The sequence below is a fragment of the Trifolium pratense genome, linkage group LG6 (assembly GCF_020283565.1).
Source record: "Trifolium pratense cultivar HEN17-A07 linkage group LG6, ARS_RC_1.1, whole genome shotgun sequence".
Taxonomy (NCBI): domain Eukaryota; kingdom Viridiplantae; phylum Streptophyta; class Magnoliopsida; order Fabales; family Fabaceae; genus Trifolium; species Trifolium pratense.
This window is the reverse complement of record NC_060064.1, coordinates 26,675,903-26,958,698: the sequence shown is the minus strand read 5'-3', so window position 1 is coordinate 26,958,698 and position 282,796 is coordinate 26,675,903. Positions and strand designations below refer to the sequence as shown.

Here is a 282,796-nt window from a genome sequence, read left to right as displayed (position 1 = left end):
TTGTATATTAGGCAAATTTTAAAAGAATCAATAAATTTTAATAAAAGAAATTATATTTTTTTGGGAATCCAAATTTTTAAACAAAAAAAAAGCCTTACATTTTTTTCACGTATATGTTTCTAATCACAAATAAAAACCATTATCACCATTGATGGGAAAAGAAGCAGATGAAGGTAACGAAAAAAAAATTTGCCGTAAAAAGTTGTATTGAATCAAAAGTTTGTAAAAAAGATGTAGAATTTGTTAAAATATTTTTTTGCAAAAAAACATATTTGATAGAAGAAGAAGAAGAAGAAGAAGAACTGATATAATGATGATGAAAGTAAAAAATCTTGGAGAGTTTGAAAAAGTCTCAAGTCTTTTGGTGAGATTCTTGAACAAATGAACAAAAAGAAAAGAAGAAGGAGTGCAGTGATGATGAACTATGAAAAAATAAAGAAAAAAAAATTTGATACAATGATGATGAAAATAAAAAGTCTTGGAGATTTCAAAAAAGTCTCAAGGCTTTTGGTGAGATTGTTGAAAAAGTCTATCAAGTGTATTTTCAACTAAAAAGTCTCTCAAAATCCATTCCATAGAAGAATCCATCAAAATCGGTAAACTTTTGAATACCAGTAGACATTTTAAAAGTAGTACCAAATCTCAATTGAATACCAACGGATTTTATTGCCCTGAAAAAAAAAATCATGTTTGTCTTAATTGAATACCACAAGATTTATTTAACTTTTGTAAAAGTCTTGATTGAATACCTCAAGATTTTTTTGTCATAAAAAAGTCTTTTAAAATCTCATGAAATCTCAATCCAATACACCCTCCTAAGACGTACAAACGAAATACAATAGAAATTATTAATTTAATTCCAGTAAAATATACATTTATATAGTACATTGTTAGATTATTTTATTTGATTGTTTAACTTAAGCTCGATTTTACCGTGTTAAATTTTGAGCTCATGGTTTATAAGGTCATATGACAAAAAAAGACTTGGCATAAGTTTATTTTTCTGTCAAAATAAGCTCGTATGACATTAGACTTGTTTGCCAATATTTTTTACTCATAAATTCACAGATTACTTTTACTAGCTTATTTTGATAAACTAACTTAATTAACTTATATCTTAAAGCTTATAGATTAACAATTGTTTTCTCCCAATTCTACGGCCGTCATATTCCTTGAAAAAAAATTAAATATTAATTAAAACATATATTTTTATGTCATTTAATATTTATATTTAGATTGACCGCTAATTTTAGCCAAATGCATCCATGAGTATTTTAAGTGTTGCATTTGTAACGATTTTTTTTTTAAAAATTTTTTAGATAACAAATAGTTTTTTAACTAATAAATCGCCTTTAAGTTTCTAATTTCTTGCACCATTATCCTTCTTCTGGTTATCATCCCTATCAGTTGCGTCTCAATTGTATGGGCCTCATGATTTACATCAGATTAAACCTCAAATTTATCATTGTCAATAACAAAATTAAAGAATTAGAAACTTAAAAGACTTATTTATAAACTGAAAAACTTAAAGAACCTAAACGCGAAATTTAAAGGACCCGTGAATATATTTGACTCTAATTTTATCCTCCTCTATAAACTAACCTTATAAACTATTTACTCTAATATTATCATCCGTTTGCTATTTTTTACCAAGCTGAACTTAAATACAATAACTCTATTTGGCAATGCCGAAATTTAAACATATAACATATAACTTATAAGTTCATATTGAAGAAAAAATTTGTTTGTGAACATTTTATCCTCAAAATTTTATAGCTTATTTTGATAAGCTAAGTTATAAGCTAAATTACTCCCTTTGTCCTAAAATATAAGAAAAAATTAATCAACAAAAGTTGATATTTTTGGTGTAAATTTTAGTCTAGATACATAAGTTTTTGTTGACTCAGTTTTACTTATATTTTGAGAAGTCCTTATTATCTATTATCTTTTATGTTGTCTATTATAAACTATAGGCATTAGCTATGCCTATAACTATTGTTTTTAGCCCATTTGTCTATAAAGCTTATACAATGTGAGATTTTTTTTTTGTTAGACAAGACTCCGTTTTGGTCCTACTTATTTTCTATTTTTTTTCTTAAAAGTAATAAAGAAGTAAAAATTTGTGTTTGAACAATTTTCTCCTTAATTTTTTTTTTGTCAAGATTTTCTCCTTAATTCTACTTCTTTACTTTATTTTTCTAATTTTTTTAAGGAGAAATATGACCAAATACAATTTTTTACTTCTCTATTTTTTGTAAGGAGAAGTAAAAAAGTTGGAAAATAAGTAGGGTCAAACGAGGCCTAATACTCCCCCGGCTATAAATATAAGCAAAAATGAATTTTTTAGATTCATTAAATAACCGATATATTTGAATTATAATACATATCAGATATATCTGTTATGCAATAAATATAAAAAATTGCACTTTTATTTATATTTGTTTGTGGCCAGAAGAAGTAGACACACATGAATTCAAAAAAAAAAAAGTAAAAAATAAAATAATTAATTAATATTAACGAATGTGACTAAATTATTTATGGTTTGCAATTTTTTTCTCATTTGTGTTGTTCGCCCAAATAAATTTAATTTGGGATTGTGGTGTTTGCTCATACCTATGTATGTGTCTCCTGACTTAGCTTCTTCGAATTTTTTTTCAAAGTGCACCTGTCATTAGTCAAATACACCAAAATATCCTACCTGGGAAAAAATTAACCGAAATGCCCTACTGCTTTTCTGTGAGTGGAACGCGCCATCCATAGGTTAGTGACCCTAGGAAGGACGCGCCATCCCCACATTAGTGTCCTAATGAAGGACGCGCCATCCACAGCTCAGCGTCCTGAGTTTGTTTTTTTTTTTTTCATTTTCGTTTTTGAAGGTAAGTGGGTAGGGTTTTGGAAGGGTTTTGAGGGTTAAGGGTTAGGAGGGTTTTGAGGGTTAAGGGTTAGATGGGGTTTTGAGGGTTTAGGGTTTTTTTTTTTTTTAAAAGAAATTATTGAAAAAAATTATACAAAAATTATATTAATTAATATAAACACACTACAACAATTTTTTTTTTTTTTGACATTTTGTATTTTTAGGGTTTTTAAGGGTTTTAGTTTTTTTTTTTATTATATATATTATGTTTCTATTTTACTTGTTTATCAACAAAACAAAATCGTGCAATAATAATATTTAATATTATTTTTTACAATATTTTTTACAATACAATATTTTTTATTGTATTGTAAAAAATAATATTAAATATTATTATTGCACGATTTTGTTTTGTTGATAAACAAGTAAAATAGAAACATAATATATATAATAAAAAAAAAAACTAAAACCCTTAAAAACCCTAAAAATACAAAATGTCAAAAAAAAAAAAAATTTGTTGTAGTGTGTTTATATTAATTAATATAATTTTTGTATAATTTTTTTCAATAATTTCTTTAAAAAAAAAAAAACCCTAAACCCTAACCCTCAAAACCCTATCTAACCCTTAACCCTCAAAACCCTCATAACCCTTAACCCTCAAAACCCTTATAACCCTTCCAAAACCCTTCCAAAAACCTTCAAAAACGAAAATGAAAAAAAGAAAAAAACAAACTCAGGACGCTAATATGTGGATGGCGCGTCCTTCATTAGGACACTAATGTGGGGATGGCGCGTCCTTCATTGGGACACCAGGCTCTGGATGGCGCGTCCCACTCACAGAAAAGAACCAGGGCATTTCGGTTAATTTTTTCCCAGGTAGGATATTTTGGTGTATTTGACTAATGACAGGTGCACTTTGAAAAAAAATTCTAGCTTCTTCTCTTGGATCCGTCTCTCTCCGTTGCTGGACAGCTGTGTCGGTGCATAACAGAAACCGATAAAATAGGATCATATACTCTTTCTCTGTGACGCATCAATAATAGTACAAATAAATAACTTTGGGAAACTTTGTATTTCTCCTTTTTTTTTCCACATAAAGTTCATCAGAATCTAAGCACTACTATGCTGCTGAAAGTTCGTAGATTTATTTACCACACGCACATGGTCCTTTTTTTTACACTCAAACGGCTAGTTTTTTCTTTTACAGTAATTTGTACTGCCCCAAACGTACGATATTTAGACTTTTCAGACTCACTATTCTTTTTTGTTTTTTCACCCTCCTTCTTCTTCGAAACTCACCCCACAAATGCTCATACTTTGCAACTATTCGCTAGTAGTACTAATCTTCAACAAATCAGTAATTTACAGAATAAAATATAGGACCAATTTTTTATTTATAGGAAATAAATTCATACAGTAGTATGTATCATATAGATCAGTTAGATGGATACATAAATTAAGCTATTAAAATTTCAAGGGCAACGTTTTATAATAATTTTAGTAGAGTATTTGACGAATTTTAAAATTTTAGGATATTTAATATTTCACTCAATCATTCTTTTTGACGGGACAAGTAAAAAGAGTTAACTATTCCCTCAAAATATAGTCGTTGGTTGGTTTAAGTGTTCAACACATTAATGATATATATATTTCCACTTTATTAAACCACCATTGTCTGTCTCATCTCATCTTCTCATACACACAACCCACCCATTTCCAGGATCCATCCATCTCCTTGTCACCTTCCTCTTTTCCCTTATCTATCACCAACATTCAAAATAGTACTAACTTACTAACTACAAACATAGTAGCAAACAAACCAAACTAAAAAAATATCCCACATTTCATGGATCCAACTTCATAATCACATCTTCTAAAAAACTGAAAACAAAAATCACTTCAGCTTTTTCATTCTACTCAACAAGTAAAAATGTCTTTGTTTTCTCTCTTCCTTCTATTCTCCATTTTACTCAACACCATTTCAAGTAAGCAAAAAAAAAAAAAAAAATTCACTTCTCATTTTCATCTTTCTTTCTTTCTCTTATACTAATCTCTCTTTTTTTTTTTTTTTACAGATGCTTCAGCTTTTTCATCTCAACCAGGAATCTGCTACGGACAACTAGGAAACAATCTACCAAAACCCTCAAAGTCAATTTCTCTAATCAAATCCCTAAACGCAAAACGCATCAAAATCTACGACACAAATCCACAAATCCTAACAGCCTTAAAAAACACAAACCTTCAAGTCTCAATCATGTTACCAAACGAACTTATCACAAACATCTCAACAAACCAAACACTCTCAGACCAATGGATCAAATCCAACGTTTTACCTTATTACCCTCAAACGTTAATTCGTTATCTTCTCATAGGTAACGAAATCATTTCATCAACACCAAATTCCACGTGGCTTCATCTTGTACCTGCGATGAGAAGAATCAAACATTCTTTGAAAAAATTCAGAATCAAGAAAATTAAAGTTGGTACTTCTTCTGCTATGGATGTTCTAGAAACTTCTTTTCCACCTTCAAACGCTGCGTTTCGTAAAGATATAGCTGTTCAAGTTATTAAACCCATGCTTCGGTTTTTGAACAGAACCGGTTCATTTTTCTTTTTAGATGTTTACCCGTTTTTCCCTTGGAGCTCTGACCCAGTTAATATTAACTTAGATTATGCTTTGTTTCGAGCTAGTAATGTTACTGTTAAGGATCCGGGTTCGGGTTTGGTTTATACTAATTTGTTTGATCAGATGGTGGATGCGGTTTATTTTGCGATGGAGAAACTCGGGTTTCCGGATATTCGGATTTTTATTGCAGAAACGGGTTGGCCTAATGGTGGTGATGTTGATCAAATTGGTGCTAATGTTTTTAATGCTGCTACTTATAATAGAAATTTTATTAAAAAAGTTATTGAAAAACCAGGGACTCCGGCTCGACCCGGTTTGATTCTCCCGAGTTTTTTATTTGCTTTGTTTAATGAGAATATAAAACCGGGTCCGGGCACAGAGCGGCATTTTGGGTTGTTGTATCCAAACGGGTCGTGGGTTTATGAGATTGATCTTTCGGGGAAGACACCGGAGTCCGAGTTTAAGGCTCTTCCACCGCCGGAGAATAATGAACCGTATAAGGGGAAAATTTGGTGTGTGGCAGCGCGCGGAAGTAATGTGACGGCGTTGGGGGAGGCATTGTCGTATGCGTGTTCACAGGGGAACCGGACTTGTGATCCGATCCAAACCGGGAAAAAATGCTTTAAACCCGATTCGGTTTTTTGGCATGCTAGCTATGCGTTTAGTTCTTATTGGGCACAGTTTAAGAAGATTGGGGGAACTTGTTACTTTAATGGGCTTGCTACTCAAACTGCAAAGGATCCAAGTAAGTGTATTTTCTTATACTAAATAAATAACTTGGTCAGTTTAATCTTTTAGTTATGAAATCTTGTTAAATTAAATGCTAATTGTATAACCATTAAAATTAGAATGAAGTATTTGAATTTACGATGAAACCATTGAATATATTTTTTGCCATGCACAATTGGACCGTTTACCATATTTTCAGTTAGCACACGATTATTCCAATCTTGGATTTCATTTTCATATTCAAGAAGCCAAAAATCAACCTTTTGTTCGTATGCAGACATATTTTGACTCTGATATGCAGACATATTTTATGGTATTTCGGGTAGAATTTGTTTGATTCCAAATTGGAGTTTCACTCTATCTGTTTGGTGGTACTCAACTATCTCAAAATACATGAGATAAGTGGTTGCCGACCAACAACGAGTGTCTCATCTATACTCCCTCCGGTCTCATAAGAATAAGAAGTGGGTTAAGTGAGAAATGAAGTTGTATGATGTGGTATTTATAGAGGTGGCGAGTAAGAGGAAGAGTAATGATGTTTGGTTGTGTTGGTTGAAAAAGGTATCGAGTTTTATGGAATTTTTTTTCAAACTACACCTGTCAAAATCGAAATACACCATAACACCCTACCTGAGAAAAAATTCACCGAAATGCCCTACTGCTTTATTGTGAGTGGGACGCGCCATTGGCGTCTTAGTGTCCCAGGAAGGACGCTGAGTTGTTTTTTTTTTTTTTTTTCCTTTGCGTTTTTGAAGGAGAGGGGTAGGCTTTTGGATGGGTTAAGGGTTAGAAGGGTTTTGAGGGTTAAAGGTTAGATGGGGTTTTGAGGGTTAGGGTTAGGGTTTAGGGTTTTTTTTTTAAAAAGAAATTATTGAAAAAAATTATACAAAAATTATATTAATTAATATAAACACACTACAACAAATTTTTTTTTTTTGTTGACATTTTGTATTTTTAGGGTTTTTTAGGGTTTTAGGTTTTTTTTTTTAGATTATATATATTATGTTTCTATTTTACTTGTTTTTCAACAAAACAAAAATTAGAAGTAAATAGAAAACAAAAGATTTTGAGGAAAAACCGTGCAATAATAATATTTAATATTACTTTTTATAATACAATACAAAAATTGCAAATTAATTGGAATTAAAAATTAATTATCACGAGCACGGCCACCACCACCACCACCACCAACGTCATCGTCACCGTCACCTAAATGACCTCCAGTACCGCATGTAGGAGCATGACGAACACGACCACCTCTTCGAAGTTCTCCTTGATGTTGTTCTGCATCGTCTTGTTGATATTGAAAAGATGTAGTAGGATTACTCGAACTTGAGGCATTGAAAAATGAAGATGTAGATGAGTCGTTGAACAAGGAACTAAATGGCACACCAGAAAGGTCGTTAAAAATATTAGGATTATCAGGAGTTAACAACTCATTAATCCATGACGAACCCGCAGAGTTTTGAGTGTCGCAGGTATTATGTTGGGGTGAAGTGTATAGGTTGTCGTGGAAATTTTGTTGGGCCGATGTGTGGAAATTTGGGTCATAAGATGAGTAGAAGTTTTGTTGGTTGTAGAAATTTGTTGTTGGTGAGATGTAGGTTTGATGGTCATAGATTGAGAATTGGGGAGGGGTATAATCTAGGTATGGGGCCGGTTGATTTTGTGTTGTGGTTTGCATGGGTGTTTGGTCAGGGTCAGGGATAAATTCACGGGTTGAGGTAGATAGATTGTTTAGTGTGGGTGGGGGTTTGAAGAAGAACAGATTGAAGGTATTATAATACCACTCAAAATAAGAATTTGGAAGTTTATCTGCAGGTGTGCCAGTTACTCCTTAGTGTGACGATTATTCCAATCGTCGATGAAACTTTCATATTCAACAACCCATCTATCTTTTGCTCCTCCACGCCTAGTTTGCTTGTGATATTTTGACATGTCTTCTGCTGGGCGTAATCTAGTTTGTTTGATTCCAAATTGGAGTTTAACTCGGTCGATTTGGTGGTACTCCAAAATTTTAAAACATATATAAGATACGTGGTTGCAGACCAACAATGAGTGTCCTCCTCTATAGCATTAAGTGCTATGCTTGATAAGGTCTCCAAATAAACTGCAAGTATAAAAAATGATTAAGATATTTGAAAGTGCATTATGAAAGAAAAATAAGAAGTATGATGGATAAAAAAATGAATTGTTACGTCGTCTCTGGTCATGTCATCGAGCCTACTCCTCATTGCAACTATATCGTGTGCTGGATTTCCGCCATATTTTGTGCCACGAGATAGTACTTGAAAAGAATTTATTAACATGATTAGTAAGATATAATTTAAGCAGCAATGTTTATTAATTCCAAAATAATATAGTTTATACTTACCCAAGTGGATAAGGACCATCACCTACTTCAAGTATTCTTATACGGGAGAAACACTTAATTCGAAATCGTGCCCATGCTTGAAGTAGGAAGCCACACCTAGATATTGAGTTCGTCTTCTTCGTCTTGGTACTTGTGTCTGCCGCGACACACAATCCTCTATATAATGTTGCCAAGCATGCCGATCCCCAACTATACTTGCTAACTGTATCTGGATCACTTAACATTGGTAAGTACTTAACACTGACACGACTACCAGTTGTATCAGGCATTAAAAAACATCCAATGAACATCGGAAGATAAATCCTAAAATATTGAAGTCGTTCTTCAAGCTTTGTTTCAAATGGCATAACACGAATCTTCCCTTTTAACCATGTGAGATTGATGTTATTCCCATCTCGAGGAACGTCGTTTTCATCTTGAATTCCAATCAAGTGGCCGTATTCCTGAAGTATGTTACTTGATGTGCTTCCGGTAACGGCCTCGCCATTTATTTTTAAACTTAGTAACATCGAAACGTCTTCCAATGTTATAGTGCATTCACCGGAAGGAAGATGAAAAGTATGTGTCTCGGGTCTCCACCTTTCAACCAAAGCGGTGCAAAGGTGTTGGTCTGATGCACAATGCTTGATTTTGACGATTTCACCAAAACCAGCGTCTTCTAATTTTGGTGAAATCGTCAAAATCAAGCATTGTGCATCAGACCAACACCTTTGCACCGCTTTGGTTGAAAGGTGGAGACCCGAGACACATACTTTTCATCTTCCTTCCGGTGAATGCACTATAACATTGGAAGACGTTTCGATGTTACTAAGTTTAAAAATAAATGGCGAGGCCGTTACCGGAAGCACATCAAGTAACATACTTCAGGAATACGGTCACTTGATTGGAATTCAAGATGAAAACGACGTTCCTCGAGATGGGAATAGCATCAATCTCACATGGTTAAAAGGGAAGATTCGTGTTATGCCATTTGAAACAACGCTTGAAGAACGACTTCAATATTTTAGGATTTATCTTCTGATGTTCATTGGATGTTTTTTAATGCCTGATACAACTGGTTGTCGTGTTAGTGTTAAGTACTTACCAATGTTAAGTGATCCAGATACAGTTAGCAAGTATAACTGGAGATCGGCATGCTTGACAACATTATATAGAGGATTGTGTATCGCGACAGACACAAGTACCAAGACGAAGAAGACGAACTCAATATCTGGGTGCGGCTTCCTACTTCAAACATGGGCACGATTTCGAATTAAGTGTTTCTCCCGTATAAACTATATTATTTTGGAATTACTAAACATAGCTGCTTAAATTATATCTTACTAATCATGTTAATAAATTCTTTTCAGAATACTATCTCGTGGCACAAAATATGACGGAAATCCAGCACACGATATAACATGGCTGCTCGATGACATCACCAGAGAGAGACGACGTAACAATTCATTTTTTTATCCATCATACTTCTTATTTTTCTTTCATAATGCACTTTCAAATATCTTAATCATTTTTTATACTTGCAGTTTATTTGAAGGTCTTATCAAGACATAACACTTAATGCTATAGAGGAGGACACTCATTGTTGGTCTGCAACCACATACCTTATATGTTTTGAAATTTTGGAGTACCACCAAACCGACCGAGTTAAACTCCAGTTTGGAATCAAACAAACTAGATTGCGCCCAGCAGAAAACATGTCAAAATATCACAAACAAACTAGGTGTGGAGGAACAAAAGATAGATGGGATGTTGAATATGAAAGTTTCATCGACGATTGGAATAATCGTCACACTAAGGTGGTAACTGGCACACATGCAGATAAACATCGAAATTCTTATTTTGAGTGGTATTATAATTACCTTCAATCCGTTCTTCTTCAAACCCCCACCCTCACTAAACAATCCATCTACCTCAACCCGTGAATTTACCCCTGACCCTGACCAAACACAACACAAAATCAATCGGCCCCATACCTAGATTATACCCCTCCCCAATTCCCAATCTATGACCATCAAACCTACATCTCACCAACAACAACAAATTTCTACAACCAACAAAACTTCTACCCATCTTATGACCCAAATTTCCACACACCGCCCCAACAAAATTTCCACACACCCCAACAAAATTTCGTCATGGATAATTAGTTGTTAACTCCTGATAATCCTAATATTTTTAACGACCTTTCTGGTGTGCCATTTAGTTCCTTGTTCAACGACTCATCTACATCTTCATTTTTCAATGCCTCAAGTTCGAGTAATCCTACTGCATCTTTTCAATATCAACAAGACGATGCAGAACAACATCAAGGAGAACTTCGAAGAGGTGGTCGTGTTCGTCATGCTCCTACATGCGGTACTGGAGGTCATTTAGGTGACGGTGACGATGACGTTGGTGGTGGTGGTGGTCGTGGTGGTGCTCGTGATAATTAGTTTTTAATTTCAATTAATTTGCAATTTTTGTATTGTATTATAAAAAATAATATTATTATTGCGGTTTTTCCTCAAAATCTTTTGTTTTCTATTTACTTCTAATCTTTGTTTTGTTGAAAAACAAGTAAAATAGAAACATAATATATATAATCAATAAAAAAAACCTAAAACCCTAAAAATACAAAATGTCAAAAAAAAAAAAAATTGTTGTAGTGTGTTTATATTAATTAATATAATTTTTGTATAATTTTTTTCAATAATTTCTTTTAAAAAAAAAAACTAAACCCTAACCCTCAAAACCCCATCTAACCCTTAACCCTCAAAACCCTTCTAACCTTTAACCCTTCCAAAATCCTACCCCTCTCCTTCAAAAACGCAAAGGAAAAAAAAAAGCCAACTTGGGATGCTGCCTTGGGGATGGCGCATCGTTGAAAAAAAATTCAAGTTTTATGAGTTGGTTGAAAAGAGTAGTAAATTTTTCTGCCCTTTTCAACCAATTCATAAAACTTTACTACATTTTTCAACGAACTCAACTAACATCATTGGTCTTACTCACTATCTCTATACTTAACACACCATACAAATTCATATTCATTTCATACTCAACTTACTTCTTATGAGGCCAGAGGGAGTATATAGTAGGACACACATTCTTGGTTAGCAACCGCTTATCTCATATGTTTTGAGATAGTGAAGTACCACCAAACAGATAGAGTGAAACTCCAATTTGGATTCAAACAAACTCTACGCGTAATACTTTAAAATATATATCTGCATACCACATAGGTGTGAACAAAAGGTTGTTTTTTTGCATATTGAACATGAAAATGAAATCTAAAATTGGAATAATTGTCACACAAAAGTGCTAAATAGTAATATGGTAAACGGTACATTTGTGAGTGGCGAAAAATATATTCAGTGGTTTCGTCATAAATTCAACCCGTACCAATCAAACCTACGTCTCAGCAACAACCAACCATATCCACGACACCGAACCAATTCAACAATCCCAAATCCAACCACACTTCATCCAAACCAATCAATAGTGGGTTAATGACATGCTATTTACTGATGATATAAATAACATGTCATATGCTAACTTTGTAAACACCACTTCCGGTCATTCATTTTCTGAAGTTTTCAGATAAAAAAATGTTAAAGTAATATTTAATTTTTATTTAAGGCCATTGCTTTGCTTTGTGTTTTTATTTTGTTTTGTGAACTTTCGTAGGTTATGGATCTTGCAAATTTCCAAGTGTGACACTTTGAAGAAGGAATCAAATCATGAAAATGGAGCTCCAATCTTAATCATTCATTAATTGACATTTCTATGACAGGAAATTTGTATTTGAGATACTTATTTATATTGTAGTTTGATGTTGCTTTCATTTCCTCAATATGGGTTCCCTCTGGTAAGTGTGGTCATATTGAACCCACAAAGGAGAAACTTAAATTGATGAATGATTTTAAATACTCGCATAGCAAATGTAGCCATTGTTTGACATCGTGATGCTAGAATAGAGTCATGAAGTACAATATTTTTCTTACAGTCATGAAGTATAATATTTTTATTAATATTATTTTTGAGGCAGATGAGTTTGAACGTTGGGGATAATTTTATTATATCAATGTTCGAATTCTAAAATGTGAAATTCTGTTTGAATTCTAAAACTCGAGCAGAATTTTTTATAGAATTTTGTACGGCGAAGGGAGGTCGCAAGAGTGGCGAAGGGAGGGGGTCGCAAGAGTGGCAAGCCCTTCAAGAACTTTTTTGAAGCATCGATAAAAGAAAATAACTTTTTGAAGCACATAATGAATAATTGTGGCTTTGTGTTGGGTAAAGTTGCCTTACTCTATACCCGAAAAAAGAGAACATTGCTTTATTCCAAAATAAATCAATTTTAAGGTAAGAGAGTAATGACTAATAACAATTTTATGACAAAATTCTCGACAACGTCATAAGGTTTGGATGGAGCAAAAATCATGTTGCAGTTGTGATATAAATTTAAGGGTCATGATTCATTCTTGCTTTTCTTTTCTTGTTAAAAAGCATTTTTCTTTCTTTTGTCATCCATCAGCTCGTTCCTTTCTACTAGTATCCAACCTTTCTCAATAAACTCAATTGAAATTTGAGCACAATTCTTAACAGTGAACATTCTATGTTGAACAAAATTCCAAAACCCATGAAACTTGTATAATTGCTCACCTATACCAATATCATATTTCCATTACCAAATAGAAGCACCCTACATTTACTTTCATAATCTAAGATAAGCTGTCAAGAATGAAGATAGTCAGATTCCATGTTGCCATGGTGATTGGTGAATATTAGCATATACCGATTTGTGGAAAAACTGTCAGCTAAACTCAATTCAGAAAATGGTGCTTTTCATGTTAGGTCTGACCTACTATGGAGGTTTCACTGGTTCAAATATTTAAGCAACCATGGCTGCACCTAAATTAAGCAGGGAAAAATTCCAGAAAACACTAATTTTCTCGTAAAATAGAGTAGTACATATTTATGCAAACTAATCTCAGAAGCATGAATACTACTTTTATTACAGCTGGAGGAAAAATGAGGGATAATGTTTTATAGCAGCTAAAAATGATAACAATACTAGCAAAATTTGCAGTATCTTTAACTAACAAAATGAAATTTTCTAAATTTCATATACTTAAGATATTTTTTTAATACTAGATGAAAAATCTCTTTAATAAACACAATATAATACTTCATTCCATAACGACATTTGCGCCAAGGGCTTTCAATTTCTCTATTATCTGCTCCCCTTCTTCCTTTGAAACACCTTTCTTTATAATAGAAGGCGTTTTTTCCACTAAATCCTTTGCCTCCTTCAAACCTAAATCAGTAAAACCTCGAACCTCCTTGATGACTTTAATTTTGGAAGCTGCTTCATACGACAACAGTTTCAATTCAAATACAGTTTTTTCCGGCTTTTGTTCCTCCTTGGCTGCTGTTGTTGCTTTTGTTCCCATTCCAGCCAAATTTACAGATCCTGGTTTCATATATCCCACATTAGGCAATTCCTTTATCCCCATTTTTTTCATCAGAATGAGACCCAATTCTGCACCTTCAGCTAGCGTTAAAGACGACACTTCATCAACAAGCCTGAAAACTCTCTCCGATGGAGGGCCACGATGGTCATTAGGATCAAATGTTGCTGGATCAAAATCAGTTGGGAGACTTCTTTGATCAATTTCAACTTCCTCTATATCCTCTTCTTCCTCTTTCCTTGCAGCTTGACCTAGGTTTCTTGTAAATACATTTAATTTCATAGAATTAAGCCCTACATTGCTAGCATAAAGAGGCTGTCTATACAACAAACCATTGGGTAAACAATTCCTCACTCTTGAAAGCAAGCTCATTATTGGCGTGTGCGGTTTCTATTTCTCACTCTCACGATGGTAAATCAGCACTGTATGACACACATTGCGATTTCCAAACTCCTACTCCGATACATAAATATACTGAAAGCAGAATGAAAAAAATTTGATTAAACATTATTATTATTATTATTATTATTATTATCCAAAGCTTATTTATTTTTATTGTTTTGAATCGGCAAAATTTTATGAAAAGCTCCCTCCATTGCACAAGAAATGCTAAGGAGAGAAATAAAGATACAAACACTGCACTAACAGGAATGCAAGAAAAGAACACAGACACATAAGGGACAAACAACAATACAACCCGCACCTAATATGCCACAACACCCCTCAAAACCAAGCATCACACTCAATCCACAAAACCTGAAAACCAATGACACCAACCCCAATTAAACAATGTGTGTTCCAACCAAGTCACAAAACACCCCACCAACAATGGATCCCCAAACTCAAATAAAGAAAAACCAGATACCTACAAAAAAAAAAAAAAAAAACCGATACACAACAGAGAAAGCTCCCACAGAAACACACACTAAATCAACAATTATCCATAGCTTATTGGATCATTGTTTATCTCACACAAATCAAATTGTGCAACTGTCCGAACAAATTGCATTGCATATTGCTTGAAGTACATTACTAAATCTTAAAGACAGATAGACCCAATGCTACACATATTCTTAAGTTATGGATGATTTCATAGAAGAGAACAATGCTCGAAGATTTATAAACCACTGAAAGTCAATAAAAAGAGGCCAAGTACAAAAGGCTTCAATAGGTGGAGCCCAGAGACGATATATATATACACGAAGTCTTACCCCCATAGACAGAGAGTCCATTTCCACAAAGCAAATAGCGTAACAAATATGCAAATATAAGAATGATGAGCTGACAGGAAAAAATACGAAACCACAAATCACAAGACAAACAAACTCCTTAAGACACAACTGGCAAATGGGCATGGCAACGGGCCAAGTCAACGGTGTATTTCGCCTTCCTCCTTCTCGACTTAAGTCCATAACTCCCGAAACTAACACCAATCCTATCCACATCCCCACCACTCCGCACTACAAATGCGATTGCATAATTCAGAGGTCGGCAAAAATTGCACGGCACTCAGCCAGCCCTACTCCATACTAATCATTTTTCAATGCTCATACTAACTTAATCAATATACATTGAACCTAATCAAAACTAAGAAACTAAAAATGAAATCATATTACAAACTTGCAAATTCATAGAAAAATAAGAACAAATTAAACTTCATTGCATAACAAAACATCAAGAAAATTGATTTTTGCATGATATGGTGTTTCGGAAAAATTGCATATTGCGGAAATATGATTCAAAATTTAGCTAGATACACTATTAACTAATTAACTAAACAAAAAAAAAAAAAAACTCAAAGAAGTACAAGACAATGAAAATTGCGTGAATGAGTGGATGCAGAGAGAAAAAGGAAACCTGAAAAAGATGTTAGATGGTGAGGAAGATGCAGTTCGGCGGCGACCTGAGACGGTGAGATGTGGCGGCGGGAGGTGGAGATTTCGAAAATGAGTTGCTTACATCAGATGATGGAGATCGGAAGTGTAACTGAAAACCTAATTTTTTAGCGAAATGACAAATGTTTTGTTTGATACTAATTTCTTTTTACTGTAATTATTATTGAAAAAAAAGAGATAAAAACCAAGCATGTAATACAATTTTTTATTTTTTTTATGAAAATATTTATTTCCTTAATATAGAGAAGAAATTTTGAGTTGTGTCATTAATCATTTTTAGTATTTTTTTTAAGGTAAATTATAACATGGATCACTTTATGGTCCGTGGTGGACCAATCACGAATAACATTATAACGAATACGAATTTTATAAAATTCACCGTTGAATTGAAAGTTTAGATCATATAGATCATCCATAGAAAAATTGAAAATCATTTGATATGGTATTGAGACATATTAAGATTAACAGTTTATTAAATAACGTAAATCTTGATGGATCTCAATAACACGTTAAATAATATTTTTTTTTTTTAAAAAAAAATTATGGATGATAGATCACTTGTCCACGGTGAACCACTTGTGAATGTAGTCAACCGTAGCATTAGTTTTTTTTAAGGAATTATTTTTAGTATTTGTTAGCCATAAAAAAAGTGGCACTTATTCTACTCCTTAATAATTTGAATGTATTTGCCCAATAACTAAGAGCACAGATATTGCTTCGCTTTTAATGTTTCTTCCCAAACATTGTTTGTAAGAGTCATGTGGATAGGTATGTATATACCCCCAATTAACTTGTAAAGGAATTTAATTTTACATGCATAGTTTGTTATTTTTGGTTGATTGTATATACCCCAAATTATCAAGGGATAAATTAGAAAAAACCCATAAATATATATATATATATATATATATATATATATATATATATATATATATATATATATATATATATATATTTTGACAAATAAAAATATATGTTATTAACCATTTTTTTGTTAAATATTTTTTTTAAAGGCTTGAGGGATTTGTCACCAATTTATTTTTGTTGTAAATCAGGTATCCCTGCGAGCAACTGCAAAGCCTAATCTCTCGAGTCTTGTGGGACTCAAATATATGGCAAACTCTCTCTAAGAGTTTTAAGACAGCTTGCAGTCTCAAGTTGGGGATCAAACCTAAAACCTTGATTAAGCTAGAAGAGACTCATGCCATTTTATCTAAGCGTGCTCTTGGGTTTGTCACCGATTTCAAATACCCCTTTATTTATTGTTTTAGAAAATCTATGTTTTTCATAGTTGTATTCTTGTGATTGAATGTGTTCAAGACCTATATTTTAGCACCGACACTTCAGATCGAAGGTTTTTTTGTCTTTAGTAAGTGTTTGTATGTTTGTGTCACACACTCACATATGAACATAGTCCCAAATCGTGTCTGGGTCGATGCTACTCTAATTTCTTGTGTGACAAACAACAAAACCCTTTGGTGTTCTCAATGAATAACAACAATAGAGACTCTTTTTGATCTATTAGTGACAAGATTTAAGAACCCAACACAAATTCCATATGGGTCCAAGTACTTTAAAGTTATAGTATAGTTAAATACTTAATAAGCAATCACATAACATGAACTAAGCCAATAGATGCTCAATAATATTTTATGTTTAATTAATTCTAATTTCATTGCATATGTGACTAGGGATGGCAATGGGCGCCCACGGGTGCGGGTTTGAGTGATACCAAACCCACACCCGAAATCAACACCCAAACCCAAACCCAAACCCAAATCTGTTCGGGTGGCAAAACCACACCCACGCCCACACCCATTGGGTTCGGGTTTTTTACACCCAAACCCAAACCCACAACACATTTTGTACTACTTTGCAAATTTAAGCAAAACAAGGTAAATTTAAGCAAAAACAATGGAATTTAAACATATTGTCAATCACTTAGCAAAAACATAGGTTTAAAATTACAAGGGAATTTAAAATTACAAAATAGTCTTTCAAGAAATTAAATTATAACTAAACCAAAATTAAGTTCTTCCAACTTTCAAGCAAAATTCAAACACAATTTTGGTTTGTGGTTTGTGAAAAACCTAATTTTACTTTTACACTTATATATATATGTGGGGGTATTAAGGTAATTTTAACATGTTTCGGGTGGGTGTATGGGTTTCGGGTGTGGGTTTGAGTGATACCAAACCCACACCCATATTTTCGGGTGTCACCCAAACCCAAACCCAAACCCAGTCAATTCGGGTTTCGCCCGTTGACTTGGGTTTGGGTTCGGGTGGGTCTCACGGGTTTGGGTTTTTCTGCCATCCCTATATGTGACTATGCAAGTCCAATAGGATTGAAAATCCAACAAATTTAACTTTGTATTGAAGCTACACATATCTGCTGACTTCATATTTGAGTGAGAGTGTGAGACAAAGATTGTGCAGAATTTTCTTCTAAACTGTTAAAGGTCAATGATAGTGACTGTAACAAAAGGAAAACAACCTTTGATTCGATCGATCCTAAATAGGTTTACGTGACACAACCGTCCTAACATGACTTACGATAGAATTTTGTGTCATCGTTTAATCCATGTAGCTGATTCCACCTGAAGAAAAGATTTTGAAAACTTTGCACATGGATAAAAAAATCATGCATTGAATGGAAATGCATCATACTACATATACTTGTATATATTCATCGACTAAATTTTTCTGAATATCAGGAGGATTGCAGAACTAGAAGAAGAAAAATGTCGAATTGCTATACAAGATGTAATGTATCTTCTGATTATATTCCAGTTTAATGTCTATGATGCCTCTTTGGGAACTTTGGGATGCCATAATGGAAATTTTAAATATGCTAACTTTTGTGAATACAATAAACATTGAAGCTGAGAGTTCGCGAACGATTATCATTATGAAAGATTGGTTCGCAAAAATGTATGTTGCCTGCATATATTATATGGCTACTTCTTGAAATCAGTTTCATTGAGATACCAACAATTAAAATGCCTATTTTCGTCTTAACATGATCTTCATATTGATCATGGAATTAGCATTTCAGCACTTCGCGGATTGAAAGATTATGTGAAGAGCTTTAAACGACCAAAGTTAGTATTGGTAGAAATAAAATTTGATACTTTTCATTATCCATTTGAAAGAAAACTGTTTGTATTATTACTATAGAAAAGGAACCTCAAAGAACAAGGGGAGAAGAATTTTAGTCACATTAATTGTTACTCAAATTCTTGTCATTTTAAGAACAACTCCATGACCAGGTACTATAACCAAACGAAAGGCCGCTGAATGGCAGTAACTTGATGAAAGAGAGAAACAAAACTTTGACAGAATGAGAGACAAAATAACCTTCAATTCTACCAGGGCTAAATGCTGTCCGGCACAGACCCGGGCACCTATTCCAAATGGCATATAAGCTTGTGGAATCTTGCAGGCTCCAAGCACGCCATTCGCAAATCTTTCTGGATTGAACTTGTGGGCATCGGCGCCCCAAAGATCAATGTCATGCTGCAATATTGAGATTGGAATCTGAATATTCATTCCTTTTGGAACTTCGATACCTTTCATGTTTATATTTTGTAAAGCTGTTCTGACAACAAATGCTGATGGTGGATAAAGCCTCAAAGTCTCTTGAATCACCATGGTTAACTGCAAATGCAACATTTTAATAGCTTTAGTGTGGATCGTTACTTAATGCATAAGAAATTTTCTTGCCAGTGGACGCCTAAGGTCAAGATTATTAGTCTGAAGTGCGCAATGTATACTATTACACGGAAACATGTAGCTTTAGTGTAAAACATACCGTTTTCATGCTTCTAAGCATACTTGCATCTGGAATACCATTTCTGCAAACTTCAAGCACCTCTGCACGAGCACGATCTTGCCAATCTTGGTATGTAGCTAACAACATTAAGCACCAAGATGCTGTAATTGCAGTAGTTTCATGTCCAGCAAAAAATATATTTTTGCAGTTATCTATAATGAACCTGTCTCGTGCAACTGAATTTGGTAAGAGGCCATCACTTCCCTCACAATTGTTTGCACCGTCGAGTATCATTTGCAAGAGATCTTGCTCACGACCTTCTTCTTGGCGTTGTTTTACAAGCTTTGATATATTTGAGTTAATCTCTTTCTCTAATCTCCATATCTGTCTATTGTTTTTGTTTGGCAAGTATCTAAAACAGATTATGATACCATTTTCCACATTAGTATCATCACTAACAAGAACAAGAAAATAATGAAGTACACTATATTGCTGACAATTCATGAGTACGTACGAAAGTCCTTCGATGATGATGCATACCTAAATCCCGGAATTCCAGCATATATCTTGGAGAGGACCTTTTGAAGATCTCTAAGCTTTGTGAATATTTCTTTTCCTTGAACATAATTGCTCCCAAAACAAGCTCTAGAAATTATGTCAGCTGACAAGCTTCGCAGATCTTCATCGATTTTAATCTCTGAAATTATTCCATCTCTTTCTATTATACTCTCCCATGATCTTAGCATTATATTTGTGGAATCAACTATCTGATCAACCATTGCCTTCATCATGATTTACATAAAAAGAAAATTATTAGAAAATTATTTCAATCAACATTTGTAAACAGTGTTTTATGCAAAGTCCAATATGCTATAGTGCTGCTAACGCTGATATTGCGGCTATTTGACAACACTTTGTAATAAATAGTGTATCGCAGAACAATGACTTACCTTCACCTTGTCTAGGTACAATTCAGGCGCGATTATCTTCCTCTGATGAGCCCAAATAGGTCCACTTGAGGATAATATACCTTGGCCTAGGAGTGGTCCCATATCTTTGGAAAGATAAGAAGGCTTTCCTAGATCCAATGAGGTGTTTAGGAGGATTTCCTTCACCATCTCCATATCTGCCACCATTAACCATTGTATACTCCCAGAAGAAAATAAGTATATTGGACCTGCATGTATTCCAAGTAAAATCAAAGTTCTGAAATTCAAAATAATATAATTAAAATCATATTCACCTTTTAGTGTATGATTCTAGGAGACTAACCAATATTAGTACCATTTCTAGCAAAGGATTAATTTTTCTTGCTTTTTTGGTATTTATTTCTTATATATTTGATTATTGTAAGTCCAAACTTGTTGCGTAAACAAGTGGTCGATCTCAAGTGGTTAATGAGATCCAGTTAAGTATGAATGGTTTGAGAGAACCCGAGTACGAATCCTGATTGGAACAATCCTTAATCAGACTTTGCTTACTTCTTGACTAAACTGTGAATTACCGGAGTCCTTTGAAAACCGGAGGGTTAAAAAAAGGTGTAAAATTGTCACTGTTTGAAATTGAAAATGCCACAATTTAACATAACAAACAAAAACTCTGTGGCAAACAAACTATAAACTAACCATTTCTCAGTTTGGCAGAATCTGATTAAGTGTCTTTCTAAACAACATTTCTACAACTTTACCAATTACAAAATAAACCAAAATTAAACATGGAAAATAAAAAATTGTGATGATGACGAATGATTGTTTTATCAAAACAAATAACTATGAGAGAGTAGAAATTAGCTGACCATATTGATTTGTCCACTTATGAATATGAGGGAACAAAGTTGAAGTCCAGTTATGAGATATAGAAACACAGACATCTTTTTGCTTGGCTTGTGATTCTTGTTGTTGGAGTAAAAGGGTCTTGATTTCTTGGATATTACCAAAGTAGAAGTGAGGAGAAGGACCGTGAATACCCTGCTTATGAAGTTTTGATCTTAGTGATCTTGGTTTCAAAACCAAAACATGCAAAAAATGGATCAATCCAAACAAAACTGCTCCTAGAGCCACCACAACTTCAACAACTATGCTCATTTTCCACCACTTGCTTCTTCAACTCCCTATTGTTGCTTTACTTTCTTCTTTGATTTGTATCAGAAAACTGAAAACGTTTCAAGCTCCAACTTTACTGATTAGTGTTATGCTTAATTTATTAAAAATAACTAATCTTAAATTGTTTTTTTTTAATATAATATAATAACACGTGCCTTTTCCACTCCTTATTCTTGTTTAATTAATTTAATTAGAATGTTTTTTAAAAAAAAGTTGTGTTTTATAATAAATTGTATTAAAAATGATAATTTTTTTAGATGTGTTGAATTATTCTTTAATTATAAAAGTAACTTTTGAAATATTTTTAATTTTTTTTTTCTCTATTCAAGTGAATCTATAATATAGATAGATAGATAAAAATTGTTTTAATCACAGACAATGTGTCATGCTTATCAAAAAAAAAAAAGACAATGTGTCATTCAGGTGTATTTAAAAATTAATAGAAGTGCAGTCGATTAGTGTATTATATTAAAAATTTGTTTTATTAATCTTATTTTTTCTGAGTTTGATTTATATATCTTCAAATTAGTGTAATTTTTATTTTAATGTATTTTTTGTTTTTATGAAAATATAGTGGATCATTTTAATACATTCGCTATATCTCTATCTTTATCTTAATTATTATACTTCAATCTCATTATTATTTTATATGAAAAAATGGTTGATATTTGTCTTGACCTTTAATTTATAAGAATAAGATGACATGTTAATTAATCGTAAATTATTTTAAAGTATTAATTTTTTTATACTTTAAAGAGACTTTTTATATTAGACTAAATATTCAAAGAGCTTTCGAAACAACTTTGTCGTGCATGTGTAGTGTAAATAGCATTTTATAGGGTTATTAAATATATTTTTAATCCTCTAAATATATTTCAAATTGAAGTCAAAACACTATTAAAATGAAAGATGTAATCTACATATTAAAATCGCAATATTACCAAAACATTTCATTGTCATTCTGCTTGAATAAATTTGTCATATCGCTGATCAAACAAAACGATGAGATTATGAGTTCGCTAAGCATGCGAAAGGATACTGCACTAAAAATGAATATTGACTGTAGTCTGGCAAGTGGATCAGTCTGTCGTCGAGTAATAATTCACACTCTAGCTAGGTGTCTAGAATGAGTTCGTATCCATAGGGATCGTGCCAAAGCTATTAGTTCGGTTTAGGAATTGATGCTATAAAAGTAAATTAAAATAAAAGACTTTGCATTCGCTTTGTTTGTTTGAAAGAGTTTTGAACTGTTGAAAATAAATAGCAATTAAAGTAAAGAGTAATTGGAAGTAAAAGTTTGAGTTTGAGATGAGAACAATGGTTAAGTACTTTTCGAATTCCTCCCCTATTCATGCTTGGTAACTGGCGCTATATCTGCTCACTATTTAGTTAATAATTGGTGATTAATTTCTATTAAGATAAGTTCAGTGCTACCCTTCCTTATATCTATTGCTCTTTGATTAAGGTTTAGTCAACCGTTGGTAAGTTTCTCCCTTGTTTTTATAGTATCTCTACCCTTAAGTTCAACGTTTAACAAGTTATGTTTTTATAGTATCTCTACCCTCGAGTTCAACGTTTAACAAGTTGTCACGTGTTCACTTACCTTGATTGATTAATCCTAATCATGCAAAATTTAACTATCTGTAATTCTTAATCACAAACCTACTCCAGATACTGAATTTAATGGTCTCGTATTAGTTGGTTATATTATCTCTTTGATTCGGAGTCTTAGATGTGTCACGGGATCCACAATTACAATCAAAATATGCACACGTTCATATATGAAAGTGTATAAATAAACAGAGATAATAACAGATAATAACTGAATAGCAATTGTAAATAGTCTTGTTCGAACCAAATTACATAATATTGACATTAAAAATGTAGTTGTATTTACATTAAAAATTAAAATTTTATTTTATAATTTGTTTATTGAATAAAATAATGTGATATACAATTTTTTAAATTTTAATAATAGATTGACTTATAATATTGACAAATAATATACTTATAAAATTCATATTTTTGATGCTTCAAAAAAAAAAAATTCATATTTTTGAATAAAAAAATATTATACTATTTAGAGATGTGATTTTTGAAAGATAATAATTATCTTAAAAATAACAAACTTAAAAAGCGATTTAATAATATTTGGATAAACAACGAAAATAGCTAATACTAAAAAAAAAATGATAAACAAAAAGGAATATTGTTACCCAAAGTAAGGAATATTGTTAGGCAAATTTTTTTTTTTAAAAAAAAACCATAAACTAATTAAAGGGAAATTTATTAGGTATATCCGGCACAAATAAAAAGAAAACCAAACAAACCTTTCCGCAGTTATTTCCTGCAATTTACTGATGTACCCGCAAAGATATCTTCTTAAATACACAAAGCGAATACAACTATCTATATTCCTAAGCGAAACTAGTAACCTTGGCACAATCCCTGTGGAGAACGATAACTTATTACTTTATTACTTGGTAGCGATTCTGTGCACTTGCAGAACCAACGTCAGACGTTTTCTTATATCAGGGATTAGAGAGAGTAAAATACAGACATTATAAGTTAAAAGTTCTGTTTGGTAACAATTTTTTAAAAAAGTTTATAGTTTATTTTACTAGCTTATAGCTTATTTTTCAAACGCTATTTCAAGTAGCTTATAAGCTTATCATTTTTTCTTCCAATTTTATCCGTATCATCTTATTACTTGATAAAACTAAATAATTCAACATATTTTTTTGTCATTTTATATTATAAGCTACTTTAACCGCTAATTTTATCAAACATTACAAATTCAATTAGCTAGTTTAGGGATGACAAAAATATCCACACCCGCACAAATATGGAGCGGATACGGATATCATATTTATTTAATGGAGTGGACACGGATATCCTACTATCCGCGCCCATAAATATCCATTGACATCCCTAAACTAGCTTATTCACCGTAAATTCATCTACTATAAATTAACTTATCAAGTACTCTGCTAAGTTGATCATGATTCATTTCCGGTATATTTGTGTTCATTGCAGCCAAATGGAAGATCTGCAACAAATTGGATTTTCGAAAATCGAAACTATAGATTGCATAGATTATGCTCTGCACGGAATCAGAAGTGAGTGAGTGTTTTATTGGCTATCCTTGCGGTAATGGAATCAATTTTGTGACCTGTGACACGTTATGTTAATTAATTGATTGTTCAATTCAACCACACACACACGCAACTCTTTAGAAAATGTCTATATAAATGAATACCCTATCCCTCTCGTATTGCATCTAGTCTTAATTAGTATAGTATAGCGTACCTTTCAAATCAATATGGCTTTTTCTTCTTCTTCCACTACCAAAATGTCCCTGAAACTTCTCATAGATACAAAGAATGACAAAGTTCTCTTTGCTGAAGCTTCAAAAGCTGTCATAGATTTTCTGTTCAACTTGCTATGCTTGCCAATCGGTACAGTAGTTAAGCTCCTAACCACAAATGGCATGGTTGGTAGCTTAGGAAATCTGTATCAGAGTGTTGAAAATCTCAACCAAAATTACATTCAACCAAACCAAACTAAAGATGTTCTGTTAAACCCAACAGCTCAAAGCTCTTCAACTCATGAAATCGATGGCTTCCTTACCCACAAGTACAACAGTGACAGTCACAGTAACAGTGACAGTGACGATGATGACGATGACGACGATGAAGGGACTAAGTTATACATGTGCCCAACTAAATGTTGTTTTCAGGTGGCATATGATATAACTAGATGTAGTCGTTGCTCTAAGTATATGAACCATGAAGTACGTTATGTTGGAAATAGAAAGGTTGCTGATGAGAAGAAAGCTTGGAATGTTAAGAGTGGTTTTGTGAAAGATGTTATAACTTTTATGGTGATGGATGATTTGGTTATTCAACCCATGTCAACAATTTCTAGCATCACACTGTTGAACAAATTCAATGTCAAAGAAATTGGTACCTTACAAGAAAAGGTGGTTGAGTTGGGCATGGATGAGGTATATTAAACCCCCTAACTTCTTTTTTTAATTTGATTTCTTTAATTATTTACATGTCTTATTGTATTTTTGTAACAGGGTATCAAGTTGCTAAAGGCTTCTCTGCAATCCAAGCGTGTTTTGACTAGTGTTTTTCTCAAGAAGAAATATTGATATGCAAGGAATAACAAGAAGGATCTTTCATTTATCATTTATTAATCTAGTTTATTTTGGAAAGGTTTTATGAATCTACTAGTTGTTTTGAGAACATGGGATTTTGGCTTCTTGTCTTTCTAGTATATTAGTACTGTTTAAAATTTTGCATGCAATGCTTTCTACTTTGTTCTGAATGATCAATCCCATGAACTATATCAAACTATTGTACTATTGTCTACTCTTAAAGCAGACTTAATTATACTAACTAGAGTTTCATCAACATAATGCCTTTGAATTTAAGTTAAGTTCACAATAACTAGAGTTTTAGTATTTGTTTTTGTTACCAAAATAAGTAGCTTCATTTTAAGACTATGGTGTTTACTCACAACTTTCCCTCTTTGATCAATATTTTCTAGTTTTTGAATCCATTTAAGAATTTGATTGTGCCCATTGATTGTATGCCGATAGGAATGAGAGAAAAGGTCGGTCTCTCTCCTGTGAGAGACTCCAAAGTGGGTTGGACTATTTTTAAGGGCTAGAATTTCCCTATTTCGACGTCAGATTGGCTTAGCTTGGTCTTTCTGTGTACCTAGAGTCGGTTATATATATTGGTTTCAAATCTTTGATGTGAAACTAATATGTCTATCTCAAATACCATGTAATTAATTATGGGGATCAAATATTGTCCTTCAATACCAATTAAATCACACTCAAATAATTGAAAAAGAAATCTTTTGCTTCATTAATTCCAATTACTTTGTTCTCCCACATTCTTATTTCTAATCTCTTCACAAAAAATTGCAAGAACTAACATGGCACAATAACATGTTCTTACAATTAATTTTATGAAGAATTTTTCTTACAATTTCATCGATGTTTGTATTTACTTATCGTCAGATCATATACTACATCGTTACATAGCACATCGTCAATTTATAGTTAAAAATTATGATATGGGAACCAAAATATAATGTTTTAAAATAAGGGGGGGTCAAATCTATCTATCTATCTATAAAATAATAAAAATAGAAAGACTAAAACTACAACTAAATCTAATTAATATTGTTATTTTATTTTAGGGTTGGAGTTGAACTGTCGACTCCCTAACACTTCGCTCGCTAACTCTCCAAGGCTGTCTCCCATGGGCATGTTATTATTATGACTCTATGAGCATATATGAATTTTTATTAGTTGATATTCGAATAGTTTAAATATATATTATAAAGAGTCTCGCTAACCAATAGCGTCTCAGGATACTCTTTAAGTATCGGTTGGAAGAGTTGAGATTGAACACTTTATAAGTGTGATGACTCATTAACTCAATGCTTTAAAGTTTTGGATGAAGATGTGGTGTTAGAGTCTCTTGTAAGGTTGTTCAATGTGTCAATCCGGCCAATCCAGTGAGGCTCTGCCATGAAAAACTTCACTGTCATTGTCAAAACGGACAAACAGAGAATAAACATTATGTAAAATTTGTTACAACATATAAATTTCACTCTCAATCACTCTGACCCCAATACACCCACCCTTAATTTTTCTAAGTAATATGAGACTTTTCTAATATATTCTCCTGAACCGTTTTTCCTTCATTAGCAATGTAAAACTTACATTGTAATCAATTCCAACTGGTTCTCCCTCACGTCCCAACATTTAGTATAAGTGTATATATATATATGTATGATGTCGTCATAGAACTAACATCATTATGAATAAAAAATACGCATATGAAGTAGAGTTGCTTCAAAGCATATAAAACAGATCTAACAAAGATTGGTGACCAAAGCTTAGTCATATATTTAGTAGTATAGTACTATATATTTTATAACAATTTGCGTGTTCCATCCTTCCAAGTTTCTAACTTAATTGATCAGTGTACATGTAAGCAACATTTTTAATCAACAATTTGCTTTTTCATAGAAACTTCTCTAACCAATTAATTGCCTTCTAAGAGTAATAGAGTATACTTGTTATATAAACTATTCATACAAATATGACTTTGAATCTTTCTAAGTCTTAGCAAATTATTATAACCTTTCTTGTAATTTTATGTGTATGTCACAAAACTTTGTTTATATGCATTTTTGTTCCAAACTCAAACCATTAATGTTCCAATGTTGGTTCTTCTTTTGAAACCAATTACATTTGTTGTGATAACATTATGGAGTTTATTAACTCGTTTAATCTTCAACACTATTGCTTACACAATTGTTCTCTTAATTCAAGGCTTAAGAACTTCTGGTGAAGGCTCACTTGGAATATTTCAACAACTTGCTGACATCATAAGGACATGTTTTGAATTCATTCTTCAGATATTAATTGATTCAATAAGTTCCATAGTTTCTTTAGTTTTTGATGTTCTTAAAGATACCATCACAGGATCAGTTTCTGCTACAGGATCAATTGCAGCAGATTTAGCTGAGAAATTGAAAAGTTCATTTGAAGAATCATTGAAACAGGTGCCAGAGCTAATTCAGGAAATCTCAGATATGATGTCAAATATGGTAATAGAATTGTGGAACAATTATAAGGAAGCTGTTGAATATGTTACAGGAAATGCTTGATTTTAGTGGCTATATTAATATGATATCATATTATTTTTTAATTTCAGTAACATTGACATTAGGGAGGTTAGCTAGCTAGTTTGATGAAATATATCCTTTAATTTGTTTATATCTATATTTACTTTCTTTTATCTCTTGTTTTTATTTGGCTTAGTGCATTTTGAATTTTCATTTGGAAAACTCTAAATCATGATTCATGATAATCATATCTTCTGGAATATCTGGAATATGAGTTTTACTCAATATACCCTCCAGGCGTGTTAGATTTGGGCTTGATGCATGAATATATATTGTGATGACTCAGATTAATTGGCGCTAATTTTATATTAGTTTTTATTTATTTTTTATTTTTTTTTATATCAAGTCTAATTCATCCTTGAATAAAAAAAGAAGTCTAATTCATCCTTATAAATCTGATCCGTAAGGCGAGAAAAACCACAATTTATAAACTCGTTTCAGGCTTGATCTCATATTTGAGTTTTTCTCAATACTAGATTAAGGGTATTTAATAAAAATTCATAAATCATTAATCTTGGTGGGTCTCAATAACACATCAAATGATTTTATTTTTTTTTTAAAATTTGTATGTATAATCTATATGATAGAAAATTTCAATCCAACAGTTATAGAGTTATTGACAAGCGGTACATCGTGCACCATTTGTCCAACTCTTTCATTTTAGAAAAAGTCATAAATGTATTATATAAATGAGACATGAAAAAGACATATATGAAAGTGATGTGACAATGTAGATTGTAGAGTGATATAATTGGATCTAAGTGTCTGATGTGGCTAAATGAAAGATTTTCATGGGTTTAAGTAGATTAGAGTTATCCTAAAAACACATTATTCAAGATTTAAGCTAAATTGCACTTTTGACTTTAATTTTCACAAACTTGCGATTTGACCATTAACTTTTAAAATAAATTTTTGGCACATAACTTTCACAAACTTGCGATTTTAACCCCTTAACTTTAATCTTTTTGCAAAAGGATGACCCTCCATTGATTTTGACCAAGTTAACGTTCATGTGGCATGTTAAAAGAAATATTTTTTTATATAATAGGAGTATTTATTTACTCTCTTTTTCAACTAGTTAAAAGAAATAGTCAAACAAAATGATTTTTGAGCCTTTATTATAGTTTTCCATGCTTTTAAATTTTTTCGATTCAAAAGATTATTAGGTTTTGACTTAAAATATTATTAACAATTTTAGACAATAATTTACTTTTTTATTGACCGAAAGGTTGACTTAATTTACTAACAACATTTTTTATTTGGCTGAAGTATTTTGTTATTTTTATTAGACATGAAAGTTTGAAATACAAAATGAGACTCCTCTTATTATAATAATAATAATAATAATAATAATAATAATAATAATAATAATAACTTTCTTATCTTGCATTAATTATTTTTTTACATAAGCAAATTGTTAGTATAGTACAATGTTATGTTAATTTTTCTTCTTGTCAGGACATCCTGGACCTCCAAACTCCTTAACTCTTAGCTCAACTATCTTAACTAGTTAAGCTACCCATCCCACCCTTATCTTGCATTAATTTGAAATTGCAGTTTCTTTTTATTTTAAATATTGCTATATACTTTAATAATTTGGAAACAGTTGGCTGAGTTGACCAACAAAATTAATAAAAGAATTTTTTTAATAAACTTTGACAATATATTGTTTCATTCTATAATAATTCCCATACATATATTTAATATATAAACATAATATAATAGTTAAAATAACTTGAACAAAAATAATATATAGTTAAAATAATCTTAAGTCACATTATTGCTCTTGCTGACCATAATAAATAATAGTTTATATTTTACTTAAAAGGTTGCTTCCTAGTTTGACCCTAAGAAATTAGTCAAAAAAATTTTTTACTCTTAAAAAATAACCTTTTTCTTCCATGTTATTTCCTTATATAGATAATTCATTAGTAGTTCATCCAACAATAAATACCCCTCTCTAGAAATTATGAAACCACACAAGTTTTATTTTTTTTCAACTTAAAAGTTACAATTATGTGGTTTTAAAAATGTCTGAGCGAATTTTCATTGAAAATGTTGAGGATAGAAAATTGAAGCATAAAATGGAGGAGAAGTCAGAGCCAAGATTTGAGAAGGAACCAAAGGCAATACCAGCATCCTCTCAATCTGATGTTGAGGCTATAGTTACTCCAAGACTTGACATTTGCACCAAGTCCACTTCCGCGCCATTGGAGATTGGTGAACATTCAAATTCATCCCAGAATGCTACAGGTGAACTTTCATCCCAAAATACTACAGGTGAACCTTCATATAAGAATGCTACTGATGAACCTTTACCTGAGCAAGAAGTGAGGGAAATCCCTTGTCATTATTGCGACAAGAAATTCTCCTCTCCTCAAGCATTTGGAGGTCACCAAAACGCTCATAAGCGTGAACGTTACTTCAAAAAAATTGAAGAACAAAGGAGAGAGGATGAAATAAATTCAATCATAGGATTTAGATCTAGTAATCAAATATACCCTTATTCATTTTCAAGCCCTATTAACTATCAAAGGTATTCTTATTTTCATAATGCTAATTTCCCCCACCTAATTAGCCCTAGTATGAACAATACCATGACTTCTTGGGCTAGTGGTTCTCCTTCTAGTGGCTATGGTGGGTTGTATATGCCAAATACAACCCCTACAATACCCCAATTTGTGATGCAAATGCCAAATTCATCCTTCACAACACCACAATTTGGGATCCCTAATTTTTGGGATGGAAATCAAAATGCTTCATTGCCAATTCCACAAAGATCAAACACTTTCGGTTTGGGGCTTTTTTCTCAAGCAAATCAAACCCCTTCAATTGTTGAAGGTGCGGAAAGAAATGTCAATGCTCAACTTGGTTCTCAAACTCTTCAACTGTTACCTCGTGATCCTATTAGAGAAGGGCCAAATCAAGCAAATCTCAATACGTCTTTATCATCAGCTCAATCAACCACAGAGGAAGTTAACTTGGATCTCACCCTTTAAAATTATTTTCTAGCTAATAAAAATATATTAGGCACATTATGTTTTGGTGGTCATTCTATAGTTTAATATCCTTTTTATTATTTTGTTGTTTTGGTTTTTCATTTATTGTTTTATGCATATCATTTTGTATTTACATCATATGTTGATGTAGTGTTATAACTTTATCATCTTTTATGTACTTCATTGTTTCATCAAAGAATCAAATCTATGTCTCTTTTATTACTATTAAGTACTTATTATTCAAGTGACTAGATTATTGTTGTCTTAATTTCCGTCTTGATTTTTCACATCCAAACATGTGCAAGCGGATTTTGTAAAATAAGAACAAAATTTTACCACTAAATACACTAGCTAATTTCGAGTGCAAGATCAATTGCTTGTTTTAATTATAAAATACAAAATATATTTTTTCATCCATACTTATGGCGTTCTCTTTGACTTTTGTGGAAAATAGTAATTAAAAAAAAAAAAAACAGAAATAACTGTGGAGAATTTTATTTCCCATAAAAAACTCTGGAGAATTTTATTCAAATTTTTATGGTGACTACTTCTCTACCCTCACATAAATTGAGGGTATATGCCCTATGCTGACATGATCAATCAAATTCAGCCATATATGTGTCCAAGTCAAACATAAATAATTTTTTACCAAAATATAATTTTGACTACTTTAATTTTCAAATAATTATACTTTAGGTTACTACTTTTCATTAATTATATTTTAGGCTACACATATTCTTATCATTTACTAAAAAACACTTTTCACAAATCCTATTCATCTTTTCTTAAGATCAAATTTTTTCGTCGGCGCTTCGCTTGTCGCCGCCGCTTCACTTGTCGTCGTCGCTTCGATTTAATTCTTTGAGGGATTTGTAATTGCTATTTGAATTGTTAAATTGACAAATAGTGATTAAAACATACAAGAGAATAAAAAATAAAATCAATGTTATCTAGATGAACCGATTCTGGAACAAACGTAGTCGAAACAAAATTCTGAAAGACAATTGTGAAGAGACCGATGATGGAGAAGTGATTCCGGAGCCTAAGGAAGTGGCGATCTTCAAGGATCACAAGTGAAGCAGCGACGACGACAAGTGAAGCAGCGGCGACAAGCGAAGCGCTGGCGAAAAAATTTGATCTTACGAAAAAAAGAAAAGATGAATCCGTAAGAAAAGATGAATAATATTTTCGAAAAGTGTTTTTTTAGTAAAGGATAAGAATATGTGTAAGCTAAAATATAATTAGTAAAAAGTAGTTACCTAAAATATAATTATTTGAAAATTAAAGTATTCAAAATTATTTTTGGTAAAAAATTATTTGTGTTTGACTTGGACATATATGTCTGAATTTAATTGGTGTCATGTCAGCATAGGACACTTACCCTCCATTTATGTGAGGGTTAATTAGAAAAAAATGTTTATTATTTCATTTCTTTCCATAAATAGTTTTTTTAATGTTATTAATGTCATTAATATATAAATTTATATTTAGGATCTAATAATAATTTTTTAAAATTTATTAAAAAAAAATTAAAAATTTATGAGCCACTTTCATCTTCTCTTGTATTGTATCACCTTAATCTTGACGTAGTCTTTTGGATAATTTCTAATCACTAGTCCCACACCCGTGCGATGCACAGGTGTTATGTGGTATTTTATATTATAATGTTGAAAAATTATTTGTATAAATTGTAACAATAAGTATTATAAAATGAAAATTATAATAATAATAATAATAATAATAATAATAATATAAAAGTGATGTACTTATCACTTCCTCCAACCAATATATATACCTATATGTATATATAGAGAATGAGTACGGATCATCAAAATTGAATGAAATATATTTATTTTTTTGGTGGGGTGTGCCAGCCAATGCAATAATGCAACGCATAGGCGACACACTAAAATTGAATGAAATATGATAATGATAATGGTTATTATATATTTCAATCTCATAACCTAACTTTTGCATAACCTTCACTCTTCTCTAAAATTATAATGTAATTAAGTCAATAATGTATATCTTCGTATTTTTTTTGTGTGACTAAATTATAAACTCTTTGTTGTTTCTATGAAAACGGTCGACATTTAAATGGGATAAATATTGAAAGAGAATCCAACCATGTTCATCTTCATTGTCACTAAGAAATGTTATAATAATGTAGAAAAATGTAACATCACAACATCAATTTTTGGATAATTGGAGAGGTATAATTCAATAATAATGTAGAAAATTGTAACATCTTGTGACATCAATTTTTGGATAATTGGAGAAGCATAATTCTTTATTATTTATTATGAGACTGATATAATATAAAAAAAAATAGAGATGAGAATGATATAATAATGATTATATTGAAAAAATATATAAGGAAGTGATGTGGAAACAAAAAAAATAGAGATGAAAATGATATAATATAAGGAAGTGATGTGGCATTATTGTGTGATTTAATTGGATGTAAATGAGTGATGTGGATTAGGGTTAAGATGGATAGTAGGAGAACTATCTAGAAATTATATATATAGATAGAATTCCCTTTGTCTCCAACTTCCAACTAGCACAACGATGTCCAACACTTCCTACGTGTGTGTGTGTGTGTAATGCTTCATATGAGCAAGAAAATTCTAAGAAAATTCCAACTCCCCCCATCTTCTAAGATAAAAGCTCGAAGCATATACTCAAAGTGAATGATGAAACACAAGAAATGTGTTCATCGTTTTTAACATTTTATTTATCAAAAACAGTTTAGTTAACAATATTAACTTAGGTTCTTTATCAAAATATTTAACTTCAATTTCAAACACAAATTAGAGTTCAAGTTAAATCATAAAATTGACACACAATATTATACTAGTAGAGTTTTTACCTTTCGTGGAAATCGAACCACATACCATAGAGTTCAAGTACGTGTTCAATCCATTACTGGGTCAGGTTTTATGTCCCCCAAATTTTAATTCGCTTATATTTTTTTCTTATATATTATTATGAGACTATGGTAGACGATGAAGTCTTTGGGCTGCCTTAATATGTATTGCTAAAGTTCGTTTGATACCCACTATTCTCTTAACTTATCTAAAAAAATAAAAATAAAAAATCTATATCAAACTCACTAGCAACGACTTTTTAGATGTAAAAAACTAAACGATTTAAAAGAAATTCATCAGCATAGAGCTTGGGAAGCTCGGATCCAGTCAAGATCCGAACAACAAGGAGCACTCCACTACTAGTCTAGTCATTTTTTCCTATTAGTTGCATTTTGGCATATTTCTAATTTCTGGAATTTTAGCTCCGATTAAAAAACAGGCAAAGAAGGCCTCCTTCCTGAGGGATCGAGTCATCAGTGAGATACCATTATAGAAGAGCTAGAATTCTAATCATCTATTTTATTTTTTAGTCTTTAATAGTTTTAATAAGATTCGTTGTACTTCTAGCCACTAGGCTACCTAACCAGAAAAACAAAAACTAAGGTTCGTTGTACTTATTGTATAAGATCAATAAAATTAATTAATCAATTGATAAATTGTTTTATTTTAAAATTTCTACTAATTTTTATATTTGGAGTAGTTAAATATATATTTTAGAAAAGTTAAACATAGAAATATACCTACTCATTAAAAAAAATACTAAATATATTTTTTAGACTAGGATTCGTTTGAATTTGTTTTATTTTGAGTTTATGAAAATAACTTATGAAAATAAATAAACTTTTAAGCTAATTTATAAGATTACTAACAAAAATTATATTTTTATAAGTTGTTTTTTTTTATAAACTATCTTGAAAAACTTATAATAATATAATTTTTTTATTTATTTACATAAACTAATTCGCATAAACTAAAAAATAAGTCAATTCAAACAGACCCTAACAATTTTAAAAAAAAATAAAAAATTGATCCCAACAATTTTTGACACAAACTAAAACGAGTATATTTAGCTTACCAAAAAAAAAGAGTATATTTATTAAAAAAAATCTATGCGACAAAACCTTTTGCGGCAAAGCCTATGCGTACTACGATGCCACTACTTGTCTTGTTTCTAACCATACATTTATTTATGCTAACTACGTTTCAACTTTCTTCATTTTCTTCTAATTCTTTCAACACTCTACACTCACATTCTCAACACTCTTGCTTTGGAGATGGAGAAGAAACTCATGCATGCTATTCAGTACATTGCCTATGGTGGAGGATCCAATGCCTTAAAGGTTCTTTCATCAACTTCATTTTATTATTCTATAATTCTATCACATATAATAATCTTCATTTCTGTTTTAACTTAATTAATTATGTCTATGTGATTTGGGTGGATTATTTGATATTGAATGACTTCATGGACCATACTTCAGTGAAATTCTATGTGATTAGATTTATAATTTTGATGATTACATTACATTTTGTTCTTATCTTAGATAGATAATAATACAAGGTCTACTTATAAACTCATGTTTAGGCCATATACAATGTGAGACTCTTAACACACCGTCCTCACACCCAACAACATGAATATAGCAAGTGGGTGGCCTGATAGTAGAAACCTCACAGCAGGTGCCCCAACGAAACTTGACTCTGATACCATCTTAGAATTTGGTTGGGCATAACTCAACCTTTCAAAACCGGCTGTCTCTACTTATAAACTCGTGTTTAGGCCATCTAACAATCGATGTGAGACTTTTAACCATATTTATAACTACTTTTTAGATATGCAAAAATTTAGATCAGGGGAGGCACACCGTACACCTGATTTTGTTCTTATGTTCACAATTGGTGCGAGCAGAAGGTCTAACCATCTGTGCCAACAACAATTAGTTATGTTTATAACTAGTGATCAAAGTTTTAAATTGTGATCGCGTAGTGTCATTAATAATGTTAAAGTTACAGTCATCTAAGCCAGATGACCAAAACTATGATGGCAGAGGCACTAATAACTTTGACGTCGGCACATCACAGCTATAATTGCGACTGTGGACAATTTTTAAAACCTCGCTGGTGATACTATTAGTTATAAGATGAATCTCCTCCACCCAAAATATACCTTCCCTTCTTTTATCTTTTATTGAGTAGGAGTTTTCTTAGAATAGATAAGACTATGAACCTTCACAGATTCAGTTTCATAGCCCATGTGCCATATGAATCTAATATCCGTTCACCCTACATGTATCTTGACAATTTATTTTAATCAGTGTTGTTAAATAGCTGCTATAGCGATATAGCATAACGTCTATAGCATCATATAATTTAAACAAACTGTTGTTTTCCGCAATCCACAATTGATAACACTAGTTTTAATACGATGTAGGAAATAACTTCCGGCACTGTGCTTAGAATTTAGAAGCATCAAATGCCATGGAAATGTTAGTAGATATCTGAAGTTATTTATAATTTTGACTTATATTGCAGCATGTTGAAGTTCCGGTACCAAGTCCTAGTAAAGACGAGGTATTGATAAAATTGGAAGCAGCTAGTATAAATCCATTTGATTGGAAAGTACAGAAACGCATGTTGTGGCCAATTTTGCCTCCCAAGTTCCCATATATACCTTGTAACTTCCTTTCCTTCTTTCTCAATCTCTACAATCTACATACTAATTTTTATGTTTGACATGAATCTGTCGAATATCTGTTTCTTTTATAATGTATTTATCATTTGTTTGCAAAGACTTGCGTCGCTTAAAATACCGACTATCACTGAAGTATGGTCAATCAATGTTGTCAAATAATGGTTACAGCTTATTGGAATTTGAACATATCACTATTGTTCCACAATATGCCATTTAGTACAAAGTGTTGTCAAATAAGTTCAAAGTTTGGCTGTATCTTGTTTATTCCATACTTCGACGAGCATGATGATGAAGATACTACGTTTTGTAATAGGTACTGATATAGCAGGAGAGGTCACGGAGGTTGGTAAAGGTGTTAAAAAGTTCAAACCAGGCGACAAAGTTGTAGGCTTAGTCAGCCCCTTTGTAAGTAGTTAGCATACACTATTCAGTCATTTTCATTAATGAATCATTTCTTTGAGTACTTTACTGATAAAGAGATTCTCCTGAAATTTTAAGTGTTGTTGGATTTGAGTAAACTTTTTCTGTTTTTGGTTTCTATTTTCAGTCATAGTTACACAAGTATCACCCTGGTTTCATGTTGTTACCTGTTTTAAGATATATGATCTAGTTTCCTTCAAGTATTTTGAAACAGAAAAAATGTTTTAGGCCCTGTTTGGATATAAGTGCCTATAGCATAAATGCTTATGTATAAACTATTTCTATAACAAAAGATAAAATAAATTCAAATTATTTTAATCTAAGCTATAAGCTATTTTCTTAAGCTATCATGATGTATTTTCTTAAGCTATTATGAAGTTATTTTTAGTTTAAATCTATTCATTCCATCTTACACCACTAACTACTGTGTCAGCTCAGTATTAACAGTTTGATCTTGTAACCTCAAAGAATGAAGTTTAAATTATCTCAGAGACAGTTGTAAAATAGTTATTAGTGTCAATTTAATAAATAATAATTTTTCGTTCCGAAATTCTTATAATATGGTATTTATCACATGTTAATATAAACCGAACATTTTTTGAGTGATGAAATTTTATTGATAGAGTGGCGGAGGACTAGCCGAGTTTGCTGTTGTTAAGGAGAGTATCGCTGCTTCAATACCACCAGAAATCTCAGCAGCCGATTGTGCCGGCTTACCAGTCGCTGGACTAACAGCACTTCAAGCACTCTCAAAATCCATAGGGATCAAACTCGACGGAAGCGGCGAGCGAAAAAACATTTTGATCACCGCTGCATCAGGCGGTGTAGGCCACTATGCAGTTCAATTAGCAAAGCTAGGTAACACTCATGTGACAGCCACATGCGGCGCTAGAAACATCGAATTCGTCAAAAGTTTAGGAGCCGATGAGGTAATTGACTATAAGACACCAGATGGTGCTGCATTAAAGAGTCCATCCGGTAAGCAATACGACGGAGTGGTTCATTGTGCAGCGGAATGTCCATGGTCAATTTTTGAGCCTAATTTAAGTATGAATGGTAAAGTTGTAGATATAACTCCTAGCTCAAGTTCAATGATGACATTTGCACTTAAGAAAATTACTTGTTCCAAAAAACAACTTGTGCCTTTGCTTTTAATTCCAAAGGGTAAGGATCTTGAATATCTTGTTGATTTGGTTAAGCAAGGAAAGCTTAGAACAGTTATAGATTCTAAATATCCTTTAACTAAGGCTGAAGATGGTTGGGCTAAGAGTATTGATGGTCATGCAACTGGGAAGATTATTTTTGAGTTCTAATTATGCATTATAGTGCTTTATATGTATACACTACATTATAATGTGAATTGATAGAGTAATGTAATGTTGTGCAGTTTGTGTCCCTCTACATTTTTTTATATATAGATAGTGTATTTAATGTGTTCATTTTATAAATAAATGTTTCTAAAGTTCCCTTCTTTATATAGATATCATTAGTTTATTAAATGTTTGTTAGATTATGTGGTGAAGAATTTAGGTAGTATACATAAGGTTCTGGGTTCGATTCTCTGCTCCTTTGTAAACCAAAAAAATGTTTGTCAGATTGATTACTTATTTGAAGATGATAATATGAAATAAGTCTTTTAAGTAGTCTTACAAATCATTGTAGATTTTCAATAATGTAATATACATCTCGTCTTGATCTAGCGTATTTCAATAACTATCATATATGAGAAGAGAATCAATCCGTTTAAAGAACCATATTATTCGAACAATAAACAATGACGAATATATCCTTTCAAAAGGAAAAAATGATGAAAACAAACTACGACAAAAATATTCAAATTTTCATTTATTAAGACTAAACATGGAATTAAATTTTCTTGTTGAAGTTTATTAAAAATTTATCTATTCATTATCTTCTCGTTTAAGTAGACTTTTAAGTTATTACTAACCTAGTAAAAAAGACTACCACATCAAGCTATTATGTTTGATCCAGTGATGAAAAGAAACTATGACAAAAATATTCAAATTTTCATTTATTAAGACTAAACATGCATGGAATTAAATTTTCTCGTTGAAGTTTATTAAAAATTTATCTATTCATTATCTTCTCGTTTAAGTAGACTTTTCAGCTATTGCTAACCTAGTAAAAATGACTACCACATCAAGCTATTATGTTTGATCCAGTGATGAGGGGTTTGAGTAATATACATGTCTGAGTTCGATCTAAAAAAAACTACCGCATCCAAGGTTAGACAAAGTAGTGTGCGAGTCTAATATGGGAATATGCTGTAAAATGAACAAGTCCTGGATGCCCTGTTTGCTCAAACAATCCTAAAGTCTTACGAGCAAAGCGTAAATCCCTCCTCGCCATTGAAACCACGTAACACACAAGCGCTATCACACACGCAATGAAGACAACGAGGAGAATCTCCTCGACATTCGAGCTAGAACCTAAAGTCATTGCTCTTATGCTTAGGAGCAACGACTTGGAGGACTACTGTTCTGGATTGGACCTAGGATTAGGCCCAAATCCGCATCTGCTCAGACTACAAGAGGACGGCCCAACAAGACATGGCCTTCTCATCCACGTCATTATAGGACGTGGCCTCCTTGATACATAGGCATAACATGTGTCCCTCCTATCCAGAGTCCGTGCTCCTCAAAGCATATACTTCCCTTGAAACGTGGAACAGCTCACCCAGGATGAGGGCAGAATAATTAACTGTCTTTCCCTCCAACCACGGAGCAATCCTGACAGTTGTTCTTAATTGGCTGCTCCGCACGGCCCATTAGGGGGACTTTTGGCCCAGCGCTAGGGGCAACTATATAAGCTCTCCTATATAGGAGAGCCAGACATTCTATTTCTTTCTCTCTAACTCGTACCTCATTCTCAAAACTGACTTGGCATCAGAGTGTATACAGGTACAACCCCCTCCTCTTCGGTGGGTCGACTGCTTGGGTCATGCTAAACAGTGCCCCTGGGGCACTAGTTAAGCATACTAAAAAAGGAAACAAATGATAAAGTTAATAATGAGAGAGAATAACTTTTCACATCATTAAAATATTGAATGCACAATTTACGAGATAAAACTTATATATTTGTATCCTTAACTAGTGCCACGAGCACTGTTTAGCATTTTCCATAAACTTATGGTTTGTTAATAGTTAAGATGAATTTGACTAAAATAATAGTTAAGATGAATCAATTCTTGTGTAAAAAAATTAAAAAATAATCAAATTCAACAAGTTACCCACTCACTCAGATAGAAAGATTCCTCATTTCTTCTTACTTAACTTCAAAAGTTCACTCCAAAACCCTTGAATTCCAAAAACACAACGCAACACATCATCATCATGGGTGGTGGTTCTATTACACATGAAGATTCTTGTTTGGATCAAGATTTTCCCTTTCTTTCCTCCCCACTCGCTCCCAGGTAGTGTGATTGATCATGATCAGTGGCTATTTATTGTGTTCTTGTTTCAATTGCCTCACTTTTTGTTCGGTTGTTACCAATGATGTACAAGATTGAAGTATCATGATTCATAATGCTATGATAGTTTCTTTTATGGACTTTTCCTAAAGTTTTTTTTTTTTGTTTGTTTGTGTTAACCCTCGGGTTACCGGGGGAAGGGCCCCCCTAAATTCGGAATTAGACTGTGAGTTGGGTAAAGTCCAACAAAAAATTGTTCTTCCCCTAAATATGTTTTTATGTATTATTACAAGTTTGTCAAGATAGTTTGTGATAAAACAGCTTATAAAAATACAATTTTAGTTAGTTAAAACTTATGAATTAACCTAAAAGCTTATTTATTTGTATAAACTGTTTTGTATAAGCTAAAAAAATAAGCCAATCCAAGCAGACCCTAAATAGAAAATAATCATGTTGATATATTGCATGCCATTTTGGCTCTAAATAGAAAATATTTGAAATTTGATTTTGCAGGTGTAGTTAAGGTTTGATGGTTGTGGTTGAATCCTTTATTTCTTAATCCTGTTGTATCATTTATTTGGTTGAGAATATCATTCTGAGAGTTACTTGATGATGGTTATGTTGTTTCTAATGTTTCAGGGATACCTTGAGCTTGCAGAATAAAGACAATAGAGTGAATGAGAAAAATGGATTAGATTTTGGAGAAGTTAGTGAAGAAAGTACAGAGACTTCTTCTACTGCTGATTTTGTTATCTGTGAAAGGAAGAGACTTAGTATCTACCAAGAAATCCTGCAAAGTTACGATGAATTGAAGATTGATAGTAAGAGTTTGAAAGAGGCGAAAGAAAAAATCTTGAGGTGTTGATTTGAACTCAAATTTCAATTATTTTTATCTGCAAATCTGAATGAAGTTTATTGTGATTGACTGATCGTGGTTTGATTGTAACACAGGTACAGACCTGGAACATGGACTGAGAAGGTCAGGGGCTTAAATTTATGTGATTATGATGTACCAGAGACAACGTGCCTTATATTGGTTGGTCCAAGTGGATCGGGGAAAAGTAGTCTCATAAATAGAATCTCTAAGGTGTTCGATGATGACAAATTCGCACCTGAAAGAGCACAAATATCATGTATGCTTTCAGTCCATCGATATATCTTCTTTACATCAGGATAAATATCTGTACATTGACTTATGAAATTTCAATTACATTTATCTTTTGATGCCAGATAATTCACTTATAGGGGATGGAACTTACTTCCTCCGCGAATTTATGATTCCAAGAGAGTCAAATTCTATCTGTCTGTATGATACACGTAGTTTGTCGGATAATTCACATGAGAATAATAAAATGCTGAAAAATTGGATGACAAAAGGTCTTCGTCATGGAGAGATTGTTGTCAGGTTTGAATATAATTTAAGTACTTAGATTACCAATATTCTCATATGTTAATATTTGCGTCATGTTTTACAAATTCTCTATCAGTAGTCGAGATACTCAAAGACTGAGTAAGAGTTTGAAGTGTAAAGGTGGTAAGAAAGGATTCTTTTCCGGTAAGAGCAGAAAAGTTAATTTTGTTATATGTGTCCTTAATGGTCTTTCGGTTCTGAATGTGATGGGGAATGCTCGCGGTGATTTTGAGGCACAGTATATTGAAGCAATTGTTTCTACTTTCAATTGCCCATACCTGTCATTTAAAGGTATTTTCCAGACAAGCTTATGTGTTTTCCTCTTACAATAACCCTTTTAGAGTTATTTATTTCATTGTACCTAACCTGGGTTCATCGTAGTAGCCAATCTGATAGTTCATTTCTATTGCTTGCAGATGACAAACCTGTACTTGTTTTAACTCATGGCGATCTCCTATCACTCTCTGACCGTGGTCGTGTTCGAGCATATTTGGGGGAGTTATTGGGAATTCCACCAACAAAGCAAATTTTTGACATCCCAGGTAGCCTTTCAACTCTTTCCATCGTCCCTTTCATTGAATAGTCTTTGATATCATTACATTATATAAGTTTAACAATTGCTTAAGTATCCTGCAGACTGTGATGACCTAGTGACTGAATCTGCGATAATTGGAATGTTAAGATATACTCTTGAGCATGCTGACAGAAATTTTCCTCAGAAAAGCAATGTTATGAATAAGGTTTGTGCTATTTCTCCAAATTTATAGCTACAAGCTGTTAACAAGAGCTGTTTTAAGTTGATATGACTTACTGAAATAGGGTTAAAGTTTATATAGCATAGCTACAAGTAGTAAACAAAATTATTATTCATTAAATATGGTGAAAGAGTAAAATTTGCTTATATTTTGAACCATCAAACATTGTCTTGATTTTTTATTCCTTAAGCAGTGACTTAAGGCACATTTTAACAAAACCTAATTGAGTTTGCAAACTGTTGGTGCTTGCAGGTTCATAAAATATCTCTATCACTATTCATGATTTTGCTTATACTAGGAATAGGATTTGGCATTGGCTTGGAACAAAAAAAGTTCATGCACCAGTACCATGCCCCTCAAGCTCAAGCACCTCAACCGCAAACTTGTAGTAGAATAGTTCAAGACATGCCTCCAAATGTGGATGTTCCTAAAAAGGACCCCAAGATAGAGCGTCGAAATCTGAAAGTTCCTAAAAAGGATCACAAGATAGAGCGTCCAAAACTGAAAGTACCTGAAAAGGAAGCCAACATAGAGTGGCATAAAATTCGGCACATATGGTAGCTATGAATATTGCTGATATGACTTGTAAATACTCTGTTATGGAGCTAAGTGAAAGGAGTTGAAATTAGGAGTGCCTGGTTAACATTGAATTGACAACACTAAGCATGTGGTATCTATCATTTTTGTTCCTCGCAATGGTAATTCTGTACATGGTTGAAATCCAAAGTAGAAAGTCTTTGTAAAAAAATGCTAGCAGTGCACTATTTACCAATTAACTTTTCATTATTAGGTAAGTTCTAGAGGAATTTTACTTAATGACACTTTTTAGGGGTGCCCATACTTCAGAGGTTTTTACTATTTCATGTATAGTTTTTTAAATTAATAATAAGGGAAAAAATTGTTTTATTTTTGTAATTAAGATACCCGTAAATGTAGCTCGGTTGATAGCTATCAGAAACATTATTGTAGGGATAGGGATCGAAGTTCGTACTCCGGATCCCCCACTTTTCCACACTTCAAATGTATGAGTCTAGCCAGTAGGATACTTGACAAAAAATAACCGAGTTTATGAGAGGGTGATGGTGGATTGTGGAACTCTTATCAGAAAAGAAAAAACATTCCACTACTTGCATACCCTAGTACTACTGAAGCATTAGCATGCAAAACAAGATGCTATGAACCTTCATATAAATAAAGTAATCAGAATACATAACAATCATTCTAACCTTAACATCAACAAAACTTTCAGAGTAAACTTAAACAACATTTTACTACCAAAGTTGGCCAGAATTTCTCAAGGGATGTAAAAGAGAATTTCTGGCTATAATTCCATGAAATCTGAGACAAAATTGAGCAACTTCAAAATTTCAAAATACAAACAACAATTGGAGCTAGTGCTAAATTATTTCAAATGAGTTCAAACAAGAATCAATGCTCTGAAGATGTTGGACTTGGAATACCCTGCAAGAAGGAAGCCCTATGTGAACAACACCATGAAATGGTGTTCACATGGGACCAAAATGTTAAGTTCAGCACAGAGCATACTTTTTCGTTGTTCGTGTCAACTTCCTTATTTGCAGTTAAAGAATCTATCCCACCATTGAGAAAACCATTCAATTTCATGTCGAAGTTGCTGTACTGGAAGTTCATTAACCACTTCACAAATCTACTTGGAGTCCCTCTAAGCTCCTTCCTCAGTGGATCTTCTCCCAAAGATTTGATAATTGAAGCAACTACAGTGACCATTGCAGGGTTGAGGTTGACGGTTCCGATTTTGGAGGAAACTTTGGCCGATTGAGAAGGACACCAGGACAAGTCAGATGATCCTCTAAAGTGGATTTTTTCCATACTGGTACCTCTAAATTTGAGGAGACTAAAGAAATCAGCCCATTCGTGTGCATTTTTGTTTTAAAAGACTCCGGAACCAGCAGAAACGAGTATCTTAACCAATCCTTGGTGGTTTCAGTCGAGAAAGACTGATTCTATGTCTGGAAAGTGGATGTGTGTGCACTGAATTATGACGGCAACACCTGCTGGCTTTATTCCATGATGCAAAGCAGAGCAAACTTCATTTGCGAGACGCTGAGGCTCTTGGAGTCGTTTTGCAAATACATCAGCAACACGAGAGAGTTTGCTTAAACCGACAACTCTTTCACCAGAGGGAACATAACCTACGTGACACTTGACCTGGAATGGAAGCATGCATGACTCAATATTTATTTGGCGGATTGCATGAAGTGTTTCCCTACAAGAGTTAGACTTCGCGATCAGGGTGTACATTGCCCGGCAGAATGTCTTTTTTGCTCGGATAATTATGAAAATAGCTTGTACATTTTTTTCATTTGCTCTCGGACTGTACAGATTTGGCGTGCCTGCGATTTCGGGAATTTTATTTCAGCTGCTACGCACAGAACAGCTGATGCATCAGCTGCAGTTTTTGATATGTTGCAGCACATGAGTACAAACGGATCAGTCAGCGGCCTGGCGGTTTTAATATGGAGTATCTGGAAGCATAGGAACTCCGAGTTATGGGATGATATTTCATAGACCAACATGCAATTAATTAATCGAGCAAAGTACTTGTTGGAGTGCTGGACAGCAGCCAATTCTGTGAATCCTCGAGTTGCTAATTCTTTAACAGTTCCAAATCACACAGTGGCTACTGTCATAGTTGGTCCGAGCCAGAATAGTTTGACAAAGCTAGATCGGGGTCGGTTCAAATGTAATGTTGGTGCCTCTTTTTCGTCGCAGCAAAATCGTGTTGGCATAGGTATTTGGATCGGTGATGACGATGGGCAGTTTGTGCTTGCTAAGACATCTTGGTTCTCACTACTTTGCAGTATTGATATAAGGGAAACGCTTCGCCTTCTCAACGGGTTGTATTGGATTCATGACTTGCAACTGGGACCGATGGACTTGCTCTTGATTCCAAACGTGTTTTTGATCATTTTCATATTGTAACAAGCACGATATCACTGAATTCAGCGATATAGGTAATGATTGTAGACTTCTCTTTAATTCTCATTTTAAAAACTCCCGTGTTGAGTTTACTAGAAGACAAGACATGGTATTTTAGCAAACGTAGTTTCATCTTTAGCTAATTTCCACATTTTCATTGAGATGGTAACATGTATTCAAATTATTTACCATTATGAATGAAATGTTACTTATGAACTACTTTCAGTCAAAAAAAGAAAGAAAGTGCAGGCTAGCAAATTTTGTTGTCCATTCATTAAGATTTATGTCATTTAAATTTTAAACTCGCAAATATATGGTGCTCGAATATAATTTTTGGAGAAAGTGTGGTGCCCCATTTTGTTCGGTATTCACAATATTTTCCTCTTTCGAAATGCTCAAAACAGAATTTGTAACTCAAACGATGGGGGAACTTCGTTGTCGATTGTCATCTATACTGAATTTGATAATGGAAATGATGACACAAGGCGCCGTAGAGGATACACACTATAAAATCTTGAATTTGTGAATCAAACCATCTCAAAATACTAAACCATCTTATATGAATTCCACTATTCGTTTTAAATGAAATTCATTAACCAGTCGAACTAGATCGTTTGGTTGTTCAATGTTCACGTTTCTTATGAAAAACACACAGAAATTATCAAGTTGTTTTGTTAACCAATTTTATAAAGAAATTACCAAATAAAAAATGGAATGTGTGCCATTATCTTATAAAGATAAAATAGTAAAATATTTATTTTCATATATCAAAATTAATTTTCAAAACACATAATAACAACGTCTCAAATTATCAAAAATAACTATTTATTCATTTTGGAATTTTTAAAATGATATAATATAAAAATGCTTGCGATTTTCAAAAACTTACGATCTTGCCCGTAATTTTATCCCATTTTGTAAAAGGCTTGCCCTCACTGATTTTCACAAAGTCAACGTACACGTGGACAAAACGTTGACTTGCAGACATGGCATATGAGTCACTGTTCCACATGTGCATTGACTTGGTCAAAATCAATAAGGTCAATCTTTTGCAAAATAGACTAAAGTTAAAGGTCAAAAATGTTATTATGAAAATTATCGACCAAAATCGCAAATTTATGGAAGTTAGATACAAAAGTGAGAGCCTATAAAAATAAACTTATGGTTTGTCTTGTGTAAAAATATAAAAACAAAAAATCAATTCTACAATTTACAAGTGAAACAATTTCTCACAATTGGATTATATATAAGATACATGAGAGTATGAGACTTGTTAATTCAACAAGTTACCACTCACTAAGATAAAAAGATTACTTAGCTTAAAAGTTATCTTCAGTTCACTCCATAACCATTGAGTATAACATTGAGTTATCTTCAGTTACAAGTGAAAAGTATGATATGATCGTAGATAATTAAGAATTTTGAAACTAATTTTTTGTAGTATAACCAGGGACGGATTCAATGGGTGGCAAGGGTGGGCTTTGGCCCCTCCCTCCCACCCCTAATTTTGTATATACTATATATTTAAAGTTGTTTTACACATAATTATTATTAATAGACTATAATTTCTATGTATAATCATAGTGTAAATTAATTCTGATAAATAAATCAATGTAAAATAGTTTTATATCAGTATAATTTGATCCCTATTTATATAAATTACAATTAAATTTTATGTAATATTTATTAAAAAAATGGTCAGCCCCCCGTTTGGTTAGTTTCTGGATCCGTCCCTGAGTATAACATGAAATTAGCTTTTGCATATGAAATTTTTCATAAGCTCTTTGATTGAACTTCTTTATGAACACCTTTTTGTTTATAAAGAAAAGGAAAAACTAAATAGAAAATAATCATGTTGACATATTGCATTCCCATTTTAGCTCTAAATAGAAAATATTTGAAATTTAACTGGATCTTGGTTTTGCAGGCGTAGTTAAGGTTTGATGGTTGAATCCTTTATTTCTTGATCCTGTTGTATCATATATTTTGTTGAGAATATCATTCTGACAATGACTTGATGATGGTTATGTTATTTCTAATCTTTCAGGGATACCTTGAGCTTGCAGAATAAAGACAATAGAGTGAATGAAAAAAATGGATTAGATTTTGGAGAAGTTAGTGAAGAAAGAACAGAAACTTCTTCTTCTGCTGATTTTGTTGTCAGTGAAAGGAAGAGACTTATCTTACAAGAAATCCTGCAAAGTTATTGTTGGAACATGATGAAGGAATAAGAGGAAACTTGGTATTGAAGTAAACACATTTGTTAGAACCATGTGTAGTGTGAATTGAAAAAAGGCTCTTTGAGTCCCACATTGGAAAAATCACACCACTTGGTAGTGTTTATATACCACAAGGTGGCAATCCAAGGGTGTGCCCTTGGGGTACCCACTTTTGTAAGAAAGGGAGACCACACACAATGTCGAATATCACGCGCGCCGCCGCCGTCCGGCCGGCTCGGTTCGGTTCGGGCCGGGCTTGGGTGATATATTAATTTTTTAATACTAAGAAAAAAGAAATATTTTGAATTTAATTTCTTTTAGTGTGTCCCTAAATTCGCACATGTTAAATGTGCTAAGACCAAGTCTGAACAGATTTTTATCTGTTAAACGGTCAAAGCCTGCGTGTCCTATTTTTTAGCCACGTTTTGAAATGTTAAACGGTCAAAAATGAGGTGTCCCACGTTTCCTATTTTTGTGCCACGGTTTTGAACTTGGACTGAGCAACTTCAGCTCCTGAAATCTCTCTGATTCCAGCCCCCTCATTGCCTATAAATACCACTTCTCATTCTTCAGTTTTTTCACACTTTTCTTTTCTCTGCATTCTGAGAAACTGCTTTCTTTCTTCTCTATTTTTTCTTTCTTCGTTAAATTATTGTTGTTTCAATATTTGAACGGTTGTAAACCGTAGGATTGATATTCGCATATCAATTAGAGTGGTTCGAAATTTTCGACCATACTTGGTGTTATTCTGGCCGATACTACAGTGCAGTAGTTTATCGGTATTTTCTTTGAAAACGGCTGTTTTATCCTGGGGACTTCGCGGTTGATATACTACAGTGCACTATTTCGAGTAGTTCCGCGAAACGTCTTAAAGAAAGCGACCTAGTACGCGACTCAGCCAATAATTTGTTTCGTTGCCAATTTTGAAAATTCGTTTTTCTGTTTTTTATAAAGTCAGTAAACCGTTTTACAACAGTTATGATGAATTGAAGATTGATATTAACAGTTTGAAAGAGGCGAAAGAAAAAATCTTGAGGTTTTGATTGGAACTCAAATTTCAATTATTTTTATCTGCAAATCTGAATGAAGTTTATCGTGATTGTGGTTTGATTGTAACACAGGTACAGGCCTGGAACATGGACTGAGAAGGCCGGGGGCTTAAAGTTACGTGATTATCATGTACCAAAGACAACATGCCTCATATTGGTTGGTCCAAGTGGATCGGGGAAAAGTAGTCTCATAAATAGAATCTCTAAGGTGTTCGATGACGACAAATTCGCACCTGAAAGAGCAGCACAAGTATCATGTATGTATGCATTTTAGCACTTTAAATTTGATATCGACTTGAATATCGAAGAAGTAGGACTTCTGTTCATCGATATGTCTTCTTTACATCAGGATAACCATCTGTACATTGACTTATGAAATTTCGATTACATTTATCTTTTGATGCCAGATAGTTCACTTATAGGGGATGGAGCTTGCTTCCTCCGTGGGTTTATGATTCCAAGAGACTCAAATTCTATTTGTCTGTATGATACACTTAGTTTGTCGGATAATTCACATGAGAATAGTAAAATGCTGAAAAATTGGATGACAAAAGGTGTTCGTCATGGAGAGCTTGTTGTCAGGTTTGAATATAATTTAAGTACATAACATTACCAATAATCTCATATGTTAATATTTACGTCAAGTTTTATAAATTCTCTATCAGGAGTAGAGATACTCAGAGACTGAGTAAAGGTTTGAAGTGTAAAGGTGGCAAGAAAGGATGCTTTCCGAGTAAGAGCAGAAAAGTTAATTTTGTTGTATGTGTCCTTAATGGTCTTTCGGTTTTGAATGTGATGGGGAATGCTCGTGGTGATTTTGAGGCATGGTAGATTGAGGAAATTGTTTCTACTTTCAATTGCCCATACCTGTCATTTGAAGGTATTTTCCGGACAAGCTTATGTGTTATCCTTGTAGAGTTATTTATTTCATTGTACATGGGTTCATAATAGTCGCCAATCTGATAGTTCATTTTGATTGCTTACAGATGACAAACCTGTACTTGTTTTAACTCATGGCGATCTCCTATCACTCTCTGACCGTGCTCGCGTTCGTGCATATTTGGGGGAGTTATTGGGAATTCCACCAACAAAGCAAATTTTTGACATCCCAAGTAGCCTTCCAGCTTTGTTACCATCTATTTCATTGAATATTCGTTGATATCATCAAATTAATATATAAATTTAACAGTTGCTTAATTATCCTGCAGACTGTGATGACCTAGTTACTGAATCTGCCATAATTGGAATGTTAAGATATTCTCTTGAGCATGCTGACCGAAATTTTCCTCAGAGAAGCAATGTTATTAGTGAGGTTTGTGCTATTTCTCCAAATTTATAGCTACAAGCTGATAGCAAAGCTGTTTTAAGTTTATATGACTGACTGAAATAGGGTGAAAGTTTATATAGCATAGCTACAAGTAGATAACAAACAAGTATTTTTTGCTTATAATCAAGACTTTCAATCAAACATTGTCTCGATTTTTTATTTCTTAAGCAGTGACTAAAGGCACATTTTAACAAAATCACATTTTAACAAAATTTATACGAAGTACATTACTTATCTTTTTAGGAGTATCTTCAGAGGTTTTTACCATTTCATGTATTGTTTTTTAAATTAATAATAAAGGAAAAACTTATTTTATTTTTGTAATTAAGATATTCGTAAATGTAGCTCAGTTAATAACTATCAGAAACATTATTGTAGGGACCAAGTTCAAACTCTCGATCCCCATTTTTCCACACTTCAAATGTGTGAGTCTAGCCAGTAGAATGCTTGACAAAAAAAATAAACGAGTTTATAAGAGGGTAATGGTGGATTGTGGAACTCCTCTGTCACTAGGGTCAACTAACAGTAGCTATTACTGTAAATATCTGATTGATGCCAAATGGCTCCAAGAACTTTACTCATCCTGGTTAACTTGACTAATATACATTTTGATACCATTTACATAATAACCATGATTAGTTCAAAGCAGCTATTAGGTCTATTTGTGATATCCATTTCACAAGAATGTGTATAAATATATCTAAATTGATTATTGTAAAAAAAATATCATTGGAAATAGATTTCATTCTTGGTGCTTTCTCCAATTAAACCCAAATTGTCTTCAATAAAATGACATGTGAATCTTATCAGGAAAGAAAAAACATTCCACTACTAGCATACCCTAGTACTGAAGCATTTGCATGCAAAATAAGATGCTGTGAACCTTCATATAAATAAAGTAATCAGAATACATAACAATCATTCTAACCTCAACATCAACAAAACTTTCAGAGTAAACTTAAACAACATTTTACTGCCAAAGTTGGCCAGTATGTAAATCCTACTTTTCTCAAGGGATGTAATGTAAAAGACAATTTCTGGCTATAATTCTATGAAATCTGAAACAAAATTGAGCAACTTCAAAATTTCAAAATACAAACAACTGGAGCTAGTGCTAAATTATTTCAAATGAATTCAAACAAGAATCAAAGCTCTGAAGATGTTGGACTTGGAATACCCTGCAAGAAGGAAGCCCTTGTGGCAAGGTTGGTCGAAAATTGTCCTAAAACAGCAATAGTGGCAGTACTACTTCCAAACTTCTCAATACCTCTAGAAATCATACATGTGTGACTTGCTTCTACAACTACTATCACATCTCCACCGATCAGCGGTGAAATTGTCTCAGCTATCTGTCTAGTAAGCCTCTCCTGAACTTGAAGCTTGAAACCGTAAAAATGTACTATCGATTGTAAAAGAGATTTTCCGATAGGACTAAATCCATCTGATAGGATGTAACCTATGTGAACAACACCATGGAATGGAAGTAAATGGTGTTCACATTGTGACCAAAATTGTAAATTCAGCTCAGAGCATATTTTTTTAGTGTTCTTGTCAACCTCCTTATTCGCGGTTAAAGAATCTATCCCACCATTGAGAACACCATTCAATTTCATGTCGAAGTTGCTGTTCTGAAAGTTCATTAACCACTTCACAAATCTACTTGGGGTACCTCTAAGCTCCTTCCTCAATGGATCTTCTCCCAAAGATTTGATAATTGAAGCAACTGCAGTGACCATTGCAGGGTTGACGGTTCCGATTTTGGAGGAAACTTTGGCCGATTGAGAAGGACACCAGGACAAGTCAGATGATCCTCTAAAGTGGATTTTTTCCATACTGATACCTCTAAATTTGAGGAGACTAAAGAAATCAGCCCATTCGTCTGCATTTTTGTTTTCAAAAACTCCGGAACCAGCGGAAACAACTATCTTAACCAATCCTTGGTGGTTTGAGTCGAGAAAGACTGATTCTATGTCTGGAAAGTGAATGTGTGTACATTGAAATATGACGGCAACACCTGCTGGCTTTATTCCATGATGCAAAGCAGAACAAACTTCATTTGCGAGACGCTGAGGCTCTTGGAGTCGTTTTGCAAATACATCAGCAACACGAGAGAGTTTGCTTAAACCGACAACTCTTTCACCAGAGGGAACATAACCCACATGACACTTGACCTGGAATGGAAGCATGCATGACTCGCAATAGGAAAACAGGTCAAGATCTCTGACAATCACAAGTCCACCTGCACCACCAGCATGACCAACTCTATTATCTAGTCCAGCTTCAGGGAATAAAGCACCTTGAACAATGTCCTTCACCTTTTGCCTGTAACCTGGAAGAAGAGAGATCTCCTTATGATTAGTAACGGAAGTATTGCAAAAATAGTATATTATGATTTTCAATTTAACAAAGTGCCAACAGGACATATTAGAGTTGGGAATGTATGGAGACAGGTAAAGAACAAAGCAAGGAACAAAAACAGAGAACAAAATAAATTCTGATTACGGCAGCAAATTGCAAGATATCATAGAAGTTTGTTACCAGTGTGTCAATCATAGAAAATAGCAGTTTGTTCAAATTCCACTAAGCAATAGTGTTATAGCGCCACAATTTGACAACATTTTGTACTTAATAATGTATTGCAGAACAATATTTTGAGCAAATTCCACTACACTAGTATAAACATACACACATGTGACAATTGTAATGTGGTGCAAAAGCCACTCTGCAGCAACATCACACGAGCACAGAAAAAGAAATGCAAAAGCTGACCAAATTGAAGATAACTAACTATATGACCAGATATTGGATCATCAAAACAGATTGATAAATGAACAAAATCATGATTTGGTGTGAAATAAAATATCTCGGCGGTAATTGTCAACAAAAAGAAGAATGACTAAATGCAAAATTCAATATGCTTGCAAACTGAAGAACTCCCTTTAACCATAACTCAACTCTTTAGAACCTGAATATCGGATAATTCACATCTGTCGGTTCTCTCTCTACACTTTCATAGTCTTAGTTTTACCTGGTGGGATTTTCCTTTGAATTTTAGTTGTGAATTTTCAATGCGTAATAGGCATGGCCTACCGCGATTTGTTGGTGGAATTGTCAAAATCACGGTGAGCCACCGTGATTTTGGCAAAAACTACACTTTAAAGCTTCAACAAAATCATGGTGCTGCTGTATAAACCTAAAGAACTTCAAACATCTCCAAGTTAAGACCCATTTTATTACTGGTCTGCCATACTCTACCCAAAACTTTCATTTGTCCTAAAGCTGAAAAGTGGATAGTTTCTGTCATAAATGTTTCTTCTATCGCCAGCTCAAAAGTTTTATTCATAAATGTTTCTTTTATAGATAAATAACAAAATGGTCATCTAACAATAGACAAATAAATAAACTCAAGGACAAACAAATATAGTAAAAGATCCAGCTAAGCAATATGAATATGACCGTAGATTAGATCCAAACTTTGATATCAGGACAAACAAAAATCTACTACTCATAAAGCACTGTAAAGCCAAATTTGAACAAATATATAGCTCATCTAAACTTTAAAGTAAATACTATCATGTAAATTGGACACCAAAAACACAAATGCATATATGATATATTGCATGTTTGTATTCACTTTTGGCCAAAAGTGATTTTGAAGACTTATAAAGTCCAGAGTTCGGCCGTGAGGTAAGTACAGTCCGGTCAATAATTGTTCTGAATTTAACTTGGGTTGTCTCGAACGATTCATCCTGGGACTCATTAACCACTTGAGTCAAATGCCTTGGTTGCCAAAAGTGATTATGAAGACTTATAAAATCAATTTTGATATACAACTAACCCTATTTTTCATTAAAAAAAAAATTTAAAAACTTGAAAGATGTCAATGGGAGTGACGACTTTCATTAAAATATGGAAAAAAAATCAAAGTTGTGGCTGCCATCCACGACTTTGCTTATAAGCTGAGAAAAAAAAAATAGAGTGGGGTGTAAGTCGTACATGACAACGACGACTTACACCCTTTTGGTAAATTTTGAAAAAACTGCACTAGTTTGGTAATATCATGTAAAAAATACACCCTTTTGGTAAAAAAGTCCTTTGGGGGTGAGTTAGACTCTAGAGTTGATTCTAACTTGAAGCTATAATTTGTAGCTTTTGCCTCCAAACGTGATTTTATACTCAAATCTATATTTAAACTCACTATCAATGAATCTATCCAAGCATAAATCATTTTACCTTAAACTGACTTTTAACTAAATTCAATTTTACAAAATCAATTCAATCAAAATCAATAATTTTAATTACAGTGAAATCAAACACATACTCAAGAGCTAAGTTACTACTAACTATCTTTCAACAATTTATATATTTTAAGAATAAGAAACACTTTTTGTTACCTCTTGTTCCTTCACGAAGGGCTTTGGCAACACGAAGTGGTGTCTTTCTAATACCTTCTCTATTAATATCTTCACCAAGACCCATCAACAAAACCTTAACAGCATCTTCAATAACAGCACCATCTTTTCCATTTTCACCACAACAAATATTCATTCCATTTTCGAGCTCAACATTGAAATGCCCATCATCTAAACAGCCCATTGAAATACAACAAATCCCAAAAAAAAATAAAAAATCAGACTTTTACAATAATATCTAAAAAACAGGGTGACATGCACCCCAAGATAGGATTTTGAAGACAACCCAAGTTTGAAAAACAGAAATCACGTGTGAAAATGAAAAAGGGTCATAGAGATCGGTGTTGGAAAATTGGAGATGATGAAGAATAACGCAGAGAGAGAGAGAGAGAGAGAGAGAGAGAGAGAGAGAGAGAGAGGCCAAAGAAAAAGGAATGAAGAATTAAAAAGGAAACAAAAAAAAAGGGTTGGTGTAGTGCGGTGGGTGGGTTGGTGTCGTTGGACCTGGTTGGCTTTGATTTGTGTGGATCTTACGTTGCTGTTGTAATTACAAAGATGTTCCAATCAGGAATATTATTTTATTGTTCCGTTTAAAACATTGCACCTAATATATCCTCCCTCCACGAGTAAATGTTAATTTTTCAGATTTATCGAATAATTTATGTATTTGAATTATAATGTAGATTAGATATATCACTTTTTCAATGAATTTAAGAGAAATAGTCATTTTGGTTCTTCAATGTGTAACTCGCTGTCATTCTGGTCCTCACTGAGATTTACTCCTGGAGTCAACGGATTATTTAAATATTAATTTGGCATATTATATTAAATATTAATTTGGCTGAAAATTCCTTTCTTTAACTTTTTATCCTTTTTTGTAAAAAAAAAAAACTTTCTACCCTTTTATTTCATCAACCAAAAGAATTTATCATTTTATTACTCTATGGAGATATTTTGACTAAACTTTTTTTTTGTCTTAAAAAACTTTTACATATTATTATTATTTTTGTCAAAAAAATATTTTATTATTAACACTGATGGTGTTGCAACCTTAGTCACTTCATCATGTGGTGGTATTTTCAGAAACTATTTGGCAGATTTGGTTTGTGTTTTGCTCAAAACACTAGTCAAGGATCGGCATTTCACGCAGAGCTCTGTGGTGTAATGTCTGCAATTGAAATTGCACACAGGTTTCATTGACATCAATTATGGATAGAAACAGATTCATCTCTTGTGGTGAAAGCTTTCAAGAACGATGCTTTGATCCCTTGGAAGCTTAGGAATAGATGGTCAAACTGTAACTGTCTTCTTAAGAATATGAATGTTATTGTATCACATATTTTTCGTGAAGGAAATACATGTGCTGATAATTTAGCAATGATAGGTTTAAATTTGGAAAACCTTACTATTTGGTTTGATTTGCCTACTGAGATTATAGATAGTTTCTTTAGAAACAAGTTTGGTTTACCTAACTATAGGTTTACCAATTTGTAAGGAGGTTTTGGTTATTGTCCCCCTCCTTGTTTTTTGTGTTCTCCTTTTCTTTCTTTATCTATTTTGAGGTTTGTATATAAAATTTCATCTATTATTTATATGTTTATAAGTTTCTCTTTCATGATCTTTCTCCTAAGTGACAATCTCTCCTTAATCTATGTAATAGGTGGCACTCTTATGGTTGGACATTTCCTATGTGGCAAATGCTTAAGAGTTCTTTCTTATGAATTCTTTCACAAGACAAATTAGCATTTAATGCACTTAGAATTTGAATTAGAATGTTCTATTACCTATAAATATATAACATTCATGTCAAATTTTTATTCTAAATAATTGTATACAGTAAAAAATAAATTTCTTTTTCTGAATAATTGTATAGTATTATTGTCAAAAAAAAAAAAATTAAATGTATAGTAATATTTAATTGTATGATATTTTGAATTTTTTTTGGTACAAATTGTATATGATATTTTGAATTAGTTGTCAATTGCATAATAATTAATACATGTTTTTCGGATGAAAGACACATTATAAAGGTCATAATTTTATTCTAAATAATTGTATATAATAAAAATTATTATTTCTATTTTAATAGTCATAATAATACTTTCTGTAGGAAAAAAAATAGTAATCATAATAATAATAATAATTTTATATACACATTTTTTTTTCTTCTGATAGTAATAATAATTTGTCAGTGGAATAATATTAATTTAATTTAATACTAAATTGATGGACATTCTTGATGAATTCTGTCATCATATGTCAAGGTGCAGATTGATACAGGTTTTTTTTTATGATTGATTTCTGCCATCACACATTGAACTTCAAATAAGCCCTAAATTGATGGACATTATATTTCCATTCACTTCAATCTTCATGGTTGACCTCATTAATATTTCCCATGATTTTTGATTCTGAATACCTGCACCATATTAAATCAAATATTCAATCAATGACACCATAAATAGTTGATTTCTAATTCTGGCAAATACTTTTGAAATTAAATTTTAGCGCCAAAAAAATAATTCAATTTCAGATCTTTTTGAGACATGACCAATTGTGCCGCCTTAGACACCCAATTCTTTTAACCCTAATATCATCAAATGCACGATTTTTCCGTAATCGAATTTAATGCCTTATTTCTTGCCATACTATTGAGTTTCTCTCTCATGATCAAATTCTTATGTGTCAAAAAAAATATCCTACATATCAATTAACCAGCTATTTATGTTTTACGTGTCATTTAACCAGACGTTTTATGTTTTTTATTTAAATATATTTAGTAGTTTTCTTTAGTCATCAATGCTCAATTATAACTATAATTATATATAGAAATTTCTTATTCTTATAAATTAATTTGAACAACATTCAATGTTGAGATTCTTTGTTCGTTTGAAAAATATCAACAATGCTTTTCAATTCTTATTTTTTAACTGTATTATTTGATTAGTAAAAAAAAAACTGGATTATTATTTGAGTGCATTTAACTGTATTCTTATTTTTTAATTTCTTCTTTGATCAATAATTTTTTTGACGGATTTGTTCAAGTTTTCTTATGTTTCTTTTTTGACTGATTTTTTATGTTTCTTTTTTATTATTTAGATTATTTTATTTTGATGTTTATCATTTTTTTTTATTAATCCGGTTTTTGTTTTCGACAGGGATTCAATTGAAAGACGGGAAGAAATGCATCATATTCTCACAAAATGAAAGTTGGAATATCAATAAAAATGTATATATGAGCTAAAATGTGGCCTATATGTTTAATTGTTGGATATACTAAGAAATTGATCAAATGATGTATTTTCTCAATAGTGTTAAGTTTATCTTTATCTTATCTTTTTTTCTATTGTAAATTTTCTTTTATGTTTTAGTTTTGAACAAGGTGATCTATATTATATTGGATTTTGTTTTTGAAAATTGCAACGGATTGAGTAATTAGGTGTTCATATGTTATATTACAAACATTTTAATTACACATAATTTACAATTTTGTAGGAGACTAAATGTGTAAAAAATCATCATTCTTGTGTTGTGAACAATGTAATGGGTTAAGTGATGGTGGAAGTGCAATCTCTTTGAGATAGTTGTTATTGGTGAATTTATTTGTGGTGTCAAATATGGATTAATCTCGCCATTTTAGGGTAGATTGAAATTCTGCCATTTATTGTTTATAAAAAAAATTATGGCATTTATTTATTGTTGAAATAGATACTGAGTTCTGAAGATTCTATAGATTTCTTTTATTCCCACATGTGAGAATATTTTTCCACACGGGGACGTGGGAGTAAATTCCCAGAAGAAAGCGAAGGTCTACAATAGAGAGATGACGATTAAGAATAGATGCATAATACCCGTTAGATTAATTTTGCATAGTAATTTTCTTTTCTTTTTTTGCAAAAATAAAAGAACTTGCAGAGACTGATGAAACAGAAAAAAAATAACATGTAGTTTAAGTGGAATATCATTTTCCATTCCGCCATTCCTCTTTAAAATTTCTAAAATTGATAACAATATTTTTCATATTTAAATAAATTATTACATTAAATGTAAAATTAATTTTACAAATGATTAAAAAATCACAAAATATTTTTTCTGACTCAATAATTAAAAAATAACAAAATATTAAAAGTTTAATTATTCATATTTTTCATTGAGCATTAACCCGTGCGAATGCACGGGTAAGTTATACTAGTATACATAATATTGACTCCAAGACGACTTGTAAAAGTTACTCCAAATTTTGACCTTTAATTTTAATATTAATTAATGGCTAAGATTGACTCATCATAATTGAAGAGAATGAAGATTATCAAAAGATACTTCAAATATAAGAGAATGAATAAAGCATCATTTTAAGCACATTTAATTGAAATAACAATTTGATAGTTGGTCAACCGGCATTTATTTATGTATTTTAAGCAAAACATAAACGATAGATCAATCTAATTGTTGGTCAACACATCATAAAAATAAATAAACAAAATTATACGTCAGGTCATAAATAATAATAAATAGATACTATAAATTTGTGCGTTTTAAAATTTGAAAGGAGTATTTAGAATTCTATAAATTAAGATTGTTATAAGGCTTCTAGGTATTGTGCATCTAGCTATGGCATATCCAAATCAAATTACCCTAAAATTCACAACACTGTTAATTTCAATACTTGCATTTGTGACTAGAGAGACTATAGCAAATTATCCTATACATATTTCAATTACCAATAATTTAAGTCCAAATCCCACAAGTTTGACCGTTCATTGTAAATCCAAAGATGACGATCTTGGATTTCACACACTCACACATTTAGGAAAGTACACGTTTACATTCAGGAAATCAGCATTTCCTATCTTTTCATCAACGTTATTCTTCTGCAGCTTTACATGGTCAGCAAGTCCATATCGTCATTATCTTGACATTTACAATCAAAAGCATATGGATTGCACACAATGTGACTGGTATATAAATAACACTGGTGGATGTTATTGGGAATCTGCAACAGACGGTACTCTATGTTTTCCCTGGAAAAGTATTGAATTAAATCAATTAATGGATGGAAACAGTACATCCAAGATGTAACTGTCATGTATTTTCTTGCAATTGAAATAAAAACATCATGGTATTCTACTCATTATGAACATTAATTTCCTTTCAAATGCTTGATGTTCAAATTTTTTCATGTGTTAGTTTTATGGATTTCAAATCAGTGTACTGAATAAGAATAGTTCAAAATCAAGTTGTTAAGTTTTACGTTGTTTAATTTCTAGATCGGAGTTATTTTATTCTTCCTTCAACGCTTTCGCATAATTTCTTTATGTATTGTGATTTTTCTGGGCTTTATGAACGATTGTTCTAACCATGGGATGAAATATTGGTCTTGAACAACGATGTTGGTGTTGTTGCTTCAATTTTGAGATTGTAGGATTGTTGTTGTTGGGGTTTAGATGAAGATTTGGGTTTGGATGATGAAGATGAGTTTGATGATGATGAAGGATGAAGATGAGTTTAAGAAGAAGATGAATGAGTTTAACCCTATGCAAAATAAATTACATATAAATATAATCCTAGAATATAGGAGTCTTCTTCGTGACACAACTTCTGCCTCTGTGATGGGCCGCAAATGCACGATTTTATCGATCTCACAAGATCTTGTGAACATATGAAGTATATATTTTTTGGATAAATTATTTTTTTAAATGGAATGCTTAAAGAGTGTTCCGGGCACTGTTTAGCATTTTTCATATTTACATGTTTAGTTAGAAAAGTTGTAAATTGTTGGAAAGAGATTTGGTTTGGTTTTAAGAAAGATATATAAAATACAATATCCTAGGACTAAATATTTTATCACAAAAATAAAATTCCAAATATAATCTTTTTGATTTGCTATGGAAATTCAATTTAAAAACAAATTTCAAAGTGAGGTAACTAATTTTGCAAATTTCCTCTCTCATGACAATTAATAAAACATATTCTGACCAAGATGATTGAACCAACAACAAGAAAATATTCTAATAAACTTAAATAAAAGCATAATTTATTTATTAGAAATATTATCAAAACCCATGCATTGCATGTCATAAATTACCTCATCGTTGAACCATTGTTTGTCCTTTAAGTAATTTTGTTAAAATAGGAGATATTAGGACAAGTAGACACCTAGAAAATGGACCAAGTAATCAAGAGGAAAAATAGATATTTAGGCATTAGTCAAAACCAATTGCGAAAGATTTCATAAAAATTAGAAGCTATAAGATTTCATGAAAATTCACTTCTCAAAAACCAATGGCAAAGAGAATTAGTTGCTCTCAAATTTCTTCAATAACTAATTTTTTTTCCATTAGCTTGACTATAAACCAAAATTTCAACTTTTTGCCTCATAAGAAAGGCACAAATTGAAAGCCATCCTCCTATAGATTTGGTCACTTCTTGTCTTACAAGCATAGTTCAAATGAACATTTAAAAAAGAAAACTTTTCTCTGACCTCTCACAAAGTTTTTCAGCCTCCCCCTTCCCTTCAATTCAAATCTCCAGATTCCGATCTAACTCTAGGGGTGGTGGTGCGACGAGATCCGACTCCGCACCACCTGTCCAGCCCATCACCATACCTCCTCCGGTCGTTTCTTCCTCCTTTTCGGTTTTGCGCGGAACAAGTATATCTTCTTTCGTCTCAGTTTTTGCACAAAAATGGTGGTTTGCCGTCGTTTTTGAAGGTATGGGCACATGAACAGTAGGGAGGTGGTGATTTGTTGTGTCGGATCCGACTTGGTGGTGACTGGTTTGGTTTGTCTCGGGGGTTTTTATTTTCGTTTTTTGGATATGTTTTCTTTGTGTCTGTTAGTTTTGGAGATGGTGAGGGTGATGGTGGTACCGCCGCTTCTTGGGGTTTGGGTGGCCGATTTAGGTTTTGGTTTTTGGTCTGGTTGTTGGCTGTATCACTGCTTATTTGTGTTGCTGCTGTTTTCGTTTTTCGTTTTTTGGGATCTTTGTTCCTGGTGTTTGATGTTTTGAAGGAGGCGAGGGTGATGACGGTGCTGCCGGTTCTCGGTGTTTTGGTTTGGCCGGATTTGGGTTTTGGTCTTGTAAGGTTGACGAGGTGCTACTGTGGCGGTGTGATGCTGTTGTGGTGGTGTTGGATCTGGCATTGCCGGAGTGTGATTGATGTCGTGTGTGATTGATTTTCTTTGATATTGGATTCTCTGGCCGTTTTCAAATCTGTTGAGATTTGCGCAGGACTCTTTTTGAGTCACTGATGGTTTTCAAATCTGTTCAGATTTGCAGATTTACAGGTCTCTATGTATCTGATTGACTCCTATCGCGTCGGTGTTGATCGTTTGGAGGCGGTCTGCGTACTGAGACTCATCTGCCTAGGTTCTCTTTCTACCGGTGTCACATCAGTTTTTGACTCGAGAGTTTTTTTTTGGATTATGATGGACCGATCATTTTTGCTTCGAGATCGGGTGTTAGTTGTCTAGTGCCTAGTGGCATCTCTTTGAGTCAGGTTGTTGTCTTCTCTGGTGGTCATGAAGCTGAGGAGTGCATTTCTATGAATGGGATTCGAATTAGACTTCTATTAGGTGGTGTCTGTTTTAGTATTTTTCATTGGTGTTCCGCTTATATACGACGCTTTTGCTTTGTAGCCCCTCTTATACGGGTCCCTATTCTTCTTGTCGGGGATCTGATTATTATTAATAATATATTTTGCCGTTCAAAAAAAAAGTTCAAATGAACATTTTTATTGTTTTTTCATCATTTCTTTCACAAATTCTGATTACATGAAAGGTCGACCATCTTTTGAGATAATAATCGGGCGAGAGGTATCCTTTAGAGTCTGAGTAGTTGCATTCTTTTATTTGGACGTTGGGGCATCAACCATGGGCAGAGCCAAGGCCCAGCAAGTCTGGACAATTGTGCGCTCGGGCTTTGGCCAAAAAATTTGGTCTATTTAGGGGTTAGTTTACGGCAAAGCTGAGATTTTTAGGAGTTTATTTAAGGCAAAACTGGTATTTTTGTTCAAAACTAAGATTTTTACGAGTTAGTTTAAAACAAAACTGAGATTTTTTGTTGGACTATTTCTATATTATGTCACATGTGAAATTTATCCTAAACTCTAATTTTTCTAGCTCCGCCACTTGCATCAACCATCTTTTGGGATGAATAACCGAGTGATGCTTATATATCCTTATTAGTTCGAGTGTTGCCATTTACCAACACATGTATTATTTTTTCTTTTTCTATATTATATATATGGTGGCTTCTAGGGTGAGGATCAGTTAAGTCCCTCACTAGTGTACTATTCAAATCGACCATTAAATTAAATTAGGTTACATAATAACAATTCTCAATATCACACAAGATTATTATTAGTCATTTTAACTCCAACCTCCTTGTCCACGGCCTTCTTCCAATTGTTTCCTTGTCATGGTGGTTCTCCACCACCATATTCTACCGTCTAAAACATCTATTGTTGTCCCTTTTCCAACATACAACCGTCAAACACAAGTCTACAGTTTAATAAATCATCAACAATAAACACAGTGCTACTTTTCTAGATTTTGTTCATATTAAGACTCATGATTACTACTTTTAATCTCTCTTTGTAACTCCAAATTTAGTGGGGTTTAATTCTGTGGAAAGCTAACTCGATTACGGTCATTTCAGTATCTGTTTAGTGAATTATTGATCCAAATTGAGTTGTGTGTGAAGTTTTGAAGTTGTGACTTGAAAGCAGATTTTGTGCAGTATTTTAGGGGACATACCTTCACTAAAACGATAATTAATCTCTCTTCGTAACTACAAATTTAGTGGAGTTTGATTCTGTGGAAATCTAACTCTATTACGGTCATTTCGGTATCAGTTTGGTGAATTATTAATCCAAATTGAGTTCTGTGCAAAACTTTGAAGTTGAGACTCGAAAACAGAATTTTAGGAGGGGGGGCAAAATCCAAAATATTATAAAACAGTGGGGTAAAAGTCCACATTTTAAAATAGGGAGAGTAAAATTCCGATTTAATCAAACAAAAGAGGTAAAACTACATTTAAGCCTTAAAAATATCAACCATTGTATAGAATCTAATCTAAGTATTAAACATTCACCATGAAAGATATGAAATCCTCATTCTTACTAATTGAACTAAACAAACATCTATAAAGAATTTATCATATTACATTTATAATTAAACTTTATGGAATTTTTTTTTAATCCAAAATTTTAAATCTAAACTTTGTTTAAACTACTTGACCTTTGAAACAACCCTACCTTTGCCACCAGAATTTTTAGATTCTTTTTTCTTGGATTGTTCAAGAAACCATTTAGGTGCTTTTTGATATTTTTGGTTATAGTGGTAATCATAGAAAAGTTCTTCACCAGCTTTAAGGTCATCCTTGGCAAATATGCCTATTCGATTGTCTCCTCCAACAAATATACCCTATACAAAAAGCAAATCATTTGTCAATTCAATAATTGAGATCAAAATGTTACTTCCTTCATCCTATATTATAAATCATTTTAGAAAAAAATATTATATCAATTTATATGTCATTTTATAATATTATGATAATATACATTTATTATTATAATAATAATAATAAAAACTTTAAGATATTAAATTTATGGGTCCTATCAAAGTCTCATTTATATGTTGTTTAATTTCAACTTTTATATAATTTGAGACCTTAATACACACTTGACATATCACAATCTCTTTAAAGTGTGAAATTCTCTGCATTAGTGATTCAACACCAGGAATCTCTCTCCCCCGAACATGTTAAATTGAGCTTAAATACTACAGCCGGGATATGAGAGAGTCTCACTGAATTGAATCATTAAATATATATTAACTAAAAGCAACTATACCACTATTAGATGATGAGAGACGGTCTTACAGGCTTCATGTCTATTAGATTATAGCTCACTAATTCAATTTTGTTTTTGGAAAAAAGAAATCTTTTTGTCAATTGTTGTAATTAAAAAGATAGTAAATAGTAATTTAAAAAATATATAATATTTCATGTGCCAAAACCTTAAATAACGTGTATAATACTAGTATATAGAGGTAATACGGTTTCATGTATATATCTTAAGAATAAAGTTTGTAGACTGACCCTTGGATAACAATTGGGATTTGGTGAGTGGTTTGCAAATTTTAACTTGTTTCCCATCCGATAAGCATCAATACAATACTGAAAAGAAAAAAAAAACAAAAATAGATGTGAATGAGAAGTTAGATTAATGAAACTTAATAGAAAGATAATAAAACAATAAGCACAATAGAGGTTTATCAATAAAACAAAAAAGAGCACAATAGACCTAACATAGCAAGTTTAAAATCTAACATCACCCCAACACACTTGTGAATTAATAAAAGGTCGATCCGTCTCATGAGTTTAGCTCAGTTAGTAAGGGATATGACATTTTATATGTAAGGATCGTGGTTCTGAACCCTGAACACCTTATTTATCCACCTTAGGGCTTAAGACGACTGTCTTTGTGTCTTTATCCTTAATAGGACCATATTAAGAGAAAATGTAATGGATATGAGACACTTGCCTTATCATCCAAGTCAAAAAGGTAAGAGAAGCCTGCATGCTCATACAATATACCACGTTTTTCTGCTTCTGTATGAGAGATTAATTCACCTGTGTATTCTCCTAAATATTCATCTTTTTTGACAGGATTCTGAAATAATTAAAAATTAGTGATGAAAAACACTTTAAATGAAGAGTAATATCAGCACACTCTCAACCACACTATTATCAATACGGCCGTTCAAAAAAAAATCTCAAAAAAAAAAATCATCACTTTTTTAAACAAAATTCCGTTAAAAAAAAAACTTTTTTAAACATAATAATCAATTAAAATGTATTATAAACAACTATAAAATAAATAAAAAAAATATAAATAACTATAAACATCTCAACCTTTATGAAGGCTCCCCATCCAGCAACTTCAGACCCGCCTAAAAGAATCTGAGAAATGATGATAATATTATAAGACAATCATGCATTCATTAATTAAATATAAATAATTTAAAGAGCAAATGAATATTTATATATTACCTTTTGTTTTTTACCCAAAAATATTTTCATATTTTCACATTTACCATTTTTTTGATGTGGTGGCTCCTCTGATGAACCATCGCCACACCTGTATGCATGATGTTATATAGAATAATTATTAGTTTATTGCGGATAATAATTTAGTTGATTGAATTTGTTGTATTTAATAAAATTAGTTATTGAATTAGTTTATAAATATGAAAAAATATAACTAAAAATATATATATTTAATTAATATTTAATTTCATATAAACTTATAAGATAAAAACTATAAACTCAAAATATGACATTTTCAACCGAAACATACTAATTTTTTTTATTAGATTAGTGAGTAGAATTTCAACCATAATAAGTAAGGAAAAAAATGAAGTAAATTACCTAACCCTACAATTTATACAGACATCAGGGTCACATTCACGACCTTCTGCAAAACATGGACATTGTCCACTTCTACATTGACCTATATAACAAAGACATCCTTTGTACCGATGTTTGCATTGCTTTGAACACCTGCATAAAGGAAAGGTAATTAATTAATAGTAACATAACATTTGATGAAAAATATCATGTGAGTATAACTCAGTTAATAGAGACTGTTGAATATGTAATTTGTGTTGTCGGAGTTTGTTTGAAGTCCAACGTTCTTAGGTTCCTGAGCTGTTGAGTGTATAATATGTGAAGACAAACTCACCATATGAGTTTGCTTTTTGGGATGAGATCCAAATATATTTAACAGGGACGACATTATATTATATATGCAGAAGTCGGAATTCAAATCGCAGATACACCCATATAATATATTTTTTTATTAATAGAAAAATAAGACATGCAATTAAATAAAAATAGACATACCCACAGTATTTTTCACAAGTTCCTTTAGGTCCATTAACATAACAAGGACATTCTTTTCCACACATTCCTTGACACTCACAAGGTATATAATGCTTAAGGATAACGGGTTCGTCGTCTTCTTCCTTAGCAATATTAATATTTCTTCTCCTATGAAAAAATCTCTTGCTTTTTCCTTTTCTCTTAGATCGCCTTGAACTTGATGGCATCTCATGGTCCTACAAAAAACAAGTCTTAATTAAAATAACAATTTGATGCTACATGGATATATGGGTTTGGATTTCCCGTTGTTACAGCATCATGTTGTAACATATCGAAACCGTCCGATCAACAATTGACGGTTGAAATTGCTTATACTTAATTTTATTATATCAAATTTGAACCGTTTGGTCTATCATCAACGACTGAGATCGATTATGACGGTAAATTGTGTATTCCTGCTACCGCAGGCTATCCGGGTCCTATAGAGTACTATGACATAAAAGTTGTGCAAGTTGTAAAAAATGAAAACTAATTGTAACAAAATCAATTGGAATAAATACTAAACAAAAAAAAAAAACCAATTGAATACTATATATAATTAAAAACAACATAGAAGATAAGGAAAATAATTCTTATAATGCTCACCTTGAACCTTTCAGATATGTAGGTACCTATTTCCATGCAAGTCTTGAATCCACAAAGTAAGTTCCGAAATATAAGACAACTGCAATCATGAGAGTTTCAAAATTAATATCATTCTAGAATTTTTCAACATGAATTAATGCCTTCAAAAATAATACTAGCAAAGCAACAAACTAAGTGGACCCAGATTGCATGCAGCCGAAAAAGATCTGACTGTTCTATATCATGACCGGAAGTTTCAGATTGAAAGAATATTTGATCAGACTGCATAACTAATGTTCGTTCTTAATCGGATGACCAGATTTCTTCTGACTATATGACTGCATACAGTTTTGCAATCCAAATCCGAACTAAGTACTACTAAGTGCAACGTGAAAATCAATAAATAACGGTACCTGTTTTTTCCAAACATTTCAATTCCCTTCAAACATAATTCTTTTTCCAAAGGTTTCCAATCTGAGCTATCATCTTGTTCTGGCTCTTCCATTGAGTTGGATAATCTCATCAATTCTATTTTATCTGTGATTGTTTTTGAGCTAGAGGATGCAAATACCTCATCTGCAGTTTCCATTGTTTTAATTTCTTTACCTAGCAAAGACTCTGGAGTTGAATTTGTGTTGGCATCCTTTAACTGCAAATAATGAATATATAATCATTCATCTAAAAAAATTGGGAAAACATGCATCTAAAATGCGGTCAAGATTGGTGCGGTCAATATGCAATCAGCTCATTAGTACCCTCCGATTAAAATCGGACGGTTCAGATCTTAATACAGATGTTTTGGTTCGTCTTACATGTAGAAACATTGAACATAATTTAGAGGTTATAACTGTTACTAGAATTAAAACATTTAAATAGAATATCGAAGAAATTAAGAAAAATAATACCTCAAGGTAACAATGTTCACCACATGGTTGCCTTTCATTTTCCGGTTCATTCCATATTGGTTGTTTTTCAGTCTACGAAATAAATCATTATATATTAATTTACTAATGCAAACACAATAATTAAGAAATAAATGTCGAAGGATTTAACTTACCGGATAAAATAACCGTTGTGGACATTCATGGAACGGACAGTCATAGATCTGTTGCATCGAATTAGAAAAACATAAATACCCAAAATATTTGATACAAAAATTTCATAAAATCCCATTTTTTATACAACTGCAGCACATAGTTAATCACATATAAAAACATGGTTAATTTAAACCGCATTAAAAATAATGGTTAATTATGTAGTTAAATTAACTACATTTTAACCGTGAATTGAATTAACCATCTACTCAACATAATTAATCATATTTTTGAACTAAAGATAGTTTTTTAGTATTTACCAAGCAACGACGACAAAACAAGTGATCCAAAGTATTTATAGCTTCACTCAAACTTTTGTCCAAACATATGCCACTACTAGATCCACTTTCTGTAGAATGCATGCTCTTTTCCTTGAGATATTTATACCTCTCCTGCATCCAAATAATTGCTCAAAATACAAATGTCAATATGCAACTTTGTAAAAGGTTTAAGGTATGAATCATTGAGGTTAATTTAGTATAACATGTTAATACAATTTGTTAATATTGTTGTTGTTTAGAAAACTTAATACTATTGTGGAGTGGATGGATAGCTCAATTAATCTGAATTGATGGTTAAAAGAAGTATGAGGTCTCGGATTCAATTTCAGACTGAAGAAATAATATTAATCTTACAAATTAACAACTCATGTAGTTAAACTGAATCTTGATATTACTACTAAGTGTATGAGATGAGATCCCATATGCAATTAGATTTCCTATTGTTATAGCAGAACATTGTAACAGATATGGATTATTCTATTTTAAATCGATAGTCAAGATTGTTTTATAACATGAAACTGAGTTTGTAATCTGAACTATCTAATATCAAGTTACTTGTTTTTAATTGAAAAGATATATTAAAATATATTAAATCACCAAACCCACTTGACTATCGAAGGGACGAGAGACTTAGAAACAGGCCCCACCAACCAAAGACAACGAGACCCAACACCAACACATCACCAACCTCTCTATTGGGTCCAGCATAAGATAGATTGCATCTCCCACAGATAGAAGGAGCAGGGAGTACTAGAATTTCTAGCTGGATATTACTTTTAAGATGAAAGTTTCACCTTTTTCACTAAAGGGTCGACATAATTAGTTCCCCTCGCAAAGAATAAATCTTTTCGAGAGTTCCAAATAGTCTACACAATAGTATGCCAAAATAATAATCACCCTAACTTATTCTTCCTACCCACTCTTAGGGATTCATATCGATCTGTTGTAGTTATTTATAACACAGTTCCCACTGTTTTAAATCACAGCCATTGATTTTAGATTGGACGGCTGAAATTAAATTATCTTCAATTGATCTCAACCACTGATTTAGATTGGACGGGTAGTAACACAGTTACTGCACTGATTAAATTCCCACTCCTAGACCCAAAGCTACATGTAAAATACTATCAATATTATGGAAAGACACATACTAGAAAGTAGAAACCCAACCTCAAAAAAAAGTTATACCAAATAGGAGAGATAAGGTCACAAATCATAAAATAAATAGTCAAGATTCACTACTACTTGAAACTATATCAAACAACAGGGAATCTAAGTCCATCCCCCATTGAACTAGACCATATTAATTAGAGACCCTTTAAAATACATATTTATGGGGAAACTTATTTTTCAATAAGTATTAAGGTTAATAATTATCATGGAAACATTCATATATGTTTGTAAGTTGTAACTTATTAAATTTTACCTGAATCTCTGAATAGGTACCCCCAATACAATTTTGAACAATACTCAAGACCTCTTCAGATAAATCATGCTCCTCAAATGCCATCCTAATATATTCAATAGTCAAATAGTAATTCTAGTAAATGAAAAGATTAAAAGTAAAGTGGAAAAATAATGATTCATATAACTTATAATAACAAATAAATATAACTTCTAAATGTAATTTCATTTTGATATATTTACCTTATAATTTGGTCTTCACCGTGAGAAAATTCATGTTTAACTTCTTTATTCTCTTTGACCTCTTCATCAGGATCACTGCATATCAATGCTTCACCATGTTGATCATAGTATATGTTTTTTCTTGCAGAAAATGCTTGATCTTTGGTCATTATCTTATTTCTGTTTCATATAAAAGATTTTAATAAAGCAATAAATAGGCTATGAAAATTACACATGGATATGGATCAATATATTTGACATTAACTGTAATAAAAAAAATATATACTTGAAAGTGGAATACAATTGAAGAATAAATGTGTAATTTCAATTTCAAAAATATTGTACATTAAAGGATTTATATATCTTTAAAATGTGAAAGTAAGACACACCTAACCAAATGTGACCAGAATGTAAAATGAGGTATCTTTTCTTCTTTTTGTAGCGTGATACTTCCTTCAAATTGTATACCTTGATTGAAAATTTCTTCATTCATTTTTGAATCTTTAGAAAAATCTTTAAATGTATACAACGGTTGGTTAATTCTTAACGAAAACATTTGAACAGTATCATCCTTAGCCTTTCTTGACGCTATTGTCATGATCTTCGAAAGTTGAAGTTGGAGATTCTCTCCATTTATCCTAAGTTTATCCTGAGAAAATATTGAAGATTAAATCAAAGTTAAACAATCAGGTTCCAGAAATAAATTTAAACAAGAAATAATAAAGTCATTCGACAAAAATACTACTACTAAGGTAAAAAAAAAAACAACAACAAAAAATAAGGCGCAAAACTGGAAAAACACCATTATATATAAAACCCTAACAACCGATTTGAAACACAAATTAATTTTAATTGATTGTTCTCCGCTTTGAAGTTATACAGCTAAATGTCAAAAAATAAAGATGAACTCGACCAATAATTCAATTAAAACAAGTTAGCTTAGCATTAATCACCTAAATATTACTAGTAGATCAACTTGATTTCCCTTAATTTACATCGAAAATAATTTCTAACAAACATAATAACACAAAAGTTAGAGTACTTCAAATAATCGGCCACCAAATTGAACTTACTTGTATTGATTCAATTCGATCCATTTGGATTTTTTCTTTTAACAAATGGATTTTCTTCATCAAGATATGAATCTGATGCTCGTCAATTGCCTGATGCTCGTCGATTGTCTGATGTTCGCCAATTGCTTGATGCTCGCCAATTTCCTGATGCTCACCCATTTCTGTCAACTCTTGTTTCTATCAACATAATGTATAAAATATATATATCAGTGATACGTAATAAAAACAAAACAAAATACATGCATTTACGCCATAATTGGATGAAAGAATAATTTTGTAAAATCACTTCTCGAACAATGCACAATCATCTGACAGAAATTTCTTTTAAAAAATTGCAATCATATATAGATGCATAAAAAATTGAAATTAAAAACTTAGAAGAAAAGGAATTAATGAAAGCAAGAGAAAATATGAGAACGGAATCGAAAACACACCTTTGGTATAGAGGAAAATGTTGTGATCCTAGAAGCCGATGATGAATCGAGAGGATCCCTGAAATAATTTGACGGAATCAGAAGAGTTTGTATATGAATATATTATAGTGAGTATAGGGCGAAGTAAGTGCAAATCGTATGGATATTGGTTGTTCGTCTCAATTAATTGCATAGTTTTTTTTTTGTAGATTTCGATACAAAGGTTTTGTAAGTGTGTCGCTTAAATAAGAGAAAATAATCTTGATATTGTGCAATGACATAACCCAATGTTAATAAATAAATAAAAATTTAGTAAAATAAAATAAAATTAATGACTATATTTTAGTTGCAAAAGAGAACATTGTACCTTTCATTTCCAAACAAATGTGAAAGGCAAAGAGCTATACTACTTTAACTACTTGGAATTATATGGATACCGGTTCTTTTAAACCCTCCGCTATTTCTTGCATGTCCTGCAAATTTATCAAAAAGCCCCACACGAGTCTAGAGTTCAAACCATGTTTCAAGCTTTAGGATTCGAACATTGCATCAAAAAAATTTCCTCCACTCCAAACCCTCCAAAAAACTCTCATTTTGCTGAAATATTGTTTCCAACGCACAATTAAAGCATCAAGGGACTCCACGCACAATTTCTCATTTGATTTCTTATTGGTACCGCTCAAACTTTTGAGTTTGAACCATGTAAACATGTAGTTTGAACTCTAGGACTCGAACTTGCATTTTACTGAAGTTGTTTTGTTTTCTCCGATGAAGTGCAAGCATTCTACAACTAGAAAATAGTGATCAAGACTCTATCTCCCACAGTTCACATTGCTAAGCAAAACTTCAGATTGTTTCGGAAAAAAAAATGTAAAAATTCAGATTCATCAATCTATGCTGTAAAGATAACTTTTTGTTTACAGTTCAATACGTTTTACATTATTCGAATATATGTTTTATGCAATCTGATAATTGCAACTCGTGTGTACGCACAGGTCAAATGTCTAGTTACATACAATGTCCCTTATATTTTGAACTTATGGTTCTTAAAGATATTTTAAAATAGAAAATGACCTTGTGAATATTAAAAAAAGGCAGGATCAAGGGGAAAATTTAGATTAGTAGAATATAAAAACTAAAAAAGTAGCATTCTAAGCACTTTTCTTACATAAATTTTAAAATTTATCTAAAACATGTATGCAAGTCACTGGTTATATTAAATTTTTTTTCTTTAATTTCTATCAGACAAATATTTGAGAGAATTTTCAGTATTGAACAAATTTAGGGTATAAGCTCATAATCAAAGTTGTTCATAATAAAAAAGAACCAAAGCATCCTTTGAAAGTAAAAGCTCATAATCTCCATATTCTCATTAGTGATTCAACAACAAAAAGTAAACTAATAAGTTGAATTTTGAGGCACTCATGTTTGTTTTCTCTTATTTTTCTCCGGACTAGTATCAATTAGATCACCGTCTCGCTCGAGTAGGACCATAAGCTTCTACTTTCGACCAACAGATATACAAATGAGCTTCTAACTAGATAAACAATTTAACTAGACCTTGTTTTCCTCATCAAGAATCACTTCTTTCTTTTTTCTTCATTCATTTGCCTCTTAATAATACACTTGGCTGACCTCAATAGCCAATATTATGTGTACATGCTATTGGTAACGATTACAAAGCGTTTTAATGTATAACATACCAGTGAACATATAATTATTTTTTCTTCTTTCAGATCAGCTACTGTGTTAAATAACTTCATTCCAGTTCCACATATTAAACATCCACACTTTTACGGGCTCAAGATCATAGCTTCTGGAGAGCAGCATTGATTCTCTCATCGGTGAACATTCTGTTGTTTTCATAAAAATCAAGTATCTCCATTGATATGTTTTTAATCTGTTGAAGAAGCAGAAAAAAATAACCTTAGACATACAATTTGCTTTCTTTATCAAACAAATGAATAAAAACTAGTGCACCATATGCAGAAGATATGCAATGAAATGATTGTAGCCCGGTGGGATAGCGAAAGTCGACAATGCATGTTAGATCTCTACCATGACTATGTATTTATTATAGCACGCAAGGTAGCACAAATTACTATACTGATAGCTAAGTTTCCAGATAATCTCACTGCAAATTCTTAAATCAAAACATCAATGTACCATTCTACAAATATCAATTCAAGTGGAGCAGATAGTCCACAAGAGAAATGTGACACCCGATACATGCATCTTGTTGCAAATATGCTCCCAACCATGTTGGGAGGATTGCAAGTCACCTCGTGTGATCGCACGATCCCGTGATCTTTGAAGTCCCGTCTGTATGACGATGCACATGGGATCGGGAGTTGGTGGATTGCTGGAAAAGCGATAGGATTACACAGGAATCGCAAGTTGAATTGCCGTAAAATTTTCCTCTAATATGGGCCGGGTTTTCAGCAACAAAAGAAAAACTAATTTTTTTAGTATGGCATACACTCCGACTAATTTTTGGAAAAAAAACCTAGTTTTAAATAAAAAATGGAAAACTGAAACGTTTCCCATCTTCCTGGCATGATTGTTTTGTTCAGAGGCAACAATCTTTCTTCTTCTTTGAGTGATTCCTCTCTGCCGCTGCTAGAGGATGCCGCGCCGTTCTTCCCTTTGCGATGCAGCTTCCTCCCTCTTCCCTTTGTTACTATGTTTCTTGCAATTGTGTGCGGTTCCTCTATTTGTTGCGAGTCCATCCCCTGTTTCTTCCCTTCGTGGTTCCTCTGTTTGCTTTCATCCTCAGTTTGATTGTGTTAATGGCTCCTCTATTTTGAGTTATTTATGAACTTATAAATTATGAATTTATGGTTATGAACTTATGAATTCTGGTTATGAACTTAGTTTAATATTAAGATTTAGAGGCTATTTTCCTTATCTATGATAATTTTTATGCATAGTGTATATAACTATGTATATAAGTATATGTTTCCCTATTAGTAGGATCTTACAATCCGTCCTACGATCCTCGGTTTACGTTCTTTCAACCCCCTCTCGATTTTACGTAAACTATTGTTTTTTAAAACATTTCTTCCAACTCCTCAAGAACTAAAAATATGGGTGGCCATGGCCGGCCCGAATTATGCGTCTGTTTGGGTTGACTTATTAAAGATTATATACTCGGCATATAAGTTGGTTACATCTTATTTGTTTAAGCTCTCCAGGATAATTTATAAAAACAGATCATAACTTATATAAAAACAATGTTTAAAATAACTTTGAATGTTTCAAAAGCTAATTTCTTCGCTATGGTAAAGGTCGAGTAAAATGGGACTAATGTTTGTGTGCTTCTTTCATGAGGTATATTGCAGCTGTGCTACTTGACAAATTACTCTGTGATCCCACAATGATGGTATATAATGACGGACAATATTTTGTTGAGTGTACTTCAGATCAAATGTGGGTTTGGCAGCAGAATTAACCTTTTTATTGGATAAAAAATGAAAATAAACTAATTTTGCATTCTTCATTTCACTAAATGGGGGACTAAGCATGAATGGAATTTTTGTAGAGACTAAACTTGATAAGAGATTATTATATAGGGACTAAATATATATTTACCAAATAGAATACTCACCACATTCATATCAACACGAAGTTCTTCATACCAGACAGTGGTGTCTTTCTCCCTGAGTACACTAGCAATGTATATGCAAGCTAAAGCAATCTGATGTGGTGGATGTACAAGCATTAGGTCCATCTTGTATGTGTCATTGACAAGCCCCCTGTCGCCATAGACATTCATGTTTGGTTATTTTCATAATTGTATTCAACAAAATCAATAGGGTTAAATATGTTATTCGTCTCTACAAAATTTTGTTTTTTGTTTTTTGTAGGAACTAAAAACATATTTAACCCAAATAATTAATATACTGGGAGTTACAGTGTCAAACAGCATTAGCAAGATGCCACCTAACAGAAAATCATGATTAGAATAGTGATGTAAATAAAATGGAGCTTCTGGTTAAAGAAATGCATTATCGACTGCAACAATAAAGTTGGAACAATTCTGACAATTATTTTATGACAATGATATTTAAGCTCCTTTGAATGAAACATTTATGCATTAACAGGTAAACAAATAATTAGTAGTAGTCTAAGCTTTGAACCATCTCCATCTACTTTTTCCTAGGGTGAGGGTCCGTTAGAATTAGACAGTGCGGGCCCAAATAGGCAATTAGCTGATCAATTGCCCCAAGTCCATTATTTAGGGAATGATGTTATGAAAATATAGGAAAGGGGAGGGAAGGAATATGACGTGGCAGAGAGTGAAGGACAAGAGTGAGGGCTGAACAAAGTGTGTGACACATTCTGTTATAAGAGGACGGGAAGAGAGAGAGGGTATCGTTGATCATTATTCGATTAGAATGTTAGAGGTTAGGCAGATCTCTCCTCTAAGGAGCTTTGCTCTGAGAATACAAGGATTCTTCTGAAATAGTTTATTTTTTAAATAAATAATACTATATTTCTGTTCTTTCTTAACTTGGGTTCCTATCAATTGGTCAAAGATGCCGGATTTCCGACAGAGAGGCGGTGTTTAAGGTGGAAGAATTGAACAACTGGTTCACAAAGTGCTGCCAGAACTTGTGGGGGAAGAGAAGACACCAATGGATGGATCAATACGGGAGAGAAGTTTTATGAGGAGCAGAAAATCAATTCCTCTGATAAGTTATAGTGGCCAATGGCCATTCATAAGGATGGAAGGCTTAGTCATGTTGTGGTTTCAATCTTGGTGTCGTAGACCTAGGTTGAGATTGGGAATCATATTCCTTGGCTCTAATCTTGGTGCCAGAAAGCTAGCATTGTGCACCACTATTTAATGACAGTGCTGAATTAGAGAAAATGCAGGGCTTTTTTCAGTTAACCTAGCAGCCTCGACACACTGTTTTTTGGCACCAAAAATAAAAGAGGCTGCATAAAACGAATTAAGATCCTCTATATTTTTACTCTCCATTTTTTGCCATTACTTGGTGGGTCCAATTATTTAACATATATTCTAAAACTCTTTAAAACTATAGTAATGGAGAGGGAAAATGGAGAGGATCTTAACTAGCACAAAACTGAGTATTTGACACACAGGAAGTTCTTCAGAACCACACATAGCTTGGTCATTATACTTTAAGTTGTGGAACTTCTAATAATACAATGGAAGCACTCACCGGGTAACGATGCAAATTGGGAGGATGAGGTCTATTTCGAAAGTCAATTTTCTAAGTCCAGATTTGCGGACAAGTCTAGGAAATGTTAGGACCCGGATGCGAGTGTGGGCCCAAATATGAAATTGGCTAATCAGTTGCCTAAGTCCATTAAGCAGGGAATGATGTTATGAAATACAGGAAATAGGAGGGAAAGATGGGACGTGCCTGAGAATGAAGGCTGAACAAAGTGTGACACATTCTGTTATAGATGGTTTATAAATTATAAGCAAAAGTATAATTTAACAGCATGAAGATTGTGTAATGTCTCAAGAATCAACGTGACGAACTATCTTGATGTATTCAAAAAGGGTAATGCTTGAGTATACATGAGTTGTTATAACCATTTGAGATACACCAAAAACTTAACTCTAAAAGCATTCAAATGAGAAAGTTGCCTACATACATACTAGTCTAGAAAATCTAAACAAACATGAGAGCATATATTGTATATTTTCCCCTTTTCCTTTGAAGAAAATAATTCATTAAGAGAAAAAAGAAGTGCAAGGTCATGGTGTTGGTTTCTGATCCTTTAACGAAAAGATGATTTATATTTGTTTCCTTTCAATAAATAAGGGATAAGGGATAATTATAATGCCGGGCATATATTTCAGATTATATATGGTCAATTAGAAAAGTGAAATTATATATGGTCAACACGGACTCTTACCAAGTTAGTTGAGTCATGCTTAGATCATTCAGACCTGCATCCTGAAGCAACCTGGAGAATTATAATCATAGTAAGTGTGAAATTATAAACAAATGTAATCTTAATGAAAAAATGAAGGACCATTTGGGATATTAACATTATTTGATTTGATATAGATAGGAGCTAATTAGCTAAAATGTTTATTATTGGTATTCGTTTGACTTGCAAAGTTTGGAAACAATTTCACAAATTTAGGCATCTTATAATTGTAGGAAAACATGAAAGTAATGATCCAAATAGGGTTCCTGTTCCCCTTTGTGTAGTACATTTGTTGTATCATGTCATTCTTTCACGGACATTAAATTTGTATATGACATAACACAATGCCACACTAAAACTGTGAGAAACAACACAAACTAAAAAAGGTAACTAAGAGGGTAGCGCTTAGGAAATTTGAATCTAAAGTTCGATGCTTAAAAATACAAAGTTTATCTATACCATCAGGCTCTTCTAGAGCTAACCCATGTTTTAAATTCTGAAGCATAGGTACTCCAAAATTAATGCCACACCGTACCCAGTGCCGTACCCGATACTCGTGGGTGCTTTTTCTATTATGTTGTATATTATTTTGGCAAAAGGCATGGCATCCCTTCGTAAGGTGCTATGGGAGGCTCCTAACTCAAGGTATCACCTGCTCACCATATAAGGTCTTCTTTGTTGCCAATAAATCTTGGTGGTATTATGTATAGTGTCCTGTAATGCATATTCCTAGTTGTAACATATTCTTTGATATTGATTTGGCTTGATATTTAAAATCTGATGAGTTTGTCGACCATAATAGTTTATGGAAAATGCTAAATGCTACAAATGAAATTTCGTGATAAAAATACGAATGAGTTACACCATATGAGTGGACATCACTGTGTCTCTCTCTTCACTTATCTTAAATAGAACTAAATCCTAAATGAGTTGTCCATAAGAATTATAGCTACATAGATACTGTATGTCTGGCAAGGTCAACGTAAAAGGGTATTTGTGCAATTTGTCATTACCCGGAGAGGGAACGGTAGGGGTGGAAAACAACCAAGTAATAGTTCAATGCTTCTAAAATCTTCATCTCCATTTCAAGTATGTCCTTGATTTCATACCTATACTTATCATCAGCGTCTGCATACGAAATTGTGCTTTCAGAACAAAAAGGAAATAAATGTACTAGCAAGAGACAACTTTAAAAACAAATAATCCGCATTTAAGATCAGAAGTTAACAAGAGGCAAAATAAGACATATTTAAAGGCTAACGGACAACTTACATAATTTCTTAATGTAAAATACAAGTAGCCTAGCTTGCACTGTGCTTTCTTCTGCTTTTGATGCAAGGTACAAGCAGGCTGGAGCTACAAGGCGTGGATCATATTCTGTCATACTCTTCCTGTGAACAAAAAGAAAATGAAGATAGCTCTTGTATGAGATGATATTAGCTAAGTATACTTTATTTATTAAGCACATACTATTTCCAAGGTCAGATGAAGATAGCATTATTATGAATTAGAGAACAGCCAGGACATCCAAACAAGACGAGCTTATAGATTCAATTTGTAAGAGCCAACAATGAGAACAGCTTCAAAAAAACATAAGGACCGTTTACTTTATAACAAAATTTTCAATTTTTATTTTAAATTTTTACTTTCAATACGGGATGATATTGTCTTCTGCCATTTCTATAGAAGCACGAGAAGAAAAACAATTTATGAACTTTAAACTTGCAACAATACTGACTCAATTCGTAAATACAACAAAAAATATGCAACCTATCTTCCATCTAAAAACTAAAACAAGAAGTTCTTATGATCTCAGGAATATTCCCTCCACGACAGACTAGCAAATTCATAACGCGTACCTTGAGTAAACACGCCTCATGTATGTAACTGCAGTAGCAACAACCCTGAAAGATTGATCAACATATTAGTTGGTGTCACAACAATTAAAGTAATAGACAAGAGATTATCTTAAAGTTTTGGCAAGATGATGAAAAACATATATCGCTTTTTTACCAGAAAAGTTTAGATCGAAAACTCATCTATTTTACCCGTTCATATATATGCTTATCTATGGGGGACGGAAGGATTTCTTAAGTTCCTCAACCATTATTAATGAGGATATGAATGTTATAGTTCGCTTTCAAATTTGAACAATTGCCATTTAAATCTAATGAGTTCCAACTCCAATTTCAAAATTGATCAAACCTAGTCAGATTGTGAAACTCGACATGCATTGCAAAAATCAAATCAATATAATATCCAAACGTTACATAAAAAACCAACTTCCAATGAACATAGATAAAAGCTTGAATTTTACAAATAACTTCATTCATATTCTGTTTCTCGAAAGGCTTTAGGTCTCAAAGATTGCAATTCAGGCATTGCAGGCTACACACATATTAAGCCAGAAAAATCAAACCAATATATGAACCTTTCTCTAGTAACCAAATGTATATTTTGTAACACCCCCCACCCCCCCACCCCCCCCCATTAAGATGTAATAGATTACAAAGAAGAAGGAATAGAGTTGCACATAAAGTTCAAACCTCTGCCTCACTTTTACTTGTTGAGCCAATTTCAAAATATCTGCACAAGAGAGAAAATAAAAAGTGGGAACTCAGTAAAGTTAAAAATAAGAATCACTTGTATGGAAAATGAAAGATGTCAATTCAATTACTAATTTCCCTAGTGATTTTCTTTTATAAAGGTTTGAATTTTTATAATAGTCTAGACACAAGAATCAGCAAAGAAAATCCTTAGAAACACTTTAAGACCTGAGACAACATAATCAGCATAAGAGCCAATTCAGTCCGTAATCACAACTGGACGGGCACATCTATCCGTAATAGGAAAAGAAAATACAGTTTACAAATGATACGTGGCGCATTTCGGGCAATATTGATCTTGGACGAGGAGTATTGGAAGGTTTTAAATTGGCTTGGAATTGTGGTTTTAGACGTGTCAAGCTCCATGTAGATTCAAGTGTGGTGGTTAACTCCCTGAATAAAAAAATGGCATGGAGTATTTGAAGCTCAAAGAATTATTCAACATATTACTCGCCTAATTGAGATGGATTGATTGGAAGGTTAAAGTTTTATCCCTTGTACCGCGAGGCAAATAAATGTGCAGACCCTCTGACAAAAATGGGATGCGATGGAGATGGTTCCTTGATCATTTACGAGCTTTCTCCGGCACAAGTCAGTCATTTGTTGTTAGCCGACATTGTAGGGTTGTCTACTCCTACGACGATGAAGTCATTCCTTAACCGTTTCTATAAATTTTAAACAATCACTTAATTCAAAAACATAAATCAAACCCTCCTAAACATGTCTCTCCCAAATTAGATATATATCGAAGAAACGCATATATAGATTTAAAAAGAGAGCATACAATTGGACATATGCATCTTGATAAGCTTAAAATCCTCAAGTGTGACACCCTTTTCTTTGTCAAGTGGATTCACCATATCCACTTCTTCTTGATCCAAAAGATGCTTACTGCAAAATTCACACAATACCGATAATAAGAATCCAAAATTAGAACAAAAAGTTAACACAAAAAAAAAAAAAAATCAAAATATATGAAACATACTAATGTGATGATGCCCAGAAATTTGCAGCCATGATGAATTCTTCAGAGATCAGAGAAACAAATCACTGTCAACAATAAGCAAATCATATCAAAGTGGAATACAATTAATTATATTGATTTTGTTTTTGACTAATAAACATTGATCTAAACTAAATTAAATGTTTCATCTTTTTATGAATAATTAGCACTATCAAACAAAAAAAAACATAAATTTCGCAAAACAGAAGATAAATATTCGAAACAATTCAATAACAGATCAAACTATGGAAAACACAAGAGTGAAGGCAGCAAAATTTTACAAAAGAAGAATTAGGTGAAAGAAAAACCCGAATTTAAATCTTCATTAAACATGAAAAGTGTAAGAAATTAACGCGAACTATGCAATATAGTGTGAATGAAAAGAAAAGAAAAGAAAACGTAAACTGGGAGAGAGAGAGAGAGAGAGAGAGAGAGAGAGAGAGAGAGAGAGAGAGAGAGAGAGAGAGAGAGAGAGAGAGAGCATACAGAGAGAGAGAGCATACAGAGAGAACGAAACAGAAGAACTAGTTCGTGTTTCTGGGAAATCTATTGTTCTATAAATATTTTTTAAAATAAATTATGATATTATTGAATTTTATTCATATAAGTTTTTTTTTTTTTTTTGACAAGTTCATATAAGTGTTTAAAAAATATATTAGAGACTAAATTGAGATCTTATATATATATAAAAATAAAAAATAAAAAAAAATAAAAAAAAAAAAAACTAAATTGAGAATAATTAGACAAAGTTAAGAACCGGTAGTAAGAGCACTATTATCGATTGAACTCATATTAGTTTTTTAAATTGGTACCATTTCATTTTTTATATTATTTTACATTTTTCAATTATTTGAACAATTCAACTACATTTCTTAAATATTCATACGACTTACAAAAACTCTCAAATAGGTCCCACTTATTCTATTTATAATTCAAAAAGCAAGTAGTATTTCACTTGTTTGATAAAGAAAAAAACAAAAACAAGCACACGTGGAACATTTATTTTAATAGAGTTGGAGAACATTTTAAAATATTGATAAAGTTGTGGATCTATTTGATAGTATTTTACGAGGACATAGATTAATTTTGTGATTTTCTCTTTAATTATTATTACCCATATTAGGGTTGAGCATCAATTGATTTTTGGCCGAAAATCACCAAACTAATAAAAAAAAATGCAACCACTTAATTTGGGTCAAATTCTAATCGTCTATATCTATGGTTTCTTTCGGTGTTGGGTCGTATTGTTGGGATAAAACCACAAACACAACGGAACAATTTAACAATGCAATCTCTCCCAAATAAATACCAAATGCAACGTAAGAAAATAAAATACACTAAACAACACAACACAATTTTAGCATGGAAAAACCTCCGTTAACTAGGATTAAAAAACCCAGTGACCGGTAGGCCACTTAATATCTCCACTATAATCAACAATTGGTACATACAAGGTTCTCTCTAACACTAGTTAGAGGCACACATAAATATCATCAAGAACTACAATCAATCTTTGAATACAACAAGAATCAAGAGAGACAAACAACCCAAAAAGACAAAAAAATCGTACCTCACAAGTGGACTTGACAGACTAACTTAGAAAGCTCAAAATCCGATCTCCAACGTTCAAAATGTACTCCTATGAGTGAGGAACATAGTGTCAAGAACTCAGTACCACCCAACTGTTGAATTGTGAAAAAACTCCAATTTCGTTGGACTGGTTGGAGCTAGAAACAGACTGGGATAATAACTTTATTCCTCGTATTTTCTTTTCTCACATTATATTAACTTTATTCCTCTTTGTTGGATAATAACAAAGACATGCACATATGAGTCACTAACCACATTCATTTGGGACACTCCAAATAGGAGGGATAGCCCAACAAACTCGCCCGACCGACTAGTTGGAGGGAAACACCAATTCGGCTTCCATACGACAAAACTAAAACTTTCCTCTAGGCAACACTTTCGTCAACATATTTGAACAATTGTCATTGGTGTGAATCTTCTCAAGCTCCATCAACTTGAAATCTAATGCATCATGAATCCAATAATATGCTTCGACCTCGAGTGAAAGGAAAAATTCTTCTATAAGTGAATGAGAGTTTATTATCACAAAGAAGAATGTTATAGTCACACCCCTCAAACACACTCTCCTAACTTATTGAAGTCACGCCTCCTTACTTTTTAATATTTTATCTGCTTACAGGTTATAGAGATTTAACAACAACACTTACTCTCTATTTTTTTAAGGATTTTTTTACCTCTTCATCTTCTCCGAAATGTTATGTTCTCGGCTGATCTTCCATGGGTTCCAAGCCTCAAACTGCAAATCGCCACTATCTTTGTTGTGTATGCTTCCTTGAAGCTTCTCTCTATGCTTTTTGTTCTTCCTAAAAATAAAAAAGAAGTTTTTTTATGAACGGTAAAAGATATGTGTATATAGATAAATAAAAAAGAAGTTAGATTTGAGTATTGTGATTATTAACTTTTACAAACAAATTTGGATTTTTTTTTACAAGTTTTTCTAAACTAGGCAATATGCAATACCAATATATATTTTTAAGTTCTTGTTTAATTTTTAAACTTGACAGTATGCAGTACCAAGCCAACATAGACTTCTTGCATCCCAAAGTTAGCTTCGAATTCGACGAGCCACACAAATATCTCATCGCCCACTTCATGGCCTCCCAACGATTGGTTAAAATTAGTTTTTTAACATTTAAGAGCACATGTTAACATTTTTCTTTAATTTAAGAATAAACTATGAGATTGATTCTTGTCTTTGTAACTCATTTTTAAACAACGACTTATATAACGATAAATAAAACAATTGTTAATTGAAAAATATTTGACAAAGGCAAAGACTATTTTTTCATAATATAATGAGGTACCGACTACTCTAAGAGTATGTTTGGATTTAAGGAATATAATGTAATTGAATAAAGTGGAGTATAATGGAGTGAAATGAAGCAAAATGAAATAAATATGACATTCTATTGTTTGGATAGTTTATGATGGAGGGACAAAACATTTACATTTCATCCCTTACCTTCCGAATTGGATGAAACAAAGTTGAAGGTAAAGTGGTGGTATGAGATGAAATCTATTTCATTTTATTGTTATTTTTATAATCCAAACAATGAAACATTAATTTATTTCATCCATTCTCATTTCATTCCTTCAATCCAAAAATAGCACAAGAGTGTATTTGATTTGAGGGAAAGAAAGAGTGAAGAAAGAAAAACACGTAAATCAATGTATGAATTTAAACTAATTTTAGTCCAAATTCATTAATTGGTTTCCATATTTCTTTCTTTGCTATTTTTCCCTCAAATCAAACATACCTTTAAAATATTTATCATTAATTTATTTGAAAATGAGTTACAAAAATCAATTCGGTGGATTACTCATTAATTGGAACAACTGAGAAATAAAAGTGAGAGACCTAATATATATTGCGAAGAAATGCAAAAGTTTGCTCACTCTTTTATTTTTTTCCACTTCTACCCAATATAGATTAGAAGTTTTGTAATTTAGGGCACTTTAGTAATTTTAAATATGACCCACACTTCTTTCTTTTCTATTTAGTTTCTTTTTCTCTCGTACCGAATAATACCATAAATCTACTTTATTTCTTACATACTAGCGGACCAGGCGCGAAAACGCGTCTTTCTGTGTCTAACTTATGTCCAAAAAAAAAGATACGACTTATATTATAATTAATTTATTAATAAAATTTTTTTATTGCTATTAAAAAAATTAAGTATATTATTGCTATTAAACATTTTTTATTTTTTTGGTATTACAAGCTTTAATTTATGCATATTATTGGGAGGAAAGAAAAAGTGGATATAAAATAATAATATTATAATAAAATATATTATTATATTGACCGATATATAAAACCCGCTCGAATTCTATTCATTTTCTATTCATATTCTTTCTCTCTCTAAATCACATCGTGCAGTGTTCTCTTCTTTCTCACTCCTCTCTGTAAGATCCACGAACCCTAGCAAACCCCTCCCGCAGAGAGGAGACTCTTCCTCTACCTGCTCCCTTCACCTACTCCTTCTTCTCAGGTAAATCTCGTAACTACCCTCAATCGTTTCTACTTCTCTTCGCGATTTCCATTTCCATTTCCATTTCCGTTTTTGGTAAAATTTTTGTTCTTTACTTTATTACTCAAATCAATGCTTTATACTTGTTGTTCTTGAGTTTATAGATTTTCTTCAAGTTAGGGTTTTTTTTTTTATGGAATGTGAAATTTCACTTTGTTACCTTCATAGTTTTTGGATCAAATAGTGTATATAGAAGTAGGAAACTTTGATAATATTTTTTGAGAAACACTAATAATAATTTGAGAAAATGGCACTGTTAAATGTAATTGTAAATGTCAGTGCTGTGTTGGTGTCGGACACGCAATGTAATTGTAAATGTCAGTGTTGTGTTGGTGTTGGACACTGATGTGTGTCTGACACTGTGACTGACACCAGGAAATGCCTAATCTGAGGAGTGTATGTGCTTCATAGGTTACTCTGATCATGAGAAAAAAGAAAAGTAATTATGTAAGTTAAGCTTGAGTTTTGTCATTTAATGATTTAACCTAAAGTATTGATAATGTGAATTTGGTGTTTTCATTTGGCAGTTGTGTTGTTAGCTTTTTGAAATCATTGTAATGGCAGCTTCAGAGCAGCAAGTTCCAACCCAAGCTCCGGCACCTGATGTTGTATGTATATCTACTACTACATTTTTATTGTGTTTGTGTCTGATACTTGGTTTATGTTGATCTTTACATAGCTGATTGTTTTTGGTGTGACGTTGGTTTAGGTTGGTCATGCTTTTGTTGATCAGTACTACCATATGTTGCATGAAAGCCCTCAGCTTGTGCATAGGTTTTACCAAGAGATCAGTAAGCTTGGTCGTCCTGAACCAGATGGTATAATGGGCATCACAACCACAATGAATGTGAGTTCTCTCTTACCCTCTCTCTATATCTATATATCTATCTATCCATGTATCTGTTGTCCTGTTGTACACCCTTTGTACCCGTTTCATGTGTGCATTTTCTCATGTATACTTGTATTCATATTTCTGAGTCTGATAGGTTTATATAATATTTCAATTGACATTGATGTATTGCATTGGTACCATTGTGCAAAATTCTTGGTTCTTACTCCAGTCCTTCTATGTATTAGTGTGATTTCTTGTTTACTTCATCCCCCCAAAATTTCCTGTCCACCTAATAACATGATCCTCCAAATTCCATTTGGTAGCTCAGATACTAATAAATGTAAACACAATAATAGTAGTTGAACATGAAAACAATGAGCTCAATATATAATATATCTCTAAATTTTGAATTTTAATGTATCCTATTTAATTTCAACAAGCAGGAAATTGACAAGAAGATACTGTCATTGGGTTATGACGAACTAAGTGCAGAGATTATATCTGTGGATGCACAAGAGTCCTATGGTGGGGGAGTCATTGTCTTGGTCACTGGGTTTATGATAGGAAAGGATGACATTAAGCAGAAATTTACTCAATGTTTCTTCCTTGCTCCTCAAGAGAAAGGCTACTTTGTTTTGAATGATGTTTTCCGCTATGTTGAGGAAAATGAAATCAAAGGATCTGATCATGATATTGAATTTTCTGCCTCTCCTGACAAAGGTAATATGACACATAAGGTGTGATTCAATTAAGATTTTTTTGTTCCCTTTAGCTGTTCACTTAAGTTGCCTATTTCCTCAACCTTATTTCAGTCTCAGATCCTCCTGTGCTGGAGACTCAAGTTTCAGAGCAAATATCTGTGAGTTATGAGGATGGTGATGGGGAAGAAGTCAATCCAGAAAATGAGCAAGTGGCTGTTGAAGAAAAGGAAGCTCCTGTTCCTGAGGTTCTTGATGAAATTCCTGATGATTCACAGAAGGTTGCTGGGTTGCCATCCCAAACTGAAGAACTACCAAAGAAGTCATATGCCTCTATTGTAAGTCTCCAATAAAAAAATACCCTCTTTTTTTCTGGCCCTTTCTAGACTCTTCCTGAGTTACCATTGCAAAAGCCTTTTTTATATTCTGGACTTTGACTTTATTAAACTGGTTGAATTGCTGAAAGTTGACTAGAATGATACTTTTATTGTCATTTTATCTACAAGAGTAATAATTGCTTATGTTACTTTCTTTTTTTCCTTTGTAACTGGTGAATCTAGGTTAAGGTCATGAAAGAGGGGGCACCACCGTCGCCCAAAGTGACAGCTGCTTCTGTGAAACCTGCCAGTAAGATTCAAGAACAGCAGAGTACTGCTGCACCGCCACTACTCAGCTTGTCAGAAAGAAATAATTCTATTATAAATACTAATGGAGGTGGAAACAATCAAGAAACTGAAGGTCTGATGCACCATATCCTATTATTTTAGTAGTTCAAATTTCATAGAATTTGTCATAGGGAGTATTGACATGTTTAGTTGGTTGTTTTGACAGCAGAAGGTTATTCGATTTATGTGAAAGGTTTGCCTGGAAATGCTACACCTGCCCTTCTTGAGAATGAGTTCAAGAAATTTGGTCCTATTAAGAGTGGTGGTATCCAAGTTAGGATGCAAAAGGTATTTCACTTTGTAATTGCCTGCCTTTTCTTAATGCTGGCATCTTATCTTCAACAAATGGCTTTCTATTTATTAACACCTTTTTTGCATATGTATGGGTTTATCAGGGATTTTCCTTTGGCTTTGTGGAATTCGAAGTGGCAAGTGCTGTGCAAAGTGCGCTTGAGGTATTTATCAGTTGGAACTTATCTTCAGGAATTCCATATTCAAATCATGATTTGCATAAACAATTTCTAACCCAAAATCAAAATCATTAAGTTCTTCGGTGTGTTATGCCAATCAGACAAACATATTTTGTTCCCTTGTACTTATTCTTTCTCATGGTTACATTCTCTCAATAGTGTAATTTTTTATTTGCATAAAAATCCACTGGCACACGTTCCCCTCTAATTGCTCTATATATTTTTATTATTTATTTTGTATCTTTATTTGGTAATCAATACTTTTTTATCTGCATTTCAGGTTTCACCAATTCTTATCAATGGCCGACATGTCGTCGTAGAGGAAAAGAGATCAACTAACAGAGGCAAGTACTTTTTAGTATTGGTTCAATTCACATCAAGGTTCCAAATGTATGTTTCTGCACATCATAACTATGAAATTTATGGGGTTTGTCTATGCATAACATGTTTGTGTATGCATGCCATGATTTGTAAAGAGATTTCTCTTGCTCATTGGGCTCAATTCAAGCATTAATTGAAACATTACCTTCAACCAATTGGGGTCCATCATGTTTCATTATGGGGATAACATAAATAAAACGTGTTTCAAGCGGTTGTGTTAAGCGTTCATTTTCCTTTTGCTCAATGACTAGCCATGAATTTGAAGTGTCAAAGATAATGATTTGGCTGCTTTTATATGGTTATTCATATTATTTCTATTGCACACAATATCTGGTGTGTATTTCCAAACTTTTGATGTAAAAGTGTGGGCTTCTATTTAGTGTTGCTGATTATATTGCATGTTGAAGTCAGCTGTTTGTGCTCTCTCTTCAGGTTACAGGGGGCGGTTCTCATCTGAAAGAGCACCCAGTTTCAGGGGTGACGCAAGAGGCCGTGGAAATTATGGAAATAGCCGAAGTTTTGGCCGTGGAGAATTCAACGGTCGTGGAGACAACAACGGTCGTGGAGACAACAATGGTCGTGGAGACTTCAATGGCCGTGGTAACTTCAACGGTCGTGGAGACTTTAATGGCAGAGGGGAATATGGATATAGGAATGGCAACCGAGGAGGGTTTTCAAGCCGTGGAGGTGATGGGTATCAGAGAAACGATTATATGGGAACCAATGGTGGCCGCATGAATCGTACTGGCGGGTCCTCTGTTAATTCAGCACCCAAACCTGCTCCTCGTGTTCCTGCCTCTGCTTGAGGAAGCTATGCATCAAAGAGTCAGACTGATTGATAGTATTACAATTTGAAGTAACTGAAGCAATTGGAATTAGATAGAATTAAATAGCAAACCTTTTTTAGATGAGTTAATTTTTTTGGTCATTTTTCTGATATTGGAGGTCTTGGGAAAAGGTAGTTTCTGATTTCTGTTCATTATATAATGAATCTAGCCTAGTTTTTGTGCTTCCCCAGTTTTATGAAAATATATATACTTGGGGTATCATTTTTTGATATATTCTAGTATTTGGTAGTTGTGACTGGAGATGTATGCTACCACCATTACTTTCAGGGAAATGATTAAAACTTGGTAGTGTTAAATCTGATATTTTTTTTACCTTTTAGTTCACTGACTGAAGTATGTCAAAAACAAGTTCAGTAACTCCAACTCTACAAATAACTGTACTACAATTTAATAACTTTTGTTCTCAGTTCTCAGTCATTCGTCTAGTGTATCCGAATTAGAGTTAATGAACATGCCATCTTCTGTTTAGTGTTTAATGACTATTGACTAGAACCCTAAATCTAGTAATTTTCAAGTTTGAAGCATTAGGTTTTTGAATTTCTCAAAGTAGAGCTTGTGTAAAGTGGTAGTGGTTGACTTTTCCTTGTGCAAATTGGCAATTAACGATTTTTTTTATTTTATTGTTTTTACAATGATATTTTTTTTATTTTTAAAATCAACTGTTAGTCTGTTTACAACAGAAAATTCTACTCTATAGTTGTTACCCGTAATTGTGAACTTGATAAAAAAATGCCTGCTTAACGGTCTATTTAGTCAGTTGTATTTGTTGAGCTTTAAGATCTATTACATTACGCAAAGTGTTTGTTATCTTCAAAACAATGTTTCTTCATACGCAAAGGATGCTCAAATTCAATTAAATGGTAAAGGTTATCTATAACTTGTGTCATACAATACTGGTTGGTTCCAACAAAATCTTTTGTGCATACATAGAAGGTGGATAATTGATATGCTTGTCCATATTTCTATAGTTAAACTTAACCTTCATATGGCAAAATGGCTATACATTGTTTTTTGTTTTTTTTTTTTTTTTTTTTTTTTTTTTTTTTTTTATGAAAAAATGGTGATACATTGTTATAAGATAAAAAAAAGTTTTTTAAATACATTTTTGAGAATAATTCGTAATTGTAAAAACAATCAATTTCCTCTATAGTATCTCTAGCAGTAAGTTGAAGATACGTTGAGTTTATTCCACCATATATCCAACTATCCATCCTGTATTGGTCAATAATCTCGTCTAATATTCAAAGTAAATGGGTTATTTGATTTCTTTCTACACACACTCCACTCAACGTGATATAAAATAGAGATTTGGTCATAATGCATTATGTCTTTGTATCCAAAACAAGATTTCTATTGGAAGGGAAGGCTGCAGTCTATAATACTTCATTATTCAGCTAAGTGTTTATCTGCCTAAACTTGTCTGAATGCAAGTGACTACTACTACAAGCACACCAATCTATGGAATGTGCCAAACTTGACTCTGTCTGAATGTATAATTTGATAATAGTACTCAAAATTAAGTTCAAGATTCAGCTGATAAGGTTGAATAGTTTGTACTTCAAAAAAAAAAAAAGTTTGAATAGTTTGGTTAAGAAGTAGTGGTACTACTTTAAATAAAGGAATTTTTGTTATACTCAATTTTCAACCATTTTATGATTAATAACAGATGGGGGCGGTTGTGGTTTATTCTTTGGACTTATTAATCCTACATGTTTAAAGATCCTTAAACAATTTGGTTGATTGTGTTTTAGCAATTCATTTGGTGTCATGTTTTGTAATATTTTTACTTTTTCCTCAAAACAACGATATTCATTCATTCAAATTCATAAGAAATACATCAATCGAAATCATTACAAATTCAACTTCGCTAAAAATTAATAAGGATAAAACTGCAAACAGGAAACAGACTACAACATTCGAGTTAATAGCATAAAACGGCCTAATGTCTAAGACAAAGCCTACAATTGATATGACAAACTTCAAATGTCCGGAATAATCATGCATCAAGATCTGCAACGTTGATGATACTAAAGTCATTGAATCTACACGAGTTTGGATCGAAACAAACCTGTAAATCTGAATAAAAAAACAAACACCGTACCAAGACGGGACGAACACCGTACTAAGACGGGATAAACAAAACAAAGACTCCGCACTAAGACTGGATTAAAACCAACCAAAAAATTTGGTGCCGGCGGCAGAGGGAGAGAAAGAAGAATTAGTATTTTTAAGTTTAATTTGGCTTAAGTATGTATTCACACGGTTTGATGTAATGTGTTAAAAGAGTCTGAACTTGTTTTATTTATCAAACTCTATTTACTGTCTACTCGTATTTATGAAAGATAGATACAAGCGATAGATTATTGAGACTCATTTTAATAAGTAGACCACGCTAATAAATCCCGCTAGTTTTACCGTTAGTCGAGTTGGCAACCTCACTATCCTCCCCTTCCAACAAATGGCTCCCACTTACATGTGACTATTTTAGACAAATCTAATTCTAGTACCACTTACTATAATGAAATTGTGCCTGCAAAAGTCAAAGAAAATATTATGAGGAAGAAATTGATTTTTGATTGTTAAGTTTTATATATTGACTTGGTAGTGTCTCTTTAGTTTATGAACTCTTTATCTGTATTGCAGTCCAATATGTGGCAAAAGAATGCCCCCAACACTAGTTTCAAATTGGTTTATCAATCTCTACTTATTCAAAATCTTATAACCAAAATATTTAACTCAAGTCGTTAATGAACTCCTCCTAGGACAAATCGTTCACGAGAACCCAAATTTAATTTCTGGTAGAAACAATGTTTGGCCAGACTTACTTACCTAGTTGCCCAACTCCCCTTTCCTCCTAGGAACCAAAGGTTTAAGATAAAAAAAAAATCTTATGAATGAAAATATTTAATGCCAAAAAGAAAATGGAGAGAAATAAATGGCTGAAGCCAACTTTGAAAGGTACAAAACAACCTTAAATTAAGTAAGTATTGTTCAAGATCAATGACATATTCGACATAACATTATTGCTTAACCGTTAATGATATGAATAAATAACAGGAATACATGTTCTAATTACTATACTAAAGTATTATACAATTAGAGAAAGAAGCAAGAATTTTTCTTGCAAAACTAGAACCTCAGCTAAACGTATAGGTATCATATATAAAAAATAACCATGAAATAACTGCTGCAGAGGCACATGACACATCATCATCAACACCAAGTAGAAGAAATTTAACCATTTAAATACCAAAATTGCAGGCTTGAACAAACTCTAATTCATAGTCAACATACTTTGACCAAAGTGGCTTGAATTGTGTCATTGCAATATCAAGCCATGGTTTCATGTTACCATTGAAATGCACCACTGCTGCATTGTTTATCTCGTCCATGCTGATACTTGGGTTATAACCAAGTCCCAAAACATGCCATGATTTATCCAGTGGCTTTGTTGTTGAGTAATATGTGATTAGACCAGGTGGCAATGTTCCTAGTTTCCATAGTGTCCGATTCTCGTTCTGCAACAGCACAAACATATCATGTTATACAACGTAGATACATATTTTTAAGAGTAATGATTTATATTCTAGATTTTGAAGATAAATTTGATGAGAATGAGACTATAATGGTAGATATTGAAATAAATTTGATGAGAATATGAGACTATAACATACATAGACAATGATTTATATCGTAGATTTTGAAGATAATAAAGCCTCTAGACCCAATGCTAGTGATGGTTGATTAACATGCATTTATTTTAAAGTATCAACCAATATTGTGAAAGTTGTGATAAAATACTGATAATGTGACCACGAAAAACCTTGACATCAAAGCCGCATAGTAGTCGCATAAGTGTTGTCAATCATGAACTGCGGAAAATAACAGTTTGTTCAAATTCTGTTACCCTACAGTACTATAGATACTATTTGAGACAACACTTTATACTAAATTGCGTATTGCAGAACGATAGCAGGTTGTTCAAATTTCGCTATGGTATAGTGCTATAGCCACTATTGACAGTCCAGGAATCAATTAGTGTCAAATTGTGTCATTAAGTCATTAACAATCTAAAACCTAGAATTATATTTACAGTACTACTAATACTACATGCTGTTGAAGAATGCAGAAAAGTTGTGGTAAATAATACACGAATAATATAAATATGAGCTTAAAGGTCTTACCAGATTCTGCCAATAATGATACTCTTCTGTGCATTTTTCCCTTCTCCAAGCATCCAAATCAAAGAAATTCATTCCATAAGCCCATGCACAAGCCTTTGGATTAAATCTAGCTTTGATCAAAGGATGCGAGAAATTCATGTACTGCGCATATCTATGGAATGACCCAAAACATGTTTCTACAGCACCGTTCACCTTGCCATCCATATCAATCTTCCATAACCCAGTAAGATCCTTCTGAACTACTATGTCATCATCTAAAAATAAAACCTTATGCAACTTTGGATACATTTCTGGCAAGTAGAATCTTAAATGATTCAATATCGACAAATATTTGGGATTCCTGAACTTCATATTTGTTGTGTCCTTTGTAGCATTCTCTAGCTTGTTCTCAAAGTAAAATCTCTGTAGGTTAGCAGACTCGAGCTGTCGAAGGACTGGGACATAAGAAGAATTCAGGAATTTGTAATCCTCAACTGCCTTAACTTCAACGTGCGCGCCATTATAATCCTTCAACTTGAACATCACTTGCATAGCTCCCAGATTCATCTTGTCGGTCACAACATGAAACACATGCTTCCATGGTTCCTTTGCGTTCTTTGTTGCTGAATTTACCACAACAGATGCAGCCACAACATTGTCCGAGAACAATGCATAGTGGTAAAGATTAGGATCTTCAACTTCAGGAGGAGTAGGTTTCCCCTCATCTATATACTTCTCCGGATGAGCAATCCGCTCTTCCATCAGCCTCATTGATAGACAATGCAAGCTCTTTGGAATAGACTTGGCGGCAATCAAACTCGAGAAAGCACCCTGCTTCTTCGCCTTCGTTAACTGTTCATTCACAGCAAAGATCGTATCCTTCAACTTCTGAATCTTGAGCTGGTTATCAAAGGACTCCTTGGCTTCACCGATCACCTGGCGCGTGGTTTTAATGCGCTCCTTCACTTCCTTCTCCAATTGGCGAACTATTGATTCATCAACAGGGACTGCATCATTGCTGAAAAGAGTCCTGTATTGAGGTTTACCCATCAAATCCGAGAAGTTTCGTGATAATTCCGCGAAAATCCTAACAAGCTTTGAGCTCTCAAGCTTGAGCTTTCGTGCATAAGAAGCATACAAAAGAGCCAAAGACTTATGATCATCAGCTTGCTTACGGATCTGATCCAACCGAGGCTTGAGGGGATCGGTTTTCAACGCCAAAACAGATCTCCTTATTGATTCAAATCCATGAGCACCACCACCATCAGAATCCTAGTACAAAAACCATAACAACAGATTAACAAAGCTTCATCATATCTTTTACCTTCCCTATAAAATCTATACATTAAAATTACAAACATTTTCCTTTCCAAGACTAGAAAAACAAAATAAAATAAAACAAATTTCACCATATTCGTTTACCAAGAAAATCAGCAAACATCATGCCTACTTAAAAAACACAGCAGCAAATTAACCTAGCTCAATCAAATCTATGTACTATCCAAGAAAAAGAAATACAAAATTTTCCATAGAAAATTAACACACATCAAACCCTCAATGGTAGAAAAAAGGATCAGATCCCGACCCACTTGAACCTAGATAGTAAGATCCAATACTAACCGCAACCCACTAATTTTTTCCTCAAATTAAACTAACCCAGAAACAAAAAAGACAAAAATTAACAAACTTTACAAAAAAAAAAAAATCACAACCACAATAAAATCTGTTTCTTTCCCGGGAAAAAAAATCACATAAACAAAACGAAAAAGGGGTTTGAGAAATTAACAAAAGCTTACCAAGTGGTTTTGTTGATGAGATGAAGCTGTGAAGAGAAAAGAGAGAGTGAAGAAAATGCAGAGAGCGATGAGTGTGAAGGAGAAGCTAAAGGTTCGGATCCTGGAGCGAGGAAAACGAGGATTAACCATTTTTGTTGATTCAGAAGAAGCAACAACACTACTTACTCATTCACACTATAAATCTCAGAATCATGTATATGAAATTAACAGATTTTGTTTCTCTCTCTCGCATACACTGTGTGTTCTTTCTCGAGTGGAGAGAGAGAGGAAAATTTATAGATGTGTGTGTGTGTGTGTGTGTGTGTTTTTCTTAGCTTGATTATTTAAGTGTGTATGTATGGGAAATTAATTGTGCATATTTATTGGTTTTTGGAATATAAGTATTTTAAATTTGATGTGAGCCTTGTAGACACATGACATGACATTACACATAAAAGAGTTTTTTTTGTTTTTTTTTTTAATTCAGAATTTTTCATTTATTTTCAGAATAAATAAATAAAAATTGTCAAAATAAATAAATAAATATTATTTGTTAAAAAAAATCGTCAAAATAAAATAAATACTCCATTCGTTCCAAAATGTAAGTCACGTTAGCATTTTTAAGCATAACATTTGTGAATGTTGTAAAAAATTATAATATTTTTCCTCTTTTACCCTTCACATAACATTTAAAACTTTCTAAAATAAAAAAATTAATAATAATTTCTCTTTTCTCTCATTAATATGCGTAAAAGCATGACATGAGAAAGTTAAAACAAAATATGGAGATAATAAAAAGGGTAATTTAGGAAGATCAACAATAATTATACATTAATATTGTAAAACGATTTATATTTTGATACAATTTTTTTTTTCAAAGTGACTTACATTTTGGAATGGATGGAGTAATGTATAAATAATATTTTTTGCCCTGACAAGCTCAATTGATAGGAATATTGCATTCTATAAAACATGGTTGGAATTCAAATTCGGGATCTTTCACTAAGATCAATGCATGAAAGAGCAAAAGATTCTACATCATAGAGTCATGCCCAAGGAGATGATACTCTCCGTTCTTTAATCGACATCCACTGTCTTAACTGACATGACATCAAAGAAAACTACCACTTCACTTTTAAAAGGAAGGTTTGCCTTACGGATATTTGTTTGCTTTCTTCATCTCAAGAGGTAAATTTATAATTATTAAACTACTTGACAATTTCTTTTTATCATAATATTCAAAAATATCCTTTTGGACAAAAATTTATTTGAAAATAAAAGATCAAAATTGCATAATAAAAAAATAGAGACTAAAATTGCGAATTTCATGAAATAGAGAGATGTATTTAATTTTTTTTTATACTTTTGATAATTAAGAGAAAGTGATTTTATTTGCATTTTTATTTGTTGTTGTCCAAAGCATTTCACTCTGTAATTTTATTTTTTTATTTTTTATATGAATAAATAAAGATAAAATTAAATGTGGCTGTTTCCTGAGTAGCCCTTTTGTTGAGGAGTCATTTTACAACCTAGAGATACTTGGTTCAAAATTTGGCATTAGAAAAAAAAAAGTGAATATTTTAGTCAAAAAATTTAAATGTGAGTATCATATATTATAATCTGCCGACAATCCATTGAAGTTTACCTGCAATCTCCGGTACTGAGGACTCCACTTACCGTCACACTGTTTCTTTCATTTCCGCGTTATTGCTTTCTCCGGTTACCCGTCAACTCCCAAAATGCGTGTTATTTTCTTACGTCTTTCATGAGTTGTTTAATAGCCTGGTTTAAATGCGTGCCAGCAACCAAATAATACGTGTTAATCTAGTATTTAAGGTTAATTAATTAATTAATTTAGTAGTATAGATTTAAGTTTTGAGTATAAATTATAAAAATATTCAATGTTCTAAAAATTGAATATTATGGATCAATTAATTTGATGGAGAATTCGTCGGAACAACTTTAAAAACTCAAAGGTTTATAGAGTTGGAAAATAAAAATAAAACCCATTATAATTACCAATCATTAGTTGATTCAATGATGATTGACGTTGAATTTAGTAGGAAGGACCACAGTTCGATCCCCGTAATTACGATCGGGATGGGGCTAAAAATCCCGAACCAGATCAATCTAGTGGTGAAATAAAAAAATACCGATTATAATTTGGTTTCGATTTTACTTTGCCAGAATTTTTTTTGTCGCATTTTATTTTACCCAACAAAAGAATCTAACTCCCCCCTTCTTTAGTCCAATGAAGACTGCTCTTTAGTTGTAAATTAATTTAATGTATTTCTCATTTGGTAAAAATTTATGTATTTTTACTTTATTAGTTTAAACTTTAAATGAATTACTTTTAAATGAGGCGGTGACCTTTCTTACCGCTCACACTACGTGATGACTTTTTATATGATAAGTTATGATTCCCTCAATACCGTACCATTTGAGATTGTTTTCCATCTTGTTTCTTTGAGCTAAGGTCTAGTTCCCATGTAATTATTTTATTTTCATATTTTAATAATATGAGTTTCGGGTAAAAGACAGGGACATTGCGGGGTGCCAATATAGTTAGGAATACTTGATGTGTTCTCTTTTAGTATTGTAGCCAGTGTTCTTGTAGTTTGTGATGTAATTCGACTACTTATTTAACCTCTATATTTTGCACATCTTATGCTAATGTAGAGTGTTTTATTATTTAATATATTTGGTCCCTTTATTTATTAAAAAAAAAGAAGCAAGATTTAATCATGTGTAGCCAAACTTGAGATCAACTAAAGCATATATCATTGCTAATTTGCTAGCTGGAAATGCCACTAAATTTACCTTCTATCAATATTTTGATGCTCAAACCATTCAATGTCAATATTAATCCACCAAAAGTTCATGTAATTAGAGAAGTTATATGGATGCATCCTCTTCATTTCAGGACTAAATGCAACATGGATGTTGAAACTCTAGGTTTCCCATGTCAAGTTACCTGTGTTGGTGTATTTAGAATAGCCATGCATGCTTTGTTTATAGGCTGGTTTACTTTGAATATTGGTCAGGCTACTGCATTTCAAGCTGAATTGCTTGATATTATGCAGGCTATTGAGATAACTCATAAAAATGATTGGTGAAATTTATGGTTAGAAACTGATTCCTTGATGGCTTACAAATCTCCTTCAATGATTCTTTGATAATTTAGAATTAGATGGTCGAACTGTATCGCTTTATCGAAAGATATGAATTTTAGTATGTCTCATATTTATAGAGAAGTTGGTAATAACTTGGTTGACAAGTTAGCTTCTATGTATTTTGCTTTTACTGGTTTTACTTGGTTTAAAGTCATTAATAGGCCAGAGATCTATCATCATAATATGCTAAACCTTCCTTGTTACATATTCTCTTTTACTTGAAGGATTTGGTGTTCAAGATGACAGTGACACATGTTATGTCCATATATTATGTCAAACATCTTTATGTCAACTTTGATCCATTTTCAGACAATCCTTTGATTTTAAATCAACCTCAATTGAAACATTATTGTTTTGGTTAAAATTGGGGGAGGAGGGATAATGATGGTGACTGGTTGAGATATTGAAGCTTTGTGTTGGTTCATCAGTGCAGCAGAGACAATTTGGTCTTGTTTTTTTTTAGAATCAAATTTGGCCTTATTTTATGGTGCAAAGAATTTTACAATTTGAGAGTTAGGATTTATGTTTGGTTCATGCTGAGGGAGATTTTTTTAGATAGCTTCTCTTTAGGCTCCCCATGTTTCTTTTCCCCCTCGTATTTCCAATTTTGCCCTTGAAAAAAAATTCGCAATGCAAAAACCGAAGTTTTTCTAGTTCAAATTCAGGAAAAATTCGGGAAACAGAAACCGAAGTTTTTTTTCAAAGCAAAAAAAATTCGGTAAACAGAAATCGAAGTTTTTTTCTAAGGGCAAAATTGTAAATCATATGGAGGAATAAAAAACACAGGGCCTAAAGAGAAGCTATTATTTTTTTATTGCCTAAATTCAACACTGCTGCGATGTGTAAGGTAATGGTTTTTTGGTTTGGTAAAATGCTGGGCTTGTTTGTACTGGGCCGAACCGAACCCAATCCAATTCTTTTTTTTTTGTCATTCATGACCCATTTGAAGGAAGGGATAATTCAAAAATTTAAAAAACTTCATTGTGAAGCAACATTTTTTATTTGAATATGTGTCTGTTGATCTTGTTTGCAAGAGTGGTAATGAAGTGCATGCAAAAATATATTTTGAGTGACCTCTTAAGTAGGTTTGCCACTGAGTTTTATACTAAAATAATAGAAAGAAATTGCAGCCACTTGACAATTAGAGACGTAGACACAATTAACCGAACTTCGTTATTTGTTTGCATTTTTTGTATCATTATTCTTTTTAACTGAGATTATTGTCACAACAAAACTCCCAGTCCTACTAAAGAACATGTGTCATGTGAGATAGCACACATGAATGGTCCTGAAATAATTATAAAAAAAAAGCATGCAAGTTATAATGATCTTTCTTTTAATAGTGCAAATGCTAAAGTACATCTAATCATGCACCAGAGACATAGTTGCTGTAACTTGTAAGATTCCTCTGGTAGCTTGAAACATAGTTCTCTTCCCTGCAGATTTTTACACTATGTTTGATGAAGCTATGAATCATGAATGTGTTATTTCACCCCAAATTATGATTCAATTGTACGCGCGGTTATCAATATTGGTCTTTGATTTAAGATTAAATAGTTAAAATTATGCCGAAATCTGTAATTTCATAACAATTACGATCGAAAATTCAAATCCTACAAAACAGGTCGTAAGATAAAACAACTAAATAGTCAACACTTATAAACACAATTTTAGATCATATCTCATTCAAACTTCTCAATAGAAGCATCATTATATAATTGACATGCAAAATATTTACTTCTCATCATCAAACAAATGCACAATTTCTACATCTAATCATAAGTCACAAAATATTAAAAAAAAAACAATAATTCAGTGATTCTTCTTCTTTCCATTCTTGCCTACATTATGCAACCATCCTATACCTTTCAAAGCTTTAGAGAATTTCACAAGATTAGGCCTTCCCATACCTAAATTCATCTTCCCAGTTGAAAATTTCAAAGCTTGTAAACAACATAACTTAGTCCCAATCTCATCATCTATCTCTTCATCTACCTCATCCTCACTATAATACTCAACTTCACTTTTCTTCCCTTTTTTACCCTTCTTCATACCCTTGTTTGAGTCTTTCTCATATGTTTCCCAAAGCATATCCATTCCTTCACTTCCATCACCATTATTATGTCTTTCCTCAAAAAGCTTACAAGCCAATGTCCTCCTCCACTCTTTTTCCACTCTCATTGATCCAAAACTTCCAAGATTATTAGAACTAAATTCTTCATTATTTCCTATAATACCCTTTGGAGTACTATACTCCCAATTACTTTGTGGACTCCCAAAATCTAGTCTTTGAGATTTCACTTTCACCTTAACTACTTCATCAAAAACATGTTCTTCATCACTTTTAGTACTTCTCACTTTATTACCCTTCACTTTGGATCCACTTCTCATGGACCATAATGTTTCTTTGCTTTCTTCAACTTTATTGAATTTAGAAGAATCCAATATAGGCTTGACTATTTCTTTTTCTTCTTTTTCACAAGACACATTTTCTAACTCTGCATATTCTTGAAACAATGTTACTAAACTCTTAACATCTATCACTTTTTCTTCCTTGGTGAATTCAACAACTTTTTCTACTTTTTCTACTTTCTCAACTTGGTTTTCAATTTCTTCAACCAAGTTCACTTTTTTCTCTTCTTCCATTGGACTAAAAACTTCACTTGTTTCTTCAACTGAAAACTCTTCATCTACTTCTTCAAAGACAAAATCTTCTTCTAATTTTGGTTCATGAACTTCAAAGATTGAAGCTTGGAACATAACCAAATATGCTTCCAACTCATCAAGTAAACCAATATCTTCATCTTTGTCATCACCTTCAAACCATGCTAGAAAATTTTGCAAAATAGAAAGAAAAAAACATAATTTAGACTCAGAAAGATCAGAACTAGTACTTTTGCTACTACCCTTTTGATGAACAAGGTTAGGAGTGAAAGTGAGAAGAGCAACAAGGAGAAGAAGAGTAGTAGTGATGAACAAAGGTGAAAGAAAAGAGAGAAGTTTAAGGATATATGGAGAGAAGAAAAGGAAGTAGGAAAAGTATAAAGGGTGAGAATATATGGAGAAACAAAGATTGAAGAAGATGATGAAGATGTTACTTGAGAATTCATTGTTCTTGTTTGAAGTGTTTGAGAAAGATAACTCACTCATGTTTTTTGTTTTTTGTTTGTGTTTGTGACAAAGTAAAGAGAAATAGAAGAAATGGTTTGGTTTAGTAGAAAAGTAGCACTAAGAATGGATTTTGTGATGATTTTTGTTTTTTGCTTTTGGAAAGAGAAGAAAGTGTATGAGTGAGGCGTGAATATAGGGAATAGATTGGGGAGAGAGAGTGATATATATAAGTTATAACTTATAAGTGAGAAATAACACTTGTATTGATCTTTGATGAAAAAAGAAGCTTTGGAAACTTTTCTACCTTTCTTTCTTGTCTATAACAACCAACAACCATGTTACCCACCACTTTTTTGTTGTTCAATCACCACAATAACAGCTAGGAAGATTTATTACATATTCACTTGGATATAGCATATGGTACATTGGGTTTTATTAAAGTGTGGGTGGTTAATCCCGCATCGAAAATTAATAAACTAAATTTTTGATATTTAAGAAGTGTCTCATATATATCTAATGAATTGAAGTTTTGGGAGAGATGCGGTGTCCTGTCTTTGGTTGATCTAGAATCATCGGTTTCTTGTTGATCTCTTTGCCCTCCCTTAGACTTCCCAATAAATGATATCATAGCTCGTTCAGGTTTAGTGGAGGAGCAAAAGTGGATCCTGACCTATTAGATGGTGGTGCGTGTTCTAGTAGTTCTCATAGAGGTGTAGTCAAGATGCGTGTTTCATCGGTTCCAACGGAGAGATTGTTATGTTCAAGTCTAAGTGATTATTGTTATGTTCAAGTCTATGTGATTAGTCTAAATGTTGAATAGGTTGCAATGAATTTATGAGTGACACATTTCATCTTGCAAGTCTCTTTATAATAATTAATTAATAATTAATTTATAACGAGTGACGTGACACCTTTCATCTGTTCTGATTCTAACAAATCTGATTGACTCGGACGATGAGGTTTGAAGCAGTTACGGTGGTGACAGGTTCTTGGAGTGGTGGTTAGCAGTGACGAATGTGTCTGCAAAACATGTTAGCACTCAAACGTTTAAGTCAGTATATGATTAAGGTAGAGTGAAAGTGGTTGAATCGTACCTTGGCACGAAAGCTTTCGAGCTTAAATAGAAGGAACAGTTTGTAACCATCAATCTAACGATTCTACACGGATGGAATGATTTCACTGTGGCATGAACAAGATCCTTCGTTGTGTTTGTTGTGTTACGTAAGTAACCTTGGAAAATTGAGGTGATTATATTAGACATTGACTCAATTCGAAACAAGTACTCTACTTTTTGTCTTAATTATCCCATAAAAATTCGAATTAATGTGAACTTTATTAGATACAAATTCACTAAGGTAAAACTACTCTCATGGTTAAATTACTGACAGGACAAGTTAAATTTGAGGACAAGGGACTATTTAGAATTGCACAATGGAAGCTACTGATTGCTACTCAATTATTCATGCCCCCCTCCTTACTTACAAGGACCATATGGTCTGTGGTTACACTTTTACTTTATAGATAAAAAGGTCTTCATACACATTGTTTGTTTTTCTTTAAATGTCGACCAGTAACTTTTTTTTTTTTTTTTACATTTCCCCTTTGACATGGAGTATGGATCAATCATTGTACTCTAGCAAAAAACAAAACAATAGGATTCTTTTTCTTTATTTTTTTTCTGGGACAAAAAACAGTAAGATTCTTTTATTGTTTATATAGAAATGGTAATAGATGATGGTGCAGCTGACGTGATACAGAAATGGGGGCACTTCATTATGCCAACCAGATTGGCTATGTATTAGTGTATAAAGTTGGTGTTAATTTTGACTAGCTAGGTCAAAACGAATTTGGTGTTATTTTTGTCCAACTCGGAAATGTGGATTTAAATGTGCTTATAGTGGGTTAAATTCATAGATAATGTCTAATTCAGATTTATTTTATTTATTTATGTTTTCTTTTTAATAATGATTGTGCAAAAGAAAACATGCATAATTACTAGAATCTTAAAGTAAAACAAAAACCCTAGAAGGTTCAATCCATCCAAAGTGGTTGTTGGTTATGGTTACAGAGACAAATGGTGGCAACGGAAGTTACAGCAACGTATACTCTCATATACATGTGTGATGTGATCGTGATTTTGGGTTGAAATTGATGGAAATAAAATCGATCTCGAATTCATGAATTCAAAATATAGGGTCTGTTTGGTAAAATTAAGTTATAAGTTAGCTGATAGCTGAAAAACTAGTTTATAGCTGAAAAATTGGTTAATTTAAATTGGAGTGTTTGATAAAATTTGTTTTTCAAGTGACTGATCAATATAAAATGACATAAAAATACATGTATGTTTAATTTTATTTTTAAAATTAATATTTATAAACATTTTTAAGTATAATTTATTTTAAATATTTAATTTATTTAAAATTAAAGTTTGAAAATTATAATTGTGATATATGAATTTAATTGAAATTTTTTAACTAAAATTGTTTAACTTTATTATCAGATTTTTTTTAATGGAAAATTATATCGTTTTATTTAAAATAGTAAATATGTAAAAAAAGAAATAAATATTAATATGCTACTGACTCAAAAAAAAAATATTAATATGCTATAAAAGGATTCCGTTGAAAATAAAATTCAACAAGACCAAATGCAGTTACTAGACCAAGTGCAGTTACCATTCCTAAACGTGGGTAATTAACTTTTTTGAAAAAAAATAAAAATTATTAAAACTAGTATAATAAGGGTAAAATTGGAATAAAATGTAAAATGCTATAAGCTTAAATTCTACTTAAAATAGCATCTCAAAAAACGCTATAAACTAATTAGAGAAATTTGTTACCAAACACGTCTAACAAGCTTATAAGCTAGTCCAATAAATTATAAGCTAGTTTATTGGCCTTAACAAACACACCCATAGTGTAGTCAAGTAGTCCGATCTTTATAGAACTGTTTATATGTAATTTCAGAATTTTACATTAAACAAAATAAAAAAATAGCTAAATTGTTGACTCCACTAACTATTTTAAGTTTTGTCTATCTTAAAGTTTAAAAACACAAAAATATATTTACGTTTAGCTTTCTCGCTCGAACTGAAACTCTAAATTGAATCATAGGTCGCAGTTGTAAGGTTGCCTTTGTTTCCATTGTATTAGTTGAAGTTTTTTTTTTTTTTTTTAATTTCGTATTTGCGACTTTCGAACACATGATTTAGTGGTCTTCTGCAATTTTTTATAGAAGGTGGATAGTTATTACATAAGATTCACTCAAATAAGTTATTACACACCCTCTTAAATTCATCTTGCCGTAAAATCATAACAAGCTCATCTTATATATATATATATATGAATCACATACTCATATTACATCTGAAATGATGCAATGTATCACCAAATTAAACAGAACAAACACCCAATTCATAAAACTCAATTAATTAAGAAGCAAAAACAATAATAGAGAGGATCGAAAATGTAATGATGCAACCATATTAGCAAATGTCAACCTCGATCCACCAGATAAAAATTATTATTGCCTTTAAAAAAGTTTTATTAACCGACACAACAGAAACATAAAAGCACAATTTGGAAAAAGGAGGACCAACGCACTATCATGTAATTCATTAACTAACCCCTTCTAATCACAATAATTTTTTGGGCGGTGTTAATTTATATACAATGAATATGTTCAAGGGTATGCACACTACTTTACCAATTTTATTGAGGGGCAGACTGCTTTTCGACCGAGATTAATTACCGTTAATATTTAACATTAATAGTATTTCTCTGGTCGTCCTAATTATAAGAGAACTTTTACTTTTTAGATATATTGGAATGCTAATGTATCTAAACTATAATATAGTTCAAAAACATTAATATTTCAATGAACTTAAAAAGTAGAAGTTCTCTTATAATTAGGACCGGAGGAAGTAGTATTTACCTGTTATCTTAATACCTTTGTTGAAAAACATGGGTGGCTGAAGATAAAGACAATAGAGAGATTCAGACAAAAGTACATTGTGATATACTTCCTCGTCCCAATTTGATTGACACAGTTGACTATTTCACGCATGCCTATGTATAATGTTGGCTATTAATATTTTTAATTGTATAATAGTAAAAATTATAAAAATTTGATATATTACCCTTTCCATTCCAAACCTCTATGTACAAAGTTGTTCGGTTGATTAGCCAAGTAGGTTAGGGTAATAATTGAGGAATTCCTTCAAAGAAACCTAATCATCTATTTAGGGAGGAACTTTTTGTTAAACATCGATCTCACACCATATGTAAAATTACTTGAACATAAATTTATAAGTAGACACAATTTTCATTTTCATTTTAAAATTATGAGAATTAGTTTTACATAATGTTGCTCTCTCTAAAGAGTGAGTTAAAACAAATTTTGTAAATGCTTTAAAAATAAGTACATATAATATTTCTATTTTCTTTTTTGTCTAGTATATTATTTCTATTTAGAAGTATAGACTTGCACCACTTTCTTTGGTTATTAGTTTAATTATTTATTGAACTTTGCTCTTCATAGGGCCCCACATTATTTTCAAGCTCTCAAAAATCTAATATCTAATTATACATTTCAAAATGTTTTGAAAGATAATTTTTGAACACACGAGATTTTAGAAGATAATAACTTTCAAAAATGATACTAAGGTAACTTCTAAAATGAGTGAGTTTCAATTTATGCCCGCTTGCATGTTTGTACTTTTACTTCTTCAACACTCAATCTCTCAAAATCTCACAATTTTTCACGTTTTTAGCCTCAAATCAAAATTGCATCATTCATAAAATTTTTTTACACTTATTTGATATCAAAGAATAGGTAATGTTTGTTTTTAGAAGATTATATTTTGATTTAGCATTTTTTTAATATACTATAAATTATGCAGGTACATTGGAATAGTCATTTTTTCTCAATATGCAAAAAAAATATTTCGAAAAGTATCTTCCAAAATGTTTCAAAATTAAACATGTATCGAAAGTTTTCTTTCGAAACCCTTTGAAATTTACAGAACATGCAATCCTTATTTAATTAATTTTTTTTCGTATTCTAACAATTTTCAAATAACTAGTACATATCCACGACTACACAAACATTACCTAATTATATAATCAAACACGATAAAATATATGCGATAATAGTCTCTAAAGTATATGAAAATCTGTCGATATGATAGACACTAAATTGACAAGATTTTTTTTATACTTATTATATTGGGTTTGGTTGGAAATTGGAATCGGAAGCTATGTTATTAGTTCATGTTTTGAACTTTGCTTGGGTTCGATCATGGTGGATGTTGATGAGGTGTGGAAGTTGATGAAGATAACATTAATAATTTGGCAGCTCTAAAGATCAAAATCACTATGGTTCAAAGAAGATGATGCTAACACAAAATTATTTCATGCACGTGTCATAAATGAGGTGGTGGATTTGGAGAAGCGTTGTGATCTTCAAATTTGACTTTAAAAAATGGAAAATATTATTCCAACACAATTTTCAAATAAAAATACATTTTTTTTTGTATTTTAATATTATTTGCATGCATTAATTTCCGTGCATGTGAGTGGTAAAAAAATGTGTCAATTATGTCTCCCCAAATTTTATGTTTAGACAACACTCCTCTTAAAAGAAGATACAATTAATTATATTCTCCACGTATTCAGGTTTAATGAAAAATAGATTGCTTGGATAGTTTGTGTTTTTTTGGGAAGCTTATGTGTTAGTAAACAAATATCTTTCTTATTTTTCATTTTTTAAATAGTTTAGTATCTAGAATTTCATTTTTTTAAGGTGAATAAATATATCAATTGTCAGTTGGTTCAGTAGTGATTGACGCTAAACTTGGTAGGAAGGACCACAGTTCGATCCCCCGTAACTGTGATCAGGAGGGGGATGAAAACACTTGATGCCAAAACAACTGACCCCTGAACCAGATTAAACTGGTGATGAAAAACCAAAAAAATATAAATATTAGGGTTCGAACTCTAGTTCTACATATTACATGCAATGTCCTATCAACTGAGCTATCCATATTACATGCAATGTTCTTACCAACTGATGCTTACGGAGAAGTAATACAAACAAAAAGTGGAAAAAAATATTTATTAAGGAATGAGGAAGAATTAAGGAATAAATTAAACTACCAAGAAATAAAACACTAATAAAAAAGTAAATTAAACAAACAATATAAAGTGGAAGAAGTAAGTGTTGGAGATTGGAGTATTTATTATATTAAAATATTATTGAACAATATTGTTTGAATAATCAAAACCAAAAGACTTTAAATATTGTTTTGGAATGTTTTCTTCTTATCTGAAACAAATCAAAGAAGAAAGCTAAGCAACGATAGGTAGTGGAAGAGGTTAATTAGTGTTGGAGAGAATGAGCATAGTTGTTGAAGTTGTGGTGGCTCTTGGAGCAGTTTTGATTGTATTGATCCATTTTTTGCATGTTTTAGTTTTGAGACCAAAATCACTAAGATCAAAGCTTCATAAGCAAGGGATTCATGGCCCTACTCCTCACTTCTACTTTGGTAATACCCTACAAATGAAGACCCTTGTACTTCAACAACAAGAATCACAAGCCAAACACAAACAACAAGAAGATGAAGATGTTTGTGTTTCTATATCTCATAACTGGACTTCAACTTTGTTCCCTCATATTCACAAGTGGAGAAATCAATATGGTCAACTACTTTCTCCTTTCTTATAGGTTTTGTTTAGAAAACAATCATTCATCACCATTGTCATTTCTATTTTTTATGTTCCATGTTTGGTTTTGATTTAAATTTTACTATGATTTTAATACATGCAGGTCCCATATACTTGTTTTCTATTGGGAGTATACAAAGGTTAATGGTAACAGATATGGAGATGGTGAAGGAAATTATCCTAAACACCTCTTTGAATCTAGGAAAGCCTTCTTATCTTTCCAAAGATATGAGGCCACTCCTAGGCCAAGGTATGGTATCATCAAGTGGTCTCATTTGGGCTCATCAAAGGAAGATAATTGCTCCTGAATTGTACCTAGACAAGGTTAAGGTAAGTGTATAATACAATGCTATACAATGCTAAGATCTTTCGAAATCATGTTGATTAAGAATTAAAATAGCATTATGGTAATTTTCTTTTTATGTAAATCATTTTGAAGGCAATGGTTGATCAAATAGTTGATTCCACAAATATAATGATAAGATCTTGGGAGAGTAGAATAGAAAGAGATGGAGTAGTTTCCGAGATTAAAGTTGATGAAGATTTGCGAAGTTTGTCGGCTGATATAATTGCTAGAGCTTGTTTTGGGAGCAATTATGTCCAAGGAAAAGAAATATTCACAAAGCTTAGAGATCTTCTAAAACTACTCTCAAAGATATATGTTGGAATTCCAGGCTTTAGGTATGCATGATCATCGAAGGACTTTCGTACCTTTGTTGTATATTATTATTTTCTTGTTCTTGTTAGTGATGATACTAAGGTGGAAAATGGTATCATAATCTGTTTTAGATACTTGCCAAACAAAAGCAATAGCCAGATATGGAGATTAGAGAAAGAGATTAACTCGAACATATCAAAGCTCGTAAAACAACGCCAAGAAGAAGGTCGTGAGCAAGATCTCTTGCAAATGATACTCGAGGGTGCAAAGAACTGTGATGGAAATGATGGCCTCTTATCAAATTCAATCTCACGAGACAGGTTCATTATAGATAACTGCAAAACTATATTCTTTGCTGGACATGATACTACTTCAATTACAGCTTCATGGTGCTTAATGTTATTAGCTACATACCAAGATTGGCAAGATCGTGTTCGTGCAGAGGTGCTTGAAGTTTGTGGAAATGGTAATCCAGACGCAAGTAAACTTCGAAATATGAAAACGGTATGATTTACACTAAAGCTACATGTTTCCAAGAAGCATGAATGGTATGACATATATTGAATTTCGCATTGTCTATGCGTTTAATAAAGATCGTCTATAAAATGTTGCATTTGCAGTTAACGATGGTGATTCAGGAGACTTTGAGGCTTTATTCACCGATAGTATTTGTTGAAAGAACCGCATTCCAAGATATTAACATAAAAGGTATCAAAGTTCCAAAAGGAATGAATATGCAGATTCCAATTCCAATTTTGCAGCATGACATTGATCTTTGGGGTCCCGATGCCCACAAGTTCAATCCAGAAAGATTTGCGAATGGCGTGCTTGGAGCCTGCAAGATTCCACAAGCTTATATGCCATTTGGAATAGGCGCTCGTGTCTGTCCCGGACAGCATTTATCCATGATAGAATTGAAGGTGATTTTGTCTCTCATTCTGTCAAAGTTTCGATTGTCTCTTTCATCAAGTTACTGTCATTCACCAGCCTTTCGGTTGCTTATAGAACCTGGTCAGGGAGTTGTTCTAAACACGACTAGAATTTAAGTAACAATGTAACTGAAATACTTCTCCCCTTGTTCTTGTGAAAGTGGTTATTATAGTAATAATACTGTTAATTAGATTATGGCTTCGAGCTTTAGTTAGTTAATGTGAGATAGTAGAGTTAGTTGTATTTGTAATAGGTATTTAGAGTCTGTTACAGCTTGTAACTGACTTGGTCATGTTTGTATCATACATATAAATACACTTTTATAAATACACTTGTATATTATTCATTCCTAAAATATGTTCTCAATTTACTATCACTGCAACTTGTTCATTCTTAAGCACAACTGACTGAGTATGTGCCGAAGGCAAGAAAAAAATGCCGGACATTTCATTTGTAAGTTCAACTAAATTGGAAAGCCTGTCAGCATAGAGAACGTTGGCGTGTGCTGCTGAAGTGTTTCTCTACCCTTATATCATAGTCACCTGGTTCGCAATTGTCTTTGGTATGTGGTACAGATTGGGGTATGCGGTAAGGTACAAAACTTCGAAGAAGTTTCAGAAGCTTAGAGAGGTAAACTACACTAAATAAGCGTACAACAGATTCTCAAAGAACAGGTGTAGGCAAAGTATTACACTGCTTCACCGGTGGGTTAACGTTTTTTAAAGTGATAACAGATAAGCACAGTCCAATGCGAAGAAGTAGTTTAATATTTATTTAGTTAATATTTTTATTACTAGTTTTACTGGTACACAATTTGCTGCAAATTCTGGACAAATTTGCAGATACCATTTTGTAAAAGTACTGAGAACCGGCACACATGAATCGGGTTTGCAGTTCCCAAGGTAATCAGCGAATTATGTGACTATGCCATGAAACATGGTTTGGTTTAGAGTTTCCAAATGAAAATTCAAAAATGCTAGCTAACTAAATAAAGGATATATCATTATATATTCAAGATAATTACACACGAGAGACCTAAGAGACGCAACATTGTTATGCATCACTCTTTAAACTTTTTTCAGAAGATCCACAGCTTCTGATGCTAGGATATATTTCATCAAACAAGCTAGCTAGCTAACCTCCCTAATATGTCAATGTTACTGAAAATAATATGATATCATATAGCCACTAAAATCAAGCATTTCCTGTAACATATTCAACAGCTTCCATGCAATTGTTCCACAATTCTGTTACCATATTTGACATCATTTCTGAAAGTTCACCAAATAGCTCCGGCACCTGTTCGAATGATTCTTCAAATGAAGTCTTCAATTTCTCTGCAAGTCCTGCAGCAATAGATCCTGTAGCAGAAACTGATCCTGTGATTATGTCTTTAAGAACATCAAAAGCTAAAGAAACTATGGAACTCATTGAATCAATTATTATCTGAAGGATGAATTCAAAACATGTCCTTATGATGTCAGCAAGTTGTTGAAATATTCCAAGTGAGCCTTCACCAGAAGTTCTTAAGCCTTGAATTAAGAGAACAATTGTGTAAGCAATAGTGTTGAAGATTAAACGAGTTAATAAACTCCATAATGTTATCACAACAAATGTAATTGGTTTCAAAAGAAGAACCAACATTGGAACAATAAAAATGGTTTGAGTTTGGTGAAGTTAACTTAATTAGTTAGTAAAAAATGCATATAAACAAAGTTTTATGAGATGACATACACATAAAAGAAAGCTTATAATTTGCTAAGACTTAGAAAACTTCAAAGTCATATTTGTATGAATAGTTTATATAACAAGTAAATACTTGGAAGTTAGAAGGCAATTAATTGGTCTGAGAAGTTTCTTTTTGAACAAGCAAATTGATTGTTGCTTACATGTACACAAATCAATTAAGTTAGAAACTTGCAAGATGGAACACGCAAATTGTAATAAAATATATATGTACTATTTTTCTTTATTCATAAAATATATGTACTATACTAATAAATACCGACTAAGCTTTCGTCATCAATCTTGAAAGAGGTTGTATATTTTGTGTGTCATTATTAGGAAGGTCAATTTTATCGGGAGATTTATGCGAGGATTATCCCGTTTGGAGATTTGAAGACGGAGAATTTTTTTTTTCAAGATAAGGGAAAAAATCCCCCCAAAAAAATTTGAAGATGGAGATGAGATTTTATCTCCCGTCCAGCAGCAAACTCTGTCTTCAAATATTTTATTAAAATAACATTTATATATGCCTATTTATTATATTTATATTTTCAAAGATATGTGTATAAATATTATTTATATGTGATATTTATTGTTGTCACAAGACTCACAATAATATCGTAATTTTTTATTTCTTTTATGATTAAAGTTTAATATTTTACTAACAGTATTTTCAAAGAATACTTATTTATATATTATTAATGTTTAAATTTATCCACATTTAACTATATAAAAAAAATCATTGACATTTGACTATATAAACTATTCTATTAGCAAAGTAATTAATGTAGGAAAAAAATCTACCAAAAAAAATGTATGAAAGAAATAATATTTTTATTTATATATAGTAAAAAAAACAATAACAAATTATTTCTTGAAAAGCATAAAATTGAATTATTGAATGTAGAATTTTTTTTTCTTTTTTCTGACAGAAACTACTAAGAAATAAAATATCATAAGTAAAATAATATTTTTGTTTCTGATACAAATCAAAAAAGAAAGTGAATCACCACCAACAAGGAGTGTAGTGTTGGAGAGAATGAGCATAGCTGTTGAAGTTGTGGTGGCTCTTGGAGCAGTTTTGTTTGGATTGATTCATTTTTTGAATGTTTTGGTTTTGAGACCAAAATCACTAAGATCAAAGCTTCATAAGCAGGGTATTCATGGCCCTACTCCTCACTTCTACTTTGGTAATATCCAAGAAATGAAGACCCTTTTGCTCCAACAACAAGAATCACAAGCCAAACAAAAACAAGAAAAAGAAGATGAAGATGTTTGTGTTTCTATATCTCATAATTGGACTTCAACTTTGTTCCCTCATATTCACAAATGGAGAAAACAATATGGTCAACTACTTTCTTCTCTCTCATACTTATTTGTTTTGACTTTTGAGAATACATTCATTCATCATCACTATATGTTTATGTTTCATGTTTGGTTTTGATTAAATTTTAAGAAGCTGGGAAGAAAAAAAAACCTGCCCTTTAAATCACTTTCATGAGATTTTTTTTTATGTAAGTGGTGAAGTTGTATAAATGTCCTGTAGATAGACACGTGATAAGATTCTGCTAATTAAATTGTGAAACGGTTTGGTTATAGTTGTTTATGTTCTTAAGAGATTGTTTGTCACAGAATTTTGGTTTGGTTTGTTAACTTGTAGCATTTTCAATGAAAGGAATCAAGTTCACAACGTTTCCGAGGTATTGTCTGATTTGGGCTTGTGTGAGCCCTCACAGTTTTGTCCTTTGTAAAAGTCATCTAGTTGGGTTGAAGAGTGTGGTTGTTGTTTATAAACTAACCTTAGCTTTGCTTCCCAAATAGTGTGGGAGTTTTTGGTGTAATGGAACGGTAGCCCTCCCGTCTAGCCTAAGGGGCTAAAGGGACTGTCAGCCCTCAAATGTGCCATTAGTTTGGTACCAAACTCTATGGCCGCTCGTCATTCTGAGGTGAGCACCTTCACCCTTTAGACTCGACGATTGTGGGCTGTGTTTGGTACCAAGTATTTGGTCCATAAGACTGAGCTCTTGTCACGTAGATATAGTTGAGTGATCCTGTCACAAGTTTATACTAGCAATAATCAAATACATAAGAAATAAATACTAAGGCACCAAAAGAAAAAGCAAGAAAAATTAATCCTTTGCAGGAATTACTAATATGGATTAGTCTTCTATAGTAGGATCTTAATGCTGTTAGTTTTTAATTTCAAGACTATGATTTTGATTAGATAAATAATGCAGGTCCTACATACTTGTTTTCTTCTGGGAGTGTACAACGGTTAATGGTGACAGATATGGAGTTGGTGAAGGAAATTCTCCTAAACACCTCTTTGAATCTAGGAAAACCTTCTTATCTTTCCAAAGATATGGGTCCACTCCTAGGCCAAGGTATAGTATCATCAAGTGGGCCTATTTGGGTTCATCAGAGGAAGATAATCGCGCCTGAATTGTACCCTGACAAGGTCAAGGTAAGTCTACAATACCCCACAATAAATACTTTGCTCAGAAAAAACTTTGTTCAGAAGCTAATGATTACTGATAAGCATGTATGCAACATTCAATGTTGTCAAATAGCAGCTATAGTAGATATCGCTATAACGTAGTGCAATTGTTCTGCAATATGCTATTTAGTACAAATTGTTATCAAATAGCGAGCTATAGCATAGTGAAATTTGCTCAAAACGCTTGATCTGTAACGGACAATACCGATGGTATTGCTGTCACATATAACTAACTGCTTATAAATGTTGTTTTAAACAGCACTCTAATAATTTTGTTTCTTTGCAAATCATTTTGAAGGCAATGATTGATCAAATAGTTGACTCCACATATATAATGGTAAGATCTTTGGAGAGTAGAATAGAAAGAGACGGAGTAGTCTCAGAGATTAAAATCGATGAAGATCTGCGAAGCTTGTCTGCTGACATAATTGCTAGAGTTTCTTTTGGGAGCAATTATGTCCAAGGGAAAGAAATATTCACAAAGATTGGAGATCTTCTAAAACTCCTCTCCAAAATATATATTGGAATTCCGGGCTTTAGGTACGTGCGTGATCATTGAAAGGATTTCATATTCATGTTATAGTGAATTGGTTTTCCGCTTTAAAATTTTCTTTTCGGTTTAATCTATGTGATGTACATAAACCATTATTTTTCTTGTTCTTGTTAGTGATGATACTAATGTGGAAAATGGTACCATAATCTGTTTCAGATACTTGCCAAACGAAAACAATAGACAGATATGGAGATTAGAAAAAGAGATTAACTCAAATATATCAAAGCTTGTAAAACAGCGCCAAGAAGGAGGTCGTGAGCAAGATCTCTTGCAAATGATACTTGAGGGTGCAAAGAATTGTGAGGGCAGTGACAGCTTCTTATCAAGTTCAATCTCACAAGACAGGTTCATTATAGATAACTGCAAAACTATATTCTTTGCTGGACATGATACTACTTCAATTACAGCATCGTGGTGCTTAATGTTGTTAGCTACATACCAAGATTGGCAAGATTGTGCTCGTGCAGAGGTGCTTGAAGTTTGCGGAAATGGTATTCCAGATGCAAGTATGCTTAGAAGCATGAAAACGGTATGTTTTACACTTAAGCTACATGTTTCCGTGAAATATATTAAATCCATTGCACACTTCAGATTAACCATCTTGACCTTAGACATCGACTGGCAAGAAAATTTCTTATGCATTAAGTAACGATATTCTATAAAAATGTTGCATTTGCAGTTAACCATGGTGATTCAAGAGACTTTGAGGCTTTATCCGCCAGCAGTATTTGTCACCAGAACAGCTTTACAAGATATTAACATAAAAGGTATCGAAGTTCCAAAAGGAATAAATATTCAGATTCCAATCTCAATATTGCAGCATGACACTGATATTTGGGGACCTGATGCCCTCGAGTTCAAACCAGAAAGATTTGCAAATGGCGTGATTGAATCCTGCAAGATTCCACAAGCTTATATGCCATTTGGAATAGGCTCCCGTGTCTGTCCCGGACAGCATTTATCCATGATAGAATTGAAGGTGTTTTTGTCTCTCATTCTGTCAAAGTTTCGCTTCTCTCTTTCATCTAGTTATGTTCATTCACCGGCCTTTCGGTTGCTTATAGCGCCTGGCAAGGGAGTTGTTCTCAATATGACAAGAATTTAAGCAAGGATGTAACTAAAATGCTTCTCACCTTGTTCTTTGATGCTCTACTTATTATAGGGCTTAGAAAGGTTGTTATAGGAATAAGACAGAGTTTTGTTTAAAATGGATAATGAGAACATAAGCAATGCTATTTTTACTTAGGTCTTATGAACCATTTGCTTTCTCATTTTAAAGTGTGTTTTTATCATATTGATTATGCTCTTAAGTCCTTACTCTTACACAGCAATACCTGCTTATTATATTCCTTGTGGCCTTAATAGCATAGTTATGCATACGCAACAATCCAGGCCTACTTCTTAGTTTCCCTCATGTGCTTTCTTAAATTACAGAATGATGAAAAGGAAGATAGAGGAGATATATTCCTTTTTGATATATTAACCCTACGGTTCTTAGGGGAAGGGGCCTTGGTAATCCAGATTTCGGCCGCGAGGTTAAGAAAGTCTAGTTAAGAATTGTTCCTATCAAGAATCGAACTCAGATTCTCCCGAAATATTCTTCTAAACTTACTATATATCATAGTTATTGTCTACCATCATTCTTTAAATAATATGTTCCTTGGACACTATTATAAATTATTCCTGTCTCATGTTCACATGTTCAGTTAATTTAGCATATACATATTTGAATAGTAGGTAGTGACACCAAACAATACAAATTTATTCAATCATTTACTTTTTCTCGATTATTTAATGGACGGAGTAGAGGACAAAGTGTTGAGAATGAGATGGGTCAAGAAGGAATAGAGAAAATTGGATCTCTGAAGTAAATTTGTTCACACATTCACACATTTTGATCTCTATATTTGTATCCTTAACTAGTGCCCCGGGGGCACTATTTAGCATTTTCCAAATTATTTTTACATTTCCGTTGTATATTCTATTTGCTCTAAAAAAATTCATAATTTATTGATATCACATATGACAGTGTCTAGTTCTGGCACAATAAGCTCGCAAAGGCTAGTTAACGTTAAGCTGGTTCTTAATAATCACTACAGCGCTTCTGCACGCCTTCTTGTCAATCACCAGCACACAAAGATTATCACTACATGACACCCTCTTCTTCAAATTGAAATTTTCATATTACCACTAAAAATGTTAACCAGTTAATATTATCAGATAACATGTCTCCATGATAATGAAAATATTTTAAATAAGTACCTTCATTACATGTGTTCTATAGTCAAAACATTTTCATCACAGGATCGTCTTAAACATAACCAAAATTAAACCATTACAATATAGAAAACAACCAAAAACATCTTCCATTTCATAGTACTAGTAAAATAACAAACTGCTATGCTATTTCATTCTGCAGCTGAATGGAGCATTGCAGTCATCACTCTGTCATAACAGGCTTGTTCTCGTTCGCTTTGAATCTCTGTTCTTTTGGCTTCTGCTCCTCGTTTTTCCTGACATACAAGACATTAGTTTGATTAAAACCCAACAACATAATCTCAAATATCAACACGAACTTAATAACAGTGACCATATATTTAACCGGATGATCCATTATGCAAGGGGAAACAAGTAGCAAAATAACATCGTTAAACAATTTAGCAGAAACTAAAGCAATCTATATATTTTCAACAAGAGCTTAGTAAAGTCATCATAAACATACAAATAAAAATCTAGACTAAACCTTTAGTCGTACAATGGAGAGGCTAAGGACTTCTCAATATAAGAATATATGTGAGTCACATTAACAACAAAACATTCAATTTATGCAGGCAAAACAACAATAGGACACAGAGAGACATCACAAACAGTCTACAAACAAGAAAACTAAACAGCTTTATTACATCCTAACATGGCACCAAATACAGAACTTATTTCATAATAATATCCATGTCCATGATTACAAGCTTACAACTCCGTTTTGACACTGGAATTGAATTTCAAAACTTCAAAGACAAGAAAGTTAACAAACCAAACAAGTTACAAAATGACAACCGTGGAAATCTCTTCCACTAAATGGAATTGGAACAAGTAACAAACCATAGCCTAATGTCATACCATTAATCATATCTAATAACAAGCCATTTATTTTCAAAATCCTTCTTAACTAACTAAATTTGTTATATACACAAAAACATAAAGAGAAAAAACATTCAAAAGACTGGTTATTCAATCCAAAATTCCAATTTAACTTTCACAAAAAATTTGCTCTGAACTTTGCAGTTTCACGAGGAAAATTAAAACATTTTTCAGTTCTTGCCAAGTTCCACATTTAAGCTATGTAGCACCAACCAAATCTTTAATATGGAGGCTTATTCAAGTGTAACACTAATAAGACACTAACACATACAACATTGACACATGTAGTTGCATTCAATCACTTCCATTTTCTCAATTTATTATCTGTGCGTGAAAACAGCTTATAGCATATACAAAAGCAATTAAAATTTATGACATCTTTTGCTATAAAAATAGCTTATGTAAGCTTATACATAAGCGCGCTTGTACTATAAGCTGCAAATAAGTTGTTTATCCAAACAGGACCATACTAAGGAAGCCAACATTAACACACTCACAAATTTCCCTCTTTTTATTTATTATTCGCAACACAAAAAAAAATACAAAAACACAAACACAAACAAATAGCACAAATGAGAAAATGGGCAATGATAATAACCATAGAAATATGACCAGAAATGAAAACATTTCATAATAATCGCATTGGAATATAAAAATAATAATTAAAAAACACCATTTTGTATTAAAATTGAACCAAACGAATAAATCCTAAAAAGGAGAGAAGAAAAAACCTCTTATCGGAGGAACCTCCCTTCTGGCTGAGGAAGGATCGGAAAAGGGGAGAGTTCACGTCGTAAATCATGGTGTCTTTGTTTTGCCGATAGAGAAATTTCGATTACGAGAATGAAACCCTAGTTCTTCTCCAGCGTCTATCAATTCTGAAACATTTCAGAATTTATTTATTGGATGAAAACCAAATGGGTCGGGTCTTCGGAGCACCGTCACAAAGGAATATTCCAGAACCGGGTTTAAAATGTTGGGTTGGGTTCATTGCTTCTGAATTAGGGGTCCAACCCAACTACGATGACCAGATTCTCTTTTTAGACCCACTAACCTTTTCACACGTCCTGCAATTTTTTTTTAAAATACTCATGTCTATCTGACTACTGACTGGTCCGTTAATTAAATAGAGAACTATGTTAGCTACTTAACTAGCTAACGCCTATATACATAAAATTTTCAGGATTTTATAAGTTTACATTCTATAATTAAATAGAAAACTATATTAGCTACTTAACTACTGACAATTTCACACTTGTACCGGGCCATGGACCATGGTGTGATTTGTTAAGACCTAATACGAAAAAGCCCAATGGGAGCATCTAAAGGAGAAGCGTGAAAACAACAATGAAAAACACATGATAAGCATGATCCACCATGACTTGGAGAAGAAGGAAGAAACTTGGAGAAGAAGGAAGAAGCTTGGAGAAGAAGGAAAAGTAACCGCCCACTACCCATGAATTCCTCTCCAAGCAAGGCAGTTACTTAAGAAGCAAGGGAAGATTTTTCGCCTATAAATAGGGTCTGTTTCAAGAGAAGAAGGAGAACTTTTTCACTGATTCTACATAGACTCACTCTCATCATGAGAAACCACCATATTTTCATTCTTGTAAAGAGAATCAATTTCTTCTCTGACATACTTGTATCAGTTATCAATCTTGAATAATACAAACCCCTATGTTCTGATCGAATTCTGACTTATAAAACTCCCAGGGTTGTTGGGATTGAACTGAGTGTAATCACACCATTTAATCAATAATACAAACCCCCTTGTTTTTTACCAGAACATTTTGGCGCCCACCGTGGGGCTGCGGTAAAATTATTGTTTCCCAGCCTACCACTCTCTTTTTGAATAAACACGGTGATATTGCTTTGCCGTCATACCAACCTTTCCATTTGAGTTCTGACGATGTCACCGCCGTCGTTGGTTCGTTTGGGAAGTCATAGTTGATTCAACAAATTCTTGTCCTCATGCTGTTCTCTGGAAGCCATCATAGAGATAAAGAAAGACGCCCACAGCGGTAATCGATTGACTCGTTTTTCTGTTAAAAGCTAAGTTTTCTCAACTGTGTACTCTTGATTTCATGGAATCCTCTCAATAATTTTCGGTACCTGTTAATATAATATAACCCCTTTTGCCACGGTAATTGCCTGTGCTTATATTCTATTTAATTTAATTTGATTTGATTTATATATTTTCAATTGATGACCTTAGTATAATTCATGAGTATAATTCATGAGTGGAAATCGATGAGTATAACTTAAATCTAACAGACTAACACAATTATGAAGCCTTTAACAATTTTCCGTCATGGTATATTTTATTGATTTGATTTGTGCTAATTGGCTACAACGGAGCATAGCACTGTGTCTTGTTGCTTCAAAATAAACTATCAACATGTAACTGCCCTTTGTTTTGTCGCTATAATGTTTGTGTACTGGCGTACTTGTTCGTTGATGACTAACTCACTTTAATTTGGTTCATCATCTATTGTTTCTATTTTACTTTGTTTCTTTTATGTTTGGTTTCATGAATCTAAACTCGCCGTCTCGCCAAATTGTTGTCGTCGTCCAATATCGCCATCCTGCTACCAATTGCCTGATGGCGCAACTTCGCTTATCGATTGTTTCAAACGTGGACATCGTCGCCGTCAAAATCATGTAACTGTTTTGTGGAAACTGGAGCAAATTTTGGAACTATGGCGATTTAAGGATGAATACGATGCAATGTAGACCACAACGTGAGAGGTAAAGAGACGTGAGGAGGACAAGTACAATGGTAAACGATTCAAGTTATAAAGCGAACATATACAGATCATCTGCCGGCTTGAACGACCATAATCCAGGTGCCTTCAATCCTTTACTTTCTGTTTTCGACAACTTACAACTATTTTGACGGATATTTGGATTTGTTTTATCTCATTTTAGTATTTTTATCAAAGGAATGATGATAACTTAGAATACCCATTGCTATTGAGCATATGATGATCCATTACTTTAGATTAATATTCATCTATTTATTATTTGTATAATAATGTGCTTACTGTTATTATTATTAATGTCTATTGAGTGTTCTCACTCTTTCAAAATGTCCCAAAATAAGTTTCATGCTCAGGTGCTGCATTTTGTATTTGATGAGATATAAATTTCACCACAAATCTGCGCAATCAAGCCTTACACACACATACAACCAAGTTAAGCATCAGCATTGTCTGTACTTTTCTTATATGGTCAAAATAAACATCAACACCCTTTCAAGCGGCGATCTTAAAACACAAGCAGTTGGTCATTGTTGCCACTCGGCGAGAAAGAAGCCGCCAACTAATATTTCAGGTTGAAGCATATTCCGCGATAACTACCGCAATGGAGCTCAGTCTTGCCACGTCAAAACATAATTGCTTTTCTTGCTAGGCGAGGAGCGCCGCAACAAACCGCCCGTGGCGGTATCATTTTTGTTTGTCTTATTTCTCATATATTATTATTGTTGAACTTCTAATGTATCAAAGCTTATTTGCAGAAAATAAAGGAGCAATGGGATACTCTTTTCTCTCGAGAAAACAGGAGTTTTTATCGAGGCTCATTGAATTTCAAAATTCTAGTAGTTTTTATCTCCTTACACATGTCAAAATATTTGCGTCAATAAAGGTCAACCTGATTAAGTTACGGGCTCTGAACCAACAAAAAATGGTTATCTCAAACTTGAGCTCTGAATCTTTATTAAAGATCAACTCAGATGTGAGCGCTGAACCAAAAACAAGGTTGAAAGGCCTTGGCGTTACCTGTAAGTCTTACGAGTTGGGTACGTCAGAAAAAGAAAAATTAAACAAGGTTGCAAGGCCTTGGCGTTACCTGTAAGTCTTACGAGTTGGGTACGTCAGAAAAAGAAAAATTAAACAAGGTTGCAAGGCCTTGGCGTTACCTGTAAGTCTTACGAGTTGGGTACGTCAGAAAAAGAAAAATTAAACAAGGTTGCAAGGCCTTGGCGTTACCTGTAAGTCTTACGAGTTGGGTACGTCAGAAAAAGAAAAATTAAACAAGGTTGAAAGGCCTTGGCGTTACCTGTAAGTCTTACGAGTTGGGTACGTCAGAAAAAGAAAAATTAAACAAGGTTGCAAGGCCTTGGCGTTACCTGTAAGTCTTACGAGTTGGGTACGTCAGAAAAAGAAAAATTAAACAAGGTTGCAAGGCCTTGGCGTTACCTGTAAGTCTTACGAGTTGGGTACGTCAGAAAAAGAAGGCCTTGGCGTTACCTGTAAGTCTTACGAGTTGGGTACGTCAGAAAAAGAAAAATTAAACAAGGTTGCAAGGCCTTGGCGTCACCTGTAAGTCTTACGAGTTGGGTGCGTCAGAAAAAGATACAGCAAAGAAAGGCGAGATTATCAACACCAGAAGAAGCGTACACACAACCAAAGCAAGGCGATTCATCACAACGCCAAATCATTTGCAACCGCCAAAAGGCAACAGGTATAAAGTCATTCATAAATGATATATAATTATATTTAAAGTGCTAAAGACATTGCAGGTGCAAAGTTAAAAATTTCAAAGGCGAGATTATTTTCAACACCAAACACAAAGTACAGTGGAAGGGCGACTCCGAGCAGCGCCAATTCTTTCTAAATCTCCAAAGAAACAATAGTTACAAAATAAGGCGTGCAAGCCTGACAGTACGAAAATCAACTACAACGAGACAGATTACGCTAGACTACTTACAATCTTCAAATATAGAATGTCAAAAGAAAATAAGAAACTCATGTTGAATAGAAGAAGCAGAAGTACAGACCAACAAAGTTACTATCCTCAAAGTTTCAATTTGATTTCAAGAAGACAAGGAGGGACGAATCGCGAGAGATGAAGAGGCGAGATTGGTGACAACGCTAGCTTGAAAATGCAAATACAATGAAAAAAAGAGGAAGGGCGACTCGCCAACTTGCTCAAAGTCGCCAAGAAACAATGACAACAATATTCAAAGCCACAAATGGCGTACATCAAGATATTCAAAAGTCATAGAAGGGCGTACAAATTAGCTAAGAAATATCAACAACAAAAGGAAGGCAAAGGCGACAAGCAAACAAAGAACATGAGTCAGCAACAAATGGGCGACATAGAACAACATCGAGGCATAATAATTGCCAAGTGACTTCATTCAAAAGCACTTCGCCTTCTTGAAGCCTCGTGCTTGGGGGGCTGTGTACCGGGCCATGGACCAGGGTGTGATTTGTTAAGGCCCAATACGAAAAAGCCCAATGGGAGCATCTAAAGGAGAAGCGTGAAAACAACAATGAAAAACACATGATAAGCATGATCCACCATGACTTGGAGAAGAAGGAAGAAACTTGGAGAAGAAGGAAGAAGCTTGGAGAAGAAGGAAAAGTAACCGCCCACTACCCATGAATTCCTCTCCAAGCAAGGCAGTTACTTAAGAAGCAAGGGAAGATTTTTCGCCTATAAATAGGGTCTGTTTCAAGAGAAGAAGGAGAACTTTTTCACTGATTCTACATAGACTCACTCTCATCATGAGAAACCACCATATTTTCATTCTTGTAAAGAGAATCAATTTCTTCTCTGACATACTTGTATCAGTTATCAATCTTGAATAATACAAACCCCTATGTTCTGATCGAATTCTGACTTATAAAACTCCCAGGGTTGTTGGGATTGAACTGAGTGTAATCACACCATTTAATCAATAATACAAACCCCCTTGTTTTTTACCAGAACAACACTCTTAATTTATTTATATTTTCTTAAATATTGATGTTCCTCAAGATTCTTGAGCTAATGTGAAACAAACATTGCAACAATATCTGAAAGAACATCAACATTAGACGTGTAAAATCCTAAAAAAAAAAAATATATGGGGTATTAGTTAGTTAGTTAAGTAGTTAACCACACTTCTCTACTTAAGTAGAGAACAATGTAAAAAAAAAAAAACACACTTCTCTACTTAAGTAGAGAACAAGGTAAAATCCTAAATATTTCATATGTGTCATTTAGTTAAATAACAAACTTAATTCTCTACTTAAGTAGCGGACAATGTAAAATCTTAAATATTGTATGTATAGGGATGTTCGATAGTTAAGTAGTGAACTCAATTCTCTACCTAACTAGAAAAAGCGGTATTTTTCTCAAATTTTTCATATTTATAACGACCTCTACTTAAATAGTGGAAAAGTAAAAATGAAAACAAACCGAGTGCACGAGAATACGCGGAGGACACCAAAAGAAATTCCCAATCGTCTTATCATTGTAGTTTCTCTTCATTTCATATATGCTCACTAATTATTTGAATCATTGATTAGAGTTCCAATCTATCCACTTCAAGCTATATAAAATATGTCTCTACTCTCTGCTAAGTCATTTAAACTCATTAAAACCATTCTCACTCTTTTTTATGTTATTTACTTACAATTTAAGTAAATTAAAAATGACTCTTTTTAAATATTGCATATTTCATTTTATTTTGTATACAATTTTTAAGATCAAATAAATAGAATTCCAAATTATTTGAGACCATTGTGCATCTATTCATATAGAATTTAATTTATATGCACTGTCACTGTAAAATTGTTTTACACATGCATCCAATAATATATCAACACATCATGTATGGTATTTAAAAACACATGATGTGTCATGTTCATTAAATGATGTGGCAATACATCATTGGATGCATGTGTAAAGAATCTTTACACTGACGGTGCACAACAATTAAACTCATTCATATAACCTAGTTCATCTCTCCACCGTCACCCTAGTTCATCTTCCCTACCATTCCCCCAATTTCTTCTCCCTTAGTGCGTAGAGGAATCAATCTTAATTATTACTCCATCCGTCCCAAAATAATTGTCACATTTTGCTACTGCACATTTGCCGATGCACAATTTTGATCACTAATATTTTTAGTTGTGTATTATTAAAAATTATGAAAAATTGATATTTTGATATTACTTATCGAGACAAATCTAATAAGATCTCATATGTTAATATTTGTCTTTATGCATTAGTAAAAAATTATGGTCAAAATAGTGTGTATGAATAGTGCACGTGATCAAATTGTGACAATTATTTTTACACACCGGGAGTAAATTAAAATGTAAATATATGACTGAGTTTAGAAGGAAAAATAAAAATATCATGTGAGGCACATTATATTTTTTTTTCTTTTCACAAGTGTGAGGCACATTATCTCTTTAGTCATATGTAGCTAAAATATTTATTCTTTTCATTCAAAAAAATAATATTATTCTTTTCATTTACCTTAATATATATAATGACCAATGAGTTCGAATACAATATTGAAAATGCAGCAATGTTAACTATTTTGATAAATTCTTTTGTTACTCAATTATGATTTTACACGACTTAATATATTGGTCTTTTATAGTTAGACGTAGGGATATCCCATAGACCCATACACACTAAAATAATATATTTTACCTTCATAAAAAATATAATTAATATTAAGCCATTAAATTTAGTCTAATGGTGAGGAGTTTGGATAACTATAAATTCTGGGTTCGATTCACAACTCATTATAGAAAAAAGTACAACTAATATTTACTAGTAGTATTTTTTTAGTTTAAATATAGCATTGCATAAGTTTGTCCTTATAAATTACGTCACACGTGTGGGCTATCGTCCTTTTTTTGTGTGTGGATGAAACATGGGATCGATATGTACCTCTCTTTGAATGAATAAATAGTCATCCTATATTTGTGGGCTACCTAAAAAAAAATAGTGTTTTTTTATCTGTTTGAAAAAATCATGTGATATTTTTTATTTATATACGATATTTTTTAGTTTAAGTTCAATTATCATTGATAACATTGTACAAAAAAAAAAAAATTCTATTCAAAATACTAGGTTTAACTACACATTTTGTCACTTACGTTTATTTTAGATTTTAATTTGCTCTCTTATGTTTAAAAAGTATCAATTTGATCCCTTACATTTTCACCGTTTGTATTAGTTGGTCATTTCCGTCAGTTATGTCACATGTGACAGACAGTTTGCATATGTGGACAGACACGTGGACACTTGGACACATGTATAGTTGAAACGGTGTTAGTGACAAAACTAACGGAAATCACTGACACCGTTTCAACTATACATGTGTCCAAGTGTCCACATGTCTGTCCACATATGCAAACTGTCAGTCACATGTGACAAAACTGACGGAAATGACCAACTAATACAAACGGTGAAAATGTAAGGGATCAAATTGATACTTTTTAAACATAAGAGAGCAAATTAAAATCTAAAATAAACGTAAGTGACAAAATGTGTAGTTAAACCTAGTATTTTGAATAGAATTATTTTTTTTTGTACAATGTTATCAATGAATAGGAGTACTTTTTAAATGTAAAAGACCAAATTGATATATACTTTTTAAATGTAGAGACCAAATTAAAACTTAAAATAAACGTAAGGGACAAAACATGTAGTTAAGCCAAAATACTATCATCATTAAATAGGAGTACCGACTAATTAAGCTATCTTTTAATGCGTCCTTCATAGGCTCTGTTTGGGAAGACCAATAAGCTAGCTTTTAGCTTATAAGGTAAAAACTTTGTTTGGTAACAGTTTTTTTAAAAAAACTTATAGCTTATAGCTTATTTTTCAAATGTTATTTTAAGTAACTTATAACTTATCATATTTTCTTCCAATTTTACCCCTATCATGTTACTTGAAAAAAAATTAAATATTAATTAAACATATCTTTTTTATGTCATTTCATACTTATAAGCTAGTTCAACCGTTAATTTTATCAAACACTACAAATTCAAGTAGCTAGCTTATTCGCTATAAGTTAAAAGCTAGCTTATAAGCTATCCACTATAAGCTCATCCACTATCCTCTACTTTATTAACTATCCGCTATTTTTTACCAAATAGAGCCATAGTTCATTGAGAAAAATGTATTTAGTGTTTCTATTTTACTAATGGTTGAATTTTTACACTTAATTTAAGGATATTTATTCAACAATTAATGAGAACAAACCACATAAGTAGAATTACATGTGATACCTACACCTTAACGATTATAGAATGGACTAAAATCTCACAGCGTAATGAATCAATATTCAAATCCATCGAGAAAAGAAGTATCTACTTTGGGTCATCTTATTTTGTCTAATTTAATTAATTTATTTCTTCTATTTTTTGAATCATAGGTGTGTTTGATTTGCCAAAAAATAATTAAGGGACTAAACAAGACAACTTAACTGTACTGTGTTTGATTATAAAACTGTTTATGAGACTGAACAAACTGGGTATTAAGAGACTGAACAAAAATTGAAATTTTTATCTCCGTTGAACCACGAGACAACTTTTTACCCTCTGAACAAGTTGTCTAAAATACCAAAATAACTTTTTGTCAAAAAAAAAAATGGTACAAAATAAAATTTGTTCGGACCTTAAACTTTTTTTTTGTTACTTTGATACTTTAAACTTTATTCTGTGTTATTCTATCATATACTCCCTCCGTCCCGATTTATAAGGGAAAAAAGACCATTTTTTTTGTCCCAAATTATAAGGGAAAATACTCAAATTTGACCAATTTAATTTTATAGTTCCAAAAATACCCCTTGTTATATTTTCCAAAACAATTAATTATTAGGGGTACTTAGAAATTAGGAGTAGGATATTACTAAATGATTTTGCTTTTTTATGGAATAAGTTAATAGGGGTACTTTTGGAAACAAAATTATGTTTTTGATAGATTTTAGAATATTAAATGCATTTCTTAATAAGTGTGTTTTTTTTTTTCTCTTATAAATCGGGACGGAGGGAGTATTATTCAATCTAATACTTATAATTTGCAAATCAAACCAACTCTTTAACGAACACATTGTGAAATCCTGAATTCAAATATAAATAATAGTCTTTATTCTATGAATATACCGTTTGAATTAGGTTTTACCGATTGGTCATTTTTTTTTTTTTACAGAATAGTCATCATTCATTTCTATAACCAAAGTTCTAGTCATCCTATTACAAACTTTCTTAATGTTTTACAACACTCAATTTTTAAAGAAACACTGATATGCAGTGCCACTTTTAAAGGGAAACTCCCTAGTATATTTTTGGGGTGAAGTGAAGTTTATATTATTATTATTATTATTATTATTATTATTATTATTATTATTATTATTATTATTATTATTATTATTCTTTTTTACTATCATATATGTATACAATTTTTAATATTATTAACCATGATTAATCTTCGTAAGAGATTGTGATTGTGAGATACACAAGATAAGCTCTAAATTTTTTTATATGCAAAGCGCAGAATCGAACTTTTGGTCATCTACTTAGAGGTCTGAAACATTTATCTTTTGAACCAATTCATGAAGTTTATATTTTTTATTAGTATATAATAGTAGTATAGTATTACTATTAGTATATGGTAACAATTTCTAAATTTGAAGATTAATTAAGGTTGGTTGAGGTTTGCAGGACATTATCTATATTATATATACTAGCATGTATATGTATGGTTGGTTGGCCTTTCATCCAATCACCATTTCGTCGGTGCCTTATAAGTTTACTACCAACCAACTCACACTATTAATAATTTCCTCTAACTCTTTGTCTTTACCCTTTCCGAAGACAATTCTATCCTCATTTCATGTTCTTTCAAATCCATGCTAAAATCACATAATTGTCCCTCAAAATTTTGCACTTTGCACAAGGGTGCATAATTAATGCATGAGTGAATATTATATGAAATATGCCAATTCAAGATAGAGTGAATCACATCTAGAAGAATATAGGAGTTGAAATTTTTTAAGTGTACTTGTAGGTTGGACTTTATTAAAGTATGTGAGAATTTATTATATATATTTTTTAAGGAAATTAATTACTAATACTAAATAGGAGTCGTACTAGTTGTAAATTTTTTTATAAAGAAAATAGGAGTTGTAATATTTTAAGTATACTAGTTGTAATTTTTGACCAATACACAGTTCGGTTTTTCAATTTTGTTAAATCCAAGGTTTGCCACATAAGTTAAAGAGCATTTGTGTCCTTAACTTAACAATCCAAGCTATGCAAACATCATAATTAATTTGTCATGTTATATATTTATATGTAAATTAAAAGGTTATTTATTTTTGCAATAGTGAATTTTGGTTTATCCTTTGATATATTTTTTCTCGATTATCTCATGTAATGTTGAAATATTTTATCCTCTTATCCTCTCATTGAATATGTTAAAGTTCATATGATTAGAAGTCTTTCCTCGTACTCATGTTGTTCTTTCCTTCTTTGGTTTCACTCCTATGCTATCTTGATGACAACGCCTCGCAAATTGTTGATCTCCTTTTACTATTCTAATTAACCATTTTATTTTCTAACGGATATTTCAAAGAGAGGTAGAGTGTTGAAAGTGTTTCCTTTAGGGTGTTGAACGTAGGACGCCCTATGATTATATTGTAGGAAGAAAATTGGGTTTTTTTTTTTTTTGACACAAGAAGAAAATTGGGTTTAGACTACTAGGTACTTGACTTTGATTGTCTTTGCATTGTCCCCTTCACCAAATGTAGTCTTAAGGGTGATATATCGCTTAACTTTAACATGTTCCCCCTGAGAATCCTACCAAAGGGTCACAATAAGGTTGCATCTAACAAGAGTATCAAAACACAACACTCAAATCAACTCGAAGAATAAAAGAATGCCATGTACGATGATGATCAATGCGATGAATACCACCATGTGTGATGATCAAATTAAATACCACTATATTTAGACCACCATATTAAAATTTGTAGTGAATCTTATATTCACAAACAAATTTCCTTTATAAAGATTTCTTATAATTAGGGACATATATATATATATATATATATATATATATATATATATATATATATATATATATATATATATATAAAGTATTATTTTTAACATCAGGATTATTTAAAGGGTCTTGTTAACATGTGCCCTTAGGACACATGTTAAGATATCCCAATATAGAAACTTAATTTAATGATACAAAAAATTTAATGCTTCAAAAGTTAAAATATACAAATTAGCATTTAATAATTTATATTTTTGCTTGCTTAACATGTGTCTTAACCTTATTTAAAATATATGGAGAATGTTAACTTGTGCCCTTAAGGCACATGTTAAGGAAATAAAAATAGAAATTATTAAATGCTAATTTATGTATTTTGACTTTTGAAACATTAAATTTCTTGTATCATTAAATGTTAAATTTCTATTTTGGTATATCTTATCATGTGCCCTTAGGGCACATGTTAACAACACCCTTAAAATATAAACAAGTAGCTTTATAGGGGCAATATGGTAAATCCAAACTGTCTCTATTGTAACTAACCTCATTAGTATATGTTGGCTCCTTAAAGGGCAGCATTGACATTGAACTTTCATATTAAAAGTCTCAACTATATAGTTGCTACGTTCACATTTTCTCACTCTACATAATAATAATTCTCTCTCTCTCTCTCTCTCTCTCTCTCTCTCTCAACAACCATCTATACCATCTCTCCCATTTCACCACCCTTCTTTTTCTTATTTTCATCTATACATACAAAATACAAGAATAGGGAGAACAAAAATAATATATATATAAAAAATAAAAACAAAAACAAAAGGTGGTAGATGCATGAGCCACAACACACACATTATCTCATACAACCACACTCACCACCTTGTTTTCCCTCAAAATTCTTACAATTAATTCCCTTTTTTTTTTCTTCTCTCAGATTTTCTCACTTAGATTCTCTCTTCTCTTTCTACTATCATCACCTTATCCTTTTTAAGGTACCATTTTTTCCCCCAACAAGAATGGCTTAATAATGTCTTGTTCTTCCTTTCTATTTCCGTACGGTTTCTTTGTTTGTCTCTTTTTGTTTATGTCCTTTTTCCTTCATTATTTTCCTCTTTTGTTTGTGTGTATGATGAGTTTTATAGTTATATTGTAGAATCAGAATGTTTTTGTTGACTGATTCTAAAGTCTTGGTCTTTCTATTGTTTCCTTTAATGGGTGTCTTTTGAATCTTGTTATGAATGTGTTTGTAGTTTGGTTTTTGATTTGTGTGGTCAAAATGAGTTTGTTTTCTTTGTTACTACCCTTTTCCAAGAAAGGTGGTAGGTTGATAGGGGTTGACTTCAACTCAAAGGAGAAAGACTTTGGTTATGTTTGTGATTGTTTTATTCTAAATTGTGTTTTCATTCAATGTTTTGGGTATTTGGGGTGTTTCATTATGCAAATTTAGATACCAAGTACCAACTTTGTTTTTCTCAAAAGATTTGTTTTTTTTCTTTGGAAATTAGTTTTTATCATGTTTTAGTTTCAAAAGGGTTTGAATGATTCTTTCTTCTATGACCAAATTGGATTTATGATTTGAATGATGCTTACTAAGGGTTTATTTGTAGGTAAGAGTGATTGAAACTGTGTCATGATCAAAGTTTCTCACTTTCTCTGCATTTGTATGTGTTTGTTTATGGATGAGTTTGGCCAAGGTGGTCTTAAGATTTTCTTTTAATTGCCGATTATCAAAAAAATCAGAAAAAGTTACGAGATTTATATTAACTGCATTCAGTATAAGTTCAAGACACATAAGGACTCTAACCATATTTCGGCTCGTGCATGACAATTCTGTTAGCACTTCATAAAAGTCAAACAGGATCAACTTTTAGCTAAACCTTTTATGTGTGATCTAGTTCTTGATTTCTAATTGATGTTTTCATTGTTTATTGTCAACTTTTGGTGATTGTTTACTTATTTCTGTTCTTATAACTCAGAAAAGGTCATTACTTTTTGTATAACTTGTCATGTGTTTATGTCACTCTAAGGATACCTTTTGCTTTTACCAATTGTGTTGTGTTTGGATAAACAACTTAATTAAACTCTTGTGAATAAATACTTATCATATGAGTGCTTATGTATAAACTATCCAAGAGAGAATGCAGTTAGAAAAATTGTTTTTATATATGTTGCAATCTGCTTTCATAAGTTATCTTGGTGAGTTTATTGAAATAAGTTGAGATTGAGAACCTCTTATAATCAAACATGGCAAAAATCATAAGTTGTTTTCATTAGTTCTCCTAAACACTCACACAAATGTTTTTATGTCATAAGATAAGTCCAATGAAGTTGTAAATATGGTTGTGTATTGTTTTCTTTTGGAATTGATAGTGAAATTGCGGTATTTGACAGCATTATTTTCGTTTAACAATATTGAACTGACTTTGCAACATTTTTCTTTCCTTATAGGTCTAAACAATCGTTCTCACTTGCTTAACCATCTTATTTGTGTTCTATCTACTTTACTTCCTAAATTTAATTAAAAATAACTGGTACTGTAAGATGTTAATCATCATGCTTTGACGACTCGGTAAAAAGACGCGAACTAACAATGGTAAGCTTAAGAAGGCGCAGACTTTTGGGACTATGCTCTGGTAAATGTTGATAAACTTATTCATCATGCTTTCAAATCTAACACTTGACTGAGTTAACTTTCCGATTGTTTTTGGCTTCTGCAGGAAGCTGTTCCTTTGTCAGTCCTCTTCCTCTATACTGTGAGAATCTAACAGGTTCTGAAAATTCGTCGTGGAAGGCTAAACCCAAGAGTGAAAAGCCTATGCTTTCAGATGATGCAAGCATCCTTGACAGTGTATGAAGAACATTACTACTTGTAAATAGTTGTATATATATGTTTCATTACAAATTATTTTTCACTAGCGAAATATCATTTGATACTAGAACCGAAAAAGATTCGCGACAGGTTGCCAAGTTGTTGAATTAGCATCTTTTGAATAGATGTAATCTTATCTGAATGGATGTGTCCCTGAAGGTGTAGCTCAATGGTATGATATGAGATGCTGAATGAGTAAACGAACCACTAACATTTCCCTATGTAAAACGATCAGATTGATGTTTAACTATTGTTAGTCTATCTATTATTTGTATCTTAGACAGCCGACAACTTACATTTAACTGTTTTATGTTTACCAGAATACCGTTGTGCAAGAAGAACCGGGTTCATCAAATAATTCTGGTTCAAGCTCATCCAAAGATCAGCTTACTCAACAAACCCTTGGTTAGTTGTTTACTAGGCTAATTTGTTTTCGCATTTTCTGTTTATGTTTGGTTTAGTTTTTAATGACTCAACTGACCTAGTAATAAATGGTTTCCGCTTTAGGATATGTTTGGAATTGGAAATGATTTGATTTTATCAGTTCCTTTGTTGATCCATCACTAAGATTTCCATCCAACTTTGTTATATTTTTTATGGCTTTATTTATTTGCATGTCACCTATTTGACCCTGCATTTAGCAGGACCTCCTGTAAAACGTAGGAAGCGACATAGGAGAAAGAATTTGCACAGTCAAGAAGCATGCATGAGAGGTGTCTACTTCAAAAATATGAAGTGGCAGGCTGCAATAAAAGTTGACAAGAAACAGATTCACTTAGGGACTGTAGGATCACAAGAAGAAGCTGCTCACTTATATGACAGGTAGTAATTTGAGTCTTAGAATGTTTTTATAGAAACTGACAATCGTTCAAATTGACATCGACCCTAAATGAATAGATTTAAATGCACTTACAATTCTACACATGAATGTTACATTGTTATGTAAGATTACATATAGCTGTTTTGAAAATGGTTTGTATAGCCAATAGGTTTGTGTCAACTTCTCTATTCTTGACCGAGTCAGTTATACATGCTAGATACTATATAATTTCTGTTAATGCTCAACATCTTGTCGGTGCTTGAATTTCTCAAAGAGAATGTGTTCTTCAATTGGAGACAGGGCCAATCCAACCCTTAACCAACTAAAGCAAGGACTTTAGGCCGACCAACATTTTGCATTAATATATATTACAAACGCAAAAGGCATATAGTCTAAGGGTTGTGGCCTGTCGGGTTTAACTCAAGGTCTCGCCTCAACATTTGCTTTAGGCCTACAATGATGTTTGGCTGACTCTTGATTACAAAACCGGGAAAGTTGGCATTGTAATGCTCATGGTCTCTTTTGATTTGCTATATTATGTTAACCGTGACTTACTTAGCGTGAAAAACATCTTTTTTTCTTCTTTAGGGCTGCTTTCATGTGTGGGAGAGAGCCCAATTTTGAGCTTCCGGAGGAAGAGAAGCAGGAACTGCGCAAATTTAAATGGGATGATTTTTTGGCGATGACTCGACAAGCAATCACTCGAAAAAGTAATCTTTCTCTTTGAACCATGCCACATGCTTTCATAGAAAAGTTTAATAACTATACACTGACATTGAAACTAACGTCTAATTATATTTACTATATCTTGTATCATTATTTTCAAATTTTTGTTTAAATTGTGGCAGGATCATAAAATATAATCGAACGCATGTGCATGCATTAAATTCTTCCTAGATATTATTTGTTTTAACTAAGCTTTAATTGTTTCGTGCAACAAAATTTAGAGGTCAAGAGATGGATTAGCCCGGAACTGCCTATTAGTCTTGAGATGCATCGTTTGGAGAAAGATGATTGCGAAAGTAAGCAAGGAGTGAGTGGGTTCTCTGCTTATGAAGATGCAGAACAGGAAACTTCAGTCTCTTGAAAATTTTCACTCAGGAACCAAGAGTGAAGGTTCTAATTTTTATTGTAGAAAAATACTGCATTAATTTATGACATACCTTAATAGCATTTATAATCCTTATGCAAATTACTTCACCTTAACCTAATAAAAAGTAAATCTCAAGTTGGAAATGCCAACTTTCAAGCAATGGATATAAAGATCCTTAATCAAACTAGTGCAACATTTTTTCTTCTTAATTAAGATGCTTCTCTTAATTTCCACATGAAAGAGAAATCTATAAGTTTTTCTTTTGTAGTTAGATTGCAATTTTTCATAATGCAGATAGGGTCTATGTTTAGCATTAAAATAGTTACATATTGGCATTGTTTTGTGCGATTCAATAAGTAACTGTTAACAAACATATTTTAGTGTCACTGTCACAAACATATTTTGATAAACATCCTTTAATTTGAAAATTGCCCTCTTCATCTACTTTCCTTTTCATTGGCTAAAAGCTGGAGGTTTAACACATGCTATTCAAAAGTTCATGTACTATATTTTGTGCGTGGAGAGTTCTGATTTCCATCAGGCTTCAGAGTTTGACTAAGCCAAAAATATGAAATGAGACAAAAATGATAAATGACCTACTTAATTCAGTGGTTGGAGTATTGCTTTCATAGGGCGGCAGTCTTTGGTTCAAATCCAATGGTAGGTATAGGTAAAATTTATTGTTTTCATAGGCAAGATTTTGTTCCTTGGATGCAATTGCCTCCAAGGTGATGCACATATACTTCAATGCTTTGTCCTTTTGCAACTTATGCAGAAAGTTCAATTGTTTCAATGGGGTTAAAAAATTATAGAAGCTACATTCCATAATGGAGATGACTTTATATCTCTAGGTAGTTTTTGCAATGTTTTACCAACATAAAGTCATGATAATAGTAAAACAAAATTGCATAAACAACATTGTTTTTTTTTTTGAAGAATCTAAATTAGCCCACCCAAATTGACACAAGAGAGAATCGAACCTGAGACCTTAAGGAGGAGCACACTCCCAGATCTCAAGCCAATCCTACCAGACCAACCCAAGTGGGTTAAACTACATTGTTATTTAATAAGGCTAAAATCAATTTCTTATATTCCATATGCAAAGCAAATAATATCTTATATAGTTTCTTATCTAGCTAATACTATCTTTACTACTATCTTGTCTCTGAAAGTGTAACTCGCTATCACATTAGTCCCTGAATGTATCGAAATTACAAATACATTTCGAGTATCTCATTTGATAGTAATTTTTTGGACTAAATTGACCAACAAATAACACATTTGAGGACTAAATTGACTACTTAAAAACAGATTCAAGAACCAAAATGACTAATAAAAAAAGATACTTGTGAATTTGTTTGCAATTTTAATACATTCAGGTACTAATGTGACAGCGAGTTACATATATTCGAGGACCAAAATAGCTGTTGGCCCTTAAACAAATTACGAAATAATAACAATTTAGAGGAACTCAAGATTCACGACTCCAAAACAAGAGGGGGGAAAAACCTAATCATAAGCCTTCCCTTTTTATTCCTTCTCTCCTAAAATCCTCATCGGAACATTAGTCTACCAATTTGCCAAATGGCAAGCCAAGTAACATTCTGGCAATTAAATCCAACTAATATTACAAACATGTTGGGCAAGGGAATTAAGCTCTCAACTAGAGATTCTTTTAGAGTAAAATTTATGGATCTAAAAAACATTAAATCCAACTAATACAAGAAAGTAGAGTGAATCAACTTAACTGGACAAACTTCTGGATAGTTTTACCATGCATAAATTTTTAAACAGAAACCACTTAAATCATGAGACATCAACAACAAATTGGTTAAATTTGATTTTACCCTTTTTATAATGTGAAATTTGATTCAACCTAATGATCTGATGATCATTGAGCCAATTTTATAATGATTTGGCTAATTTATCACCAAATATTTCAACTACTTCCAGTTTTATGCATTAAGCAGATTATGCAAAACACTAATGAACTTTCAATCGAGTCAATTGATTCAATCATTGTCTTTAGTCAATCCATAACATATTAATATTTCTTTTGCCCACAGAAAACTTACCAATTCTAAAAATGGATGTACTTTCCTCCAGACATTCGCAAAAGGTAACAAAGTGTTTACCTAAAGAATAAAGTAAGCAAGGTACAATTTTATACAGGTTCGGTGTTTGATCAGATATCACAATTCTGTAAAATACACAGACTACAAGAGTTATTACTTTTGGAAGATAGCACCGAGTTCACGAGAGAAGAGAGACAAGAGAAACAAACTCCAGAGTAACCCGGCCCTTGGACCTTGTGTTGATGACAAAATGCTCCGGGTATTTCCTTAATAGCATAAGTAAGCCATACCAAGGCTTCCCTTTTGATTCTGGACCAGGCCATTCCTCTGATGTGAGATATCTCCTTACCCTACTGTGGTGCCAAACACTGCTATACTTATCCACCAACTAACAAATAACAAAGCAACATTCAGAAATTAAACCGAGGGCAAAACTTAAGCACAGTCCTATAAAACATGACATGGCAAGTGTACTGGTTTTATCTCTCTCATACATCAACAGAAAAACAGTAGGGTACCTGACTTTTGAAGGAAACTTAAGTACGGAACAGTAAAAATAGTACATATAATCGTGTACCTAAGATTTTCCTTAAACAAATAGGTCTTTGTATCTTGCCAAAAATGTATTTGTGATGCGTCATTATGATTTTAAACTATATATTATGGTAATTTGAGTTATTCCACAGTCAACCTTCTCCACAAGCAACAAGTAATGGATATTTTAAGTTTCAATATTACTATACTCTGCAATATTTTCCACATTCCCATTTACTACCAGATGAGCAATATTTACAATTTTTTACAAATGCTTCAATGCAACAACATCAACAGAAAACTCAGGAAAAGAGCTAATTGTTGCATGAAAATTGTTATATGAAGAAATAAGGCAGTCGCATTATGGCTGGTCAATACAGATCATCAAAAACCCTAGGACTTGCATAGGAGATGAATGGTTATGTTATGTACCACAATGCCAAACAACATTTCTATATGCTAAGGGAATGAGACTTTAAGATTATATTTGGAGTCAATTATTTTAGTTATTAATCCCTTATTAATCAACCCATTTAACTATTTCAAGTATGGATAACAAAGTACGTACTACTGCTAACAAAATCAATTGAACTCATTTTTAATGTGTTCCAAACATGGTAATCGAATTGTAAATCAATTCAAACTCCATTTTTTATAAATAATTACAAACGCAAAATTTGATTTCTAAATCAAATCTATTTGAATTCAATTTAGATAAAATCATTTCCAATTTTGGATAAATCCCAAAGACTGCCCAGGTTAGAAGTTGATTTGGGAAACTACTGGATTCTAAAACATGTAACCTTTCATATACAACTCAGGTGACATCAACTAAAATGGATAAAAGAAAGTTCTACTCATTCACATGTATAAAATCACGAAAGGAATTGTTGCAACTAATTAACTTAAAATAAATAATGGTCAGAAGAACTAACCACAGCATGGAGTTTTTCCATTGGCATCCACTCTCCAGGACCACAAAGGTCGGACAGGACATTAGCTACTGATGAAACAACATCCTTCTCTTCTAATTGTTGAAGTTGCAGATTATCAGCATCACGGTCCACTCGGGATCTACCTTCTGCCTTCTTATCTGCAGACAACAAACCATGACATTAAGGTTGTTAAACATAAAGTCAAGTTCCAGCCTAGGATTGGAGAAACAAAGAAACATGTAGATTGTGTGATCATAATATGGACCTTAAAATACAAAACTGCTCATGTATATAAAAATAACCTCTAAAGCACACTTAATTTTAATTATACCTCAAATTTAAAATGCATAAGAAAGTCTCGTGTAACTCAAAGCCACACAAGTCACAGCTTAAGCTAAAGTTACAATTTTACAGAGCATGATATAAAGGCTGAAACTTTTAAAAACTCATACAATTAAACTAGAAGAAAATAGCCTAATTATAGCTATACATTATAGATATCCATACATAGAATTAAAAGTCAAGAGCATACACATTATAGTTAAACATACATAGAATTAAAAGTCAAGAGCATAATAGAGGATAAGGGTCATCAAAGTAGAGTGTAAATCAGTAAAAATAAAATAAAATAGTAGGTGACTCGTGAACTTTAAGGAAAAAGAGAACTTTAACAAGCTGTCTGTTACAGAAAAGGCTTCTGTGTCTTCATGAATCAATTTTGGATATTAAATACTATTTTCAGTGAAGTTTCTATATTTTATGTTTCCTCATAGCATTCAATGGGAAATAAAGATCATTTGGATAAATCCGTATTAAAAACTAGTCATGACAGAAGGCCCAATCACTATTTATGTGTTTCAACATGACACATTAATTTTTACTATCTATTTTTACCTCCATATAGATAGAGTTTGAGTGGGGCCTCTCCACCGTCCACAAGGATCAAACAACAACAACAACAACAACAACGGTCTCTCCAAATGTCCCTCATGCTGTTATATTTTTATAATAACTCAAACAACATTCTTTCTAATTTAATCATAGTTTAAGCTAAAGTTTTACTGCAATAACATATACTTAACTATAAGTAAAAAAAAATAGACAATAACACAACAATAAAAGCCTTTTCTTATTATATGATGCTAGCTACATGAATCAAACAACAAAATAATGTCCTATATAATCATACATAGAGAGAAACGTCTCAAACTTCCTTAATGACCTAGAGGTTTCCCAGGTCTTCCTCTACCTCTAGTTATTGGATTATCCATCTTATCATCTATATTAATTGGAGCTTTTGTATGAATTTTCCACACAAATTAAACTACTTGAGGCGAGATTCTACCATCTTTTCCACAATAGATGCTATGACGTTCTTTCTCTAATGCTATCATTCCTAATCTTATCTTGTCTTATATGTCCATTCAGCCATCGTAGCATTCTTATCTCAGCAACATTCAGCTTATTTTCTGGTCGGCTCATTATAGAAGCATAATATTTGGTCTTGAATGACATCACATATCTTACAGCTGAGCTTTAAAAATTTATCTTAAGCATCAATGATACTTTTCTGTTAAAAAAATAACACCAAAAGCACCTTTCAATGTCATCCAGTCTACTCAAAACCTAATGTTTACAAAAATTTCCCTCTTTTCCATGTCATTTTGTATGATAGACGGAAGATACTTAATCAATATGATTTACAGCATAGTCTGGTCTCCGAATCCAATTCTCGCCTCTAAACTATAATTAGTCTACCGTTTGCTAAACTTCCACAAAATCTACTTCATCTTACATCTACTTAAGTGCAAAGCATGTGTTAGCAAAAATTGTCTCCACATCTCTACATTTTTATAACGTCTTCTCTCAACTATCACAATGCACATATTTGGAAAAACAAATTCAATGTAAATGCATTTGATTTTACAAGACCAAATATGTTAGCAATAAACTAAAAGTGGAAAATCATCACATGCAAGGAAACATTACTCAGGCTGCATAACAAATATTAATAAGTCGGTAGATGGAAATTTAAGTTAACTAAATAAAGTCTACACACTTAGCCAACTTTCACTTGACTTCATTCCAACCAAGTATTACCCAATTCTTGCAGTAATTATGGATGACGACTTGCAACATCTGAGAGAGCTTATTAACATCGAGTACAGCAAAGACAGGAACTTTAAATTAGAAGAACAAGAAAATATTATCGATAGATGCACTTAAATGTAACCACAATGCAAAACAACGCATCAATATATCCATAGTTTTAAAAACAAAAATAGAAATTATGAAAATCTACATCAAAATGGAAGGAATTTCTATCACTTATCAATCATTATAGTTATCAATTCTGGAAGACTCCCAAAAAAAAAACGAGCAGACCCCATTGAAGACGAGAGTGAGGTACAACAAGGCCATTTCTGTCCGCCGCCCTTCTCACGGAGCCGTACGTGGACGTTACCGCTCATATAGCTACCAGCCGGCAAGCAGTCAGCCTCCCTCTAACTATATATACAAGTTAAATAATTCATACTGCACATATACAAATGCTATAAAAATAAAATAAACGATACACAAAAACGTATGCTTGTAATTATTGTTAAAGAGTCTCAAATCGGATGAGAGATGGCCTGTTTATAAGTGTGGACAAATCCTCACCTTACAAGCCGGTTTTGTAGGGTTGGGTTACGCCCAACCCAAATTCTAAGAATAATAAGAAGTCAGTCGTATTGGTTTGAATTGAATCAATATTTAAACAAGGTTTCGAGCCCTATAGGCTTCTATAATTAATAAAAAAAAAGGGGGGAAATTGTGAAAATAACAAAACAAGATTGTTGAACAACTCGGTAAATGGGGGCAAGGAGGGCTCATCATAATGGTTTAAATTCCCATAGTTTTGGGCGCAACTGGGGGCGTCATTGCGCAATTGATAACATTGAGCCACGTTCGACAGCAATGCCATCAATAGCAACAAGGAATTTAAATAGAAGTATTTATAGTATGTTAACCACATTAAACGGACATAGAATAGAGATATTTGGTAATTCAGCTACAAAAATAGCAACTCAAGAAGGGAAAAAAAACTAATTCATCTGCATCACAGTTGTGATACTCATAGATCCTACCTAGAATAAGACATGCGATATGGACACCTAAATGTGAGATTATTTACACCTTTGATGATAATTTTTTATAATGTGAGTTCAATCAATTCAACAGTTGAATCATATTATACTAACTCGATGATAATATTATATTAACTCCCTCTTGGCTCAAATGCAAAAAAATGTGATAATCATATATACCTTAGTTGTGATACTCATAGATCCTACCTAGAACTAGACAAGTGTTGTAGACACTTAAAATCTGAGATTAACACATGAAATGTAGAGAAGAACACACACGCGCCTTGACACTATCTCTCAAAATTGCCATATCAGCACCTTCAGTGTTTTTTGTTATAACCTATGTTATCAATCCCGGATTGCGGAGCGACCGACCTCAAAACTAGGATGGCCGCTATTCTATTACTTTTTATTAAATAATTAATACTACATAAACTAAATAAGTCATGAAATTATTTATTTCAAGTAATTTATGATATGTATGCATATAAATATTTTCATTTGTTTCAATTTCTCATCTCTTGGAGTACTTTTTCAGCAATTTTTTTTTACTTTGACTATTTTTTTCACAATTTTCTTTTGGCCAATGGTAAGTTAAGAGAGAAAGGGGGCAGACCAGATGCTTGGTCCATCATTGGGTTTTCAGTTTCCACACTGGTTTTTTTAATAATGTTTTCACACATGCTAGTAATAGAAATAGTTGTTAGACTTTAGGAATATACTTGGTTTATGATTGGATTTATACAAGGCCCATTATGTGAAATCCAAACCCTAAAACTGATTGATATCTTCTTCTTTAAACCCTAAAACTGAAAGGTCCATTTCTCTAAAAGAGCAGCACCTTCTCTATTGTTGTTGCAAGCTGCTGCCGCAGAACTGTTATGCCCTTGCATCTTTCTCATCCTCCTTCATCGTTTCTTCTAGTATTTTATTTATGTGTCATGTGAAGGTGCTGGCCGGATAACGCCAAATCAGGGCTGAAATGTTGCCTAAGTATACTGTGGTGGCACTCCCAACCCGAAACAAGTAGCAATTTCGGGACATGACGGCAGCCGCACCTCTATTTTGGGTTGCTATATACAAATATTGACAACATAGATTACAATGTCAATTCAATCAATTCCCCATTTGACGTCATTATTCTAAAAGTACCCTTTTATTAATTCAAGACAGTGGAATGTATAGACCCTCTACAATAAATATCAAGGGTTAGGGAAAGTATTTCATTTTTTATATGAATTCGAGAAAATTAAATGAACTTGGTCTTTCTTATAATTTAGTCTAAAGGGAGTATATTTTAAACGGAAAAGTGATAAGATGAACTATCAATTAGTTTTTGAACTGTCGGTTTAAGTAAAGAGAACTTAAATTTCAAGGTTATAATGGCTAAATTTGGACTCTACAAAAAATTATAGAAAGTTTAAATATGCCAATTTTGACACCTAGAGTTAACATATACATGGGTAAACTCTACAGCCCTTTGCCGCACTATGGTAGGAGAAAAATTTGCAGTGATGCTCGAACATCAGCTATCACCGGTGTACATAATCTAACCATCAAACAAAAATCCATCCACATGATAGACGTCCCGTGCTCTTGCATTACCTTTCCTTCACAAGCTTCTTTCCTATTCTTCTTCTCACCAATGGGTATGGAAACACAGATAGATAGCAATTCCAATACTATAGTTAGTTTTGCTTATAATTTAGTAAAAGGGAGTACATATAAAATGGAAAAGTGACATGAACTATCAAATAGTTTTGGAGTCGTCGGTCTACGTAATGAGAACTTCTATTTCAAGGTTAGAATGGCTAAATTTGGACTCTACAAGCCAAAATCAAATGTGAGCGCTCCTGCACTATACGGCGTTTTGGCGTTCGCGCATCCGTTTTCTTGCTCGCTAGCTGCAATAAAAAAACAGTGCACGCTAGAAAGTGCTTCGAATTCGAAAGGCGCCTGCTCCCTTCTTACTGACAGCACAGCTACGTGCTGGCACTCAATTAGTAGCGGTGGCGCGTCACTCGGCTCCTCGGCTCACTTCTCGAAAGACCGGCCGGCTTCCACCCGACTAGAGGGAATGAGAAATTAATAGAGTACAAAACTTATCTTCAAGTTTTACCTTATTCTGATCGCTTAGAGGGCGATCACGGAGTCACTGAATGGGTTATAGAAAGTTAAGTATGCCAATTATGACACCTAGAGTTAACATATACATAGCTGAATTCTGAGGCCATATGCCGCACATTGTTTGATGGTTAGATTATGTAGACCTATGATAGTTGATGTTCGACCATCATCAGCAAATATTTCTCCTACCATAAATCCATCCACACAACAGACGTCCCATGCCCTCGAATCACCTTTCCTTTACAAGCTTCTTTCCCATTCTTCCTCTCATCTCACCGATGGGTATGGAAAAACAGAGAGATAGCAATTCCAATACTATATTTAGTTTTGCTTATAATTTAGTCTAAAGGGAGTATATTTTAAATTGAAAAGTGACATGATGAACCATCAAATAGTTTTTGCATTGTCGGTCAATGTAATGAGAACTTTTATTTCAAGGTTAGAATGGCTCAATTTGGACTCTACAAAAAGTTATAGAAAGTTTAAATATGCCAATTTTGACTCCTATAGTTACCATATAGATAGGTTAATTCTAAGGCCCTGCGCCACACTTTGTTTGATGGCTAGATTATGTAGACCTATGATATTTGATGTTCGACCATCATCAGCAAATTCTTCTCCAACCATAAATCCATCCACACGACAGACGTCCCGTGCCTTTGGATCAGCTTTCCTTTATAAGCTTCTTTCCCATTTCTCCTCTTACTGATGGGTATGGAAAAACAGAGAGATGGTAATTCCAATACGACTATAATTTTTTCTTTTCTCTTCCTTCCTACCACAGAGCTTTTCCCTTTCACTGACTAGCATCAATACCCCCCTTCTTTCTCACCCTTCATTTTTTTCTTTCATGTTCTTTTTCCTTTCATGAACCTTTAAGAAGCTATCTCCCGTATGAGCCACCACTTCGCCACCCTTCTATGGCTGTGCACGGTCGAGCCAATCAATAAGGTTTCCCTCAACCTCCTCTTCTAGAATAATAGAATAGTTACACAATTGGCTAGCAGCAACGAAGAGTCAATGCCTTCACCACCAGACTCCTGCCATTGTGTGCCTATTTCCGTACTAGGCACGACAACCTCTTCCCTTGGTGTTAAGCAAAGCCCTCAACCAATTTGTGGAAGGGGATCACCTTTAGCTGCCATCCACATCTTCTTTCAGGCGAGATTGCAAGCTAACCGAGTACTAACTTGTTGGAGGGTAGGGGAAAGATGGAGAACAGTTTTGACATGGAAGAAGGATGATATATTGTGTGGAAGGGTGTACCATCAAATTAGTTGGACCATCTAATCCGAACTCAAATCAAAGTGCTTCAAGTCTGTGACACTTTGAAGCGGTAATTGGAAGAAAATGACAAAAAAAAAATGAAAATGAGTTTTCCATAATTAATACTCATGTTTCTCTTTCCATTATAAATATTGTCATATCATATCCTCGTATTTCACTTTTACACTACCAAAGAACGGCCCAACTAGAAAACACACAAAAAAAAAAGAGAGAAGAAACTCGATGTGCATAAACAGGGGAACCCAAAAACAGAGGGAATCGCAACAAGACCAACTTCTCCCACCCAGCACCAAAGTCACAAAGCTCCAAGTACAGACATGTAGTTGGTAGTCACAAAACCGAAGTCCAGATTTCCAATTGCAGCTCCTCGTACTTAGCATCCGCCTTGGGCAAAGAAATTATCTGAGGTTAATTTGCCCTGCTCTCTAGAGCATACTGAGGGTTAATGTTGGTGGGTTTTCTCTAGGATTTGGCCTCAGCCTTGGGCAAAGAATTTTTCTGAGGTTAATTTGCTCTGCTCTCTAGAACATACAAAGGGTTAATTTTGGTGGGTTTTCTCCAGGTTTTGGCCTGGTTATTGATGGATTTGCTGGATCAGCTAGGATTGGTGGATTTACAATCCCACCAAATTTACATTCCAACGTGAAATCCTATCAATCACAGTGCCAGCAAAACAAGTTCTGAGCTGGGTTCAGGATCATTCAAGCTTGCAGAACACATAAAATTGCACTTTTCTACAATCCGCCTTGTGATTTTGACATCTATGGTCTGCATGCTCACCACTGACCACTATACAGCTATTTATTAATTATTTAAAAAGTGTAGTGTAATTGTTATTAGTTAAAACACATTTGAAGCAATAAATTACTGATAGACAGAAATATTTCAAACTATGATGCCTATTATTTTATAGACAATAGTATGCAATATTTAATACTATTCAAGTCAACCTTGTAAGTAAAGGTCCGCAGCCGCATTTGCTGCATTTGACCGCAATTATCGTTCTCCATAATATCAAGGAGCATGACACAACCATTATTTAAAACCTTGATTGAAGTACAACAATATCCTCATATCACTTGAAGATGGGTATGTCGTATACCCCGTAACACGAAATAGACAGAAGGGAAATTAAATGTACAAGAGATAGGATAAGCTTTGAATATGTATAAAAACTAAATATCCAACTAGAAGACAACTTGAACTAGTCATCTTAGGTCATCCTGTGATCAGGCTATAGGAGGTTATATTATTTATCATCAGCTATTCCCTAGCACATCGACAATATAGGCCTCAAGAGTACTAAAAAATGAAAGGCCTCTCAGCAATAGACACACGATCTTAAGAAAAAGTAATAAAGAATTATACTTAGTGTGCATAAGAACCTGTTCTAAATAGCTCTATACTTTCATTATTTAAAAAACAGTGTTAGATGATAGATCCCAATGGCGCTGGTTGATCCATATATTGAAGTTATTTGGAAAACAAAAATATTGTTCTGAAAACTGAAGTTCCAAGGACTCCCATTCCCATGACTAACACGCACCTCTTTTTAGCATTCCCTAACTCGGTTGTAAAACCAAAGTTAGTCCTCATCACTACAGAGCACCCAGGAAGAGTGATGTTTAGGAAAATTCCATGACAACTTTTCAAAGTACCTACCAAATCATCTAAATCTAGCCCATTTTGTTTTCTAATCTTACTACAAAGAACCTACCAATTGACTCAATGATCTGCCTCATGCTCAACCGCAAAGGGAATCTCATATTCCATGATATCCTCATAGTTCCCTCAGCAATAGCAAACACAAGTTCACAACTACAACCTTAAGAAAAAATGATAAAGAAACATACTAAGAGTAGATAAGACTCACTCTTAACAGTTCTATACTTTCATTTGGTCTTAGAGTCTAGACAATAGAGACCAATCAATGACATTGGTTGATCCATCAAGCAGACCCTTTCAGATCATCACAAACCCAGCCCCCATCAAACAGACCCTTTCAGACCATGACAAACCCCACCCCCACGGTGAAGAATGCAATGTTCAATTGCATAAAACCTCCTAGAAATATTGCAACCAAATCGAAAAGCCACTACAAACAGCAACAGGCATGGGTACAACCAGATACAATGCCACTACACAAGATAAATCCATGTAACCTAACAAAACCAATCATCCTCTTACATAACATAATTTTAAAAGCCCTAACAAACACAACATTCAAGCAAACCAAAAAATCCCAAACAAAAATAAAACCCTAGCTTTCAACACAGTAAACCACAAGTTGAACCATACAAGATCTCAACAACACACAAACAAAATTATAACATCCTTCATCAAATTGAATAACAACCATCATTCACAAATTGCAAAGTCACAATTATTATTATAAAAATCCTTCAATCCAAAATAAGTAACAGCTGCGAAATTTATTCAAATCGAGTCTAAATCATGAAACAATCACAGCAATATAAACGAAAATTCGCAACAAAAACTAACCAATTGGTCCAGGCAGTGAAGCCTTGCCTCCAGAACCAACACCACCACCATATCCACCACCATAACCATCATAAGCCTCCCTCCTGCCAATCTTCTTCCCACTACTCCCACCACCAACATCAACATCAACATCATCATCCATCTCATACTCCTCTTCATAAAAATCCCTCCTCCCTTTCTTCACCATAGCACCGGCACCAGCACCCGCACCGGCACTCCCAGCAGGCAGATGTCCATGTCCATAATTATAATGCCCCTGAGCAGCACCAGGAGGAGGAACACCAGCAGGAACAGTCTGGTGATGATTTCCGGCGTAATGCCGAGGTACACTGCTAAGAATACTACGAACAGGAAGCAGAAAGTAAAACTCCTTATCACCGATCTGAAGAAGGTCTTGAGAATCGAGCTTAACAGGAGGGTTACCAGGTAAATGAAGAACACCTTCAACTAAACAACCGTTTTTACCAAGAACTTCGAGAGCAAAACGACGTCGTGCGAAGTCGTAGAAGATACGAGCGTGGTGACGTGAAATGTTCATTCCACCACCGAGACTTGATAGGTCGACATCGACGGTTGATTTTTTGGAGTTACGGCCGAGAATAATTGAGTAGGTTTGCATGTAGTATTCGAAATCTTCGCCTTGAAGTTTTGCGAAACCGGCTTCCACGTCACCACCGGCGGTACCCATCGCGAATTGCAGAGATGAAAACGGAGAATGAGAGAGGGGTTTGTGAAAGTGAAGAAGAAAATTGAATACTCACTCCTACGAATCTATGATGTCTCTCTTTTTTTGGTCAAATGAAACGTTACCAAAAAATAAACAAAGATACAAATTATAAAATAACTTTTCTGACTGAAAATTAAAAAGATACTAATAATAATTAAGAGCATAATTATTTATTTACCAAAAATAGTGTATTTTTTTCTACAAATTTTCTAATTAAATACTCTGAAGAATACTCCCTCCAATCCTATAAGAAAAACTTTATTTTTTAGATAGATTGAAATATTGATGTACTTAGCCTATATTATAAGCTATATACATCAATCTTTCGATGTTTTTAAAAAGTGAGTTTTTTTCTTATATTATTTTTTTTGTTTTAACCCTCTGGTTCTTAGGGAAGGGGACCTTAGTAGTCCAGAGTTCGGTGCGAGTTGTGGCATCAAGTGGTTCTAGTTCTCTCCCAAATGCAGTTGTGGGGGATCGAACTGTGGTCCTCCCTACCAAGTTCAACGCCAATCACCACTGAACCAACTAACATTTACGGGTTTTTTTTCTTCTTCTTATATATTTAGAACCGGAGAGAGTATTAATTCAACATAGTCTAATTAAGTATGAAAAATATAGAAATTTTTATTAAAAATAACAATTTGTAACTTTCAAAAAAGTTAAATATACATCATTTTTTAAGTCAACATTTCTATATTTGCTTCTTTAATGAATTGTTTCAATGACACTCTTTAACATATTTTTTTAAAAATAATAAAATATTAATAATCTATAGTGTACTATATATAAATGGGAGAATGGATTCTCTCCAATTCTTTTTCCTCAATTTATTCAATCACCACCTTTCAATTCATTTTTTTTCTCTCTCCTCCCAAATCAATGTCATATTTGTGTGATCGTACAAAACTAAAATTCAAATTTTGTGAATGTTGATAAGAGTTTCTTCTGACATGGTAGTAGCAGTGTTTTTTTGTCTTATTCTTTAACTTTTAAGTTTTTAGAGAAAATAGAACTTTGAATTTTGCGTAAATGGTAGGTGTCTCTTTCGATATGATGGTGGCTCTGTTTATTGTCTTTAGTCTTTAATTATCTTATTTTAAGAGAATATTAAACTTTGAATTTTGTGTATATGATAGCAGTTTCTTTTAATATCAGTGGTGTTTTTTTGTCTTTAATTCTCTTTTTCGGAAAATGAGCATTAATAGATGGTAACTAAAATTTGGTCACAAATTGTTTCAACAAAGAATATTGAAATAGGTACAACTTATATTGTCGAGCTTTGAGGAGTTTTTAAGGGGCTCAAACTAGCTAGAAGTTTGATTTTTAACAAGGTGGAATTATGAAGAACAAACCAAACACACTGGAAAAAATGCTATAATTGCGTTTAGAGAGCCAAACGCGAGTCTGAGCGGTGGAAATGCAAAACCAAACATACACTTAGTTGTTGTGACTCATTTTGTCTTCAAATGAGAGAAGTAGCCTTATAGGATATTCGCTTGTCAGAAAGTTAATTGAGCTTGATTGGAAAGTTGTAGTGCCCCATTCTTATCATGAATCAAACTTTTGTGTGGATGCACCGTTCAAGTCATGGGTGCTTATTAGATCATAAGATGAAATTTTATGAGTCTTGTCGAATAAATTTTAGTCATTTGTTAATTGTTGATGTAATGGAAATTTCTACCTCTAGATTAGTCCATGTGTAATCTTTTTTCTCTTTGGGCTCTAGCCCTCTATGTTATAAAATAAAAAAATAAAAAAAAATTTACTTTTACCACCATACCGGTTACTCGCGCGCTCTACAAGTTTTTCATTTTACCCTTCCGCTACTTAAGTAGCAAACATGTAAAAAATGAGTAATTTTTCAGTAATAACACGCTACCAACATCCGCTACTTAAGTAGCGGATGTTATAAAAATTTTGGTAGGGTGTAGGATCTCAACTGGTTCAAAAACTAAAGAATTTTAACATGTCCGTTACTTAAATACTGGGCAGTATTTCATGACCTAAGTAGCGGATAAGGATAGTATGGTAATTTCGTAGGGCACACTCCATAATCAGTAGGGTGGCAAAAGTAATTCTCATAAAAAAAAATCTCACATCAAGACCGACCCAAGCCCAAAAAGCATCAAACATTTCCAATGAGATCCATGGAGCAATTCTTAGATAGCAAGAACCGCCCAATCTCTTGCTCTAAGCAAAAAAAAAAAAAAAAAAAAAAAAAAATTGAAAGGGCTTTAGGCCTCCAAACAAACATAATTAATTACATATATATTTTGGCCTCCAAGAAAAACATAATCACAAATATAATGCAAAATTTCTTTTCATAGACTCCTTAAACAATACGCTTAGAACACTCATTAGAACGACTTAAAATATAGTGAAAAAACATAACATTGGGGTTGGGGATGTTTAAAGCACTACTGCAATCTAAACCGTTTAGAGTGCTAGTGTGATCTTGGCCATTGAAAGCTCCGGTGCAATATTGACTAATCATACAAACGCTTACCTATAAACTTGTTATAATTGAAGAAAAAAATGGAGTGAAAAAGCTTTTATAAGTTCTTCCTAGCACACATACTAGTACCTATGAGTCAGAACAGGATTTCGTGCAGTAAAACTTTCACGCAGTTTCACGCGGTTTTGGATCTCAGCCGTCCGATCATAAATGAATGGTTCAGATTACAAACAGTTGATTTTAGTAATATATAATCTGGACCGTCTGATTTTAATCTAACAGCCGAGATCCAAAACCGTGTGAAATTGCGTGCAAAATGCACCGCAGCAAATCCAGATCCCTATGAGTCTATGACATATATTAGTCCATGTAAGGAGTTAATAATCCAAATGCACCATTAGCATATGAAAACCATATCTTGTAATCTAGGTACAATAAGACAATCTTCAAAGGCTATCATAGTTCATAAAAGCTCTGGTTTTCCAGAAATGAATGATTTACATATAGCACTCATCTAATTTGCTTTTTTGTAGCTGAAAAGCAGGGTTGATCCAGGCTCCACAGCTGCACTGCATGCCAGCCCAGTTGAAGTAACCCAAACGAGCTTTACAACCTATACATACAAGTTTCTCCTCCACTTCACCATCTTGCACTTCCAAGTCAATCAATATTCATAATCATCATAGTGTTAGTACCAAGTTTAGAAAGTAATCTTATGCCAATTTGTTTCAGCTTATTTAATAACAAACTTTTTATTTTCTAAGTAAGAGTTTAAAAACTATGAACTGACACCGTCACATGCGGCTCAATCATATTTTGTGATGTAAATATTTTTGAAGACATTTAAATAATACAACAAAATAACATCATGATAAAACATTTGGGCATTTGACTCCTCTAAAGTGAGCGAAGTGAAAAACAATCTTCACATTTAGCTTGTTAATTAATGATTGAAAAGATCCACTTTCGCTCTAAATCAAGTTGCTCACTTTAGAGGACCCAAATCCATGATAATATATGGTTCGAAGCATGTGCATAGCCAACTTTGTTAAACTCAATTAAATAAATGGTTTATACTTCACATAAAGTCGTTTTTCGATTCAACTTTTAAAGTCATTTTCAAAAAGATGAAACAAACGGGGCTCCTTATGGAAATTATTGTATATGAGGGAAATTTACAAGTACCTGCTTGCATCCACTTCATGGGTTCAACAAATATTGAGGTGCAATCAACTGGTTGTTTTCCATTTTCCCAGGATTCACTGCTTCTCTTATTCCACTTGAAGCTTGATTCACCTTTTCCACGCTCATGAGAAACTATATTCTCCTCTGAAGCAACAATTCTTCTGCATTTCTTACACCGGTATATAAGTTGAGTTTTGGTTGTGGTTTCTGACTCAGAGATACTAGTTTCAGCCATTTGATTCTTCTGCAACTCTCCACTGATTCTCCTTTTCCAAATGCTGTTGACGCACTGAATTAAAAGCAAATGAGAGTAGAAAACAATGACACGGCATTTCTGACTGATAAAATAATTGTCTAATGGTGATTCATCTATATATTGACTAGATTTATATCGCGGCATAACTGCTTTTGAATAAACCCACAGTTCATATATGTAGGTTTTAGATTTTAATTCCATTGTGTACAGAGTACCTATGCACTAGTAAATTGCAAATCATATACACATGAAGTAGAGTGGTTAATAATAATGATTTTGAGCTTAAAGGCTTCTCTAAACACACTATGAATGAAAATATAATATGTTAATACATTGGCCCAGAATGCAAATGCAAGGAGATTAAGCAAAAATGCTAAGCAGTATTTGATGTAAATATTAACAGACTTTGATTTAACTCCCTACACGCACACAAGTATCTGTATATTCTTTCACGTACACATAAAGATGACAACTCATGCCCACTACTTCATATGACATATGCCAAAATCACATACTCTCCAACTTACAAATCTTAGCGGATTAATAATACACACGCCAGTACATGGCGTCAAGATCATTGAACCAAAGTTAGTGTTTGGTCTGTTGAGTCCATGACAACATGCAATCCTTATGTAAATTAGAAAGTTAAGATCAGTATTCTAAAACATTATAAATAGGGGTGAAAAATTAATGGATGACTTTTAACTATAATTTTGCATATAGGAATAATCTCTACCACAAATTCTCCACTGCCAATATAAAGTAGAGGCATCAATGCAGATTCTGGTCCATGAGCCAAACTTGGTCAATCCTACCAAAATGGTGAGTGCGGTTTCTCCAAAACCAACTCACTCAGACAACAAGCTGTTTTGACCTAGCTCACAGAACTCACAGGTTATTTGGGTTTGAATCAGCAGCTTAGTTCAACTCAATTTGTTTTGGATAAAAAAGAAACGCTACAATGTATGAATGCAGTAACCCAAACTAGTGAGTATGTGAGTTGTGAGCCCTAACCCAAGAGGTTACCCCGCTCCTTATGAGTTTGAAAGTCCCATATTAGGGAGTCTCACCTAATAAGTGGAACATATAAGTCTAGTGAGTTGTCCCACATAATGGACTAATCTTAGGAATGGGTACTTCCTTTGGGATTATGCTCATAACATTTGGTGCTTACACCAACAAGAAAGTTGAGTGAAGTGGAAACGCCAAAGACGCCGGGTCTTAATGGTGCATTGTCATAAGTTTCACATTGGGGAGTTCTCATCTAATAAGTATGACTTTTAAGTCTATGGAATTCTCCCACCTAATAGATTAGTCTTTTAGACCAAACTCTTACGTTTTGGCTTATGCTCATAACAGGGCCGTAACACCACAGACTCCCCCCTTACCTTTTGAGCTTGAGAAACCTAAGTTTACGGCCACCTCCTTTTGTCATCGCAAGTACAACAGCATGCAAGTGTCTGCATAGCAATGTGAAATGAACAGCAACCAAGTGAAACCCACCTATTCTGAAACCTCGAATCGCTCATTAGTTCTTACATAAACAACTTAATTAAGTGCTTATAGCATAAACTTTTATATTATAAGTTCTTATGCAGCTATATCTAAAATAAAAGATGAACTAAATTCACCATCTTCATATAATGTCTATGCTATTTAATAAGTTATCCTACAAAGCTTATGAAAATAAGCTGAAAAGAGCTTATGGTGTTCCAAAAACTCTCTCAAACGGTCTCGTATATACTAGTGTCATTAGATAAACACAAATAAGTCGGCCCAAATCGGCCCTTGTAGTAGTAAATTGTTAGGCACAATGAAAAATGGCAATCACAACAAAATTGGCATTTTATCAAACAATGAGTATGCAACAAACAACCACCAATTTAGAGGATTTCAAAACTAGAGTGCTTGGGGTTATTTCAATTGAACTTATATTTACCAAAATTTAAAATTGATTCTCTTCTCACTAAGAACCAATAATAGAAAAATAAAATAATAATTACATAAAAAAGAAGCACAATGATAACAAAAAGAAGCAGAAAGAAGGAGAATGGGTTACCGGTGAATGAATTTGAGAATCAACGATGAGATGAATTCAAGGTTATGCCAAAATCACCAAAGTTATATTGTGATTTTTTAGCGCGGCGGACTGGCGATGACAACTGACAAGAACTATCAGTGCACATATAACTAAGGTGTTCTTGCCGCTGAGTTAATTTATATTGCATAAGCTATTTGAATAAGCTCAAAAAAAAAGCTAGGCCAAACAAACCTTAAGTTTTTATAGCATTTTCTGACCATTTTTTTATAGCATTCTTTTTTATTTTATTTGTACTAGCGGGCCAGACAAGCGCGTTCTGCACCTGACTGTGTCTAACTTATGTCCAAAAAAATGTCTTATATTATGGTAAATTTGTTAATAAATTTTTTTTTGTTGCTACAAAAAATGTATATTATGTTATGATGAGTTTGTTAATGAAAACTTTTTGTTGCTACTAAAAAATGAAAGATATTGTGGTATTATGAAAAGTTCACGTCAAATTCATCTATTCTCATTATATATATTATTCGATTTTTTATTTTGACAACTACTCTATTGGTGGTTCGCGTTTTGCTTATTCAAACTTGTGCTATGATCTCACACATATAATTTAGGGGATTGGATTGTAATATTTCCTTTATTTAGCTCCTTCAGTTTGTAACATTATTTAGTATCATGTCCTTTTGTTTAAATGTATGGTAGAGGATTGAATTTCATACTGTAAAAATTCACACAGTTTTGACGCTGCAATTGATCACAGCCATCCAATCAAAACTGAGTGGTTGAGATCTTAAACTGTGAGAAATTATAGAAATCTGTGCTGCATGATTGAAACCGTCCGATCACAGATCAACGGTCCAGATTTAAAACAGCGGCTAACTGCGTGATTTTATTACTGTAGGAAATCCAAATCCGGTAGAGGATTCGTTTAATATTTTATTGTGTTAACGTTCAGATGGGTGGTTGGGAAGTTATAATGGCTACTATGTGACTGGTATATAGGGTTTGTAGTTTTAAAAACTTATATGGTGATTTTGGAAATTACCTTTTTTTAGAGGAAAACATGTTGATGACAAGATGTTTATAAAAGTAATTTTATGGTACAGTATATATATTTTTTCAAAAAGAAGTAATTACTTCTTTTTCCAAATTTTATGGTATTTATTTTCAAATAACAAATATATTTTTTAATTAATATATTTTGACTTAAATCATTTTTTTCCTATATGAAAATGGTAAATTATCATAAATATATACAAGAACTCATCTTTGAAATACTAATTTTTTTAATTAATCTTGCAATATTATTTCAGGAAAAATACTGGGAAGAGCACCCTGAAAACAATTCCTCTCATGTCCACAGAGGGTAAGGGGGGGGGGGGGGGGGGGGGGGGGGTGGGTGAGATTCCGCTGTATGAGTGAAAAACTCTTGAGACATGTTTGATGGTTTGGTTACCAGTTTGTTTATAAGCTAAGAACTATTTTGTATACTAAATGGATTGAAGTTCTCTCTTAGACAATCATTGTAGGTACAATAATCTTTCTTATCACTTTGTATACTTTGATTATGTATACTTACATGCACATGTTTTCAAGCAACATTACACAATCTTTGAAAAATGTATATATAATACAAATTTAAAAGAGTGAATATCTACTTGTGTATTGCAAGAGTATCTCCACTAGTATATATCAATTCAAATTACATATGCGAATCATTTTAAAATTCGAAACGAAAATTAATGAAATAAAATTATATTGTTAACAATCAACTTTCATTTGAGATGTCCTTCCCTTTTCTCCATTTTGTTGATAAGCTTTCTTTGGTTAGTTTTTCTCAATCAAATTGTGTGTCAAATATTTGCTATACCATTTAGCTGTATCAGTAGGTATACGCTTGAGACTGTCATTAAAGTCAACATGATAAAGCCCCCAATTTCCTGAATATCCCCCTTGAAATTCAAATGTATCAAATGCTGACCACACAAAGTAACCACGTACGTTCACGCCATCACTATCATTGTAAGCATATAAAAATATTGAAGATTAGTTTCTTGTAAAACATGTTATAGAAGCACATCATTTCATATTCAACACCCTTTCAAACTGATGTTTATTAGGTTTGATCACATATAATTTGGCTGCCTTTTGATATTAGGTATATTTATAACTAATAATTATAATATTTAATGGATGAAACCCTTCGTAAAAGGTGAATTTTTTATTTATTTTATTTTTATGATGTTGGCTCAAGACTTTATCTTGTAATTAGGGTGGAAGTGTCGATTGTATCCCTTTTTAAAAAAGACTTACTCAATTGCTAATTTGGTAGCATTTATATGTGCGGCAACATAAGCTATTCGGTGTTCGTCCCTCAATGGATTTGGGAGTTTTGAAGAAGGAGTACCTACACATAAATAGGATTTAACAAAAAAGTATATCGATTAGTCTATTTTGTAACATGCATTATTGATATTAGTTTTTTTTTTTTTTAACAACAATTATTGATATTAGTTATAATGTTGTAAATATGTTCAATTCAAGCACCAACCATTTTCAGTGATGTAAATTTTGGGATTTTTGTACTTTTTCTTAATGTAGACTAGCATATTATATAATCCTTCGGGGTAAACATCGATCCAACCATATTGATCCTACAAAATATCAACATTGAACAAAAAATAAAATTATAATAAGTATGTTATTCCCGTAGCAAATGTTATTCTTTTAAATTATTATTGCTATTTTATCACCTTATAACCAAGGGAATTTCCTTCTGCGTTAATAGCTGCAATTATGAAAGAATTACCAAGAATTAATCAACCATTAATCATTGTAATTTCTTGTAATTCTCATTCATATGAAATAAGCATAATTTGATTATTAGATGTGTTATGTCAACTCCACTGGACATTTTTTTATAGTGATGTCCGTGTATACCAATTAATATTTTTTTTAAAAAGGTAGAATTTAGTTATAGAAGAAACTTACTTTCTGAAACAGCTAATGCATCATAATTGTCATACATTATCTTGGTTCTGTTTGGTTCATGTCTAGCAAAATGTGAAGTATAATAATTGATCCCAACAAAATCTGCGCTTCCTTTTAACATATGTTTCTCCTTTTTAGTGAATTTGGGTAGTCTATTCCCTACTAGCTTTTTCATTATTTTTGGATAATCCCCATGGAATAATGGATCTAAAACCCTGCATGTACGAATAATATGAAGCTAAATATAAAACAGGGTATATAAAACCTTAAAATTTTAGGATTTAAAAATTCAAGTAGCGTAACATCAAAATAGTGATAAAGTCCAAAATGTATGTGGTTTGTAGGATAAGTACAAGTCACTTACCATCCCCAATAGAAATCCATTAGTCTTTGAGTAGCAATCACATCCTCTGATTTTGAACTATATGGAACATATCTTCCTGCTGAAAGAGCAAGTCCTATTTCCCCCCCTTGTATCGCCTATATCAAACATTTAATGGAAAATGAATATTTTAAATTTATTTTTGACAAAAGTGCTACTACTGCTGCTAACATGCAAATTTCAATATATGTCTTACTTGGAATTTTGTTCTGTATAACTTTGATGTTGTAGCATGGGCTAAGAGGAAGTTATGAAGTATAATATATGATTGTGTACATATTTTAGTATTTTGGCATGACTGATCAGTAGATATATGATCAATGTTGAACATGAATTGATATATAGCTACAACTTCTGCCTCATTGAATGTAGTCCAATGTTTTACTCTATCTCCATAGGTTTTGAATAAAAATTCACTATACTCCTTGTAATATTTCCTGAAATTCAATTTTTATTTAAAAATATAAGCATGTATGTTGAAATTCCATAATCTTTGATTAACTTTAAAGTTAAATCAGTTTATTGAAAATAAAATAATATGATAATATTAAGGTAAGTTTACACGATGGAGCGATTTAAGAAGCCACCAAACTTCTGTTTAAGATCCAATGGATAGTCAAAGTGCATAATACCCACAAATGGTTCAATACCTGCACATTTAATAGAGTATCATGTAAGCAAAAATATACTAAAATTTGTAGCATGTATTTTAAACAAAATTCTCATTGATCCTAATTACTACAATAAATACGGGATACTTCAATTCATACCATTTCTTAATAACTCATTGATTAAATTGTTGTAAAAGTTGATGCCTTCTTGATTTATACCTCCTTTCAAAGTTCCATCTATATGATCAATTGTTGAAATTGAAGAAAAAGATAAAGATATTAGTATTATCAAATATTGCAAAGAAAATAATATATTCAAACATTATTTGTTGTCCATCTGAAATAGAGTTTAAAGAATACTTGCCGACAATGTGAGGTGTCTTGTGCTACTATATCATTTTATTTATATAAGCAAAAAAATAAAGTAACATATTCCAAAAATAAAAAAAGAACGAATAATGTACCAAATAAAAAGGAACGAATAAATATTATTTTAGTTCATAACTTTTACCTGGCATTATTCTATTCCAAGATATTGACATTCTGTAAGAATTCACTCCAAGCCTCTTCAAATGTTGCACATCCTCCTATAAGACCATATATACAAAGTAAACACATAAAATTAATCACAATATTTTAATGAATAATTTTCTTTCTATTGCTTCCCTACCAAGATATAAATGCGCTAACGATAACGTTGGTTTAGATTGTAATCTAATTAGTGTAATAATGTTAGCTTGGTGGTTAAAGTTAAGAGTTAAATGCTCGAGAAGGATGAGTCCTCATTCTTATCTAAAATCTATAATATGTAACATGTGTGCCAAGAAAATTCTACAATTGATGAACTGACCTTATATCGCTTGTAATGTTCAATCTTTGTTGCGAATTTATCAGAATCTCCATATCCACCTGCTTGTTAAAATGAAAGGGAAAAATAAATTAATAAGTTTGACACATAAACTATCGAAAAATTAAAAGACAATAAATATTCAAGATGAATGAAAAAATAGAACTTCTATGATCCAGTGACCTTATGATCATGTAAGGTTCAATTCTTTGATGAAGAATCAATTAAACCATTCATTTTAATTTTTTTTATAAGAAAAACTAAGATTAAATTAAAATAACACTAACTAGTTTTTTTGCGGCTTTTGAATTCACATTTATTTATTTTTTTGGTACAATAATTTTTCATTTTTACTATATTTTATTTTACATTACCTTTTTATTTATTTAGAATCTTACATATTTGTATAAACAGTATTTAAGATGTTAAATGTACAAAATTTTAACCAATTTTTCCACCTTTTTTTTATGAATTTAATTACAACATTATTTGGTTTTATGGGAAAAAAAATTAAACCATCCGGTATTTTTTTATAACTGAACCATAAAACCATTTTAGAAAAATAGAATTAACCACTAAAATTAGGTATCATATAATAAAATGGTCATAAAATTAATTTGTTTGTCGCTTTATCTTTAATTTTTTTTTACTGATTACATTTTTTCTCTAGTATATATAAGTGTGTGTGTGTATATATAATCGAAACATATATAAGTAAAAGAATACATAAGTATATATTTCGAACCTTTATTTTGGTTAAAAACTATGTCATCCCATATACCAAGTCCTCTTCCTCCTTCATGACATCCTCCTTCGATCTATTACATTGCCAAAAACTTGTCAGCAATAAATTAACTTATATAATACTAAGCAATTAAGCTATTTTATATCTTATTACAAGAGGCATTATGTATACAAGCCTACCAATTGTTAACATGTACCTGAAGGGCAGAAGATCCGGCGCCAAACAAAAACCCATTTGGAAATGATGCCCGATTTGGAAAGTTTGAAGAATTTACAAATTTCAATATGGAATCGTATGGACTAGTCGTAGTTGCTTCTCTAATCTATGTATATATTCAACAATAATTTACATCATATTAATTTATTAATTAATATATGTATATATATTATATATACTAAAATGAATGAGTTTTGACACAATTTTGTGTCTATGTCTAAAATTAATTTTAATCATAAGTACCTGTGAAACTGAGAAGTCATGATGTGTTGATTTATGCTTGAGAAAAGGATCTGTAACAGTAACATAATACAATTAATTGCATTGCAGTGGGAAACACTAATTCTCTTTTATAGCTAGGGTTCATATTTTTTTTAGTACATTTTTTTTGGACAAATTTTATAGGGTTCATACTATATATGTTAACTCTTTTATATATAAACACACTATTATAGATATGTCACTAACCTTAATAAAAAAAAAAACTATGAGCTCTTCTTTTATGGTGTATTGATAAAAAAGTTTAAAGTTATATTCCAACCAACAACATAACAATATATATACTAATTATTTAGTATATATATTATATATACTAAATAAAAAACTTATATGTAAATTAAAAGAATTATAATTCCTTAATTAGCTATTTGACACAATTGTTCCCCAATATTATGAATTCCAACTTCAATACCAAAATTGAGTTGCTGAAGATATATAACCATTTATTCCCCATCAAAACATTACTATTTTTTTTAATAAAAAATATTTTTCATTCATGTAAAGTCAAAAGAAGATCATCAATAAAATTTAATAAAATAAAATACATACATCCTTGTACTTCAGCGGGAATGTTGGAAAGCAAAAGAAGGAACAAGATTGCAGCAATGGATTTAGAAATGTCCAAAGATAATTGAACCATTTTTTGTATCGAAGAGAACACGAAAATTAGATGAAAATGAAATCACAATTTACTTCATTTATATAGGATAAAGAATGAGTCTACATTTTGTAACAAAAAAAAAGTCTAGACAGCTTTCTACGGTTATGACAACTTATAAAATGACTTTTATTTTTAAAAAAAAAAACAGACTAGATTTTTAAGTATTCTAACAAAAATCTATTATTGTACTGTTTGAATTTTTTATCTCGACAAATAAAAATTGTGTTATATATCGACTTTCCATCAAAATAATTTTTTTTTTTTGTGTTACAAAGTACACCATTACTAATTTTTTCCTTCAAAATAATATTCAGTTTAATTTATGATTTTTTTCATGAAAAAATAATATTGTTTTTAGAGTGTTGGTGGTCAATTTTATTTTTATTATATATATATATATATATATATATATATATATATATATATATATATATATATATATATATTTGAAATTAAATAAAGGTTTGACATCATTATTTTATTATGTTTGGGGTAATTCATAACTATGATCCGCCACTTCCCTATTATTATTACTAGAAAGATTAATCCGCGAACAAACTCACAACATCTGTGTTAATAGTATAAAATGACTTTTGGTTGAATTTGTCAATCTGTATAGAACAAAAACCGCACCAAAATGGAAAGCAAAACAACACCGCACAAAGATCACAAACAACGCGTAGCGCACTATATCGACGAACTAACTATTTGTGAGAATAACTTCTTTAAGAAAGTATAGTAACAATCTCCCCACCCAATGTTAGCAAGTTTTGATTTACCCCCTGTAAAAATAATTTTTTGGATTCCCCTCTCGTAATGTCAAGATTTTTCTCTTTTAGACACGCGTGACACATGTTGGCTGTTGAGTGTTTATTTTTTATGACATAGCATGCTAAGTGCCTTCAAGGCCGGCCAAGTGTCGGTACATTCAGTTCTTCATAGCATGGCCACATATTTTTTTGGGCCCCGGTTTCTCATTTTACTATGGTACATACAATACGCCACAATCTATTTTATTGGATTGGTGTAATTTTTTTCTAAAATTGATTTGGTTATTATAGTTGGATATGGCTTAGTTAATGGTATCGTTAAGGATACTTGAATTTTTTGCACACCCTTGATTTAGAGCATCTTATAAAGTCATCAACAAATTTAATAGCTTACTCAAAAAATTTATGACTAAAAAGTACTCATTTTTTTTAAGTATAACACTAAGAACCAGAGGGCTAATTCCAAAAAAAAAAGAGTTGCCAATTTTTTTTATCATTAGAGCAAAATGTGTTAGATAATTTTGTGTAGAAGAAAATGTTAATTTAGCGATTGCCAAATTTTGTATGAGTAAATATGTATGAATTGCTTTAGTAAAACATAATATTATAGAGATCACTTGTTAAAACTGTATGAAACTATCAACCGCACCACATGAGGAAACCAAGCGAAAGAAGACAAGATCGAATCTCCAAGCACTGTCTTGTGCTCGATGAATTTGTTATAAAACAACCATTGAAAATGCTCTAAAGTAACATTCCTAGTTTTTTTTGTCAAGAGTAACATCCCTAATTTGTTCAGTCAAAAAATCCCTAAATCATTGACGATTTCAACAGCACATCCAACAAAAAATGATTAAATGTATGAGAATGAAACCTCACAACAATTTAGTGGTTGAAAAATGGTTTATATCACAAAGCAATTTAAATCCAATAAAAAAATTAGAAAATTTAAAAAATAAATAAAATCCAACCACAGATTATTGACATATTAAGAAAGAAACATGCAACTACAAAAATATTTCTTTTAAACCAAAATTGTCTTGCAATAAGTGTGCTTGAATTACTTATAATGAGTTGGAGACTTTCATGGATCTGCCCTTACACAAACAAGACTACAATTTTTTAGATAGTGTCCTTGTAGCTGGATTCCAGACACGAATACAAATGTTATGCACAGCCGGACTAAATGTGTAATCAGAACTGATGACCAAACAGAGCAATCCATTGCATGAACCAACAATTCGACAATTCTTCCGAAACTTCAATCGGTTGTAAGAGTTGTTGGCGATGGTGATCAACGGGTTCTCTGATAAATGACTCAAGGGAAAGGTTACTACATTGTAGTCTTGTTCACATTTGATTACTCCTATTCCTATGTGCCTGTTTCCTCTTGTCGATCGCTGAAGGTGTAATTCTACAAATATGGGATCGGAGACGAGGGTTTTCCACGACTTGCACACGCACTTCGATTGCATAAGCAGTGCAATAGCAGTGCGCAGTCCAACACAGTGCACGAACTTAAGGAAAAATCCCCTTTACTTGCAGTCCAGGTTGGTCAGCAGGTTTTCTTTCTTTTGCTAACAATTTTTGACTTTTAACATCAATATCTCCTACTCGGTTATGAGCTTATACTGATTATATGTATACCAACTTTTGAATGTTGTATTGTTATGCAGTTTCAGTACTTTACCTTGAAAAAGCAGCATATATTGTGCATGAGGTTGCAACTCATAAACAAGTCTTGCTAAATCAATTCAGGTGGTAGAGAAAATGAAGAGTATCCCCACCATTTTAGTGTTCTCATCTCAAACTGTTTGGAAGATATTCAGAGCCTCTATCAAAGTGAGTATTTTAATCATGTTGGTTAAATTTTAATGTGTTTAACTATTTTTTTGAAATTAGGAGCTTCTTATCTCTACATAGACTTTGAATGGAGACCCAATTATTGTGGGACAATAAGGGTTCCTGTTTCTTCTGTCATTATCCACAAATATTGATATCCTGCATAGCCTTTTTAAGTATTAGCAACATTTATTAGCCTCTTAAGTAACATTTTTAAGTAACATATTTGTTCAGCTCTGTTAACTATTAGTAACATTTAGACTTAATTAGTAAAATGGTCCCTTAAAGATATTTTTGGTTTCAGATTGGTCCCTTAAAGAAAAAAAGGTCCAAATAGGTCCCTTAAAGAAAAAAAAATCCGAATAGGTCCCTTAAAGACATATTCGTTAATCAGTTTGGTCCTATTTAGACCTCTTTTTAGGGACCAAACTGATTAACGGAGATGTCTTTAAGGGACCTATTCAGACTTTTTTTTCTTTAAGGGACCTATTTGGACCTTTTTTTCTTTAAGGGACCAATCTGAAACCAAAAATATCTTTAAGGGATCATTTTACTAATTAAGCCTAACATTTATTAGAAAAGTGACATGTGATCTTATAGCTCTATTAACTATATAGTAACTATTAGTAACATTTATTAGAAAAGTGACATTTTTATAAGAGCAAAGTTTGCACTACCGTGATAGAAAATCTTATATCATGGCATATAAATTACACCATAACTTTTGGCAACATTTGATGGCATGGTAACAATTTTTATGTAAATCTAGATTGGCTACTCTTTGTATCTGTTTTGATAAGTTGCACAATGATGGATGGATGTCTAGCTCGAAGATGTTACTAAAACCCTTTAGTAACATAGGCTTTATGCAACCTTTTTTAAAATGTTACTAAATCTAACTAGTAACATTTTTTTGGATTTAGTAACATTTTGTAAATGTTACTAAATTCCATATTTGTTGTAGTGCAACCAGCTCAACATTCAACGTAGAGTCGTTGCGTAAAATTCTATTTGTCATTACAAAAATAAAATAAAAAAGCCATTGCCTAAATTAATAGCAAAACTGCCAAGAAAGTGCTAAATATAGTACATTTTGGGTGTAGTGTTGGGTCTCGATTGGCTATAGGGAGGGGTGAGGCCCTCTTGTCGCTTTGACCTATCTGTGGATGATCCTTGTCTCTCTTCTCGAGGGATTTTTTTTCTTCTTGTGATAGTGTCTTTGAGGGATTCTAGTTTGTTGGTGGTGTGCCTCCTTATTTTCCTTGTATTTTTTTTTTTTTGCCTTTTTATTTTCCTGTCTTACTTTAGAGATTATTAAATTATGTTAGAGTGTACTACTGGTAACTCTTTAACTTTCTTAACTTTTTCTTGTATCTTTTTCGTTTTTATATTTATACATTATAATATATTTGCCATTAAAAACAAAAAGGAAAATTGTGACATTTGCTTTGGGAAAAGGACTTTAGGACAGTTTTGTAATGAGTCCTAGGCATTAAGCAACTTGTTAAAGCTTTGTTAAATCATGGCAATTAGTTATCATACCATCTCACCCATTTGGAAAGGAATTAAGCAACTTGTTAGCATTGTTGAACAAAATTTAGCTTGAAAATTGTGAATGGTAATTGTATCAATTTTTGGAGGGATGATTGCCTAAGCAACTTGTTTGTCCTGACATGCACCATTGTTTGGAAGAACACTTTTGAATTTCAAGTGTGAGTGGTTAAGTCTCGCATCAACTATAAAATGAAAGAATGTTGAATTTATAAGAAAGATGACACATATAACTAATGCATTAAGTTTTTAAGTGGAAATATGGTCTTAGAGCATTGACTTGTTATTGCTCTCAATGCTCGTCCGGACTCGCCAGCAAGTGATAACGGTCATAGAAAAAAATGATGAATTGAAGTGCATTGTCGCACTTCAATCTCATCAAAGATTTCACCTCTTGGCAAAACATGATACAAAATGCCACAAAAGATTAAGCCATGAAAAAAGGGTAGGTTTAGGTGTTTTCTTAGGAGATTGTGCATAGTTCCATGGCAGAGTATCTGAACAATGCAAATACTTCAACTGATGTGTTCATGAGTACAATGAGATTTATCCTAGTTCATAGTTTGGTGAGATTTTAATGGTCTTTTAGTAGAATGAGATGAGAATATGAGATTTGAAGTAGAATGTTTAATCAGTTTATATACAGAGAAAGCTATAACCTACCAGATTTGGATCGTACATTAAGAACAGAGCAATGAAGAATGGTTTAACTCAACCTCAAAAATTACTTGCAATCCTTTTAGAGTATAAAATTGAACATTGGATTCAATCATAGTGAATTTAGCTAAGCATATGGACGAGCAAAATATGTGAAAAAAATAATATAATAATAAAACACATAAAGTATATAAGAAACACAGTGATGCTGAGAGTGGGAAAAATTAAACAATAAAATTTCAAGCTAGATTATAAAGCATATTTTCTTCACTATTTAACTTCATTTGCTTCCTTTGAAGTTACAAAATTATTTTGTAAGCACTAAATCTTTTGACTCCTAATTGTTTATAATTTCTTCATATATCAAAACAGAGTAGCTGAACAAAAAAGCAAATAAGTCAGAAAAGCTGATACAGAAAGCAATGTTGAGGGAAGAAAATTCTTCATATGAATCAGTTGTCATGATGACTTAATGATGATTTTGAGAAAAATTCAGTCTCAAGCTGTTAAGCACAAGTCCTAAGATAACTTACCTTTCAACAAATTGAAGCCACACTTTCAACATAATTCTTGGCTAAAAACCAATTTATTTTATTATCACATGTTACCTCTGCTCTGTTATCTCTCAAATCATAGAGAATTAGTTGGCTACTTACAGAGTTTTCAAATATCAGCGTATGACCATTTTCTGAAAGACATAATGGGATTAATTGATAAAATCTCAGCTCACCATACTGACCAAACCTAATATCTACTTGAAGATTCTGATAACTGATTTTGAGGAATTGAGTCCAAGACTGTTCAACTCCAAATTCTGTCATTTTCCATATAACAAAATGAGTTAAGTTGAGAGTGTGAGAAAAACAAAGACAATCCATCAACACAGTAATAATTGGTTCAAAATGTGGAACTTCATCAACACCGCGAGGGGGTGACAATTTCATATATGTCTCCGTAGCAAGATCAAGAGAAATAATCACAAATTGGTCAACAGTTATATCCTTCCGATGATGATAATAATCAATACTCAAATCAGTTTGAATAGCAAACCAATTAACCGTGCCACTCAAATACACTCCTTGATTCACAATTCTAGAGCTAGGAGTAACATGGTGAAATGGAGGAAAGCTTGAAATTGTTCTCCAACTATTATCCCTCAAATTTAAAATTTTAACCTGATGAGTAGGAAACAAGACAACCACCTTATAAGTTGTAGTTGAATTATCATAACAAAATGTGTATCTAAGTGGTGTAAGATATCCAAAGCTAGATCTTAATCGTTTAGATATTGTCTTGGTGGCCGGGTTCCAAATACGGAACCAAATGTTTTTTTGATGTTCAACAACTGTGGATGAATAACCACGTAAACAGAGCAATCCATTGCAAGAACCAATGATTCGAGTACCATCATTGATCTTCAATCGATTGTAAGAGTTTATCGGCATGGTGATGGATAGGTTGTTTATTAAATGATTAAGGGGGAAAGTTACGGCAATGCAATGTGGGCCGAAGCCGGAGATTGTTTGTACTATGTAGTGTTTGTTTTTTGGGGAATGTTGAAGGTGTAGTTTGACGAATGTGGGATCGGAGATGAGTGTTTTCCATTGCTTGCTGACAGACTTGAAACGCATAAGAGATTTGATAGTAAGAAGTGATAGGACTTGGACAATAAGATCATCGGAGAGGAATACATGCGCCATTCTTAAGTCTCTGTGACTGTGTGTGCTCTTATTTTCTAAGAGAATCCTATTTTCTTAGACGAGTGATAGGGTTTCCACATTTGTTCTTTTATTGTACTTATCTTGTAACTCTTTATTATTTTTTAACTAGATAAGTACAATAATTGATTCAAAAAAAAAGATAAGTACAATAATATTATTGATACTTTTCTACGAAAAAAAAATTACAATAGATGTAACAATTAACAAATAAAAAAATGAAATAAAAAAAATAGTAAAAGTAGAAACAATAATAAAGAGTGTTATGAATATGTTGAGAATAATATGATTAAATATCTTTTGAAGATTTTAAATTCAAATATAATCTAACTTTATATTTTTTTTAAGCAAGTTTAACTTTATATTTTTTTAGATGTAATTTAACTTTATATTTAAAATCCATATTATTAAGATTTAAGATTTATATTTTTGTCCTTCAAAATAAAAAAAGATTTATATTTTTGTTCGTCAAAAAAACGATTTATATTCTTTTTTACAATAATTATAGCTCTATTTTTTATGATTAAGAAATTTGTAGCTCTATTAAAAATAATTATAGCTCTATTTTTATTTGTTTTTAAGAGAAAAATTATAGCTCTATTTATCTATATCTATTCTATTCTATAATATATATATATATAGAAAGAGAGAAAGGGGATGTATATTATGAGAAGAATGGTAGAGTTATATGAGAATTTGAGAATGAATTACAACCATTAGATTTAAATGAAAGAGTATGATTAAGAAACTATAGCGTGCTAATCCAAATCTCTCACCACTAGACAAAACCTAGTGACTTGGTTAATCGTAGTTACTAAGAGTTAAAATAGAACTTACTAATACTAGATTAGTTATTTTGCAAATGAACTGTCGCAATTTTAAATTTTGATATGCTTGATATGTTGTCCAAACTGAATTATATTTAATTTCTCACAAAGTATATCCTTCAAATTGGAGATCTTATGATTTGAAATGCACTCCTCAAACTATTTGATTTCTAAATGAGATTTTTCTTCTATAAAGTGATAAATTAACGGATCAGAACAATTTGCAAAAACACTGTCGACTAACTAGATGCCTATAACATATCCATATGAAGTGAAAGATTAAGATCGAACTGAACTAACAAGCGACATTGATGTATCCAGTAGTGTCGAACTTATCTTGATCAACTTTACTTCCTTAGGTTGCCAGGTCACTCTCAATCTCCTCGCATGTTGGATTCAATCTTTTTGTAATCTAAATAATAGCCGTAACTTTTTTATGACCTGATTCCTCAAATATGTTAAAAAGAAAAACAACTTAAAGTTATTGGCACATATTAAGCACACAAAAGTTTTCAATTTTTGGAATTTAGAAGATAATAAGATGTATCATAAATAATTACTACCTGAGCTAGCAGGGACTCGAGCGATCTGACTTAATTTGCAGTCGACAACAATGCTGGAAAGTAATATGCATCATATCTCTTCAATTTAGAAGATATTTTTGGTTGATCTTTAATTATTTGAAGTTGAGAGAAGGAGAGAAGTTGAATATGATGAAAGTAGCTGAATATGGTAAAATGATTTTTGTTGAGTGATTCTATTACAATAAGGGAAAATTACAATAACCTCCCCTAAAGTCTTTTAAAATGACACTGACCTCTCCCGAAGTTCTCTTAAAATAAATTACACCTCCCACTTCACTAAACCACGACGGAACATTCCTACTGTCATTACTAAATTAGTTGGCTTAGTAAACATGATAGCAGTATAGCACCTGAATTGATATTCTAAATACAGTAAAAATACAAGCTTCCAGAAATTGATATAAGCTTTTAGAAATTGAAAATGGAACAATCTTGATGAATCTTGAAAGCAATTGATTCTCACCATGAGAGAAGCAGAGCTTAATCCGTCTTCCTTCGTGTGACCATTGAATTCGAAGCTTGAATTGTTGGATTCTTGAGCAACTTTTTCTTGATTCTTTTTCTCTATGATGATTGACAGAAGATTTCTGCCGATATCAAACGGTTTCTTCCCTCTATCCCAAGGCATCCACCACAATTGAACGTTACAACAAATTTTGCAAGCAGTGAACGACGAAATCGAATTAGCTCTTCCGTCGGGATCAAAATCGACGATGCACTCATCATGTAGATCGAAAGGCCAAACCTGATTGTTGATTGCGGTGTCATTGATATGTTGTTTCTGTTTTCCAACGTAGAACCAAGATCGTAACGGAACTCTACCTTTGACCTGATTCTCCGATTGCTTGATTTCTGCAGAAACGCGAAATTCAGATTCGTTGTGGTTCAATCCCTTGATGGCTTCAGAAGCCACAACTTCAGAATCAAGATTCTTCGATTTCTCGTCGTCTTCCGAAGGGGCAAATGCAGATTCATTGTTGCAATTTCCCCGAACTTGATGGTGAATCCATCAATTGTTGGCTTGATTGGAGTGATTGAAGCAGATTGAACGGTGGAAAGGTCTGAATTCCCGAAACTGCCAAAAAATATGTGATTGCAGAGGGTTGAAGGTTGAATTTCTGATGCAGAAACCTCCATAGCTGCAGCACGAAAAAGATCTTCGTCTTTCTCAATGGCTGAATCGAAATCGGCAGCGGAATCTTCGTCTTCATCCCTTGGGTATCGCTTTGATACCATGTTATGAATCATGGAATCGAAGGGATAAAAATCATATATGTCAGCAAGATAGAGTGCATAGGAGTATTCATGAGGAAAATACCCATAAGAATTCATATTGAATGAATGTAGATTAATAAAAGAATGAGTAAAATGTACAATAGAGTAGCTTATTTATAGGACTATTTGGAGTAACTAACTCCCTAACTAACTTTCTAACCTCCAAACTAACTTGGTAACCTATCAACTAACTCTAGTTGATTAACTAACTATCTATATTCTTAACACCAGAGTTGTCGACATGTGTTAAAAAATTCTATGTCAACAGTTTTTTTTCCAAAATAATCCATCAGGACCAAGAAATGCAAAAGAGAGCAAATGTGGGACTAAAACCGCTCATTTGAAACTACGAGGGCCAAAATTGCACAATTAAGAAACGAGGGGCCAAACTGCAATTTAGCCTAATTAAAAATTAAATAATTATTTTTTATGCCCAAAAATTCAATATCCGATGGAAATAATATTTATCTTAAATACTTGACCCAAAAAAATAATATTTATCTTAGAATTTTTTAGCTTATGCAAACAGCTTATGCGATATAAATTAGGTTTTATGCTATTTTATAAGTTCACACTAGTAAAATAGTATTTTTATAAGCTATTTTATCATAAAGTATCTTGACAAACTTATAATAATACATAAAAATTGCATAAGTCATTTGCATAAGCTTAAAAATAAGATAATCCAAACGGACCCTTAGTCCAAGTGGTAAGGGTTTTGATCATTTTAAACATAGTGTCAGGAGTTCGATTCTTGGCTCATGTGTACCGAGAAAATTTGATTTGAATTAGAGAACCCATCTTGTGTGCCCCACGGGTTCTCCGATAGAAATTAGTCATCGTTAATGGCGGTGAAAAGTTTATGTTTCTTTTTTTATAACAAAGTTTATGTTTCTTTTTTTGGACAAATGGTTTAATGGCGTAGAATTAGGCATGAAAATAAATCATAATCTTCATTCTTGTTCATCTATCCCAAAGTAGTCATTTTTCATTTTCGGACATATTTAAAGGCAACAACTTGAATTCAACTTCAACCCTCATTCACATTTACGTTTTATTCATGATATCTAGAATTTGTTGATTTGTTCTTAAGTTGGAAATTCTGATATGTGTGTTTTGAGTTTTTAGATTGTTGGTTTTAATTTATGAAAAATACTAAATAGTATTTTTGAGGCATTAGCTAAGGATCTTAAATATAGTAAAAATATTGAAACTTAGTTAATCTTTTAAGAGTGTAAGAAATGCTATCTTCAATATAAAATTTCCTTTTTCTTTCTTTAACTAGTGCCTTAGGGGCACTATTTAGTATACCCTTATTTTATTTATTTTTTGGTTGAAGACGAAGAGAACTAGAGAAGAAGGTTTATAATTGATTTTGCAGGATAAAATTATTTAAGAGGAGAGATGAAGATGGAGATGAATATCATGAATTTTTTTTGGATTTGAGTTTGAAGATGATAAATAGGATGATATTCATTTTTTTATGAAGATTGATGAACATGTTGATGACGAGGATTATTTTATTTTGAAACCCTTTTCTACATTACAAAACTCTTTATCATCCTCAGGAGCAACCCAAAGGAACCCTTTCCCAGATGCCTCAATCTCACTCCCTATTTAGCTGACGTGGACTCCCAAAGTTGAGCCAATTCACACACTCATCACCATCATCATCATCATAAATAACCAACACAAATACCATCACCAATATGATTGCAAACAATGTCATTTTGAATGATGAGAAAAATATTCAAAAGTGTACTCTTAAGCAGATTAGTAAACAAAATGAATATAGAAAACTTAGGCAGATTATGAAACGCACTCCTCACAAAACTATATCCTTCAAAATGTAGATCTTATAATTTGAAACGCACTCCTCTAACTATTTGATTTCTAAATGAGCTTTTTCTTCTAGAAAGTTATGAATTAACGGATCAGAACAATAAATGTAACAATGCAAAAACACTGTCGACTAACTAGATGCCTATAAACATATCCATATGAAGTGAAAGATTAAGATCGAACTGAACTAACCAGCGACATTGATGTATCCAGTAGTGTCGAACTTATCTTGATCAACTTTACTTCCTTAGGTTGCCAGGGCACTTAATGATGTTGGATTCAATCTTTTTGTAATCTAAATAATTACTACCTGAACTAGCAGGGACTCGAGCGATCTGACTTAATCAGCAGTTGAGAACTACGCTGGAAAGTAATATACATCATATATCTTCAACGTATCCTAATCCTCCTCCTACGGTTGTTGGGATTCTTCAGCAAGGCAAAGATCTATGCCACAAAGAAGCTAACCTCTCCCCTAAGTTCTCTTAAAATAAATTACACCTACCTCTTCAATTAACAATGTTTGTTTTCAAAACTTGAAAGGTCACGACTTTCCTACACTAAACCACCACCGAACATTCCTGCTGTCATTGTTACAAGCTTCTCAAATCTCAAAATCTTTTCTAAATTAGTTGGCTTAATAAAAATGATAGCAGTATAGCACCTGAATTATGTCTTTGCCAATACCAAAGTGAATATTTGGGAACTTGAATTAGCAATACTAAATTGTCATAAAAGGCAATATCAGAAAATACAGTCTCATTGTCTGTCCCTTTTTCATAGAACAAAAATAATCCAGCGAAAATGAAATAGAGAGACAAACTTGTGAGAACACAAACTCAAGCAATCAATATAATGAACAAATACGAAATTAACTCAACATACAAGAATGAAGGAGACAGTTTCAGGCGGTCTTTTGGGTTGTTTTCACAGTGGAAGGAAAGTTTAAAGCGCTGATTCTTTAAAGGAAATGAAAAGGCTCAATCTCATAACAAGTAACCTGCAATGTTTAATCTTAAAAGAATTGACGGAAGTTAAACAGTGTTAAAAGGTAGGGGAGGTTAGTGTTTAGTAGGAAAATAGAAGGGGTGTGAGTTATATTTACAATTACCTCAGGAGAGGTTAGGTGAGTGTAGTTTTCCCTTACAATAATCATATTCATAAAACCAATCACAATTAGGCTGTGTCACCTAACATAATAGCCTGTGAGGTAAACTCCTCACTGTTCACAAAGTATCAACAATGACACTAAGAACAGAATACATATTACTACTCACCCCTCAAGCAGAATGCAAAGAAAGAAACTTAAGAAACTTAGTTGTTGAGGACCATGTACCTGCACCCGCTACAATGGTTTCAAACTTGGATAACATGGAATTTGATTGGGAGAAAATGGTTGATAGAAATAGCAATTTAAATCGATGGAAAAAATCTCAAAAAAAGTCAAGGAAGATCATCCAACCATAGATTACGGAAATAATATTAAGCATATTTTATGCAGCAACAGAAATATTTCTATTGAAGAGTTAGAGACTTCCCACTGGCCCTTACACAAAGAGTAGAGTTGCAAAACAACACATATTTTGGGGTAAATTACTACAAATGCTTTCAAAGAGGTACAAAAGAGGCAATAAAAGACGGCTATAAATGTCTTAAACAAAATTAGTACTAAAACTAACGAAAATGTAGCTCCAATGAGACTCTTTTTTCCTTTCTTCCTACTATCCTACCATCAACCATGAATAACGCCAGATGTGCTTGAAGTTGACGGTGTGGTCCTGTGATTCAAAAGAGATTCATATTAGACAAGAGATAGAAACATCAAAATACGAAATGTGGATAAAGAAATTAGTTTCAAGTTTCAGCCTTGATGCCGACAAGCCAATACCACAAGTGACCAGATGAATGTGATATTAAAAAAATAAATAAAGAAATTAGTTTCCAGTTTCAACCTTGATGCCGACATGCCAATACGACAAATGACCGGACGGCGATATCATTATCAGTACAAAAACAAAATAATACTAGCTTCCAAAATTAGTGTGGAAGGATATGCTTAATATCTATATAGATAAGTGATAACCTAGATCAAACATTGTAATAGCATTAGTAAAAAGTCATGGTAACAGGATCACTCTATTTATTCAGTCATAACACAGTTGGTACTCATTCCAAAGCTCTGTTCACCCATAGGTAACAAAGAAGGTTGGTTCACAATCATACATTCAGCCAGTTTAAAAATTAACACAATACAAAGTACAAACACACTCATTATCTATAACAAACTTTTGAGTAAATGAAATTAGTATCAGTTTTGTATAAAATGTTCTGAAGACTAACCAAATAAAGATCATTCAAGAGTCATTAAATTTCCTTTTGGGAGGATCGGCTTCTAGCTATAGGTAATACAAAAACAAAGAAACAACATAAGTACTAAGCTCAGGGAAAAAAGTACTCACACTCACACCATCTAATATTGAGAAATGACTAGGAGTTTTTTTATTACATAAGAAATGACTAGGATTTGAAAACAACGTACATGGATTTTAAAAATAAAATAAAAATTGAACAATTAAATCATTGAAGAGGAACTTACTTTCAACGTGTTGAAACCAAGCTTTCAACATAATCATGGGAAAACATCCACATAATTTCATTGTTAGTTTTAATTTGCTCTACTATATTATCTCTCCAATTATAGACAATTGCATGCTGAGGTTTGAATAAGCTTTCATCAGCATAGCCTTCTTGATTGCTTGCCATTATCAGTGTGTTGCTACTCTCAGAAGCCCACAATGGAAGTAGGAACAATTGAGAATCATATGCTAGCGAATTACTAATGCCATAATCAATTTGAAGATTCTGAAAACTAATTTTGAGGAATTGAGTCCAAGACTCTTGAACTCCAAATTCCATCATCTTCCATAAAACAAAATGGGTTTCCTTGAAACGGTGAGAAAAACATAGACAATCCATCAATACAGTAACCGATGGTTCAACAGGTGGTACTTCAACAAAACCACTAGGTGGGAGCAACTGTCGATAAGTCTCCGTAGCCAGATCAAGAGACACAATCACAAATTGATCGACGGTGATATCATTCCATTCATATTCTATCTTATTTCGAATAGCCAACCAGTTAATAGCGCCACTCACATATACACCACGATTATTATATTGATGACAACCGAGTTGTTGTCGGGGATGAAGGTCAAAAGGCACAACAGGAAAACTTTGAATATCTCTCCAAACATTATCCCTGAAACTGAAAACCTTCACCTTGTTGGCCGTGAAGGCCACCACCTTATAAGTGTCAGTCAAATTATCATAACCAAATGTGAAACGGAAAAGTTCAGTTATATGACCTAATTTTTCAGATAGTGTCTTTGTGGCTGGGTTCCATAAACGGAACCAAATGCTATGATTAGGGTACCAACTAGTGTGCATGCAGATCAATCCATTGCAGGAACCAACGATGTGAGAGCAATCCATATTCCCCAATTGGTAGTATGGATCATTGGGAATGGTGATATTCCTCAATCGATAATATGGATAGCGAAATTCACTCGGAGTTTCTACCAGATGACTTACAGGAAAGGGTACGACACTGCAATCAAAGTCTTCGTCTGGGCTGTTCCATTGCGGAAGTAGTAAGAGCTGGCTGTTCCGCGGCGACCGTTGAAGATGCAATTTGGCAAAGGAAGGATCGTCGGAGATCAGGGTTTTCCATGATTTGCAGACACATTTCATTTGCATCAGAGTTTTCACAGAAAGCCGTGAAAGAATGTCTGCGATGAGTTCAAAGAGGAGGACCATCAGCGACGTTGGAGCTGCCTTTGAATGCGGAGACTTTGCCGGAGGAGAATTCATGAGAGGCAGCTAGCTATGTGAGCTACGCGGTGTTGTTGAAATTGCAGAAGAAAGTGTTGGAACCCTAGAAAAGTGTTTGTGCGTGACTATTGCGTCTTCTTCACAGGGATATGAAAGCTTCCGAAACAATTTTTGGGTATTAATTAAAAATTAAAATAATCATTTTCCCAAAAATTCAATATCTAATAGAAATAATATAGAAATAATATAAAATAAATAAAAAATATATATAGAAATAATATAAGATAAATACCAAAATAAAAATAAAAAATGTATTCATAAAAATAGGAACAAAACAAAAACAATAATTAAAAAAATTATAGAAAGTTTAGTCTATAATAAAACTTACAAAAAGAGTAAAATGAATATTAATAGACATAAAAATATGAATATATACTACTTAGGGCCTGTTAGAATTAACTTATTTTTGAGTTTATGCAAACAGCTTATGCAATTTTTATGTATTATTATAAGTTTGTCATGGTAGTGGGCTGGAACCTCTTGCTATCAGAACTGACCCCCGAACCAGATTAAACTGGTGGTGAAAAATAAAAAAAATAAAAAATAAGTTTGTCATGGTAATTTATGATAAAATAGCTTATAAAAATACAATTTTCACTAGTGTGAACTTATAAAATAGCTATCTTAATGGGCCCTAAATGTACTTATAAGATTTTAACATTTTTTAATAAAATATAATATTTTAACATCTACTACTAATCTACCAAATATGATAACATCAAATAAATTATTCCATAAAATAATCGAATAATTACAACAAATTAATTATAATTGTTTAAAAATATGCACAGAACAATAGTTTTATACTAAAACTGTTATGAATAATTAAGTTATAGTGGATGTTCATCCTTGGTCTTCCATGTTCCTAAACTCCCATTAGTGGATGACTTGTTAAGTGACCTTTGATCTTTCACTTGCTCACTTGTATCATATAAATAAGACTCATATTATAGTGTAAAGACACACATATGAAGAGAATCATACAAAGTTTTTATCTTCTCTATCTTTACTCTCTAGCTATCTTAGTTTATTTCTAACACGTTATGAACACGAAGCTCTAACAATACAACCTGAGGTAATATTGATTCATGCTTGTTCTTCTTGATATTATTTGCGATGTTCTTTTCTTGCATTTATTTCAAAGTTTTAGTGTAGGATGTCCTAACTTGCATCACTGTTCGCTTAAGTATCTATTTTCTACTTGGCAAATGTTAAATCTTTTTGGATGTGCTTAATTCTATGGGATTTTTAATAGTGATAATCCTCATTTCTATGGAATTTAAACTAATAGTGAACACAGCCTGGGTGAAGATACTAAACTAAGAAAATTCCAGAAGAATTATATAGTCTGGTTCCCAAAGAATTAAGAAAAATCGATTTTATTTGTCTATATAAATTCCAGAAGAATTCAATAGTCTAATTATTGAGAGAACATAAAAAACTCAATTTTTATTCTCTATGAATTTCAGAATAATTCAATAGTCTAGTCCATGAAGAATTTAGAGAAATCTCAATTTATGAATTTTAGAAGAATTCAATTGTCATATATCCTTGATGGATTTTTATATAGTTCTTGAAGAACGTATATAGCACAAGATTATATTATAGAATTAATCTCAATATGCCGCTTTCTTTTGTTTATCCTGATTTGTTTACTTAGTCTAAATTGATTTTACAATTATTTATTTCTGAATAAAATAAACGTTTAAGTATTTTTTTTTCCTAAATTAAAACGAAGTGACATTGTTCATAATGTGAGTAGTATAAATTCTCATCAATTTATTGGACGACTAATATATTATCTATTTGACGAGTTTATCTTAGAAATATTTGATGATTTCAAACTCATGAAACATTTGAAAAAATGATTTTTGTTGTCTTACTTTTATATACATGTTCATTTGTGAAATATTAGCAAAGATAAAATTTTGAGCAATTTTGAAGGCAATTGAAAATTAAAATCCTTGCACTTTATTATTTATATAAGTAGAGTCAATTGTTTCTAGAGTATTTTATATTGATATAATGATTTTTTGACTTATGAACTGTTTGAGATGACACTGTAAAAGATTTAATGATACTATATTAAAAACTACCCTAAATTACTACTACTAAAAAGATCATATAGTTGATAAAATGGATCTTCACTCTTATGTCTTATCTAACATTAAACCTTCATAGGAACAGATTCACATCAAATTAGAAAAGTTTTCATCATAGTTAAGTGTTCCAACATAAACCATATTAAAAAACTAGTACATATATTTTACCATGATCATATACATTACATTAGCATTAACATTAATTAGTCTGAAGTACCCTATCAAGACTAATCTGCTTGAGTGATTGAACAAGGTTAGTGAGATTGTGGTAAGAGGATCCACCTTCTTGAACTGCTTTACAAGCTTTATCCCGCATTTCTTTTGCTCGTTTTCTGATCATTGAGCTATCACCATCTTCCATGACTCTCCTCACAGCTTTCTCAATTCGTTTCCGGCTCACCACCTTGTTCCTCGCACCAAAGGGCGATAAGCTCCACTCACATCCGCCCACTTCCACCCCAATCCTAAGCACCTCTGTCACCAACCTCTCATTCAAAAACTGGTCACTAAATCTGAATATGCAAATGAACTATATGATCAATAACATTGAAAGAAACATCCAAAACGTTCACCTCATGTAAATTTTTTAAAATACATGCAAAGACAAAAAAAATGTAATGACACAAAAAACATGCAACCACAAAAATTGGGATATGGATTTCCTGCATTTTGATACTCTACATTCATGTAGTCAAAGCTAACAGTTGGATCAAGATACAAAACATGCAAAATTTTATTTATTTATATATTTATTAATATCCAGAATGCCGAACTTAAAATCTGAATCTGAATTGTCTGATCTCGATGATCCAACTATCACCGATACATTGACTTCGAGAATGTAGACTCTCCTAACACTATAAAAGACATACAAAGTATAAAAATCATTGAACCAGAGATCAAACTGATGACTGGTGAGATTTTCAAGTCATACTCATAGTTCAATTGGTTCGACTATAGTAGAATTGGGCGACAAAAATTGAGATCAAACTAACTGACAAACTGGCTGGAGTTGAACTAGTCTATTCCTATAGATTTTAAAAACATACATAAAAATAACAAAAAGTATCTTTTTATAAATTCAGTATCCGACCTAACGAACCCACTTGGGTTGGTGCATTGGTATTGGCTTGGGACCTGGGAGTGTGCTCCTCTTGAGGTCTGAGGTTCGATTCTCTCTGGCGCCAATTTGGGTTGGCTAATTTAGCTTCTTCAAAAAAAATTTACTAACGGTAATATAGGACTCCGTTGAAGTCAAAACAAAGTTAAACTCTTTATGGACTGACCCAACAAAGATATACCTGGGCATGGTGATCATGGGAACTCCAGCACATATCCCCTCAGCCACAGAATTCCAACCACAATGAGTTAAAAATCCTCCAATTGCATGATGCTTCAAGATCAACCTCTGATTCACCCATCTTCTCACCACCATCCCTCTCTTAAAACTCAAACTCTCTTCCACCACACAAAACTCTTCATCATCCTCAGGAACCACCCAAAGAAACCCTTTCCCAGAAGCCTCAATCCCTCTCCCTATCTCCATATACTGCTCCCTATTCAAACGACACAAACTCCCAAAACATATATAAACCACCGAGTTCGCTTCCCTCGAATTAAGCCAACTCAGACATGCATCACCATCACCATCACCATCACCACCATCATCACCAATACCATTACAACAGTTAAAATGATCCATCATTAGTGAAGTGATACCAATGTGCCAAACTTTAACACCAGTAACTTTTTGGTAATACTCAATGTACTCTTGTTCAAGCTCAACAAACGAATTAACAATGATACCATGATGTTTTCCATTGTGTTTAGCATTTAAAACAGGACGAGAAAGAGTGTGAAATTCATTTGATGGATTAACAGGTAAAGTGATAGTATGTGGAAGATTACCAGGAACAACAAAAGGAAGTGATGATTGTGATAACACATTTGGATTATTATTTATAGCTTCAAAAATGCAAGATACAAAAATAGGCATAGGATCAAAGGGTATAACAGGAATTTCAAGATTTGAAAAACTGAACATGATGTCTGGAACAAAAACATCAGGTGGGTTTTGTTGTAAAAAGGTTTGAACTTGAGGGATGAGAAGATTGGTTGCAATGTGTATTTTGAGTGCAGTTTGAGGGTCACGTGCTGATGAGAGATTTTCGATGCCATTAAGGTTAAGATTGTTAGAGGGGAAGTTTAAGATATGAATGTTGAGTTTGTTTTTGTTTTGGTTTGGGATGAGTTTGGTGTTTGAAGGTGTTGTGAGGATGGTCACGTGATGACCACGTGTAGTGAAGATTTGAGCTAGGTTGATCATTGGGTTCATGTGTCCTGGTGATGGGTATGGGAGGAAGTAGATTTTGAGAGGATTTGAGTTTGATGATTTTGAGTTGCATGATTCTTCCATTGTATGCTATGGTCCTATGGATGAGTTGGTTGAAGGGAAGAACAAAACATAGAAAAGAGTATAGAAAGGTTGTCTATAACGAAATAAATATAAACTCTTTCTCTGTTTTTTTTTATCACCCTATTCATTGATCGTCTAATTTGGTTTGAGGTCATTTTGCATCAACTAGTTTTAACCTCTTTCTATTTGTAGATACAAGGATTGAATTATGGTCTTTCATCAATCACCACTGAACTGGTAAATTGTTTGAGTTAATCACCTTATTCTCACTTGTTAACTAAAGTCTAGTTAAAATTTATTTTACTCAAATATGTCGATTATAGTTGTTTGAGTTTTTTTTTCTTTTCCAATTATTGTTTGTTTGAGCTAATCATCTTATTTAACTAATAAGTTCACAAATCTCGATAGAAATATCAAATTTTTTACTCATCTCTTTGTAATATAAAAATAAAATAACTGTTTAGAAATTCTAAAATTATTTTTGAGTCATCTTTTCGCGTGACATAAGTTTATATTTCTTGTAAACACGTGTAAAGAAACTCAAAGCAAGGAAACAAAAAGTGTTGAAGTGATCAAGGTACGTGTGAGACTGGCCTTATAGTATGATTATATGATTGAAAGGAAAAGTTTGGGGTACCAATAAGGAATTGCAAAGTATATAAATGAAGTTTTTGGTTCTTTCTTTGTTCACATGAAGGGAATATTTCCTGTGTTCTGTAAGAGATTTATGGGTACTCCTCGCCTCTGTTTTATAATTTTGGTGTTTTTAGCTTTTTATCATGTAGTACAATGCCTAAAAATTTCACTTTTAAAGTGATAAGTGGATGACCGGGTTTCAATTTCGATTATCTGCCAATATAATTAATGTTTGGGTCTTGTTAACATGTGCTCTAAGAACATATGTTAAGATTAAAATAGACACTCATCAGCATTTAACGTCACACATCAGCATGTCTAATGACCGGATTTGACAAAGAAATTGATTTGGTTGACGTTTGCCATATTTTGATGACGATTATCGATTAGGAAATCCAAATACCATTAGACCTCTAAATTTAATTTGTTTCACGGTTAAACCCATAAGAGCATCTTCAATGGTGATACCATTTTGGGTATCATACATTATTAACAGGTGGTCCCTACAATGTCATGTAATATTAATGCAACTCATACATATCTTACTTCAATTGTGATACCACCTTTTGATTATCATATATTAATGACACATAGTAATATTTTGACATATATGAAAACTATTAAATTAGATTTATATATCAAAAATAAAAATAATAACGTTTAATTGATGATACGATAACTTATGTAAGGTAGCAGTATCATCAATTTACATACCCTTTGTGCCACATCATGAAACTTCGATGATAAAAAAGTTAAGGTACCGTATCATTAACTCTCTTAGAAACCCTTATCGGATATACTCTAAATAAACACAAAAAAACCGATCCAATGCACCCAGAAGGGTTCGGTCGGTTCGGTTCGGTTTGGTCTACCTCTACCTCGATCACTCCTCTTTCAACAAAACTGTCTCAAACTCACTTTCATCACACATTCTCAAATCACGCCGCTCTCTCATCTCCATCGCTACGCCCCACCGTCGCCGTACTCTCATCTCCGCCACTGTCCATACAGTCATCTCCTGCCTCCACTCAGAACCAGATCGCACCCCCCCCCTCTCTCTCTCTGCTCCTTACTCCCCTAGATCGCAACCGCGCGTGTGACCAACACTAGTTTGACTCCACCACAACCGCCGCCCGAGTATTCTCTCCCTCTCTCCAGCAGCACAGCCCAAGCCTGCCGCTGGAATCTAACCTGTTGCCGCCACTTCTTCATCAGTTGGTGTGTTCTCTTCTCATGTACGTTTTCAAATGTCTCCTAATTTGCTCTTAAAAAATCCTAGATTTATTTATGAATGAATCCTTATCTGTTTTTTGCTTTTCATTTCATGCAATTGGGGATTCATATAGCTAATTGATCGCTTGAATTTTTGAACTGTCCAGTTTCAATTTCCCTCTAAACCCTACATATGGCTTATTTGCTGAGTTTGTTAAAGTTTTGTTGCATGTGTTAAGTGGTTAATACATTTCTCCTAATAGGAGAATCCAACAGAGTGGCTTTATTTCTGCATTTTTTCTTATTGATTGGAGTGGAAGCAATAATCTTTTGCTTAAATTAGGTGGTCATAAAAGATTGTTCTTGTTATCGAGTTGTTTGTTTTATGTAATTAGGTTTAGGATTGGTGTGATTATTTAATGGAAAGTACTTTTCATAAGGCATTTCATGTATTAACGTGTTCGTAGTACGCTTATTCTGGCAAATTGGGTTTTTAGGTTATACTTGATATATTTTTTTTCCTTCTGAAACTTCCAAGTGATGCTGGGAAATTGCGCAAGGGTTTTGAGTTCTGTTGAACTGTGAGAAGAATTTCATGTTGATCCCACCTGATGGAAGTGGCTATTAGTTTACTTCAGCTGTAATGTATGATTGGTTTCTTTTTATGAGTGATGTTTCAATTGGGTTGGTTATTTTGAAATGTTATATCCTTGTCATTTTAGCTGCATTTGCATGGATAGATATTGGAGCTTCCATGATGTACCAGTTGTTAACCAGTTTTAACTTTTAATTATCTTCTAAGGCATATTAGTATTACCATTTTGGATGCATTTGCTATGTGACAGGATGTATGTTATATATATTGAATTCCACGAACTAATTCAACGAGTTTGGATTTTATTTTTCTTAATATTTGTGTTCTTTTTATTTATACTACTACCTACCTTCTTACTGATTTTGAATTTGACGATGCCTATTTCTTTTTAGTCCAGCAATACAATATAAGTTTTCGTTTTAAAAAAATTCAGAGCAGGTTAAGAAGCAAAATCTTCAATGTCTACGATCTGTATTGAGTCTTGTACTTTGTATTGGATTCGTTGATATACATGAATTTAATCAAGCATACATTATGCTTGTAAAGTCCAAATGATGTTGGGAAACTGCGCAAGGGCTTTGAGTCTTGTAACTATCATATCTGTTGTTATTAGCAATGAAATGAATTTCATGGAAATCCCATCTGATGGCAGTGTCTACAAGAGTCTTTTACATGAGTTATTTTTTGAATAAAATGTGTTCAGTTCCATTAGACCATAAGTTTTTGGCTTTGCTTCATTACAGCTATATGAGCATTCTGTAAATGTCTGATGCATGTATGACAACTATGTTATAACTGAATCTAGAATCCATGATCATGCACAATGGGTTTTCCTTTCTAAGATATTTATTTTTCTATTTAAGAGATAGACGTAGTGTACCTTTTAAGCTAATGGTTCTTCATACAGCACTATTTTAAATAATATATTTGAACATTTTATACATTGATTTAGTAATCTGGGTCTAGTTGGTGGATTTTCATACACATCTGCCTATGGATGCTGGAAGATTGAGCAGTTACTTTTATTTATATTTGACTAACACATTTTCATGGTATCTAACTTATTGATGGAAGTGGTAGCAATAATCATTTGCTTAAATTTGGGTGGTCATATATTTAATAAAAATAAAATTGGGTGGCCATAAAGGACTGCTTTTATTACCGAGATGGTTTCTTGATATTTGGTTTATTCATTTAGGGATTGGTAATTTTGAATTTGATGGACTGCACTTTTCGTAAGGCCTTTGATATTTATGATATTTTGTGTTTGTAGTCTTCTACTTCTGGCAAAATGCATTTTTAGGTGATAGGCTTTGTTCCTGAAACTTCCAAATGATGTTGGGAAATTGCGCATGGGCTTTGAGTTCTGTGGAACTGTGAAATGAACTTTACGGTGATCCCTCCTGATGGAAGTGGCAAATAGTTTACTTGTCATTTTTTATTGAAGTTTCAATTGATTATTTATTTTGAAATTGTGCATCCTTATCATTTGTAGCTGCTATGATGTACCAGTTATTAACCCATTTTAACTTAAAGGAAATATAGTTATAATCCTTAAATTAAGCATTTTCTATGCATGTGATAGATATATGTTAAGAATTGAATTCCATGATCAAATGCACTGGGTCTCTATTTTTACTTTTACATTTATTTTCTGGTGAGCATGTAATTTTATGTATATATGACTAACATCTTCATATTACCTTAGTGATGGAAGTAGTAGTAAATAATCTTTTACTTAAATTTGGTAGTCAGAAATAAAGGACTGTTCTTGTTCTAGTATTTATTTACGTAACTCTGGTTAGTGAATGAACTTTCAAAAGAAATAAGATATAATTTTCCGAGTAATTACATGCTGTAGGACACAGACACATTTTCATAAAAAATAAATTGGTTGCTGCCATTGTGAAGCACAATCATGAACCCGGGCACTACATTTCAGATATTGTAGGACACAGACACAGACACGGCATGTTTTGTTTGTGGAGAAATTAAAAAAATTATGGAAAAAGATTCACAATTCACAAATATCTATGTATAAGCTTCATTATATATAATATTTGGATTAATTTTATGAGATAAAATGGTAAGTTACGGGAAATGAACTTCATATGTGCTTACTAAAGCATACTTGCCATAGTTTCTTTTTCCTTTTTAAATAAAATTTGCGTTTCTTTTTCCTTTTTAAATAAAATTTGCTTATAGGTATGAAATGATTGTCCATATTGTGTCTATGTCCGTGCCTAGCCAAGCCATTCTGAAGCCCATTTTAAAAAATAATCCATTAAAACAATTGTCATTATGTGTTCTATTGGATTTTTTATGCTTTATAATGAGCATGAATGGATGTTTGCTGCTATCAAACAAAATAATAACTAGAAAGATCATGTCTTTGATCTGAGCTCTTTCTTGGTACACTGTTCTTCTGCTTCGATTTCTGTTTTACTAGTTATAAAGCCTAATGCCTCCACCATTAAGGGATTCACAGCATTAGAGTTTCTGTTGTTGTTCATGGATTCCTGACAATTTTTATTGTAGTGTCTAAAGAAAACTATTATGACTTAAATTTATTTGCATCTTCAGCTACTTAAACCATATCAATAATTGTTTTTGAATTTTAGCTCATAGTTTTGCTTTCTTGTAATAATTAAGACAAATGTAGCTTCAAATTTTGAGTGTGCTGTTTTTATGTCTGTCTGTTTCATCTATTGTCTCTTCTGGTTCTCCCATGCCCTCCCTCTATTTTACTTTGAATACGCACCCACATATTTTATTTTTGTAATGAAGCATTTTCCTGCATAACCACTTTTTGTATATACATGTAACACATTTACACAAATACTTATACTATTCATCTGATTTCAGATTGATAAATGAAGCATATTGTAAAGATTTTGACGTTGGTAATTGCCATCACTGCTTTATGGGTTGGCCTTCTACAAACTTCTACCATTCCACAAAGTCATACTTGGTTGGTGAGTTTCATGTCATTGCATGCTTTACTATTAACTTTTTAATTTGGTTTTTGGTACGTTGTTTTGGGGAGGGAGAGCTTTTCTGTATCCAAAGCTATTACATGAAATACACCTCAACGAGGACTTATAACATGCAGATGGATTCAAACCTAAGCCTTACAAGCAAAGTTCTTTGATTTGATGCTTTCCAGCTTACTAAACCTTGTGATGCTTTTTCATATTTTGATAGAATTTTAAACCTCATAATGCTGACAACCATACTTATGTCCTTTATGCAGCTTCCAATCTATTTTGTCGTTTCCTTAGGATGTTATGGTCTATTAATGGTTGGAGTTGGTCTGATGAATTTTCCTACCTGTCCTCAAGAAGCCCTCTTGTTGCAAAAGGTATTTTCTACCTGTGTACATTAGTGATTGCATTGTTATATACTTTATTAAATGCTGTGATTTTGTAGTTCATATAGAATATGTATGTTCGTAGGTGTATGCACGTGGATTTTACTTTACTCTTGTAAAATTGTTTGAAATAATTTTGGGGCTGGAACAAAAACATTTATTGTGTTTAATTCCCAAATACTTATTTTGGATAAAACTAGCTATTATTGAGGTTCTTCCAGTTTAGGAATTAGCTATTACTAAGGTTAAAAAGTTTGTAAGGAAGGACAAGATATCCTTGCAATTTTACAGAAGAGAAGGAAAAAACAGCAGTCTTAAAAATGTGTCCATAAAAAATATGCCAATCACCAAGTTTCTCTAAACAGCATATCAAAGAATTCTACTCAGACATTCTAACTTTAGTCGAAATATTTAGGCTGCAGGCTACCGCTAACAATGTTGTCGACTTGTTTATACAGTAGTTCTACCCACCGAGTTCAAATTCAATTGTCACCCTGGCGAATAAAAAAACTTATTATATCAGTTATTACTTATTAGGGACATAAATGTTGTGGTGGAGGAAATAAACACTAGTTTTCAAATCATGTTTCATAGACACAAATGGAATAAAAATGTGCATTGTTCGTTCTTTTATTTTTAATATAAAAAATATTGCATTTGAGCTAGATCATCAAGGAACTAACCCATAGATATCATTAAATGAGAATACTTTTTTTGTTCCCATGTCATTGTGCATGTTTGTAGGTCTTGTTTCCATACGTTTGTGGAAAATAATTTTTATACATACCAGATGGTTGTAGCCTAATGCGGGATTATAATTCATATTAAGATTAGTCTGCTGTCTATCTTACAATGCCAAATAATTTTGTTGCTTTCTTTCTAGGATGTTGTTGAGGCCAAGGAATATTTGAAGCAAAGAGGAGTTGATGTTAGTACCAGCTGATGTGGTCTATAGATCTTCCCTGAAGTGTAGAATTAGTCGCTGGTAATTGATTACCTGATTGAGAGTTGGGAAGGATTTTTGGCTTTCTACCCTGTACTCAATAGTAATGTACAAACATTTTTGAATTTCCACTTATGTATGCTACTCTTTCCGTTACAATCAATTGTTTTCTTGTGTGTGAAAAAAAAAGATTTCGTAACACATGAAACTGAGATTAAATCATGATAACTAACGCAAGCTCTCAATAGCCATGTTTGGTTTCAACGAAACAATCTCAAGTTGTTGGTTTTTATGCTTTCTTTATCATGTTTTGGCCCTTTTTCCCTTTTGGAGCATTATTGCACCTGTGATTCCTTTATCATGTATTTTGTATTTTATATTTTAGGAGAAAATTGAATTAGACTATTCCAAAAACATGTAACAAGCCTCATTTAAATATTATGTCTGGTTCAGCCATTGCATCATTGAACCAAATCTTTTCTTAAACCTGATTCTGGAACCTTGGTACTAATTTGAGTTGCACTACATAAGTTGAGTTCGTATTGCACAAAAGTACATTTTAACCTAAGTTGAGTTGGTCTTGCACAAAGTACATTTTAACCTAAGTTTGTGTTGGTCTTGCACAACAGTACATTTTAACATAAGTTGAGTTGGTCTTGCACAAAGTACATTTTAACATAAATTGAAAAAGTACATTTTAACGTAAGTTGAGTTGGTCTTGCACAAAAAGTACATTTAAACATAAGTTTGAGTTGGTCTTGCACAAAAGTACATTTTAACATAAATTGAGTTGGTCTTGCATGCATTCACAATGGAGCTACTCCAAATTCAAACATTTGTGCAGTGTGCACCATGCAAAGGGACATTCATGTTTAGTAATCTGATCATCTTGATCGCAGTCATAGTTTTTTCGATCATTTGGGGTCCAGGGGCAGAGGCAACCCTTTTGAGGGGTTCAATTGAAACCCTTGGATTTTTTATTTTTTATAAAAATAATGCACATATGTTCTTCTATATTTTATATTTTGACCTTCCTAGAGAAATCAAACGTTTATGATATTGAATCTGCAACTGACGGGGTCAATTATTTAGACAATTACTCTTCTGAGAAAACAGGAGAACAATTACCATTATTTGATGGTAGAGCAGAATGTCTGGTCCACTACTAAATAATGCATTTTCTCAGTTAATGCAATTGGTTGAATTCATTGTATGAGTAGTCAAGATGTCGTGCAGTCAGACGTTAAGGACCGTCTGATTAAGATTAGATAATTTTTAATTTAAAGACTGTTTTTTAAGTTATTGAATAAAAATTAAAATTTTCTCTTTTTGGTAGTATGATCTTAATCAAACGGCTGAAAACATTTATGACTGCATAACTAGTGGGATCCATTTCCGTGGTTTTGTTGTTATCACACTGCCACCAAGAATGCATGTCTGCTGCTACTTGTTTCCGGCTTGGGAACATAACTTGTCTTGTTGTGCGACACTCTTAATCTTAAACTACTATTCATGCAAAAGAATTGTTCAAAATAAAAATGTACCGCAATAAATCAAGCAACTAACAAATTATATAGAAAGTGACTTATAAAACTATCTATAAATCAAATAACCAACAAATATTTAGAGTTAAAACTTTAATATTAAATTTACGTGGGTTTAACATGATTCAAACAACTAATTCAACATCAATTGATACTCATGTCCTCTAGGTGGTTAATGAGTTATGCAATTTGTCAACCAAATGACCAAACTCAACATGGCATTAACCATGATTTTTAGAGTTTAGATGGTCGCTATTTGCCTTCTAAATCGATCAGAATTTCCCTCATGCCCTCTCCGGTCACCAAAGATATTTTTCGATAGTATAAATTTTATCGAGAGATATCTCCTAGTAGTGTTTTTTTAAAACAAAAATACATTACAAACACATGCATCGGATAATCATCAGTGAAGTACACAAAGATATGAATAAACAATATTTTTGGAGAATTTCTAAGAAAAATTTAATTTGTAACCGGTATATTTGATCTCTAAATCAATAAGTTTTTTTTTCTTCTTTTTTTGGAAGAGTTGCTATTTAGTATAAATTATTTAATATCATTTGAAAAATTATAATTAAATATCATTCACCTATAGTGTTGGCTAGATATCTACGAAATATTTTTTTGAAGTACAAAAATTTACAAATAACTCTTTAATTAACAAAAAATACTTGTTAATTCTAGGAACATCTCAATTTGACAATGTACTACCATAGAAGCTGCCATATTTTTAGTTAAGTAATTGTACAGAAACACTTCAATTTGACCATGTAAGCTCCCATATTTTTGGATTATAGGCTTTCCATTCTAGTAATCAACTCCTTGCCAAAAAAATTATGGTGGGATGACTTTGAGAAATTGATACCTGTTAGAATAAACAAATCATATATTTATTATTAGCATTAGCATTAGTATCACATATTAGGATTTAAAAGAAATATACATTTTGCCTTAAATTTCTTATTCACCACAATAGATCTATGCATGTGTTCCATAAAAAATAAAAAGCATATAAATAAGGAAGAAGAAAAAATAATAAACATATAAAGACACTATACTCTTCTATTTAATTTTAGTTTTATAACTCTATGGAGTAGAAAATAAATATAAATTTCTAATTATAAAGTATCAATTAAAACATCCATCTTGGTGAAGGAGAATGAAAAGCAGTTTGCCTGGATCTTGTTGGTTGCTCTGAGCCGTTACGTTTCATGATCGACGACACAGTTGGGCTGAAATACTCGTTACTTCTCTGAGAAGTTGCTCCTTGTGAATACATCTTCTTAACATTCATGAAACTCCTTTGATTTTCAACCATCATTCCGCGAGCAACTTGACTCCTCTTTGCAGCACCCCATCTATTGTGACTGACACAACTCTGACTCCTTCCGACTTGTTGAAACTTCAACTCTCTTGGACTTGTATAGTTGCGACTTTCTGCGGTTTCCGCAGAGTACATAGTTTCTCCTTCGCTGCTGTATCCGTCGTGCATTTGTGACGCTTCCACGGGAGATGAACTAGATTGAACTACGCTTTGAGCTCCGTTAACAGAACCTGTTGAGGAAACTTCTGCAATAGGAGTTTTTGCTGCCATTCTGTCTTGGTTTTGTTCTCCTTTTGGCTGGTTTTCGTGCAGTGGTTCAGCAGATTTCGGATGAGGTTCCTTCGATGATTGTGAGAAAACTGCAGGTTTGGTGACCCTTGGAGGAAAATTGATGTCCAAAAGTTGTATCGGTGAATTTTCTTTCCTTCTTAGTGGCACAGAAGTTACTCTAGGCGATTCATATATTTCTGGAGTGGGAATTCCTTGTGTATGTGCAGCATTAGGGTTAGTAATCAAGCTTTCTTCTTCGGCAGTGTTGGCAGCAGCAGCCGAGCTTTGTCCCTGACCTCTTGTTTTTGGAACATTGTTGTTTGATGAAGATGAAGTGCCCTCGTTATCAGCATCTGTCGACTTGAAAACTTGCCGCAAAGTGAATGAAGCACATGAATGTTCGCTCCTAGGGCCATTAGACATCAACCGCATGAGCGGTAATTTCGGCTTGTTAAGCTCATCAAGGTTGCCTTCCCAATGCTGGTTTAACCAATCACATATGACCGGAATTGGTATTCCAAATTGCATTGGGATATCCTTCTTCCACGACGAAGAAGAGGATGAAGAAGTTGAAGGCGTATTCGGTGATGTGGATAATTTCATAGGATCACATATCATAAAAGCTAGATTTCCATACACATCAAACCCTGCAGAACCAGGACTCCATATAATCCCATCAGTTGACAGTTTTATGAGATTGTCAGTCGCTATGACGACCTTTCCTTCACCAACAGTTAGCTCTTGTTTCTTTGTGTAGCCTAAAAGGTACACTACACTTCCTAGATCAAGATTGGTTTTACAACAAGTCTTCAAGTAGTGAGGGTTTTGACCCTGGGCATTTGACTCTCCATCCGCGTCGTCTAAACCCACAATTGTAAGATCTAATACAGAACTTGTAATGAAGAACCTGAAACCAAGTTAAAAAAAAATAGAAAAGAAAATGAGAAAACGGTAAACTTAAGCATAGCTCTCTAATCTCATTGTATATCCATCGAAGACGCTAAGCAGTCATGCTCACGAGTCAAAAAGCTCCAATTTCAAACCCAAAATCCGCATAACTTGTTTTAAAGAAATAGCATGTATGACAAAAGTGAGACGATGATGTAAATTAAGTCAATTAAAAGGGTAAAAATATGTTTTTAGTCCCTTTAAAATTCACAAATTTTTATGTTTAATCCATAAATAAAATTTTTCCAATTTTAGTCCTTAACTTACATTTATGAGGGACCAAATGCAGGAACTAAAAACACGTTCAATTTTTGTATTAAGTGTTTAAAATAGGGACTAAAGTTGGACAAAATTTATGTGAAGACAACTTAAAAAGTCATAACTTTATAAAGACTAAAACATATTTAACCCTTAATGTATGCAGAGCATAGTGTAGTCCAAATAGATGTTACAGAAATATGAATTAAACCGACCTAAACAACAGTTAAACACAACCATAAAATGACAAGTTCTGAAAAGTTGTATGAAAAGCATAATAATCAAATAAAGACAAGTGGCGCTTCTTGTCTACAAAAGTGAATAATGCAGTATGTATATAAAAAAGAATCCTAGGAAGTAGGAACTTCAAACATACTACTCGTCATAACTTCGTAAGTGTTCACTGAAGTTGCAGATTGTTAGGTCTCATTTGAGATGCTAATACTGTATACATTTGGCCAAATATGAAGTACTCTAACTGAAGAACATTTTTTTTGCATATTGAATATCATGAAAATTGTACATACCAAAACATTCTTTTGTACTAGAGGTACTTATTATGTAACTATATATTTTTTGTTCAAACTTCAAGGAAGATTAGTAAAATGCATGGCAGTTCAATCATTGAGCTCAAGCTTTTTCTTAGGTGAACTTTATAAGCATATCAGATCATCCAAAGGAGAATCGTGTTCTATGTCTATTCTTCTTTTTGAACATTTCTTAGACAGAGAACTCTACCAATATGCAAGAAGTCTATCAAATTATTAAGAATTAGAATATTAAATTGATAAAGTGCAAAAACATAAAAATCATTGTTAATTATTAAATATTGATGTGGACCACAATTATAACGCTATTAAAGAAATGTAGCGTAACGAAATTTGAACAAACCACTACTTCTCACGATCTGAGATTGACAACACCGATCATAGCAATTGGCAACAACATATTGCAATCATTGTTAATTATTACACTATCAACTTCAATTCAAACAAAGAAATATCTACAGTAATCTTAATTACTATTTTGGTCTGCTAAAACAAGCTAGTTTGACGATGAACAAATTGAAGTTTCAAAATGAAATTAAACATTCCATACTTCTACAGTTGGTTGGTTGGTTGGTTGTTCTATTATAGGTAATCTATTTTCTAGTAGGACGAGTTGGTGAGGGCATGCCAGCAACAGCAAGTAATGAAAAGTGAAAACTGCATAGTTGAGGGATGAATGTAATATGCAACAAAAAAGTAATATTCCGGTCTTAAATATAAACAAAAACTTAAATGTATTTAGTCCGAATTACACCAAATACATTTGACTTTTTGTTTATATTTAAGACCGAAAGGAGTAGTATAACTTAACAAATAAAATGGATGACATGACATGCCACTTGTTTACATATAGAAATTACCTTTTGTGTATGCAAATATGTAATAAATTAATTTAGCAACTACATTTCCTATTCTACATAAATATTCTAGATAAAGTGAACTAGTATTAGGCACAAACACAACACATGACACGAACTATAAAAAGAAATAAGCAGCAAACAATTTCAAACTTACCTGAAGTGCAGGCATACAGAAAGTCAACAAAGGAAGAGTAAAGCACCAATTGAAACACCATTAACAACATTGTACAGTGATAAAGCTAGCAAGAAGGATATTGTACATTCAAAGACACTTTATAAACAAACCTAAGATGTGATAACAATTACATTTCAAACAAATCCCTAAAACTCTAATGTTAAAGTGTTCCAATCAATGTCTTAAAACCAAACTAGACGGTTGAACTGTGAAACAAAACTGTCTACAGTTTGGTTATATCAGCGGTTCAACTACAGTTTCATTCCAGTTCAAGCAGTTTAAAGCAATTGAACCATGACTCAAAAGTCTCGCCAGTTAACCATGACATTGGACTCAAGTGGTTAATGAGCTCTCCCTAGAACGAACCAGTCAGGAGAACCTAAGTTCGATTCCTGGTAGGAACAATTCTCGGCCAAACTTTACTTTTCTCGCGGCCGAACTCTGGATTACCGGGGCCCCCTTATCCTATGTTTGGTCCGGTTTCTAAAACATTGGTTCAACTTCCAAACATTTAGAAATAAATTTCACTCCAACTTTGCCAAATTAACTACATACCTTACCAAATTCTAAAAACAAAATTAAACCCAAAAGTCAACAAACTTCTACCTCAATTAGGGTCTAATCCTCCACTAAGCTACCTCTCCTAAATCCTACCCACCCTCCTAAAAAAGTATCAAATCCAAACAATAAAAAACACCCATTTTCATTTTTTAAAATATAAAAAATCCATAATAACATTTTCACCACTTTTTTAACAAACAAATGACACAAATTTCAACAACTAAAACAAAACAACCAAACACAAATGGGGTTGTACCTTTGAGGAACAAGAGTAGCAGCAACACCATTATGCAACCGGATCTCAGAGTTACCAGCAGCAACAACAGAAGGAAGATTAGCATGAGTTGTCAAAAGAAGATTCCTATGAATTAAAAACCCAGTTCCAGAAACACCATTAACAACATTGGTGTTACTAACTGTAGCCATAGCTTGATTTTTTCCTGAAAAAATTGCACCTTTCATTCTCTCAGACTTACTTACCCCTTTACAAAAACACCATGATTCTCTAATAGTACTACCACCCATGATACTTTTTTTGGGGTTAGAATGAGTAATGGGTTTCTTCAAAAGCTTGGATCTAATCAATGTAGCATAGTTTCTTAGTTTTAAGAGAGAGATAATGTGGAAGAAATTGAAGAGTTTGTTTTTTCTTTGTTGTTACAACTTAGGATATTGTTGAAGACATTGAAAATGATGCTAACTAGATTTGTTGCTAATGATGATATAAATGGAATGTGATGGAATGAGAATATAGCTTCATAAGGTTTTCATAAGATCCACCAAAAAAATAAGATTTATTTTTTCATAAGAAGATTATTACGGCAAAGATAAAATTTCAACATACTATATGTGTACAATGTACTGTACACACATACACAGTACAGTAGAAGTAGACTACTGTATACGAGTGACTTATCTATTTTCTATTTATTTATTTTTAAAAAAAATTTCTGGTTATGAAAATTTTATTTTTATTTAATCAACCAGGTCTTATTATATACTCCATACACACTATGTGTGTACAATTATTATCAAATTTATATTTTTTTGGGCTTATTATAGGGATCAGATTGATTAAATAGTTATTTAATAGTAAGTTTCCAGCAAAAAAGTGACACCTTCAAATGAGCACCGTTGTAACTTCGTTATGAGCGGTCACCAATAGTGAAACAAGGTGAGTTAGCAAATGATAAAAATCTAGATTTAATTGCATTTTTAGTCCCCCTATTTTACAAGATCCATGATTTTGGTCCTCCTATTTTAAAATTAAAGTTCTTGCCCCCTATTTTGATTTTTTTTGCACTTTTGGTCCCACACCCTATTTTTTTAACCAAGTGACAGAAAAAATGCCAATGTGACAATAATGGTTGTTCCTCGCAACAAATCATGAAGCAACGATCAACTATTTCGACCGCGCTTCATCGATCAACAAACTCATCTCTGCACTCAATAACTAGTAGTCGCAGGACAATAGATCACATCAGTCTCACCTAGAATTGCCGAACCAGAAGATCGTGAAATTGCATATAATGAGATCTCAGATCGCAAAATCTCAGAACGTGAGTCTTGAGCCATGAGGACTCCCCCTTAAAACTAATGATGGTGGATCGATCCAAATCTGTCGACGTCAATTGGTGGCTTCGCGAATGCAAAGGGAATCGATCACACCACCACAAGGCACAACTACATTGCGACACGTTTGGAGTGAGAGGAGGTACAACCGGTTGGAGAGACGACGGTTGTGTTGCAAGGGTGAACTGCGGTGGTGGTGGTCGGTTAGGGAGGAGGGGGAGGAAGGGTGATGGCACAGTGTTATTCATAAGCACAAAGTTGATCAGTTATAAAATTGTATAGCTTAAAATAATAGTCTACATATAATTGCAACTTAATGATACTACAAAAAAATGCAATTTGTTATCATCAACTAGATATTTCACTATGTGATGCACGGGTATTACACGGATGAATATTGGGGATTTTGTGGTAGCAACACATTTTTTATTTGATTGAATAATATATATATATATATATAGACCTACATATAATATATCCAATATACTGACATGAACAAATAATAGCATAAAAGAAACCAATTATGAATATACAAATAATTAATAGACAAACATGATATGAAGAAAAATCAACAGCTTAAATCCATGTTATATACTTTTCAAAGAGTATTATCAACAACAATGAATGATGAATAGAGAAGAGATTAAATTAAAATAAATACAAAACAAACACAATTTGAGTTTTTCCAAGACAACTTGAAAATGCACGATAAAGAAATAAAATGGAACAAGTTACCTATAAATTCAAACAAAAGGTTAAATAGGTTAGTTGTTCTTCAAAAGGAATAGTCTCATGACATAATATTAAATAAAGGCAAATGCTAAATAGTGCCCCCGGGGCACTCTTTAAGCCCATAAATAGTAAACTTTTTATAGAAATTTTATCGGAATGCGTAAAGTCAACGCATTGGAAATTGTAGTGTTTAACTTTTTAAATAAAAAATTTCTTTAAATAGAATGCTTAAAGAGTGCCCCGGGGGCACTCGTTAGCAAGACCCTTAAATAAATTTAATTTCTCAAACTATAATAAAAGAAGTAATAACCTATAAAAAATTTAACTAAACATCGAGTGATTCATTTGATTCACAACTTATTATGTTCTTCCAATTTATCCCTGAAAATTCTTATTTTTTTCATCTTAATCTTCTTCATAACTCATTGTCCATTTGTTTACACCGATTTTTGGTAGCGTAAACATAATTATCCATTGTTACTGTAAGACCCGGATAAAAGTCATTCGCTAACTGCAGGATCCGATAATAATCCTTTTTTTGAAGTGTTCGTTCAAGTCTCGGAATTTATGATGTAATTCATGCGTCTTTAAGAACAAAATCATTGTTCTTTTTAGTGTTAGAATCGCATCCAACAACTTTTAATAACAAGTTGTCTCACGACAACATAATAGAAAAAATACTCAAGTGAGTATTGAAAAGAAAGAAAATAAAGAAGATGAAAAGGAATGCATAATTGCAAAAGAAAAATGAAAATAAAGCAAGAACAAAGCAATATATTAAATTGCATGAAATGTAAAGGGTGGTTGGAATCCATTCCTATGCACTCCATGAACCCGTTTGCTCCGTGGCCTGGCATTGCAGAGTTTTTAGAAAATAAGATCCAACCCTTTGTACATAGAAATTACAACTATTTATAAAAAATAGAAAATAACTTTCTACATCTTAGATTTTGAAAAGTGTCTTATATTTAATAACTTCCTATATCTAAGATTGATTGACACATGTTCCTTTGAATAACTTCCGATAACTTCTTCGTAGGAGTTGTTTGCTTGATCAAAGAATCATATGTCAATATTCTACTCTTTGAATGACTTCTTCCGATGTCTTAAAACATATGTCACTTCTTGTTGAAAATGAAGCCTTCGACAACAAAATAGTTTAGTCGAATTCCACTTAATATGGCTAACTTCGACAAATCACATTCCATGCCTAATCGAAATGAGTTTTTCTTCTATTCAAATTATAACACCAAGTCGAAATGAATATTACCAATATTATAATTTTGGTGTCAACAGAGGCCCCCAAAAATATTGTTTCTCGAAGAAAGTGAGAGGAATAACATTTTTAATCATGTCATAAATTTAGAGAAAACACTTAATGACCTCTTTTGAAAGAAACATGGCCAAATTTTAGAGAAGATGATTCGGACTTTATCATCACATTTTTTTTATGTCGAAAGAAACATGGTAATACTTTACCAATGTTTTGGTCAAAACCTTAACTAAAAACAATATTTGAGATATTTATAGAGACCAAAATTTATTAAAATATTTTGTAGATATTAAAAACAAAATTTGAAATGTTCATAAAGACATTTAACTCTTAATTTATGATCAAAATTGTACTCCATTTCAATTGATAAAAACTGAATTATCTATCAATGGCATTTCGTCGTGGTTGTATAGATGTTTTGGTGTGATTTTTTCTTTTCCACTATAAGAGTGAAAAACAATAACGGCGACTTGATGATACTAAAAAAAAAAAGGGTCTCGCTAAACAGTGCCCCGGGGCATTCTTTAAGCATTCTATTTAAAGAAATAATTTATGTAAAATGTTAAACATTTCAATTCCCAATGCGTTGACTTCACTCATTTCCATAAAATTTTAACAAAAACTTACTATTTAAAATGCTTAAAGAGTGCCCCAAGGGCACTGTTTAGCATTTTCCAAAAAAAAAAAAATGCAATTTGTTGTAATAATATATAGAAATTCATTTATCAAATCAAATATTCCATTTAGTCTTATATATAAGAAAAAAATTGACTTTTAAATTCGTTGTAAAATTGATATATCTAGATAATAATATAGTTTAAATACATTAATTCTACAATAGGAGGGAATAACACAAAAATGAAATGTTTCTTATATATAGAATAGGAGGGAGTAACACAAAACACTACAAATATTAATACTTCTTCCGGTCTTTTTTACGAGGAACACTATGGAAAAAAAATTTGGTCATTTTTATAAGAAACTTTGACCAATTTTCAGATGTTTTAAATGTTCAATTTCACTTATGCCCTTGTTTATTACGAGAAAGAATTTAAAAATAAGTAAGTTAGTTGAATAAAGAGTAATTAAATAAGGGTATACATGAAATAAATTTAAATTTATATGAGTATTAAATGAAAATAACTATGTTAAATGTGCTTCCTTGGTCATTGTAATTTTTTCAATGTGTTCCTAATAAAAAGTATTGAAAGAAGTATTATAATAAGGATAACGCTAATCAGTGATCCCGAGACATTTGTTAAACATACTAAAAAGAAAATTAAAGATAAAGTTAACGCTAAAAAGATTTTTTATTTATTTATATTTATAAAATATAAAATGCATAAATTTCAAAATAAAACTTTCATATTAATATGCTTAATTAACGTCCGAGGCACAAGTTAGCATTTTCCGTATAATAATAATAATAATAATAATAATAATAATAATAATAATAATAATAATAATAATAATAATAGCCATCACCCCACTTCCTTGTACCACCTCTAGTTTGCTCTTATTATCGATAAATAAATAAATAATAATAGTGCAATAATTTTTTTTACACAGCAGTCCAATATCTTTTAGAATTTAATTTATACACACTGTTAGTATAAAATTATTTTATACATGCGTCAAATAATATATCAACTCATGTGTTGTGTTTAAAAACACATGATGTGTCACATTCATTAAATGATGTGACAACACATCATTGGATGTATGTGTAAAAAAGTTTTACACTGACAGTGCAAACAAATTAAACTCTATTTTTTATGGAGATTTTTTACTATATTATAAACATGAATATAAAACATATTAAAAAATGTGAAAGTACATAAAAGTTAATTTAAAAAAAAACACTAAAAATTGTAACAGAAAATATTTTAAGGACCAAAAATATTTTATAAGAACTAAAAACAAAATTCAAAATATTTATAAAAATGATAAACTCATTTAACTTTTTTTAACATTACCAAAATATATAATTCCAAAATAAAATACCATTCTTATCAATCTTCCTCGAGTATAACGAAAAAAAAAACCAAAAATCAGAAACATGTGAAAATGTTTTTAGAGAAAAGGGCAAATTAGTAATTAAAAAAGTCCACACTTACACACTTGTCACATTCCTTCTTTCACTCCTTCTTTCACTACTTTCCCATCCCTATCTAATTCAATTCAACACAACACACACAAACGCAACAACAACATCGTTAAATTCGAACCCATTTCTTAACTTGTTTCAATTCAACTTCTTCATTCTTCAATCTTCTTCATTCCCATTAATTCATCACCACCCATTTTCAATTCTCAATTTTTAATCTTCTCCATAAACCTTTACACTTGTTAACACAAGACCCAGATTTCGTTTTTTTGTTTTTTTTCGATTTTTTTTTTATCAATAAAAAAATGTTGAAGCTTTCATGCAATGCGGTGGACCGGGTTCAACTCATGGCTCAATGCGGGTTTATGGGTCGACCCAGTTCATTTTTCTCCGGCCGGAATTCGGTTACTGGATTCCGATCAACAAAGGTGTGTTCTGTTCAAGCTGTAGTGTCATCTAAAGATGGTGCGGTGGTGAACCGGGTTGAACCGGAAATTGGGAGTTTAGCGGACCGGTTGCGGCTTGGGAGTTTAACTGAAGATGGATTATCTTATAAAGAGAAGTTTATTGTTAGAAGCTATGAAGTTGGAATCAATAAAACTGCTACTGTTGAAACCATTGCTAATCTGTTACAGGTTTTTGTTATTTTCATTCTTAATTTGTTAATTTTGTTTCTTGATCTGAAATTTTGAATTTTGATTTAATTGTTAATGATGGGGTAGGTGAAAGTTTAATACTTTTTTAATTGATTATGGTTGGTGTGGGGTTTTAAGCATCTGGGGTGTTTCTGGTTCATAGGAATTCACGTCCAATTGGTGGAAGGTGGAAAATATGAACATGTTTGGCATTTGAAGTTTTTCTGGTTTTTTAAGTAGAAGCTTAAAATGTTAAGCATTTTGAGATTATCTCTGGTTTTCTATAAGATTTTGACTAGAATTGTTTTACAAGTTTATTCAATTGAATCTTACTCTCACCATTAAGTGGATTTGATTGAATGCATGTGTAAACTATGAAGCACATACACTCCTCAGATTAGACTTGTTCCAGTCTACCGAGACTTATGATTACATTGAATTATGTCATTTTTTCAAATTATGATCGGTGTCAACGTGTCCGTATCGTGTCAGGTGTCCGGTCTGTGTCCGTGCTTCATAGTGTGTTAATAAGTTTTATACCATCAGACGTCAGTGTATTTAATCTCATTTTATAATGTAGTTTTGTTTTGTGGTTTTGTTTACTGTTTTCTGCCAATTTTGTTGGTGTATATTTTCTTGGCACTTAGGTTCATGCATGGAGGATTAAGATGTTGGAAAATTGTGCTTTTATCTTTATTCTTTGTGTGATTCTTCTGAACTTTCACAACTATTTCTTCAATTCTTTTAAATATAAAGAAAGATTAGTATTTTTTTATTTCCTTGTATATATTAATTTAATTAATTAGATAAATATAAAGATATAATCAATGTCAAATGTCAATATCAAACTTGAAATGTTTCAACTTTCAAAAACCAAACTGGCCTGTTGAATCGGGATCCGGCCAGTTTGCCGATTGGTTTGATCCCGGTTACATTGCAGTCTGGTTAAACTGATTGAACATGATCCGAAGGTCTTACTCGTTTGATCTCTGGTCTGGTTTTAAAAACATTGGTTATTTATCTGCATTTTATGTGTGGTGCATACTATAGAGAAAAAAAAAAGTGGTGAAACCAAATGCTATATATGTGCTTATTGTATTCCACAAAAATTCAATCTTAGATGTCTGGTAATTTTTTTGTTGCAGGAGGTTGGATGTAATCATGCTCAGAGTGTTGGATTTTCGACCGATGGTTTTGCAACAACCCCTACCATGAGAAAATTACATCTCATATGGGTGACTGCTCGCATGCACATTGAAGTCTACAAATACCCTGCTTGGTATGTTTTGTTCTTTATAACACTCGATTTTATAAACTCTGATTTGAAAAATCTAACATAAATGATTCCAACAGGGGTGATGTTGTTGAATTAGAGACATGGTGTCAAGCGGAAGGGCGGGCTGGAACAAGGCGCGATTTTATAATTAAAGACTACGCAACCAATGAAGTCATTGGAAGAGCAACAAGGTACAAATTTACCTCTCAAATTCGGATGGTCATGGTACACGTTTGTTGTCGTTGTAATAATTCGATGATTGATATTATTTTACACTAAAGGGTGCCAAGTTTTTCTGATATGGCACCTTTGCGTTCAATGATTATAATCTATGTAGCAGCGACACTTTAGATTGAAAACGTGTAATTACATACTATCACTTTTGTTTTCTAAAATTATTATTGGTGTCATGTCCGGTGTCTGTGTGAGTGCGTTATAGATTGTATCAATTGTTAACAATTGGTAGGATATCCCTTCATTGGTTAGGATGATGTCTGATCACTTTTTGCTTTCTGACAAGCTTTAAAGAGGGCCCTTTTCATTATTTTACTTTTCAATAATTAAATATCTTCAAAACCGTTTAACCCGGTGCTTTAGAGTTCCCGATGCGGAAAGGTCAGACCTATTGCTGATGTATTATGTATAGTCTTACCTTGCATTCAAGAGACGGATTCCACGACTCAAACCTGTGACGTGTGACCTACTAATCACTCGGCAACAACTCCAAACACTGTGCCAAGGCTTCTTCCTTCACTTATCAATCAGTTTTGTTCTTGATAAATTTATCTTCTCATCTAAGCTCATAATTCCTTGTGGTGCCAAATGCCAACCATCACTCCATCAGCATCAAGCCTATAACCTTTGCTCTTTAGCAGCAAAATGATAGGAGACCAAATTACTGATTGTTAAACTACATCCCAAAAGTCACAAGGATGCTGTGAATTGTATGAACACTCGAAACTCAAATATATTATTGCTGTCTTAAGATCTAAATACAGACAGGCCGTTGGTATGAAGCTCTTCCCAAAGTGGGGTCCGTGGAATGATTTAATCCATCCATAGTCCATTATAAACGGTCTTACCTTGTATTTATTTGCAAGATCTCTAGTTATAGATCAACAATGACTAATCTTTTGTCCTAAGATCTAAAGCTGACAAAAACGATCCTTTGATGAAAATCAATATGCATGAACAATACATTTCTTCCCATCATGTAAATTGAGGCATCTTTAAATTTTGATATGTGTAAAGTATGTTGTATGCAATGCTCGCTGAATGCAATCTTTTGTTTTAGACACTTTCTCAAGATGACCATCTACATGTAATTGTTTCAGCAAGTGGGTAATGATGAATCAAGACACCCGGAGACTCCAAAAAGTTTCAGATGAAGTTCGAGAAGAGTATTTGGTTTTCTGTCCTAGAGAGCTAAGGTGGGGGTGCTTTTCTTTACCATTTGTTGACAAATGGTTACGGAATATTCAACATTTCCTTTTTGTTTTCTTTACATAGTAAAATTGTTATTGTAACAACAAGACTTTTGATAAAGCATGTGTGAAAATACTTTTTGATGTTCTTGAGCTCACTGGTGCAAACGGGATCACTTAGGGCTGTTTGGATTTACTTATTTTTGAACTTATGAAAAATAGCTTATGCAAATAAGTAAACTGTTATGTTAATTCATAAGTTCTTACTAACGAAAACTGTATCTTCATAAACTGTTTTTTTTTTCATAAACTACCTTGAAAAGCTTATGAATAATACATCAAATTTTATTTATCTGTATAAGCTGTTTTACATAATCTAAAAAATAAGTCAATCCAAATGGACCCTTATTGATAAAATATATAATTTGTTCTTGCACGCACCAAAAGATTTATCCAGGTGTAACTAATTATTATCTTACTTGTAGATGTAAACGTCTTTCTTTATTCATTTCTGTGGTTTTAGGTTGGCGATTCCTGAGGAGGATAGTAATTGCTTAAAGAAAATTCCAAAATTGAAAGATCCTGCTCAAAATTCTAGACTCGGTCTTGTGGTATGATCATTTGACTCAACAAATCTTCTTCCTTTTTCTATTATTTTATCACGAACGAAATAAGGAATTTCATATGACAAAAAAAAGTTGGCAAATCCAGCACATTTTAGAGGCTGGTCTTCTCACTTTGTTTTTCAATATTGCAGCCTAGAAGAGCCGATCTCGACATGAATCAGCATGTTAACAATGTCACCTATATTGGATGGGTTCTTGAGGTTGTTAGATTCTCTCTTTAATTTATTGAAATACTTTCTATTCACTATTTAATGAGTCTAGAATATACTGACACCATAGGACATATTTCATACAACACTAACTTTTGCATATCTGTATGCATGTGTACGAGTAATTGTTTTAATCATAGGACTTATTCTTGATCCACTGTCAGTATAAATATTCTTTACACTATCTTTATCAACTGGAAGCACTAACATGGATACCAGACACGATACTGACACTCGACACTGATAATAATTGAAAAACAGCAACTAAATGTACATGTGTCGGTGTTGTGTCGTGTTGGACACTAAAAAGTGTCAGACACCAAACACACTTTCAATTTGTAGTATCGGTGCTACATATTTCATAATGCATACTATCTTGGTTCCTATCGACACTTTTTACACTAGAAGATCAAAAGCTTTCATATATGTCATTTGTTGGTGTGAATATACCTAACGAACTGTTTTACCTTAACAGAGTGTGCCTCAAGAAATCATCGATAGCCATGAGTTGCAGAGTATTACCTTGGATTACAGACGAGAATGCCAACAAAACGACATAGTTGATTCACTAACAAGTGTAGAAACAATTGAGGAAGCTGAGGTTATTCCAGAACTCAAAGGTACAAATGGATCTGCAAAAGCGAAGGATGACAAACAAGAATGCCAACAGTTTCTTCATCTACTTAGATTGTCTACCGAGGGACTTGAAATAAACCGAGGGCGAACAGAATGGAGAAAAAAAGCTCCAAGATAAGAGTTTATCAATTATTTCTAGAGTAAAGATTTTCTACATATATTGAATCAGTTTGCATAGATTTCTCAACTAGTATTTTTCAAACAAAATTAAAAGAATATTTGTAATAATTATGTGTTTTTTGTTTGTTTGACAGAATAACTGAGTTATTTTTTTTTTGTTATTTAAACAGTAGTTTCTTGTGTAACTTGAAATTAATGTTTACATTTAATTTTGATGAAGTGTTTTCATTAATCTATTCCTCTATAAAAAAGAAAACTATAGTGCTTGTTATTACGAATGACAATACAATGAAAGATGTAGAATGAATCACATCCCTTAATTTATTTGCAACCACCCCATTTTTTTTGTCACATCCCCCCCCTTTTTTTTTGGTACAATCCCTTTTAATTTCTTTTATATTTGATTTTTAAAATAGAGGAACCAAAACTTAAAAAAAAATTGAAAATAGGAGACCAAAAATTTATTTAATTTTTTTTGGTAGAATCCTATTTATTTATTTTATATCTTTTTTTAATGAGCAAAATTATTGCGTTTTGTTATGAGTTTATTTATAAATTTTGTAGAAGTCTAAAAAAATATATATATATATATTCGACAAAAATATATATTTTTTTGACAAATTAATTTGACAAAAATATATTTTTTATTCAGTTTAGGAATTGTTTTAACCATAACTATATATTAAGAAGCGTTAGGGTTTCCACTTTAAAAATTGAAAAACCATTACACTATAGAAAATTATTCTACAACTTCAATCAGTGGTGATCATCGTATGGATGCCCCTAAATCCATGTCACGGAGGCGGAAGTACTCCGAAGGCACTAGATTGGTAGGCATATTCCTCCCTCATGAACTCATTACACAAATCCTTTCATTCCTTCCGGTAAAACACCTAATGCAACTAAAGTGCGTCTGCAAGTCATGGAAAACCCTCATCTCCAATGATTCCACACTCGTCAAATTACACCTTAAGCGATCTGCAAAGCGCGTTGCACTATTTTCATTCACATGCAATAAATCCCGAAAGTTATGTTCCGTACGTTTCCCGAAAGTTTCTTTTGAAAAAGGAAAAGAACCTAAACAAAAATTGACCGATGCCTTTGGTGCATTCCTTTTTCCCGTTGGTTGTTGCAATGGATTGCTCTGCTTAGTCGGTTATTATTTGACCAGTGATCATCATGCAGAAATCTGGCTTTATTTATACAACCCAGCAACCAAGATATTCTCTAACAAAATTGTGTTTCTTAGCAAGCCTCGTGCATATTACCTTCATTTTGGGATTATATTTAGATTTCAACATGGGTGGAAGTTTGCCTTTGGTTATGATAATTCAACCGACACATATAAGATTGTGGCGTTCTGTCTATTGACAAACGAGGTGAGAGTTTTCAATTTTGGTGATAAAGTTTGGAGAAATATTCAAAGTTTTCCCGTTGTCCCTGTTGACCGTGGCGGTTTCCCTTCAGATTTGCAGTGTCATCCGGGTATCAATAACGGTGTGTATGTGAATGTGAGTGGGACTCTTAACTGGTTGTCCATTCAAAATAATTTCGAATATAAAAATGAAATTGATTGGGAACATATTACTATTGACCAGTTTGTGATCATCTCGCTTGATTTGAGTACTGAGACATACCTTCAGTTGCTACCCCCATCGGATTTTGATAAATTGCCATGTCTTCAGCCAACCCTTGTTGTGTTGATGGACTGCCTTTGTTTATCATTTTCTCATGGTTTTGATGGAACCGATTTTATTATATGGCAGATGAAGGAATTTGGAGTTCAAGAGTCTTGGACTCAACTTCTTAAAATTAGTTATCGGAATCTCCGAAGCTTGATGTCTTATGATTACGAATCGCTCTTGTTCCCGGTGTGTGTTTCTGGGAATGGTGATACATTGATATTGGCTTGGGGTAAAAGTAATGAGAAAGCAATCCTCTGTACTTTGAGTGATAATAGTGTAAAGAAATCTAGAAAATTTACCAATGAAATAAGGTGGTATCTTGCCAAAGATTACGTTGAAAGCTTGGTCTCGATCGATTGAAAGTAAGTTTCTTTTCAGTGATTTACTTGTTTGAATTTATTATGTTTGTTGATTCTTTATGCTGTTTTTAAATCTTTGCTCATAATCATTTTAGAGTCTTCTGTCTTATACATATGATTGAAATTGTGGAAACATTGCTATTTTTTATGGTAAGTGTGGCAACATTGCTCTGTTGACAGATAACTTGGGTTTTGTTATTTTTATTTATTGGCTTTTGTCTGTTTATCTTCTTTTAGAACAGTGTTTGATAAGTCCCATGAGTGTAGCTCAGTTGGGGAAATTGCATGTAATAGGCAGAGACCAGTGTTCGAACCTAACATTAGGAAGATGCTTCCTAGTTCCTATAGTACTATTATAAAAGTATATTTTCATGAATTTGTTTGGTTTATTTTTGAATTCTTAATACTTTTTATTCTAGTTTATTATGCTTATGTTATTGTTTTTCTTTGACAGAACAGAACATGCCTTATGAAGGGATGACAAAAGTCTTCAAGTGTGGAAGCAATTAGTGTTTTGCATCTAAATATTTTTATTTAATTTTACCATAAACATCTATAAGTTTGTAATGATTTTTCCAAAGGAAGAACTATAAATTTATTTGTCCTTTATGCTTGTGTTTACATGAGATGATGAGAATGATGTATTTTTAAAGTTATAGCAAAACATGGGCAATCTATGAAGCAGTGTGGGTATCATGACTTGTGTCTGATTAGTTTATAAAATCTATTTTCATTTTAAATTTGATTAGAAACTGTTGTTATTTTTAAATCGGAAAGACAAAGAGTTACTAGGTGTTGAGAATAATGCCTAAACAATAAATTTATCATAGTCTCTCCAGACTAACTAACACAAGTAATCATGCCTTAAGCTTAATGAAGATTAAATGTGTAGATAGATTTCATAGTTCGAGATTTATGTTGTTTCTGATATTTCGGAAAAAGCATACTTGAAAAGCAAGCAAACCACAAAATTTTTGAACAAGAAATTTTTTTTTTTACAAGAGCAAACCACAAAATTGAAAATATTGTTTTGCAAAAAATAACTACCGGAGAAAACATCACAAAGTTGGGATCTTTACAAGAGCAAACCACAAAATTGAAAATATTATTTTTCTTTATTGATTGATTTTTTTTTTGATAAATAGATTTGGGATCTTTTAATTCAGAAAGATTAATAACAAATGTTTAATACAATTTTAATAACAAAGTTGTAGAATAGAAAAAAAAGTTTGTGAGTAAAGATTCTGTTTTTAAAAAAAGTTTGTTTTCAAAAAATAAAGATTATGTTTTTTTAATTCAAAAAGATTTGAAAATAAATCTTTAAAATTTTTATTTTGGAAATAAATTTTATTTGGGAGCAAAATAAGAAAATTCGCTTTTTTATTTTGGGAGTAAAGTTTGTAGAGAAAAAAATTTGATTTTTAACTTTTTTTTTTAAAAATTACTATTATCTGATGTGAAATTTCAAAATTAAATATAAATTTTTTTCCACGTGTATAAGCCACATCATCATATTTGCACAGTCACATATCTTATTGTACACTTAGGGAGCAAAATCAAAGAATCTATTTTTTGCAAGGGAGTAAACAAAAAAAAAAGTAATTAAATATTATCACTCATTGCCTTGCCAAAAATAAGAATGAAAAACACAATGTGACAAAAGTAACAAAATTTAGATCGTTTCCTTGCCATGCAACAAACACACGTTTGTTGTTTACACACTTATGTATAACAAGAATGATAGGTACAAAAGTTGATTGAAAAGTTATAAGAGAAAGAAATAGGTAATTTGTGTCCTATTCAGCGGATGAGAGAAAAAAAGTCTTCGAAAGATTATGAAAAATTTTAAGGGTTTGAGTAAGATTGTTATATGAGTGTTTTATATGTGTTTTTAACTAAAAATTTCATCAAAATCCACTTCACAGAATGATCAATCAAAATCTCTGTATTTTTAATATAAAAAGACATTTTTAAAAGTAACAAAAAATCTCAATTGTACTATATTTTTTTTTTTTATTTCTGCTCCACACATGTTTCCCTCGCTTCGGAGAAAACTCTCGCCGCCAGAGCAAGGCTCTCGCCGCCGCGCTGACACAATAATGAAAAAACAGAGATTTTGATTGAGATTTTTTGTTCCGAATTTTTTGATCAAGGGCAAAAATGGAAAAACAGAGGGTATGTGAGAAAGTGAGTGGGTGAGATGAGAAATTTTCGTTATCATTATGCTTTTTAATACTTATACGGTACGTGCGGTTACTGTTTGGTTTAGTAGTTTGTTGTAGCTTTATGTTACTTGAGTTCATGATTCCCCAAATTCCTTCAATTTTTTGAGGCAATTTGAATGAATTTTGAAGTGCTAGAGTTGAAATACTTCATTATAAATTATATTAGAAGTTTTATTTGTATCTTCATTGTCTTTGTAATCAGAATTTTGAAATATTCTCTAAAAGTAACTCTTGAAATCACAACATACAACTGATGATGTGAAAATACTGGTGACGAAAAATATATCCTAACATGTTTAAGAGATTGCCCTTGAATCTTTATTTTAAATTTAAATTAAATATTAAATAATAAAAGATGATTTTTATTTAAAAAAATAAACATTGATTTCATATTTATTACATGGTTACTAAATTTTATCAAATTGATTGATATAGATTGGTGGCAAATGCACCATATAACTCTTAAAGATATGATTGTAAAAATTAAAAAAAATAAAATCTAAAAGGATAGAGTTGGATATTTGTTGAAGGTATTTTTTTATATTTTATTTAAATTAAATTAAGGTATGTACCGAAAAAAAATAAATTAAGGTTAAAATATGAGGAAAAATAACAGTGAAAAGATTAGATTTAAAGTGAGCTATTATACGGAATAAACTTATAATAATTATTATTTTTGATTAAAGATAGCTAAATTAATTATTTTTTGATTAAAGATAGCTAAATTAATTATTTTTTGTATAACTGCTCTTACCTTGAATATTTACAAAACACAAAATCGTGTTGTGTTGTTCTTGTTGAAACTCAATCTCATGAAACCCTAACTTTTTCCTATTCGTTCAATCTCATAAGTATACCAAAATCGATCATATACAGTGAAAATCGTGTTCGTGTTCGGCCAATAGTACGTCTTCTTCATCGTTTTCGCTCTCATCTTTCCTTTCTTCGTCGTTTTCAGGTATATATCTTCGTTCTACTTTCTCTTTTTAGGGTTTATGCAATTGGGGTTTATTTATTTCGTTTTACTTTCTCTATTTTGTAAGTTCAATATGTTACTAGCTTAATTAGTAGTTCAATATGTTTTGAAGAGAAACCTGAATTTAATTAGTTTTCTAATATTTTGTTTATCTCCAGATTTTGAGGCTTTTCAGTGAATCCACTGAAAGTATATCCATCTTAAAGGTAGATTTAGCAGAGGCCAAGAAACACCTTAGTTCCCGCAATTGCATCAATTATGGTATTGATAAGTTGCGAAACATAATCTCCTTGTTGGATCGAATCGAAGACATTGCTAAGGTCCGATTTTTAGTTTCGACATTGCTTGATCTAATTGTGTGACTCCAGTCAGTTGATTGGAATAAACAAGTCTCTCAACCAGCATTTAAACTCGTGCTAGCTGGTCTGGTTTTTTATGCCCTGAGTTGGATTTTCTTTAGGCTACGTATGCATTTTGTATTTGGAAACAAGACTCGACAGCCTCTGCTGCAATATTCATGATGAATGCCCCTCAACCCACGTCACAGAGGCGGAAGCATTCCGAAGACACTCAATTGTTAAACATATTCCTCCCTCATGACGTCATTATACAAATCCTATCATTCCTTCCGGTAAAACATCTGATGCGATTAAAGTGTGTCTGCAAATCATGGAAAACCCTCATATCTGACGATTCCACATTCGTCAAATTACACCTTAAACGATCCGCACGAAAAAAGCAACTAGCACTATTTTCAATGATATGCAGACATACCTCTAATTTCAGTATCACATGCTTGCGTCAGAAGAACCCATCTGTCGCCCTAGCCAACAAACCTCATTTCCAACTGAATGATGACGTCTATGGATTCCTGTTTCCCGTTGGTTCTTGCAACGGATTGCTCTGTTTACATGGTAAATATTTAAGAGGTAATTATGCAGAGATCTTGTTTTATATATGGAACCCAGCAACCAGGAAATTATCCAACAAAATTGTGTTTCTTTGCAAGCCTGGCACTGGTAGGTGGACATTTGCATTTGGTTATGATAATTCAACTGAAACTTACAAGATTGTTGCGTTCCATCTAATGACTAATGATGTGAGAGTTTTCTGTGTTGGTGATAATGTTTGGAGAAATATTCAAAGTTTTCCCGTGGTGCCTACTTACAGTGTCCCTTCACTTTATAAACATTGGCATCCGAGTATTGAACAAGGGGTGTATGTGTGTCGGACTCTTAACTGGTTGACCATTCGAAATAAGTTCCAAAATGAAAACCAAATTGATGGGAAATGTATTACTGCTGATCAATTTGTGATCATCTCGCTTGATTTGAGTACTGAAACATACCGCCAATTGCTGCCCCCTTGCGGTTTTGATGCAGTGTCATGTGTTCAGCCAATTCTTGCTGTGTTGAGGAACTCTCTTTGTTTTTGTCATGATTTTCATGGAACCGATTTTATTATATGGCGGATGAAGAAATTTGGAGTTCAAGAGTCTTGGACTCAATTTGTTAAAATTAATTATCAGAATCTTCATAACTTGGTGCCACAGTATCGTCGATTTCAATTGTTCCCGATGTGTCTTTGTGAGAATGGCAATACATTGATGTTGGCATGGGATCAAAATGAGAAAGCAATCCTCTACAATTGGAGAGATATTACAGTAAAGGAATCTAGAATTACCGGTGAAGTAGATTGGTCTCTTGCCAAGGATTACGTTGAAAGTTTGGTCTCAATTAGTTGAAAGTAAGTTTCTTTTCGATGATTTACTTGTTTGAAAGTTAGTTTGGAATTTCATTACAAGAACAAAAAGTTGGCAAGTCAAACACAATTTAGAGCATGGCCTTATCAGTTATCATTATGGTTTTTGATACTTGTATTTGTGCGGTTTCTGTTTGGTGTAGTAGTTTGTTGTAGCTTTATTTTACTGGAGCTTTTTTCTCTATTTCTCTGGTGATTCTGCCAAGAGCTTTTTAATTTCGGTAGTGTTGGTTGTTTCTCGATCTCTTTTGTTAGTTCCCCCGGTTGTATTCTGTGTAGTACATGTTGTGCCCGGATATAGCCTATTAATATATATTTGCTATTTCAAAACTATATATATATATATATATATGTATATATATATATATATAGACACACACACGCGTGTGTTTATAAACATTTAACGGATTCATATTCGCTTTCAAATTTTATTTGAGGTATTCTCATGTTCAGGTTCTTGAGTTTCACAAAAAGTTTCTTAATTTCTTATTGTTGATCTAATTATGTTGAATCTTTGAGTTATTTGTGTTAGCATGATTTCCAAATTTCCTTCAATTTTTGAGGCAAATTGAATGAAATTTTGAAGTGCTAGAGTTGTTGGAAAATTTCCAGAACTTCATCAAATTCATCTTCTGCATTTTGTTGGAAAAGACAGTCATATTTTATTTTGTGTTATTTTATTAACACTTACTCAAATATGAAAATTCAAAAACCAAAACAACTTAAAAAATTTATAGGGATTTAAATTTGGAATTATTTTGGTGGTCCACGGCGGTCGTCGGAGGTTGAAACTAGTTTAGGTATAGGTACAAAATTGTTACACGTCAGTCTTTCATGTGTTTTAGTTATGAATATTTTAGTGGATATCATTAGTCCACTCGATGTATTTTCTATGGATATGACTCATATTGCAAATATATATGTGTGAAGAGAATAATCCAAATCTTTGTATAAAAAGAGAAAATAATACAAATCTATTCTCTCTCCAATTCATTTCCAAAAAAAAAAAGCTATAATAGAAACTAAAAAAAAAACATAAAACTTAAAAAATTATACATTTATGTATCTTTTCTAACAAATAACAAAAACTTTAGCTGCTCTTTCTCCTCTTCTAACCCTCAACCGCCACAAACTTTAGCTAGGGTCAAGGATTTTGATTTGCTACTGTAGTAATATCACGAAATTACACGTTGTAATTAATCTTGGTCGTTGATTTAAGATCGGACGATGCACATTATATATGTATTAAAACAATCACAACCATTCATTCATATGAGACGGTTGAGGCTTTAACTGTGTTGTTGTAGTTATAGGGATCTGTTTCTCAATTTATGCCTAGAATCACCGCTCCAAATTGTTTTGTCTTGTAGTGCGATAGTGAGTTTGTTCGCAAATAAATCCTATTTGTTTTTTTAGCGATTTTAAATTTGTATTGCATCGACGTACTCTATCGTCAATTTAATTTTTTGGATCTTATAAATATCACAACTTTCTTTTTTTGAACAAAACTATGTAACTTTCACTTTTAGGCTTTATAAAAAATTTCAACAAATTTTAATTTCTCAAATATTTTTTATATGGTGGCTGTAACCAATTTCTCTTGATTAATAATATCTTTTGATTAAAAAAAAAGACAGAAGATCTATAAAAAAATAAAAATAAAAACTAAACACAGAAGATTGTGACAAAAAATATTTGGACTAAAACTTATTAAAATTTCTCATGGAATTAAAAACAAAATTGGTGATCTTTATAGATACCAAAATTTTACTTAACCGAAAACTATATAAATCACATCTTCCTTCATCCCCAAGTTTGACGTATTAGGGTTACGTTACTTCACAACTACCAGCATAGGCATATGTTCCTCTCCAATGATGAATACGCCTCCAGATGTGTTCCTCTCCAATGACCTTCTCGCCCAAATCTTATCATTCCTCACTGTCAAATCTCTCACTCGACTGCGATGTGTGTGCAAAAATTGGTACTCCTTAATCTCCGAACCCTCTTTCATCAAATTACACCTTCACCAATCCAAAAGAAACAACCCTCACACTACACTTTTGCTCCAATTTGGTTCCAAGGACATCTTTTCCGTTGTTATTCACTTCCCCTTAACTCGTTTATTCAAGAATCCATCCATAACAATTACTCACGATTCTAATCACTTGTCCACGAAGAATGACTGTAACAATTTTGTTGGTTCCTGCAATGGATTGCTTTGTTTTCGCAGTAATCCTTCCTACAATATAGGAGATATCTTACTCCGATTTGAGAACCCTGCAACAAAGTTATCTAACAAAATTAGGGTTTATGACTGTAATTATAGAAAGCGTAGTCGTGTGGATTTTGTGTTCAATCAAGTTAGAATTTATAAATATTCCTTCGGTTATGTTAATTCAAATGACACTTATAAGGTTGTGGCGTCTTGTCTACGGGGAAAAGGGAAAGGAACCGAGGTGAAAGTTTTTAGTTTAGGTGATAATGTATGGAGATATATTCAAGATTTTCCCGTGGATCCTTTGCGCATTCGTTTTCCATTTGTGAATGATGGTGTCTATGTTAGTGGCACGATTAATTGGCTGGCAATTCGAAATAATGAAGTTTATGATTGGAAATCTATTACTATTGACCAATTTGTTATCATATCTCTTGATTTAGGGAAAGAGACATACCGCCAGTTGTTACCTCCTCGAGGTTTTGATATAGTGCCACATGTGGAGCCGTCTGTTTCTGTGTTGATGGATCGCCTATGTTTTTCTCATAATGTTAACGGAAAATATTTTGTTATATGGCAGATGAAAGAATTTGGAGTTGAAGAGTCATGGACTCCATTACTTAAAATTGGTTATTCGAGTCTTCGGTATATTTTTCAGCAAGATTATTATTGTTATGACAGTACTCAATTGTTTATATTCCCATTGTTTCTTTCTGAAAATGGCAATAAATTGATACTGGCATATGACAAAGATGATCAAGCAATTCTCTATAATTTTAGAGAAAATAAAGCGGAAAAAATCAAAATTACCAATTATATAAGATGGTTTATTTCCAAGAATCATGTTGAAAGCTTGGTTTCAACTTGTTGAAAGTAAGTTTCATTTTTGTTTGAATTTATTGTGTTGATTCTTTCTTTCTTTTTTTGGGACAAATTGTGTTGATTCTTTATGTTGTTTTATTTTAAAATAGTTGTACGTTTTCAGGTCATAATCATTTTATTGATTATGTCTTATAATTTTGTTTATTTGAAACAGTGGTCTGACCATTGCTATGTTTCTTTTGTGTGTCAGGTTATCTTCAATTAGAACAGAGCTTCATGCCATTGAGGAAATTACGTAATTTTTTGAAAAAACCATGGAAATTTCACCACACGTTATATCTCCGATCATTTTGAAATTGCCTAAACTACATAAAATGACTCCATTATATCACTGCACTATTTACCCAGCCACCATTGCAGTCTCTTATAATTTATTCCATAAACACGCATTCAAATGTGCTTAAAATACACCGTTAAATAGATTTTAGATTTTTGTAAAGTTTAACATAGATGATCTACACGATATAAGCTTTCAATCTAACGGTGAATTTTATAAAATTTGTCTTCGTTAAAGCGTTATTAAGCGGTGTAACATTACTCAAATATTACACCAGTGTAATTTGATCTCTCCCCCATTATAAAATATAAAAAAAAAAATGTGTCTGTTGGAGAATGGATTCTTCATGTACTAGAGATAGGGCTGACAATGACTCGAGCCAACTCACGAATAGTTCGAAGCGCGAACATTCTCGATCTATTCGCGAGTTGGCTCGGAGCTAACCTTATAAATAAGGAAGCATCTGCAATGTTAATGTATGATATGGTAAAGTAGATGCATTAACTTTTCTACACATAATTGCCCTATACTTCAAAGTTTTGTCCTTGAAATGCCTTTAACACCAGATATTTATCATATTTGCTTTTTCCCAACCCCAAGATATTTGCCTGAATGCCTTTCTTTACAGTTTAAAGAGTGTACTGTTACAAATTATAGACGACATGAACTGAACATGAGGTGCAATTTGTACAACATATTTTGCTGATTTCAACAGCTTTGGAGAGCATGAGAGTCTACAGTTCACCTTTATTGAATTCCGAGTAAATTTTTTTTTTTTTTTTGAACAAGCCAAAATGAGATATGCATTATAGAAAAAGATATCTCCTCAGCACAAGGCGTGTCAAGGGAGATTATAAAGTTACAAAAGAATTCAAAATACAAAAAACAAAACCATAAAGAAAACTATACAATGCCCAAACAAAGTAGAGGACTAGACCACCAACTATGGCAGTTCAAAGCTAAAGTACTCCTTGTCGCTTTCAACCACCTAAAAGAGATTCTGAGGAAAAGCTTGAAGTGGTAGAAGAATTAATGGCATTCACAAGGAGCTCTTCAAGATGTGAAGTTTATTTTGAATGATACAATTGTTTGGTAGCTGCAAATTGTAACAAGATGATTTCTTCTGTAGTACTTGGTTTCTCTTTTATTGCAACAACTAATTTTGGGTTTATGGATTTTGTCTTCTCTTAATTTACAACAGAGGCTAGCCTACTTTAGTGTGCTAAGGTTGGTTAGATTATAGTAGCAGGTTTCCTACAAAAAATGATGGAACCTTCTTTAGTGTAATAATATGCAAACTTTAAAAGACATTTCTTTGAGTACAAGTTATTTTAAGGAATCACTAATATGCAAACTTTAAAAGACATTTCTTTGATGTACATATGTTTCTTTGAATAAGCGGATCTGAGATTAAACAAGTACTTATCTATGGATAAGAAAAAAAATGTTTCTGCAACCTATACTAATAAGCTAAAGACATTCCTCATTTTTTTAGTTCAAACTTCTTTACAATTACATGTTCTTAGTTGAGTTGCACTTGCACATGAATGTTTTCTTTTTTGACAATATCTTATGTAGCTGATTTGTAATGTCATTATGTGTAGTTTAATTGATCCAAACTTTTTCTTTTTCTATACCGTCATGGCATCAGGATACTCTGCATGTACTTGGCAGGCAATTACTAGCAATGTGTCCATAAATTCAAACCCTAAACACTAGACTTCAAACAAATGAAATTTGCTTAAACCAAATTATGGCTGGTCAAAGTCTATTGCCTAGTAGCATGGCTGATCGAAATCGGGATCACTTTCTATAGTGAAATAAAAAAATTCATTTGCAAGTGAACCTTCATATTCAACAATCCATTCATCATCAGAATTAATGTCATCAAGACTATAATCTACAATCTTTCTGGTTTTTTTCTTCTTAGCTAACTTTGAATTGGTCATCACAAACACAAGTCATTCATTTCATTTGTTCCTCCTCTTTGTGTGGATCTAATACATACAAAGTTTAAAGAAACTCCATTAGTATTTGGAAAGTGTAGGCTATTTTAAAGAAACTTACCATCTCAAAGGCACTGCACTTTCTCTCGCACCCATATGAGCTACAGGTTAAACTTAGCACCCGGATTGCAAAATTTTGAAGCTCCGGATGCTCGTCCCATTAAGATTCCCACCATTGTGCGGGAGTTTTTCGTTTCAAGTAGATCCATTGCTATCAGACATCCAAAATAAAATGCTCGTCTTAAAGTCTTTTAATTGCGCATCAATTTTAGTAATCTCTTGAACATTTCCAATCATCCTTTGCAAACAATCATACAACTAGTAGTGTAGTTTGAAATTGAGATAATAGTCGGCGGCATGTAATGGCCTATGCAATTGCCTATCCATCTATCATCAATGATGTCCTATAGAGGCTTGAAACTATATAATGGAGAAAAATAACAAAACTGAAGCTGCTAAATATAACAATATTTTTTTTTTAAATACTTTATCCATAATAACTTCTACAATTTGCTTCCCTTCAACTGTTTTTGCAAACTTGCTTGATGTCTATTCATTTGATGTGGACATTCTTATCAACCCCTTGTTCTCCACAAGACATCCCAATTTTTGAGGGTTTAGGACACGCGTCAGTCATCAATACTCAAGCGTCTCTTCAATATTGCACGCCATCTCCTCCATTCTGAAGCGCATTAAATGCGCTAGATTCACTGAAAATATGAAGAGATTGCACCCCACTAACAAAGGCACGCCAGCGTAAATGTTCTAGATGGATCCTTGGCCCACCAACATCTAGATGAGTCACAACTCCTTGTTACCGAAGTGTAACAAGGACTTGGAAGCAATTGTTCCGGACTCGGCCAAGGCCCAATACCCTTTGCCCAAATGCTCCAAAGTCTGGTCCAAATCCACTCTATTCCGGTAGCTTCACCTACAAGCCAAGGGTAACATATCCCATTGCTCCGGTACACCCCCAGTAACGAGGACTCCCCTTGCACCACCTTCATGACCATTTGATTCATCTCAACGGCTCCGTTTACTCTATGTCAGTTGTCGCTAGCTATCATAGATGGTTATAACTGTCTCCCCCAATATAAGGACAAGACTTTGGCATCAAGGTACACAATTCAATCACTTTTCACTATACTCCTCCTTAATCACGTACTAACTTTAGTATTGGAGTGCTAACATGTTTTGCAGGTACCTTTCCTACCGTGCTCCACTGTACTAGAAATCCATCACCACCGTAACTGCCTCTAGCATCACCATGGGAGTTATCTCATTTTGATCTAGTCATAATAGCTATTTATTTAACACTTTTGTTTCCAAATCAAACATAATGTTAGAGTTCCTAAGCAGAGTACAAACTTTGTAACCAAATTAAAGATAGAAAAGGATTGGATTTATTTTTATATAAATTAGGCTGCCATTAAGTTTTCACATACACTTCTCCTTAAAAAAAACACAAAATAGAAATAAGATAAATAACAATAACAAGAAATAGCAGGCAAAACATAACTTGAGAAATGAATTTGATTCTTCACTGAATCACCATTCCATCCATATTCTTCAAGCAGAGAATGGAACAAAATGTGGAACAGGCTTGCATTTGAGTGGATTTGCCAAAAACACAGTAACCCTTCCTACTTCCGACATATCAAGATCATGATCCTTACCATCATTAACAACCCAATCATAGCATTGTATCAAACTAGCAAGTGTTGCTTGGATAACAAGCAAAGCAAGTGAAGCACCAGGACAACTTCTTCTCCCACTACCAAATGGCAAAAGTTGATAATATTGTCCTCTAACATCAATTTTACTCTTGTTAGGATCATCATTGACGAAGAATCTTTCAGGGTCATAGACTAATGGATTGTCCCAATAGTTAGGATCTCTACCAATAGCCCAAGCATTGATGAAAATCTTTGAATGTTCTGGTACATCATATCCATCAACTTGACAACTTCTTATAGCTTCTCTTGCAAATATTGGAGTTGGTGGATGCATTCTAAGAGTTTCTTTAACTACTGCTTGAAGATAAGGTAAATTTGGTATATCTGATTCTTTAACAAGTCTTTCTTTACCAACAACAGAATCAATTTCTTCTCTTGCTTTCTTGAAAACATGTGGATTTCTTATTAGTTCTGCTAGTGCCCATTCTAACACACTTGCTGGTCCATTTGTTCCTGCAATGAACATGTCCTGTTCACCATATTAAGCATTGTTAAATTCATATTTTATTGCATCTCTTGATATAATTATGCCTATATTTGGTATTATTGTGGTTATGCCAGAATCACAATGAGCCACTGTGATTCCACAGAAGCTACAAAGTGTAGCTTTTGAAAACCCACGACGGATCACGTGATTCTGCCGTATTCACCGTGATATCAAACATAGACTATGTCTACATCAATAATTTCACTTGTATTGTTTCATTTAGATTAAGAAAAATGGTAAATAAATGAAAGAGTACTTAAAATTTATAAAATTATTTGTATTAATCATTGGATATTAACCATTGCCACTAGGCTCTACTGCAATAAAATCTACCGATGGACATTTTGTGCGTGTGTTGTAAAGTTTGTGTTACTGAATTCAATTTTCTATTTACCAGAAAATGTGTTAACCATTAAGATAAATGTATATAGTACAATATATTTTCTCTGTACATAAGTCTTAGTTCAAATACTAAAATTATTAGGCCATATGTTTTGATTGGGGTTCGAACCCCAACTTTCTCACTTGTATATATGAGTTTATGACGGTTTTGTCATTTCATCTATATACAAAAAAGAAAATAATATATTTCCTCCAACTTTAATTATAAACAAATATTTATTTTTGATATTCATTAAATAACTAATGTATTTGGTTAAACACACAAGTAATTTAATTTGAGGTTCTTTTTTTTACGACATAATAATATGAGCATGTTTGATAGTTCTAAAATATAATTGATTTTGCTTTTAGAATTAATTTTAATTTAAAGTTAAAATTTGTAAATTTTAAATTTATATATAATTTTGTTTAAAAAAAAATTATATATAATTTTGTACACTAAAATTAATTCTTCAACTCAACTCACTTTTATATTTAAATTTCAAACATAAACTACTTTACATTGAGTAGTTACTTTTAAATAAAATAAATTTTTGTTACTGCACAGCACATATTACCAACTAAACTATAGGTAGGCAATTTGGATTTGAAAATCCAGGCAATCTGGGTCCACATTTCATATTGTACTTGTACTAGATTAATTTGAAAAAATGATTCATTTAAAAAATATAATGATGTCATTGTCATGTGACTTATATTCCCCATCCCGCCTCATATATTCCAAAAGAATTATAGGAGCATTTAGATCTACTCTGATGTAAGGCTAAGCTATCACATACTTAAAGGTTTACTCAATGACTTAACTATATACTCCTCCGTCCCACAATGAGTGTGCGTCATGCATGTCAATGCATAATTTTGACGATTAATATTTTTGATTGTATAATAGTAAAAATTATAAAAATATGATATTTTGAAAATACTCATCGAGATGAATCCAACAACATCTTATATACTAATATTTATTTTAATTTATTCGTAGAAAAAAAGGTCAAAGTAAGATGTGAATAGTATATATAGTCAAAATAGCTCACTCATTTTGGGACGGAGGGAGTATGTCATTTCCTTGTTTAATCTATGTTTCTTGTGTTTCAAAGACAAATCTTACTATTGAATATGTTGTTATGTTGTTAGTGATTGTTTGAAGTCCCACATTGTTTAGGTTCTCGGAATGTGAAGTGTATAAATATGTGAGAGCAACACCCTTTGAGCTAGCTTTTGGGATGAGATTCAATCATATTTAACACATGATTTCAGAGCCGAGTTAAAAACTGCATTATGGGCATTTGACCTAGGATCACGCTAGGCGTGAGGGTGGGTGTTGAATATGTTGTTTGTTGTGTTTGAAGTCCCACATTGCTTATGTTTCCGAGATGTGAAGTGTATAAATATGCCCACATTGCAGTCCTTAACCCGACTCTGATACCATGTCACATTGCTTAGGTTTCCGGGATGTGAAGTGTATAAATATGTGAGGACAACTTCACCCTTTGAGCTAACTTTTTGGGGATGGGATCCAACCATATTTAACACATATAGAATTATTGATGAGATTTATATTTTTTGGCGGAATTCATTTAAAACTTTTAAAGGTACTGAATTAGAAAGATCCAATATTTATTAAGTATTATTAGTAAAAAGAGTTATTAAAAAATAAAAAAATTATAAATAAGTAATATGTATACTCAAATCCGGAGAGCTCCGTTGTGATCCTATAAGACCTTACAACTTATACTTGTTATAGTAGTTACCAAATAATTTACCTAGTAACAATTAGTATCTAACAAACATAGTATTAAAAAAAATGATTTTGGATAAAAAAAATTCATACCAGAGCAAAAGCTTTAGCACTTTGTCTAGTGAGTTTACTTCCATCAGCTTCAATCAAGTTCAACAAAATATCAAACAGATCCTTCTTTCTATCACTACCATCACCTTCTTTTGCTCTAACCTCTTCATGTTCCTTCAACACTTTCTCCATCATTAAATCCATCTTATGATGTGTATCTCTATTTCTTTTTCCAAATCCTTGTAAATCAAATGGTCTCATAAATCCAATAATATCACCTAAATTAAATGCACCAAGAAGTTCACCAATTTCCCTAATCACTTTTCTCAACTCACCAACTTCATCATTCATACCATTACTCTTTTTTCCCATGGTCATTCTAGAAATGATATTATTAGTATGTCTAATAAGTTCATGCCTCATTTCAATAGGCTTACCACTTTTAGATGTTTCCAAAAGGGTACCTAAAAAACACTTAATTTCATCCTCTCGAATACTAACAAAGTGTTCGAGAGTTTTCCCGCTAAGAAGCTCTGTCATACAAAGCTTCTTAAGAAACCTCCAATAAGTACCATAAGGTATGAAAAAATAATCAGCTGCACCATATGTTAAATTTTCACTAGCAATCATAATTGGTCTATTGATAAAAGACTCTTCACAAGTTTTCAATATTTGTTTAGCACTTTCAGCTGAAGATGCAACTATGACATGTTGTGAACCGAGCATGATATGCATTAAAGGGCCATAACGAATTGATAGATTGTAAAGTGATTTATGAAGAAGTGATCTAAGATAAGGTGCATGTCCTAAAATTGGTAATGAAATTGGGGGACCAGGTGGTAATTTATAATACTCAGATTTTTTGAAAAGTGATCTAATGAAAATAGTTGAAATGAACCATAAAAGAAATAATACTAGGTAGCCTTGGATTTGAAGCATGGTTGAGTGATTGAGTTTGGTATGGTAATTGGTGACAAAATAGTGATAATGTTACCAAAGCCAAAAACCAAACTCAAAAGTGAATATTATTAACTCAACCTATGCTTAAGATGAATCTCTAAATATTGAAAAATGGATGGAACATAAATAGAAGAGAAGTGTTGTAGCATAGTTCAGTGAACATAGCATAATAGGTTATTAATTTGTGCGATCCTCGTGGTCTAATATTATATTCATAATGTTGTGTTATGTGTCCCTCGTGGTGCATATTAAAATTTTGTATGCAGCTGACGTTTGTTGTCAGCTAACGGTGTATGATTGACATGTACTTGTCTCATTATGTGTGTATATGGTGAGTTTTAATTAGTGGCTATTCGACACCGAAACAAGTGGTTAATAAGTTCTCTCCAAGACGAATTGTTTGGAAAACCTAAATTCGATTCATGGTGAGAATAATTATTTGTCAGACATTATTTATCTCGTGATCGAATTCTTAATTATCATTACCCTTTCCCAAGAAATCAGATGATTGATACCAAAAAAAAGTAACTAGTAATATCATGGATACATCATAACAAATCATTTGATTGTTACAATCACAACCTTTCGTTTTCTAAATCCTTTGAATATATCACTGATTCGTTACTCAAATCGTAGGTCAATTACATTTTATAGAAGAGTTAAGGTTGAACCAGAGAGGAATTATAAATTCATTGTCTTAATATTAGTATGTGCAATATTAGTCTAACCATTAAATTATTAGAAAAAAATTAAATAAATTTCAATCATGTGCAATATCAATGTAAATATCTTCTACAATGGTATCAAATGAAAATATAAATATATTTTTTAACAAAAAGTTGAAAATATATTATTTAGTCCTATTACTTCACTTCTATAGTTATAATTTATAATTGATATAATATGACACGAGAAAAATGAAGGATTCCAAGTAATTAGATATCAATTTAAAATGAATTTATTGAATGAATGATGTATTTCTTTTAGTATGCCCAATCACCGAGGAACTCGTCCTCTCATGCGCCGAACTCGGCCCAAAAAGACGCAAGCCCAAGGTTGTGTTTTCCTGCCCAATGATCAAGGAAATCAACCATCCGTAATAACCGGCATCAGAATGATTGACATTTACTGACAATCATGATTTCTCAACCGTTATTCCGACGGTCATTATTAATGGTGAGAATGTTGTATCTGTCCTCACATTAATGGTTTTGACTTGGCACCGAGAACTATGATAGACATAATTCAATAAAGTAGTAATGTGAGATAATTGATCTCAACTCGATTGTCAAGATTCATTACTACTTATAATTACTCTCTCGGTTCTAAATTATAAATCGTTTTGAATTATATCCCAAATTATATAAGTTGTACTCTGGTATCCTGCAATTTGTGAAAATAACAAACATTGGTTGTTATGAAATAAAATAAAATAAAAAGTGGTATCCATTGTACTCATTATTCTTTTTAAGTGTGTCCTATTTTAATTGTTATTGACAAATTTTAAAAATCTGATTTTCAATAAGCAACCGTAAAGAGTTGAAATTTTGTCAATACAAAATTCAATATTTTGGCATAATGTTTGATCATTGACATTGCCTGCATCATATCATCCTTTATCAGGTTCGGTGGATGTTGAATGATTGGAATGTGGATTAAGGCACATTTATATGGACCGCTATAAAGATGATGAAGAGGCAACAAACCTCCTATTGGTAAGCTGAAATGCATACGAATGTGGCATTTAACAAAATTGGTTGTTATGTAATGAAATGCAAAAAAAAAAAAAAATTATTCAAAAATGTGAAAGTATATATACACGAGTTGAATGAAAAGTAGAGACTAACAACATTGACGGAAAAAACTCCAGTGACTAAAAAGTGTTGGTAAAAAATTCAGGGACTAAAATAAAAATTCTGAAAAATTATAGGAACCAAAAACATATTTAACCCTTCTTTTTTAAGTGTCCTATTTTAATTGTTATTGACAAATTTTAAAAATCTGATTTCAAATAGGCAACCGTAAAGAGTTGAAATTTTGTCAATACAAAATTCAATATTTTGGCATAAGTTTGATCATTGACATTGCCTGCATCATATCATCATTTATCTGGTTCGGTGGATGTTGGATGACTGGAACATAAATTAAGGCACATTTGTATGGACCGCTATAGAAATTATGATGAGGCGAAGCTGAAATGCATACGAATGAGGCACATTTGTCCACACATGTGACACTAATTATTAACTCGTTCGGACAACCGTAGACACTAATTTTATTTATTTGTGTTTCAGATTTGGTTTACTTTCCTTAAACCAAAAATTGCATTAGATAGATTGACACACCACCTGGTGTGACGAGTTTAAAATAAGTTATGTGAGCACATTGCTTTTTTTACAGATACAGATACTATAAGGTTGCATGTCTTTAAGAAGAGGAAGAAATTGTCAACTTGAAACTTCTAATAATTCTAGAAATAATAACATGTCTAATACACAAAGTGTTGGAATCTCTAGCACAATAATATGTCAATGAATAATTCAACAAAATCTAGTCAATTGTGTCACTTTCATTCTCAACAAGGCTTTGATGGACAAGAGACTGAGAAGACTGAAATCTGGATAGATAAATTCATAGATTATACAATAAGAATTTTCAATTACAGAAAGAAAAAGAAAAAAAACCTATCTTACAACCAAGAGCCACCGCATCAATGCCGTTTTTGAAGTATACTAGTTGTCCTTAAGGACCGTGTCAGCAATAAAAAATTAGAAAAGAACCAGGCATTGGGGAGAGACAATCACAAGACCTCAACTACCTGGAAACTAGCTTCAAGTTGTCACTATTGATCAAAGAATTAAGGTGTAGTTTTTGCTTTGGCCTTCCAAGTCAAGTACTTTCTATTTTCTTGCTTGTATCTTTTCCATTCTCTTACGGCGGCTAGGAGAATATGCATTGTAACAGGCAGAAAAAATGGCTGGTAGCATAGAACACATGAGAATCAGTAAACAACCGCGGATCTTCTAATTCCTTAATATTTATTTTTCTTTTATGATAAAAATCTTGTCAAAATAAACATGAATTATGCATAATCTGTATTCCCTAATTATGAATGTCAAAATGCAAAATGCAAATATAATTTGGTCAATATGATGGAATCATCAAAAAGGTCACGTTATCCATCAATAAAAGCTAGAGATATAAGTTGTTTGTAATTATGGCTGAGAGGAAAAGAGTTAAAGGACGGACCGAATAGATGGCAAAACAATGCTCAAACGAATAATAGCTGATGGACATAATTGATGGATGAAAAAAGGCATCCTCTGCAAGAGATCTTGAATGCCTTGATGACACTGATAAGAAAAGATAAACGTCGCATTTTAGCAATAGACAACAACCTGTATATCTTCATGAGTTAATAACAAGCTTTCAAATTAGCATGAAGTCTCAAAAAGCATACCAGCCGAAGCATCATATATTCCAATAGTCGCATTAGTTTGAGCAGACTTTGCAGCTTCCAGAGAAAACTTCACCTGCTCAAAGACAACAAAATATTGAGGAATTTCAAACCATCTTTCATAAACTAAATACGAGGAAAGAATTTTTTTTATATCAATTAATCTGGAAGATGTGTTCACAGCAAACCGAATTATTATTCACACAACTGAAAGTACAAGTACAATGTTTATGACCCAAATCTCAAAATAAATATCATAAACTTGAAATCTTCACACCTAAAAGCAAGAGGAAAACATCTAGCCAAAAAAACTGATAGGTGTCATATTCAATGTTAATAGTAGACTTCCAATATAAGTGTTGGAAATCAGAGGTTGTGGAGATGATGGGAAAAAGGAAGCTTGAGAGCTTGTAGATCGTGAGAAAACCTCATAGGGGTTGAAAAGATATAGAAAAAGAGATACAATTATAAGCTAACAATCTAACTAACTGATTCCTAACAAACTCTAGGCTAACAATCTTGACAATAAGTTCAATGACAAGAAGGAAACACCTAGTCCCAAAAAAACAAAACTCACCTGTTTTCCAATTTCATCCATGATAATCATCCTTGGTAATGATTGTACCTGCAAGAAATAGGAGTTTAAGAAAGCTTTTCCCGAACAATAAACATAAACTTCTAGTTCTACATTATCGACTGAAGCAACCTAATTGATAAACATACCAATCTAGAAAGAGATCCAAGCGTTGTGGCACATGAAAGGAGATTAAAACAAAAATGCTTCCGTGACAAAGCATCCAATTCCCTACACACAATCAGCCCACAAGAATTATTTTTTGAAACGATTCTGTTCTTCAGCAAGACAAAATGAATAAACCACCCCCACAACGGTAACTTCCATGGATTCAACCCGCCACGGTCTAAATGTTTATTTGTTTAACGGAAATTTATTCTCCCCTTCAGAACATATATTTAACACGGGAACCAGTGATATAAAGTGAGTGGGAAAAATAATGCTCATTTAGCATTCCCATGATTGTGTAAACATAGGCTGTCACTCTGTCAGTATCATGCTCTCAAAACTATCTTAACAGGACTACTATTCTTACCATTCTGTGAAACCTCTTTCACTCCCTAGGAGAATGGAAGTGCCTGACTCACCAACATAAATGTCATCTGACTTCAGACCAAGAAGTTGCCGTAACTGCCCCATGAGAACTTCAAAAACCTTATGGAGATCCTGTTTTAGAATATACATGCTACAGTGCTCAGCAAGAGAATTAATGAAATTAACAAGAGTGGCACAGTATATATAATTGCATAAATAAATAGCACTGCCACTAATTAATGCCTCCAAACAAAAGTCTATCAATTATTGGTTTAAAATAAATCTAAGTCCAAAGGGTATCATACATGGAGCAACTATTGTCAACAGTAAGCATACCAACAAAGTCAAAAGTGCCTATTAATGAGCAAGAGAAAAACCTGAGGAGAAATCTTATGTCTGACTGGACCCTTACTTTCAAAATCCTTTATACAACTTTGGGGGTTCCATACCACAACACCTCCCCACATCTGCAATAATCCACAATAGGCTCACCATTTAGGCAATTTTATAAACAAAAATATAAGTACGGAAGTTTTGAAGGTGAGAGAAATAACTGGAGATATAAAGCCATTAGTCTTAGAGATCTCTCCATTTGGAAGCTCCAGTTGAAGAGGACACTCCTTCGCAGATGGAATATATCTAACATAATTAAAAGGTTGAAATCCAACAGTTACATAGTCAGAGTTTGACACAACAGTAGAAGAAAAATACTTATAATACAGTCTTACTAATACCATACATCAGTAGCTGGATTTTGGCATCATGAGCAAAAAAAAATATTTGAATAAATCCCCTCCTACGGCCATTACTAATAGTCCTGCTAAAACCTCACAAACAAAACAGACTCCTAAACCTAATCTTTGAGCAATCATCTTCCTAATACGGGGGTGGTGCAGCAGATGAACACAAACTATAAGTGGTGCAGTGATCACAGTTCACAACCGGTGTGATCTCTCTCTCCTTTAGAATCAGGTCCAACATCATCATGGGTACTTGATGCATGCGTGCAGAATCACAAATTTAGATGGATCAAAATTAGTTAGCCTAGGACATGCAGCAGAAACCCATGGTGATGTTGGACATGATTCTGTGCAAGAGGAACGTGGAACCTATGAGGTGCATTGAGTTAGTCATGACATACACGGAACCAATGGCATTGCAGTTTATAATATATATGCCTACTTTATCCAGAGATCATTTGTCAGTACTGCACCACTTGTATGTTATAAAGCAAATGCTTAAAAATATAAATTCAATTTAAGCTTTTAGATGTCAACAAGTAAATTAATCTAAGAGAGCAGAAGTAATATACACAACAAGTTGCAATACTTTTGACCTCCCACCAGCTGCAACTGAAGTATCTAAGTGCCACTCATTGGAATTCACCTGTGTAAGATAGAAACATTCAAATCAATAAAATATTAATATAGTATCTGAGTTGCAAGAAACAATAAAATATGACAAAGAAAAGAAAAGGACGGCACAACAGATTTCACATAAACAACAATAAAAGACTCGCATAAATTGGACCAAATGAAATAGAGACGCATACATAACCCAAGATAAAGAAACTTCTAAATGATTGAAACATCATTTTAAAGCTGGACATCGTGCTAATATGTCAAGTGATCTGGGTGGAAAGTTGCATCATCCATCCACTTGATTTAAGTTTGAAAAGTCAAGAGATAAAATAGAACTAAACATATAGCAATTCTATTTAAAATAATAGTATAAATGATAACACAAGACCATAGAGCATACAAAGAAAGGAAGGTCCTGAGTACTGAATATATGGCTGCCGTGCTCGTCATCCCAATAAGAAAACGAAGACTTCGGTGTGTGGTACAAAACCTGCCAATTAGGAAGAACAATTAAATCACTTGAATCCAAAGCATATCTTGCAAATTCTTCATTTAGGACACTTAACCTGGCTTTCAACCGTAACATCGGCTACAGGTTTCAAAGCCTCGATGACAGGCTGCAACAAAGTCTCATCTATTTCACTGAAATTCCTACAATAAGATCATCAAAAAGACTTCAAAATTACAATGTTCAAAAAGATACTAAGCTAACAAACCGACATGACACCAAAGCACGGCCAGCAGGGTTTAATATATTATTATTATTATTAAGGGGCTGTTTGGACTGGCTTAATTGTACTTATCTATTGACATAAGCACCTATGAGACTGTTTGGGATAGTTTATGAAAACAGCTTACAGTTTATATGAAAACAGTTTGACTTTATTTTATCTTTGTCGTATAGATAGCTTATACATACTCACTTATATGATCAGCTCAATTAAGTAGTTTATTCACTTATATGATCAGCTAAATTAAGTTGTTTATCCAAACAGGCTTATGTATCAGTCAGATTATAAGGCATGATTATAAAGCATGTGAATTTGGCAAACACCGGCATGATTATAAAGCATGTGAATTTTCTATCTAATCCAACCTACAAAATACAACTACACAAACAGATAAATTACATAAACAGCACCTTTTACAACCCAAAAATAGAAACAAAACAAACATTTCACCAAAATCAACTTTTATAATATGCATACCAATCATAAATCCAATCTCGCGGGTCTGCATTGAGCAAACTAAAAGAAAGAACAATCCTCCCATCAGCACCAACAGGCATAAACTCGTTACGAATTACACCATCTTCACTCCTACCATTAACAAAAACCTTAGCAAATATCTCCGCCACACGAAAAACCGCATCCTCCTGCGTAACCTTACCAACAATCCACGCGTGCCGATACTTCCCAACCACAGCCTTCACCTCTTCCTCTCCATTCACCACCACAACACTATACACCTTCTCTTCTCCATACACATTCACCAATCTCTTCACCAATTCATCCGCCTCTTCGTTATTTTCCCTCAATTTCCCGCCAAAATCAACAGCATTGACTTCTTCCAAATCAACAACAGCCGAAACAGAGTAATCACCATCACAGCCACAGCGCGATTCGCCGGGGCTGAGATCAATCATTTTCCTCCGAATAACCTCTTCAAGTTCGTTATTCGAAACCCTAAAATTGAAACCGACGAAGATAGCTCTAAATCGACATGGAAAAAGCAACGGACTGGATTCAATTTTGGAGGAGAATGATTCAATACGGTCAAAGGGGAGAGGTGCACGGTAGATTTCGATGGATTTCATGAGAAGTGGAAAACCTAATATGAAAGAGATGAGAACTGTGAGAGTCATGATGAGACGTTTAACGCCGGGTTTAGTTTTTCGCATGGTTTTGGAATCGAATTGTGAAGTGGATGATTCAGTTATCTGAGTTTGGGGGTTTTGTTCGGTGAGTTTTGGTTCCGGCGGTGGAGAATTTGATATTTCCGCCATAGCACCGCCGTTTGACGAGGGTTCTGTGAATTCTTCAGTGAGGATTTAGAAACGATGCCAAGAGTGAAGTGATTTCGAGTGAAGTTCAAATGAGAGACTATAGTATGATATGTATATCTATTAACTGTTGAAGAATAATGATGTGCAGCCGTCTTAGCTCAGCTGGTAGAGCGCGTGGCTTTTAACCACGTGGTCGTGGGTTCGATTCCCACAGACGGCGATTGAAGATTTGTTTTTTTTGGCGGTAGACTTCGTTTTTTTTTTGGTTGAGGTTTTTTCTAATTTCTACACTACTAGTCTACTACTACCTTTATTTTTACTTGGACAAATACACCTTAATTTGTATCAAATATATAGATTCAATATTTTTTTATGTGTTAAATGTAATAGAAATTTATTTGATAAATAATTTGTTGTATTATATATTTGGCCAATTCATGATAAATAATTTGTTCGGATATATGTGTTAAATGTTATTGTTCGCGTTGATTCAAGGTTTTGTTTTAAGTTTAATGACGGTGCTTGAAGGTCATCGTTGTGGGTCTTTCCAAGTTCATTCATCAGGTTGGAGATCAGATTGTTTCGCTCAAAAGAGCATCCTTGTTGCTTGTTGCTGTTTGCAAGGAGTTGTTGGTGCGTGGTTCGGTTTTTGTGTTGACAGTCAATTGATTCGCCAAACTATTTTACCATGGATTAGAGCTGCATGAACAAATTATTCAAAGTTTCTCTTCTCCATCACAAAATGGGCACATTGCTTATGCTACATATAACAACTCCAGTAGTTCAATCTATACAAAAAAGGCTAGCAAGTATAAATCAAAATTCGGAGACTTCACCACTAAACTAAGTAGCTTCTTGATCTCGAGTCTTGACAAGTCATTCTAGATTATACACAAGTTATTTATTTTTAAATTTCAAGTAACTACTGGTTAATGATAGGGATATCAATTATCAATGGGGCGGGGATTGAGCGGATGATACATTACCATTATTTGTCCCACCATCTAAAGTATACTCATATTTTGGGAAAATATAATTAACAATAGTTTATTTAAATGTTATTTTAATAAAGTTTTCGGGGACGGAGTCTCCACGGAGCGGAGGATAAAATCTCATCCCCATCTCAAAATCTCGTTCGGGGGACTTTCTCCTCCATCTCCATGAATAAAAATTTCCCGTCTTTGGGTCCCCAAATGAAAAAATCTCTGTGGGGATCTCCATTTACAGATGAAATTGACATCCGTAGTTAATGATGTTGGTGATTATTGAGTTCTAATACAGGTATGTCCATTAAGCACGTAATAATCATAATTAACCATTGTAAGAAAATCATAATAATTAGCCAATAATTATAAGTATTACAACCATAAAATATTTATACTTAATTGGAAGGGGCTGCGCGAACGCAAGCCCCCACTGCAACAAATAATGATGTAGGATCCACCACTTGGGTAGACCTTAGGCTGGCACCCCTCCAAAGTGCAATGGAGACCACCAACCTAGGCCATGGGCCTTCATGATCAGCCATTGACCCCATCCAGGTAAGTAATTTGCTAAGGTGTTGAACAGGTTTATTTTATACACTTGCTTCTACAAACACCATTCAAAAATTAACGATGTGGGACTCAACCGTGCATACAAATTGCATTTCAAAATTTACATTGCATTGAAGACTTTAAGTCTGAAATCTACCACATTTGTTTCTTTAACAATTTATATATTCATGTTATTGAGGATTTGGACATATATTTTGAGGTTGGCCTATAATTTTGTGACATTTATATGGAACTAAACTAAGACATGTAATACAATTCTATGATCTCTTCTTAAAATTCATTTGTGTTGATTTACTATATTTTGAGATGTCTAAGAAGCACACAATATTCTTTTTATTCACAATTTGATGCATAAACAAATGGTATAAAATATAAATTTATAGAATACATGCTCTGATCTGAATACAGAAATGGATAATAGGACAATGGTAAAACTATAAGCAACAATTTAATATGGTAAACAAACCAAAAGAGCTGCAAAAGGCCTACGGGTCATGAACTTCTTTTATGGGAGAAGAAACAATGACAGTATCTGGGGAATAAGCATCAGCTAACTCTGTGCCAGCAGCCGCGGTAAGATAGAGGATGCAAGCGTTATCCGGAATGATTGGGCGTATTTAACAATAATATATTAACATTTTTTTGTGGAAATGAAATTTAACTAATGATAAAGAAGAGGACTACAATAGTCTTTACAATAAGTAAAGAGCAGATTATCGGAGAGAACAAGACTACTAAAAAGTGCTTAAAGAAAAAGAGCCCATATAACCTAGAGAGAGGCAATAAAATCAGCACATTTGTTCGAGTCCAGGTTGATAAGATTAACCGAAGTGTGTCAGTAAGATAATTGTGAAGCCTCATCAAGAATACATTGTAAGGATGGAGATGGAGCAATCCATGTATGAATTACTCATGAATTAGCTCAAGTATTACAAAGAAGTGATCAAGATATTGTAAATGCCATGAAATTAGTCAAAATGTCCAAACAAAAGTTACAAGTTATAAGGAATAATGGTTGCTCAATGAGGTTTCATTATTTTATGAATATCATGAAGTTGTCGTGCCAAATATGAATAATCCCTTTCAAACATATTAAAAGTCAAAGCACAAATTGTAGAGAGTTTCTAATTTACGTTACTTTCAAGTTCAATTGTTCTATATCAAGTGATTGATCGACAACCTCAAGAGTTGAGTAATCATTTTACATAAGTGAATAATAAGTTGCTTCTTTTGTGTTGCTTGTTTAGGTCAAAGAAATTCCTTTTTCTGCATTTGATAAGGAAAAGTTGAATCGTTTAGCTCAATTTTATCTATCATAATTTTCACCTATTGAGTTATTGACACTAGATTCCCAGCTTGAAAATTATTATTATGATGTATGCTCTGAAGATGAATTTTTAGAATTAGAAGGGATCGGTGATCTTTGCATAAAGCTAGTAGAGACAAGAAAGAATATATATTGTGTGCCCATTGGTATATTTGTTTTTAGAGTTATCTTTGATATTACTTTTGGCAACTACGACCGCTGAAAGAGTTTTCTCTGCTATGAGTATTATCAAGAATCGGTTGCAAAATCGAATGGGAGATTATATGGTTGAATGATTGTCTAGTTACTTATATAAAGAAAGATATTTTCATTGCCCTTGAAAATAAAACAAAAAATCATTAAGTATTTTCAGACTATGAATCCTCATAGAGAACAAATATGATGTATTATTTATGCTAATATAAAATGAAATGTAATAGATGTTATTATTTTGAGAAAATATATATGTAATGTTGCAATTTTATATATGCGGTGCCCCACTATGCAAAATTTTTGGATCGGTTACTGCCACCACCGAAGAGTTGACCTCAAAACCACATTGGTGAGTGAAATATCTCTCCCAAGCGCAATCCATAAACCATAGTTGTTATTCAGGGGTTAAAGAGTTGCTAGAATTAATCTTGACATAGAACTACTATGAAAAATAACTTTACAAACATAATTCTAGTTCAAACTGAATTGAATGAAAAATAAAAATATTTCACTAACTTGAAAATACCCTCATTACCACAAATTATTATGTTTGATTCACCATTTGGATAAACATTAGGTCGGTACTCCTTCAAAGTGCAATGAAGGTCATGGGCCTTTTTTATCATCTATTGAGCCCATCCAAGTAAGTATTTTTCCTGGTTGCTAATCAATATAGTTTTACACACTTATGCTACTTACAATTTAGGACTTAACGACTCACTAATTTTCAGCTTTCCTAATTTTTTATTGTTTTTGGGTTACAAATTTGATCATGATTTAATTCACTAAAAATGATGCATTTATGCATATAGATTTATTTTATTTGGCTTAAATGCACTTTTGATCCCCCTATTTTCAAAAAAATGAAGTTTTGGTCCCCCTATTTTAAAAACCAACTTTTTAGTCCCCCAATTTTATTTTTTTTTGAGTTTTGATCCCCCATTCCATTTTAAGGCTAATTTTGTTGATGTGGCATTGTCACTAATGCATATCAGCGTCTACGTGGACAAATTTAATATTCATGTCATTATTTGTTTTTAATTCAATAAAACTTATTTTATAAAATAATTTAATTAAACCTAAGAAAGTTCATTAAAATAAAGTTTTATTGAATTTAAAAATATATAATAATGACATGGATATTAAATTTGTCTACATGAATGTTGCCACATCATTAGTTACAAGGCCACATCAACAAAATTAACCCCAAAATAGGATGGGGGATCAAAACTCAAAAAAAATGAAAATAGGGGGACTAAAAAGTTGGTTTTTAAAATAGGGGGACCAAAACTTCATTTTTTTGAAAATAGGGGGACCAAAAGTGCATTTAAGCCATTTTATTTTTATATTGGAAAGAGGCCTAAGTCCGGAAAAAGAAAGTTACACGGTAATCAAACGCGGGGTAGTGATCACAAACCATCAGCATCTAACAAAGGCCTAAACTAATTATGAGGAGCATAAAAAAAACTAAATATTGGCTAAAACATTTGCATACTTGTTGGCATCCCTATATGAGTGCACCACGGTAACTTCTCAATGCAGCTCCAATAATCTATGAATATTCTTAACCAAAGTTTGACCCGACTTTTACTCCTAGACATATCCATCTTAATTACCCGAGCAACCACACTAGAATCAACAGTCAATTCCACTTTATTAAAGTCCAACCTTTACATATACTTAAAACCTTCAAAAACTCCCCATAATTCATAAACTTGTTGGCATCATGCGTGACCTGTCAAACACAGCTCTACCAATTTGGTTTGCAGCAGCAGCATAGTCATGCGTGAGCTGCATATTATACTGACCTAGTGACCTGGGTGTTGTGGTCTTTGGGAGGACTCTTCATGATGAGTTTCCTTGTTGCGCCACGTCCACAGTCTATGACATACCATTGCCCAATGAACAGCATTAGCTCCACATCAAGGTTGTCATAATTGAAATTTTACGTCAATTTATTTTGTTTAGGTTGAGTTGAAAGATAAACTCGACTCTAAACTCGTAAAATTTACCTCATATTAAAGTTATATTATATATAATTTTAACTTAATCTGAGATTAAAAAAATTTATTTTAAATTTTTTAGAATTAAAAAATCAATTATGAATTTTAATTAAAGAAAATATAAAAAATTGATATATCAATTTTAATTATTAGATAGTAATTCACACTCAAATGATTTTCACTTATTCTCATGAATTAAATGTGACTATAGTCATGTATTTCAATAACAAATAAAACCAACAATTATATACCCTTCGATATATCCAGTAAGAATAGTATATCTCTTCTGCTTTTTTTTTTGGTACATGAATAGTATATCTCTTCTACCAACAAAAAAAATAGAATAGTATCTCTCACATTTTTATTTTTCATGTAGTAAATATGATTCTTTGAATCATGTATCTCATGTGAGAATGAATATTATATATGATTAAAATATAAAGTGATTGTAAATTTTAAACCCTATTATTTAAATTTATTTTTATGAAGCCCCTATTACATCTATGTATCAATTATTTAACAAATACCTTATTATATTTAAATAATCGCATAAAAATTTGAAACTATTATTTTATTAAAATATAATATTCAAAAACATATTTAACCATTATTTATATGTTTCTTTCCTCACTTGTTTTTCTTCCGCGCACATGCATAAAAATAAGAGACTTTATTAGAAACATACGAGTACACTAAATTAGTATCTCTCTAATTATTAATGTACTTCCTGTGTTCCTTTGTTTCATATTTTAAGCAACAACCAAAAAAAGTAAAAATTTACTTTTTAGCATAATTGAATAATTGAATCACTTAATTTATCATGAGAAATACAGAGCAGTATACTACCATAAAAAATACGAGTATAAAAAATTGTTAACCCTCTATTTATTAACATATAGCTTTTATTAATAAAAAAGTGTCTCTCTAAATATTTACACATGATATTTTATTTATTACTAATATGATTTTATTTTTTGACAAATCTACTAATATGACATTATGTGTATTATTAAAAAGATTTGTGTTATTTCTAAAGGATAAAATTGAACTTCTGAAATTGAAAAAAAAAAAAAAAATCTTTCGAATTGCTCAAGTAGGTGAATATGTAAGAGTTTAAGGAATTTTACCGATTTTACAAAGAGTTAAATAATGTAAACTTGCTTTGACTTGTGGTTTCACTCAAAATAATTTTAGCTCTGATTTAACACGAAAATTATAATTAAAAACGTATAATCGATGGAGTTTACGATTTAAAATTAGATTTTAACAATTTTGCTCCACCCCACTCATAGTTGAGATTATAATGAATCCAATATTGTAAATCGTCATCGAAGAAATTGTTTCTAATATCAATCAGCACATCATTTAACCAAATTTGCATAGCAACAGGACAACCCCTAAAAACATGTAAACTGTTCCACAATATGTGACATAAGAACACATGTCTCAACTCAACCCTATCTTACTTTTGTTTAAATTAATAAGAATCCGGTCAAGATGAAAAATTCAAATAAAACAACCGATTCTTTCAGGCACATTTGGTTTCCAAATTATGTTCCAATCGAGGTTGTCAAGAGTGTGATCTAGATCATGAGATCTTACGACCTCGCGCGTTTTCCTCCCTCCACTGTGTTAGAGCGGTGCAAAAATTATCAGAGAGGCCAGATCTATGGGCGTGTACAGAGGAAGATCGTGAAATCCATTGGTATTTAAGTGACACTTAGAATCAACCACATCAAGGGGAAAATTATAATTATTATAAGTTTGTTACAAACAGTGGTACTTAATTAGAGGGGGTTGCGTAAACGCAAGTCCCGCTGCAACAAATAATGACGTAGGATCCACCACTTGGGTAAACCTTAGACTGTCACCCCTCCAAAGTGCAATAGATGTCACCAACCTAAGTCATGGGCCTTAATGATCATTCAAAAATTAGCAATGTGGGACTCAATTGTACATAAATACTAAATTATAAATTCACATTGCATTGAAAACTCTTCTGAAATCTAACCCAGTTTAATTTGTTTGTTTTACGATTTTTATATTCATGTTATCGAAGATGTCGACATAAATTTTGAATTTGACTTTAATTGTGACATTTATACGGGATTCAACAAAAACGTGTAGTAGAATACTATCTCTTCTTAAAATTCATTGCGTGCGGATTTACTATATTTTGTGATGTCTAAACTATCTCTTCTTTTTATTCTCAATTTGATGCATAAACAAATTGTATTATATATATATATATATATATACATGTTCTGATGTGAATACAGAAGAAATGGAAAATAGGACTCCAAAAAGGATAGTGAATGGTGAAATCATTCGGATGAAGCAAATGTTTGAGAGTGAAGCTAATGTATCAAAATTTTGAACTTATGAGTAAGGGCATGTAAACACTTCTATATGGCATAGTAGTTTGTCTAAGATTAAAACATTTAACTGTTTTAATTGCTATTATATGAGTAAGGGCATGAGATCCAGAGTTTGTTGTTAGTGTCAAAATTTCACTTCAGGAATAGTGTTCTAGTCTCTAAATTTTAACATCGATTCTGAAAATTGAAATTTTACATAAGTATTTTGTAGTTCATTGTTATTTATATTAACCAATAATGCTTAAACATAAACATATCTATTGTTATTTATCAAAAGAAAATCATTCAATAAAAAGAATAAAAAATAAAAAACTCATAAGTGAAACTATTAAGCAACAATTTAATAATAAATACTCCCTCCGTAACGCTTTATAAGTAAAAATGCATTTTTTAGGTTGTTGTATATTTAATGTATTTGGTCTATATTATGAACCAGCTACATTAAATATACAATGAATCTAGAAAGTGCATTTTTCCTTATAAAATGTTACGGAGGGAGTATGTGAAGAAACCAAAAGAGCTGCAAAATTAAGTAGATACTATTAACTTTTTTTTTGGGAAAGGAATTTAAATTAATTGACGATAAAGAAGAGGAATACAAGGGTCTTTACAATCAACAATGAGTAGATCATCTATGAAGTAATAAAATTTATGGAGTCCCGGTCAATAAGGTTTATTTAAGTGTGCCAATCTGAGCTAAATTGGGGACAATATATTAAAAAAATTTAATATAACTTTCGAATTTACCATATAAATTGTCATTATTATTAGATTTTATTTTCCTAATAAAAATTTGAACTGACAAGGAAGGGGCCGCGCGAACGCAGGCCCCCACAGCAACAAATTATGATGTAGACTCCACCACTTGGGTAGATCTTAGGATAGCACCCCTCCTAAGTGCAATGGAGGTCACTTTCCTAGGCCATGGACCTTCATGATCATCCATTGACCCCATCCAGGTAAGTATGTTGCAATGAAGACATTCAAGTCATTTTATACACTTTCTTCTCTCAACACCTTTCACCTCTTTCCGATGTGGGACTCATCTATGCAATGTATTATCCACTCCGTCTCACCTGCTGCATATTGTTTTATCATATTCTACTTGCCATTTCTTCAACTTGTAATTGTTCTAATTCAATGTCTCATGCCAACTTTGAAAGCTTATAAGATTATATCTATAACTAATAATTTAATCTCAGTCATAAAGGTTGCCTGTTGGTGTTTAAGGCCACCATTCAAGAGGGCTTCCAGCTGAAAATTAAGAAGAAACTTGTTTTACTTTGATACTTAACATATGGTTTGATGTATAATATATAATCTTTCACCAGACAACTGAATGAATTCTATCTACCTAATTCTACCATTGTAGACAGTTGGTATTTCGTTGCGTTCATGCAGCGGTGGGTATGATTTCACAAATGAGAATATCTTCATAATTGTTCTTACTAAGACTGTCTTAGCACTTTGAATGCAGAAAGTAGGAAGAATGGCGTTCTTGGCTTGCAAATGCTTGTATAAAAGTACATTCAACACAAAACCGTTTGTTTATACAGTGTCCGACAACATATTGGCTGTCAAAATATATTTTCTCTTTTGGTTTTAGATGTTTCACATTAGACGTTTTTTCCCCATATCATCCATTGTTACTAAATTGATCATGTGTGTTTAGGCCAGGGAAGTTCAGATTTGTCTGTACTACTAACTGAAGCTGAGGGTGGAGCAAGCAGATAAATGCAACAAAGTCTTGAAAACTATTTACTTTGATCAATGTCTTGCAAAACCAATATCTCATGCCAAGGTTAGGCACTGGTAAAATTCAATTCTAAAGCATGCAAATACTATTACTCATCAATTTATTTAATTGGTTGGGGGTGTCTTATACAGCAAACTGCTGAAATTATATTGCAAGGAGAGGAAAAGTCATTGATTTACACATTAATTCACTGTCTATCACCAGCTCAATAATGATGATCCTGTCTCTTCTCAGCACCTTGAAATGTGTTCTGCGACTATAGCCAAACGAAAATTGAACAAATAGCTATTGTTACGTTACACTATTTAGTATAAAATTTTGTCAAATAGCGGCTATAGCACCATTGCATGTCCAAACTTGAAGAAATCGCTACTTTCCACAATCCGCAATCGACAACACTGATTTAAGCATAAATTGGAATAGAACGATGAACCATGAAGCACAATCATAAAGATGAAATTTAACATCCTTTTTTCCTAATTCATGACATGTATTTGTCCCACCAATAACCCTTGAACTAAAATGTATCCATCCAATCCAAATTAAACCAACAAAAAAAAAAGGAAGAAAAAAACTAAGATGGCCAATTGTTAAGAAACAATTTAATAACAAAATGTTGAACAAACCGAGGACTGCAAAATCTGTAAACTTTCACATGGAGAACCAAAAAAAGATAATTTTTCTCTAGAAATGAGTTTGCAACAAAAGAACTAGAAATGGTTCTCATGAGATCCCTCCTCGAAACTATGTTCATCAAAGTATCTCGGTCTTTTCCTCAACTCTTATGTCCCATGGCTTGAAGATTTTGGTTGTCTTCCAATAGTCTGTCATATTCAAGTAGTAAATCTGCAGCTTGTTTCTGTAGGGAAGCAACGTGAGCTTCAGCCGTCTCAACTTTCTTGTCTTTCTCTTCGGATTCCATCTTTACCTTTTTCAAACCTTCTGACAGATTTGAAAGTTCTTTCTTCAGCTGTTTTATCTCCTTGGAAGCTTTCTCTTCCTTTTCTTTGAGCTCAACAGTTTCTTTTTTTAGATTTTCTACTTCTTCTTTTGAAGCTCCAATGTTACCCCTTAGATTAATAAGTTTTTGGAGATAATGGTGCATTCGATCAATTAGGAATCCAAGGAATAATGTGAAACCTACAAGATAAAATTAATTCAGTTAAGACAAAGATAATATCTAGCTTACTATGTAATCTAATACATTGATACATTAAAAATGTCGGAGTAAAAATAAAGGAATACAAATATACAACCAGAAATACGTCAAATGATTAATTCAATTAACCAATTTTAACAACAGCAAACAAACTAGCACAAAGATCATAAAACAAAATAAAGTCATGCAGCACTACCAGCAGGAACATTGTTGCCAAATCATACCAATTGACTTAATCTATTGATGATAAAAAAATTATCCACTCATGAAGAATTTTAGTTCTCTTATTTTGAATGGTCATCATGTAAGCAGAGAGAAAGGCATGTATTCTTTTTCAGATTATATATATATTTTGTCCGTTCTAGATCTCTCTCTAACATGATGATTCTGAAGCATGATACGAATTTACCATTAAATCATGTTTCATAAAACAAAAAGACCTGTTCAATCATTCTCAAATTCGTGACCTACCTGAGTTTACATAAATGATTTTGTGAACAAGTTAACTTGATGTCTAAGAAGCCGAGATGCATAGTATGATACAATACTACACAGATACAGAAAAGTTTTAGTAAAAATAAAGTAGTATCTAAAAACATCCTCATTAGAAGTCTGCTAACAATGTGCCATTGGTACCAACTGAAAAGTCACGGTAGGAAGCCGATATGAAAAATTAAACAAATGAATAGAATAAGTAACTCCATTACACGGTCTAAAAAACATTATCTTGGCTTGAAAGGGCCGCGTAAACGCAGGCCCCACTACCACAAATTATGATGTAGGACCCACTATTTGGGTGGGTCTTAGACCAGCAACCCTCCTAAGTGCAATGCTGGTCACTCGTCTAGGTCATAGGCCTTAGTGATCGCCCATTTACCCCGTCCGAGTATGATACATATTTTGCAACGTTGGAATTGAAGATTATTTTATGCCCTTTCTTCTGTCAACAGCTGTCAACTACTTACGATGTGGAACTCGACTACACTTGTATATACCATATCAAACTCTAGCTGTTTTCAACGGGGATATCTGCTGCTAAACATCACTCTATAATTCCGCCTTAATTGGGGTCCATCCCTAAACACTTTAATTGCAGCAAATTTGGACTGTCTTCATTGCAGCCTCCTGCACTTGTGCTAGGTGTAACAGGGTGGGTTTAGTCCTAACATCGCCAAAATCTGTGGCCTTTGTAATGCTTGTAAAAGCGTAATAAGGTCAAAATCAATGGACAGATTGGTAAATCACAAGGTCCAAAATTACTAAAAGAGTGAACGATGGTGGTATTGGGTTCCCCTTGTTGAAGTAGATTCAACTTGATAGAGCTAGGTTTTAGCTCATCAGAGTAAGGTTATTCACCTCATTGGCATGTTGGGTTACTGTTACTACACAAGAATACACAAACATAGATCACAAGTCACAACGGTATTATTGATGGACAAATTCATAAATGACAATATAGGTTTCACAACTCATAACAGAGATTAACAAGTTCAAAATCGGTGGACAAATTGGCAATTTACAAGATTCAAAATTTCTAGAATGAAGGATGGTGGCACCAGGTTCCCCTCATTGGAGCTAGATTTAGATCGATAGAGCGAGGTTTTAGCCCATTAGGGTTGGTTTGATTAACCTCATTGACCTGTTGGGTTCATTGCAAACTTGCAACGATGGGTTTGCTCGTATATTCTTGATTGTGACTTCAATTATTTTGGTAGCTATGGGGTTGAGACTCGATAAAACAACATTCACCTCCTTTGCAGATAGGTACACGTTGGGATGTTATGGAGTCCAGTGCTACCATTTTGCGGTTAATGTTTTGTGCACTACTGAGCCCCATCATTCAGGCATTGCATTTTGGGTTATTTTATAAACACGGCTGATGTCATGAAATGATGAGATTAGCCATTATAATTGCTAACATATAAATATGTAATTGTAATGTTATTATAGAGGTGTTTTTACATCAGAATCATAAAGAAACCAGACATTAAAGCTCGCAGATTTACTATTATGAGCTATAACTGCTATACAAAAATAACGCATGGACAATGCCAGTCGGTGCCAAATAAGACATCAAGTAATAAATTCCAATAAATAAAGGAAATGAGCTATGCTGATTGCGGGTTCATTCACCGCATTGGCATGTTGGAGTACCACACCAACACCGACAAACATAGATCACAATTCCAAATTGATGGACAAATTGGCAAATCACAATATAGGTTCAACCCTAAGCACACACAAAAGAGTGTGACAAGTTCAAAATCGGTGGACAAATTGGCAAATCAAAAGGTTCAAAATTTCTGGAGTGAAGAATAGTGCCACTGGGTTCCCCTCATTGGAGCTAGATTCAGATTGCTACAGCTAGGTTTTAGCACAACAGAGTCAGGTTCATTCACCTCAATGACCTGATGGGTTCCTATAAGACTTGCAACGATGGGCATGCTAATGTATTCTTGATCATGACTTAAATTAAGTAGGGAGCAATGGGATTCAGACTCAATACAACGTCAATCACCTCCTTTGCGGATAGGCTTACGTTGGGATGTTGTGGAGTCTAGTGCTACCATTGTGAGGTTAATGTTTTGTGCATTATACAGCCTCGTCATTCAGGTATTGCATTTTGGGTTTTTCTTATAAACACGGACATTGCCTAACATATTAGGCATGTTTGAGGAATATAACAATTTAATCGTCCTCAAATTCATGACCTACCTGAGTTTACACAATGATTTTGTCAACGAGTTAACTCAATGTTTACGAAGCCAAGATACATAGTATGATATAATACTGCACAGATACAGAATTCTTTTAAAATCAAGTATTTAACAAGATCCTCATTAGAAGTCTGCTAACAATGCGCCATCGGTACCAAGTACAAACCGAAAGGTCACACAGAAACCGATATCAAAGGATAAACAAATGAATAGAATAAACAATTCCATTACCCCATCTAAAAAAACATTAACTTGGCTTGAAAGGGGCAGCACGAATGCAGGCCCCACTACCAAAAATTGTGACGTGGCTCCACTACTTGGGTGTGCCATAGACCAGCAACCCTCCTAAGTGCAATGGAGGTCACTCGTCTAGGTCATGGGCATTCTTGATCACCCATTGACCCGTCCAGGTTAGTATGCTGCAACCTTGAAATCGGAAGTTATTTTATGCCCTTTCTTCGGTCAACAGCTTTCAACTACTTACGATGTGGGACATATATATATATATATATATATATATATATATATATATATATATATACACACGATATCAAACTCCAGCTCTTTTCGCTGAGGATATCTGCTGCTAAACATCACGCTAGAATTCTGCCTTAATTGCAGTCCATGCCTAGCCACCTTAATTGTGGAAAATTCAGACTTTCGGACTGCCTTCATTGAAGCCTCCAGTGCTTTCATTATGCTATGTGTAACAGGGTGGGTTTAGTCCTAACATCGCCAAAAGCTATGGCCTTTGTAATGCTTGTAAGAGTGTAATAAGGTCAAAATCAATGAAAAGATTGTCGAATCACAAAGTCCAAAATTACTAAAGAGTGAACGATGGTGATATTGGGTTCCCCTTGTTGAAGTATATTCAACTTGTTAAAGATAGGTTTTAGCTCATCGGAGTAAGGTTCATTCACCTCATTAGCATGTTAGGCTACTACACCAGAAGAATGCAAAAAAATATATCACAGTAGTATTATTGATGGTCAAATTCGCAAATGACAACATAGGTTTCACAACTCAGCACCCAAAGAGTTTAACAAGTTCAAAATCAGTTGACAAATTGGCAATATATAAGGTTCAAAATTTCTAGAATGAAAGATGGTGGCACTAGGTTCCCCACATTGGAGTTAGATTCAGATCGATAAAGATGGGTTTCAGCCGACCAGAGTTGGTTTCATTAACCTCATTGACCTGTTGGGTTCATTGCAAACTTGCAACGATGGGTTTGCTCATATATTCATGATCGTGGCTTCAATTATTTTGGGAGCAATGGGGTTGAGACTCGATACAATATCATTCCCCTACTTTGTGGATAGGTACACGTGTTGAGATATTGTGGAATCCAGTGCTACTATCGTGAGGTTAATGGTTTGTGCACTACGCGGCCTCGTCATTCAGGTATTGCATTTCAGGTTATTTTATAAACACAGCCATTTTCATGAGCCATGACAACTTCAAACAGATAAATATGCAATCGCTATGTTATAAATGTGTTTTTAATGAGAATCATAGAGAAACCAGACATCAAAACTCGCAGATTTGCAATTATGAGCTCTAACTACTGTACCAAAATAACGCATATACAATGCCGATCAGCGCCAAATAAGACATTGAGTAATAAATTCAGATAAATAATTGAAATGAGCTGTGCTGATTGAGGATTAGTGAGTCGAAAAAGGCACATTTAAATATGTCCATTTCCAATAGCAACTTAATAATGAACAATACGTTAGAGTTCACCGCGTTGGCATATTGGGGTACCACACCAGAATCTACAAACATAGATCCCAATCCAAAATTGATGGACAAAATTGGCAAATCACTAGGTCCGAAATTTCTGAACTAAAGAATGGTGCCACTAGGTTTTACCCCATTGCCATTAGAGTCAGGTTCATTCACTTCAATGGCCAGAGCCAGATGGGTTCCTAGAAGACTTGCAACGATGGGTTTGCTCATGTATTATTGATCAAAACTAAGTTAGGAGCAATTGGATTGAGACTCAATACAACATCAATCACCTCCTTTGCGGATAGGCTTGCGTTGGGACGTTGTGGAGTCTAGTGCTACCATTGTGAGGTTAATGCTTTGTGCATTATACAGCCTCGTCATTCAGGTATTGCATTTTGGGTTTTTCTAATAAACACGCACCATTACCTAACATGTTAGGCATGTTTGAGGAATATAACAATTCAACCGTCCTCAAATTCATGACCTACCTGAGTTTACATAAATGATTTTGTCAACAAGTTAACCCAATTTTTATGAAGCCAAGATACATAGTATGATACAATACTATACAGATACAGAGTTTTTTTAAATCAAGTATTTAACAAGATCCTCAACAGAAGTCTGCTAACGACGTGCCATCGGTACCAACCAAAAAGTCACAGGAACCGATATGAAAAGATAAACAAATGAATAAAATAAGCAATTCCATTACACCGTCTAAAAAAACATTATCTTGACTTGAAAGGGGCCGCACGAATGCATGCCCCACTACCACAAATTACGACGTGGCTCTACCACTTGGGTGAGCCATAGACCAGCAACCCTCCTAAGTGCAATGGAGGTCACTCGTCTAGGCATGGGCATTCTTGATCACCCATTGACCCATCCAGGTTAGTATGCTGTAACCTTGAAATCGAAGGTTATTTTATGCCCTTTCTTCGGTCAACAGCTTTCAACTACTTACGATGTGGGGCTCAACCACACTTATATATATGATATCAAACTCTAGCTCTTTTCGACCAGAATATCTGCTGCTAAACATCACTCTATAATTCCGCCTTAATTGCAGTCCAAGCCTAGCCACCTTAATTGCGGAAAATTTGGACTGCCTTCATTGTAGCCTCATATGCTTTCATTACGCTATGTGTAACAGGGTGGGTTTAGTCCTAACACCGCAGAAAGCTATGGCCTTTGTAATGCTTGTAAGAGTGTAATAAGGTCAAAATCAATGGAAAGATTGGCAAATCACAAAGTCCAAAATTACTAAAGAGTGAACGATAGTTTCCCTTGTTGAAGTAGATTCAACTTGTTAAAGCTAGGTTTTAGCTCATCGGAGTAAGGTTCATTCACCTCATTGGGATGTTGGGCTACTACACCAGAAGAATACAAAAAAATATATCACAGTAGTAGTATTTTTTATAGACAAATTCGCAAATGACAACATAGGTTTCACAACTCAGCACACAGAAAGAGTTTAACAAGTTCAAAATCGGTGGACAAATTGGCAATATAAAAGGTTCAAAATTTCTAGAATGAAGGATGGTGGCACTAGGTTCCCCACATTGGAGCTAGATTCAGATCGATAGAGATGGGTTTCAGCTCACCAGAGTTGGTTTCGTTAACCTCATTAGCCTGTTGGGATCATTGCAAACTTGCAACGATGGGTTTGCTCATATATTCTTGATCGTGACTTCATTCATCTCCTTTGTAGATAGGTACACACATTGAGATATTGTGGAATCCAGTGCTACTATCGTGACACGTGAGGTTAATGTTTTGTGCACTACGCGGCCTTATCATTCAGGTATTGCATTTCAGGTTATTTTATAAACACAGCCATTTTCATGAGCCATGACAACTTCAAACAGATAAATATGCAATTGTTATGTTATAAACGTGTTTTTAATGAGAATCATAAAGAAATCAGATATCAAAGCTCGCAGATTTACAATTATGAGCTATAACTGCTATACCAAAATAACGCAGATACAATGCCGATTAGCGCCAAATAAGACACCAAGTAATCAATTCAGATAAATAAAGGAAATCAGCTGTGCTGATTGCGGATTAGTGAGTCAAAAAAAGGCACTTTTAACTATGTCCATTTCCAATAGCAACTTAATAATGACCGGTACGTCGGTTGGAGTTTCAAATTACATTTAAAAGATTATGTAGTTCTCTGAAACAACTTCAATAACAGAACAAAAACAACTTATACATACATGTTTTCACAGCATGACAATAACAAAGAAAAACAGCATCACATCAAAAACTTCATTCTAACACTTCAAAATTAACCTAACCTAACAACATAAGAGCCATAAAACCTAAAAAACTTCATTCTAAGTTCTAACAGTTCAAAATTAACCTAACCTAACAACTTATACATAAGCATTAAAAACAACTAACATAAAAATGCAAATGACAAAGATGAAAGGATCATGAACATACCAAGAAGTGAAGCCTCGAGCAAATGAGTTCTCCAAAGAACTTGATCCATAGGTGACATAGTACCAAGCTTAGCACCTTTATTCTGGATCTTAACAATACTCATAAGACTTGAAAGAAGAATCACAAACATTGTTCCAGCAATAGTTTTTACGGTAGCAGGAGCCTTCCCCATTTTGAGCTGATCCAAACTCTTCATCACAAGATCCCTTAATGGACCTATCTTCACCAACATAAGAAAAGCCATAACACCTTCAGCAAAAATCACCAAGAACAGTAACTGAATCATCTTTTTCTTTCTTACTTCACTGAAATTGCCAAAAATCTTTACTTTTTCCAAATGGGGTTTTGTTACTTTGTCACAAATTCAAAAAAAAAAAAAAAAAAAGAGAACCCTATTCATAAGACACTCACAAAGGACACTTTTAACATTGTACTGAAAATGGGGCAAGTACAGAATGACCCAGATGAATTATACAGCGAAAAAACGATGTATAGCTTGAAAGATTGAGTCTTTACAAATGATTACATGCATTTACTTGAAGGAAAAGGCTCAAAATTGTAGTTTGGAAGAACTGGGGTATATGTTTTGAAGAAATAAGGGGCAGAGTTTGGGAAAGGAGAGGGCTTTAAACCCTTTTGAGTGACTTATGGGAAAGTGAAAAGTGAAAAGCAACGAAAGTCTTTGGGTTGAGATGGTCGGAACTTATTTAATTTTATCAAAATTTTAAGTTTGAATTATTTATAGTTAAGGACGTTAAATTCGATAAGGAGAATCACAATTTGATCCCGCAACTATGATCGAAAGAGGACTGAAATATTTGATGTCATAATTCCAAATCAGATTATGCTGCTTAGTGAGATAGATGCTAGTTGGTGAGAAAAAAAAAATTATGTTTGGAGATAATTCATCATTCATATTTGGTTTAATTAGTAAAATGGTCTCTTAAAGATATTTTTGGTTTCAGATTGGTCCCTTAAAGAAAAAAAGATCTGAATATGTCTCTTAAGGAAGAAAAAAAAGGTCTGAACCAAACTGATTAACGGATATGTATTTAAGGGACCTATTCGGAACTTTTTTCCTTTAAGGGACCTATTCAGACATTTTTTTCTTTAAGGACCAATGTGAAATCAAAAATGTCTTTAAGAAACTATTTTACTAATTAAGTCTTCATATTTTACATAGTTAAGAGATAAATTTGTACTAAGAATACTCGATATAAAAACAAAAAGGGTTGGAGTGAAAAATATGAGTATTATTTTATTTTGCTTTTACTTTTCTTAAAAAAATGAAATACAAAACTTTGTAAAACAATGAAATTGGATCCAATAATAATCATGCGATCAGCATCTTCTAACCATAAGATTAAAATTGAACGGTATAGATTTTGTTGTAGTTTTAATTTTCCAAAATAGTAAAAAATTTGATTAAGATCTAAACCATCCGATCTCAATTGAATGGTCTAGATCTCACTGATTGTATACCGTCATAGCTTCTGACCGCACTCAATCAGCATCGGTAACAATACATACACCAACTTGTTTTAAGTATATGTCTACATATAGTAGTTAGTTAATGTAATTTTTTTTTTTGGTTGATGTATGATTTATTAATGTGAGTTTTCAAATGTCTGTTAACTTAGACTACATAATTATGTGATTTCAATTTACGTGAATTTCAAATTAATATTTTAAACTACTTGCAAACGAAAGAAAAAGATGCAAGGTCGATGAAAAAGCAAAAAATGTTGTTGATTCAATCTCTAGTTTTTCATTGAGATTGATCAGATGTCTGTGAGATAGTGTGTAACAATATATTTTTGGGATGTGACTACAAAAATTAACTATTTTTTTATGTAGATAAAGGGCAGATAGTACTGTACCAAAAAAAAAAGGGCAGATAGTAATGAAACTCACACAAATAACTCTTACATCCGGAGTTCAACCTTGATGAAAAGGTTCGACCTAACGATATTAATCTTAGAAATTGGGATGGTAATTTGACTTATATTCAGAGGGTACCCGCAAAAATTACCCACAAAGGGTATGATAAAAATTCGCATTTTGGGTACGGGCATGAGTATGGGTAATTACCCGCAAAAATAAAAGGGAATGGGTGCGGGTACGGGTACCTTAGTACCCACCCCGCCCTATACCCGCATAATATATATTTATTTATTTTATTTATATTAAGATATTATAATATATGTAAATTAATTTAAAACAATACAACTCTACTAAACTATTACATATTTTTAATAAAAATGTTTATTTATAACATAATATAAAACTAATGTGAATATTTAACATAAATATGAATTTTAACGTAAGATTAGTAATAATTTTGTTTATAATTTTCATTAGTCAATATTAAAATCTTTAATTTTTTTTTTAATTCTATTAAAATTATATGATATTTTATAATTGATCAATTTGTTTTTAGTAAAAATGCGGGTAACGGGTATGGGTATGAGTACGTAGGTGCCCATAGGGTATGGGGATGAGTGCAGGTATTTTTTCAATCCGCGGGTATGGAATGAGTATTATAGTACCCTACCCATTGTCATCTCTACTTAGAAATGAGTATTGGGCATAACTCATTCTTACAAAATCGCCTTGTAAGGTGAGAGATTGCCTCTAATATATAAACACTTAGTCAGGTCATCTCTCAACCGATGTGGGACTCTTAATACACCCTCTCACGCCCAGCACTATTAGGCTTAGTGCGTGGATATAAACGATAGGTGGCCCGATAGTGGAAACCTAATAACAGGTGGCCCAAAGGATCGTGGAGAGGCTCTGATACCATCTTAGAAATGAGTATTGGGCATAACTCATCCTTATAAAACCGGCTTGTAAGGTGATGATTGCCTCTAGTATATAAACACTTAACAATTAACATTTGTCAATTGAGGTAGGACTTACCGATAAAAAATTGACTATTTTTTGGAAGATAGACGAAATAAAAATAGTCATTGAAAACTCACATACACAATGAAAGACTCGAGATTCGAACCTAAATCAGAGCGTTCAATCTAACAATTTCGACATTTTTGTTAGTTGCTCTAAAATTTGTGGACAAAAATTGACTATTTGACTATTTTACTATATCACATTGAATGACTATCACCGTTCAATAGTGTGCAAACCAGGATTTTGAAATTACTACTTGTTTTGGAGCAATTTTGCAGTTTCAGTTCTCAAATATGACAACGGTGAAGAACAAGAAGAGGAGGATTTTCTGGATTTGAATGAAGATGGTGAAGAACAATAAGAGGAGGAAGACTAAGAAAACAAAATAAAATTAGGTGTTGGTGGTCAATGTAAAAGATCTTCAAGATCCAATGACCTTCATTTGACACACTAATTTAAATGCCATTAAAAAAACACACACAAATTTGTACACTGTTGGTCCACTTTATACAATTATTATTTTATTTTTTTGACGAAAAAAACGATATTCATTCATTTAAATCGGCAGAGTACATCAATCGAAATCATTACATATTCAAATTCGCTAAAAACTAAAAAGGATGAATCTGCGAACAAACTCACAGCATCCGGGTTAATAGCATAAAATGGTTAAATGTCTACAAATATGACAAAACCTACAATTGATATAATAAAATTCAAGTGTCCGGAATAGTCATGCCTTCATATCTGCAACGTTGACGACTCTAAAATCATTGAATATGCTCTGAATTCGGATTGAAACAAATCTGCAAATTTAAACAAAACAAACACCGTACAAATACGGGACAAACACAGTACAAAGACGAGATAACAAATAACTCCGCGTTAAGGCGGGACAAACGAAGAAATCACAAAGAAAAAACTCAAATGAAATCTAAAATTATGTGTAAATCACGTATTGAATTAAAAAAGAAATAAAAAAAAAACAATCAAGAGGGGTGATTTCGAATCAAAATTGATCCTAAATCATCCCTTTCTAATGGATGAACATAGAAAAAAAAGCAAAAGAAAAATTAAGGTTATTTAGCGGGGTTGGCGGCTGAGTTTGAGAACCTCAAATAAATAAAAATGGGCTGCTAATAAAATAATAATAATAATGATATGCTTCAAAAAAAATAATGATAATGCAGCTAAACTTAATAAAATAATGATATATAATTATTGTTAAAATTTAACGGAAGTGACCTTTTTGACTAACGAAGATAAACTTAAGGGGCAAAAATGGAATGCTTATTAATTAAGGGGCCAAAACAAAGCCTAAAAATTAGTTAAGGGGGCAAAAAAGTAATTTAGTCGTTGGTTTATGCTATAACATAACTAGTATGAGTTGATTAGCATATTTAAATTTACATTTTCTTCTTTTAATTATTACAATTTTTTTTTGACACAAATTATTACAATTTTCTTAAACAGTATAAAATGGGCAATCCTTCAAAGCTCCCTCAGGCCTTTTCTTTGGACAGGTGGCAGTGGTATCCTGATCCTGACTCAGGTTATACGGTTAGGGGGGCTTACAAGCTCCTGATATCTCATGCTTTGGTTACTATGGATGTTGCGGACAATCTCATTTGACACTCTCAGGTTCCTTTGAAGGTTTTCATCCTTGCGTGGCGTTTATTGCGTGACAGGTTGCCCACGAGGGTGAATCTGGTTACTCGACGGGTTTTATCTCCTACAGCTCACATGTGTGTTTTTGGATGTGGTGCGTCTGAATCGGCCCATCACTTATTCCTATCTTGCGGTTTTGTTGATTCTCTATGGGATTTAGTGCGTTCGTGGATTGACATTCCTTTGGTAGATTTCGTTTCTTTGCGTGATCACTTTATTCAGTTCACATTTTCAGCAGGTGGATCTCGAGCGCGTCGATCTTTTCTACAGCTCATTTGGCTTGTTTGCGTTTGGGTTGTATGGACGGAGAGAAATCACCGATTGTTTCGAGGCTCAGCAGATATGCCCCATGTTTTGTTGGACAAGATCAAGCTGTTTTCATTTAGGTGGTTGAAGTCTAAGAGTATTACGTTAGCTTTGAACTACCATAGTTGGTGGTCTAGTCCTCTACTTTGTCTGGGCCTTGTATGACTTTTGTATATGTTTTGATTGTTTGTTTCATCTTGTAAACTTTTGTAGTCTAGTTCGGTACGCCTTGTGCCGGGGAGACTGATTTAGTTAATATATCTCATTTTGACTTGTTAAAAAAAAAAAAGTATAAAATGGGCAAACAAGTTTTAAGTGACGAGGAGTAATAAAAAGTGAAATGCTAGTGTCTTTGGAGCATTAATTAAAGATCCAAATATAATAAGTTATCTTAAAATTTATCTAATCAACTTTTTAAAATATAAAAATTGTTGTTTTCAAGATAATTTTTTTTTCCGATAAGTAGTATCTCGTGACTATAATAAAAAGGATCCTACTAAACGGTCTTCGGGACAATAGTTTTTTTTTCTTTCTTTTTTTGATACATGTTTGGAACAATAGTTAAGAAAACATAAATAGAAATAAAAGCAATTTTAAGTAGAAAATATTTTTAATTTTTTTTTCAAACATTGATTACACTATTTTACTTTTATCTTTGCTTATAAAAAAGAAAACACTATTTTACTTTTAAAACTATATTTACTATCATTTTTGTTTTCTTAACGATTGCGTTGAGACACATTTAACATTTTCATAATAATAATATAATATGGAGAATGTTAACATGTGCCCTTATTAAAAAGATAAATGTGAAAAAAATTTATTGAATTTGTGATGTATTTAATTATTTAAACATTAAATTTTTTGTATCATTAAATACTATATTTCTATTTTTAGGTAGCTTAACATGTGTCTTAGGGCACAAGTTAACATAACCCATATAATATTAGTAACATTTTCCTAATAAAGAAAACCCTAAAAATGGGAGTGATACCGATAACTTTGACAAGGCCACATAAACGTACTATGTATAAGAGAGAGTAGTCTCAAGTAACACTGCACAGAGAATGAAATTTTTTAGGTTGCGGCTGAAAGATAAACAGTGTGGTGGGAATGGGAGATTGGAGCAGTTAGAAGTTATGGGAATGGGTTGTTTGGAAAGAAATCATATATTATTTTCCCTTCCAGTTCCACCCATTCCCCTTATTTCTAATTTCTCCTCCCTTTCCCTACCTTCACTTTACCTTACCCGGATATATGGATCTAAATCCTTACAAAAATTCATCTTTAATTTTATCAAGTTTTGATTAAGTAAGTAAATTAGTTTACCGTTTTTTTATTGTTAGATCTGATACTGTATTTTCATCATGTCACAGGTGATGCACTTCTCAGATCCAGATTCAACATGCAAGCAACTTTATAAATTAATAACTATCCTATAGTTTGTATGTATATATGTAGTTATCTGTATGTACAGTAATTAATTATGGTATAGTTTGTTGAATATTTAAGTTTTCTGAGTTTAAAGCATCACGATTTCTTTTTATTTGATGTTTTCAATTTTCTGAAACCAGATCTAACGTTTTGCTTGTGATGTCAACCGATGTAAGAATTCAATGATGCATAGATACTGGGACTGTACCCCCGATTTGGTATAGGTGCGGCGGGAAAGTGTAAAAATAATGAAGGTACAAAATTGTACAAAATAAAAGTACGGTGTGTTATTATATGAATGGTGTTATTAGAATGGACGAAAGATCAATAAGCCTAGAACTAGAAGTTAAAGAACAGAGTTGCCTCCTAAGCAATGGGATTATTTTAAACAGTATGTGATAATGTAATTCTAATGTGAAAATACTAATGAGATTCAGAATCATTGAGAAATCAACAAATATGAGCTATTGATGACTGTTATTCTAGTATAATAATGCTTATAGAATGTCATTGATTCCATTTCCAAATTGTTTTTTCTTTCTCGTTGTTAAATAAGTGTGATTTTTCACATATTTGTTTGGTTTTGTGTTATTTGTTATCTCGTCCTTGTGCGGTGTATTCTGTTGTGCCGTCTCTGTGCGGTGTATTTTGTTTTCCCGTCTTTGTGCGGTGTTCACTTGTTTCAGGTTGAAGGATTAGATCCGATCAAGTACAAATCTATCCAATGTTGACTTTTGTGTCATCAACGCTGCAGATCTGGGGGCATGGACATTCCAGACACTTCAATATAGTCATATATGTAGGCTTATGTAATTTGCCGTTTTATGCTATTAACATGGATGTTGTGAGTTTGTTTGCAGATTCATCCTTTTTGTTTTTAGCAAATTTGAATTTATATTACATCGATGTACTATATCAGTTTGAATGAATGAATATCCTTTATTTTTAGTCAAAAAAAAAAAAAAAAAAAAGGCATATGAACTATGTTGATTACCCAAAAGTGAGTAAAAATGAACTTGAAAGAAAGGAACCAATGACATGCAATTTGAATTTCAGTCGTAGTTTGATTTTAATTCTAAGCCTATAGACAAAATTTGTGTAAACAGAAAATTTAGTCTTTCTCATCAATCTTGTCCATAAATTATCAAAAACAACTAAAATGTTCCTAAAATATCCATCAATTTGTCTTCGCTGATGAATTAATGAGTTATGGTTTTTTTTTTTACTTAAAATCAATAATATTCATTCATTCAAATTCATAAGAAATACAATAGGGATAAATATGCAAACAGGCTCACAACATTTAAATTGTGATTAAGTTGGTTTTTTGGTTTAAGTTTTTTTTTTTTGATAAAGGGGAAAATAAAAAGACAACAACAGGGTCATTAAGTTGAATGTACTAGTTTAAGTGGTTTTATGCTTTTTCTACTAGTTTTAAGCTTTGTCTTATTGTGAGAGGCTTGCTTTTGCTATGTATGTTTTGTGGTGCCAGGTTTGTAGGTGTAACATACAAGTGGTGTTGGATTGTGTTTTTTGTTTGTAAGATAAGATTTTTTTGGGTTCTAGCTTCGAAGTCTATGGATTTTGGCGAGAATTAAGTTAATTATGAGCTTTCAAACACTACAAATCGTAGATTCATTCCATCTATTGAATCACTACTTGATATATTTCATTTTGAGTGTTAGAAATCTTACCAAATCTCTTGGATTGAGTCTCTTTCTCAAGTACCTAGATTTTGTACTCTAAAATCTACTCTAGTGGTAAAACTTCAATTAAGGATGAGTGTGAGAATGATTTTAATTGAGTTATGGTATAATAACAAGTAGAGACCTACCAGGAACTTCAAGGTCTATTGGATTTCCACCACAAATTTCAATCTTGTGAACACTCATGATATAACATCACATTCTCATTTAGTAACTCTAAAATCCACTACTTAATTATGAGATTTTCGGGATACCACTCATATTTATTTTTCCTTAAATCTCTTTGCTTCATATAAATCCACTAAAGCCTATTTAGTTTGGTAAATTATATTGAAACATCAATTGAAATTTCTGTGTGTGTTAGCGTGCAAATATGTTTCTATTTAGGCATTGTTTTCTCTTGGGGTGATAAATGGCGGTACAAATGTATGGATGAAAAAAACTTCCACTTGAACAGAAATATAAAAATTGAATGACTTTGAATGACTCACACTTGAGAGAAAAATTGTTGTGGCAAGTGTGATGTGAGTTACTAATCTCACATTGTTTGAAAAAATTGAGGTGATGTAATGGCTTAAAGTTTTGGATAAAGATGTGTTAACACACTTACTTGTATACTAATTGATCTTAAGTCTGATATAAATGATCATCCAACGGTACCTTCATGACGCAATTAATTAACTCCATACATACTCTATCAAAATCCAAATCCTAACTTGATACATATGTAATTAAAATGTTTTTATAGTTACGTACTATATATGCATATAAGTTAATATTTTTTTTTATATACGATTACGAGAAGCTGTTAAATATATAGTTAGTTAGTAATTAGGAGAATTAGTTAGTAGTTTCTTGATGCCTATATATAGGCTTTGATGTAATTTTTTACACTCACTTTTCTCATTTTGTAATATTTTTCCATGATCAATATTATACACTTTTGAGCTATTTTCTCTCTTCTCCCATGAATGCCATGTTTCTTAACATGGTATCAGAGCAAAAATGGTATCTAGGGGTGTGCAAAAAATTTGGTTATCCTTAACCAAATTACTAACCAATCCATATCCAATTTTAGTTTGCAAAATCCATTTAAAAAAAAAAAACACACCACTCCAATAAAAAAACACCAATTATAAACCATAACCACATTTTGTAATTTGGTTTGGAATTGGTTTGAAAATTTAGGCTCAGGAATTTTTTTTTCCTACCCCTACATTTATCACTTTACTCCAACATATTTTAAAATATTCCTATTATACCCTTATATTAATATATTTTATTATTTTTTTAGTTTATTGTTTCTGAAAATGTGTTCCGGTATAAGAAAAATCTTAGAAATTTTGTTGTTACCGAAACACTTTAAAGTGTGTTCCGGTATCGATCCCTTTACCCCAACAATATTAACAGTTGCTTCTTTCTTTTCTCTTCATTGACGATCTCCGCAAAGCTATAGTACCCTTATAATTATTTCAACATCTCTTTCTCGTTCTTTCATTCATACTTTATTTTCTCTTTCTCCTTTTTTGGATCTTCATTTTTGAATTTACTGGTAATTTTCTTATACCCTTTTGCTTCAATTACATTATTCACTTCATTTTCATCAATTTTATCAACTTTTTTCATGAATGCCCCCTTTTTGCATTATAGGATTTTGTTAATTTTTAATCATTGTCACTATGATTTTATTGAAATTAAACTTAATTGAGTTAATGGGGATGTTTAAAGTTTCATTTTTTTATGTTTGGATCGATGTAAAGTCTTGATTTTTACACTCCTTGTTATATAATTAGACAATAGTAGTGATATTTTTCTGTGATTTTAGATTTTGGTGATTTGTGGGATTGAGTTTGAAGGACTATGGTGAGGAAATATGGCTTCCTCTTCTGCAACTCTTGTTGGTTCAGTCGCCGCTTCTAATCTTCTCATGAGTTCGACCGGCGGTTTCATTGGTCTTTCTTTGAGAAGTGGAAGTGCAGGGTAACAAAAAAAAAAAAAAAATCCATACCGGAACACACTTAAAAAAACAATTTACATACTGAACACTTTTTTTTAAAGTGTTCCGGTAACAAATAAAAAATTACATACCTGAACATTTTTTTCAAAGTGGTCCGGTAATCAAAATTTTTTTTTACATACCTGAACACTTTTTTCCAAAGTGTTCCGGTAACAAAAAAAAATTTAGAAAAATTTTATATACCTGAACACTTTCCAAAGTGTTCCGGTAACAAAAAAAAATTGACATACCAGAACACTTTTTCCAAAGTGTTCCGGTAACCAATTTTTTTTGCAGCATATATGAGGGCAAATTCGTCCATTCAAAATTAATGTTGGGGTGGATGAATAATTGTTGGGGTAGAAAAAAAAAATTCCTTAGGCTCAATAGCTAATTCAGACCCAATATTCAATTTTTTAAAATTCTTTATTATATAATAAAATAATTAATTAAAAGAGGGGTGGAGGACCGGTGGTCAACGCCAGACCACCGGCGGCCGGTGCGACGGCGCTCCGGCCGGGACGGCGGCGGATGGCGGTTTCCGGCGGACCTCCGACGACTTTCACGGCGGCCGGTGGTGGTGCTCCGGCGGCCGGCCACCACCAACCACCCATACTATTTTAATATTATTTTATTTTAAAAATCAGATTTTTAATAATTATTTTAAAAATAATTAAAAAAAAATCAGTTTTTAATGTTTTTAATTTTTAAAAATAATTAAAAAATTCAGTTTTTTTTAAATAATTAAAAAATCAGTTTTTAATGTTTTTAGTTTTTCAAAAATTTAGTAACTCTAAAATCCACTACTTAATTATGAGATTTTCGGGATACCACTCATATTTATTTTTCCTTAAATCTCTTTGCATCATATAAATCCACTAAAGCCTATTGAGTTTGGTAAATTATATTGAAACATCAATTGAAATTTCTGTGTGTTAGCGTGCAAATATGTTTCTATTTAGGCATTGTTTTCTCTTGAGGTGATAAATGGCGGTACAAATGCATGGATGAAAAAAACTTCCACTTAAATAAAAACATAAAAATTGAATGACTCACACTTAAGAGAAAAGATTGTTGTGGCAAGTGTGAGGTGAGTTACTAATCTCACATTGTTTGAAAAAATTGAGGTAATATAATGACTTAAAATTTTGAATAAAGATGTGTTAACACACTTATTTATATACTAATTGCTCTTAAGTCCGATATAAATGATCATCCAACGGTAACTTCATGACGCAATTAATTAACTCCATATATACTCTATCAAAATCCAAATCCTAACTTGATACATATGTAATTAAAATGTTTTTATAGTTACGTACTATATATGCATATAAGTTAATATATTTTTTTTATATACGATTACGAGAAGCTGTATTTTATTTCTTATGGTTTTATTTTGGCTTTTTTTAATTCAACTACATACTAGTTGCTACAAATATCGTTCCAATAACGAAGTGTCCCGGCCGGCCCATACACAGCTGGTGTGGGACTTTTATCGTGCAATTAGACAATCTATCAAGAGGGATCCACATTTTCGGCATTTTTTAATCAATAACTCATCTAACTTAAATGATTTTTTTTAAAAAAGTTTTATTTAACTTAAATGGTTTTTAAATGCAACTAAAATCAGAAGGAAGATGAAAACCACTTGATGTCAGAACTGACTTCCAGATCAAATTAAAAAATCATGTGAACTGAATACTGATGACGAAAAAAAAATTCATCTAAGTTATTTTTGAAAATCTCAATTATAAGAAGTCGTGAAATATTTTAAAATCTTTGGGGTTGAACTTTGTTCATATAATCTGAATAAATTATTTAATTTGTTTTGATTTATCATATATTTTGCATGCAGATATTTTTGTAAAATTTATTGCAATGTGCATACCAAACTGTTTAGGGAAATATATTAATTAAAGACCATGTGGGTACAAATTAGTCTTAGTCATCAATAAGTGTAATATTAAAATTGTGTTCAAAGAGAGATTATTCCTACCTAAAAGCTATAGACACAAGGTAGTAGTATTACATTTGATAAATATAGTTGCAATATTAAAATCCATTCATAAACGTTGTAATTTTAAAACCGTGTTTTTCTACAGATCTTAGGTAGATTTTTTTATTTTTTTGACAGATCTTAGGTAGATTGTTAAAATTTATTAGTTTGTGTTATTTTATTTTATATAAAAAAATACCTTATAACATAAATATTAAATATATCCAATGTTTTATATTATACCACAGTTTATAAATATGAAACTCATTAGAATAAAAACTAGTGTAATGTAATAACATGTACCAATTGTATGTTGTCTCTTGATAATTCGATAAAGTACTTTTACTTTTTAAATATAAATTGTATGAAGATTCATCAACAAAAAGTATAAAGTTTTGATAATATTTCAATCGTAGATCATAAAGTATAATAACTTCTAAGTTTTTAACTAGTTTGCATGTGTGAGGTTTTTGAAAGCAAAACCAATTCATGATGTAAACCATAATTGGAGTTTGATAAGTAAACCACCCTTGCTCCGGTGTTTTAGACTTGAAATTTGTGTTACTTGTTTGCCATTTTTTTAGGTTTGAAAGTTCTTTTAACTATAAAGTTAAAAATAATAACTTTTTAAATAAAATAAAAATTGTTTACTAAATCTTAATTTTTTTTTAGTGAAAAAAAGTTATAAGTTAAAAGTTGTTGTTTTTTCCATGCCTCTGCATCTAGAGTGATGATGTCTCGCATTGCCAAATTTTTTTTAGTTGGCAACCAATTACGCGACAGTCTCCAAGCAAAGATAGAACCTTCAAGGGAGTCTGTTTGTGCTAAATAAGACCTTCAACGACGTCCAATAGATCAAGCTGCTAAGAAATCAATATCTAATAAGCATTTAATTTTAAAATTGTGTTTAACACTAAACAAATCGAAGGCAAAAGTTGTAAAAAAAAATGGAGGCAAGAGACCGAAGATAAACAAAGTTATTGTCCCTAACCCTAACTAAATGAAGGCAAGAGAACTATTTGTCTCAAGTACATATTTATCTTACAAGTATAAGTTGTTTAAAGTATCGAAATAAACATTTTGTCCACCTCAATGCAAAAAAATAAAACATTCTGTACATCATACACGACAAAATATTCGATACTTTAAAAATTATTAAGTATTATTATACCTTATATATATATATATATATATATGTCAAATAGCTTAGTGATTAGAAATTTTATCCATATGGTGAATACATGAGATGATCAAGATTCAAACTCCAACCTCTTACATATATAATACAATATCCTATCGATTTAGCTGTATCTTATATTGTTATCGTTATTTCTTATCCTATTGGAAATTTGGAACACAATGCAAATATGAAATTAATTTGAATAATGTTTATGAAGTAACGTGGCATTTTCAATGTTATGTTACATTGCATAGAAAAATAGAGAAGAGTCAAACATTTACATTACCGGTGGCGCCGGTCATCGGTTGATAAACCTCTTTCTAAACTCAAAAGTCCATTATTTTTCCATTCAATCTCTTTTTCACTCTTTCAATTGTACGGAAAAGCTTATTCTTCTTCTTCTTCTCTGAGTGCTCATCTTTGTACTCCCTGATCCAACCAAAAATCTCAACTTTCTTCAACAATTCACCTCTACAAATTCTGGGTTGTGCCTATTTTCTCAAACTAAATTTAGTAACCGATGTCAACAGTGAGTTTCTTCTCTTTCCTCTCTCCTTTTTTGTCAATTATTTTGATCATTGTTTCGTCTTGTTTTTGTGTACTTTTATGCTACGAAGTTTTAAGGAAAAAGGGTTGAGAAATTTAGTTTCAAATCTCTTGCATTATGTTGTAATCTTTTGATATGTCAATTGCAGCTAACCCCTTTGTTTATTTTTAATTTTAAAATTTTCCCCCTTTTCAATCTCTTTAATATTTTTGTTTTCTGAATAATTGACCATAATTTGATTCAATTTTGATCTGGTTCGGTTCTTAAAACATTGGTCTCAATATGCTATGTTCCTCAGCTGATAAACCAACTATAAATAAGTAACTATTTTCATGCTTATTGGGACCATGTGACAATAGGTATGTAACAGTAGTACCGACACTTCAGATTGAAGAAGCTGAAAATAGGTCTCGTGACTCACACCGACATGTGACTATTTATAGTCTCTGAGTTGTCATAGTGTTTGCACCTGAAAATTGTTACTATTTATATATTTTTTATGTGTGTGTGTGTGTGAATATTTACACTTGAGGTGCTAGTTCAGTGTCAAGAGCTTAACCTTGTAACCTCTAGGTGCCGAGTTCAAATTCTCTCGGAAACAGTTGTAAAATGGTCATTAGTGCTGATTAATAAAATTTCCTCCTTCTCCAATTTTTAAAAAATAAAATAAAATTTACAATGGTAACAACTTCGCAACACATGAGAATGAGAAGATATGCTGCTATTGTAGAAATTTGTTAGCATATTGAATGAATTTTGAGTGGATGAGGCTAATTATATTGCATATTTTGGATAGTTTAGTGATTCAATTTAAACTTCTTTATGTATTTCTTTTAGAAGTATAAAAGGGGAAAATATATGCCCTGCGGTTGTTTCCACTTTCTGTCAAATATTACTTGTATGTGTCTGATATGATATACTTTACAGTTTACACAGATTAATTCACCCATCTTTTTTCTCCTTCGTTTGAAATAATACTCCGTTACTTGAGTCAGTCTAATATATTTGTAAGAGACGTCGAAGGATTTTTTGAGAAGTTCCATCTACAACAACTACCTTAAGGTAGACAAAGACAACCAAAATAAAAGCTAAAGAATAATGGTTAAGAGACTTTCGGAAAAGTTAGACTGAGGAAATGATGTAGAACTCTATTTAACGGTGCCAAAATAAATATTTTGAAGTCTAGATTATGTTTTCTTAAAGATATGGTGATCATGTAATGTGATTACAGAATCACAATAACTTTGTTCCTTTGGCAGGTGATTGTTCGCAGTATGATATCTGTATACCCTTGTGGTGTGGTTAATTCCTTGCCTGTTCCTTGAGATAAAGTAAATTTCACTAAATTAATGACCTTTACAATAGAGTATTTAGAATATTGATTGTTTTTATAATAGCACAAGAAACTTGATGAATATTGTCAACTATTGAAATTCAAGCATATTAAAGAAGTTTCAACACTGATCTTTGTTCTCGAGTAGTCAGGACTGAATGTAACATAAAAGTGATATATGAAATTAGTTCTCTGTTGTAGAATGTGAAGAGGTTCTTGCTCGATTGCAATAATTTGTACCAAGAGACATCTTAGAATACAATTGTAGTATGTAGAAGCAACATTTAATTAAGTTTGTATAATTAAGTTTGTAAACTTCAAATTGCATGTATCTTTTAAATATGTTCATCTGGTTTTTGATCAATATGGCTGCAAGGGCTTAAGTTTTCATTAGCATATAAGTTTATTATTTTATGTGATTCATACAAGAATAGTTTTAATAGGATCTCTTCAATGTGTGTCAATTTGACAGCAACGTTCTCATGTTCCAAAGTTTGGCAATTGGGAAGGTGAAAATGATGTTCCTTACACAGCTTATTTTGACAAAGCCCGGAAAACTCGACCTGGCTCCAAAATGATTAATCCAAATGACCCTGAGGAAAATTCAGATTTAGTTCTTCAAAGTTCATCTTCTGCTGACGAAATTCCTCCAAAACCAAGAGTTCATTCAGAGAATCTATCTGAAAAAGGATCAGTGAAATCAACACATGATGAGTTACAAAATGGTGATCTTAAGCAATTTGTTAACTCGCCGGCTCGTCACGACAATTTAAACAAGAGTGCTGGTGATTCTGTGCTTCGTCCTGGAGGCCATGGAGTAGCTTCTGCTGATAACCGCAGAAGACCTTCAAGACAAAGTACTGCTGGCTCGGAGTACAGTGTCGAACGTTCACCTCTTCATCGCCAGGCTAAAACCCCTGGCAGAGATAGTCCTTCTTGGGAAGGAAAGAGCTCATATGAAGGAAGTCATGGTACACCAGGAAGATCTCGATTGAGATCAGTCAATCGAGAAGATGAAAATGTTAGTTTTTTTTATTTTTGGGCATTTGACTTCTGAATCTTTATGAAACTTCCCTTCACAGACGATTTTTGAGTTTTTCTGTGTTTTAATGACTCTGGTTTGGCTATTGGCAGCCTGATAAAAGTGCCGCTGTTCCAAAGTTTGGTGATTGGGATGAGAGTGACCCTGCATCAGCTGATGGCTACACTCACATTTTCGACAAAGTGCGTGAGGAGAAACATGTTGCGGCTGGAAATGCGCCAGGCACACCCAACGGGAGATCATATGTTATCCGAAACCAACCTGCGAATGACAAAGCTCAGGTATACTTGCAAAACCTGCTTATTAAGATGTGTTAAATTATCACCATTTTGATGCTTCATTGTTTCTCTTTGTTCTCTTCCTTGCTTTTACAGGGTTGCTGCTTTTTCTGGAGCAGAAAATGATTATAGAAAGTGCGATTTATATTCAGAGAAGATAAGATTAGTGTTTTGAATGGTCATGAGGCGTGTACGACTACCACACCTATAATTAACTCCTTTATTATGAGGGGTGTACTTTAAAGGGTAAAGTGCGGAATTATAACGGTCAACCATTGAGATTTTAACAATTTGATAGTTTATTATGGAAATGTTCGTATTTCATTGCAGTCTAAACCATTGATCTTTAATCAATGGTTTTAACCCGCAATTCACTCTTCAAAGTGGACGTCTCAGTTTAGAGGATCTAAATTCTACCCGTTTATATGTAAATATTAAAGGTTCTCTTTGCCTGTGGTGAAACTTTGCCAAAGTGCCTTTGTCTTGAATTTGTGTCTTCTGTGTTTCTTCCTTTCATTTGAAAAGTAAGCGTTTTGCACGCAAGATTGTGATATTTTGTATAAGTAACTTCCACGCTTTAAATTCAATTTATCTGTATTTAGCAGAGATCTATATAATATTTGTTACACGTTCTTCTCTGATGACTTAATAATTTGTGATTCCAGTTCTATAGTGTTGAACTACCATTGTCTAGTTATCAGTTATCACAATTTTTACTGCTATGCCAATACAGCTCAGGAAATTGGTTTGAATTTTCATCTTGTTGCGCAGTATTTGTCCATAGCTGACACTGGCAACTGCTTCACTAGTTGAAAATAGTATTCCTATTGGTTTCAAACCCTTGACACGGCTTATATATTTTCGATTAATGTTACAATAACTGAAGCTGCGGCCCAAGAAACATTGAATTTCTGTTGATTGTTATTTGGATTGCTATGTTCAACTGTGAAGATTAAAATTCAATATTTTACTTCTCATGAAAAGCTCGTCATTCAAAGCTTAGTTGAATTAAGAGACTCTTAATTGGTAGGTACAAATACAATTGTACAAACTAGAATAGTAACACTGGAGTGGAATTAGTTTCAAATGCATAAACTTAGTGTAATTCATTTTATGGGTAATCTATTCTTAGTTAAAGGTTAATGAGAGCAGGTTTTACTCTATTTCAAATAGATACACCTTTGGAATTGATATACCCCATGGCAAAACTGGTTTTGGCCATGTTATGACAGTACAAGTACAACTATGCTTACATGGTTATACCCAGTCTTATTTAATCCAAGCATGAGTTAATCCAGACTTTGATCTATTAGATGAACGGAACTGGTTTGTACTTGTGGTTTAGTACATATACAAAAGTATGCAGCTTGTCATCAATCACCATATTTGACAAGTTGGGAAGTAGGCATTTTATACAACTAATTCTTCATGATAAAAACCACAACAAATATTTATGGTAAGCCTGCAACACAAGGTCTAGCCAAAAGAACTAGGGGGTTGGATGTACAACTGAAATTGATATTGCTTCTCCCTTTACAGCAAGTTTGGATCCACATTATGTGGAATTTTCTCGCGTCTCTATGTTTATACTTTATTCGATGTGGATTTTTCGAAGCTGGAAATCTTAGTTAGTGCACGTATAGTGACACGGTGCTTCTTAAATTTTCAAAACACACGGGCTTAGTTGTGTATGCAGAACACGAAAAGAATTACTTGAGACTAACATAACATCAATGCATATATATTCTTCAACACAGAAGGAGGCAATACAAACCCCTATTGTGGTTCAATTCTAAGCAAATTTATTTTGTTTTACGAGTTTAGAAACTAGTCTTGCTTTCTGTGATCAGCAAAAACTAAAAGACATGTTATGACAGTACAACTATGCTTACACTGTCAGAATGATCAAATTATATCTGGTCTTATTTCCACTTTTCTAGCCTTATTCAATCCAAGCATGAGTTAGTCAATACTTTGAAACATAAACTAAAAGACATCATTTGAAACATAAACTAAAAGACATTATTTGTCAAGGCATGTATATGTAAATTCTGTTTTGAAGAAACAACTTCTGGAAGTAGTGAAAATCTATAAGGAAATAGCTCACATTCACACTTCTGAAACTCTTAAAATAACAAGACCATTGAAAAAGAAAAAATGAAATAAGTGATCCAGGAGAAATGTGATAAAACTTTAGAAGGAAAATAAAAGTAAGAAAACATGGTAATTGAAGTTATAGTTGATTAAGTTACTACTAGTATTCAACAAGACAAAGATAACACTGATAAACACAAGACCTGAAACATGCTACTACTCTCAATCCCAAGTTTAAAGTATTCTTTGAGGTTCAAAATTCATAACCTCAAAGTTGAGTATTTTTCTTGTAGAAAGAAAAACAGCAAGAAACAATGTTCACTTGATTTATTAATGAAATGATACTAGAGAAAACAGTTAAACCAGGGACTTCAGTGAGATGCCAAGTTAATAAACTGCATCAACAAAGTTAGTTGTTAACAGATTGTAATCCTTCTTTCAATGAAATAAAAACACATTTGAACTTCCATTTCATGTAAGTGGATTCATTACAATTAACTTGCAATACTTCAAAAATTAAAATAAAAAAACTCTACAACAATAGTTCATTTTCAACATTACATTCTAACATTGTTAATTGAAAATTTGGAGCTTGATATGTGAACTAAGTCGAGGAAGAACTCGTGATTCAAACATCAGTTTGAAATTGTAATGATAATATGTTTACATGAAAGTAACAACTCAACAAATCAGGTGGTGACAGTGTAAAAGGTAGTAAAATTTAAAACAAGGTTACTATAAATCATAGTACAACAAACTAAGATAAATGAGTCACTAAGCTCAACACAGCATCAAAGTTTCTCAGTCAACTTAACCATGAAAGAATTAACTGATTTAGATTCTAACACAATCCAAGAAGACTCAAACAACTCATGGAAAAACTCACTGTCAACGTCTTCAGCCGCACTTCTAAACGCAACCCCAAATGCGTTTCCTTGAGCAGCAGCCAAACGTGGCCTCCCACAGACCCCAACAACAAGAACTTTATTTGGTTCCTGAGACATACAAGCACAAATCAAAGGCTTCATCCTTGCACCCTTTTCTCTCAAAGCATCCATTAGAAAATAACAAAACTTTGTCAAAGCTTGAGGATACCCCAACAATCTCGACTCTGCAGAATCCTCAAGTTTTACCCATCGAAACTTCCTTCCACTTCGAATGTAACCGTTTTTTGTAATCGCAACACTTCCCTGCCTCAAAATCGCTCTCTGAACCTTAATAGCTTGTTGCATCCCAACTTTAAGTTTATCAACATTGTTCAAAGAAAGTGCATCAAACGCCACATTAAACTGCATTGAAGCACAAGAACCATCCGAATTCACAAACGATTCCAAAAGTGCAGTAACCCCATAAACAACATCAGCAGCAGAAACTTTTGAACTATAACCATGAATCCTCAAAAACCCGCGATAATAAAAATCAGTAAGTCCATATTCAGGCAAAAACTTCTCAAACTCGCGTTTCATCTTCCGTTTCACCTCAACATTCATATACTGAAACTTCTGTTGACAATCAGAAAGAGCAAACCCCATTCTAGCCAACAAAAGCTTCAATTTCTTCATCCCATTATCACTCCACGTCTTCAACTTCGTCGCAATGTACGAACTACAAAGCATCGAATCAAACAAATTCCACTCCTGCAACAACATCAGCTTCGGTTCATCCTCATAAGCAATCCTAGACGAATTCGGTGCCCTAATTTTCGTTCCATCTTTCAAAGTAACCGAATTAACAGCATCTAAATTACCAGAACTATTAATATACTGTTCCAACTCCATAACACCATCACTATACCTCTCATCACTTAACCTCTCATGAACAAATTGATCCGTTAACGACAAACACGCTAACCAAAGCAATTCATCGGTATTCTTCCTAAGAAAATGCGCAAGTTCATACATCAAACAACCCGAAGGCTTACCGTGAAAAGTCCCCAATCGATAATACTCTTTCTTCCTCTTTCTATACAGTTTAACCGGATCTTGCCTCTCTTCTTCTTCTTGTTCTTGTTCTTCTCCCGGTTCACCATCTTCCGAATTTCTCTTTCGCTTCCTTTTCTTTCTCGATTCTTGTTCATCTTCGTGTTCTGAATCCGAATCAGACTCCGAATCCGACCCTGAATCAGAGTCAGAATCGGAGTCAATTGTTGTAGAAGCATTAGCAAGAGCAGTTAAAGGAAACTCAAAATCATAAGCAAGATCCGCTTGTTTTTCATCTTCTTGTGTAAAAAGAACAACAACTTTATCATTCTGGTCACTAAGATTATGAAGATGAATCGGACGGTGACTATCAATTACAAAAACGGTTGCGTTTGGACCTAGGTTAAGAATTTTCCGTAGATCTCTATGAGAGCCCCAATTAATTAAAAGAATTGAAATAGGATCAGAATCAAGGGTTGTAGGTTTAGCGTAATTGTGAATTTCACGAAAAGACGAAACGGGGTAACAAGCGTATTGAATTGAATCGGATTGAAGGATTTTGAAAATGATTTTGAGTGAGCAGAGTGAATCGACGTCGGAGGTTGAAGGGAAGATGAGGACGGGGGATGTGGCGGAGGATGAGTGGGCGGATTGACGGAGTTTTGTGTAGAAGGAATCGACTCTGTGTTCTCTCACCATGATAATTATTATTATGAGAATGGTTATTTGAGAGAAGAAGAGATAGAACAAGAACGAGAACTAGAACTAGAACTAGGTTAAGGTGTGAGGTTTTTGTTGGAGAATTTGAATTTGTGTTTTTGGATTTGGGGTTATTTTTGAGGTTTTGGTGATTATGCAAATGGGGAAATTTTGAAATTTTTGGAGGAAGCGCGGTGTGAAAATTTGGCGGTTTTCTTTTTTGGATGATTTTCGGGTTTGAGATGAGTTGAAGTTTTTTAAATTTGATTTTGAATGAAAGTGTTTTAATTGGCATGCGGTGATATTATTCTGTTAGCACGTGGGATGGGGGGATATGGCGTGGGGGGGTTTATGGTAAGGGAGTGGGTATGTTGGCGTTGGATTGAGATTTGACTATGGAATAGAATCCCCGCCTACTGTTCCAAATTAACCTTTTTTTTATTTTATTTATAATAGTAGTAATAATAATTTTAGTAAAAAAAAAAAAATAGTAGTAATAATAATAAGGCTCTTAAACCCAACATTGTAAACCAAAAAATAATAAGGTTCTTAAAATCGCTCTTAAAACCACTGGATTTGGTCTAGTGGTTAAGAGTTTGAGTAATATGCATGATGATGTCCTAAGTTCGAGCCTCAGCTTCATTGTAAATAAAAAATAGGCTTAAATGCAATTTTGATCCCCCTATTTTCAATTTTTTGAAGTTTTGACTCTTCAAAAAATTGAAAATAGGAGGACCAAAGCTGCATTTAAGCCTAAAAAATAAATAATAAGAGTCTTATGTCCTCGTGAACTTAGTTTAGTTTGCAGGGACATTGCACTGTATGTACAGGAGTCGGGGTTCAAATCTTGAACACTCTACTTTTTCGCCTTTAATGATTTTAAAACTTATTTATGTAAGAAGATAAATATTTTAATTTTTAATATATTGAAGAGGCCCCCGCTTCCTTTGTTGAAGTATGTACAAATGGTTTGGTTGACTATTTTCTAAGAATTGACTTAGTGAAATCGAATACTTCATATATGCGAAAAAGAAATGACCCATCTAGTTTAGAGTTGATCGCGGATAATGAATTGGATCGGATCAATATCAATCCATTTTTTTCTATTCATTCTAAGGCAAAAATTCAACAATCAATTAGCCAAAATCACGATCGATTTTACATATTTTCATAAAAATGTACTATTTCTGGACACCGTATAAAATACAAGTAGGATGATGTGTATGCACAAATCATGTAAAAAAAAAATGAGAAAGAAATAATTACTAAAAGAAGGCAAGTTGTACCCTAGTATAATATGGTATTGGGGTCAATATGACATAAACTTATTATTATTATTATTATTATTATTATTATTATTATTATTATTATTATTATTATTATTATTATTATTATTATATTATAAGACGGTTGAAGGCCCAATTTTAAATTATGTTTGTAAACAAAAGTATCATTCACATCACATGTGAACGAAAAAATAAAGCTTAATTTGCAGATTTGGCTCCCACATTTTATAATTGTGCGATTTTAGCTCCTCAGATATTAATTGTGCAAATTTTCAGAGAATTGAGTTTTGGACCTAATTCATCCTTACAAAACCGGCTTGTAAGATGAGGATTGCCTCTAGTTTATAAACATTTAGTCAGACCATCTCTCAACCGATGTGAGACTTCTTAACACACCCCCTCGCGCTCACCACTATTGGGCTTGGTGCGCGGATATAAACTATGGGCGACCCGATAGCGGAAACCTAATAATAGGTGGCCCAACAGATTGTGGAGAGGCTCTGATACCATATTAGAAATGGGTATTGATACTAATTCATCCTTACAAACCCGGCTTGTAAGATGAGGATTGCCTATAGTTTATAAACACTTAGTCAGACCATCTCTCAACCGATGTGAGACTTCTTAACAATTTTAACCCCCCTATGTTTCACAATTGTGCGATTTTGACCCCCAACTTTCAATTGTGCGATTTTGACCCCCTAAGTTTACCCCTTTTGCATTTGCTAGCCCCCGTTGACCTTTTTGACTAAAAATTGTTTGTGGCATTTTTTTAAAAAAAAGTTTTTAAAAGGTATTAATTTTTAAAAGGTTTAATCATTACTTTTTTTTTTAAAAAAAAAAACAGTTTATAAAATTTTTAAAATAATTTTTTTTATAATAAAATTTAATTTTATAAAAAATTAAAATTTAAAATATGTTTCAAAATTTAAAAAATGTATTAATTTTTTTAATAAATGGTTGAATAATCATTTAATTTTTTTTATTAAATTTGAAAAATAATTTAAAATAATTATTTTTTATGAACTAATTTTTTTAATTAATTTTTAAAAGTTTGAAAACTGTTTTTTTTTTATAAAAAAAACAGCAATTATTCAAACTTTTATTAAAAAATAAATTAATACATTTTTTCTGTGTTAAAACTAGATTTATTTTTTATTTTTAATTTTAAAATGTCAAATGAGCAATTTTTAGTTAAAAAAGTCAACGCGGGGCTATTAAATGCAAAAGGAGATAAATTTGGAGGGCCAAAATCGCACAGTTGAAACTTGGGGGGCCAAAATCGTACAATTGTGAAACTTAGGGGGTTAAAATCGCACAATGAAAACTTGGGGGCCAAAATCGCACAATTGTAAAACTTGAGGGTTAAAATAATCTATAATTGAGATCAATTTAAACAATTTTCATATCATGTAATCTTTTGCTTACACATTTTTTATCATTTCTCTCATCTTTCTGAAAAAGTTGTACGTAGAGTATTGACCATAAATTTATTATCATCTGCGTGTTTGGAAAAACCTAATAATTCAATCTTTATTACTAGGGATGTTTTATTTTAACTAGTAACCGGCCCGTGCGATGCACGGGTTCGTAGTAACTTCATTTATATATCAATCATGGTTGTTGCCAATCATGGATGTTATGGGTCAAAATAAGCTAGACGTAAGCATATCGATATTAATCAAATTGGTCCATTCCACATCTAGTAATTTAATTGCGATATCATTACATCAAGCATCTCTATTAAACTCGTACTCGTAGTATTAGCGATTATCTTAAAAATCATAAGCATGTGTTAGTGATATATGGAGGTTTATATATGGTGTAGAGATTAAGAAATTATATAAAAAATTAGCATTAATTATAAGAAAACATGAGGATTAAATATTAAGTATTTGGAAAAAACGTGAGGCAATAAGTAAAAGAGAAGGTTGGATCATTGGTGATAGTAAATTGAAAGATAGCTATGAATCATATAGCCATCCCTAAAAAATAGTACCATAAATGCCTATCATCCTCATGTATACACATTGATTACTTCATGTTTGTGGTTATCAAATTAGATACTCCAATCTCTGATTATTTTTACTTCTTTCCATGTTATCAAATAACACATTTCTTTCAAAGGTTAGACATGGAGGTTGAACCTCAAATTACAACCATCTTTGTTTACATTGTTTGTCACTTTGATCCCAAAAGATCTCAAGGTAGCAACCATCCATTCTCCAACCCTTTTAACCGTGTCATTAGAATGTTAAAACAATGGAAATTTAAACTTATTCAAAGAGAAAAAAAAAATTGAACTGGAATATCAGTACTATAAATTTGAAAACATTGAATGCAAATTGAATACATTTCATTAATAAAAGTAAATTGAACTGGAATATCAGATTTATAGCAATTTGAAGAATTGATTTGAAACATGATGAATCTAAATTTTAAAACTTCAAACTGCATAATAACAAAGAAAGGAATATTTGTAATAAGTTATTAACTGAAGATTGGATACATTTCATTGAGTACCAAATATTTGAAACAAAGACACTAATACATTAAAAAGTACAGCTAAGTGACCAAACCACACTAACACAAGTCAAGAGTAAGCCACAAAATACTGTTGGGAGACATACAAAGGCAAATAAGAGCCATCATTCAATGGATAACTAAGGGTGGTTTCTATCCCTATCTGAGGATAAACACAGACATACATGACATAATTACCGGCAGGTTCATTAAGAACAAAACGAACTTTGTCACCCTGGACCAAGCGATGTCCTCTGCATAAATGCGCCCAACCGCCAAACACCTTGCAAGCAAGTTCACCCTGAGCATCAACGCCAACATTTATGCTACATGGATACCTAGCACCAATATGATCTACCAACACCAAGTCGGAAAAAGTAAATGTGAAGGCAGATTCACCAAATCCATACCAAGGCGAAACCTATGATAGAAAAACACAAGTAACAATAAGGAAAAATTGGATAAAGGATGTTAACATTGGAAAAGAATTATATCACAGGAAATACCAAAAATCGAGATTCAACATCATAAGCCGTCAATTTTTTGAGGTACTAAAGAACAAATGATCTTGGCAGTACATGACCATTACAGGATCTGAGCAATGTGAATGAGCCAAGTTTAGGATCACTATCAGTTCTAGTCAACAAATGCCTAAGGGGAGTTAGGATTAACATAAGTAAAGCTAAGCCAAACACTAAGCCATATGTCATAAATATTTCTAAGAACCAACCACCCTCGATCAAAGTACATATGTCATTAGAATTTTTTATAATATGCATCAATTAAGTCCCCGAAATCGCGAACAAAACATTGAGGTAGTTTGGCTAATGTCTGCAGTGAACCAAAAAAAAAATTGACATAAACCAAGTGCTCATATACACCAAAAAAAGAAGAAATGTGATCTATCATAGTTCATGATACAAAATAAACAAATGCAGAAACATGGCGTCAAATGCATATATTCATATGTTAAATTCGTATGCATATATTGGAATGCATTAGCAAATTCATAATGTTAATCACAATCAATCAATGTAGACAAAGTGATTAAAATAAGTCATGTATTTTGGGAAAAACAAAAATTATGTATGACAATAAGTTTGCCCACCTGCTTCCTGCATCCATGGATGTATGTTAATTTTTTGATTGGCCATGGATATGTAGATGTGTACACACTCTGGACATGATGATTTGTTTCCATTGCAATATAAAAGCATCAAAAGATAGCACAATAAAATAGCATGCAGTGCTGGAAAAATCAGTCCAAACCATGATTTTTTTGTACAAAACATGAATCTAATATTTGCCACTAAATTGCCTAAACACAAAACAGAAACCAATCTTTTATATAGACATAGAGAGGAAAGGAAATTAAAAAAGGCTTACACTATGAGGATCATATTCCATATGGAAAGTGTGAACGCGGCTAAGTATATTATGCACACATGAACCTTGAGATTGATCAATTTCTTGTGCAGCTTCAACATGAAACTCCCATGGAACCTAATCGAGCATGAAAAACAAATCCACCTGAAGTAGATCATAACAATAAAATTAAAATTATTCAAATTTCCCTTACCAAGATACTTCTTAAGTTTGCACAGCTGAAGGATAACTATTACAGCGAGTGATGGGTCCTGATTATCCGAAAATTGCTGCATTTTCACAGCATGATCATCCCATAAAGTACAGTGTATCATATTCCCTCTACAATGAAAAAGAACCAAATGCATAAGTATACTGGAAACAATGATCGAATAAAGTGCACTAACCAAGTTAGACAAACAAACTTACTCCAAATCTTCAAGGGTGGCATCCATGACCTTACTTATCTTGCCATTTTTCTCAAACTCTTTCATAGCATTTTTTATAAACTAAGTTGCAGTTAAATTAATTAGTAATAGAATCAACATATTGATGCTAAAGGAAAATATCAAAGTAAATGAAAACATTCCATATCATTGAAAACACTTTTGACAAAAGGAATCAAGAGTATTCTTTTAAAATCTCTATTGAAACTATTGAAAACTTGAAAGCTACACACATGGCTACACTCATCACAAAAGCCTAAACACCAGGAAAAGATAAGTCATTTAGAATATATCATGATTGATCTTTTAAATCAAAAGTATCTAATAATGTCAATTAGAATATGACCACAAACCATAAATACTATGTTACTTTAAAAAACATGACATTATTGATTATCACCTCATCGTCAATCTTAGGAAATTCATATCACACATTCAGGAACATTTTGAAACATAAAGGTTAAGGTTAAGCAAAATTTTATACCTTGTATTCTTTTCTTTACTGCATCTTGCAAGCATCAACAGAGCAATGCAACCATTCTTTCATTTGTTAGCTAGCCTACAACCACAACACAATTACATTACCTTACATTAGCTAATTAAATAGTTGCAAACATATTAAATGTGAGTCAATCATTTAACTATATAGCCGATTCTATATCTATTGATCTATTCTTGAATGCATACAACAAAGTTTAAACAAATCATGAGTATATCCAGAAAAATTATGTCACCAAGGACAACAAAATTAAAAAGATCTACATGCATCTAAGTGATCTAAGTGTTGCATAAGAACCAAAGAGGTAACATAAGGAAAATTATACAATATGATATTTATTCAACATGATATAGGTTCACCTCTAGCAACCAAAATTGTCACTCCTATTTCATTCCTTAAAGTGTAGTTGCACAGCCCCGTGAATTCATTGATGTGATAATTGCCCATTCAATTATGAAAGAAACCATCAGTGCCCACTTTATCTGTTATAGTCTTCAAAACCTGCTATAGTATAAACCAATTTCTACAAATAAATAGTATAAACAAAAATCTGCTATAGTATAAAACAATCTCTGAAAATTACCTTAAGAAAGGACAAAATGAGAGGATAAAAAGGGAAAACAATAACATTTACAAACTAAAAAAGGAACAAAATAAAAAATAAGGAACAAAACTCAATATGGAATAAGTCCAGTATGAGTAAAACAAATGTGTTATACCTGCAAAGACACCAACCATCAAGTTAGTTATGAATTCAAAACAATTTTGAATTTCCTACCTTTTAATATGATGAGAATCATAAACAATTGAAGAAAATAAATTTCTAACCTTTTTCTACACATCAAACATATCATAAAGGAATAGATTTGTTACCTTTTTCCACATAGAAGTGAACAGCAAACCAAAAGCACTGGAACTATTGTGCCTGATCACGAAAGAAACAGAAAATTCTCAGAAAAAAGAATGTATATTCCAGATTAAGAGAAAAAAACACAGTTTGGCATTAATCTCACAATTCTTCCCAGTCTCAATTCAATATTTGACAGATGTATACTCTTTTCACTGTTTTCAATTATTTGTAGAGAAATGGTGAGAACCTAAGGTTTTTCCACAAACAGAAAATTGGCAACTAAAAACCTAAGGTTTTTCCACAATCAGAAAATTGGCAACTAAAAACCTATGCTTTATTCAATTCTATATTTGATAACCCTAGTTTTGAGAGGTGAAAGGTGAAACAACAATCTATCAAAGCCAAATACTTATACCAAATTAAAAATCCAGAATATTCACAATTCACAATCACAAAGTCAATTATGAGTATTTAATTTATGCAATTGAAACCTATATTCTTACCGGCGGTGCGATCATAAATACCGACTTGATTGCAACCTTAATGCCCAACCCTACTGCAAAAATCAACAAACAAAGTTAAAAAAAAAAAAAAGTAATTGAAATAGAGGAAGGAAAATCGAAGAATGATAAGAGAGAAAGAGACCACAAACCGCCACAAGAACTCTCTCGGCCGGAACTCCTCCTCCTCGCCGGAACTTCTCTCCCGCCGGCAAATATTTTCTCACTCGGCCATATTTCCCTTTCCTTCCTTTCTTTTCTTCCCAAACTCTTTCTTCCCAATTTCCCTCAGATCTTCATCTTCTTCGTGAATGGTAGAAACCCTTTTCCTCTTCGATTTCATGCGCTCCCTTTCACCTTCAACAACGGCGAGCGCTCTTCTTTTCTCCTTCGCTTCTTGCATGCAAGGTTGGCACTATCGCTGCCTTGGTCTTGATCCCTAAATCAACCAAACCCTAATCCATCAATTTTCAACATTTTTTCATAAAAATTCAAAATTGTTTACCGATTTCATCATTTCATTGCCTCAATTTCATAGATGGTGGTGGAGGTTGTTGTGTGGATGTTATGGTGAAGGATGAGATGGAGAGTGCAGAGAGAAAGAGAGATGAAAGTGTGAGAGGAAGGTGAGAAAGAGCTAGAGCGTACGAGAGAGAGAGGGGGAAGAGAGAGAAAAAAAACTCCACAAATGAACAAAAATTGGGAAAGCAATCTTAAAACCACAATTGTTTCCATAAACCACTTGTGCCAATTGTTTGCATAAATCAGCAATACCAGTTGTTTGCATAAACCAGCAATACCTGTTGTTTGCATAAACCAGCAGTTATAGGAGAGGTCCACATGAGACATCTGGCAAAGAATTATTTGAATGAATGTAATGAAGAGGATTGAACCCTAATTGAACCCTAAAATGAAATGAAACCCTAAATGGCATGGCAAGATGTGGTTGGTCAGAAGAAACAAATGTAGGAGATTGATTGGGCAAGAATTTAGGGTTTCAAAATGGGGCTTGCAAAACCACTAATCCTTTATTATATTAAGATATTACAATTAAGAATTAGATGTTATTTTTTTTATCGATATTACTGTTTACCATTGGAATTAGACGCTTTTTTAATGTAATTTTGAATACAAATGTTATTCAAACACAATTATCTAACAAATATATAATAATTATACATTTTTTGCTTTTTTTGAAAAAAAATATTTTTTGCATGTCTCGAATTCCGTGCTACGAGCAGAGAGAAGAAAATATCTATTTTTGTCCCACAAGTTGAAGTTGATATAACACACTTTAATTTTGAATTACATTCTAATATATATTTGTTTCTCGAAGGATATTAAATATTACAAATGGAATGACTAACGAATTGCAAGAACACATATGTGTACTACTTTAAAGAAAACAAAAGTTGTTATTTCCACCTTCAGAGAAAAATAGACGGATTAAATTGCTTCACGTGTTTCGTCTTTCCTTCTTTCGTAAAATTGAACATTTTTCTTGTGTTCTCAGTCATGACTTGGTTTCTTAAATAAAATAATAGACATCTTTTATTTTTATTTTTTTTATATAATGTACTATAGACATCTTTTTATCTTTTGATCATCAATAACCATTCTGCATGTTTTTCCACTTAACCATCATTTTTGTGGAGGTCTTCAATATCCTTTTGTGTGCAAATATAAGAATTGATGGATAAAATTAATTGATATGTTTAGTGTCTTTCTATTTGCATCCAGATTTGAAAGGGATGAAAATTGCAAATTAAATTTATGTAGAACTCCCATAATTTAGTGGGATGCATTTTTGAAATAATACTTCCTATTTGAATTAAGTCACAAAATATAAAATGGTTTCGAAAGTCCTTGCTAATAGGCTGAAGTATTGCCTTGATAAGTGTATGTCGGAGGAGCAAAATTAACGTTTGGGTTTCCGTAATTTCCAAATTTTTTTAAAATCAGATATGATATGGCAAAACAAGGATGAAATTTTATAACTAATCCTGATATGTTGGCGGTAAGATTATACATAGCAAAGTATATTCCCAATCGCTCGACTTTTTGATTCACACCTTGGTAATAATCCGAGTTATGCTTGACATAATATTTGAAAATCACGTCAATGGTTGTAGGTGGAGCACAGGGGATTGAAGTAATATTAATGTCTGAACCATGGTTGAGAAAGGAGGATGGCTTGTGGATAAGAGCACCACAAATTGAAGGTGCTTATACCATTTCTATCCATAATTTATTAATGCCACATAACAAGCTTGGGATGATTCTCATAAAATTCATTCTATTTTTTCAGAGGCTGAAGTCGAAGCTATAATGGTTGTACCTTTGTTTGATGAAGTGCAAGAGGGTAATTAAGCTTGTTTGGCACGATGAAAGTAGTGGCATGATGAAGTTTTGTTCCATGTCTTTTGGAGTGTCCTTTATGTGAACAAGATGAGAGTGATAGATAGGCATATTATGTTTATTTGCTCCGTAACAAACTAGGGATAGTTGAAAAAAAACTAACATAACATTATAATATACTAACAATTTGTAATTAAAAAAATTAAAATGAACAAATTTTTTTTTTCCAGTTAAAATGAACAAACTAATAATATGAATGATATATTATGGTGAAAATATATATATATTTATATTACAAATATTATCTTCGATCAATTTTTTATTTTTTTTACAAATACGGACCTCCCAAGAAAATATTTCTAGCTCCGCCACTATTGTTAGGGCGACCATTTCTTAATCTAGGCACTACTTATTTGAGTCATGACCTCATTGTATTGAGAACTCATATTTTAGTTAAATGAGTTGAATTTGTTATTGTCAAAACAAAAAAGTTGCACGAGATAAAGTGTGTGGTTATTAGTTAATACTCTTCACAAATATAAAAATGCTTAGTAGTTCATCTAAGTTTAACTTGGTTGACAGAGACATCACATTATATATGCATGAGTCGTGGTTCGAACACAGGACATCCCACTTATTCATATTAAGGGTGAAATTTCTAGAAAAAAAAAATGTAACTCCTTCTATCTATGATAAAATATAAGCAAAATTTTTATTGCGTAATTAATGTATCTTAGCCTATAATATATATAGACTAGATAAATTAATTATATATAGACTAGATACATTAATTATGTAATGAAATTAAAAAAAAAAAAGAATTTCACTTATATTTTGTCACAGAGGGAATATAATATTTTCTCTTGGTGCCGGGTCTCATACCGAGCACCTCAAAGTTAAAGAACAAATTATCAACCAAGTGACCTATTGGGAAACAAGCAGAGGGAGTATATTATAATAAACTCATGAATATATATTTTTTGGTAGATAATTCAGGAATATATTTAATACTCATAAAAATAGAATACTTGTAATTATATAATATTGTAAATAATAAATTAAGAAAATCAAATCTTTACACTAGATGCCATGGGCTCAATCATCAGCTTTATTATAAAAAAATAATAAAGATTACTTGATTAATGCTATATTAATTATTCTAAGGCGTTATCACATTCTTTTATTTACTACATCATTTCTTAGGTTTTTTCCTCTTATTTTTTGCTTTGTTGTTTTGTTTGTTCTAGCTGGGTTTGGTCTTGCCCCCCCCTCAGCTTGTACGTTTTTTTTTCCTTATATATATATATATATATATATATATATATATATATATATATATATATATATATTATGAGCACTTGCGCAGGATGAGGATCTACGAGAGGTGCCAACTTAGTTAGGATTTCTTCTAGATCCTTTGACGTCATTATGCTCTTAGTTCACAAAAAAAAAGAATATTCCCACCTCTCGTTCTTCTAGATCTTTTGACGTCATTATTCACTTCCACCACAAGAGGCATCAACATGTTATTCCAAGTAGTATTATGCTCTGTTTATTCCTATCAATTCGCTCTATATATATATATATATATATATAGTACCTTTTAAGTGCTGAATAGAAAATTTTGATGCTATAAGTGCTGAATTCGAGTTAGAAATATTTGATTTGGAGTAAGAGGCTCAGATATTTTTCAACTTTTTTCTTTAAAAAGGGACACGTGTCATGCTTTAGTTCACTTGATTGATCAAAGGGATGCAAATTGCCGAAAGGCACCGTGACTTTCACGCGCAAAAGTCATGTAATCACGGTCCTTACAAACCTAATTCTACCTTTTTTCCGAATCTCTTTTCGTGGCCAAGAGACTCAATTTGATATAGTGTTTTTCAAGGTGAATTCAATAACCTTTTGACCAACCCTATAGAATTATACCAACAAACAACCTCTCTTGTTTCTCTCTAAAACCCTAGCCTTTGTGTTGGTGACAAATCTTTATTTTCTCTTTCACTCTTATTTTTCTATTTATAGAAAAATATAACCGTGAACATATATGCTATATTTAGAAACATAATCAAAATATATTTTCTTTAAATCTTCCGTGCATGCACCGATGCGTATTGGCCATGCACCGATTCAAGTTCCTTTCGGATCCATCTTCGACAATTTTGCACCGACTCAAACTTTCCTTGCACCGACTCAAAGAACTCTCGGATTTCTTCACATCGTGCCATAAACCAATATATCTTGTTCATGCATAAGCAGGGACGGATTTAAGGGGTGGCAAGGGTGGGCTTTGGCCCCTCCCTCCCACCCCTAATGTTGTATACATTATACTTTAAAATTATTATTTTATACATAATTATTATTAATATACTATAATTTGTATGCATTATCATAGTGTAAGTCAATTCTGATAAATAAATCAACGTAAAATAGTTTTATATCGATCTTATTTGATCCATATATATATAAATTACAATTAAATTTTATATAATATTTATTAAAAAAAATATCAGCCCCCCGTTTAATTAGTTTTTGGATCCGTACACATTCTGTGCTGCTTGCATCAGTGCATCTCTACGCTGCACCGGTTCATCCTGAACTTGAACATTCAACAGACTTGACTCTTTCTGATTTTAATAACTCTCACACTTGTTCTCAAAAGTCAAGTTTGATTTTTGAAAATAATGTATCAAAACTTGTTCAATTAGGAGTCTTTTCATTTTTTGGGTTTTGGATATGAAATACAACAATATTAGCAAAAAAAATCCTGCAGCAATGACATATCTAAGAGCTCTTAATATTCTGGAAGTGCTGTGAATAATAGTAGTAATATATACTTGGAAAAATTGGACCAAAATAAGCATGTATACAATCAAGCAAATGGTTCATTGGTTATTTCTTTATTAAAATTGAGAACATCAAATTAAATGATAGATATGCGACATAAACATTAAACAGTTTATCCGCTTATAAAAAAAATAAAATAAAAATAAAGTTAAACAGTCCAAAAATTGTATTAAATAGTAGTACTAAACATAAAGTATTTTTGATTCAAAAAAAAAAAAAAAAAACATAAAGTATTTTAATGCTTTAGAAGTTCAGTTCGACAAAATAATAAGTTAGTTTCCGATTCCATCTCCTATTTTCTCTTGCTTTCTTTAATTCCTTTTCTTTTAATTTTTTCAAGAGTTTATGCACCGTCAGTGTAAAGTTTTTTTTTTTAATTCCATTCTCCAATGATGTGTTGTCACATTATTTAATGAATGTGACACATCATATATTTTTAAACACCACCATATATAATGTGTTGGTATATTATTGGATCAATGTCTAAAATAACTTTACACTGACCGTGTATATAAATTAAATTCTTTTTTCAATCCGATTTCTCATGCATCTATATGATTACAATTTTTTAAAAATACAACTCAGATGATTGTACATAGATCGAGAAGCGATATTACAAAATTATTCTTTCTTTTAATTATGATGTAAATGCATATTTATTTTGTTTTTGTTATGTATCACTAATATATATTTTATATATTATGTGGACGGAAACAACAAAATTGGCAGAATGCAGGAGCATCACGCAATTGACGAGCACCAGACAATTGACGAGCATCAGATTCATATCTTGATGAAAAAAAATCCATTTGATAAAAGAAAAAATTCCAAATGAATTGAATAGAATCAATTCAAGTAAGTTCAATTCCGTGGTCGATTATTTGAAGTACTAGCTCTAACTTTTGTGTTGTTATGTTTGTTAGAAAATACTCTCGATGTAAATTAAGGGAAATCAAGTTGATCTACTAGTAACATTTATGTGATTAGTGCTAAGTTAACTTGTTTTAATTGAATTATTGGTCGAGTTCATATTTATTTTTTTGGCATTCAGTTGAATAACTTTAAAGCGGAGAACAATCAATTAAAATTAAGCCGTGTTTCAAATCGGTTGTTAGGGTTTTATAATGGCGTTTTTCAGTTTTTCACCCTAATTTTTTTTTTACCTTAGTAGTATTTTTGTGGAATGACTTTATTATTTCTTGTTTAAATTTATTTCCGGTCTCTTTTGGTCAACCTTATTGTTTAACTTTGATTTAATCCTCAATATTTTCTCAAGATAAATGGAGAGAATCTCCAACTTCAACTTTCGAAGGTCATGGCAATAGCGTCAAGAAAGGCTAAGGATAATATTGTTCAAATGTTTTCTTTAAGAATTAACCAACCGTTGTATACATTTAAAGATTTTTCTAAAGATTCAAAAAAGAATGAAGAAATTATCAATCAAAATATACTTTTTGTAACAAAAATAGATAAGATGTTTCGATATACTTTCTAGTCACAGTTGGTCGGGTGTGTCTTACTTCAAATTTTAAAGATATATAAATCCAATAATGTGACCAGAATGTGTATCGAAGTATCTTATCTATCTTTGGTAAAAGCATGTATACTTTTTTCAAAAAGTATATCTTAAATGGTAATTTCTTCATTCTTTCTTGAACATTCAGAAAAACCTTTTAAACTTACACAATGGATGATTAATTCTTAAAGAAGACATTCGAACAATATCCTCCTCAGCATGTAATGAGTTATTCTTGTCACTATTGTCATGACCTTGGAAAGTTGAAGCTGGTGATTCTCCCCGTTTACCCGAATTTCATCATGAGAAAAAATATTGAAGATTAAATCAAAATTAAACAAAAAGAACTCAGAAATAATTTAAACAAGAAATAATAAAATCATTTTCACAAAATTTCTACTAAGGCAAAAAAAAAAAAACAGAAGGCAAAAAACTAGAAAACACCATTATGAAACCCTAACAATCAATTTAAAACACGGTTTAATTTTGATTGACTGTTCTATGATTTGAAATTATTCAACTGGATGCCAAAGAATAAAGATGAACTCAACCAATAATTCTATTAAAACAATGTAACTTAACACTAATCACT

General features: G+C 32.6%; 35 protein-coding genes, 1 long non-coding RNA gene, 7 other non-coding genes and 2 pseudogenes across 85 annotated transcripts; 17 read left to right on the top strand and 28 right to left on the bottom strand.

The window, feature by feature from the left end:
* The first annotated feature begins 4,425 nt into the window (after positions 1-4,425).
* LOC123889979 (probable glucan endo-1,3-beta-glucosidase A6) lies at positions 4,426-12,564 on the top strand. The gene is made up of 3 exons (XM_045939512.1): positions 4,426-4,839; positions 4,930-6,225; positions 12,247-12,564. Exons 1-3 carry the CDS (start codon positions 4,785-4,787, stop codon positions 12,282-12,284), a joined length of 1,389 nt encoding a protein of 462 aa, XP_045795468.1. The 5' UTR covers positions 4,426-4,784; the 3' UTR covers positions 12,285-12,564.
* A 942-nt stretch (positions 12,565-13,506) lies between these two features.
* LOC123889980 (50S ribosomal protein L7/L12-like) lies at positions 13,507-16,058 on the bottom strand. The gene is made up of 2 exons (XM_045939513.1): positions 15,888-16,058; positions 13,507-14,504 (listed from the first exon to the last, which is right to left on the bottom strand). The coding sequence occupies exon 2, from the start codon at positions 14,400-14,402 to the stop codon at positions 13,749-13,751; it is 654 nt and encodes a 217-aa protein (XP_045795469.1). The 5' UTR covers positions 14,403-14,504; positions 15,888-16,058; the 3' UTR covers positions 13,507-13,748.
* Positions 16,059-19,069: 3,011 nt separating this feature from the next.
* Positions 19,070-21,879, bottom strand: LOC123893062 (cytochrome P450 714C2-like). Its single transcript, XM_045942985.1, has 5 exons — positions 21,495-21,879; positions 20,650-20,876; positions 20,240-20,481; positions 19,739-20,111; positions 19,070-19,584 (listed from the first exon to the last, which is right to left on the bottom strand). The coding sequence occupies exons 1-5, from the start codon at positions 21,781-21,783 to the stop codon at positions 19,159-19,161; spliced, it is 1,557 nt and encodes a 518-aa protein (XP_045798941.1). The 5' UTR covers positions 21,784-21,879; the 3' UTR covers positions 19,070-19,158.
* A 3,233-nt stretch (positions 21,880-25,112) lies between these two features.
* LOC123891572 lies at positions 25,113-26,140 on the top strand. Its single transcript, XM_045941458.1, has 2 exons — positions 25,113-25,807; positions 25,886-26,140. The coding sequence occupies exons 1-2, from the start codon at positions 25,124-25,126 to the stop codon at positions 25,958-25,960; spliced, it is 759 nt and encodes a 252-aa protein (XP_045797414.1). The 5' UTR covers positions 25,113-25,123; the 3' UTR covers positions 25,961-26,140.
* A 4,411-nt stretch (positions 26,141-30,551) lies between these two features.
* LOC123892015 lies at positions 30,552-31,520 on the top strand. The gene is made up of 2 exons (XM_045941871.1): positions 30,552-30,753; positions 30,808-31,520. The coding sequence occupies exons 1-2, from the start codon at positions 30,552-30,554 to the stop codon at positions 31,518-31,520; spliced, it is 915 nt and encodes a 304-aa protein (XP_045797827.1).
* Positions 31,521-35,576: 4,056 nt separating this feature from the next.
* LOC123893123 (chloroplast envelope quinone oxidoreductase homolog) lies at positions 35,577-38,964 on the top strand. 2 transcript variants are annotated; one of them, XM_045943043.1, is made up of 4 exons: positions 35,577-35,730; positions 36,923-37,064; positions 37,396-37,466; positions 38,126-38,964. In XM_045943043.1, the coding sequence occupies exons 1-4, from the start codon at positions 35,665-35,667 to the stop codon at positions 38,813-38,815; spliced, it is 969 nt and encodes a 322-aa protein (XP_045798999.1). In that variant the 5' UTR covers positions 35,577-35,664; the 3' UTR covers positions 38,816-38,964. The 2 variants fall into 2 exon arrangements, with proteins under 2 accessions (XP_045798999.1, XP_045798998.1); XM_045943042.1 differs by having other exon boundaries at positions 37,396-37,487.
* A 1,775-nt stretch (positions 38,965-40,739) lies between these two features.
* Positions 40,740-44,110, top strand: LOC123889197. 2 transcript variants are annotated; one of them, XM_045938419.1, is made up of 8 exons: positions 40,740-40,935; positions 41,572-41,790; positions 41,884-42,065; positions 42,163-42,337; positions 42,423-42,634; positions 42,760-42,885; positions 42,980-43,083; positions 43,351-44,110. In XM_045938419.1, the coding sequence occupies exons 1-8, from the start codon at positions 40,856-40,858 to the stop codon at positions 43,657-43,659; spliced, it is 1,407 nt and encodes a 468-aa protein (XP_045794375.1). In that variant the 5' UTR covers positions 40,740-40,855; the 3' UTR covers positions 43,660-44,110. The 2 variants fall into 2 exon arrangements, with proteins under 2 accessions (XP_045794375.1, XP_045794374.1); XM_045938418.1 differs by having other exon boundaries at positions 40,741-40,935; positions 42,420-42,634.
* Positions 44,111-44,304: 194 nt separating this feature from the next.
* On the bottom strand, positions 44,305-55,458 carry LOC123889198 (GTP cyclohydrolase 1). 2 transcript variants are annotated; one of them, XM_045938421.1, is made up of 3 exons: positions 55,046-55,452; positions 51,813-52,980; positions 44,305-44,542 (listed from the first exon to the last, which is right to left on the bottom strand). In XM_045938421.1, the coding sequence occupies exons 1-3, from the start codon at positions 55,245-55,247 to the stop codon at positions 44,527-44,529; spliced, it is 1,386 nt and encodes a 461-aa protein (XP_045794377.1). In that variant the 5' UTR covers positions 55,248-55,452; the 3' UTR covers positions 44,305-44,526. The 2 variants fall into 2 exon arrangements, with proteins under 2 accessions (XP_045794377.1, XP_045794376.1); XM_045938420.1 differs by lacking the exon at positions 44,305-44,542 and having other exon boundaries at positions 51,560-52,980; positions 55,046-55,458.
* Positions 45,652-50,668, top strand: LOC123888946 (annotated as a pseudogene).
* An 8,835-nt stretch (positions 55,459-64,293) lies between the features above and the next one.
* On the bottom strand, positions 64,294-71,806 carry LOC123892014 (histone-lysine N-methyltransferase EZA1-like). Its single transcript, XM_045941870.1, has 16 exons — positions 71,648-71,806; positions 70,964-71,223; positions 70,596-70,754; positions 70,375-70,459; positions 68,928-69,059; positions 68,631-68,678; positions 68,479-68,550; positions 67,987-68,222; positions 67,595-67,673; positions 66,971-67,185; positions 66,497-66,628; positions 66,119-66,206; positions 65,981-66,028; positions 65,610-65,738; positions 65,165-65,242; positions 64,294-64,488 (listed from the first exon to the last, which is right to left on the bottom strand). The coding sequence occupies exons 1-16, from the start codon at positions 71,804-71,806 to the stop codon at positions 64,294-64,296; spliced, it is 2,115 nt and encodes a 704-aa protein (XP_045797826.1).
* A 1,539-nt stretch (positions 71,807-73,345) lies between these two features.
* Positions 73,346-82,352, bottom strand: LOC123891220 (cyclin-C1-2-like). Of its 4 annotated transcripts, none has more exons than XM_045941065.1 (10): positions 82,086-82,352; positions 81,565-81,629; positions 81,364-81,470; positions 80,520-80,559; positions 79,833-79,877; positions 79,246-79,364; positions 78,987-79,101; positions 77,956-78,006; positions 75,668-75,815; positions 73,346-73,960 (listed from the first exon to the last, which is right to left on the bottom strand). In XM_045941065.1, the coding sequence occupies exons 2-10, from the start codon at positions 81,594-81,596 to the stop codon at positions 73,868-73,870; spliced, it is 750 nt and encodes a 249-aa protein (XP_045797021.1). In that variant the 5' UTR covers positions 81,597-81,629; positions 82,086-82,352; the 3' UTR covers positions 73,346-73,867. The 4 variants fall into 4 exon arrangements, with proteins under 4 accessions (XP_045797021.1, XP_045797023.1, XP_045797022.1 ...); XM_045941067.1 differs by having other exon boundaries at positions 82,069-82,156; XM_045941066.1 differs by lacking the exon at positions 82,086-82,352 and adding an exon at positions 81,891-82,066.
* A 3,156-nt stretch (positions 82,353-85,508) lies between these two features.
* LOC123890172 (nuclear transport factor 2) lies at positions 85,509-89,898 on the top strand. Of its 2 annotated transcripts, none has more exons than XM_045939719.1 (10): positions 85,509-85,664; positions 86,231-86,311; positions 86,413-86,550; positions 86,979-87,255; positions 87,348-87,571; positions 87,794-87,971; positions 88,065-88,186; positions 88,294-88,353; positions 88,649-88,712; positions 89,182-89,898. In XM_045939719.1, exons 2-10 carry the CDS (start codon positions 86,261-86,263, stop codon positions 89,553-89,555), a joined length of 1,488 nt encoding a protein of 495 aa, XP_045795675.1. In that variant the 5' UTR covers positions 85,509-85,664; positions 86,231-86,260; the 3' UTR covers positions 89,556-89,898. The 2 variants fall into 2 exon arrangements, with proteins under 2 accessions (XP_045795675.1, XP_045795676.1); XM_045939720.1 differs by having other exon boundaries at positions 85,516-85,664; positions 88,068-88,186.
* Positions 89,899-92,547: 2,649 nt separating this feature from the next.
* Positions 92,548-95,913, bottom strand: LOC123888794 (galacturonosyltransferase 8). The gene is made up of 3 exons (XM_045937963.1): positions 95,557-95,913; positions 93,782-95,032; positions 92,548-93,115 (listed from the first exon to the last, which is right to left on the bottom strand). The coding sequence occupies exons 1-3, from the start codon at positions 95,683-95,685 to the stop codon at positions 92,840-92,842; spliced, it is 1,656 nt and encodes a 551-aa protein (XP_045793919.1). The 5' UTR covers positions 95,686-95,913; the 3' UTR covers positions 92,548-92,839.
* A 4,451-nt stretch (positions 95,914-100,364) lies between these two features.
* LOC123893024 lies at positions 100,365-102,088 on the bottom strand. The gene has a single exon (XM_045942939.1). The coding sequence runs from the start codon at positions 101,856-101,858 to the stop codon at positions 100,521-100,523; it is 1,338 nt and encodes a 445-aa protein (XP_045798895.1). The 5' UTR covers positions 101,859-102,088; the 3' UTR covers positions 100,365-100,520.
* A 5,987-nt stretch (positions 102,089-108,075) lies between these two features.
* Positions 108,076-110,502, top strand: LOC123889895 (cytochrome P450 714C2-like). 2 transcript variants are annotated; one of them, XM_045939403.1, is made up of 5 exons: positions 108,076-108,516; positions 108,645-108,871; positions 108,981-109,222; positions 109,331-109,703; positions 109,820-110,502. In XM_045939403.1, the coding sequence occupies exons 1-5, from the start codon at positions 108,213-108,215 to the stop codon at positions 110,243-110,245; spliced, it is 1,572 nt and encodes a 523-aa protein (XP_045795359.1). In that variant the 5' UTR covers positions 108,076-108,212; the 3' UTR covers positions 110,246-110,502. The 2 variants fall into 2 exon arrangements, with proteins under 2 accessions (XP_045795359.1, XP_045795360.1); XM_045939404.1 differs by having other exon boundaries at positions 108,414-108,542; positions 109,820-110,438.
* Positions 110,503-112,723: 2,221 nt separating this feature from the next.
* Positions 112,724-116,235, top strand: LOC123892512 (cytochrome P450 714C2-like). Its single transcript, XM_045942320.1, has 5 exons — positions 112,724-113,200; positions 114,092-114,318; positions 114,650-114,891; positions 115,061-115,433; positions 115,584-116,235. Exons 1-5 carry the CDS (start codon positions 112,894-112,896, stop codon positions 116,007-116,009), a joined length of 1,575 nt encoding a protein of 524 aa, XP_045798276.1. The 5' UTR covers positions 112,724-112,893; the 3' UTR covers positions 116,010-116,235.
* Positions 116,236-117,134: 899 nt separating this feature from the next.
* On the bottom strand, positions 117,135-118,914 carry LOC123893045 (wound-induced basic protein). Its single transcript, XM_045942965.1, has 2 exons — positions 118,774-118,914; positions 117,135-117,417 (listed from the first exon to the last, which is right to left on the bottom strand). Exons 1-2 carry the CDS (start codon positions 118,842-118,844, stop codon positions 117,345-117,347), a joined length of 144 nt encoding a protein of 47 aa, XP_045798921.1. The 5' UTR covers positions 118,845-118,914; the 3' UTR covers positions 117,135-117,344.
* Positions 118,915-130,470: 11,556 nt separating this feature from the next.
* LOC123889289 (ethylene-responsive transcription factor-like protein At4g13040) lies at positions 130,471-135,012 on the top strand. 3 transcript variants are annotated; one of them, XM_045938565.1, is made up of 7 exons: positions 130,471-130,830; positions 132,287-132,471; positions 132,556-132,686; positions 133,028-133,112; positions 133,352-133,529; positions 134,116-134,237; positions 134,475-135,012. In XM_045938565.1, the coding sequence occupies exons 2-7, from the start codon at positions 132,429-132,431 to the stop codon at positions 134,612-134,614; spliced, it is 699 nt and encodes a 232-aa protein (XP_045794521.1). In that variant the 5' UTR covers positions 130,471-130,830; positions 132,287-132,428; the 3' UTR covers positions 134,615-135,012. The 3 variants fall into 3 exon arrangements, with proteins under 3 accessions (XP_045794521.1, XP_045794522.1, XP_045794520.1); XM_045938566.1 differs by having other exon boundaries at positions 130,517-130,830; positions 132,287-132,431; positions 133,349-133,529; XM_045938564.1 differs by having other exon boundaries at positions 130,517-130,830; positions 133,349-133,529.
* A 1,595-nt stretch (positions 135,013-136,607) lies between these two features.
* LOC123889288 (FHA domain-containing protein FHA2) lies at positions 136,608-148,030 on the bottom strand. Its single transcript, XM_045938563.1, has 3 exons — positions 147,209-148,030; positions 138,165-138,322; positions 136,608-137,083 (listed from the first exon to the last, which is right to left on the bottom strand). The coding sequence occupies exons 1-3, from the start codon at positions 147,894-147,896 to the stop codon at positions 136,874-136,876; spliced, it is 1,056 nt and encodes a 351-aa protein (XP_045794519.1). The 5' UTR covers positions 147,897-148,030; the 3' UTR covers positions 136,608-136,873.
* A 2,444-nt stretch (positions 148,031-150,474) lies between these two features.
* On the bottom strand, positions 150,475-154,050 carry LOC123893274 (probable inactive dual specificity protein phosphatase-like At4g18593). The gene is made up of 3 exons (XM_045943209.1): positions 153,894-154,050; positions 151,579-151,867; positions 150,475-151,045 (listed from the first exon to the last, which is right to left on the bottom strand). Exons 2-3 carry the CDS (start codon positions 151,811-151,813, stop codon positions 150,891-150,893), a joined length of 390 nt encoding a protein of 129 aa, XP_045799165.1. The 5' UTR covers positions 151,814-151,867; positions 153,894-154,050; the 3' UTR covers positions 150,475-150,890.
* Positions 154,051-155,603: 1,553 nt separating this feature from the next.
* LOC123892013 (beta-glucosidase 13-like) lies at positions 155,604-160,589 on the bottom strand (the record flags this gene model as incomplete). The annotated part of the gene is made up of 15 exons (XM_045941869.1): positions 155,604-155,889; positions 156,189-156,282; positions 156,427-156,529; positions 156,629-156,663; positions 156,867-157,081; positions 157,231-157,346; positions 157,445-157,685; positions 157,811-157,898; positions 158,019-158,096; positions 158,371-158,446; positions 158,710-158,768; positions 159,452-159,524; positions 159,648-159,773; positions 159,911-159,960; positions 160,496-160,589. Coding segments are annotated over 15 exons (1,635 nt in total), but the record flags the coding sequence as incomplete, so codon positions are not given.
* A 5,374-nt stretch (positions 160,590-165,963) lies between these two features.
* LOC123892012 (F-box protein CPR1-like) lies at positions 165,964-167,862 on the bottom strand. Its single transcript, XM_045941868.1, has 4 exons — positions 167,857-167,862; positions 167,313-167,316; positions 166,985-167,180; positions 165,964-166,771 (listed from the first exon to the last, which is right to left on the bottom strand). Exons 1-4 carry the CDS (start codon positions 167,860-167,862, stop codon positions 165,964-165,966), a joined length of 1,014 nt encoding a protein of 337 aa, XP_045797824.1.
* Positions 167,863-168,164: 302 nt separating this feature from the next.
* LOC123891538 lies at positions 168,165-172,460 on the bottom strand. Its single transcript, XR_006803148.1, has 3 exons — positions 171,866-172,460; positions 168,536-168,695; positions 168,165-168,420 (listed from the first exon to the last, which is right to left on the bottom strand). It is a non-coding gene; the product is annotated as an uncharacterized LOC123891538 (long non-coding RNA).
* Positions 172,461-173,116: 656 nt separating this feature from the next.
* Positions 173,117-175,700, bottom strand: LOC123891537 (F-box/kelch-repeat protein At3g23880-like). Of its 2 annotated transcripts, XR_006803147.1 has the most exons (3): positions 174,270-175,663; positions 174,014-174,069; positions 173,117-173,451 (listed from the first exon to the last, which is right to left on the bottom strand). XR_006803147.1 is itself a non-coding variant. In XM_045941419.1 (2 exons), the coding sequence occupies exon 1, from the start codon at positions 175,541-175,543 to the stop codon at positions 174,272-174,274; it is 1,272 nt and encodes a 423-aa protein (XP_045797375.1). In that variant the 5' UTR covers positions 175,544-175,700; the 3' UTR covers positions 173,117-173,451; positions 174,270-174,271. The 2 variants fall into 2 exon arrangements, 1 of the variants encoding a protein (XP_045797375.1); XM_045941419.1 differs by lacking the exon at positions 174,014-174,069 and having other exon boundaries at positions 174,270-175,700.
* Positions 175,701-177,760: 2,060 nt separating this feature from the next.
* LOC123891307 (UDP-glycosyltransferase 73C4-like) lies at positions 177,761-180,306 on the bottom strand. Its single transcript, XM_045941143.1, has 2 exons — positions 178,968-180,306; positions 177,761-178,178 (listed from the first exon to the last, which is right to left on the bottom strand). The coding sequence occupies exons 1-2, from the start codon at positions 180,080-180,082 to the stop codon at positions 177,866-177,868; spliced, it is 1,428 nt and encodes a 475-aa protein (XP_045797099.1). The 5' UTR covers positions 180,083-180,306; the 3' UTR covers positions 177,761-177,865.
* Positions 180,307-181,617: 1,311 nt separating this feature from the next.
* LOC123893164 (dolichol-phosphate mannose synthase subunit 3) lies at positions 181,618-187,102 on the top strand. 2 transcript variants are annotated; one of them, XM_045943089.1, is made up of 4 exons: positions 181,618-181,936; positions 185,391-185,500; positions 185,779-185,886; positions 186,779-187,102. In XM_045943089.1, exons 2-4 carry the CDS (start codon positions 185,399-185,401, stop codon positions 186,836-186,838), a joined length of 270 nt encoding a protein of 89 aa, XP_045799045.1. In that variant the 5' UTR covers positions 181,618-181,936; positions 185,391-185,398; the 3' UTR covers positions 186,839-187,102. The 2 variants fall into 2 exon arrangements, with proteins under 2 accessions (XP_045799045.1, XP_045799044.1); XM_045943088.1 differs by having other exon boundaries at positions 181,622-181,953.
* A 1,782-nt stretch (positions 187,103-188,884) lies between these two features.
* On the bottom strand, positions 188,885-194,132 carry LOC123892529. Of its 2 annotated transcripts, XM_045942338.1 has the most exons (3): positions 193,583-194,132; positions 189,558-190,883; positions 188,885-189,247 (listed from the first exon to the last, which is right to left on the bottom strand). In XM_045942338.1, exons 1-3 carry the CDS (start codon positions 193,849-193,851, stop codon positions 189,217-189,219), a joined length of 1,626 nt encoding a protein of 541 aa, XP_045798294.1. In that variant the 5' UTR covers positions 193,852-194,132; the 3' UTR covers positions 188,885-189,216. The 2 variants fall into 2 exon arrangements, with proteins under 2 accessions (XP_045798294.1, XP_045798293.1); XM_045942337.1 differs by lacking the exon at positions 188,885-189,247 and having other exon boundaries at positions 189,265-190,883; positions 193,583-194,111.
* A 4,902-nt stretch (positions 194,133-199,034) lies between these two features.
* Positions 199,035-204,168, top strand: LOC123890520 (oleoyl-acyl carrier protein thioesterase 1, chloroplastic). Its single transcript, XM_045940145.1, has 7 exons — positions 199,035-199,645; positions 200,791-200,924; positions 200,999-201,112; positions 202,256-202,351; positions 202,869-202,956; positions 203,103-203,171; positions 203,656-204,168. Exons 1-7 carry the CDS (start codon positions 199,316-199,318, stop codon positions 203,932-203,934), a joined length of 1,110 nt encoding a protein of 369 aa, XP_045796101.1. The 5' UTR covers positions 199,035-199,315; the 3' UTR covers positions 203,935-204,168.
* A 497-nt stretch (positions 204,169-204,665) lies between these two features.
* LOC123890518 (F-box/kelch-repeat protein At3g23880-like) lies at positions 204,666-206,676 on the top strand. Its single transcript, XM_045940144.1, has 2 exons — positions 204,666-205,983; positions 206,435-206,676. Exon 1 carries the CDS (start codon positions 204,710-204,712, stop codon positions 205,979-205,981), a length of 1,272 nt encoding a protein of 423 aa, XP_045796100.1. The 5' UTR covers positions 204,666-204,709; the 3' UTR covers positions 205,982-205,983; positions 206,435-206,676.
* A 2,189-nt stretch (positions 206,677-208,865) lies between these two features.
* On the top strand, positions 208,866-213,995 carry LOC123891604 (F-box/kelch-repeat protein At3g23880-like). 3 transcript variants are annotated; one of them, XM_045941509.1, is made up of 3 exons: positions 208,943-209,163; positions 209,340-210,927; positions 213,604-213,995. In XM_045941509.1, exon 2 carries the CDS (start codon positions 209,699-209,701, stop codon positions 210,923-210,925), a length of 1,227 nt encoding a protein of 408 aa, XP_045797465.1. In that variant the 5' UTR covers positions 208,943-209,163; positions 209,340-209,698; the 3' UTR covers positions 210,926-210,927; positions 213,604-213,995. The 3 variants fall into 3 exon arrangements, with proteins under 3 accessions (XP_045797466.1, XP_045797465.1, XP_045797464.1); XM_045941508.1 differs by having other exon boundaries at positions 213,741-213,986; XM_045941510.1 differs by lacking the exon at positions 213,604-213,995 and having other exon boundaries at positions 208,866-209,163; positions 209,340-211,275.
* On the top strand, positions 211,304-214,281 carry LOC123892011 (F-box/kelch-repeat protein At3g23880-like). The gene is made up of 2 exons (XM_045941867.1): positions 211,304-213,805; positions 214,197-214,281. Exons 1-2 carry the CDS (start codon positions 212,817-212,819, stop codon positions 214,279-214,281), a joined length of 1,074 nt encoding a protein of 357 aa, XP_045797823.1. The 5' UTR covers positions 211,304-212,816.
* Positions 214,282-217,705: 3,424 nt separating this feature from the next.
* Positions 217,706-221,998, bottom strand: LOC123888800 (beta-amyrin 24-hydroxylase-like). The gene is made up of 2 exons (XM_045937984.1): positions 220,782-221,998; positions 217,706-218,530 (listed from the first exon to the last, which is right to left on the bottom strand). The coding sequence occupies exons 1-2, from the start codon at positions 221,676-221,678 to the stop codon at positions 217,895-217,897; spliced, it is 1,533 nt and encodes a 510-aa protein (XP_045793940.1). The 5' UTR covers positions 221,679-221,998; the 3' UTR covers positions 217,706-217,894.
* Positions 221,999-224,212: 2,214 nt separating this feature from the next.
* On the bottom strand, positions 224,213-229,715 carry LOC123888799 (GPI transamidase component PIG-S). Its single transcript, XM_045937983.1, has 12 exons — positions 228,834-229,715; positions 228,192-228,276; positions 228,026-228,115; positions 227,577-227,650; positions 226,819-226,903; positions 226,642-226,731; positions 226,266-226,396; positions 225,880-225,961; positions 225,734-225,781; positions 225,160-225,232; positions 224,949-225,052; positions 224,213-224,676 (listed from the first exon to the last, which is right to left on the bottom strand). Exons 1-12 carry the CDS (start codon positions 229,628-229,630, stop codon positions 224,557-224,559), a joined length of 1,779 nt encoding a protein of 592 aa, XP_045793939.1. The 5' UTR covers positions 229,631-229,715; the 3' UTR covers positions 224,213-224,556.
* Positions 229,716-229,777: 62 nt separating this feature from the next.
* TRNAK-UUU lies at positions 229,778-229,850 on the top strand. Its single transcript has one exon. It is a non-coding gene; the product is annotated as a tRNA-Lys (tRNA).
* A 1,168-nt stretch (positions 229,851-231,018) lies between these two features.
* Positions 231,019-231,179, bottom strand: LOC123893385. Its single transcript, XR_006803484.1, has one exon. It is a non-coding gene; the product is annotated as a U1 spliceosomal RNA (small nuclear RNA).
* Positions 231,180-233,204: 2,025 nt separating this feature from the next.
* LOC123893396 lies at positions 233,205-233,356 on the bottom strand (annotated as a pseudogene).
* A 3,142-nt stretch (positions 233,357-236,498) lies between these two features.
* Positions 236,499-236,656, bottom strand: LOC123893395. The gene has a single exon (XR_006803492.1). It is a non-coding gene; the product is annotated as a U1 spliceosomal RNA (small nuclear RNA).
* A 1,236-nt stretch (positions 236,657-237,892) lies between these two features.
* Positions 237,893-238,053, bottom strand: LOC123893343. Its single transcript, XR_006803448.1, has one exon. It is a non-coding gene; the product is annotated as a U1 spliceosomal RNA (small nuclear RNA).
* A 1,237-nt stretch (positions 238,054-239,290) lies between these two features.
* LOC123892759 lies at positions 239,291-247,585 on the bottom strand. The gene is made up of 2 exons (XM_045942619.1): positions 246,904-247,585; positions 239,291-239,982 (listed from the first exon to the last, which is right to left on the bottom strand). The coding sequence occupies exons 1-2, from the start codon at positions 247,187-247,189 to the stop codon at positions 239,618-239,620; spliced, it is 651 nt and encodes a 216-aa protein (XP_045798575.1). The 5' UTR covers positions 247,190-247,585; the 3' UTR covers positions 239,291-239,617.
* LOC123893394 lies at positions 240,736-240,895 on the bottom strand. Its single transcript, XR_006803491.1, has one exon. It is a non-coding gene; the product is annotated as a U1 spliceosomal RNA (small nuclear RNA).
* On the bottom strand, positions 242,979-243,136 carry LOC123893392. The gene has a single exon (XR_006803489.1). It is a non-coding gene; the product is annotated as a U1 spliceosomal RNA (small nuclear RNA).
* On the bottom strand, positions 245,194-245,350 carry LOC123893393. Its single transcript, XR_006803490.1, has one exon. It is a non-coding gene; the product is annotated as a U1 spliceosomal RNA (small nuclear RNA).
* A 12,858-nt stretch (positions 247,586-260,443) lies between the features above and the next one.
* Positions 260,444-263,916, top strand: LOC123890657 (RPM1-interacting protein 4-like). The gene is made up of 4 exons (XM_045940301.1): positions 260,444-260,631; positions 262,455-263,003; positions 263,117-263,305; positions 263,399-263,916. The coding sequence occupies exons 1-4, from the start codon at positions 260,623-260,625 to the stop codon at positions 263,426-263,428; spliced, it is 777 nt and encodes a 258-aa protein (XP_045796257.1). The 5' UTR covers positions 260,444-260,622; the 3' UTR covers positions 263,429-263,916.
* Positions 263,917-265,838: 1,922 nt separating this feature from the next.
* On the bottom strand, positions 265,839-268,283 carry LOC123893205 (cell division control protein 45 homolog). The gene has a single exon (XM_045943135.1). The coding sequence runs from the start codon at positions 268,012-268,014 to the stop codon at positions 266,188-266,190; it is 1,827 nt and encodes a 608-aa protein (XP_045799091.1). The 5' UTR covers positions 268,015-268,283; the 3' UTR covers positions 265,839-266,187.
* Positions 268,284-271,774: 3,491 nt separating this feature from the next.
* Positions 271,775-276,463, bottom strand: LOC123889462. 28 transcript variants are annotated; one of them, XR_006802583.1, is made up of 11 exons: positions 275,629-276,443; positions 275,487-275,539; positions 275,007-275,058; positions 274,493-274,637; positions 274,119-274,193; positions 273,618-273,697; positions 273,403-273,530; positions 273,210-273,326; positions 272,932-273,000; positions 272,330-272,654; positions 271,775-272,244 (listed from the first exon to the last, which is right to left on the bottom strand). XR_006802583.1 is itself a non-coding variant. In XM_045938800.1 (2 exons), exons 1-2 carry the CDS (start codon positions 273,022-273,024, stop codon positions 271,894-271,896), a joined length of 444 nt encoding a protein of 147 aa, XP_045794756.1. In that variant the 5' UTR covers positions 273,025-273,201; the 3' UTR covers positions 271,775-271,893. The 28 variants fall into 28 exon arrangements, 1 of the variants encoding a protein (XP_045794756.1); XR_006802581.1 differs by having other exon boundaries at positions 272,932-273,072; positions 274,493-275,058; positions 275,629-276,450; XR_006802582.1 differs by having other exon boundaries at positions 274,493-275,058; positions 275,629-276,449.
* Between the last annotated feature and the right edge of the window lie 6,333 nt (positions 276,464-282,796).

What these genes read in the sequence shown, in the direction of transcription:
- LOC123893024 (XM_045942939.1), bottom strand. Translation starts at nt 101,858, where the DNA reads ATGAGTGAGTTATCTTTCTCAAACACTTCAAACAAGAACAATGAATTC.
- LOC123893062 (XM_045942985.1), bottom strand. Translation starts at nt 21,783, where the DNA reads ATGAGCATAGTTGTTGAAGTTGTGGTGGCTCTAGGAGCAGTTTTGTTT. An exon ending in GCTGGAATTCCGGGATTTAG is followed by an intron (nt 20,112 to 20,239) that starts GTATGCATCATC and finishes AATCTGTTTTAG; the next exon opens with ATACTTGCCAAACAAAAACA. An exon ending in TGCTTAGAAGCATGAAAACG is followed by an intron (nt 19,585 to 19,738) that starts GTATGTTTTACA and finishes TTGCATTTGCAG; the next exon opens with TTAACCATGGTGATTCAAGA.
- LOC123891537 (XM_045941419.1), bottom strand. Translation starts at nt 175,543, where the DNA reads ATGAATTCTCCTCCGGCAAAGTCTCCGCATTCAAAGGCAGCTCCAACG.
- LOC123891604 (XM_045941509.1), top strand. Translation starts at nt 209,699, where the DNA reads ATGATGAATGCCCCTCAACCCACGTCACAGAGGCGGAAGCATTCCGAA.
- LOC123892512 (XM_045942320.1), top strand. Translation starts at nt 112,894, where the DNA reads ATGAGCATAGCTGTTGAAGTTGTGGTGGCTCTTGGAGCAGTTTTGTTT. An exon ending in TGTACCCTGACAAGGTCAAG is followed by an intron (nt 114,319 to 114,649) that starts GTAAGTCTACAA and finishes ATCATTTTGAAG; the next exon opens with GCAATGATTGATCAAATAGT. An exon ending in TGCTTAGAAGCATGAAAACG is followed by an intron (nt 115,434 to 115,583) that starts GTATGTTTTACA and finishes TTGCATTTGCAG; the next exon opens with TTAACCATGGTGATTCAAGA.
- LOC123892012 (XM_045941868.1), bottom strand. An exon ending in TTCGTCAAACTACACCTTCA is followed by an intron (nt 166,772 to 166,984) that starts ACATTCCCCAAA and finishes TTCATCCACAGT; the next exon opens with TGTTGAACATCAAAAAAACA.
- LOC123889289 (XM_045938564.1), top strand. Translation starts at nt 132,429, where the DNA reads ATGGTAAGCTTAAGAAGGCGCAGACTTTTGGGACTATGCTCTG. An exon ending in GCTTACTCAACAAACCCTTG is followed by an intron (nt 133,113 to 133,348) that starts GTTAGTTGTTTA and finishes CCCTGCATTTAG; the next exon opens with CAGGACCTCCTGTAAAACGT. An exon ending in GCTGCTCACTTATATGACAG is followed by an intron (nt 133,530 to 134,115) that starts GTAGTAATTTGA and finishes TTTCTTCTTTAG; the next exon opens with GGCTGCTTTCATGTGTGGGA.
- LOC123889288 (XM_045938563.1), bottom strand. Translation starts at nt 147,896, where the DNA reads ATGGGTACCGCCGGTGGTGACGTGGAAGCCGGTTTCGCAAAACTTCAA. An exon ending in TTCACTGCCTGGACCAATTG is followed by an intron (nt 138,323 to 147,208) that starts GTTAGTTTTTGT and finishes TGTTGTCTGCAG; the next exon opens with ATAAGAAGGCAGAAGGTAGA. An exon ending in TGGAAAAACTCCATGCTGTG is followed by an intron (nt 137,084 to 138,164) that starts GTTAGTTCTTCT and finishes GTTATTTGTTAG; the next exon opens with TTGGTGGATAAGTATAGCAG.
- LOC123893123 (XM_045943042.1), top strand. Translation starts at nt 35,665, where the DNA reads ATGGAGAAGAAACTCATGCATGCTATTCAGTACATTGCCTATGGTGGA. An exon ending in GAGGATCCAATGCCTTAAAG is followed by an intron (nt 35,731 to 36,922) that starts GTTCTTTCATCA and finishes CTTATATTGCAG; the next exon opens with CATGTTGAAGTTCCGGTACC. An exon ending in TAGGCTTAGTCAGCCCCTTT is followed by an intron (nt 37,488 to 38,125) that starts GTAAGTAGTTAG and finishes TTTTATTGATAG; the next exon opens with AGTGGCGGAGGACTAGCCGA.
- LOC123888794 (XM_045937963.1), bottom strand. Translation starts at nt 95,685, where the DNA reads ATGGTTAATCCTCGTTTTCCTCGCTCCAGGATCCGAACCTTTAGCTTC. An exon ending in CTCATCAACAAAACCACTTG is followed by an intron (nt 95,033 to 95,556) that starts GTAAGCTTTTGT and finishes TTTTTGTACTAG; the next exon opens with GATTCTGATGGTGGTGGTGC. An exon ending in ATCATTATTGGCAGAATCTG is followed by an intron (nt 93,116 to 93,781) that starts GTAAGACCTTTA and finishes GTGCTGTTGCAG; the next exon opens with AACGAGAATCGGACACTATG.
- LOC123889462 (XM_045938800.1), bottom strand. Translation starts at nt 273,024, where the DNA reads ATGGAAACAAATCATCATGTCCAGAGTGTGTACACATCTACATATCCA. An exon ending in TCCATGGATGCAGGAAGCAG is followed by an intron (nt 272,245 to 272,931) that starts GTGGGCAAACTT and finishes TTTCTATCATAG; the next exon opens with GTTTCGCCTTGGTATGGATT.
- LOC123893205 (XM_045943135.1), bottom strand. Translation starts at nt 268,014, where the DNA reads ATGGTGAGAGAACACAGAGTCGATTCCTTCTACACAAAACTCCGTCAA.
- LOC123892014 (XM_045941870.1), bottom strand. Translation starts at nt 71,806, where the DNA reads ATGGGTGAGCATCAGGAAATTGGCGAGCATCAAGCAATTGGCGAACAT. An exon ending in GTACCTATTCAGAGATTCAG is followed by an intron (nt 69,060 to 70,374) that starts GTAAAATTTAAT and finishes ATTTGGATGCAG; the next exon opens with GAGAGGTATAAATATCTCAA. An exon ending in GTGAACATTGTTACCTTGAG is followed by an intron (nt 68,223 to 68,478) that starts GTATTATTTTTC and finishes CATTATTTGCAG; the next exon opens with TTAAAGGATGCCAACACAAA.
- LOC123892759 (XM_045942619.1), bottom strand. Translation starts at nt 247,189, where the DNA reads ATGATTCAGTTACTGTTCTTGGTGATTTTTGCTGAAGGTGTTATGGCT. An exon ending in GCTCGAGGCTTCACTTCTTG is followed by an intron (nt 239,983 to 246,903) that starts GTATGTTCATGA and finishes TTTATCTTGTAG; the next exon opens with GTTTCACATTATTCCTTGGA.
- LOC123891307 (XM_045941143.1), bottom strand. Translation starts at nt 180,082, where the DNA reads ATGGAAGAATCATGCAACTCAAAATCATCAAACTCAAATCCTCTCAAA. An exon ending in CCCATGATCACCATGCCCAG is followed by an intron (nt 178,179 to 178,967) that starts GTATATCTTTGT and finishes TTGCATATTCAG; the next exon opens with ATTTAGTGACCAGTTTTTGA.
- LOC123889197 (XM_045938418.1), top strand. Translation starts at nt 40,856, where the DNA reads ATGGGTGGTGGTTCTATTACACATGAAGATTCTTGTTTGGATCAAGAT. An exon ending in TGAAAGAGCACAAATATCAT is followed by an intron (nt 42,066 to 42,162) that starts GTATGCTTTCAG and finishes TTTTGATGCCAG; the next exon opens with ATAATTCACTTATAGGGGAT. An exon ending in CATGGAGAGATTGTTGTCAG is followed by an intron (nt 42,338 to 42,419) that starts GTTTGAATATAA and finishes ATTCTCTATCAG; the next exon opens with TAGTCGAGATACTCAAAGAC.
- LOC123889979 (XM_045939512.1), top strand. Translation starts at nt 4,785, where the DNA reads ATGTCTTTGTTTTCTCTCTTCCTTCTATTCTCCATTTTACTCAACACC. An exon ending in TTTACTCAACACCATTTCAA is followed by an intron (nt 4,840 to 4,929) that starts GTAAGCAAAAAA and finishes TTTTTTTTACAG; the next exon opens with ATGCTTCAGCTTTTTCATCT. An exon ending in TCAAACTGCAAAGGATCCAA is followed by an intron (nt 6,226 to 12,246) that starts GTAAGTGTATTT and finishes GAACTTTCGTAG; the next exon opens with GTTATGGATCTTGCAAATTT.
- LOC123891572 (XM_045941458.1), top strand. Translation starts at nt 25,124, where the DNA reads ATGGCTTTTTCTTCTTCTTCCACTACCAAAATGTCCCTGAAACTTCTC. An exon ending in TTGAGTTGGGCATGGATGAG is followed by an intron (nt 25,808 to 25,885) that starts GTATATTAAACC and finishes TTTTTGTAACAG; the next exon opens with GGTATCAAGTTGCTAAAGGC.
- LOC123890518 (XM_045940144.1), top strand. Translation starts at nt 204,710, where the DNA reads ATGGATGCCCCTAAATCCATGTCACGGAGGCGGAAGTACTCCGAAGGC.
- LOC123891220 (XM_045941065.1), bottom strand. Translation starts at nt 81,596, where the DNA reads ATGGCTGCAAATTTCTGGGCATCATCACATTA. An exon ending in ATGAGGCGTGTTTACTCAAG is followed by an intron (nt 79,365 to 79,832) that starts GTACGCGTTATG and finishes TTTTGTTCACAG; the next exon opens with GAAGAGTATGACAGAATATG. An exon ending in CCCTACCGTTCCCTCTCCGG is followed by an intron (nt 78,007 to 78,986) that starts GTAATGACAAAT and finishes ATAATTCTCCAG; the next exon opens with GTTGCTTCAGGATGCAGGTC.
- LOC123889980 (XM_045939513.1), bottom strand. Translation starts at nt 14,402, where the DNA reads ATGAGCTTGCTTTCAAGAGTGAGGAATTGTTTACCCAATGGTTTGTTG.
- LOC123892011 (XM_045941867.1), top strand. Translation starts at nt 212,817, where the DNA reads ATGATGAATACGCCTCCAGATGTGTTCCTCTCCAATGACCTTCTCGCC. An exon ending in ATTGGTTATTCGAGTCTTCG is followed by an intron (nt 213,806 to 214,196) that starts GTATATTTTTCA and finishes TATTTGAAACAG; the next exon opens with TGGTCTGACCATTGCTATGT.
- LOC123889198 (XM_045938420.1), bottom strand. Translation starts at nt 55,247, where the DNA reads ATGGGCTGTTTAGATGATGGGCATTTCAATGTTGAGCTCGAAAATGGA. An exon ending in CCTTCGTGAAGGAACAAGAG is followed by an intron (nt 52,981 to 55,045) that starts GTAACAAAAAGT and finishes CTCTTCTTCCAG; the next exon opens with GTTACAGGCAAAAGGTGAAG.
- LOC123892529 (XM_045942337.1), bottom strand. Translation starts at nt 193,851, where the DNA reads ATGGGTGGTAGTACTATTAGAGAATCATGGTGTTTTTGTAAAGGGGTA. An exon ending in GCTACTCTTGTTCCTCAAAG is followed by an intron (nt 190,884 to 193,582) that starts GTACAACCCCAT and finishes ACTTGGTTTCAG; the next exon opens with GTTCTTCATTACAAGTTCTG.
- LOC123890520 (XM_045940145.1), top strand. Translation starts at nt 199,316, where the DNA reads ATGTTGAAGCTTTCATGCAATGCGGTGGACCGGGTTCAACTCATGGCT. An exon ending in CCATTGCTAATCTGTTACAG is followed by an intron (nt 199,646 to 200,790) that starts GTTTTTGTTATT and finishes TTTTTGTTGCAG; the next exon opens with GAGGTTGGATGTAATCATGC. An exon ending in ATATTGGATGGGTTCTTGAG is followed by an intron (nt 203,172 to 203,655) that starts GTTGTTAGATTC and finishes TTACCTTAACAG; the next exon opens with AGTGTGCCTCAAGAAATCAT.
- LOC123893045 (XM_045942965.1), bottom strand. Translation starts at nt 118,844, where the DNA reads ATGATTTACGACGTGAACTCTCCCCTTTTCCGATCCTTCCTCAGCCAG. An exon ending in GGAGGTTCCTCCGATAAGAG is followed by an intron (nt 117,418 to 118,773) that starts GTTTTTTCTTCT and finishes CTTGTATGTCAG; the next exon opens with GAAAAACGAGGAGCAGAAGC.
- LOC123889895 (XM_045939403.1), top strand. Translation starts at nt 108,213, where the DNA reads ATGAGCATAGTTGTTGAAGTTGTGGTGGCTCTTGGAGCAGTTTTGATT. An exon ending in CAAGTGGAGAAATCAATATG is followed by an intron (nt 108,517 to 108,644) that starts GTCAACTACTTT and finishes TAATACATGCAG; the next exon opens with GTCCCATATACTTGTTTTCT. An exon ending in GTTGGAATTCCAGGCTTTAG is followed by an intron (nt 109,223 to 109,330) that starts GTATGCATGATC and finishes AATCTGTTTTAG; the next exon opens with ATACTTGCCAAACAAAAGCA.
- LOC123893274 (XM_045943209.1), bottom strand. Translation starts at nt 151,813, where the DNA reads ATGGCTGAAACTAGTATCTCTGAGTCAGAAACCACAACCAAAACTCAA. An exon ending in CATGAAGTGGATGCAAGCAG is followed by an intron (nt 151,046 to 151,578) that starts GTACTTGTAAAT and finishes TTGACTTGGAAG; the next exon opens with TGCAAGATGGTGAAGTGGAG.
- LOC123890172 (XM_045939719.1), top strand. Translation starts at nt 86,261, where the DNA reads ATGGCAGCTTCAGAGCAGCAAGTTCCAACCCAAGCTCCGGCACCTGAT. An exon ending in AAGCTCCGGCACCTGATGTT is followed by an intron (nt 86,312 to 86,412) that starts GTATGTATATCT and finishes ACGTTGGTTTAG; the next exon opens with GTTGGTCATGCTTTTGTTGA. An exon ending in AAACAATCAAGAAACTGAAG is followed by an intron (nt 87,972 to 88,064) that starts GTCTGATGCACC and finishes TTGTTTTGACAG; the next exon opens with CAGAAGGTTATTCGATTTAT.
- LOC123893164 (XM_045943089.1), top strand. Translation starts at nt 185,399, where the DNA reads ATGAAGCATATTGTAAAGATTTTGACGTTGGTAATTGCCATCACTGCT. An exon ending in CACAAAGTCATACTTGGTTG is followed by an intron (nt 185,501 to 185,778) that starts GTGAGTTTCATG and finishes TCCTTTATGCAG; the next exon opens with CTTCCAATCTATTTTGTCGT. An exon ending in AAGCCCTCTTGTTGCAAAAG is followed by an intron (nt 185,887 to 186,778) that starts GTATTTTCTACC and finishes CTTTCTTTCTAG; the next exon opens with GATGTTGTTGAGGCCAAGGA.
- LOC123890657 (XM_045940301.1), top strand. An exon ending in TCAATCGAGAAGATGAAAAT is followed by an intron (nt 263,004 to 263,116) that starts GTTAGTTTTTTT and finishes GGCTATTGGCAG; the next exon opens with CCTGATAAAAGTGCCGCTGT. An exon ending in CTGCGAATGACAAAGCTCAG is followed by an intron (nt 263,306 to 263,398) that starts GTATACTTGCAA and finishes TTGCTTTTACAG; the next exon opens with GGTTGCTGCTTTTTCTGGAG.
- LOC123888799 (XM_045937983.1), bottom strand. Translation starts at nt 229,630, where the DNA reads ATGGCGGAAATATCAAATTCTCCACCGCCGGAACCAAAACTCACCGAA. An exon ending in GAAAGAGGTTTCACAGAATG is followed by an intron (nt 225,962 to 226,265) that starts GTAAGAATAGTA and finishes GATTGTGTGTAG; the next exon opens with GGAATTGGATGCTTTGTCAC. An exon ending in TTGGATCTCTTTCTAGATTG is followed by an intron (nt 225,782 to 225,879) that starts GTATGTTTATCA and finishes TATTTCTTGCAG; the next exon opens with GTACAATCATTACCAAGGAT.
- LOC123892015 (XM_045941871.1), top strand. Translation starts at nt 30,552, where the DNA reads ATGTCTGAGCGAATTTTCATTGAAAATGTTGAGGATAGAAAATTGAAG. An exon ending in GGAGATTGGTGAACATTCAA is followed by an intron (nt 30,754 to 30,807) that starts ATTCATCCCAGA and finishes CTACAGGTGAAC; the next exon opens with CTTCATATAAGAATGCTACT.
- LOC123888800 (XM_045937984.1), bottom strand. Translation starts at nt 221,678, where the DNA reads ATGCTTCAAATCCAAGGCTACCTAGTATTATTTCTTTTATGGTTCATT. An exon ending in GTGCTAAAGCTTTTGCTCTG is followed by an intron (nt 218,531 to 220,781) that starts GTATGAATTTTT and finishes TATGGTGAACAG; the next exon opens with GACATGTTCATTGCAGGAAC.